Consider the following 247,603-nt stretch of genomic DNA (forward strand, 5'->3'; position numbering starts at 1 on the left):
AAAATAAAATGTAAAATGCATACTTGCAATTTAACAATTATAAACTTCCAAAGTATATCGACATTTGTATATTATCTCTAATTTTAATCTGGTTTTAAAACTTGTCTTATTGTTTAGTCTGCGTATTTCAAATTAAAGAGGAAACTTTATCAGGTGCAGTGTTAATTAAGGACGCATAATATTGAAATGTATACTAAATACAGAGATTTACCAAAAGCAATAAAATACAACTTCACCCTTTTTCATTCCATTTTTCAGTGTCGACAAAGCACTGAAATTCATATTTAAACATTTTTACAAGCCATATAAAATGTACTAAAGTTCCCAAACAAGAACCTGGCATATAATACCACAGGCTAGTAGCATGGCCTCATTTGACAAGCCAAAGAGATAAAGATTTTTTTACTCAAGCTGATCTAAGTTAGCGCAGATGCCCGAAAAGCAGGGAAATTACCCTGTAAGACAAACAAAAAATCGGAATTTTTTTTCTCCGACCGACTCCGGAGGCAAAATGCATTTGTCACACTGAAACCACATCCTTTAGCCCCACATGTGAAGCATAGCTGGAATTCCTTCTGTCCCTCAGCCCCTTTTGTCACCTTTACTCGTGTTACTTGACTAACTGTCGGCTCTCCCTTCAGCTGCTTCCCCTCACAGCCAGAGGAGCCTGACGCCATCCAGTGAGCACCCAGCCACGCCCACGCCGCCCTGTAGCCCACAGCACATCATCAACTGGAAAAGCGGGTAAGAAACAATCGCATCGTCTCAGAAGGGTACCAGAAAGCTTTAGCTTCGGTGTCTTCATCTTTGTCCAAACCTGACCCAAAACACTCTCACAAGTTTTGGTTCTGTTTCTGTTTTTGTCAGCTATTATTGTTTTCACATCACGCGCTATGTAATTTGGGTTTTGTTTTCAAAGCTTTTCTAACTCCAGGCAATTTAATATGTCTTTTTGGCATCGTCGTTGCTATGTTTCTTTTCCTTTCTCCGCAATCTTTTTCATTTCTCAGTCATATCCCCCTCACTCTGCTGGACTTTTCCATTTGGACGTCCATCCCATCACTTAATATTTGTCATTTCTCTCTTGTTTGTCTTTCTACCTTTACTAACCCCACTTTCCTTATGTGTGTGTCCTTTCTCCTGCTTTAGAGGCACAGCAGACAGCTCTCCTACTGAGGACGTCTGTCAGTCTCCCCCTCAGCCCAGCTCCGATGCATAGAGGTACCGTGGAGCATTGGTAGTAAAACATAGCAATAGCATAAGAGGATTTTGGTAGTACCAAATTTTCTAGGAATCAGGCAATTATGCATAGTGTTTTAGATCTGATATTAGAGATGCACCACTGTACATTTTACAGCCCATCTGTAAATCTATTTTTTTATAAAGACTTGACAATCTAGTACCAAATGTAGCTGAATCTGATTTCTATAGCACAGGTATAATATAATTACTATTATATTTTTTTTAGCTTAACTGCTGTATGTAGTTATGAATTAAATTCATTTAATTCATATGGAGATTGGTTAAAATTATATCCAGTTACATGGAAATATAGAATTAAATAAATCCAGTTATATAGACAGATTTAAATTGCGATAGTCTCCATATAAATACAGCGGTTTTAGTTAAAATACATTGTGGTCAATATAATACTCCCACTTAATAAAAAATATGTTGTGCCTCATGAAACCGCTGACTTTAGTTTAGGACCAAAGGCAACTTTGCATCCAAGTGAGCCCTCATAATTCCTACTGGGTTGACTTATTAAACTGATTTCAGGACTGTTACCAGTGCTTAATTTATAATGACCCTTTGAGGTATTTATTGTGATACCACTAAAGAAGATTTTTTTTTTTATCAGTTTATTTGGCTATAAAGGCATAACTGCATCCAGTCAGAGCCTCACAAAAAATATTTCTCATAAAACAAAAATATTATTTCCACTTTGCTTCAATGCAAAACAATTTCCTGGTGCATCTTTTCTTTATATACAGGCAGATGGAGTTCTGTAAACAGAGCCCTTCCTTATTACCCACAACAGGGGCTGACAATTGGAAGAGTTGACTTCTCTTGCTCTTTATTGATGGTGGTAATGCATGCGTGTCGTGCTGTTTCTGTTTCTGTACTTGATCTTTGCATGTGCTCAGCTGTGCTCTGACTGTGATGCTTCACTTTGGTTAACTACTCACAGGATTTATTCATTAAGTACATCATGGTGCACCGCTACCAAAAATTAAACATAGAAACTCAGAACCAGTTTGTCATTTTATTATCCATAAAGTCTTCTCTGCAGTCAGTGATCCTGTTATTTCTTCCTCTGCAGGTCTTTCAGTGACAGCTGTTTTCTCAGCAGCCCTTTGTGTTCAGAGCTGGCAGATGTGCAGTGGTACGGAAAAGACAAGACCAAACCCGGAACGTTGGTCTGAGACCTTCCCGTATGGCCTACAAACAACCTGTTCTCTACTTTGTCCCTCACTGCTACCCGTCGACAACCAAGCACCTCATCCAGCCCAGACCTGTCTCCACGCAAGCCTCTTCTGTCCCTCCCTGAGTTTCACCACCTGCTTTCAGGGCCTATCTATCACAGCTCAGCTGGACAGGGATGCACTCGCTGGGCTTTGATGACGACTGATTTCACAGGACAGACTGAGAAGCGTTAAAGTCTCCTCCCGCCCCTCTTTGCAGCACTATAGTCCTTTCTTTCTTCAGCATCTGGAGCGCACAAGCTGGGGGGCAAGAGCGTGAAAGAACAGAGCACAGACGAATATCAAAAACACAATAAACCCAACATCAGCTTGTCCGCATCCTGTTTCATATCACATCCTGCATCACTCCGGTGCACTGCCACTCGGTCAGAAGACACATGCTGGTTTTGAGCCGCCGGTTTAAAAAGCATTTATATCTCTCAATGAACTGCATTTCATTGCAATGTACCCATAGATATTGTTTCTTTTATTTCTTCAGTCATACTTGCAAAAGCAGAAGATTTCAGACATGTGCAGGTTCAACTTGTAACATAATTCCCAGATAGTGTTATAACAAAAGAGTAAGTCAGCAATACGTGAGTGAACTCTTAGTAACCATATTAGATGGCTCTCCTTGAGAATATCTGACAAGGTAATAGCAATAAAGAACACTGGACAAGGTTTTTAATTGGTTTTAGTCAACAGAGTGAAGCCGAAACAGGCCTTTTCCCTACAGCTTGTTGCAAAGGATCTATAGTGTTGATAGAATTTGGAGTTGATCTTCTTGGATATGACCTTGATATGGAGTTCATCGGACCTGAAGTTTGGCCACAAGGTTATCAGTCGCAGGACAGGAACATATAGGTGCATCTCAATAAATTAGAATATTGTCCAAAATGGATTTTTCAGTTCAGTAAATTTCACTTCAAAAATTTAAACGCATCGATTCATTACAAACCTGTAATGGTACTGTTAATTTTGATGGTTATGGCTCACAGCTAAGGGTGCATTCACACCAGCCTTGTTTAATCCACTTCATTTGAACTCTAGTTTGTTTGCCTGGAAAGTCTGGTTTGCTTAGGTGTGAATGTGCAAAGAAGTCTGGTGCAGACCAAAAACACAAACTCTGGTCCACCTACAAACCTAGTGGAACTCTAGAGCGGTTCCACTGTATATGTGGATGCAAGTGGACCGGAGATTGCTCCAAAAGCAGGAGACGGAATATAGTGCCAGGCATTCTGGGTAAATACAACCAAAACAAATATCAAGTCTAATGCAAGTGGAAGAACTGGCTCCTGCTCTATTGCCAAAGATACGAAATAAATCCTACAACCACTAAAATCTCACACCACCATGTTTTTGTTTCCATTCTGTGAGGAAGGAAATTGCGCTAATGTCTTCAGAGGTTTTCATGTTGTTTTTATGTTTTTGTTTGGTGCAAGAACAACAGGAAAGTTTTTCAAATGGTTTGGGTCATTTGACACTGCAGTGTGAAAGCGAACTGCACAAGCTGGAAATGTCACAAATGTTGCAATTTCAGTCCCCAATCGAACCGAGTACCAGACTGTTCAGTGTGTAAACACCGGAATGGAAACTTTGGGGTCAAAGTCACTTGTTCAGAAAATCAACTAAGAAGGGATTTTTAATACAGCATTATCAGCCAACTAAAAGATATGTCCATGTACTGTACAGTATCTTCACTCAGACCCAGGTCAGTTCTCAAGTAGCCAGATTGCTCAAATAGCTCTTGGTTGGTGTCTGTCATCTTGCTCCTGACAACACTCCTTAGACTGTTTGTGTGGTTTAGATCCAGAGAGTTTGCTGGTCAATTAAGTACAGTGATACCACATTTACTAAAGCAGTTGTTGATACTTCTGGCAGGTTCCAAGTCCCCGAAGGACAGATGAAATCAGAAAAACAGGAGGTGCTCTGAAATTTCCTGGTAGATGTCTGTGCTGACTTAACTCCAGTACAAAACGTGGCTCCCCAAATCCTCAGACTGTGGAAACTTCACAACAGGCCTGACTTGGATTTTATGCTTCTCTACTCTTCCTGAAATGTAATAGCTTTTCAATAATAATATGTTTCATTGAGATGCACCTGTATGCGGTCAGAGCACAGGATTTATTGGAGACGTTGTTGTGGCTACATCCAGTCACAGACCCTGTAGTGTTTGGTTTTAGTTCAGTTTTTTTTTTCTGGTTTTCCACCTTTTGATTTATCATCACCTCTCAGTGAAGTGTAACTGTTGAAGTCTGTTTGTTCGACCTTAGAGTTTCATCTTGAAGCTGCGCAGTGACTGTGGTGAGCTGTTTTTATAGTGTTGCCTCTTATTTTTTCCACCAGTTTTCGTCTGAGCCGGTTTTGCTCAGTGACTGTCAATCCCTTTATAGTGCTGTGTTTTCTGCCCATCCTCTGAGCAAGCTCCACAAAACTGGTGCTCTGCATTTGTACTGTAACATAATATTGAACCCATTTCAGACTTAAGACATACTCCATCACACTCTAAAGCCATTCCATTGAGCAGCAGCCAGGAAACACTCAACCAATTAAACTCGTTCATTTAAACGTACTTTTGATTGAAAGCACAACATTTGCAGTTACTGTGTTCTCTTAGCAAGTGTAACCATTAACGTTTTGGTCAGAAAAGGCCACACTTTTAAGTGCAAAAAGGAAACTATTGCCAGAGGCCAGAGATGTTTGTAAATCCTTATAACTCTTGTCCCACAGCGTCCAATCAAACCGTCAGAACAGGGTTAGAAAAGCACAGCTGGTCTTTAAACCAGTTTCCCCAAGTGTCACCAACAAATCCCGGTGGTGCAAAATGATTCCCTCTATCGTTTTTTATAGCACAAAATTGTAATTTATTAACTGTTTTACTTCACAAATATGACCATCACATGTATATGATTTAACCCTATTGTTCAAGTAACACTACAACAAGGATTTGTGAATGGTACGAATCCCATTATTCCCACCATAATAACCTCTGTTATAAGTGACCATCAGCACTTAAGAAAAACTTCTAACTCTACATTGTTTTACGAGGAGGTGCAGCCCGCTCCCTAAGTGCATGTCTACTCCTCCAAGAGTAATCCTTGCTTCGTCAACTTTAAAACGTCTTTATGCAAGATTAGAACCAGCAATCAAGTTTATCGTTGATAGGAATTCATTTCAAGAGAGCGGTCAGGTTTGACTTCTCCCTACTAATGTCTTAGGATTAGTTTATGTGCTGAAGACCCAGCTCGTGCATGCAGACCCACAGACAAAAGACGTCAGACGCCGCACCGTTTTCCTCCAGCTAAAATGAACTGTCATTGTTTAATAGTGTTGTTCAGACGCCTACAAAGGACTGATCCGATTATAATCTCTGAGCTCATTGTAAACCAGTGTGAAAACCTTCTGTAGTCCCACAAAACAAACTTTTCCTGCTCCGTGATCATGTGTTGAAGAATTTTGTAACGCTCCAACCCTGTGGAGTTTTTTTCATGTACATTCAGAGGACAGCTGTTAGGGTCGATGGGATTTTCTAACTCGCATTCATTGTTTTAGCAGCATTAACATTTTATATCAGCCAGTATTTTCTTTTTTCCAACACTAAGAAACCCTTTCAGGTGCTACAAAACGACCAGTTACTGCTTTGGATCGTAGGAACTCGACATCTCTCCATTCATGCAAAATGAATTTATTGTAACTGGCAGTTTAATGTTAGATCACCTCCTCAACCAGACAGTAGAGCATGTAACTTGAGTTGATCAGTTCTCTTCAGCTGTAATATTACATTAAATGAGTTGTAGAAAAAAAAAATGTGGAATTGATTAAAAAAAAAACTGAATTCCACAGTTAATTTATTCTTTTTTTCTATTAAGAATTTGTATAGTAACTTTACATTTTGCAAAACTGTGTTGTTGGAAATTAATGATGAATTTTCAAGATGAGAAGCTGTGGTGGTTCTTGAGAGTAAGAAAATAAATTATTGATGAATGTTCTCAAAATGACGTCTCTGTATGTTTTTTTTACTTAATGTGTATTTATAAAATATCTTCAGGAGGCCTTAACTAAGAAGTCACAGTGTCACACTTCTTCATAAAGGTAATGCCAACGTGAATTCATCGGTTCCAGTCCACCAGACGAGTTCACTCTCATGTCATCACGTCCAGGCTGGCTGCAGTCACTTCCCTCTCACAGGATTTCCGACTGAGTCACTGGAAGAACCAACATAAAAGACGTGACTCTGCAAACCACAGGGCATTTCACTCTTTTTTTACTCTTGTATGTAACAGCCATCTTTAGGCCTCATGCGAACAACTGTGTAGGTTTTAAAATCGCTCTCCATTCCTCTTCCCGAACTTCCTGAAGCTCAGTCAGATTGAATGAAGAACATCTGTGAACATCAGATTTCCCGTGTGATTAGCACCACACTGCTGAAATTATTTATTTTTGTCTCACTAACTGACTTTTAATAATACTAATTATTTTCTGTTATAGGCAAGTTGAAATCACCAGTTAGTGCAACGTGCTTAATGCCATGATAAGTACTGGGAACAGCTTAAGAATGTTTTATTTGCTGACTTCAGTTGCATGTTTACCGACACTAAGATAATGACACATTTAAACAGTTAGAGGCGTCACCATCTGTTGATCGGTAAATGTGAAGCATTTCAGACAATAGGAGGCACCTGTGAATGTATTTTACATGGGCAGCATTTTGTGTTTTCCAGGCACATTTTACAGCACAATCAAAATATGTTGACTTCAATTGGGGCTGCACAGTAGTGCAGTTGGTAGCACTGCTGCAGCAAGAAGGTCCTGGGTTCGATTCCTGGCCCGGGAACTTTCTGCATGGAGTGGGTTCTCTCTGGGTACTCTGGCTTCCTCTCTGTCAAAATTCTGTCCTGTCTATAACTGTTGCCCTGTGACCTACAGGTGACCTGTCCAGGGTATTAGAAAATGGATGGATGGATGGATGGATGGATGGATGGATGGATGGAAGGATGGATGGATGGATGGATGGGATGGATGGATGGATGGATGGATGGGATGGATGGATGATGGATGGATGGATGGATGGATGGATGGATGGATGGATGGATGGATGGATGGATGGATGGATGGATGGATGGATGGACTTGTGGTTTCCACTGTATTTCCAGACTTTGACATGAGCCACGCCATTGTAGCTGTGGTTCCTTGAAGGTGAATCGCTGTCCCTTGTCGCTCTAAATGATTTTCTTCGTTATGCTCTCCACAATTCACTTCTGTCCATCATCTTATCAGATTTGACCATCTCCACTAGAGAAAAGCAATCCCCCAGCATGATGCTGCCAACATGTGGGGATTTTGTGTTCAGGATGATTTATAGTTAGTGTTTTCACAATTCTAAAGCAACCGGTTGATGTTGGCATTTTATTCAGATTTTTATTTCGAAACAAAAAAGCTTAGACCACCCACTTCATAATTTTGAGTACATTGATGTTTGTAGTGGTAAATAAAATAATAATAATAAAAAAAATATGACAATATGAAATGCTTCAAGGGGTCTGGACACTTTTGCTGCACATCAACTCCTCATCCTGATTTGGTTTGTACTACAGTTTTGTGTCCGTCTTTGCATTAATCCCATCTTTCTCTTTGTACTCAGTGGGTTCCCATTGCAGCTCTCCCAAGCTAGCAACAGCTGGAAGCTGTTAGTCAGACATGTCGTGAGAAAGTAGCTGCACTCTGATTTTTTTTTTTTTTCTTCACTCATAAGTCTGTGTATATCGCTGTGTGTATGTGGGTGTGTGTGCATACTTGCTACATGAATGGTCTGTGACCTTGTTATGTGTTCTTAATGAAATCCCCCATCACCAAAATGCTCAAACACACCACACCCTTCACTACATCTGCAGCCGACCAACTAAAGTATCACAAATTTGCAATACAGATGTCTTCAAGTTTGACAAAAACATTGAGCATAAGCCTGTCCACTGGTTGTTTGAGTTTTATTTCGTAGATTTAGACCTAATTTACTAGTTTGGCTTTTGCACTTGCTCATAATGTTTCCTCTTTCACATGAATTTAGTTGAAGGTTTTGAGAAAAAAGTTTAGTATGTTAGTATGAAAAATGTTGGCGTCTACATCACCAATGCTGCCCTCTAGTGTCGATATCAAATATAACATTTTGGAAAATGAAAGCAATTTTCACACTTGCACCGTCTCAAAGAATTAAACCCCCCTCTTATGTTGCGGGTCAAATTGACCAGTTTTAAAGTTTTGTGTTTTGTTTTTTTTTAATAGTTGAAAGTGTATTTTTTTTCTTTTTTTTTTTGCATGAAACTTTTTCTTTTTGCCTTAATAGGTGCACTCTACATATAAACTGAAAATGTATTCATTTTACACATTTGCACACGTGCACGCACACAAGCCCACTTTCTCACTATTCTCTTTACTTCACCAGGAAACTGCGAGAAAGCATACAGTTTTTGACGGGAACCTTTTCTGTTCCCGTGGACAAACTCCACCCACACTGAGTGACTCTCAGCAGAAGTGGAGGAAAACATAAATACTCTCTGCATGACTCATTTGTCTTGATTTTAAACAGTGATTAAATTTGACCCTGAACAGTATCTGTGTCAAGTTCAATAATAAAGATCTGAAAAAAAATCAAATAAAATGTATTGTGAAAAAAATAGCAAAAGAACAATTTCAAGGAAATTAATGTTTTTTTTGTCTGTGTGTTTAGGTTTTTTTCAGTGGACATAAAAATTGTAAGATCCATTTTTTATGTCCACATGAGTAAATGAGTGGATTGCCATCATTGATCCTTTATTTGTGAAAAATAAAAGAAAACATCATTGTGCAGATATTGATTGAAATAATTAGTATTGGAGTTAATAATCAGATACAAAAGTGTTTTTGGAGGAATATTTTGGTTTCTGACACTATTGCATGATTAAACACCCGGGTCAAATTGACCCAAGAACATTATTGCTGTACCCCAAAAACAAACAAATTCACATAACTTTGAATTTGTTACCAAATTCAAAGATAGGTTATGAAATTATTTGCTTTGAAGCTTAAAGTTCTTGTGATTTCTTCTAGAATCCCGGAGAAGCGGTCTATACATCAAATTAGCTTTTTTATGTCCAGATGGTACAAAGAATATAGTGCAACAATAACTTAGTGTACAAATGCCATGCACATAAAATGAATTTAAAGATATTTCATGACATCAAATTTTATAGATTCAGGTCTTCTTGTTCTGTCAGAAGTCCATTCGTGTCCTCTGGATCCTGTTAAGAAAATTAATTAAAACCACATTATGATCAACGGTGAAAAGTCTAGAAGTGCAATAAATCGGCAACATTCTTAATGAGTGTTCATATGCATAACACAGAATTAAAATATCTGTGTTATGTGTTATGAATACAGTCCTTTCTCACCTGATGACTCTTAATCAGTTAGGATCACCCAAATTCCTATTTTTCTATTAACTAGATGCCAAAAATAATACATTTAATGTTTCTTCATGATTTTCCTCCCTTATGATGTTATCTATTTTGCAGTGCATACCAGTCTCTCTTGCTGTGAAATTACAGTTTCAACTGTAAATAAACTGTACTTTGGTTCAGGAGGCATTCGTACCTGTGAGATGCGGATGTAGGTCTTAACATTGCGAGAACTGTATCGGCGCAGACCTCTCCAGCACAGAAATAGGATGTAAAATGTTCCCACAAAACACAGGGCAGTGAACACAATGTAGCTCCCCTTCATAACATTTGAACCAGCCCGCTTATCACATGAAAACAAGAAGGAGACAGAGAGTGGGAAATGTCACGATCCTATTCATAACAGGAACATTAACAGTAATTCTGCAGATTTACCTGCTGGTATGAGCTCAGGTCTGCAGCTTCCACAGATGCCAGGCTATTGGCCAGCAGAGCAGCAAATCCAAACAACAGACTGAAAACGTTCAGCGCCATGAGAATGATGATCTGTTTGGAGTGAGAAACAAGTGAAAACAGCTCATGATAAAATCCTGACCTATCACTAGATAATGTTTTTACCTTTATGTTACTAGCCTTCCTCTGAACCTCCACTGCCAGACACCCAGCAGCTGCATACTGTAACATCACCAATAGTTAGATTTAACTTGCCTCTCTTAAGTTCAGGTGCTCTTAATGAAAACATTGCAAAGCAGAAAGTGACTTACTGTCAAGCTTGACCAGACTGGAGTTACCATGACAACAGAACAGCTGTAACACACACATGCATGGCCCACTGTGGCCAAAATGCTCGCCAAGGCGCTGAGGACCTGAATCACCTGAAGAAAATACTCAAAATCAGCTCAAAATCAGAATCACAACACACAGTGCCAACCAGAGCTTTACAAACATTCCCTACAGGAAAAGTAGTGCAAGATGGAACTCCATCTTGCACTAACATCCAACTATGAACAGTGTTACTGTTCATAGTTGGATAAGTTTAACCCCAACATGGACAGAGAGAGTGCTGACTGAGAAAGAAGCTCCTGTTCCAAAAGCCACACATTAAAGTCAAATTGGATTTAAGCTTCTGGATAATTGTTTTTGAGTAAAACAAAACAAAACTGAGATATTTGGTCACTATGAATTGAGCCAAAAGGTGGCGACATTACACTCAGCATTTGTTCTAATGTTACTGGTGCACTTCAGAAATTGAATGGCATGATGAAGGTGTACAAGCTTTAAAAGGTTAAGCAAAATGTCTATTTAGATATTAGTAGCAGTGTATGTTTGATTTTCACTCTGTTGGGATTTGAAAAAAGTCAAGTTGTGCACCAGGTTTCTATTGCGGTTGTTCAAATGCATCTTTTTAAAAACTCCAAATCAATATGATGCCCCTGATGAGCGTACATGAACTTCTCATAATTACGGTATTTTGGATGAGCAGAAAAAGACGGCACCTTACCCCAGTGACTAAAAGTCTCGTGTTTACCACAGTCCCAAACCAACGATGAATCCTAACATTTGTTAGCTCCTCATTATTAGTGTTACTGGTCTCAGTGGAGGGGCTGGCTGGAGGAGTCTCCTTAAAAAAAACCTGGTACAACCCCTCCTGAAACATGTTCTGCATCGTCTGTTGTGGATGAAAAAAGCATTAACAGGGTCAAATTTTAAAAAGTAAGGTAATAAATGACACTTTTCACAATTTTCCAACACCTAATTTACCTTTTTTACTAACGTACCTTTGCTGAAAGTTGTTCCCTTTTATTCATTTCTTGGGTTAGGGTTGGACAGGTCTTCATTTCAACATAAAATATCAAATAACAAAAAAAAGAATAGAGAGACAACAGAAACCTTTTCTCATTGTTTCTATAAGTCCTTGGTGTGGCACAGCACTGAAGACTTTTGGTGTCAAAGTTCATCTGAGTTGGAAGATAATGAATGACTAAAGTTCATTCTTAAGACAATCACTGGTCAGGAATCAGATTTGTCATCAGTATAAAGGGTGGGATTACTCAAGCATCAGAGTCTTGGTTTCATTTATGGAGTATTTTATTGATGCATCAAAATTTGAAGTACAAAGACTCACACATAGCAAAACCTTTGGTTCATATAACATATGGACTGATAAAGTACAAGATTTTGTAGGCTAAGAAATCACAGTAATACCTTGCAAAAGCTCAAGCTGCCATACTTTAATCACCTTTACAACTTAAATAATGCTTATATGTTAAGCATTTTTAGCCAACAATCGAGCCACAGTAGAATGTTGAAAGAGGATGCAAAGCCCTGGTCTAAACTATAACATAAATCCTCACTAAATACATAAAAGTTTGAAGCTGTCCTGTGGTAAAATTTAAAAAAGTTCAGGGTATAAATGTTTTCCCAAAATAGCTTGAAATCACATTTTAACTTAATGGCAATAAACAAGTAAAAAAAAAAAAAACCTAAAAAAACTTTAAAACAGAAGTGCATCAAAAACAATCAAATAGGATTTCTGTTTAAATATTATTGTCAAAGAATTCAGCAGTAGCACACACAAAGCTAACAGAAAGAGAGTAAAGCCTCTGTAAAATTAAAAAAACACTTGGTGGCAAAAAAAATGTCCACTGATCATTTCTAAGACAGACAGCTGTAAGTTTAGATGACCTCCCAATATATTTGATAATGTTAGAATAATTCTGATTTTCCTGGCAGTGTTTGGTTGTCATCGTCTTCCTCCTCTCTTCCCTTTGCGTACAGGTCTGCCAGTCTGCCAAAGCATGGCCCCCACTGATTCAAACTCTCAAAATCCTGATCCACGTCTGAATCTGAAGACTGAATGGAGCTGAGTGAACCCACCTCAGAGCTTCCACCCTCATAGTCGAACACGAGCAGAGAGTCATACGGAGGAGCTGTGGGGTCTCTGTTTGCTGCTTGTAGGTTCTGGACAAAGCATAACAATTAGGGACAAAGATTCAGGATGCATTGAATGTTTCTAATGTGCTGTATTTCAATCTTTTGATGTCTCACATGTTCAATAAAATTGCAAACGTCCTCGTTGGCTTGAATTTGCAGACGGTACCCCGGTCGAGCCTGGACAGTAGGAAACACATCTGTGCTGAAGACTTCAGGTCGGTTGTCCAGCCCTCTGTGCAACTGGGACAAATCATAGTCCTGCAAAAGAACAATAAAAAAAGAATGAGCGATTCCAAACAATGTAAGTGGTCATTCTTTGTCACACAGATGTAAGATTCACCTGAGCTTTTTTAATGTAACGATCTTGGGGATATAATATGCTGAAAGTATGAATCTCAACACGGTTTGAGGACTTAAAGGCAAATGTGCACATGTTAGAAATATCATGTAGCTGCAGTCCCCTAAAAATGCACAAACTAACAGCTATTGGTCCTGTTCCGCTCCCTCTCCACATACCCTGTCGTCTTCACCTCCTCCCTCCTCACTGTAGCAGAATAGGTCATCACGGGTCAGATCTTCCAGGAGAGGGGCCTCCTTTCTCCTCCTTCTGCTCAGCAGCAGCAGGAGCAGCAGGAGTAGCAGGAGCAGCACTGCAATCGAATGCAAAGTAAGTGACAAAAGACAAAACTGATCAAGTTATTTTCAGGATCAGATGGCCACTTACACAGGAGGCCAAAGACAGATACCAGTAGAGGGGTTGCAAAAGAAGGAATGTCTTCATGTCCTTTACTCCTTGGCAAACAGGCATCTACTCCACCTTGACAGTGGCACACCTCTACAACCAGAGTACTGTCTTTGTAGAGCCCCCCAACATCATAAATCATCATGGTAACATTATAGTTCCCAGGAGGTAGGTTTTGTTTGGGGTAGAGAGCCGCCACATTGCCTAGGGGGAGGAAGCAAAATGTAAACTTTACAACAAAGAGTTTTATTTTTGGACCACTAGTTTGCTGTCATAACACTTCATCAGCATCTCAGCCACTTTACTTGTGGAATTGGTTTTGACAATCCAGTTCTTCTTATGTCCTTCTATAAGCTCCACAGTAAATGGCCCAGCATGACCCGGTCCATCCAGATCCACTACGTCCAGGAGTGCAGGAAAAGGGTCAGAGTTACACAGAGTGGCTGTTTTCTGCCTGACCTCTGGAAGGTGGTCATTCACATCCAACAAACTCACAACCAGAGTACCAGTTCCTGTAGCTGGAATAAGATCTGGAGGAGTTAAGAAAGTTGTTTTTCATTTGTTTAACAGAATTAACACAGTGATGGTTCAGTGAAAACAGTAACATTTTAAATTTACCATCATCATAAGCCAAAACTAAAACTGTATATTTGTTTTCTCTGACACGTTGTGACTCTCGGTCCATGCTGCTCACAACTTTAACTGATCCAGTGCTGTGGTTGGTGCTCAGCCACCGGGCGCTGTCGTTGTAGAGTTTGTATCTGAAATCAAGACAAACAGCTTGATTACTATATATGTATATTTATTAAAATTTCCATTTCAAAAACAGATCAAATAACTTTTCCCATTTAAAACTTAAAATAAAAAGGACTGATTTTTTACAATATCTAAGAAAAGCCAGAGAATAATTTTTAGTCTTATTTGCAGTTTATTAACATTAATATTAAGTAATCCGATTATTTAAAGAAGTATATTAAAATTACTATGTGTACATTTCAAATACATAAAACTGAGAAAACAGAAATTATCTATCATAATGTATGCATTTCCATTGTGGATTATTTTTCAAGCTGCTTTTATGATCATAAAGTTCTGCTCGTTCATGAGCTTCTTTGGAATGTATGTCATGTCTATTTGGATAAAAAATTATTTCCCTCTTTCAGTTCCTTTTTTGAACTTACCCTATATCTTTACAATAAAAATACAGAACACCTTTACAAAAAACACACACTGAAGAGGATCTCAGACATTTTATAACATTGGTAAATAAGTACCAACCAAATTGCAATATAGCAACACATTAAAATCGCTGTACAATAAGCCTTTATAGATTGTTGCTTCTTGTCAAAGAACAAAACATAAACAAACTTCCCCAAAAAACTAAATTGTTATTTTCTGATGTTACTGTTTGACTGGCTAAGTTATAGATTGGGCTTTTAGTTTTTATTCATTAATGTTTTGGAATGAAAACATCACCTAATGCCAAGAGGGCATGGAGGTCTTCCAACCCTAAGAATTGGAGTTTTTTGTAACCCACATAAAGTGGGGATAGCCCTTTAAGGAATAGAGATTGGGTAGGCGGGGGTGGTCTGTCTGGCCAATGGGAAGTTTGGTTTCCGTGAATTTTTAGACCAATCAGAGAGCGGAATGCCACAGAGACTCCGCCTTCTTTCCCGTGTTGGCAGAATTGATTGTATGCGGGAGATCCGACCCTGATGAGACAGCTGAGACAGAGTGAGAGTCTTTTGATATGTTTTTAATGTTGTTTATTGACTTTGAAGAAACTTTTCTTTTTTTGTGTGTAAATAGTTATTGTTTATAGTCGAATTTCTAAGCTAGAAAGAGTTGTAAGCTTCAGAAAACTGAACGAGATTTTCTGCCGTTAGAGCCGTTAAGATCAGTTGGAACTGTTAGCTCTTCCGGCAGTTGGTTGGCAGTTGGTCTCAGTTCAACTGAAGGTAAAGCCTAAATAATAATCTATTTTTATTTTATTCAATTCATATTGTTGAAGTTAAAACTTGAAAAATATGCTTTTTACACTGTCTAGTGCCCTACGTGTCCAGACTGAGTCACTATGTAGTTGTTCTGAACGTGCCGCACTGAGATCGGTGAGCATATTTTATGCTTTTCATTTGTTTTTTGTTCTTTTTATCTTGTTGTTGTCGAATAATAGTCTTTATTTGAACTACTTAGTTATTCAAATGTGAACCTTTGCTGAGTTTGGGTAAAATGTAATGTTTTATTATTGTGCTTGGAAAAGAATTTTACAACAGTTATGAAACATGATCTAAGGATGTAAGCTAGATTGGTTATAGAATAAAAATTCTATATTTCTGCTGTTCTTGTCTGTTGACAGATCAGGTTTTTATTTTTTTCTCCTGGATTGTTCCTGAGGTGGATTCCCCATTTAACTTTCCTGGAGTGGATTCCTCTATTGACCTTGATGGCGGGTCTTCCCACCTGGACTTAGAGAGAACTGGATTTCCTCCCTTGCGTTTGGAGCCCTGCTGCACCCTGCAATGTGGTAGGCTGTTATCACTCACATCTTCGCACACAGTGGTTATGTATGAGACACTGACTGACATTTTTTGTTGTTGTTTCCTGGACATATTGGACACTGCCTTTCGGACCGTTTTCTTTTTATTTGACATGACAATAAACTGCTGTGTAGGAGATTCTCCTTATGTGAATGATGTTGAGTGAGACCTGAATTGGGATTTAATTTGATTGATTTGTTGTTTAAAAAGATTAGAGTGCAGATTACCAGGGTGCACCCAAAAGATTTAAATTTGAGGTTTAGCACTTTATTGTTGTTTTTATTTTATGTATTTTATTGTGTGTCATTTTATTTTCTTAATTGTGTGTCTTGTCCAATTGTGAGTTTATGGTTAATGTTACTAAAGCTAATTGTTCTTTAAATTCACTCAACTGTGTTTGTGTGTCATTTAAACACCTATCGTGCTCCGACAACCGAACCTATTGGCCCATCTATCGAAACATATTGGACCCTTCTCTACTGTGTTACATTGTCACCAAATGTAAATTGTCAGTAAAGCAGTAGAAACAGACAATATGCTGGCCACAGAGTTTGATCAAATGTTGAAGACACTCAAAGGTAAGCAGTGTGTGTTTTGATTACGTTACGCGCTGTGCTCTGGCTGTATCCGGGTCCTTTGCTTTCAGCTGGACCACGGCCGTGCCGACTCTCACATCCTCTGAGAGGGTTATGTGAACCTCGGCTGGGCTGAAAACAGGAGGCTCGTTTCGGTCAATGACTTTTATTGTGACTGTGGCTGTAGATGTGGACACGGGGACGGAAAATGGCGCCTCGTTTGTTACCGCCACCAACAGTTTGTACTCAGACAAGTTCTCAAAATCCAGTTCCTTGAAAAAGAAGGTGAGAAGATCAGTAAATACGATGTCTATATGACTTTTGAATAACATTTTCAGGGTAATTTTCTGAACCTTGGCAGTTGTGATTATTCCCTCCATCTTATTTGAACCAACGGTGATGTTAAAGGCTCCCGCTTCATTGCCTTTGATGATGGAATATTTGGTGTTTGAATTTGGAGATCCTGACTCGTCCATGTCAGTGGCTTTCAGTCTTGCTACCTCCACTCCTATCTCATTCTCATGGACTGTTGTGGATATCTCAAACATAGCAAGAAACACTCCTCAGTGAGTTCAAAAGTTAAACTCTCAACACATTTTTAATTTCATCATATTTCAGAGAAAGTTTTGCAACTTACAGATGTGTCAATGAAATTTGGAGCATTATCGTTGCTGTCAGTAACGGTAATGATAGTAGTGCAGGTTGTGATCAGACCTTCCCCTTTCATATCAGCAGCAGTAACAATCAGTGTATATTCTGGATGAGTCTAGAAGGATAACATTTGCATACAAAGAAATTTGTGGGGGACAAAAGTTTAAAAAGAATAATGCTCACACAGAAAGCCTCATTACCTCTCTATCCAGTCCCTGTTCCTTCAGACTGATCCGTCCATTCACTGCGTTTATAGCAAACATCTCCTCTTTGGGCATTCCAGGTATCTGAGATAGCAGTCGATACCTAATTATAGCATTGTATGTATCTGGATCGTCCTTATCTTCAGCTGTTACACTCAAGATGGGTTTACCTGTTGAAGAAATTAAGTCACGGCTCCGAACGGAAAGGAATATTTAGGTTCTGTTATCTTGCTGTACTGACTCCTTACCAACTTTGGCACTTTCGCTCACTCTGCCGGTGAAAACTGTCTGATTGAATTCTGGTTTGTTGTCATTCTGGTCAATGACGTTGATGATGAGCTCCATGGGCTGCTCTGCATGTATTGTGCCTGTCTGGGCATAAGCCCACAGCTGTAATAAAAAAGTCCAGAAGGATTTAATCTCCTCAGCACCATCAGCCTCATATAAGGAATGACAAAAAAAAAAAAAACAGAGAGAAATGATTAAATGAGGCTTACAGTGTATTTGGCTTGTTTCTCCCTGTCCAGTGGCTCGGTCACATAAATCATACCAGACCGGTCATCGACAGTAAAAATACCTTCAGGGGGCTGATCCGCACCTGGGCCACTGATCTTGTATGTTATGGCTACTGTTTCAGCTTTACTTGACTTAAGCTTTGGAAAAAAGAAATTTAAAAAATGACATCTAATACATGGCAATATTTTGAAGAAGCATATTTCAGAGCACATGAATTGACAGCAGTGAGTTCCCCAAATAAAAACTCACTTACTGTCACCAGAAATTTGGGATATGGTCCCCCATTGTTTTCTGGAAAGTTAATTGGTGGAATAACCCAGCCCCTCTTCATCCGCCTCAATCCGCCAGCCAGTGAATGCCATGGCAGCTGGAGAACGGAGGCAGCATCATCCTGGTTGAATGAGGACACCATGCTGCATTACAGCCATGATTCTCATGCGATGAGTGATGAAAACATTGTTTTAAATGTACCTCATGGTTGCTTTCATTTGGACTCTTTGCATCATTGTGAATTTTGCCCAAGAACCTCAGTTGTGTCCATGCTGGATCTAGAGATACCAAACACTGTGGAGAAAACATTCAAGAGTTATCTAAACACTTCAAAAGTCATTTTTAGCCAGCAGTTTTATGTGTCATCACTAAATGGAAGTAATGCTCAATTTAGGGTTTATAAGAGTTAGGAAGAAATATCACAGTAATAAATCATGTCTAGGACACATCTAAATCTTTGCTTCAGTTTCCTCTCAGCTGCATGGTTGTCAGTGTTGTCAGTGCATCGCTGCCATGCTTTTCCTTCCACCAGACTTTCTGTTTGATAAGGTACTCTGTAAACAGCCAGCACATCTACATTCATATATTCTGAACGTTTTGAGTGTTGGTTAGTCTACGACTGTGGTAATAAATCAAAAATAAATGAATTTTCCTGTTTAGATTAAGTAAATAAAATAAGTTTTTGAGTATGTTATAACTATTCTATGCATTCATGTTAAGTTGTATTTCGATGCTCTGTTTGCCTTTTCTCTGATCCTGACTTGATGTTCCAATAATTTCTACTCCTCCCTTAAAGCGTTTGGTTCATTGCTGTCATCGTGTGTTTCTCCATGAAGTTTGTGATTATTTAGAGCGTTTATATGCAAAGTGTTACAACTGCCGTCTTTAACTTAATTATGTAAATATGAGTGTGCAGGTGCCTGTCTCTTGATTGGTTCCAAAACCAAGACGGAGATGTTCAATTGGTTGTCTGCCGGAGGTGACGGATATAAAAGCTGCAGGTGCCGACTTCTTGTGATCCATTCTCAGCTCACACTTTTTGTCCAACACAAATAACATTACAAAATGTTCAACATCTTGTGTGTTGGCTACTTAAGATCTGATGAGGATGGATCCTTCATGTTATAATCTGGCCAACACTAGACGGTCATAACATGACATTTAATTGACTTCACTTTAATTATAAAAAATAATTCAATCACTGCAAATTATTTCATTTGCAACATAGATCTATATGTTGCAAATTTTACATATGAATGCAACTTAAGTGATTTTTGAAACTGTTTTTGAAATCTTAATGAATGCAACCTAAACCACAGAAAACAGAAATGATCAATTTCATAAAAAAAAAATACATATTAGCAAAAACAAAAACCTATTAGCTTTGAAGTTTCAAATTTAAATTTTAAATTGTCTTATTCTCAGAACTTATTGGAATAAGCTAGAATTATAATCAAGTGAGATCCAGATCTGCAGCTGTTTCCTCTACATCTCTAAACACACCTAAAGGTTATAGCCTACAAATCAATAATATTTAATAGTAAGACAAATGTTAAGCTTATTCATTTTTACATAGAGATTCCAAGGAAACACAGCAATTTTTCACAAAGGGAGAAAATATGGAACAACAATAAAACAGCCAGCAATGTCTTTCAAGATTACTCTAAGGACACACTGATACTTCAACATCTAAGGCAAGCTTCACTGTCATCAGTTCAATAGTTTTTATTTTTTAAGAATAAGAAAGAAATAAAAACAGATCCTTTAAAATGTTAAAATAAAAAAGCAAACTCGCCTTGAGTTGCCAGAATATGAGGGTCCCTATCAAAATCTTCCTGTTCCCAGTCATGTCCTTCATTTCTGACGCCAAGCGGATCTGTCCCGACCGTCGCTGGATCCTCTCTAACTGTACCCACTGCTTTGTACAAGTCAGATTTGTAACCACAAGTTCATTGTGTATTAGAACTTCCTCTGATGGAGAGTTTTCTTCTCTACCACACTACTGTGCTCTTACTGTGAAACCAAATCGCTGACCCCATCCCTTTGTTTACCGTCTAACACCAGTAATACTGAGTTTCTGCATGACTTCATCAAGTGGGGAAACGGTTAAAAACAGAAAACCAACTGTGAAAGTCAGCTCAACCAAACATAGACGTGGGGTTATGGAGACAAGACTTTACACTTAAATTTTCTAAAATGCGTTGTCTTTCTCTGATATTTAAAAAAAAAAGTAAGTGTTTAGTAACAGTGATAAACCAAATTGATATATTTTCCACTTGGGATTTGTTTGCAATATCAAAATTGTCTGGATGAACTTTGGTCACTGAGCACAAACACTCGTGTTTACAAAGCAGGAAAGGATTGGATTGGCTCCCATGTCGCCCAGCTCTTAACAAATGTTCAACGTTTATTGTGAAAACTCTGCTGCTGATATGTTGAGATAACAGAGACATGAACTGTTCTAAATTCTAAACTTCAAATAAAAAAATAATTGTTTTGGTATTGATTTATGTTTTTATTTATAAAATAATATATTTTTTCCCATTATGGAACAGAACTGATCATTTAAAAATAGTTGATTAAATCAACATGATACTCTTAATAGAAATTTTACAGTAAACTTTTTAGCTCACATCAATACAAAGGAAACAGGAAAAAAGGCAAAGATGGATTGTCTGTGCAAGACACAAAGAAGAATACTGACAAAGGTAAAAGTGCTGACATGGAACTTTCTCTCCCAAAAGAAAACTGGGATTACATGTCTGAAAGGTTAAAGGTAAACAGTCATTCATGTAAAATAACATCTGGACAGAAAATAACATTGACAACGATCATTTCACTTCACTTCTTCTGGAAAACAGCTTGCGTAACACCGGCCATGACAAAATACTGACTGTATGTAACCAAGCGTAGCTCTGTGGTCGGACTCACTGAGTTTGCTAACTGTGGCGGGGTCTAGCCAGGTCGTAGTTCAAATACACCACAGTAACTGTGATATCGTCCCTGTACATTCTGGCCAGGTCCTCCGGCAAAGCGAGCATTGAGGCCAGCCTCTCCTGGGACAGCTCCCCATACTCTCCAGTTCCAAGAGCGTGTCGGATCAGATGAGTGGCGGCGTTGGTATCCAGAGCTGGAGAGGCGCGAGCTCGCCGCTTCAGCAAGAGTTCATGCATCTGACCCAGCTTGAGCTTTCGCTCCGAAGGAGAAACTGGAGCCTAAATGACCAGAGGTTGAAAAGTCAGAAAGACATGAAAAAAATTCTTGGGACATGATAAATATGAATTGGTTTGCCGTAAACGGTGATGTTTTCAGCCTAGCAACCTTTTAAAGGGATCATATTATGTACGTATTTTCCAGGCACATTGTGCCATTTTAAAACTCTAATCAATAACATATCTTTAGTTGTTTAAAGAAAAATGCTGAAAAGAAATTCGATGCATTTAAGATCCTTTCTGAGACTCTGCCATCAGTTCGACATCACAGCAATGCTGTCCACCCTTTGTGAGAGCAAACATTTAGGCACCCCTGAATAGATGCCATGGGAAATTCAAAGATTCATCAAACACGCATGAAGAGATCAAATCAGCACTCCAGGTATGATTTGGTCGAGGGAGTAACATTTCAGTTCTTTCTCTGTTGTTAAATTTAAATGTTTGAGATCAACGAAGAAGTGCTAATATTTCCCAAAGATAACCCGAGTAAATACAAAATCTGTTTTCATTAATTTAATGATAAAAGCTGTGAAAAGCTTTTATCTAGAGACGTATTATCCCCATCTCTGATAATACGTCTGTCTATTTAAAAAAATAGATGGAATTTATCTTTTAGCTTAATTGCTTGCACCAGCCTTGGCAAAATCAAGACATTGTCCAAGCACACATTTATATAGTAATGTATTTAAGCAAGTTCTCTGAACAAACCTGTAAATGAATTCCACTGAGGTGTTCTCCAACCAGCCGCACTGCCTCATCACTTGAGAATTCGTCCCACAACCCGTCAGTGCCGAGGATCAGGAAGCGGTCCTGGGGTCTCAGCTTGTGATAGGTTATCTCAGGTGTCACTTCCAGGTACGGCGGTGTTAAATAGTTAGGCGGAGTGTACTGATACAAGTTCAAAGAGTCAAGATCCACTCCAGATTCAAGGCTGGCTAAAATGCTCTGCTGCAGGTCAACGCTCCACTTGAATCTCACGTCACCGAAGGCGCGTAGAGGCATGAGAACCTGAAAATGAGACAGAGAAAGAAAGAATAACTAACTTATTTCATAAATCAGATTTTCTTTGTTTATACCAGCTCACCCCGAGCAGTCTGTCATCTGTGACCACTGTGTCTCTCTCTGAAGGTGGATGCTGCGCTCTAATACGTTCCAGCTCATCTTGGTTCTGTGAGTTGTGGTCTTTGGAAAGCGGGACAGCACTCCAGGAACCGTCACTGTTCTGCACCCCTAAAACTGCGCGGCAATCTCCTGCATTTGCCACGTGGATCCCATCGGTTCCAACGTGAGCCACACAGGCAGTGCATCCAGCAAACGCCACCTGGAAAAGAAAGTCAGGGATGGGGATCTACGTCTGCAGAACTCCTGTTTAAGAATATTGACATCTGGGTTTAGCTGCCTGACAACTGTGGATATAAAACCATTAGTATTTTTCAGACTGCGTGAGCTCTGAGGCGAAAAAGATTTGTGAGTAGTTACCTGGATGGCTGTACTTTTCATAAGGTCACTGGAAAGTGGGACTTGAGCCTCCAAAGAGATGTCAGCATCAAGACGTCTAAAAGCACAGCTCAGAGCCTCCTGAGGACTAGAAAAAATTATTCCCAGGTTTGGTTCATTGAGATTCATTCACTGAAGATGCTTTTCAATGCATTCTAAAGTTTATGTAAAAATGTTGAGACATAATAGATGAAAGTGTTTCCCTAAAAGCTGCATGCTCATGCCATCCCATTCAAATTCAAAAGTACACCAGTCATATTGTAACTCCAAATGATCTGACTTGTCATAAGACAGAAACACACAGAGCTGAGCAAGTTTCAAAAAAACAGCCACAAATATTTTACAAAAAGACAGATAGGCACACATCAGAAAAAATGCTAGAAAATGCAAACTGGTTAAAAAAATAAAATAAAAAACATGCAGAGGTAATATGGTAAAAGATCAAAGACCTATTAAACAAAATTAGCTGTGTTTGAAATTGTAGTGTTTTCACTAAGTTTCATCCCTAGGATGTTAGAACTACAAACGTGTTAACCTACCTCATGCCTTCATCATGCTCCTCATTGTCCAATAACTCTTGCCAGAAGACTCTAAGGTGTCTTATGTACAGGGGCGCTGATTCACGATAGTTAAAATCTGAATGATGTTTATACCATTGTAAGATGGGTGGAATAGGCCTGCCAAGATCCATGCACTTATCAAGCTCTTCCAGGATTTGCTTCGGCATCATTGCCACTGCTACATAGTACAGCAGCCGCTCGCTTACGGCCTGGGCACATGCCCAGCCCCCGTGGCCGTCAAACACTCCAAACAGCATGCCCTTTGACTGTGGATTACACACACACACACACACACAAATATTTCATTTTAATAAGTGGGGAAAAAAATAAAAACATAAAAAGTAGATGCATACCTGTAAGCATGTGGCTGCACTACGACGGTCCTCATTAGGAGTATTTGCAGATAAATGGTTGCTGTCGAACTTTCTCACAGCACTGAGTGCCCGCCCATCAAACTCTGGCACACTCACAGTCTGAAACCAAAAGGCACCCTCATGATTAAAATCTCAGTCAATGTGCAGACATTTAAATAAATCAGATTATTTCGGAAATTGCCTATTCCAAAAAAACATTAAAAATGTCCGTGTGTGTGTATATATACATATGCAGATGCACATTAAAAACATATTGAACATGTTTTTAATGGTATGATGTAATATTACATTTGATGTAAGCTTAATTGTGTAAGCATAATATTATAATTAACAGAAATAAACGTTTGAAGATATCTGTATGTATGCACTTATAATCCATTTCACTTAATGAATTGACTTACTGAAAAAATAAGTGCTTTATAATAATATTCTTTTTTACAGAATGTGATTACTGTATATGTACCCTAGGAGAAGCAATAAGGATTAAAACTAAACTAAATATTGTTGTTGTTTTTTTTTTCTATTCCATTTTATTTGTTTAAAAAAATATTTTGGGAGACAAAATAAATTTGTATTACACAGTGCAAAAATTTTTACCCTACCACTAACTGGACATGCAATTAAGCAAAAGAAAATGTGTTTGGGAGCAAATTACATTTTCCTATTACATTCTAATGACAACCCTCACATAATGCCACCCAGGGTGGAGAGCCACGTTAACTAAATCAAAATTCGCCACTGTCCCTCGTCTATCTCTGGAACCAGCTCAATATTATTGATTCAGTCTGATTTCTCTTACCTGTTCATTGCTTCTTAGGATGCTATTAATCTGCACTTGGCTCTGCTGAAAGTTTAAATCCGCCCGTGTGGAGAAATGACAGCAACTTCGAGTCCAGGCTCCAGATTCTTCACCAGTGCAGAAACTCTGGTCTGATCGAGACGGACTCCAGGACGTAAAGGGACACTTGTGGGCTGTCTGAAAGGGAACAATAACACGATAATAACAATGACAAAATATAGAAATTGTGACAGAATGTGCATATGAACAGTGCAGTCTGATCGAGATACAAACTTGCAATGGGACTTTGCGATAAACCTTCAGCCTGTAGCTAGAAGCTCGATGGAGAATCCTGGAGTACACACGTCCATACATCGCTACAGAACCGGAGCTGGAGCAATGAGGTGCAACTTTTTCAAATGATTCCGCCTTATGTCTGAGCAGAAAATACAAACAAGTCACTATGTGCATGCGTAGCTGTAACTTAAGTTATACCACGTCAGATTTCTCTGTTGCCATTTAACACATGGATTAGTCAGCTTGAAAGCTGCACTTCAGGTACCCAAAGGCTCACCTAATAACACGATCTTTGATTGTTATTACGCTTGACACACATTGTTGAGATTTGACGACTTTTTAGCTGCTAGCATGCTAGCTCTTCCTCACGCCGCTAAACGTTTGGTAATTTCCGACACTACACTATCCAAGAATCCATTCGTAAAGAGGCCGCATACGCGCACATTTATTTAGTTTAAGAAATATGTCAAACCCCGTGTAAGCAAAACTTACATGGTTTCGTACAAACTTTGTTAAAAATCAAGCAAAGTCCGTTCTCATGCAGCCAAACACCAAATTACAAGGATGACGTCCAGCAACGTGTGACGTAAGGATGTGACGATCACCAATTCAGACGTTCAGAAAACTGTTGCAAGCGCCTCACGTCCCAGTTACATCCACTTTTATGGGTTATTCAGTAGTTTTCATTATTTATTTATTGGAAGTGTTTTATTTGTTTGTAATGAATAGATATACAATGTCCGGTTTGGGCATAATTTTCAGGGTTTTTTTGGAGCAAACCAACTGCCAGAGTAGCGGGGTGGGTGTTCCTCCGGGGTTTCCACGGTAACGCAGAGTCAGGCTCGCGAGCCTCCAACAGTAGTTGACAGCTCGCGCTGAAACGTATTAGCAAAACTGTTCCTCACAGTTTGTGAAGTAACGACCAGAAAGTAGTCGCTGTGTTAGATAGATCACGTTGAGAAACGGTGCGCTTTTACTGTAAGAAAATTGTTGTCTGTTATTAATGTTTTAGTTTATCTTTACAAATTACGTGACCGTTGTCAAGCTAACGCTAATCCCAAATGTAGCATGTCGGTGTACAGGTGTTTCTTCCAGCCCAGGGGTTGGGAATACACTTCCAAATTATAATATTTCATAAACTTAGAAATTTCTCTGAAGAGGAGAGAAATGGATAGTGCAGGCATTTACAGGGACAACCGCATCAGTAAGTGACGCAAATACTAAAGGATTACTGTAGGATTTTGAACATATTTCAATTATAATATGCATTTACTGAACTGACTTTTTTTTTTTCTTTAATTTCAGCAACAAAGACTGATCTGAGTTTGCTCCTTGAGTGTGTGAAGTTTCAGATGAAATGTCCAGATTTACAGAAGCAAGCACTTCTTACCATTCACTCCATCTGTGAAAAGAGAGGTAACAATGAAACCAGAGCTTCTAGGCTGTTTAAAAATATAATGCATGAAGGCAAAAATAGTTTTGAATTGAATTTCTAAAACAAAATTCATTTTGACGAGGTACATTCTAGAACAGCACAGAATGTACCTCATAAACAAAGCTACAATTTCTGCTTCAGCAGATGGTCAGTATATTGCACTTCTTCACAATCTAATATAACACCACCTCTAATTATAAGTGTTACAAGGCATTACGTGTGGCTCCGAATGGCATTTATCCACTGTCTGTTTTACTCAATGTTTTCTTTGTTGCAGAGGATAATGTGGATCTGCTGAGAGAACTAGGTGGTGTGGCATTTTTGTATAATCTGTCCAAATCCATTAATGTTCATTCAGATGTTAAGGAGACTGCTCTCTTTACCCTTGGCACACTAGCTGAGGCCAATGGTGGGTACTCATGTCTCAGAATTATCGATTTTCACATCCATCCAATGTGAAAATCAATAATTTCACATTGCCAATGTTTCTGTATTCTTGCAGGGTACAGAAACATTGTTAAAATGTAAATACATGTAGTTTATTATTTATTATGTCATAAGGATGTCTAAAATTAAAACAGACAAATGTCTGTGCAGATTATAGGCTGAATTAAGTTGTCCTGATTTTGTGTGCACTGTAATTTCATATGAAATGAAATTGATGACAATGTCATATATATGTTTTGTTTGGTAGTATATTGCAAGAATTCACTGTGCAGAAAGGATATATTCACCGACATTGCTGGACACTTGCAAGAAGACAGCTCACTGAATAAGAAGAGGGTGTCTGTCTATTTGCTGTTTGTTCTGGTTGCACACAACAGTAAGATTATGCCTCTTCAATTAAAAAAATAAGTAAAACAAGTAAACAATGGGATTATTGCTTTATATGACATAAAACATTTTTACGGCAAGTTTTAACTTGATTTGTTTGACAAGTATTTGCCTTTGTGGTTTTGCAGAATTGGGGCAAACTTTAGCACAAACTACAGGCTGCCTGGAAATTCTGATGGACCTTTTCAGGTAGTGTGTTGTACCATTGATGTGTATGCATTTTTGTTTTGAAGAATATGCTCAGCGGACATTCATTTTGGTTTTTTTTTTTGTTTTGTTTTTTGTAGGAGCACTTTCCCCTTCACAGCAAAGGATAATCTAAGAACTGTCAGCCAAACCTACCAACTTTGGACATCTGTGTCTAGTGCTTTGTGTGGCTCTGTCAACAATCCCCAGAATGGTAATATCATCTGTCTTTGTTCCATGGAGTGATGAAACTCTTTTAAAAACATTTTAATCTCTATGATGGAAATATTTTTACTGTTTGACTGAAATCAAATAAATCTTATAGTGATTAAAACATGGAATGGTGCAATAACCTGGCAGCACAGTGTGGATGGATCTGTTGATGGATCTGTTGAAGGATAATTTGAGCCAATTCAGTCTTCTTAGGTCCAAACCTGCTTTCAGTCATAGTGAAATATATTTTGCTACTCTGAAGTAATTTGAGAAAATATGCAACATTGAGATGATCAAAACTAGATATTTTCTCAAATTTGATCAAACAACAAAATTAAAATTTTAATACTTGTAACCACCTTGGAAACTATGGTCTAAGTACAAGATGATTGAACAAATGTCAAGAAAATATAACTTGAGCAGCTAAAGTTTACCTCAGTTACATTAGATTTACAATAATTTATAGCAGAAGAATCAATGATATGCTTAACAAATCATTCATTTAAAGGTAGGGGGAGTTATGCAACCAGTTTTTTACAGTTTTTATATTTGTCATAGTTTGGTCCCAGCAGATTTGTTTGTTTTTTAGGCTAATAATATGGTATTTGCATGTGTCACACTAAAGGTTGGAAATGTTCGGCAATCAGATGTTATGGTTATTTTTTTTTTTACTTCTCAAAAAGTAAAAAAAAAAATCCCAATTTTTGCAGACTTTTTATGCCCACTGTACAGATAAACTTTAATACCGATTCTTTTGCCATTCTGTAAAATCCTTCAAACCCTGCATGAGACACAAGATCAGCTGTATTTCACCATGCCTTTGTTTTGTTTGCAGAGGAAGGTCAGCGCATTTGCGTTGCAGCCTTTCCCATTGTGAAAACATGGCTTCAGCAGATTTCTGTGCCCTCTACTGAAACATTTCAACCCATATGCTCCTTTATCGCCATGACAGTCTCCAACAACTGTGAGGAAACAAAACACAATGATTTCTGCTTCAAACACTGTTTGACAATTCCTAATGCCAATTTAATACATTGTAATATTTATCATTTTTCACCTTTTACAGCTTATGTACAGGAGAGTTTTGCAGCCTGTGGAGGTTTGGAAACTCTTACTCTGGCACTGCTTCGTGTTGTGTCTGCTGCAGAAACCAGCTTGCTGTCTCGTCAGCTATCAGTTGTTATAGTCAAGACCTTGTCAGCTTGTATCACTGATAACTGTGAGTCCTGTTTTTAATACCGTTAAGATTACGTTTGACAGTTTCATTTCAACAAAATTTCTCTTCTGCTGTTTTCATTCTAGTCTCTTCTTTTGTTTTCATTTTAGCCAATTTGGCAGCAGGTTTGGCGCAGTATGGTCTCGTCTACCACCTTTTCTTTCTGCTGACCAGCTCACACTTAGATCCTGATGACAGGCTCTCAGTTCTACTCACCATTGGGGAGTGCACCGAAGCCTCAGGTGAGACTGCACAGTCATGATCTACGCATGTTTGAGTTGAGAATTTGCTCTCAGTACTTCTGTCATTTGGTTGAAATACTCTCAATTGAGTTTTTACAACTTTGTGTCTGTTTTATATTTGCAGAGGAGCACCAGTCTCAGCTGGTGGATTGTGGAGGCTTGCCGATTATAATAACTTTTCTCACAGAAGACTCAAGTGAGGAGGTTAGGAAAGCAGCAACTTTCATACTACAGACTTGCAAAAATGCCAGTAAGTTTAATTTATTTAATATTTTATTCCAGCTAATAAAACATATTTGGGTTCTTTATGATTTAGTTTGGTACTGTCAGAACAGATAGTTTCCTAATACTTTTACTAATATTTTGTAAGCACATTATTTGACCTCTTGTTGTGTGTGCGCATGCGTGTGTGTGCATTGCTAACTTGAGAAGGAATGGATGCCACACCTCTCAACTTGAAGTATCTGCTGCTAATGTTTTTTTGACACAAAAGAAGGTTCAATATATTAGCATCAAAAGTGGTCATAATGATATACCTAATTGGAATAAGATTCCTTTAGATTCTTTGTAAATCTATTGTGGTCTTGGCAATCTTTAATGTGTTACCATTGTTACTATTTCACATGTTTACGTTAAAATAATTTATTTCTCTCTAAAATGTGTAACTGCTAAAAGTTAGATTTGAATTAATAGTACCAAGGTTTTAAAATGACTTATTTTGTCTGTTGGCAAAGTGTTGAGCTTGGGAGTGCAGGGTCTGGTGGAAAAGCAAGCTGAAAATGAGGAGCCTCCTTTAAACATAGAAGAGTTTAAAAATTCAGCCAGAGAAATTATGCGCAGGATTGAACTGTTAGAGAAAACACAGCTGAAGGTTAGTTCAACAACATCACACACATGCAATGTAGTTGTAAAATTATGGTCCATAGTGACTAATACTTACTTGTTGTTTTTCTTTTAGGAGATTGGAGAGGAGCAAGAAGACATTTTCTGTCCAAATTTAGCTGAAGGTCAGCCATCTAAGCCCCCACCTCTTTGTCTGCTAGCCCAAAACCAGGAAGCCAATAAAACTACCAGCATGTTGAGGCCTATATACAAGAGCAGTGGCGACAACAGCAGCCTCCAACTTGTCAGAAGCATGGCTGAAGTAAAGAAAGTCACTTCTAATTTGATTTCTCAAGGAGAAGAAACCAAAAGGAGTGGAGGAGATGCGATGTGTTCTGTGAAAAGTGGAGGACGAATCGGGATGCCTTCTGACTTACGGTCATCAGAGGGAGGCAGTGAGCCACATAAGAAAAACAAGTCAGTGGAGCCTACAAAAGTTACAAATCATATAGGGAAAAAAGTTCTATAATAACATCCTTTTCCTTTTTGTTTTTGCTTAGTTCCTTGTTTAAACATCCCTTGTCAGTGTGGCTGACAAAACCAAAAGAGATTAGGTGCTGTTATGGTGAGAGACAAAGTCATGCAATAACTTTTAAATACTGTAGAGTCAGTTATTGTTGGACACAGCTTCTTTCAAGACTTTAAGTAATTTAAGTATTTGTTTCGTATTAGAGTCACAGGGCAGTAACTTAAATGAGATGCGGAAGATTCCACCAGAAGAACACTTTGTCTCTAATGGTCGGTGTGCAGGTGGGGAACAATATAAGGATCTTTCTTTAATTTGTCGTCATTTTTTTATTTATTTTTTTGTCTGGATTGACTAGAAGAAATCCTCTGTGTATCATTTCACCGTTACATTGATACACAGATAATCCGTTTCTGATGTGACTGTCATTTTTAGGTTGTGTGTTAACTTTTGAAGAAGTGACAAGCCGCTCTTTTGCATCGGTTCAAAGCTCCTGTGTGAACAGCTGCGACATGCACAGAGTGCTCCAGGAGGCAATGGAGCGATTCAGAATGCGTCACTTTATCTTTGGGGTCAGGCGAGAACAAAAGAGCATCACTGCTGAGCGTTCTGACACCAACTCTGCCAGGGTTTCAACAACAAAGTTACACAGAAGCTGTGAAAACATGTGTGGTAAGAGGCTTTACAGTGTAAACTTACTTGCAAAAGGCCTCCGTTAACTATTTGGTGAAGGTGCCTTTTTCCCCTACAGCAAATTTTAGTCCCTCAGAAAACATTAATATCTTGAAAGTTGTAAAAACTTTTGTCTTTTATTTTTTTTCTATTTTTGTTTCTTCTGATTCACTTCGTTACTACGCCTTAAATCTTCTGAATCATAAATTATACATCACAATGTGCTAATTTTGTAAACGGTTTCATTCCTGACAGCTGGGACTGATGAAAGTGTTGCTTCTCTGCAGCAACACACTTGGAGAAAACATAATGGTAAGAAAAGGCAAAAAAAAAAGGTCTTCAGATATGAGCACATAAAGTAATTTGTTCAAAGATTATCTCAGATGATTTCATTATGCTTTGAAACAATTGCCTTTTATTGTTGGATGAAAAGAATACATCTAATGTATGAAACTTCCTTAATCTTGTATTTTTATTTTATTTTTTTTCATAGGTGTCACTTTGACTCCCCTGTATAAAACAACCAGAAAAGGTGCATTTCCCTCCAAGAAAGGAATTGGTATGTGTCATTAGTATATTTTTAATGTTGACACACTCATGAAATTTTGCCATATTCACCTACTATGACTCCATCCTTCCTCTAAGGTCCAAGCTTGACTCCTCTAAAAAGGCCACATCTACGTGAAACCAACCACCAAACATCCGGTTCTGGTATTTACATTTTCCAACTTTGTGTGTGACTGTTGTGATTGAGAGACGGTTTTGGGAGCTGTCCTCTGCAGGGTATTCTTGGCAGCAGACGAACCAGAGAGCAGAAGGAATGTTGAGCTGTCGCCAGCATTCTCACTGTTCAGGCAGAGCTGGCTCAGACCTGTGTTAAGCTGTTCTACAGTGTCTGTGCTATAAAATTACTACTACACTATAGGTTTAGGCTAATGGAAAATTCCTTAACTATTAAGATATGATGCGTCTGTACTGTCAAAAGGCTTTATTTACTGTTTATCTCTTAACTTTCTGGCCCCTTATTCTCATCTGAGGCATTTTTTTAGCCCATATGTTTGTCACTGTTGAAAGGGAATTCTGTTGTGTCTTTTGGGTTTTATTATTTCTTTTATGCTCTAAGCCAAATGTATTTTCCAGCGCACTCTGAAAGTAGCACAGTCCACTTTTTCTGCATTCTAAACTCTCCCTTATGTTTTCCATCTAGTTTGGCTTCTCATTTTTGTTCTTTTTTTCCCCGACATCAAAAAATTGATTTTTATTTCTCGAGCAGCTGTTTTAGTTATAATGTTCTATCACTCTGACTGGTCTCTATGCACAAAGCCTTATGCATGGAGCTTGTAAACAGAATGTGTGGCTAAACACATACCTGTATTTAAACTTAAACGTTTTCATGTTTCAAACACAGAGAGAAGAGGAAGAAATAGCAGTGGGCATTATGCTCTTAAGGATCAGTCAAAGATAAGCACAGACCCCTCTTCTTCTGTAAGAGCTTTTTAGAAAAAGGGTTTATGTCTTTTTCTGTCTCAACATATTGCCCTAACAATACTAAACTTTATCCAGAGTAAAAACATGAATCAACTAAAAATATTTTACATATTTTCTTGAATTGTATGTGTCTTAAACTTGAATTGAACTGGGTGAAAACCATCATTCATGCTGTTCTCAGTGCGTGTGCTCTATCAGATGCCGTATGAAAAGACAAATTACAGTTACTTGTTTGAAGGATTGTGGGATAAAACATTAGATCATGCTAAATGTCCATGTTTGCAGATTGGCTCATAATTCTCAAGCTCCTTTGACAGAATGGAAAAGTTGCTGGCAGTGTGCGGTATTATGCGCAACCAGTTCATATCTCATTTGGCAGACCAGAATTACTTTCTCCCATTTGCAGATGAATAAAAACAACTGTTTACATGTGGTGTTCCACAAGGCTACATTCTGTGCTCAATTTAAGGTTCCTTAAACTCTGTTTGACTCTGAGCAACTTTAAATTACTTTTTCTGTGAATGATGTACAATTTTTATTCATTCAGTTAATTTCTTGTTGTTGCTTTAACTGTTCCTTCTGGGTATATATTTTTTTTTCTTAAAATAACGGCAGAGAAGAAAAAGACAAGACTTCAGCCGTGAGGAGGTCCATCATTTGCTCTCTGGAGTAAGGAAATACGGCTACTCCTGGAACTCCATCTTGTGGTCATATCGTTTCCGACCTGGACGCACCAATGTTGATCTGGCCAAGAAATACAGGAGGCTGATGAGAAAACTAAAGTCATAAAATGATGTGATTTTTCTGATGATGTTTAGAATGCATAAAATCTTTATCATACTTTCTTCTGTTACCTTGGAACTATAGAGTGGTATTATTCTCCTGCGACCGCAGGCTTTACCCGGTCAGAATGTTCCTGTGAAGATTAGTTGATGTAATTGATCTATTCATTGAATGCTTTTTATAAATTATACTTATTTTACAATAATTTATATAGTAATATATTCTTTATAGTACTGTAATATATTGTACCATTAGGATTTGTTTTGGATGTGTTATTTCAAGATCTTCAAGGAAATCTTCTTCACAAGAATATGTTCTATAAATATTGCTTATCTTTGAAAGCGTATGTTCTGCTAATTTTGCAAAGTTATTGGTACTTATGTGTTTTTTCAGCTTACTTCTATATGCTAGATATTTGCTTTTTTAAACAACAAATCTTAAACCTGTTTGAGGTATTTGTGAGGATCTCTTAGAGGCAGTTAGATTTACAACCCTTGAGTGAGTTTACACTCTGTACATTGTGGCAATAAAAAGTTCTGTTCCAACAATAACCTCAACCTCGTGCCTCAGAAATGTTTGTGACTTCTTAATCTTTAACTTTTTATCCAGGAAATTCATAAATAATTGATGCCAGCTGGAAGCTTTTCATGTCTGGAAATTCTGATAACTTAAGCAATAACTGTATGTAAAGCCCTTTTTGGAGGATGACAGGGACATTGCAAAGTTAAACTGTTTCTCTCCTATTTCTGATGCAGTCCTTTAGAAATGATCTAACAGTACCTTTGTACGCGGTTTCGCGGAAGCAAATACCAGGTTCTGTTTTCTTCATGTTCTTGCTTTGGCCATCACAGCCCGTAGAGACAGGAAATCAACAAGGAGAGAGGAGACCGTCGTGCAGCACTTTTGTTTATTGAGACGAAAGCCTCTGGTATGACAGGAATCACAAATAGTGCAAATCGTGCTGCTTATCTATTTTGTATGTGCATCAAGAAGCTGCTCAGTCTGCAAACTATCCTTCAGTAAAGCCGAGCTGGACTGAGATCACTGTCTAAAGTGTGCCTCTCCCACTCTATGGGGACTCATCAGTTTGTTGTCAAAACTGAGATTTACCCATTTCCCCTGTCTCATGGCAGAGACTGTCAAAGTACTCATTTGTGGTACTTTTGACAATCTCTGTGATACTCATTAACTTTGTGACTTGAAGCCCTTGCAGTCTCATCAGTGCGTGACTGTACAGTCTTTGTGGTTAAAGAAAGACTGAAGGCTAAACTTTCTCATTCCATGTTTTCTATTATTAAGTTTGAGTTTTAGTTTGGAATTCTAAAACTTGCTTCTTGAAAATGCTTGTAGTACAAGATGTTGGGATAGCAATGAAGGCAGGGGGAATGTGGTGGGAGAGACATGTGAAGAGCAGATTTCTCATGGACTAAAATGCAGTTAGACTGAAGACTTTTGACCCAGACCCCCGAAACCCTCCTTCCTCTGGAAAGAATGTGGCCCAGGCTCTCCCCCTTCTTGCGTTTTCTCTCCCACGAGACACTGGAAAAGCATTAGTTCTCTTATATGAAATGAAATACAGAAGCTATCATTTGAATAGCATGTCTGACCTGCGTCACATGCATGTACGAGTGTGCGGTCAAGATGTTCTCTGTCATTTAAGAAACTAAGAAAAGTAATTAACCAGTTTATTTGCTCATAAATCAGCATGTGTTGTTGAACAAATGGGCAGCAGGACCATAGAAGATATATATCACTTTTATTTTCTCAAGCAAGCCACTATTGAATAAAAATTACAATCATTCCATTCAGACTAATACGTGGAAGTGTAAACACTGCTTCTTTAATGCATAAATAGTTACTTGGTCATTCTTTCCTGGTATGTGCTGCAACTTTTAAACTGGTAATTTTTGGTTTGCTCGTCCTGTAATCTTTCGTTTGGGTAAGACATCGTTAGCTGGTTTCTGATGACCAGGCTAAAGGACACACCTATATTTTCCTTAAAAGGAATTAACTTTATCTTTCACACAGTTCTCAATAGCTGTTCTCACTGATTCCTTAATGCACAGGAGATTTGGAGGTTTTAGTGAGTTTGCGTAGAGGAAGGCCTCTGTTGTCTTGCGTTATGGACTTCTGTTTTGTGCTGTTTGAGCCTATTTACATCCCAAAGCCAATTCTACTGGCTACTTAAATTCATAAAGCGCAGAAAGTCCAATGTGTTGCACAGCTCTTTTGGTTCAGTTAAAATTATATATTTGGCATTTGTCTTAAAGAGCAATTGGGGTGGAAAGTCAAAGTGTGTGTTTTTTTTTTTACCCATTTGGTTTCACAGAATAAAATCTTCTCTTGCTTGTTTTAAGGATGTCTTTGATGGATTCACATTAACTCCATGGATGTGCTCATGTCTGAGATTGAAGTGTCATCAGGGATCTTGACTTCTCTTGGAATGATGTCACTAAGAAGGTCATTTTCGTCCAGCTTGGAGTTTTTCAGGAGTTCGCTAACATTTTCCACGTTGATGTCACTCCCCAGTGTCTTCAGACTCTCTTCAGCCTCCACCCCTGTCGACATCTCCAGAAAGTCTGAATTGAGTTTTTCTGGCTCTGCTGTGGCACTGTGCTCGCTTGCTGACATATTCAGTGACTCATCTGGATCCAGAGGGATGATGGTTGGTGAGGAAATCACATCAGGGACACCGAAATCAATCAATGGTGGCAAAGAAAGAAGTGGGTCAGTTAAAGACTCTTGGTCTTTGTGCTGCACTACATCCTCGTCTCTGAGTCTCGTCGGCTCAGAGACGAGGTCAGTGTCTGCCTCGGACTCCAAAGCAGAGTCGGGTTCTGGAACATCCTCTCCGTTTGCAGTGGTAGCAGCTTCAACTTCCTCTGCAGCTTCGGGTTTTGCTGGTGCAAACGATTCTGGTTCCAGAGGATTGGTGTCTGAGACCACAGCTTCAAACTGCACTGGAGCTGGAGTTTCCTTTGCTAGCAATTCAGACTCTGCATCTTCTGTTGGGGCCAAAGTGACAGGACTTTCTTCCTCTTTCTCCTCTGGTGCACATTCAGCTTTTGGTGGTTCTTCTACCAACACATCGAGAGTCTCTGTCCTAACTGCCTCCTGTTTTAGTTCAGAGTCTGCTGTTGGTTTAGGTGTTGATGGTTCCACTGCAGGCTTCTGTTCACTGGCTGCTGCAGCAGCAGCACTGCTGACAGGGGCTTCTCGCCTTCTGCTGAACTTGTTTCCCATGATGAGCCTGTGCAATTTGTCAAAATAAGAGTGAAATTGTTTGAAATAGTTGTAATGAAAATAAAAACTTTCTGATAGGCAGCTTGTACTGAGATTATCGTATGATGATTAAGGAAAGTCTTAAAAATAATTTTCATAGAAACATGGATGATAAAGTGGTCAGGAATGAGATGACTAGAGACGTTTTACTTGTTTCTTTATACTTGATTGAATATAGTCATAATAAGTGAGTTAAGCCTAACTTATTATCTGAAAGTACTCAAAATGTGAATTCACAACCACATGCGGACATTTGAGGCACAATTGGCAAATTCCTTCTGGTTAAACTTTTCCAAAACACTTTGAACTGCATTTTTCCCCATCAATCTCATGTTCCCCAAACTCTTTAATTTGGCTATTTAAGATACTGATAAGTACAAAAAAAATCTAATATTTTTGTTTAACAAATTAGAACGGAGAACGGAATGTTTCAGACGACCCCGCCTCCCGTTTTGATAGGGAAAATGTTTTTTTCATAAAATCACAGTTGTTAAAACTCCCTAATTTGAACGTGCTGGTTAATTTACATACCACATAACGATTCTCCACTGACCTTGAACAAACACCTTGATGTTGCAGTTAAATCAAAGCTGGTCAAAGTGCAGATGATCACTCAGCTCTCAGCAGAGGTCCGTGCGCCGGAGTGCCTGTTGAAGCGCGCTCCAGTCCAGGCACAACCCGAGCCGTGCGCGTTCGCGGCGAAAGCGTGCGCGCTCAAACCTATCTGAAAGCTGATATGCCTACTGACTGACTGCAGCGTGAACCCTGTTCTGGTGAAAGTAAGTAAACAACACACACTACAGCAAGACAATTTTGCTAAACATTCGATTATGCCTACAGATCAACAGCAGCTTTACTGTATTTCAGGAAATTGGCCAGTTTTTGATTGAACAGTCATTTTAATTTTGTCCATGATGAAAACAAATTCAGACGTTGAATCAGAATCTATGAAGCCCTGCCAAATGATTTAAAGTGAACTCAAACTATCTTTAACGCATATTAACGTACATTTGAAAGTGATTGTGTGATGAAGTCAACGCGATCAGCTGATCTACATATGACTTGTGTCTCATGAGAGAAGTATCACTTTCATAAGACATGTTTGAGGAATAGCCATGGTGCAGAAATGATGAACTTCTTGGAAATAATACTCTGGAGGGTCATCAGGTAAATACATCAATGTACCATGAATAAATGTTGAATTTGATTTTTAAATAAATTATTTAACAGATAGTTTGCTTGCATGTTCATGTCAAGCCATGAATATGCAAACCAATTCAGAAAGTTAAATAAAATGTGTATTTAATTGTTTTATAGTTCTTATTCCTGCAGCATCACCATGAAATGATTTTAAATGTCAAACATCAAAATCGAGGAGCTCAGCTAAACTGTGGAACTGCAGTGAAATCAGTTTTGTGGTATATTTCTGCCAACTTTGCATCTCTTTGTTTATTCTTCCCAAAGTAGCCCATGTCATAATTTTCATCTCTTTGATAAATTCTAAATAGAATTTAGGCGTAGAATATGTATCTCAACTTTATAAAGCAGCAACCAGCACTTTCAGAGCGGTTTATTGCTACGTGGATTTCTGATGTGTGCAGACTAAAAGAAATTTATTTTTGCCTCTCCAGACCAGAGTGCCATTTCCAACCTTTGAGGTCTTCAGAGGACCTGAAAAGATAAATTTACTTGGAGGTGACATTTGAAGGAACTGGATTTTCTTTAGAGGTTTCAGATTTGCAGATGATAAGTCCATATGAAGGCCCAAATTTAAACATTTTGAAAGCCACAAGCCAATTTCTTTTCATGTCACACTTTGGGTTGACAAATCATTTACATTCCCATTAAAAATTATCAAAGCGTACAACACAACAGAAAAATAAGTCTCACACAAGGCACTGCGCAAACCTGACATTTTAGCTCCATATATAATGACATAAGAAAATAGTCTTAGTTATTACACTCTTTTCTTTCTATTTACAAGTGCAATGTATCTTTATTTCCAAATTTAGTTTACCATTTCAGGCTTGCCCATCTGGCATTTTATGAACTGCAATACTTTCCTAGTTAACTACTACATATTGCCACTTCTTTTTTGAAGAAAGAAACTGCGACAAAAAATAATAAATAAATAAATCACCACCTTCTCGAAAAAAATTACATTGGCAAAAAATGACTGTCAATTATCTTAGGAGTAAAATAATTAACTAAGTCAATTAAGTAGTGTTCTTCCTTATTGTTTTAAGTGCCCAGTGTCATTTTATATCTTTGTCAATATTTATATGAGGTTTACAGATCCAGAGCACAGAGCCGTTCCACATGGCTGGTCTTTCAAAAAGGAGTCCAGGATTAAACTCTATTGGGATTTCTGTGCTGCTCCTGGTCATCCTCCTTCAAGTCTTGCTGCTGCACTTTTCTGGTGTCTTCATCCATTCCAATAAAGTCCTCATTGGTCCTGTAATCTTTTGTGAAAACAATCAACATGGTGAACTAATTTGTAGTCAATGGGGATGGTCAGGTCACTCTGGTCAGAAAAGCATTGAAGTGATGCTCATTCTGTGTTTCTATGTTCCAATCGTGCTTGTGGCCTTTGCCCCGCTCTGCCTGCTGTTAGCTGCTTACGCCAAAGACAGAACAACACTCCAATGCGGCATGGTCTGCCAGGCAGCATCAGCCCTGCTCACTCTGGGAGGCATCATTATGTTTTTGGCACATTTTCACTCCTACTTGAGTTGGAAAAACATGACACTTTGGTTTTATTTGTGTGTTTGTGTGGAGGTACAGTTGATTGTCACAACTGTACTTACAAGGGTTTTAAGACAGAATCTGACTTCTGACTGGGAATAAATGGACTCAGGTTGCATCAGATTCCACAGGACCGTAAGGTTAAGTTTATTTTATTTGTATTGTCTGTCTTAAAATCATATTGCTGATGTATATTATTACCTATGATTGAAATGATGTACTTTAGCAAATCAAGTTTGTTTTTATTGTTGTACCAATGAAATGTCTAAACAAACTCATTTTAAGAGGATAAGAAGGAAAATGTGACAAAAAAAAAAAACAAAGCCATTATCAGTGTTATACCTTCAAATGTTAAATGTCATAAACTGTTTATAAAAATAAAAAAAAAACTCCTGAAGTATGTTGTCAGGCTCCAACTTTGTTTTTAACGGTTAATTTAAGTCCTAACAACTCTGCTGTACCACTTAATAGCTACTGGTGTTGTCAAATCATATACAAACTCAATAAAATACTTTGACGTTTACTGTTACGACATAATAATATAAAGGTTTATGGGGAATGAATGTACTGTGAAAGATTGACATGTTAGCTTCATGGAAATAATCTCAAGAACAAGTGGGAAACAGTAAAAATGTGGTTTATGAGCATTGCTAATAGTTAGAAAAGCAAATAAAATAGAAATAATTAGAAATACACATTTCTAATGGTTTATATTTGACTTAAACACTCATATATGACATGATTTAGACTTTTACCTGCCTGATCAGGATGTAAGTGAACAATGACAATTCAGACCTGGCATGAAAATTCATTCTCAGTGATCAGATCACAACTTTACATCTTATAAATTCAATTACATTATAGTTCAAAGATGGACGCATTTGAGATTTGTCTACTGCAGTGATGTCCATGTCAATTATTGAATGTTTATTCCCATAACTAATATTAATAACTTCGTTTGGTGTCATGTCTTAAATGAAGTAATTTAGCTGTGGAATAAAATACTTAAAATTTCCTAAAAACGCTTTTAAAAACATATTCGGTCAGGTGAAAAATATTTCTCGTACAAGCTGTAAAGTATCGTCTTCCTCTCCTGCCGTCGACAGTTGCTCACTTTCTTTCTCAGCTTGCAAATTGTTGTTGGGTCCGCAATGACCTTGGGCAGATGCTGATCTCTCCCCTTCGGGTTCAGGATGCTGTGGGTTCCTGCAGTAGGGCACAGATTCCACCTCTGTAATCTCCAAGTCTGTTTCTGAAACGTATGTCGTTTCCAGGTCATCACAGCAGTCTGAGGACTCTTCCTCTACAGGCGACGTCACTGGCTTTGATTTTATCTCCAAAGTGTCTGGGTCTACTTCCTTTCTGGAGGTGTGATTTGCTTTTCCTTCAACCTGTGTTTCAGAGGGAGTGAGGTACATGTCAAAGTGATATTCTGCCTTGTTTCTGAATAAACTATGTGCACGCATGAAGAAAGCACGATTCATCAAACCAGGTTGCTTCATGGCCTATGTGCATCAGTGAACCTTGGCCACCCACAACCCTCTTCCTCGTTCATAATTGTTCTTCACTTGGTCCGCTATTTAACAAACAATGACTGGAAACATGTCACCAAAGCTATAATTATTTAGATGCTTTGACCCGTTCATCAATTTGGCCCTTATTAAACTCATGTCAAACGCTGTGCATTTTTCCTGGCCAACTTTGAAGACATAATGTTAACTTGATTTCTAATATTTCCCAGCTATTAACAGAGATTATCAGTGTTATTCACGTAACCTGCCAGAGTCCATAATGTTGTACTGATTGGCTTGCATATTTCAACAAACATTTTGTTACTTTTCTAAAATAAATTTTAGAATTTATTTTAAAATTTATTTTTTGGTGTCAAGAAAAAAAAAACATAGCAAAATCTTTCCAAAATTACATTTGGAAAACATGAATTAGGCCACTATGTTAAGCTATATGCAACTTCATCTTCACATTAACACAGCTCACATTAACACCAAATATTAATCAACTTCTGATGAAGAAATGATCTCAAAAGTTCTCCTCACAAAAATGAGAACTCACCAAATAATATTTTGTTTTTGTTTAAATTTTGTTATTTTTGTATTGTTTATATTTTTCCTCTCTAAATATATCTATTTTAATTTTTTAAGAAATCAACAGTAATGTCCTTTTGTAGGTGATACACCTGTTTTAACGAATTTGGGCATCAAAAATAGAAGTTAAGAAAAGGGGGGTGGGAGGAACCATGCAAAACAGCGCCACCTTCTGGTCAAGCGGGAACGACGCCTCCTTGTCGGAACTCCGGGTGAGAAATGAAACAGCGGCTTCAACCAGCTCCGCCTCGTTCATGCAGTAAAACGTAACTCTGAGGACAAACCACAGCGTAGCTGTTAGTGGCACCACAATCCTAAAACTGGCGAGCTATTGTTGTCTTTTTCGCTACCTTGGAGCCCTTCTTTTTCTCTGAGTCTTCAATGGCGTCTTTTCTTTCACTTTAAGCTCTTTCTTTGCCATCCACGAAGGGAGCGCCCGCTGTCTTTCCGCCATGTTTGTCGCTACGCAGGGCACGGCTGAGTTTACCAGCCTCTTTCCAGTTTCAGAGTTTACATTCAGGATTGGTCAGACCACCATTATATTTCTGCCTGTGAAAGAATCAAGTAACGTGTTGCGTTGTTAAATAATGAGACTCCTTAGCGCCACTCGCAGTTGGATTCAGTGCATAGCAACCTGTTAGCGCCCCCTTGTGATCAGGAACACTCAACCACTATCACGAAACAAAACTGTCTTTAGATTGCATTATAGTTCTTTTCTATTTGAGAAAAGAAAATAAATTAAATGTAAAATTTATTATATTCTCAATTTAATGAAATTTAATAAAGAAATTTAATCAATTTGTTTTTTTTAATTAATTGAGAATATACAAGGTTTCTGCAAGATCTTAAAATACCTCATTTATTTATTTTACATTAAAAACCAAAGTGCTACACACTTGATCTCCAAGTCTCCAGTAGTTCTGTATCAGATTTTCACTTTCTGTCACTCTGCACACAGGGCTGCCATCTTGTACTTGGCCCTTTTAATTATCTCTCTTAAGCTCCGATGCCAAGTGCTTAGGCCTTGATTGCAAAGAGCAGCTTTGCATATTTGACTAAATTAAAAACAGGAAAAGAAGAGTGAGAAAGAAAAAAAAGAAATCTCAAGTCAGCCAGCATGTTACACGCACAATGCAATTTCCCCTAAAGCTTTCAAGTCTAGTGCATTTCAGGAACAACAAATAATCAGAGGCTTTAACTGGTAAATACAACTGGAACAAAAATCCTCAGAATCTCTCACGACATCTGTGTTATTATTTACAGAAGATAGCTCTTAGCAACTGAACCACAGATCACGGATGACTATTTACCAGAGTAGACATGCTAGACATGTGCAAAGCTCTTTCGGTTGAAAATTTAAAAAAAGCAAACACCTTCTATTAAAACAATAAAAAATAATACTGAAAAGACTGCCACTAACTCCTCTTATATATTTCACTGCTCAGTTAAGCACATAGCAAAAAAAAAAAAAAAAAAAAATCAATACATTAAAAAAATCCATCTGTGCAGAACTGAGTTCAGCATGGGACTCATCCTCCCCAGGCTTCCTGCCACATCCAAAGATCAGGCTGTAAGAAGATTTCTCTGCACTAATGGCATAAATCTTGTTGCTGTTTTTCTTGCATGCTGAATTTCAGCTCAAGCATGACCAAAAAGTCTTAAAGTTACTTATATAAGAGCATCAGTATGATGGTTTTCTTTATTACACATCTAATGTTACTGTCACAATGTCTAAGAAGCGGAATGAAACTCAAAAAGTTAAACATGCAACTCTGCAAACATTTATATGGTAATATGATTTATTTATTTTTTTTACTGGAAATTATAAGTTTATTAGCAGAGTTCATACATTTTACCTTATCCATTCTGAATCTAATCTGAGCTCCTGATATCTTGATCTTAAAGTTATTGCAACAGACCTATCCCTGCTGTGAATAAGTGTCATTATCATTGCCCATCTGTTTCAGAAAACTAGAAAATCGGGAAGCCACGTTGCGACTGGCCATATGGTGCAGAAGAGCACCAGCTTAGAAAGAGTTTGATTCATTGAAGGTTTTCCAGCTGGCACAGATAAAAAATAGCAGATAAAAAATTATGTTATCTGTGACAGTAAATATGTATAAAATCCAAAATCATATTATTAAATGTTGGTTCTAGTATAAAGACAAACTATCACAAAGACAACAGGACAAATCACTTAACACCTATGTAAGGAAAGGGACTTTTTGTTTTTTACCTACTTAGTTGTGAAACTAAGTTGAAGTAAACCTGTCCATGTTTTTATGCAACCTTGAGAAAGTCATATTCTGTCCTTTGTCTTGTCTTTTTGTATATTTTCTCTTATTCTGACCATTGGAAAATTCCCAAACATTTAGATTAGTTCAAAGTCACTTAAATCTCCTTTCAATGCTCAGTTTGAACTTCAGCAAATGTCTTGTGTACCTGAAAGGATTTTGTTGCTGCCATTTGATTGGTTGAAATTAAACAAGAGCACTAAATAATAAAGTGACCAAAAATTGTAGGATATTTTTTCTAGGTAGAACAAATAGCTCGACCACTGCAACTGGAATTGAGCATGAACAGATCCAATGAAGAAACGTCAATTTAAAGACACAATCATGGGATTACAGATAAGTCAGGGGGCTGTAATCTCAAATATCTATGAACAAGAAAACCTTATCCCACCAGTGATTTTACATACACCACAAGATTCTCTGTCTGATATTTGTCTAATGGGGTCAGTTTGTTGTATAACTTTTTCTAATCTGCTGTGTTGTGAGGAAAACAAAGTTCAAAATGAGTCCCTTGTGTAGCTTTATGACACATCTGTAAAAATCTGTGTGGTTGATAGATTGGAGTATAAGATGCTTGGAGGGCTCGCATTTGTTTTATGAGGTCAGTTATTTCCTGTCTTTGTGTAATCTATTGTCATACGGGCCGGAGATAAGAACAGAGTTTAGCAGCAGCTCGTCCTGCCTGATGATATGTCTGCATCTGTCTAAGAATCGGATATTTGCGTTAACTCTCAGGGCTCGACCTCCTGGGACAGCGCAGCTCTGAACTCTAAGCTGGGTATTATGCTAAGAATCATCAATGGTGATGAGTAAATATCAAGTGTAAGTTCATGTGGATAATGCGTTTTTAGCGAACAGCTTTGAAGCTCCTCCAAGAAATATAAAAGTAAAATGTAAATTACACATCGACTGTATAAATAAACATCTTGCTTATTTGCAGCAATGCTGTTTTTTATGCATTTAAACACTGCCCAGAATGCATGCAAAAGAGTTGTTAGTTTCAACATAATCTACACAGTGACATCTGATGCTCAGAGACAAAATCTGAAGGATGAAGACATATGAGAAGAAAGAGCAGAAAAACGGGGTGTTGGAAGGTGCTCCACCATGTGGAAGATGGGAACTTCTTGCCAAAGTAGCTGAAACGGACAGAAAACAAAAGGTAAAATACACAGAGATAAACTGCTAGACACATAGACATCAAATTAAATTAATTAATTTTCTTTGGAACCTACTAAGTAGCGCTTGTATTCTCTCAGTTTGAGCATCCTGTGGACATGGCGAGAATGTCAAGCAACAACTGTAGTGATTCGAAGAAAGTTGTTTTGTCCCACTCCATTACACATGACTCAGCACAGCTAGTAATTTTCTTCTTGAGACAATGACTGATCTGATCCTTTGGGCTGCGGGTCAGTCAGAAGTTGGAGGATGCATTAGATAATCAAGACAAACCCCCCAAAATCTCCAAATCAAAGTTTCTTAGAAATGGGTGCTTTTGTTTGCTTTTAATTTTAAAACACAGTGAAAATGCCTTTCCTTCCTGCAAATGACTCAACTAAATGCTTCCAAAAGGGAATTCCCAATTTAAGTAACTAACCCAAAGCATGACATGGCTGTATTATCAAATAACTTACAACACTGCTATTATGAGGATGAGGCACATGCGCAATCATCATTTCCCTCATCCAGCGCCAACTGAACTCAGACTTAAAGCCTCCCGCATCTGCAGAGGGATCGTCAGTTTATAGGAGAGCAGAAAGCTGAGCTTTGTGGGGACTGTCTGTTTACCCTGGAAACCTGTCATGTCAGGGAATGCCGATGATGAATCCAAACTTTTTCCGATGTTTTCTTCACCCAAGGCTGTCTCACTCTGATGAAAATGTGGAAACCGGATCTTGAAAATCAGTAATGTCACCATGCGCTAATCCGAAGCCCAGACTTAAAAGGGGATGTGTGGGACATGCAGTTGGTAGAGTTTGAATATAAAGTCCAGCTAAAATATGCTTGCAGGTGAGTGAGATCAACTTGTTTTCTTAGATATGCTTTCTTGCTCTAGCGATTGAGGTGGATTATAGAGTGGCAGGGGCTTCTTTAATCTGAGCGCTTTCTTTTTAGACATATATTATGCTGTTCACAAATCTATATCTGTCATTTGCAGTTTAAATCCACTGGTCACAGGGAATCTAGTATAAGCTTCTTAGATTCATTTATTTAACATTTTGCATGTTCTGATCTAAAAGTGGTTTAGCACTGCTTGTTCACTTTAAAAAGAGAAAGAATTTATTTTTTAAGTAAAGTGTTAATTGAATTTTTTCTTATTTTAACTGAGTTAAAGCTTTGAATTTTGCCTTCCATTTACATTATAATCAAGTGTAGACATTGTGATGAAACATAGCATATTTTTATCATTTTATTATTACTGTATTTATGGTAATTATCTTTTTATTTATTTTTTAAATTACATTTGTGTTCATTTAAGTTGTGCTGCACATGGCCGGATTTAAGAAAACTGATTTAAAATTGTTTGCACATTAAAAGTAAAATAAGATCAGATGACTTCGGTCAAGATCCTCAAAGGGCTTTTCAGTAACTTTTGGTCAGCAGGAAATTGAAACTTTATTATAAAATGCAGTGTTTGAATGATGCCACGTGATTTCTCTGTTTACTATCCGAGACCCCTGCATTAAATCAAAGGTGGCAGATTGTCAATGGTTCTGCCCTTCGTTTAAGCTCTTAAGCAAACTGAAGAAAAAAACCCACACAAAAGGATGTTGGCGAACGATAGAGCTGAGAAAGCAAACAGATGGTAAAAGCATCAAGGTCTCACGCTCCATGCAGGATTTTGAACTCCTTACCTCTGACCTCTTATTTACATCAAGAGATTCTGGTAGATACACAAAGACAACAACCATGGGAAAGCAAATCCTCCTAAGCTCTTTCTATCTTTCTCTTATTCCTTGATTGTTCCCCTCCTCATTGTGGCATCGTGTACCAATGGCTTCTCGTATAGTGTGGATATTCCTTCTATTCACCAAACAGGGATTTTCTCTTGCACAGAAGATTAAAGGTAATTTTTGTCTTCTCGTTGACTTTTAACCTCTTTAATAGGACTGGACAAGTGTGTACACATTCCCAACCGACTGAAGACGTTTATGTCATTTGTAGATGGAGGTGCAGGATCTAAGGAAAGCAGACCTCCTGAGCAGTCGAGGAACAACCGTCACTGTGGGACCTGGGTTCGGAAAACAGATGGTGGAAGCTTCAGCTCGCCAAACTACCCAAATACGTACCCTCCAAACAAGGAGTGCCTTTATGTACTGGAAGGTACATAAAATGACAAGTTTTGTAATGTAAAAAAAGAGACTGTCATAAAATTTCAAAACTTTATACTCTTGCATTTTGCAGAGTTTAGAAAGAATTAGAAAATATCTTAATGTAGAAATATATCAGTCAGGAGGAGAGTAAAAACACATAAACAGCATTTTATATTTATTACTCAGTTAAAGAAATACCATGAGAAAATGTGGAACATCAGAATCATTGCAAAGCTGTAAATTTCTAACCAATGTAGAAACATAAGAAAGAAACCTGCCAACAATAACTCTGAAGAAGCTGCATAAGTTTACAACAGTTTAAGTTGCATTTATGCACAGCAACGATTTGCTGGATTCTCCACATGTGGGAAGAAAAATGAGCTTAAAAAGCAAAGGAAAAGACTCAGTATTGGTTAAAAGCTTTTCAAGACTTGTGGCAGAATGTGTTGTAGTCTGATGAAGCCAAGTGTGAACTTTGGTGGTTTTACAAGGAGCGTTTTTATCACACAACGCCACCAAATATTTAAAAAAGTATCTAAAAGAACCTCATTCTCTTAATAATGGCAGTAGTAGTGACATGCCAGGGATTACTTTTCAGATGAAACTGAGTTATTTTTTTCAGGAAGGAGGATATAATGAAACACTTTAATGCCAGTCATCCTTGACCCAAGAGATTCCAATATTTTCCTAAAAACAAAAGATAAAGTGAGCTTTTGTTTTTAATCAATGTCATGGTGAATCCAAGCACGCATCAAAATTAACATCATTGTCTGGCCAATCAGAGTACAGAACTAAATCTGAGAGAAATTTGAAATCTTGATTTGCATTTTTAGAGAAATTGTACAGGACGTATGTCACATCAAGTGGAAGAAGTTTTGAAATTATTTTATTTTGGCCTCAGTTGTTTTACATAACAAAAACGTGCAATTTAACCAGGGTGTGTACAATTTTTTACATCCATTGCTGATTTTTATTTAAGTGTATTCTGGACATGTTTTTATAGATCAATGAGCATGAACTTCATTTGCTGATGTCAGAGTCTTTCACTTCACCTGTTTACATTCCTTTGTATAGGTTATACAGGTTAAATTTGATCTGTTCTGGCAAGAAAGGCAATTTACTGGAAGCAAGTTAGTTGACATCCACTTTTGACTGTTCTTTCAGTGCGCTGTTTTATTAATAATGTTTGATGCAGAATAAATAACACACTGCTCATGTTTTTGCAGCCCCGCCCCGCCAGAGGATAGAGTTGCAGTTCAGCAAAATCTTCCAAATCGAAGCGTCCTTTGAGTGTCGGTTCGACCACATCGAGGTGAGGGACGGTCCCTTCAGCTTCTCAACACTCATCAATCGTTACTGCGGCACAGCCAATCCTGGCCGGGTCCTCTCCAGTGGGCGCTTCATGTGGATCCGGTTCTACAGTGATGATGAGCTTGAGGGGAAAGGATTTCAGGTCCAGTACACTTTTACTGCAGGTGAATGAAATGCATAAATTACTTTTGGTTATTTCTTACAGAAACTTCATTTTTATTTACTTATTTTTTTAAACATAAAAAACACTCTGTGTAATTTTCTGCAAAGATCCTGAATTTCATCTCCATGTAGGAGGACTTTTAAACCCCATCCCAGGTAGGTCAACCACAAGTCATATCTCCTTAGATCAGGCTGTCAGTCAATGCCCTGAAGAACTCAGATTATGTCTGCATATCTCTTTTTATGCTCCTTGGTTATGTTTTGTGTCTGCTGTGGTTCAGATTGTCAGTTTGAGCTAACTGGGTTTGACGGCGTGATCCGCTCCCACCAGGTTGAGGAGGAGAACAAAGTGAAGCCGGACCAGGCAGTGGACTGCATTTGGACCATACAAGCCCCAATGAAGAGCAGGGTATGGCATGTGGCATGTTTAATTTATGCATACATCAATTATCTCCTAAATAAGCACTTCTTCTAAGCATATAGAAATAGGGAACAGGCTATATGTATAAACTCGTGTGTGAGATAAAGACATGGGGTTTATCTACAGAATGATGAGTCTCCAGCCCCTGCATATTTTATTCCAGCATTTTCTGTTGCTAAAATAACAGGATTGACATGTTGTGGCAACATGTTAGCTTAAAAAGTAGCAAGCCCACTGATTTTTCTCTTTTTAAAATTTCTTTCAGATTTACTTGAAATTCTTGGAATATCAGATGGAAAACTCTAATGAATGTAAGAAGAATTTTGTGGCTGTTTATGATGGCAGTAGTGCCATTGAGGACCTGAAGGTAATAACTGTCTAACATTTTAGCATATTTTAAACAGAGATGCAAACATCGATTGGCCAGAGTGGAATTAGATTATTATTATTATTTTTTTATTATTATTATTATTCTTTATCTATTCTAATCAGCAGCTGGTTTAATTCTGGAAAATCAATATTTTTTTATTCTTTAGGCTCATCAATCTGCGCACTATTTATTTTGATAAAAGTGCTATGTGGTTTCTTGCAGGCCAAGTTTTGTAGTACAGTTGCTAATGACATCATGCTGGAGACTGGTTTTGGAGTGGTGAGGATGTGGGCGGATGAGACAAGCCGACTGAGCCGCTTCAAGATGCTGTTCACAGTTTTCTCTGACCGTGAGTTCCTCTTTCAGACTCGTCTTTGTCTCTCTTTGCATGTTTTCAGTTTAGAGGTATCTTCATCGCTCTGGAATTATTAATAAACCTGCTGGATTTATTAAGGACACAGCCCTCCGTCTCCAACGCCGAACCATGTATTTGTTCACGCTGATCTTACGTGCAGCGGTTATTAATTTGATATGTACTATCAGATCGATCTGATAGTACATATCAGATCAATATGATAGTGCTGAGGGATACGAGTTTGAAAACTTTTCCCCATTGTGCCTGCTTCTAACATTTACTTATTCTAAAAGAAAATCTGCACTTTAATCTTTGATTTCCAATTTTGACTTCTAATGATTCCTTTCCTGGTAAAGAGCCCCCTGGCGGTTGAAGAAAAATCCACAGAAAAGCCTCACCGGGATATAATCCGCACGGTTCAAAGCGTGGGATAAATGTAGCGGCTCGTAGTCCAAAAAATACAGTAGTTTGGTTCTGAACTATTTAGACAACAGAACACAGGACTATTTAGCAGAGATGCAACATTACAGGAACGAAACCCCAAACCAGCTGTGGAACAAAGACCTGGAAGTCTCATGGTTGGGGATGCTTTACTGCCCCATAACCAGACCAATTCTCCCTCATATAATCCATCATTAAATCTGCATGACGTTGCTTGACAGATGTAAAAATATTGAAGCCGTAGTAGAACTGAACCCTTACACGTGACAGTGACCTGAAATATTCCAGTTAAAATATAAAATGGGCTGTAAATGCAAAAAACAAACCATTAAACATCTCCCTGCTGAACGTGAGAACCAGATCAAACTTAGATAGAGTGTCCTTACTTTTTCTTTACAATATATGTATAAAAATAATTTGTTTACTTGGTAAAACATGGTCTAGTTTATGTGTTCACATATAATCATATCACTTTTTAAATGATAAAGAAAAGCTATTAAACAGCTATCTAAGCATTTCCTTTGAAAGTACTGAATACTGAGTGGGGTGTCCAAAGTTTTCTACATGACGGATGTTCTTTACAAATACAGCTGAACGTGAATAAACTGTCTATAACTGGCTTGTCTGCGTATGTGCCATACAACACCAATGTGTGTGTGTTTTAGCTCCCTGTATTGGCGGTGCATTCTTTTGCCACAGCAACATGTGCATCAACAACTCTCTGGTGTGCAACGGCGTACAAAACTGTGTCTTCCCCTGGGATGAAAACAACTGCCAAGGTACCCCAGTTCTGTCAAAACACTGCCAGAAACATTGCTTGTGCTGTTTGACAGATATTGGTGTCATGTCATGCCTGTACTTCTCTGCCGTGCCAACATCACGACGCCAGAGTTGTGTGAAAAATTGTACACTGAATCCACAGAACAACAAATTGTAGGAATTGTTTTGAAAATTCGTCTCTGTGGGAAACTCAGAAGCTTATCATCTCGGCCTGTTTACATCTAAAAACATTAAAAATGTTTTGGGTCATTCGGTAAGGGGAATGAAAAAGTGGACCCTCTGTCAGTTCAGGGGTTTTAACATCCAAACGAACTGGTATTCACTAAGTTTGAGAACTCTCAATGTAACTTTATATGTACTAAACAACGCAGAGAAGATTCCAGAGTTACAATATTTATCAAATTAAGACTGAAAAAGTATGTGAAAAACTGAGCAGGCAAAATATGTAAAACCCTTCAATTTTCTTTTTACCATGACTTTAAGCAGAGAACTCCTATTGAGGTGAAATTTACTGCAGATTTCCGCATTTTTATTCAACTAAGGTTCCAAATTGATACTGGCTAGGAGGCTGATATAAACTGATCTGTGGTAACAAGTTAACGACTGCAGTAGAACCTCTGATATTTTCTTCTTGTCTTCACATATTCCCTCATGTCTACATTCCAGAGAAAAAGAACAAAATTGCTTTCCTTCAAATCACAAAGACTCAGGGAACAATCATCTGCATTTCCACCGGGGTAGTGATGTTACTCCTCATTTTCTCCATAATGGTGCAAGTCAAACAACCACGTAAAAAGGTAATCAAAACCTTCTTTCACAGAGCTTTTCAAATCAGGACATAATAAAATAATCTAGGCTGTGAATCAATTCTAATCTCACTTCAAAACTTGTCTTGTCATTATTTGCAAAATAAAAAAGCACAAGTTCATGAGTGTGTTAAAAATGAAAAAAATTGGATGTTTGTTTCTGCCTCTGAATTCCAAACAATGATCACAGAAAGAAAATGCTTCTTCAAGTTTTTGCCATCAAAGGAGTCCTATTGGATCTAGGAGTGTGCTTATGTTTTTTCACACATACACATCTTTTCATTTTGATTTATTTCTTTCATAAGTAATAACATTGTAGAATTTGTTGTGTTTTTGAAGTTTGATGTTTGATTTAAACAGTTTCACAGACCTGATTGGTACCTAAAGACCTAGAGCTGAAAGAGGGTGTACTTTCTTTCAACAACAAATGCATGTGTGAACTGTTTTCAATCATATTTTCAAGGTAGTGATACGTAAGAAAAAACTGTTCCAACATCCTCATCTCCAGAAGATGTTTGACCCTCAGCACTACGAGCTGTTTTCTATCAGAGACAAGGTTAATTTCACAACTTTCATCACTTACCAACATACCTACAATTTTCTTTGTGTGCATATTAAAACAATATGCCTCATCTTTTTGTTGTTTTTTAGGAGATGCCTGGAGACTTGAGGAATCTTTCAGAGGAACTTCTGTCCCTCCAGACTCTGAGGAGATCTTCATCAGGCTCTCGTTGTGTTCGTGAACATCACTGCGGTTCACAGGGATCCATCAGTTCCATCAAACCCAGCCACAGTTCAAATGTCTTGGGCAACACGTCCTTGGAGCTTCCCCCGTTCAGAAGGGACAGTCAGACCGCTGCGCCTCCTGTCAGGGGCATAAACAACAGCCTGCGGAAGAAGAGCTGGCCCAGTTTAAAACAAAGCCGAATGCATAGTCACCCTGCGATCAGGGATCGAGTGCTGTGGCAGCAGGACAGAGTTATGGAAGAAGATGACGAGGAAGAGGAGAAAGAGGGGAGGTACGATCTGTATGTCAGAAGAGTAGGAAGCCGAAAATATGACATGGCTCAGTATAGATCTCATTCCATGGACTTTTAACATGAGAAACAAAGGTCAGGGCATTACAAATTACAGGAATTTAGAGACAATTTTGTGCTGATGTGAATAAAACATAAAGATAAAAGCAGAGTCAGCTTGCTCTCCATTGTACTTGTCTTATTTTATTAAGGTCACAGTACAGTGTTTGGGTAAAGGGCACGTTAAAGTGAAAGTTATGGACTAAAGGACTGATGAATCTGTCAAAAAGTGGAAACAGTCAGTGACTGTTTTTGGTGTGTTTTATCTTTCTGCCCAGCCAGGGGTAAACCACTAAGGGAATCTGTTGAAGAAGATTTGCCTGAAAAAGATTTTTTTTGTATTTGTAATTTGCATGCTTAATCGTGGAAATGGTGCCCCCACGTGGATTGAGTAACCTCTGTCAAAAGATAAGGCTGTTTAGTGGCTTCCTAATTTGGTTTTGAATTAAAGCACTATTTGTGTTGCTTTTTAAGATGATTTTTGCTTGACTTTCTACATCATCTTAAGCATTTAGTCTGGTTAGACTGGAATATTAAAACTGAACAGGTTTTATGATTTATAAAACCTTTATGTGAAAACACTAAACAGCATTTTCAATTTTTTCATGGGATTAGAATATTTTTAAAGTGATTCAAGCAGAAAAAGTACAGAATATAGATCAGCAAAGCCCAGATGGGATTATTCCAAAGTGTTTATAGATAATTTTGTATCACCCTTATGAATATAAATTGAGGATTCTTAGTCTTCACACATTGAGATGCTTTCTATTTCTCTTTTTTGACAAGTGTGTTTCAGATGTTGAAATGCTTCAACATAAAGTGTCATTTTAATGGAAAAATACCTCACAGTTTTTATTTGAGCCATCAACATAAATTATCAAAAAGTGGATCTTCCCAGTAGTGACAAGTGTTTTGATCTGGTTTCTTTTAACAAGTGTGTTTACAAGTATGATAACCGGAATTTACCCCACAAAACTATTTGACCTAGTGTGTTAGACGTCCCACTGGCATACAAACCTTTTCTCAGACACTATAAACTTGTGTTAAATATTTCTCATTTCATGACTGACACAGTTTCATTCCACACGTGAGAAAAGATCATTTAACAATTTAGTAGGAATAATCAAAATGAAACCAAAATCCAGAAATGACCTTGAGTTAGACTTTGTTTCGTTGTTTTGGTCAGTTTTGAACAGGAAGTGTAAACATTAAAAAATAAATTTTATTGTTCTTTATTGATATGACATTCTAGGATTATTTTCATCTAGTATTTAGGGCATCCACAGCCACAACATTTATAAAACTTGTGAAGTTTTTAGTTGGGACATTTCAAATTTGTCCAACTCGATCTTTAACAAATTCACTTGGTGGAAAATTATCACAGCAACAGCTGTCATTCAGATGAATTATCATGGCTTTTTATTGCCATTACGTCTCCTCCTTATTAAACTGGGTTTTGACCTTTGGCCTGTTGTTCCCAAGAATCACTAGCCTGTTGAAGATGTTTAAAAACATTAGTTTTATAAATAAAAATGTTATTTAAAAAAAAACAAACTCAATGGCGTTATCAACAGTAAGAAGATGATCTATTGGACACTTTGGGACTCTTTGTCTGTATTAAAGTGCTCAAGAATAGGCAGCTAATCAGTGGAACATTATATAATAAACAGCACAGTTGAAAGCGAAACAAGGTCAACAGTTGCACCCACTGTAACTGTATAACCTTTTACAGCAGGACAATGACTCAACAATTTGGTTTTGAGATAAGGTAAGCTTTGTATTTGATGAAGAGTAGATCAACCTTTTCTCAGCAAATTTACTGCTCAAGTACTGCTTATGGTGTTAATTTAATCTGAAAAACAAAAGAAAATTGTGATTTTGCCGTTGCCCTTTGTAATTTCTCACACCATGGAGGGATATTATCAGTAAACATACACTAATTGAAGTACTTTTCAGAAGTTTCAGCTGATCATGTAGAAGATTTTGTTACTCTTTTGCCTCGAGGCAAACAATGTCTTTGACATAAATAAGAAGCCAACCTTTAATTGAAATTTGAGTTTGACTGACACTAATCAAAGTTTTAATCTTCATAGATCTTTATATAGATTTATTGACAATATTTTTTAATACTCAGTTGTGTTATTTTAGACAAAAAATACTCAAAAAGAGCGTTTGCAAAGCCGCAACCTGTTGTGAAAGTTGATCACCGGGTTAAGACACAGTTTTGTTTTTTTTTAGCAGTGTAGCTGGTGAAGGCTCAGACAAAAATGTTGTAAATGATTGATGGCCATAAAACCTGCACTTACTTCAGCATGTGAATACACCCATCAGCTACAAGTCAGAAAAGTTTGCTTCTTATTAACTTTGATACTGATAAAAAGTGAATCATTGGTAAAGTTATGTTTCTTCATGATCAATATTAATAGCCGATTACTTAACAGTCATGTTTTGGCCATATAACTATTTCAAATATTGTCTATATTTTTAGCAGCTACTTTGCCAGTTCTAGGGTGGAGTTGACTTTGCATTAGAGTTTCTTAATTCATTGTGACACATTCAACAAGATGTCAAAAGACATTCTTTAAAGATGTTGATCCATGTTGACATGAGAGCATCAAACAGTTGTAATTTTGTCAGCTGCACATTCATGACTTAGATTTCCAAAACAGAGTAATATAACCGAGGTAGCCATCAGAAGATGGGCACACTGTGGCAGAATAAAAAGTTTAGAAAAGGCTGGAATTGAGCATGAACAATTCCTTTAAAAAATACTGTCAGAGGAACACTATCACCTTAAAAACATGCAAACATGGTTGTGAGTGTACAGTACACCCAACGTGTGTACGTCCCATGTGTGACCCGGGCTGCTTAAACATGCACTGCTCCTTTCATGAGATACGTTAACAGCTGTGGTTACACACGATTGTGAAAGTGCAGATACAGTGTTCTCTCACAATTCTGTCGCCGCTCAGCATTCCTCAGGGCTCCAACACTTAAAGAATCCAAACATTGAACTTACTGCCACAGCACGAGTTTGTGAAATGACATTACTTTGGCTATAAAGAACACACACATCACAGGACTCACATGGATTATTTTTCACAAGAAGATTGAAAAATCACAAGTCATCGAATGGCTGGTCATAGAAACGTTTTAATGATCAAAATGAATAAATACAAAATGGCAGACATACCAAGATAAGACCAATTACAAAACACTTTAAAGACAATAATATAAAATTGGTTTATCTTCAAACAACATCTATACATCTGTATAAATTGATAAAGAGAATATCATATGTCCTCAATACATTTAAGCCTAAATTATAATGATATAAATACAAATTCAATCAAAGGATGACAAAATTCACACAATGGTTTCAGTAACATACGCATAAGCTTTTCCTTTGTTAAAAATACAATATTTTTTACATTTTCAGTTTTAGTTTGTGCTTCAGGCTACACAGCCATGCTGTCATAAAGTGTCCAGTTTGTCTTTCTGTGATCAGTGCTCCATGTCAGAGCATAATAAGATTACAAAGTGCATTTTTTTTGTTGTCAGTGACGAAAAGATTCCTCAAAGAAGGGCCTATGTCTATATCTCAGCAGAGGTGTGATTTCTCCAAGAACAGCATCTGTGAAGTTAGGTCGTCTCCAGGCGTAGACCATACTGTTTAGAAATCCTTGGAGAGACACAGTGGCAGCCTAAGACAATAATAAAAACATACAATGTTGTAAAAACAAACTCTTTTGAACAGTTAAAATTTTAAAACCTATTTGACAAAATAGGTTGTAACTGAGGTAGCCATGCTACCCATTTTTCAAATAAGTAGTATTTGAAAAATACAACCTATTTAAGTAATTTCTGAAAGGTTTATGACAGCAAAAATGCCTTTTTAGCTGCTTGTCACTTGAAATAGGAATTGAGAAACACTAATGGATGAGAATTAGCAATCTATATCTACAGTGTTTAACAAACCATTGTACATTTAGCATTTCAAATGGGAATATCTCAAATGGATATATAGCCGATGATTGGCAAAAAGGAAAAAGAACTGAGTGGAAGCTTTGAGTACAAAAGTCACAATCTGCCACAACTCTCTCAGAGTATTAGTGCTGTGAATTACAATTTTTTGCCATGAGCAATAATTTTACACTGTGGTGACTCACAACATGGACGAAAAGTGCAATTAAATATCTTTGTAGGTTGCCAGTTTGTTAAATCTCCAAGCTATCTGCTCCAAGAAACACTTTCTCTCAACTTTCTCCTCCTCACTGAATAAATTACTATATAACTATTCACTTTATGAAACAAAATTAGAGCTTCTATCTTGGTTGTATTTATGCCTAAGTTTGTCATTACAAGAGCAACTTCATCTGTCATTTAGCAGCTTTCAGTTCCATTGTCCGTGGTCTTCCTTATGCCTTTTTACTTTTCAGTTTTTCAGTAATAGAAATGAATACATATTGTGAGCAACAACTCTGAACAAAGCTGAAAAAGCTGTAAACAATGAAGGCATTTGGCATTTTATCTCAGAAGGTCTTCTGATACAAACCTGTATCACATATAGTGGATATAAACTGCCTTGTTCAACGTTCTTTTGGATCAAGGGAGACATCAGAAGAAGGAGGAGTGCTGCAGAGGAACCAAGTGTAAAATATTAGTTTTCAAGCAAAAATACTGATGATTGTTCATTTTAATTGTGTGTGCGCGTGTGTGAAAGTACCTGGAGCCCAACAGAATAATATGACCATAACAATATTTCGTGCTGTAGAAAACACTCTTCTGAATTGCCTTCTTGAATGCCCATCTCCTTCCACAGGGAAGAGCCCAACTTGCATGTACCTTTCATGCCACTTCCCGATTTTCCAATAAATAACCTGAAGAAAACAGGAAATAAAATCTGTGTCTCTCGATGGTGTTGTCAAACCATCATTATATTGGAACTATTTCTATTTGAAAGGCTTTTTAATGTTGATGTTGACATAATCTGACTGCTGATTACTCACAGAGCAAGACAACATTGCTGTTATCACTGCAATGGCAAGGAAAACTCTGATGAAAGTATTGTGTATCTCATCCTAAAAAATATGTTAAAAAAAAGTTAAGGACAAAAATTGTACATGACCACCAAACAAAATGCAGCAATAATAAGGAACAAAGTTTATAACAGCAGGACACTCACCACTCCAACACAAGGATCCGTCCAGATATGCAAGAACAAAATACAGCTGGAAAAAATATATTTAAAAAAAAGAATATAAAAATTACACAAGACAATTTCCAATAAATTTGTGTGACTTTAAATCATGCTCACCTGTGACAGTACGAGCTACCGTTATCACTGATCCCATCCTGTCTCCTGGAGCTTGCAGGAATTAATGTGGCAGGTTTTATCAACAGAGTGCACACATAGACAAAGTAAATGGCAAGTGGCGTCAACCTGCGATGCAGGAGAGGTAAAGTTAGCTGCTGCTTGCTTATGAAAACTTAGGTATGTCAATGGAAAATTGAAAGACTCACCACACAAAGGCATACAAAGGAATCGCTTTGATTTTTCTCCTGCACTGACTCTACCAATCAAGACAGACAGAAAGAGGCATAAAACGACTAAATCTTTAAAAAATTATGAATTTATGTAAATCAAAATAAGGTCTCATTTTGCCTCACATGTTCATCTTCTTCATCTACTGCTCTGTCCCTCCAGCCCTGGACAGCGTTCCTCGACTTCAAGGCGTAAACGATGGCCAACAAGAATGAAATGAAATAAAACGTCTGGAAGACACAGTTACACAAGTAATCGTTCACAGTGTGCTCATTTAAGTTATTAAAAGGAATAGTCTAAAGTACAGTAATGCATGCAAGTATTTAACGCTTCAAGTCAGCGGGGGAGATCAGAGGAGTTTCAGACAGTTTTATGAGGATTGTCTTTATTATGTTCTTTGAGAACATAATAAAGGTAATTACTATTTCTACAAACTTTCTAAAACTGTATCTTTGTGCAAAGTTTTGCTAAGATAAGAGGTGCTGAGTCTTCATTCATTTGTTTTAAAACTTTGAGTTAAGACCACATGAGCTGGAAGTTCAGCAATAAATTACAAAAGCCACAAACGCTCAGCCTATCGTTCTTAAAGTGGCACTGTGAAGTGAAACAAACTACAACTGTAAGTACTTTTGTTTGTCAGAGAGCAAGAAAACATAACATATAAACAAATAACATTTTTAAATCTTAATATTTTGAAATTATAAATACATTGTTAGTCATTATTAAGTAATACCATTTTTACTAAATTGGTTAGTTTAATCCATTTTTCTGTATCTCTTCTTGTCTTTTAACCTAGGATTTGAAGAAGGTTTCCTTCTGTAAAGAAAAGAAAAATCTGCCCAAACATGTACCAGCCTTGTAAATGATTACGGTTTCTCACCAGAGACAATGGGAGAAGGTATGGGCAGACGATAGCACTGAAAGGGTGAACTTTGTTCATGACACTGGTATACAACAGGACGATAGCAGCCAGCAGGTCCGCCAGAGAGAGCTGCACCAAGAGGTGAACCTGTAAGGAAATACTCTTTAAACATGCTGACTTGATGTGAAATTGTCATCATCAAATGCGATGAGTTATTCTCCACCTAACGCGTTCATATCCCGTGAAAATTTTTCAAGTTTTGTCATGTTCCTCCACAAACGTTGAGATATTTCATTGAGGTTTTTGTGATAGACCAACATAAATTATAACAGGAATGCCTGTTACTCCATTCTTTTCAGGGTTTATCACACAACTATAAATGCAGTATCTTAAAATGTATGATTGTCTCATGACAAAATGTTAAAAAGTACAAGTGGTAATAATTGTCTTTTCAGTCATTTCAGCTATGACTTAGTAATAAAAATTCTACACATAACATCACAAAAATTAAAAATATAAGAACCTGGACTCACTTGTCCTCTTAGGTGTCTCCATCTTATTGTTGAAACCAACAAGACTGAAAAACTCCCAGTCATACTACGGATATTGAAGAAATAGTGAGATTAGAGGAAATCTCTTGTTTTAATTTTAAACAAACTCTAAGCTTCCAAAAAGAAATAAAACATGAAAAAGACCCTTAAATCTTTAACTTAAAACATCACTTGAAATGCAAACACATATCTTCAAATAGAATGATTTTCATAAAATTTGCCAAGATGATAATTAAAATATTATACTTTTGGATTTTTGTGAACATGACAGCTAAAACTCATTTGTACAGTAAACAAATGTTTTTTGAATGATGGATTTGATAAATATTTATATGTTAAGAAAACAACCACTAATTCTTTATTTAATTAGAAGATATGAGTTAACACTGCTAAGATAAAACACACAAAGGCAAATTATCTTTTGTATATGTGAAACTAAAATCCAATTAAGCCAAAAATGTGTTACTATAAAAACAAAAAACACTAAACTGATGACTCTGTCACCTGATCTGAACTGAATCATCCTAGAACAAGATTAACACACCTGTGTAATATGTAAAAACATAACCCCTGGTTCAATAAAACAGTATTCGTAGAAGACAAAACATTGAATTTGACACTCTACTGGGAATAACTGAGGTACAACTCCAAGCTATGAAAGTCACACAGCTACATTATGTAAGTGCACTTGGGAAATCCTAAAAAAGAAAGAACATTTGCCCTCACTGAGCATGCTGCTATGCAGGTTTGGCAAATATGTCTTGGAGAAGTAATAGAATGCCATTAATGAGCCATGCTTACATCAGTTTCATTTGTAAATATTCAGAAAACAACTGAATATTCCAGGAAATATAATTAATAATCACAATACCTGAGAGAGAGCAACACTATGTACAATGTAGAGAGTGCATCAATCTGAAAAAACAAAATAAAAAAAGCTTTAAATCATAAGAAGTGTCCTTGAGAAACATTGCAAATGATACTTTCTTAATTACCTGTTGTCTGCTCAGTAATCCACTGGAACCCACAGTAGAATTTGACATATTCATATTTCCACATCCAGTACATCTGCTGCTATGAAATGTGTCTTTATTACAGTCCTCTGGGAATCTGTCTTGACCTGTCACAGGACACACTCTTTATAAACTTTTCCGTCTTATCATATGCTGCTGCTTTGACTCCACCTGCTCAGAGGTTTTGCTTATGTAAGAGCTGCTGGCATCATGGCATTCTTTCAAACAGGAATCCCCACATGAGCAGTCTTACTTCCAATAAGGATAAAAAATAATGTTCACTGGAACATTTCTTTTAAAATGCTCTAGCAACTGTATTTAAATGATTAAAATAGTAGATAGTAAAATTTGTGTTTGCCTCTCCTTGTTTTTCTGCTGCTATATTATGCAGTTCCACAAATTACACAACGGTATATTTTAACAGATACAAATGTCTCTGTATGTCATTGATATATGTATGTATCTATAACTATGTTTATATCTCAATAAAACAAACACAGCTTGGTTTGTACCAGGATTTACAGCTGAATAGAAGCAGTAAATCCTGTGAAACAGTGCCATCTAGTGGTATTTCAATGGACGTGACTGGGCTTGTAAGTGAATGAAAGTTTGGGGGAAAAACGTAACAGTACACGTTATTTTACGCTTTCTTTCTTCTGGATTGAAACGTATCCCCGAGCCCCTTCAACCAATTAAATGGATATAAAACACCAGCTTTGTCTAAAAACACTTTCAAAAATGATGTAAAACCTTCCGGCATGGCTCCGTGTTTGAGGACAAATAAAGCTGCTTCAGGCTGATGACGCTGCCCCTTCCACGTTTACACCGGACGTGGCAGTCTGGAGTGAAATCACGGTAACTTCCCTCCCTGAATCGTGGCCAGACCCGTTTAAAAATACATTTCGTTTGCTGTCGTCGTGCTTTAAATATCAGTTCTAGTTTTAAATAGTGAAAAAACCCTCCTCGGGCAGCCATGGGGCTCACCATCTCGTCGATCTTCGGTCGTCTGTTCGGGAAGAAACAGATGAGGATTCTGATGGGTGAGTTGAAAGTTTTGTTTGGCTAACGGCTGTTAGCATCGCTTGCTACAGAAAATTGACATGAAGTTATGTTTAAAACCGCCGTTCCAGGGTGAGTGTGATAAGATAGATAGAAAACGCGCTGTTTCCGGAAATAAATCTAACGTTCTCCTCCAAGAAAAAGAAAAAAAAAATGGACGGTTTGTCGTTAAAATGTTTGGCGCAACAGGCTTTTGATGTGGCCTCCTTTTGTGGAATGTTAGCAACATGTAGATTAAAATAAAAAGTTAAGCGCCGAACTTTAAAAATTTTCCAAAATGCTCCAAATTATCACGCAAAGTCTAGCCACGGTTTGTTCCCGCAGAGATGGAAAAGTATGAAGAGGAATACACTGACCGCAGCAAATAGCTAAAAATAAATAATCTCTGTTGTTGAAGTTTGATCTGCTTCTATGAAGGGTTTTATTTGTGGATTAAATGTTTTTTTTATTAAATGGAAATCCAGATTAGTTGGGACTCATAAGAAAATTTGTAAACTGTCAACTGGACGTTGATTTACAATAATTATTTACACGGAAACAAAGGTGGGAGAATGAAAGACATCTTTGAGTCATAATTTGAAATGGGCTGCAAGGAGATTTTTACAGTACGACCTCAATTTGACAATTATCCCTGTAATTTTGTAGGATTGGGGAACTCCTATAGTTTCCTCACATTGACTACCTATCTTTTTTGTTATGATCGGGAAATATTTTTGACAAAAAAGGTTTTGTTAGTGGGGATGAAAACATAGTAGCTTTTCAAATAAATAAATAAAAATAGAACCAATCTAAGAGACCAAAGAATAAACAAAGTGCCTCTAAATTTTGCTGTCAGAACAACATTGATTTATAGGTTGTGGAATCTACATTTATACATTTATAAGTGTTATTAAAAAAAACAAAAACAAACAAAACTTTATAGGTTTAAGTTAACCAAAAATAAAGTCTTGAGATATGTGTAGAAACATGACTATAGTACAAACAGTATTACTTTAACTTCAGAAGTTGCTCTCATGGCAGAAAATATCAGCACTAACTTTGCACAGTCAAATACTGTGTTTGTGTTACTGTGATGATTAGGTGAAGAGCTCTTTAAATAGTTTGTCATATTCTTTCTACCTTCCTCAGTTGGACTGGATGCTGCTGGAAAAACAACAATCCTGTACAAACTGAAGCTTGGTGAAATTGTGACCACTATCCCAACCATTGGTATGAATTTTTATTTGAAACGTAGCCCTTTTTTTGTTTAAAGTACTTCTATCAGTTTTCATAATAATGTTTTTGGTCTGTCCCTTTTCTGTGAAAGGATTCAATGTGGAGACGGTAGAATATAAAAATATCAGCTTCACCGTTTGGGATGTGGGTGGCCAAGATAAGATCAGACCTCTCTGGAGGCATTACTTCCAGAACACACAGGTATGAGATCATTTTTAGTTTGAAGTTACAGAGAGAAAAAACCCTTTTATGCAGCTACAATGTGATGTGAAACTTTTTCAGGAGGGGATTTATCACAGTGCAATGATTCAACTCTAAAACTCCTGAGATTGTTTATTCTTTCCTCCTTTCGTTCTCTGTTATTTTACTTCCTTGTTTGCTTTCTGTTGTTGATTTGGAGAATTTTCAGTCCGTAGTTTTTGTTTGTAGCAGAAAACAAAACATAGATGTTAGATTTAAGTAATTTTTACAAAAAACATTCTAGTTCTTGAACAGGTCAAATAAGGTGAAATTACATAATCACTCAATAATAAGTGATTCTAAGGGGAGTCTTTTCTTTCTGCTGCACGAGAATGTTGCAACGTGACAAACAGTTGCGGTTTAACATGTTGAAGTCACAAAAACGTTGCAATAAAGTACTAAAGATGATTGTTCTCTGTGCTTGATCTAAATAAAATGTTACTTATGAGAAGGTATTTTCAAACTGAACACAAGACTAGTATTGATATCAAATGTGCAATACTAAACATCTATTCTGTTGTAATTCTTATTTTATTTTTACTTTTTCTCAGGGTCTTATCTTTGTAGTGGACAGTAATGACAGAGAACGAATTGTTGAGTCTGCGGAGGAGCTCACCAAAATGGTACGTTATCAAAAATGTGACATTAAACTTGATGATTTGATTATTTTTTTGAGCTGAGGGTGTCCAAAAATTTCTTGGGTTAACTAGAAAGACTTAGCTAGAGGTTTGGCTGGTTTTGTAGCTGCAGGGGTTCACAGCAGGATACATGTCTAAGAGATGAGGTCATTAAAAGCAATGATAATAATATTTCTCTATTTGTTCCAGCAGCAGTTATGTATTTATGGCTATGACTCCGCTTGTTTTTGAGTAACACTGGTGATCAAAGGTTTCACCTTCTTTCTCTAAGTCGCCTTTAAGAGGCTTGTAAATCTTATTATGAGGTTAAATCATAAACAATATTTGCAGGCATCTTCATGACAGCCTAGTTCTGAATGGCAGCATTGCTCTGAATTTACTTCCCAGTGAAAACTTTTTTCACAATACATTGAATTTTTAATTTTTTGCTTTTACACTTTATTTTTTAGCTTAGAGCTTAGAGTGATGGAAAAAGAATATCAAAGTGTAGATGTAAGTTGTGTCAAACTGTTTGGATAAATGAAATGTTTTGCTGCATGTCCTCCAAAGTAATCTGGTGCTTAAAGGAATTCTGGACTCTTTGTTCAGAAAACCTTTGAAAGATTTGGGCTTTTTGATTGAGAGAAATGAGCACAACCTATGATAGGATTCAGACATATTTCTGGAGAAAGACTGAATGTAATCGTTTGCGCGGCTTGTGGTGTTTCTGATTTCATAATGTTCTTTATCGCCCCCCTTTTTTTTTTTTTTTTTTTTTTTTTGTAAATTGGATAGTTGGTGATGCACCAGTCAGATTTTTTTTTGATTTAAGCATTTCCAATTTCCAGATGACTTTTAAGAACTCCTCTGTCTTCCCACATCAGACAACTTTCCTTAAGTTTTACAGAAAACAATTGAATTACAAGTTTATCCTTACTTGTGCATCAAATCTCTAAAATCAAATTCCATCAGAAGTTTATGGAATAGACTGAAATTTGTTGTAGTTCTTAGTTTTAATGAATTGTTAAATGGGGGGAAAAAAAAGATTTTTCAGTATTTCACCTGGTGGTCACAAATCAGAGCGGACTGTGTCATAGTTTATTATTTTTGACTTTTGGCCAAATGAATCTGTGCTGTTGTATCTGATAGGGAATCTGTAATTCTTGCAGCTTCAGGAAGATGAGCTGAGAGATGCCGTCTTACTGGTGTTTGCCAATAAGCAGGACCTTCCAAATGCCATATCAGTCAGTGAACTGGCAGACAGACTCGGCTTACATTCACTTCGCAGCAAAAGAGTAAGTAACCACTCTTGCTTTAAATCTGTGGACTTTATTGAGTTGTGATGGTCACTTCCTGAGAGCCAGACTCCCTTTCTCTCCACAGTGGCACATTGAATCCACCTGCGCCACCCAGGGCACCGGGCTGTATGAAGGACTTGACTGGCTGTCCAAAGAGCTGTCGAAGAACTAATGAAGGATCGGCTGGACAGAGTGTGACTGATCAACACGGGACATGAGAAAAGACTCAGACGTTCAATCCAGAGCCAGTTTGTTTTAGCACCAATGTTTACAAAAAAACCTCCAGCCTATTGGACAGTTAACTCAGTTATGATAATCCCTGTTTTATGCTTTGTTTTTCATATTTTCAGTAGTTTATTTCTTTGTGCCTGGTCTTTCCTTTTCACACTCATTCATTTACTCTTTTTGTTTCATGGTGAGCAAAATTATATTTTTGGAGATTTCACAGAAAGAAATGCATTTCTAAATTTAGGATTGATGGTAGAGGTTGACTGCTGGTCTCCCTCAAGCTGTTAATTGTCATACCCCCTGCTGTTAATAAACTTCTGGATGCTTGGTCTTTTGTTTTAATTCTGTGCCAGCTAACTGTTTTGTAGGCCTGTGGCTTGATGAGTAATTTGCTTGTAGTATGGTGCCAAAAAAAACAGATTACCTAGACTGTCTAGGTGAAGCTCCTCCTTGTGATGCATTTGTCTTTGTGCTTTTGCGAGATAAAGTTATGCAACTCTCCACTTTGTGCTGCATTATATGCTATGTTGCAGCAGAACCACACCACTGTGAGTATAGATTAATGTCTCGTGACTTCCTTATTCTCACTTATCTCAGTTTCTTGTGAATTTTGTTTTCACATGCTTCGTTTTGTGCTTTAAGACCAGCAAAACATTTTTTTCTTTTCTGTCATCTAACAGAAAGTAGCTTCAGCCCAAAGGAGGAAGGAAGTGTTTTCTCAGTGTTGACACAGGACCTGAGACATTGCAATACTGTGAAGTCTCATATTATTTCCCCCTTTTTTTTTTAAATTTCCAGCAACATGTAATGTTGACTTTGTAACAAACACTGTAAAGTATAATTTCCTTCCTCTTTCTCTTTAATAAAAGTATATCGACCAATCAGTTTATCTTAGTGTACATTCCAGCTTCAAGATATTTGTTGTCAGTGTCTTTTAAAACAAAAAGCTCTGAATAAAGCCACTGTTACACTAACCTGTTTTGAGCATTTTTTTAATGATCGTGCACTCTTGTGAAGATCTGCACATAAAAAGAAGTTTGGAGATTTATTTTTCAAGTATGCCACTGCTTAAAAACAGATTTTTTTGCTGTTTGAAAACAAAAAAATTCTGAAGAGGGAACTAAAAATTAGTGTCACGGCAAGGAGAGTGTGAAAAGATGCAAAATGCTTGTCATAAAGATTTTTACACAGATTACTTTTCAGTACAAATGCGTTGCTTCTTAAAATAAAACATTGTGTCTTAAACTGTGATTCAAACATGGCTGTTACGGGAACTGAGCAAAGATGTGGGAGGTGGAGCTTACAGCTTCACATCATCATTACCAAGCGGCTCCTGTTGCTGGATGTTGAGAGACGCTGTGTCCGGAGATAATCTTAATAAATTTAAGGTTTAAGAACAGTTCAAATGACTGCAGGATTATAATCTGTGTCATAACCTCCCTCAGAAACGCACCGGCAAACAGCAGATGAGCAACGTCTTTCATCTTCTTTTCAATTTCTCACTGCATTTAAATTTGTTCAGACTTCTTGCATGCAAACTTGTGAGGCTATGGTTGAAAATTAAATTTGTCAACATCACAAGCAATGCAAATTCATGTATGGTACCATGGCTATTTGCAAGTAATTAGGTCATTTGGAGAGGTGAAGGAATAAGCATTGGCTTGCTACGCTGCATGAATGTCTTTTCTAATGTAATTATGACAGCTAATCAGGCTTAGTGGAGCTGGCTCATCACTCGGTTCTGTTAGTGTGTGAGCAGAGAGGGTCAAGACGGAGGGGCACATGTGTGTCCAGAGCCTTTCTCTCCCTATTTCAAATGTTTTATTGCTGGGGAATAAATTGAATGGGATTAACAGCTGTAGTGTTCATCATAACAACTAAGGTAAGTCATCAAAGTAATTATTGTGTGAGCTGTCAGGTCATTTTATTTGTAGAGTTAATTTTAGGGTTTTTACCCCTTGAACTTTTTCATGTTTTGTCTGATTAGAACAGGAAACATTAAAGTATTTGATTAGGATTTTATGTGATAGGCCAACACAACATGGCACATGACTGCAAGGTGAAACAAATCTAAATAGTGACTTGAATTTGTATTCACCCCTCTTGAGGAACAGCTTTTGCAGCTTCTAGCAGGTTGTAAACAAGGATTGTCCTGCATTCATCTCCATTCAGCTTCCCACTGGCTCTGATCAACTGACCCTGCTGAGATAAAGTATCATAACATTCTACCACCACTGTTTTATCATGGAAACTAAACTTTTAGGGTGAATTTATTGTTGGTTTTCTACTATGCAATGCTACAAAATAAGCCAAAAAAAAAACAATTTTTTTTTCTCTTCCTTTTAGAGGATCCCATATTTAATGTATCCCTTTAAATAGACTTAAGCAAAATTTAAATTGGACTTCCCATGAGTTTTCTGTCTTCTCCAACCACCTTTTGATCATAGCAGATGACCTCTTATACTCAACCAGGTTCTGTTGGAGGTAGCTGGAGATGTTACAGGGGAGTCTTTCCTCTCCACTGTCGCTTCATTCATGCTCAGTTCGAGCAATTGCTGCAAATTAATGAATTGATGTAATCTACTGGGTTTTCTTAAACAGAAAACTTCTAAACCAAACTGAACTGGATACACTGTTTGATAGGAACAATTGGAATGTATTAATGATTGAACTAAAATTACTTTTCTTTTGTAAATTGCCGTGGTATGGCATGTCGTAAATCAGTGCTCAAAATTCAGGGCTAGGTCTGTGTTCGCAGGATGATGCCAAATTTGAGCCTGCATGTTCCAGTTCCGAGGCCGTCCTACTCTCAGGCCAGGGAGAACCTGGTGAGAGCCATCCCCCCCAAGCTTCTCTGCCTGCTGGCCTGTGGAGGAAAGGACTGTCGCTATGAGGGACCAGAATGCTGGAAATCAAACCAGCAAGTCATTCGAGGCCTTTTCTCCTCCTGGTGAGAAGATGTGACTTCAGTCTCAAAGATTATGGTGTTGAATATAAAATAAAGGAAAGTTTGTTGGTTGCGAATCCTCAACTGATCCAGGGTGACCGATGATATAATAGCAATGGCTCGTCCATCCAATCATCTCATCAAGAAGTACAACATCATAGAGCAATTTCAAAGGTAATGGCTCGACACATTTTTGTCTCAAAATCCATTAAGACACATACAAAACAACTCGACTGGCTTCTGTGCTTCCAGGTTGGAGATCAGATCGATCATCAACATGCAGCTCCCTGGGGAGCATGCTCACTGTGGGCCTCCTCTAGACCTTCAGAGTGGTTTCACTTACTCTCCACAGACCTTCATGGACAATAAAAGTGAGAAGCTAAGATACTTATTTAGAGGCATACATTACATTAGTAGGAAAAAGCAGCAGAGCAAGTTGTTATTGTGTTACGCTGGGGAAAAATATTATTAGACTTTGTATGTTATTCTGCACTGCTTTTTCCCCCCAGAGTAGCTAAGAATAAATTCAAATCAAATGACTCTTTAAACACGAGGCAGCCCTGCAATCCTATTTTAATCTATTCATTTTCAGTCTACTTTTACAACTTTGGGATGCCAGACTTTGGTGTGTCGTCTCTTGTTGGAATCATCGATGGGGTGAAGGTTTTGGCCTTTGCTGTGAAGCAAGGACGTGTAGCCGTTCACTGTCACGCAGGCATGGGCAGGACAGGTAAGATTAAATGTTGCATTCAGTTGTTATGTTCAATGCCATGCAAAAGTATTCTCATACCTTTTTTTTTTTTATCTTTACCAGGATAATAAAATCCTAACATACTTTTGCAAGGAATTACATAACATTATTTGATGCTCAGAGTTCTTGGGTGTTTGTTGCTGTTCTCTTTTTGCTGTTTAAAAGGTGTCCTGATAGCTTGTTACCTCATCTACACCTTGCGTATAAGTCCCAGCGAAGCGGTTCACTACGTGCGCATTAAAAGGCCTCGTTCCATCCAGACCCGGTCGCAGATAAACCAGGTGTTTGACTTTGCTCGCCTGCTCGGCACGCAACTCACTCAATATCCCGACCTCAGCCTGCGGCATGGGGCCCCTTTCACCCTCCAGCACTACTTAAACCGACAAGCTCTGCTGCTTCACGGCCAGGAGGCACGCAGACTCAGACACACTCCCAAGGTTGAGCCATGATGCTACACTAATCTTTCTACAATCAAACATTGCTGCACTTTGTCACAGTTAACCTGGATATCCTCTATGACCCCATTTGACCTAGGTGGTGTACCTCCTGTGTGTGCGGCTCTCCTGCCTGGCTCTGGGGCTGGCCTCTCCTCCAGAGGTCTACGCTGAACTGGAGAAGAGATCAGCTCTGAGGGTTCTGAGCAGAGCTGTGAGAGAGACTCTTGTGTCCAAGCAGTATTTGCCTTTGTTGAGTGAAGGCCGAAAAGGCTCGTGGGCCGGCTCAGGGTCACTGTACTCCTGGGACGAGGCTCTGGGGTTCTTAGAGAGGAAACAGGAGGTGTTGCTGGACAAACGTAGCTACAGTGAATCTGACGTTACTAAGATCATAGTATACGAGGTGAAACGCATTCACAATTGTAAATATTTTAATAGTTTTGAGTCGGCTGTGGAGATAATACTCACTGTTATGACTTCTCTGTTGAAGGACCAGGAACTGAGCTCATACTGCACTGCAGCTCTTGGAGATGAGAAGCACTGGTACTTAAAGGACCTCCTACAAGCTGATCTCAGACCAGCTAGTCCAGTCTTTGGCACATTTTCATTTGGGCAACTATATCTCAGAAAGGAGTTCCACATGCTCAACACTGCAGTGACAAACATACAAACAAGCAGCAGCTGCACAAAAATGCCAAAAAGCTCAACTAAGAAGAAAACCCTGAAATGCAGCTCCAGCCAGGAGGTACAGTATTTTTCTTTAAAGGAAAAGTGATGTTTGTTCAAAATGCAGCAAAAATTATCTTCTCTCTCATATAAAGTTGTACAGAAATCTACAGACCCCTGGCCCGACCTTGATTGCCCGACAGGTAGCCAAAGCAATGGCAGATCAAGGTCCTCTAGGTGAGACCGTCCTACAGAGATCAGCTCTGCTGCAGGTATAAATAAGAATTCTCCACGTCTCTCCGATCATTATATTACTTGTTTTTCACTGTATTAACTTCCATGTTTTCTGAAGGAGGAACTGAACAGCAGTGATTGTGGATGGGCCCTGATGGTCACGGAGTCAGATCCTCAGGTCCTTTGTTGTCTCTTATGGACCTGGTTGGAGAAGTTAAGGGTCAGTTTGTATCAAACAAAAAAACTAGTTTTCCACACTGTGTATTCCTTTTTAGAACTCTCATATTTATATTTATCTCTTTGAATCTGATCTAGGATCCTGTTCTGAGCAGTGAGGATGTAGAAAGATTAAAAGTAGGAAACAACAGAAATCCTCTCAGCATTCTAAAGAAGGCAAGTACCAAAACATAATATTTTCAAACATTTTTTCAGTATGGATGTCCAATATTAATCTCAATTTCATTCATCATTTCAACATAATAAAAAATAACATTGCCTGTGTTCTTCAGTTAATATATATCCAATATTTACAGCCACAGAGACATACAATCTATTGCCTGCTGAGTTGTGTGAGTACAGTGATTAGCCTGTGTCCACACAGAGAGGATGCCATCCTCCGACGGCTCATATGTACACTTACAAGGGTAAAACAACCTTAGAATTAAAATGTTTACCTTAATATTAATGCTTTAAAACTAACAGTATTTTTTTTTTTACCCAACAGAGTCCACAAGAGAAAATTGGAATCCTTGGTCCCTTGATGAAAGTACTCCAGGCCAGTTTGAGAGAAACTTCCAGTATGCACAGACAAATCAAGAGGGCCTGCAGCATCAATGCTACACTTTGAGGGGTTTAAATAAAAACAAACATGAGATGACTGTATGGACTTTAAATATTTCCCTGAAATTATTTAGTTAAGTAATTGGATTAAAAACATTTCCATAATACTTATGAATAAAAATGTGATATCAAAACTTTGTAGCTCCTTCATTTCTATGTTGTCACTGTTGCAGTCATGAATTAAACAAAAGCATAATTGAGAAAATTAATGTGATCATTTATACCAGCTTCTTGCATTAAACAACAAAACAACGTTTCTGGCTGTTAAAGTCAAGTCAGTTAATATTTTCTTTAAATGGTTCACCTAAGTCAAAGCCAAATCCAAACAGTGCATTCACACAGGCACAGAGGCGGCCCATGCCTTGGTTCCAGCCTTTCAGAACTAATAAATCATTTCCAGAATCTGCATTTTAAATGCTTTTCTTTTCACCTCCCTGAGATCCTCTGCACTTCCAGAAAAAAAACCAAAAAAACTCTAAACGCATACTGAGCATGACTGCAAGAGTCCTTTCCATGACAATGTTGCCATAGCAGCAATGCCGAGCAATTCACAATCTGTGTTTGGGTTCACTGGACCTGCTGAGGTTAAAGTATGAAACACACACTCGCAACTGGATGAGGAACTTTATGAGGTAAAGTAATCCATCTGTTTATTAAATGTAGTACCTGACAATGAAAGGTTGTACTCAATTTGTGCAATGTTGCTGTGGTGTTTGATTTCATTTTTATGGAAGCCGTTCACTGTTTTTTGTTTTTCCAGTCATTTCATAAGTGAATTTTCAGAATTTCCACATTTGAACTTCATTATGTTGAAAATGGGAAATAAGAGACTTATGTTAATCTGTAGCAAAATTCACTGTACATTTGTGTAATTCAATTACAATGTTTATTCCAGAGGGGAAAGTAAATGTTTTACTCGTGTCATTCAAATATATTTGAAGAGACTTTGTGGTGAAGCTGTGGGCAGCAAGGATTTCCAGTAGCAATCAAGTCTTGCAATGAATTTGAAGAAGACTCTGACTGAAGACTGTTGCTATCTGACAGAGTTATGAGTGTCATGACATGTTAACAGCTGAATATCCTGTCAGCAGAGAAGATATTTTACAATTTACATGTCATGGATGCCACCAGCTAGGGTGCCATCCATTGCTGGTGCATTGCTGCTAATCCTCCTCGTGTCTTTTTGAAGGTCCTGTTTAAATCTCTGCCAGGCCACACGGCCAGGAATCCATGCAGAGAACTTTATGAATGATGTGCATGTTGTTACATCTGTTGTAAAGCTAACACATTTCAGAAAAAGAACATCATACCAGCAGCCCAAAATTACAGGGCAGTGTGATGGTCTAGTGCTGTTGTGCTTTTTCAGCTTTCTAGCAGGGTTTAGTCAAAGTCTAGACTTCAATAATCTTGACATGTGATATTATTTGAAAACTGAACTTTGTGTTAATTGAACATGTATGTGGTTAATATTAAAAGCAAGATAAAATTATAGAGTTGCAAATACTTTGAGAGAAAATAAAGCAAATTTCTGACTGTTTGAATGTCTTTTTTATAACTCAAATGTTCATCAGTTTTCTCAAAGCAATGCCAAGTGATGAGCTTTGGGTTGGATCTTGGAGGCCTCACAGACCAAGAGGGCCTATAGCTGCTCTCTACGGGAGCCCGGGGCCCAACTATTCCCTTCCTGGGCTGATAGGTAGGAGCACAATTGAATATTCCATCAGTAAATATATTATTGATACATCTGAAGGTAACCACTGCCTCTGGTCTGAAAAGGTGCTTCTCAGCATGATCCTACCAAATGTAGGGCGCCAATGTTCTCCTTTGGTGCTCGTCATGAGGAAGTGAATACAAACTGCTCTCCTGGTCCAAGATATCTGATCCCCTCCAACATGACCATGAAGGGCAGAAGTAAAATGCTTGCATTTTCTCTTCTCGGCCGACCGAAGCAGCTTCAAATGTCCCATGTGCCCGGACCAGGTCGGTGGAGGTGTTTTTTTGGAAATGCACACATGTACTGATAACAGCAATATACAACAAACTTGCCTTTCATCTGGGTCTTTTTCTCATTTTCCTTGGCACCTTATAGGCCATTATTCCCCAGAACGTTCTGGAAAGATGACCATCCGTTCAGCTCCTGCTTATTCCCTGTATGGGAGGAGAAGAGATCGCACTAACACACAAACACCAGGTAGTATTTATATTATGGTGAATAGAAGTAGCTTCACCTCAGAAGGCAGAGATAAAAAAACATTTCTCACTAATACTGAAGGTCCAGCCACCTACACTCTGCCCCCCATGCTGGGCTGTAAAACTGCAGTTGCACCTTCAGCACCCAATTACACACTTCAAGGCCGTGGAAAAACTGGAAGCTTCCACGAAGACCATAACAAGGTTTACAAAGAATACTTGGTCCCTAAAGAAGACGTAACAAAACCCCGCAAAAAACCTTGAAATACTGATTTTTCTGTCCTGTGACTTTTCCTCCAGACTCCATCTCCAGGCCCTGCTGCCTATAAAGTTGTGGACCCCTCTATATATAGGCAGAAACCTCCACAGTACAGTATGAACGGACGCAGCTTTGCTCCTGAGGAAAACACAAGAAAACCAGGCCCAGGAGCACACTATCCTGAGAATGTAAGAAACATCCTATTTTTATAAGAACAGGCTGGAGGTGTTATACTTGTTAAAATGTAAATCTTTTTCATTCTAGGTCACCTTTACAAGAACTAAAGCTCCCAGTTTCACCTTTGGACTCCGTCATTCACAATACATTGCGCCCCTCATTATAAAGGAATGAAGGAAGAAAGCTGGGTTTAGATAAAAGAAAAAAGAAAATCACAATTAGTGAGATCGTGTTTTATCATATTTGCCCTGTCATGCTGTTTATACAAATGTCAAAAATTGGGTCATCTTTAATTTCTAGCTTTTATATTCAATTGTCAGAAGAATTTTTTTTTCAAAATACTATCAAATTACATTTATTTTGGATGGATTTTAAATTTTCATTTTAAAGATATTTAGTAAGCAAAAGAAAATCAGTAAATAATGCTTTGTGATTGTCTTTGAATCCTTCTTTTTTACTTCTTGTTTTGTGCCAAAAACTCTACTGGATGATTTTTTTTTTTTTTACAATTTTGCCAGAAAAAGTAAAAGAAACCATGGAGTGCATGGGCACTTCAAAAGCAGTATTCTGATACTGCTTATATATATAAACGTTGTCAGGTCTTTAGAAATTTTAATAAAATTAATATAATTTTTTTCTTCCTTTTGTGTTGTTCTGTTGATTGTTTTGTTTATTGATTTCCAAATAGAACTGTGCTTAAGCCCCTAAAAAACACTGGGCTCTGTCTGAAAGTATACGAATGAATGAATGAATGAATGAATGAATGAATGAATGAATGAATGAATGAATGAATGAACTATAATTGAATTCAGTACGTTTGCATTTTCAGTCAGGCATTTGTAAGGACAGCTTAGCAGAGATCAGTGGTCCTGTGTGCGTCCCTGTTGCATAGAAACGAAAATAGTCTGGGACGTCGTGCGTTCACCGACCAGTTTCCCCTCAGAAATTGGACCAGAATCTGTTCTGCGGTAAACAGCACCCGTTTTAATAAGCTCAGTCGTTGTTTATTCTCTAGATTGTAATTAGCGGAGTTGTTACATCTTTAACTGGGATGAACAATGAAGCGTAGTGTCCGAAAACTCATTGCGAGCCCGAGTATGAAGTCAGTAACGGTAACGGTGCTCTCGTCAGTTTAGGTGTTCTAGTATGGCAAAATAAACGCTGTTGAAGCAGTTGAGTAATCGGCTAAAGAAGCTAGCTGGCCGCTGATGGGAGGTTAACTAGCGGTTCTATATTAGCTCTGACCGAGGAGATTCACCTGGTGGTTCTCAAGTTCTCTTCAACACGACACGTTACTGAGGAACCAGGGGGGGAAATGGCTGATCACATTGGCTGCATCCCTGAACTAGACCAAAAGAAATACGATGCACGCGAACAAGTGAAGATCATTTGCCTGGGAGACAGCGCTGTGGGGAAATCAAAGTGAGTCTCAACTGGAATAACACATGAACCTTTTTATTCCTGGCTGTCTGATCAGATGAAACATCGATTCTTTCTTTTCCTCGCAGGCTGATGGAGCGGTTTCTTATGGACGAGTTGTATCCTTAAGTTGCTTTTTTGTGTTTTAAATTTAAATGTTTATGGTCCAGATTATTTAAGATCTTTGACACTCTTCGCGCAGTCGTCCACAGCAGCTGTCCACGTATGCGTTGACTTTGTACAAACACACAGCGAATGTAGGAAACAAGACTGTCACAGTCGGTGAGTGGTTGTGCTCTTGTGACGTTAGTTTTACCCAGATGACAATCGTCACACGCTGCATTTAACAGTGGTTCCTGATTGTGATCCACAGATTTCTGGGACACAGCTGGTCAAGAGAGATTTCTGAGCATGCATCCTTCATACTATCACAAAGCTCACGCATGTATCATGGTAAGACACAGTTGGTTTTTTAAAACCACAAAAACAAAATCAATCAATGAAAACATTTGTATTAGGTTGGTCTCCTATTAAAGCTCATAATATTTGCTGTTTTAAGTCATAATTCAATGTGAATTCAAGAGATTTGCATGTGCACAGAGCTCCTTTAATTGAGCTCTGTGCTCAATTTTCTTTGCAAAGTTTTAGCTTTGCGAAGAAACAAGGGTTGGACTAATTCAAATGGACTAAGTCACTTTGAATTAGTCCATTTCGTCTAATTTGATTGTAATCATATTCCTCCTTCACTTTCATTCTGTACGGTCGCAGCAAAATGTCTGAGATAAATGTGGGAACACTGCATAGACTCTTGGAACATTTTCTTAAAAATATTACAGACTGAAGGGGTTGTAAAACATGATGAAGGAAGACTGAAATGGTCAGCTTTATAATCAGAGTTCTTCAGGAAACATTTCCAGATGAGTGTAAAAAACACATTGTTAGGTGAATACTTTTCATTAAGATTTGTTTATTTTTTTCATTTCCAACAATGTTTCCTGTTAAAGTGCAGGTTTGCTACTTCCACTGGCTGGTTCACAGTGTCCGGATACACGTTTTCACTTGATTAACTGAAAGCTGTTTCATTGTTTTTCCTCTCAGGTTTTTGATGTTCAAAGGAAGGTCACATACAAAAACTTAGCCAACTGGTATAAAGAGCTAAGAGAGTACAGACCTGAGATTCCCTGTTGTGTGGTAGCTAACAAAATCGATGGTAAGTCTGGTTGTGGCATGAAAGCTTACAATTATTATTCAGCTGCTATAGCAGAATATGTGGTATTGCTTCTTTTCACTTGTAAAATAGGTTTTTTTTCTTGGTGAGGAAAATGATTATTAGATTAAAGTGACGTTTCTTTCTTCCATCTGCAGCCGACTTGAAGGTCACACAGAGAAGTTTTAGCTTTGCGAAGAAACAAGGGCTTCCGTTTTACTTTGTCTCTGCAGCGGATGGTACCAATGTAGTAAAGGTTTGGCTTTGTTGTTTTCTTAGCTGTTTGCTCTTCGTTTTGTAGCATTTTAACATTAATGGACAGAATAACAATATTCCATTTAGTCTATAATAACAGTACAAACAAGTGAAACTGTTCCCAATCATTTCATAAGCTTTCTGTGTTACTTCATGGTTTGTGGATGGTCTTCAAACTAATTCAATAAATCTAATTGTAGGCTCTGATATGTCTTAAATTAAACCAGAAAGAAATGTTGACATATCAATATCTATTCTTTATAGTCTTAATTACGCAAGACATTGAACTTGTTTGCGTAAACTTGTTTTTATTTCAGTTTTGAGCCTTACTGTGTGGCGTTATGGGCTGACGTTTAGTAGGCTAGGTGTAAAATCCAACAAACCAGAGCTAAATTTAAACAGTTGCAAGTTTACAAAGTTGCTTGAGATATAAAGACAGTTAAATATAAAGCAAAGAAGTTGGTTATTTTTGCATAATTCATTTAGGTCTTAAATTTAAATCTTACATTTGTTTGACAAAGGTCTTAAATTTTACTTGGGTCTAAATTTGAACTTCTCAATTACTCTCCTGTCCCATCAGATGTTCAGAGAGATGATTAACAGAGCGGTGGACTACAAAAAAAACCCCAGTGACTTCATGGATGAAGTGTTAGAAGAATTAGAGGTATGTCTGTCTGTCCTACTCAGATACTTTTTCACATTTCTAATGAAAACCTGGGAATTTTCATCAGTTGCCTTTTTAGATGTGTTTTTACATGAAGACATTTGCTAATCTAGTTGTCAAAAAAAATATCATATTACATTTTCTGTCACACTTCCTTCACAGAACTTTGACCTGGAAAAGAAAGAGGAGAACTCTGAGGCCGAGGAGGACGAGCTGAAAGCAGAGAGTCCTGAGTTGGCTTGAAGGGTTTGAATCAACTGGCACATTATTTATTCTTGTCTAAGTTTTGAACATTTAACTTACTGGATTGAAAGTATCTTGCTGCAAACGGTCATGTGATCAGTTTCAGTCACTGTTGTCCATCTGTCCAGTGCAAGGAACCAGGAAATGAGCCCAATGTAATAATTTGGTTCCATCTACTTTTTCAGCTTTTGTGTTTTAGCCCCTATGCTCACAATTTGAAACTGTTGTAGCTATAGTTACTTTAATAGAATGTTTTCTGGAGTGTGACAAAAACTGTCCTCTGTGTAATAGCAATGTGAAGCATGAAAAAGTGACACAGCAAAGATAATGTGCAATTATAAAGTGTATTTCCTGCTGTTCTCAGTGTTTGTGTGTAGTGTTGTGTGGAGCGCCAGCAGGCTGCTTTACTTGCATTAATTTTATGATGTAATTTTTTTTTCTAGCACCTTGTAAATGAAAGCCTAATGTACCCTATAACCAACTGTGATCATGACCCTTTGCATCTTGCTGTGATGCCTCGTAATCAACTGAACATCAGCGTTTTATAAGAAACAGCTGTTAGTCATACCCGAGTCTGTTACTGTGAAGATAAGCAACTTTAATAGGGATAAAGTTTGGAGATACAACTTTTGCCTTTTGTCAAGCTTTGTTTTGCATTTGCCCAAATTCTCAGACTTTTTCAAACTTGTAATTGGAACAGAAGCAAAAGTATAGAAAAGCGACATGCATGCAGGCTACTGAATGTATGTAGTTCAGTGTAAAAGGCATTTGCACTCACAGATTTCAGATTTCTTCAGTTTTTTTGGTATTTTTACAGTTTCAGATCAAACAGATTTTAGTACCAGATAAAGGTAACCTCAGAAAACAGATGTTTTCTAACTCATTTGACATTTTGAAGTAAAATAAAATTCTGACAACTTTTTGCATTCTTTAAGCTAACCAGAGGTTTTGGAGACATTTTTGCCTGCTCCCTTCGTGTTCCTTCAAGATTAGAATGAGGTCCACATGGATGTAAATGTGTGATGATATGAAACACTGACGTATGACAAAAAAGGAAAAATCTGGGGAAATATTTTTTAACAAAGCATAGAATAAAGGTTTCTAACCAAAGCTTTTACTAATTGTTGGCATAATTTTGGTTCAAACCTTTGCCATTGCTTTTGGCAGAACTGATGTTCATTTTAATTTAACTGACATCAGAGCATTAGAAAAAAATAATGTTGACTTTACTAAATGTTATTGTGTAAGTTTGCATGTATCTTGTAATTAAAAAAAACAATATAGACTTATCCATCTAATGTTAGTGTTGGGAGAAAAAAATATTTATTTGATTTTATGTAAAAAAACAAAAACACATTTCAAACAACCCAGAGATTAATATATGAACATGTACATATCTGCAATTGAGTCAATATCACTAAATGATTTATTTAAATAACATTTTGTTTGTAGATCTTCAGGTTTTTGGATGCCATTTAACTCATAACTGTTTGGCTGTTTCCTGTCAGCTTCCTTAACATTATTTGGCCATTTCTATAATGGTGATAATGTTGAAGAAAAAACAGCATATTTAAGTGTCTTTTGAGCCAAAGACATCACTGATTCATTTCCACTAATGAGACACTAAAGCAGGAACAAAAATATGCCACCTCATGTTTTAATTATAAATTTATTACATAATATAACAAACATATATCTCTGTGGTGGAGATATCCAGGGCAACGTCTCACATCTTGCCTCAGTCTTTACCATCGCCCTTGATTTTTTTTTTTTTACATGGAGAAGACTTAGTAGCCTCTGGTTAGCTTGGGCTGTTAGCATAGGCTCTTATGTATCAGATATTCACGTCCAGAGGAAGAGAAGTTGGAGATGACTTGCCTGGTGATTAGAAGCCGAGAAGGGGATGTTCCCAAGTGAGTCAAGGCTGAGGCGTTGCAGTGACATATCCACCGTTCTAAACTTCACAGTGCAAACAAGGAGAAAACCAACAATGAAAGAAACAAACCCTCTGATGATAAGATCACTGGTTCCAGTGTGTCGACAGGTACCAGGGAGATTTTTTTTTAATTTTTTAAAGAAAAGTCACAATGCTTCTCTTCAACTGTGTAGATTGTGCTTTGTTAAGAAATATAGAATAGAGCCTACCTCTTATTTGACCTATTGATGTGTCAGTCTGTTTTGCTGCTCATCTAAATGTCTTTAGATGAGCAGCAAAGTAAACTTCCACTACAAAACTTCCACTACAACTTCCACTACAACCCAACTCAACCGATGCTCTAATCAGGCCAGCCTGTGTCTGAGATCAGACTATTTTCTGGGAACAATAACTGTTATCATTCAAATTATGTAACTGTGTTGCTACGTCACATAATTTAAGGACAGATGTCTAAGCAAGTAGAAATACACAGGCTGTATATATGTAAATCTATATGGAGACATCTATATAGCCTGTGACTATGAAGTATGAAATAAAAGTGCATCTCAGTAAATTATTTTATTGAAAAGTTTGTTTTAAAAAGTTAGATGAAGAACTAAAACCCATTTATTATGTTGATTCATTACACACAGCGGGACATAATTCAAGTTTGCCTCTTGCAATTTTGTTGATTATACCTTGCACCTAATGAACAAAATGTCGCTTGAGAGCTATTAAACTAGATTCAACAGCTTGAGGTGAAGCTGACTTAGAGACACATGTCGTCTATAGATGCTGATTGTTAAGGTTTTATCAAGTCCAACGCGAGAGCATCCTTCTACCATGATATTTGTTACATTACATGCTTCTCTCTGTTGATTTCATTCTCCAACAGAACATGGCTTCTATCCAAATCCTAAACCATAAAAGTACCAGCACTTGGTTTAATGAGCATGATATCACTGTACTGGACCTAAGTAACATTATCTATGAGGTTTCATCATGAGGAAGATCAGACCCAACAACAGACTGAAACCCTCTATTAACACATACAGGCAGATCACCTCCAAGTCACACAGCACTGATGCAGTGGCTCATAAGAAATCCAAAGTAAGCCCCAACCAGATATTGAATGCATATGTTGTACACCAACCTGACATTTCTGCCTAAAATTACTTTCATTGTTTTGATTTTATATAACTTTTTCACTTTAAAAAAAGAAAAAAAAAATTGGGAATTTTCTTTAATCTATGAGCCACAATCATAAAATGTAACCGAACTAAACATTTGAACTATGTCAACCTGTGTGTAATAAGGCTAGATAGAACATGAGTTTCACTTTTTCAAAGGAATAACAGAAATGACTAAACCTTTCAATGATCTTATTTGAGATGCACATGTACTTCCACCTGCAGAAAAATACCAAAGGATCCAAAAAATATCAGTTCTCAAGATTACCAGGAGATGGCACCATATTGTCGTAATACATAACAGCTTAAGAGTGCTGCAACTAAGATAGTCCTAAAGCAAAAGACAAATACACAGTTAAGTTACTTTTTGGCACAATTTTTTTGTGTTGTTTGTTCCTTACTGGATCATCGCATATAACATATTCAAAACTCAGAATCTGAAAGTCTGAAAAAGGAAAAAGGAGAGCTGCCAGACAGAGTGCAGCGGAGTGGAAATGCCATTTTGGAAAGTCTGTACAGAATTAGTGACACTGCATAAGAAGCACCTATGCAGTTCCAAGGTGAGATCTTCTAGTCTTGACTCAGGAGTAGAAAATTTGACAGTGTTTTGCTTATCTCTCTCTGTCTGTCTGTCTCTCCCTCTTGGGCAGAACAGTCCACTTTTTGAAGATATAACTCTGGACAAAAACACAATACACAACGATGAGCTTCAGTGTGAATGCGTGTGCATTTTTCTGTGTGTGTGTGTGTGTGTGTGTGTATGCGTGTTTGTGTCTGTGTTGTTATGTGACACAGCCACAGCCGGCAATCTCTGATGGTACAGTAAGGCTATAGTGGACTAACGCCAAAGATGTAAACCCCAACAATTAACCGCACTCTCACGGTCGCATGCATTCTCTGCATCTCACTCCCAAACAAATTACACAGACGTGAAAAAAAAAACAACAAAACAAAAACAAGCATTTGCACACATGCGCACTCATTCACACGCGCACGGTGAAGAGGAACAAGCACACAGAGAGATTCAGGGAATCCAGATGCACTCATGCGCTTGGACGATGGGTGGCTTTTATGTTAGCACCTTGTCACCTTGTTTTGTGCAAATCATCCCCTAGTTCATAGTTCAGAGTTCAAAAGTTCAAGAGTTCATAGAAAGAATAAAATCTGCTCACCTTTTCCACAGGTGGTTAACTATGCATATATGCCAAACATTCATATATAGATCTATATACTTTTCAAAAATTTATAGGAAATCTATTATATATACATTGCTTGTGATTTAAAAAAGCAAATATTTGTAGTTTGTTCTTTTTTTTTTTTTTTTACAAGTGTAAGTATGTTCAGAACGGGCAGGAGATGTATTTTTTCTTCCCCACCACTCTAAAATTCAAATGAGTAAATTATGATGTTCCACACGCTACAAAATCTACCCACAGTGGCCGAAGGTAACAAATCAGCAACAGAAGAAAGAAAGGATAAAAGAAAGAAAGGAGAACTTAACACTGCAGGTAAAAGGAAAGTGAGGTCACAGTGAGGCAGTGAGTGCTATTCCTACAGCTCCTATATAATGATTTTGTTCACTGCCTGCTTTTCAGAAAGGACAAGGGAAGAAAGATGCACACAAGTTTTTGCCAAGTGAAAGTGCCTTGGCTGAATGCTTCTGATGAGCAGAGGTTTTTAGTGGTATCAGACATTTCCTGGCATTCTGTCAGAAAAGAAGACAGCTAGAATGCCAAAATGCTTTATTTTCATTTTCCCTTTGTAGCATGAATAAAACTCACTGGTTCTCACTGCCAGCTGAAGCTGCTCATGAGTACAATTGCAGATTTTGTATTGTTAAAAGAAAATTCAGCTTTTTTTCCCCCTCTGTTTTACAACCTGGTTTATTTTTAATAGTTCTGGATGGTAATATTTCACTCACTAAAAAGAAAGCAGCTGCACATTCAGGTTGTAAAATGCTGAATTTTCTTTAAGACCTTTTACTGTCTTTCCCAACCCCACTGCTGAAGAAACTATACACCTGCTTGATAAAGATTTATGTTGTCAGGAGGTTGTGTGTGTGTGAAAATATTTCATTGGATATAAACCTTCATAATTTTAAAAGAACTGTGGCATCTGTGTTGGCTTCTGAGGATTGAAAAAACTGACTTTTCCGTTAACTTTTCAAAGTCAAAACTTGGAGATTTCAACTTCTGAGAGTCAAACTGAATCATTTTTTGTATGGTTATCTCACCAACAGAATTTCATTCTGGCCCATGCCTTTGTTGAATATTGTGTGTTTTGCTTTGTAAATCAATTATGTCAAACCTTAAAAGGAAAAAAAAAACAAAAAAAAAAAAAACAACAACTTAAAACTAATTTTAATTAATTATTTGGCTCTTTAGTCCCCTCTGACGAAAATTTGAGACTGAAGCAGTAGGGATGGGTTTCAGCTGGGGTCTTAGCCTCACATTACGGGATGCCCTTTAGAGTGACGGAAGACCATAAACAAAATAAAAACGTACGACAACATAAAGCAACTCGTTATGCTATGCCTCAAGAAAGGTGATCACACGGAAATTTCTGTAGGTATGATAAAAAAATTAATTTTTCTGTATTTATATCTTGTTTTCTTTCAAATATATATATATATTTATATGTATATATATGTATGGTAGAAATGAGTAAACTATTGGTGGATTAGATTTAAAGACCTCTTTCTGTTTTCTATACTAAAACCAAAAACAGCTGCAAATTCATTTGATACATCTTTTCTTTGCAATAATGTCTTTTCATCTGAAAGCTATACGTAGATACATATATATTATATTATGCCATATAATAGTAATATATATAATATTCCCTTTGGAAAATCAAAAAATTAATTATGAAAAAAGCCACGAGTGTTGGTTAAACATTCTCCAAATATTATAGATTGCACAGTCTTGGTACCAAGGCAGAGGGGGTTTTTCCTCCTGCGGAGCTCCACCTCTGGGCTTAAAAGTCTTCAGTTTAAAAACGATAGCAGGTATTCAGAAGACACACCTTTTCAGAGCTGCTATTTCCATAGCACTGTGTTCATCAGAGTTGATTTCAGTAGAAATATTTTTGAAAGGCAACTGAGTTTTCTGTTTGGAACGAGAATCCTTCCTCCTCCTCTCTTACTCAAACTGCCGAAGGCTTTCAGAGGCCTAATACGAGAGGGGAGAGAGGTAGAGAGGGTGCAGTGAGAAAGTGTGGGTGTCATTAAGGAAAGAACGTAACTTTTCAGAAACCAAATGATCTAATTGGAGCTCTCAGCTATCTCTTTTGGGATGTCGAGTCTGATTTGCTCCAGGCAAGAAGCTGGAGCCATAAAGTGAGTAGGGGGTAAGAAAAAAAAGGGATGAATGTACATTGTATGGGTATTGCCTCTGCCTCTTTAGTGCATTGCCAGGTGCGGGGTATTAATGCAGAACAGAAAGTGTCACTAGGAACCACAGATGAACATTTTAATACTGAATATAAAAGCAGCTGGAGTAACAGAGGAGTGTGTTCAGTGGATCCCTTATTTTCATCTAATTCAGACTTGTGTCTTTCTTTCCTCTTGCTCTTTTTCAGGGTAAGGGTCAGCTCTCCAGCAGCAGTTTCAGCGCTCGCTCAATGTTCATACGGTGTCCGACCCGTGTCACTCCCAGCTCTGCAAAGTCATCCTTGGTTAGAGCCGGGAGGTGAGAGCCTTCGATCTCATGTTCCTGAAACCCCGCTCTGTGCTCTCCCAAGTTGATGCTCTCAAGCCAGTCTCCAACATCGTACTTGTTCCACAGGTGGAGGGGTTTTTGGTGAAAGGGTCGGAGGGCTAAAAGTGGGGAACCTAATCCAGGGGAATGGGAAGGTGATGGAGAGCGAGAGCGAGAATGTGCGCTGGAGCTCCTCATCACAAAGCGCACCTCTTTAGGCTCCTGGGGTAAGCTGAGACTAGAGGACTTGAGAATGGTTTGTGGCGGTGTAGTTGGTGAGGTTGGCAGGCCGAAGCCTGAGAATCGTCCAAAGAGGTCGCCCCGATCAGGTGAGCCTGAGCCTGGGCTGGGTGCCCGTCTGGTGACGGGGTAACGGCTGCCGGGGCGGATGGTGTATGTGGTTCCATAGCTTCTCTGGGAAAGGGTGTGGAGCTCGCCTAGGCTGCTAAAAAGTCTGGTGGAGACACAGAGTTTTAAAATTGTCAATAACAAACAATTACAGATAACTTTGAAGAAAGAGACCAAGTTTTGATGTCAAAAGTATTCATTCCCCGTCATCACTTTTCCATATTTATCACATTAATAATCACAAAGTTCAGCGTATTTAATTGGGATTTTATGTCACAGAGTTGTGCCGCATATATGTGACAAATGTATTTTTATTGAAATATCACTGTACACAGTTTGCGTATAATTCTGAGACTGCCTGGACCACAATAAGGTCCTTGAGGTCTTTAGACAAGACCTCAAGGAACTTAAATTGATGATGCATTCAGGCACTCTGGGGTCCAGATTTCCTATGAACCCAAAGCACAAAGACATTAACACTTTTTATTTAATTTTCTTTTTTGCTAGCCATTTCATTCATTCAAAACATTCACCATTATTCACATGTCATATATATATATTTTTTTGTAATATTGTGCAGGTCTTACACATATGTAAGAAGTATAAGGAAAAAGAAAATGCAATTTTATTTTATTTTTTTAGCAAATAAAAATGTGAAGTCTGGTATGCATCTTTATTGGGTCCTCTTTAATCTCGTACCCCTACAAAACTGTGGTGTAACCAATGCTCTCAGAAGTTGCCTAATTAGCAAAGTTTGACTATGGGTTATTCATTTTAGCATAAACAAAGCTGTTCTGTGAATGCCGACTCAGCGGTATAATATCAAACAAATGCAGGCAGGTATACAAGAAAAATCTGAAAAGCACTAACCTGAAAGTGCAAGCATCACTGTATTGTATCAATTGTATCATTAAATAAACCACATACTATCATGTTCAGAGACAGAAGGCAGTAGTTTAATTTGAACTTTATGTTTTCTCCTTTATAAACACAAAGGAGAAAACAATGCAATGCAAACATTGTCGTTAAACAACAAATTATAATGCATTTTAAATACATTGATGTATTTAAAATGCACAAAACTGTCTTCACATTTTATAAAAGGATAAGGCTTATTTATGCCTGATAAGACCTGATAAGATGACCATCCAACCCAGTCTCACCATGTGAAGCCTTTAGAAGGAGTTTAAGAAACATCTTATGCTTCTTCAGCAGACACAGTATCTGGAGCCCAACAAGAAGTACTCAATAAAGATACCTCAACACTTTTTAAAGAACAATAAAACCAAAGACTGAGATTTATCTACGACTAGTCTAATGAAGGGAAAGATGATTAGAAAGAGGGATGGAAGAGAGTGCAAAGCTAAAACTAAGAAAGATTGTCCTGGTGGAAGCAGGCAGAAGCAAGAAGGATATATCTAAATATCATTCATGCATTTTATCTGGGCTTTAACCCTCTATTCTATTTGTTTGGAGCTTTATTCTGAGTGACTTTCGAACGACAAAAATGTAATGGAGCAAAGGATGCTCAGGCTGGAAAAAAATGATCAGATTACAGGGAGCCAACGGGCCGGGATGAGCTTCATGCACACTTACACAGTTGTCCTGCCCTCCTGGGCGCACAGTCAGTTCTAGACCAATCAGATCAGAGCAGCAGGGCGGGGCATGCAAGGTGAGCAGAGAGAGAGCAATGGGAGAGAATGTTAGCATCACTCCATGAGACGCAGCCTGCTAACCAGACCCAATATATGCTTTAGCCAACTCTGCTGCCTTCAAGGTTCTGTATGTGTGTGGGTATGTTCTGATTCTGGATTTAGATGGATTTGCAAATGTGAGTGTGCTTAATTACAGCAGCAGAGTAAGTCTCAGCACAACAAAGTCTGATCAGTGGACCTTATGAGAGAGAAATGAGCACACTGTTCACATGTAAAACACTGTACAAAAAACTAAACAAACAAACAAACAAAAAAGCCCAAATGAATAAATAAACTGAAGGCACATGTCTCTGGACTTTTGTGACTATTTACAAATAAAATGGAAACTAAAACTCAACATTTGCATATGGTGCTCTCTGTAGATGTGTGCTCATTATTATGTTATGTTGAACAAATAAAATTCTTTTCAGCTTAAACATGATTTGAAGAACATACAAGGTGAACCAGTGAGACAGTCAGGGACCATGGCCATTCTCAACACAAACACTGAAAAACAAACCAAACTATGTAGTGTACACAAACAACTCAAAAAAGAAAACCAAACACCACAAATGAAACAAAATTAGAACAAAGTTATATCATATACAGGGTTTGGGAAACAGTAAAGACAGAATGGAGCATTGTGGTGTGTGGAGGGTGTGAGATGGAGTAGCATTACAATTAGAAGTGCTGGGAGACCAATGATATATGAGAAGTCCTCCAGCAGGGGAAAGGGATTAAATGTAAATGCAGAGTGATAGAGAAAGAGGGATAATGGTGTGTATGATCATTTTTATCACAGCCAAAGGCAATTAACTGTCAGAATGGAAATGGTGGGAGGGTGAGAGGAATCTGAACTAGATGTTGCATGACGTGCTGTGTTTGAAGTCGTGGCCTTTTTCACAATCTACAAAATTCAAGAACTAATTTTTATACTTTTAAACTATTCCCTACTCAATATTTGTACTAACCAGAACTATTTAACTATTTTCAAGTCACTTTGACCGTCAATAAAATCTGCTCCTTAGGAACCTTGGTTAACAACAGTAATGAAATTCGGACCCCACAAAAAACAAAACATAACATTCAGAGTATCTAAGTAGACTGACAAAATGAACCCAATCCTAAGGACCCCCGTCTCAAAGCCCAAAGGACGCAACAAAACAAAACAAAACAGTGCTGTGATACCAGTACAATGGCTGACCTTACCATACCCACAGGTATTAATATCCCGTCCAATAACAGCTACAGGTGTCTCTCAATTAGTTAGAATATCATCAAAAAGTTAATTCTGTTCAGTAATCCACATTGAAAAGTGAAACGCATGCGTTATATTGCTTTACTACACACAGCGATATATTTCAATTATGTCTTTTCATTTTGATGGCAATAGCTTACAGCTAATGAACTGAAGTTTAGTTCCTCAGAAAACTGAACTTTAATGTGAATATCACATTAAACCAATAATAAGGATTTTAGTACAGAAATGTTGGCGTACTGAGGTGTATTTCTGTGTACTCTACAGTGTATGCATTTAGTGCTTGGCCGGACCTGAAGACTGCATCAATGCAATGTACCACGGAGGCAAATAACTTGTGGTACTGCTGAGGCGTTAGGAAATCCCAAGTTGTGTGTTGTGTTGAACATTGTTGTGTCTAGAGTCTCTCATATTTCTCTCCACAATCCTTGATAGATTCACCATGTGGTTTAGGTCAGGCAAGTATGCTGGTTAATCAAGCACAGTGATGCCATTGTCACTGAAGAAAGTATTAGCCAATTGCCCCCATCATCTCTATAAAACTTGTTAGAAAATAATCTAATATTATTAGTAAAGCATTTGGTAAATCACAATAGGTCAACACCAATAGATGACATAGCTAAACAGACTGCAGACCATTCATATAAGACCTCAAGGATCTTAAGGTGATGATGCATTTCTCCATTCTTCTTTGCCTTCAAATTTTAGGACCTGGATTTACAAATAAAATGTGAACTTTGCCTTAATTAGAAAAGAAGACCTTGGATGACAGACTAGCAACAGTCAAGTTCTGTTTCATCTTAAAGACACTTCTGCACGTATCACATCTGCAGCCCATCTCTTGAGGACTTGTTTATGTGGTGGCATTCAAATCCATGCCAATTTTTTAATGGGTTTGCTTTACAGTCTTCTCAAGGCTGAAACTATCCCTATTGTTATTGCACATTTTCTAAAACATGTATTCCTTCCACGTAACTTTACATCATTAGGCTTGAGAGTTAAGGTCTTGAATACTAATCCATGTATGGCCCACATTCTTTGTGGAGAATATCAATGACAATTGAACAATGGTCAGACCTGCCAAGAATTTTGCTGGATAAAATAAAAGTAGGTAGATGTAAAAAAAAAAAGAATGTTTCACTTGGTGTAACTTAAAGTTATCAAAAATAAATTGAATAAGTATACAACATAATGGTTAATATATGACTTTCACTTTTTAAATTGAATTACTGAAATTAACTTTTTTATGACACTCTACTTCATTGAAATGAAAATGTACTTTGATAGCACAGCGGAGTTACACATTATGAAGCAGTGGATTTTTATGTTATGATTAATCAGTGTACAGTAAGGATGAATAATCCATCCATCCTACTCGCTTATCCGTGCAGGCATGTGGATGATTGTCTATCTGCAGTGGTCGTTGGGCAAGAGGTGGGGTAACGCTGAAACCAAACCATTTCTGTGGACACCTAACTAAAACTCTAAGAAACAAGCTAAAAATATATATTTCCATATGCACAACATTACATAGAAATGCAAGTATAACATCAACACTAATCTGTAATTAGTGTGAAAGAGCCACATTAATTGTACAGTATTATCTATATAAATAAAAAAAATGATAGAACCCCAAACTGAAAGGTATTCTTGATTATGAACTCAGTTTGTATTCACTACTATTGTGAACACTAAAATTTTTTGTGACATTTTTAAATTGTTCCTTGAAACAATCTGAGTTTTTGACAAGATGAGGAAAAAAAAAAATCCACATAATGCAATTCTTTTTCCAGCAAAAGCAAACCTCTCATTAAGGAAAAGTAGTTATCCCACCATTTATTTGACAGTTATGAAAAATGACCTTTGACAATGTTAGGATTTTGCCTTTTGCTTGGGTGAGTAACAGGGGAAGGTAAAACTCCATAGATAAGAAAAGAGCAAGTTTAACTAACACACCATTATATTTAAGTCCTGTTCAAATTCTTCTTAAAAATGCATCCCCAAATCTTTGAAGTCATCACTTTACATACCATGAAGGTGGTAATGATAAGGGGAAAAACTGTATTTTCAGTTTTTAACAAGTTTGTATTGTGATGTCTGCAAAGGGTAGTGGATAGAGGGATGTGTTGTGTAACATTTGAACAAAGACTTAGGAAAGACTTAGGAAGGGTAGATACTAGCGGGTCATAGATTAGAAATAAAACACAGCAGTGTGTAAGTAAGTACATGCCTTGAATCATGTTACATTGTTTGCACTAGTAGTTATCTTACTTTGCATACATATTTGTATGTGAGTAATCTATACCCACAGAAACATTTTACAACACTAGTTTATTGACTACTACAAAATTTTATAAAAAGGTCAAAGATTGTGACTGACAACTACAGCACTTGACAAACTACTGCCTTTGAAACTACTTATTTCTAAAACAAAAAAATCATAACAATCATAACACCTATGTAGTAAAACTTTATGCAAACAAGGTAACAATGTTTTAAGGGAAAAATATAAAGAAAGTTGCTAAAGGTTTCTAGATGTTATTGTGCTTAGTTTATAGGGTAATTGTGTAAGGCATATTAAAAAAATATTTGGTTTACCCTAGAGTCTATAACTTTAAGGTCTAGTTTCTTCGGTGTCCCCACATCTGCAGAAATATAAAGGATTTACATTGCACTTTTAGGTATGTAGTAGAAAAAACACCCACAGAAAACAGACTAAACCATCACTGTGTCTCAGATGTCACAGATAACCTTCTAGCAGCTTTGTGAACCATTTGTTCTGTGCCACTGTATGAAGTTTAAATGAACTAAATGGCATAAGGTAGGAATTTGTTTGAGACTTCTAATCTATAAATGCACAAAGGAATCTGTTGATGATCAGAGTTATACGGTTTTCAGCTTGATTGGCTTAGAGCAATAACAGGATCAAACAAAATCTAAAATCAAATCTAGTTTTTATTAGTGAAAGAGCCACAAAGAGAACTACTGTGTTCCACACTCAGACACAATTACTGAGTGTGTTTTGGTATCAGTGAGATATACACTAAGGCCTTAGACTATATGGCTGAAAGTATTCAGTCATCTGCCTGCAAAAACTCAAGTTCATGAGTGAACTGTCATTCATAATTTTGTAGAAAAGCTTTTTACAAGGTTAAGTTGTGTTTAAGAGAATTTTTGACAATTCTACAATTCTACCTCACAAGTCAGTGTCTGACTTGTGAGGTCAGACACTGACGTTGGCCAAGATGTAGTGTCACTTCTAGTTCATCCCAAAGGTTTTCTATGGGATAGAAGTAAAGACTGCATAGCCAGTGAAATATTTCATCCCAATTTGTCAGCCACTACATGAACCGTGCTTTGAATACTAGCGCACAGTGATGTTGGAATAGGAAGGGACCATCTTGAAAATGTTCCCATAGCCTTAGGAGCATGAAACTGTCACACAATGCTTTGATATGCTTAATTGTTAATGGTAGAGATTAACCTCTAAAATAGTCCCACACCATATTTTCCTCAGCACCAAACTTTGCACTTGACACATTGAGTCCTGATCCAATGCTTTCTAATTGCACTTGGTGATGTAATGCTCAGTAGCAGTAGCTTGGATGCTAACCATGATAATTATTCAAATGAGGTGCTATAGAAACAGGTCCAATCTTTTTTTGTTGTTGTAAAATAAACAATTCCACAATGATTGCTCTCTCATCCTTATTAATAAATTTGTGTCTGCTCCCAGTATAAAAAACCATTGGCTGCTTACACAAAAAAGGCTAGGAAAATGTGGTTATTTTATCCTCTAAGTTCAGTTCTTATAGAGAAATAAAAATCTACTAAAAACTGTATCATCAGGTCAAAGCTTCACAAAACTGGAGGTTGTAAGTTCTTCACTAAATTTAGAACGGGCGATCTCTACATACCACTAATTTTCACAACAATGCATGAGACATCTAATCTTTGAAACCATCAACAATAGACTGCTAATTAATTTACATTAGGTGAGTGCAGCAAGTCTAAACATACAGCAGGAATTGACACTAGAAAGTCATGTATTCAAGGAGTAACAAAAGTGCTGACAAATTAGTAAGCACTAATATAATGGTGGCTAAGTGCTATCAGTCTCCTTTGATATGCATTCTGTCCTGCTATAACTAGGCACTTTGCACTGATAAGTACAGCATAAATAAACTCATTTTGCTGCAATTCTCTAATGTCTTGAGTCACTCAGGGCTAAAGACATTCTTGATATTCGCTTACCTTGCACCTGCCACAGGTGACTTTCTCCCAGGGTCAAGAGAGGCTCCCAGTGGCTCCTCACCCAGTGACCTAGTGTCTTTACTTAACTGCTGTAGACGTGAACTAAGCTCTCCCATAACTGATGGTTTTGCGCTCTCATCTGCACCTAGCCCAAGTCCTAGCCCACCAAGATTGCCCAAACTCCCAATCCCTAGCCCTACCCCTGTTCCTCGAGGTTCTACCAGATCCCCCCACAACTTGGACCTCCGTTGGAAGAGATAGCGTGGCTTAGTTGGAGCTAGACCAGTAACTGAGGCGGAACCACCTGCAGGAAGCCCAGCTCCACCAGCTGCTGCAGCAGCCAGTGCAGCAGCCTGTTGCTGGGACAGCAGCTCACTATCAGAGCTCTGCTTCAGCAAAGGGTCCCTGAAGGTGACGGGGCCTTTACTGCCTCCTATCTGGGATTTGAGTCGAGGCTTCGGAGGCACTGGCGGCTTGTCAAGAACAAAAGTCTGCCCGTCAGCATAGGAGGTGTGCGTGGTGTGCGTGTCAGCAGGCTCGCCACTTTCTGAGGACAATGTAGACATGCTGGAAACTGTAGAGACGGTGCTGGTGGTCTCAAGATGGTGGTCTCTCTCTCTGTCACTGGAGCTGCGCGTGTCAGCCTCCTCCACACCTGAGTCAGCTGCAGAACCAGCCTCGCCCACTGGTGGGGGCTCCAGAGGGTCAGAAGTTTTCCCTGAGACAGCTGCTGCACTGGGTGGAGGTGCTGGCTGAGGCTGGGTGGTTGTCACAGTTGGGGTTGTTGGGGTTAAGGGAGTTTGGGGTGTCGGTGTGGCTGGTGTAGCAGGAGACAGAGCAGCTTTAGCAGATGATACTGGTATCCCCTGTGCCTGGGCCAGCAACCCATTTGCAAACTCATCTGGTGGAGGAACCACCCCAATCTTACGTAGCTCCTCTCTTGTTTCCTCATCGCTGGAAGATAACATAGCCGGTGGTAAAGTGACTGTGTAGGCATCCACATCCTCTTCTGAGCTTCCCTGAGCCAGGGTCTTCTCTTGGGCAGGACTGGCAGGACGCTGAGTTTGAGGCTGAACCTGGAGTTGAGTTTGGGGCTGGGGAGCTGTGGGAATGGGGGATTTAGCCCGTGGACTCTGTGATTTACTGGGCTCTATGGTTGTAGGCACAGGTTTCTGTTCAATCCCTGACCCCATCCCAACAGCCTGACCATTGCTGGTTGCATGAACCATGATCAGCCCAGCTGTCTTCTGCTGTGATGTATCCATAATGCTGATCAACATGCTTTTTTTATCCTCTAGTCTCTTTTCCTCCTTTCTCTCCTCAATTCTAGCTTCCATCTCTTGACGGAATGATATAGATGATGATGATGTCGTCCACTGTGGTTTGATGGCTTGAGGAGCCAAAATATTAGCTGGGGAGGATGATGTGCCATACCCCGCTGCCTTGGCGCTTTTAGGTGAAAAAGGGGGAGATGCAGTTACTCCATCCCCATGTGGAGACTCTTTGGTCTGAGTGTCAGAGAACATTACAACCTGGCCTACTCGCTCTTGTTTAGTCCGAGGCTCTGGGCTGCCAGTTGGGGACTGACTCTGAGAGGTCAGTGCTCTCTCCCTTGCGGCCAGCGCAAGAGCTAGTGGTGAATTTGGGTCCAGAGGCTTTCCTGTGAGTGGATGGATAAAGGTGGTCCCGCTAGCTAAGGGGCTCAGAGCCAAGGCAGGGGGGGGAAGCTGTCCAAGCTCTCGAGTTAACAGCCGTTCATCGATGGAATGAGACTGAGTCAAAGAGGGGGAGTCAGGGCTTGTTGTAGGTGACCCTTCCATGGTCCCAACAGAAAGGAAGACAGTGGATTTTCTCCGCTCTTCAAGGCGACGTTCACGATCTTTTACTGCTCCAGCAATAGCAGCAGCAAATGGGCCTTTACCCTGAAACATCATCTCTCCTTGGGCTCGCAATCGCTCTCGTTCAGCCATGAGCTGCTGCTGGTAGTAGTCGACACGGCTGGTGTGCGTGTGCCCATGTGGGTGTCGTCCTGAGGGTGAGCTCTCTCGCGAGTGGGCAGCAGCTAAGGCTAGGCTAGCCTTTTCTTGTGCATCTTCTACCTACCATTGGAGAAATGCAAAGGAAGATTTAATCTCAGAAATCCTTTGGCATGTTTTAAGAATAAAAATGAAATCATTATTAAGATACAACCTACCTGTAGCTGTTTCACCAAAGGACTTTTCTTTCTTTGGGGCTTTGTGGGTGTGAATAGTCCAATGCTGAACTGACCCACATTTGCGTAAGGGTTGTCAATTACCCTTCCCTTTCTTTTGATTCGCTCTGGTGGAGTAGCAGCAGGACGGGGAATTTCTGTAGGTTCTACAGGTAGATGGGAGGAGTCCTGTAGGATGATCATTGAGCGAGCTTTCTTCTGTCTCTCGATGTGTGTAGCTTGCCGCTGAGCGCCTTCGTAAGGCAGGTCCAAAGAGGATGGCTTGAAGCTGGAACGGCTTCCAGGCTCATGGCCTTGACTTTGGGTCCGAGATGGGGGAGGAGGAGGGCAAAAAGCTGGAGGGGGACCCGTGTCAAAGTAGTAAGGAGGAGGAGGAGGTGCCATCTGAGGAGGTGGAGGGATAGGATGGGGTTGTGAGTGGTCTCGGAGGCTGTCTGTCATAGAGGAACTACGTGGAAATCTGTGCTCGCCTGCAAGTGCAGACAGTCTATCCTCTTCTGTGGCACCTGTTGACGGAGGGAAAGGGACAGGTTATTCAATTATGTGGCACAGGTTACGATCAAAGAAAAATTTATTTTAAATTACCAAGTTCACAGTTAGGTACGTACAACAAATGGCTTTCAACTGGAAACCAGCTCGATTTATGATTTATGATTCCTTAACAAAACATCTTATGACACATTTTTTACAAAATATTAAATACTGTTAAAGTTGTTTTGAGAGTCAACAAATCCATCTGTATTTATCACAAAAGCAAAACATTTGCACATACTAAACCTTACATTTTCTAGGGTTTCTGTTCATTTTCTACAGAACACTGTGATAAAACTGCTTTATAGGCACCTACTACTTGGACGGTAAATATAGATTACAACTATGTTTATTAAAAGTGTTTTTATTTATTTTACAGATGTTTGTTTACACTCTTTGATATAACATGTAGACAGCTGTATGAGAGCCACCAAAAATTGTGAGCGAAACTAGATATTTTGAGGGTTTTTGCACTAAGCCCTGTTTTATATGAATTTGCTCACACCTCCTTTTGAAAGGGCAACATTTATACAGTTTCACATTTATTAATATTTACTTGTCTTTGTGCTGGAAATTTTATTACAATTTTCATTATCGAGTAAAAGCATGCTTTCAAATTTTCACACTTTTTACTGCACTTGCTTGGACATCTTGCAGCCCCTTCTGGACTCAATACTGTTTTGAAATCAAAATGAGCTTAAATTATTCATGGTATTACCATATTCTTAATTTCTTATCAAAACCAGAAGATTTAATGTGTTTGATGTTACTTTGTTTGAAATGATTATTTTCCATAAATTTTGTATGAACAAAATAAAGTGTCTTTGTAATTTAATTAAGAAAACCATGAATGAATGTTTTACCAAAAGACTTGGTCCTGGACATGCCTTTAGGGACTGGTATGTCACCCCTCTCGATACCCGGGTGCAGACCTCCATGTAGCGTCATCCCTTGTCTCTCAAACAGTGACTGCACCACAAAATTCAGAACTGACAGTGTAATCAAAGCCACTTTAAAGAAACTTCAGTAAGATCTCTATGAGTTATCGCAGAAATAGCCTGTAACTGTGGAGGAAAATTCTTCAGTTATGATGCTAAAAAGTCATTATCAATTATCACAAACTCCTGCTGTCAGTCATTTATATTGTGCCAAGACAAAATCTAGTTATAGTGTTTAGGGGGCAACTAGTTTTCCCCACAGCAGCAGATTGCATTGGTAAGATTTTGTCCTTAATAAATAAAATCCTTTGGAAAACTGATTTTTGTATGTACTTGTTTAATTTTTATCCAATTTTAAAATGTATTTTCTAATTTGAATCATTAAAGCGTGACAAAAAGAAAAAAAAAAAAAACCAGAAGAACTTTGTAGGGGTCCAAACACCAAAAACAGTGTATTTCAGATAGAATTGGTATGTAGAGCAGCATGGCACATAGAGCTGTCTGGAGGTGTGCTGTGTGTAGGTTCACTCACACTGATCTCTGCTGGTGTTATTCTCCTGCTGGTAGGCCGTTGTTTGACAGTGGCTGCTCTGTAATCTGCCTCCGGGGGCTGAGAATGCAACATAGATTCCTGCGATGCCAACATCTCATCTAGTCTTTCTGTTGAAAAGGAAATGAGCCAGAACTAAATGCTAAGATATAAGACCACGGAAATGTTTTATCATAGTCTCCGACATAGATGTCAATGGAAGAGAATGAAAAGACAATATCCATAACATAGCTCCATGCTACAGTGTGAAATCTTGATTTGTGTTTTGAGTGAAAATGACTTGTAAATGTTTGCTAGTTCTCTTCTCTGGAACCAAGAGGTGAAAAAACACAGAGGAGAACAAAGAAAGGCAGCGCAGTTTAGGTGTTCTGTTGTCCAAATCAGTGAAATTCTTGCATAAATGATTCCCCTCTTCTATCGCTCCTTACAGCTGAAAATAACAGCAGCAAGCACGGGAAGCCTACCTCAATGCACATGCACAACAGCAATAAAAAACTTCAGGGCACAACTGGTTTATATTTTACTGTCTGGTGCACCCTTTTCTAATGCTGCCCTGGGCAACTGCTCAAATGGCTCAGATCAAAAACTGCCTCTGGTCCAAATCCGCACTGCTCTAATGACACAGCAGTGATAAGTCATAATTATGACGCTCAGAGAAGTGTCAAATTCTTGCCTCAGACTCACCTCCTCGTCTTCTCCGAGCAGAAGCTTGGTGGGAAAAAGATAGCGTCAGCAGAGGAGGGAAAATGACAAGAACAAGGCGACACAAGTGACTATTCTAAAAGTTAGGAGACACGCCACATTTTAATGACAGAGTCAAGTAGAAAACACGAAAGAAAAGGAGGAAGAGAGTGTTGAGTTTGTTTGCCAGTTCTTAGGCACTCACCCAGTTCCTCCAGCTCAGCCGTCATGGACTTGGAGCGCAGCGTCAGGGTGGTGCTGGGAGCTCTCTTGGGTGGAGGGGGAGCTGTGGAGACAAGGCATGGAGTTGAGGATGATGTTGCTGTGGATGAAAATCCTTTAGCTTTGCGACTCAGTGCCCTCTTGGCGTCCCCCAGTCGGCCAGCCCATCTGGTTTTCATTGCTTTGATTTGCGTGTAATCGAGGGAACTGGAAGTCTCGCACTTGTTCACGCTGCGGCTGAAGCTCAACTTCTTCATGTTTCTCTCTTTCTCTGATGGCTTATTAATGTGTCTTTCTTCGCAACTTTCCGGTTTGTAATTTTTGTGCTGCCAGAATGTCCCTCTGTTGAGGAGCCCATTGGCAGTAAATGAACAAGTCACTCTTCTCTGTAGCATCCCGAGCTGTTTGAATCCTTCCATTAAACACAGAACAACACAATTTGTCTGCTACAATAGTAGGCATAAGTGCAATGTGTGCATAAAGGAGAGGGAGCAACTCATCCATCTTCCCTTTAATATACTGCCTGCCTTGAATTTAGCAGATGTGCAATTGATAGAAACACATTAACATTTCAGTTTACACTCACATGCCTGCTCTCGCACAAAGAAAACTCCTTGAGGGAAGACATAACGACACGAGGGTCGACAGACAAAGAGATGACAGCAAATTTAATGGCTAAGGAAAATGATACGCTGCAGCCTTTACATTACAAGAGCCCTTGGGAATCTTCCAAGCTCACTACACACACAAACACACAAGGCAACTGGGCTATTAATTCCCAGGCGAGGCAGTAAATCATATCTGCCAAACAATGGATTCAAAAACCAAACCGCAAAGTTGTAGGCTTCAAAATAAATGTAATTAAATATTGTGCATAACTAAACTGGAAAGAGAGCAGGCAATTTAGCAGTAACAGCAAAATATCATGCAGCAAGATAGTATCGGGAAAGCCACAGCCCATCAGCAATCTTTACAGGATAACATCTAAAAGAAACCAAATTTCTTGTCAATCACTCAGTCAGCTCACTCTAAGACCAGCCAGCTAACACTGAAAGCGGCTCTCTAGAGCCATAACTCCCTAGATCACACACAAGCCCCAATGCCGCAGCTGCACATCTACTGTACATACGCCATCCCGGGTACTGTCCACACCAAATATCTTCATTTCCTCAGCAGCCTGCACACTCTGCTACAGAAGCAGGGAGCAGAGCAGATAGAGGAGGATGGAAAAAGAGAAGCTCAGATGGTGAGAGAGTGTTGCAGTTGCTGTAATATAATGCTTAATTCAAACATGCATTGTAGTCACCATAGCAACGGTGGCAGTAGTGGGGCCACGCATGGTGCAGAGAAATTTGTATTTGTGCTCGGATGAAGCACAATAAGGAGAGTTTGTCCAAACGGAGTCGGTGAGTGGCCGCAGATGGTGTTCAGCGAGGCTTAGGGAGCCGAAAAGAAGAAAAGAAAGGTGAAGTAAAATTAAGAAGAAGACTTTTGTTTTTTTACCTAATCTGAAACAATCCATTTGGTTGATCATTAGAAATATTTTTCAGCACTTGTAATCTCTTTGTCTAAAGGTCAAATGTATCTTAGTGCCACCTATTGAAGCCCGTAGAAGCCAAAACCGTGAAATATAAATAAATCTTGATTTATATTTTGTTTTTCAACTCAAATAAGCAATTTCAAAAGCAAGAAGGTTTTAACAACAAAATGCTGTCACCCACAGCTCTCTTAAAAACAGAATTTGAATGCAGTGTGCCCTGTTGTATTTTGGAAATGGGCTGTTTTCTTGATCCAAAAATCTAAAATGTATGACAAAAAAAAATTTTGAACAGCTGTTTAAGTGCTATAAACACAATTTAAAGGAAACATTTTAAAAGAAAAAATATGTTTGCCCATCAAAGGCACTTCAAACATAAAGGCCCACATTGGAGTCAGTTGTCAGTAAAATTAAAATTATTTGTTAATTTTCCCATTCCTATGCTGTACTGTGCCTCCATTGTAACCATCTAAACAATGTTTGACAGAAGAATTCGGACACAGTCGTTTGTCGTTATTCCGCCCACTTTTTGCTAATTCTCCGTTCCTGTGGTAGTAAAACACCCACAGTAAAATGAAAACGCCTCCATGCTTTGCAGCTGGTACTGCGTCTTCAAGATCTACAGCCTCAGTCCAACTCCTACAACATCAGTTAGTTCAAACCTCAGGTCCAACAGACCACGATCCCAAACACACACAGAAAGAGAATAAACAAATCAGGCTCAAATTACTATGTAGAAAATTACAGTGACTGAAACAGCAGAAAACAGATACTACTGCATTCAAAATTGCTCAATTCAATTTAGATTAAGTGCATTAATCTTCACAGGTATCAACAGATTGCGTCAGTAATTGCGTCAACACAAAAAAGTCACAGCAGGGAACAAATCTTTAGTCTAATCCCATTTCAGGATCACTGCACGTGAGAGGCTGTACCAGAAATTTGCTGTACCTTTAATACAACAGGCCCAACACAAGGACAGATATCCATGCTCATTCCTACAGGTAATTTGTAATTGCCTAGTAAGATAATGCTATAAACTATGAAGTATGAAGCAGAAAAGGTATTAATGAACCTTCACAACTGGCTTAGGTGTAAGAAAGACAAAGAAAGATTTGAACTGAGACCACAAATCAGTAATACAATTTAGCAAAAAGGGCACTCACCTATCTTAAAGCGAATCCATTTATTTCTGTCTCTAAATTTCAACAATCACTAATAGTCTAGCATGAATTACAATGTACATAATTGTAAAATTTGGAGGGTACTATGCCAGGATAGTGTGGGCGCAAAGTAAGGGCAAACTCTGGTTGACATGGAAACTACTTAAATTTAAATATTCCTGACAACATAGAGACACCAATATGTGTATAAAAGCCAATTAGGCATTTCCATTACAACACGTAATACAGTGAGCCTCAGTTGTGTTTAAAAAAGTGAGGAAAGTACAGAATCCCTATGATAGTTTTACTTTCATTAACAACAATGTATTGAGAACACAATGCACTCAATGTGAAATCATAACAAAAAAAATGTATTAAATTCATTATTGTTCGACAGAATGCAGAAAAAACAAGACATTTTGAACATTAAGTTGTAGTCTGTTCTAAAAATGAACATGTTTTTCAGTATTTAAGTTTATGTTAATCTTTATATCCACTGTTTCAGAAAACTCCATGCCATCTATGTTGCATACTGCCCCACGTTTTTGGCACTCATGTACAAAAGGCCACTCTCCGGACCACTTTCTGATGTGTTTGGGGTCGGGGCTATTTCCTTTCACCATGCTGGACTTCACCTCTTCAAAGTAATTTTAGGTATTTTAACTTTTATATAATTTCTATGTGTTAAACAGCGTGAGCATGCGAATAATCCTTGAACAGCACAGTACCTAAGTCACAATGCTTCACAGTGCACTGTGTCCTGAATACAGTGTTGAGGGTTTGTCTGACAATCTGTTTGCAGCTCTTAGACACAAATAGAGCTGTCCTGTTTCCACCAGTCCAAAACTTTTTCTCTATCTTTTTGTCAGTTCCTGTGTTCTTTAGTAAGTTCCAATCTCTTTAGCACATCTCATTTTGTTATGAAGAACTAATACCATCCACTCTTTTATATGATGTGCCTTATCACGTCATATATATTACAAACCTGACTCGTAACCATTAGTTTGGAATCTTAAACAATGTGAACATATGAAGTAATTATTATTATTATTATTTTTACAGGTAAGTTGTAATTGTTCCTTAAATGACATCATTCCCAAATAGCCTTACCTTTCTTTCGAACAATTTCTTCCGATTCTGGCTTGCGAGTGACAGAAACGACTTTCATTAGGAGTCTGCTCCCTCCTTGCCGGATTAAAGACACCACCTGCTTGTGGCCCACCTTCACTACATTCACCCCGTTCACCTGGAAAAAATGTAAGAAGACAGAAACTAGGTCAATGCTGATAAAATTCTGATCAAATTCTGGTCACCTCACATAAAAATGTGCAAGTTTATTATATTGTTTATTAATGAAATAAATAATAAAACCACATTTTGTTCATGATATCAATTAATTATCCCACAAAGATTATTACGATGTTACATTTAAACTAATGAAAAAAAAACTTCTCTGCAGAATACATATAAACTAAATGCAGCAAAGCTCAGAAATTGAGTTTCCTGGGTTTCAGAAATTACCTCTATTTTCAATGTTTTGAATGAAGACACACACACACATGCACGCACACACACTTTTTCTTAACTACCTCAATGAGAAAGTCCCCCGTCCTGAGCCCAGCCCTCCAGGCCACCCCCTCCACATCCACTGACTCCAGGTACTGCAAGGCAGGGAATGCTGGGGTGGGAGTGAACTCTTCAATGGGAGTCTCAGCTTTACAGAAAAAACAAAATAGATTTAAACATTCATTCAGAACTGCAATGTCTGTCTGGAAAATATGATAGTTAAAACCATACACTTCAGTGCCTCAGAGATTCGTAAAATAAGACTGCTGGATATTCCAAGCACTAAGTAATTTCCAAAGACAACATTTAGGAAAATGCTGGCTGGGTTTTAATTGTTCCATTGTTTTCTTCTTTTGGCAAACCAAATATTGCTCTACAAAGAACCAAACAGTTTTAATTACATTATCTGGTTAACATGTTATTGTGTTGAGAGAGTAATACAACTGCACAATGTACAGAGGAGCCCAAAAATAGCACTATGGTTTAAATATTATCTTTAACATCTTTAATACTTAAAACCTTAGAATCACATCCAGCACATCAATTTATGAAGCCATTAGTGCTTTATGAGTCTTTTATGTGTCTCCTTAGTGACAGCTAACTGTTTAAGAGGTGGACAGTTTATTTATTGCTTAAATCCCTCCCTCTACTCTATGATTCAATTGAAGGTAACATCCATCCAGACCAGTCTGTGTCTGGACAAAGGTGTGAAAAACCTGAGGACAAATTTGGCAAGACACTTTTATTTTCAACAGTTTAACACTCATTCTGTCCTGGGACACATTAAATGACCAGTCACTGACCTGATGCAACTCCCTACATTCTTCAAAAAGCTAGTTTAAAATCAGACACAATTAAAATGATTAGACTGAGAGGAAATATTCTAGAGATATTTGAAGTGTTCATTAACTTAACAGAACTTTGCTTGAAGAAAAAAAGTCACAACCAGAGATAATAAATGTGGCTTTTGTCTGTACGGTAATCTGTATTAAAACCTTTTTAGAGCTTATTATACAGTAGGTAACATGATAATGTAGCTGTAATGTCCCATGTCATACAAATGTGAGCTTGACAAGCACCATTCATTGTCTTTGGCACTGATTGTCCAAGCCCCTAAGAGTGAGATAAGGAAGACTGTTAGCTTCTGTGGTTGTGCAAAGATGGTTTCCATTGTGCATAGTAATGCATATTAAGGTATATTTTTTGTTTGAACTATCAATATAGTCCGTTACAAGCCTCTTTTAGACGTGGCATCAAGTATTCTCAGATCTTTGTTATTTCTGAGCCTCTGTGAGCCCTAACGTTAACAAGTCTCCACTGATAGGCATTTTTTTACTAACTAAACTACACAATACTTCATTGAGGGCTTCATCTGATTTTACTGCTGTGGAGCCTTACCAGCTGGTGTAACATCTTTCTTTCCTGCCTTGTATGCTGGCATATTAAAACAAAGTGTCATGTTTTAATATATCATGTTTTCTCTGAAGAAAAGAAAATGAAAGAGATTTTGTGGAACATCAAGTTCCTTCATGTCTTTAAAATGTCTGTCATACTTGATGTAGCCTAGCACTTTTCTGAAAAGTGCGTTTGGATTAGAGTAGTCCAGGTGAAGTATCCACAGTGTTCTGCTGAATCAGGATAACCTGTTCCTGAGATATCACCATCTTGTTTACGTGACCCAAACCTACTTATATTCTACATTTTCAATAAGGACACCGGAGAATTATGGCTGCAACATTAGTACTGTAAGTGAATGTGCCTGTTTTGCATTCTGAATCCAACCTATACTCGCTTCGATCCCTGAACAAACATGCAGCTCCGCCTGAAAACCCCAATCTATATGCAGGCAATCTATAACAATATTTTGAGTGCAGCATAACAAATTCTGTTTAATCTCAAAGCAAGTGTGAGTAAATCACTGACACATGAGAGCTCTCAAAGGACTACTAAGTGAACCGCAGTGTGAGTGTCTGAGGGTGCTGGAGAGTAAAAGAACGAGTGAAAAAAGAGAGTGGGGCGAGCCAAGATTCACGGTAGAGAGTGACAGAGCAGTAAAGCACATTTTACTCAGACTCCCGGCAAGCTGCCGAAGAGAGGCTGCCATGGTAACCACCACGGGCGGGGAGCTGGCTCGTAAAAGCAAATTTGCGGTTACGGAGCATGAGTCAAAAGGTGGACTTGGTTGAAAAGTGGAAGGGCTGACAGAATTTAAAGATAATCAACAGGAAGGATGAAAGAAGGGTGCATGGGAAGAAAAAGAAAAGGAAGAGCAAAAATGAAAGGAATACTAGAGATGATGTTTCTCTACTAAAGCCTAACGCCATGTGTGATGAACAGATGGGACAGCGAGCAGACAGCTCGGCCAAGGATGACGCTACCAGAAGGTCTACATGCTCTTTCTCTCTGTCTTACACACACAACACACACGCGCACAAACGCCCACGCGCACACACACACACACACACACACACAGACGCCTGAGTGCATCTGAGTAAATAAGCTGATTGTTGACCAAAGCCGCTTGTGTTGTTGACTAAAACAGTCACAATACTGACTGAAATGAACTTGATGACTCAGATCATCTAACTCCTTATGAGAACAGATCGATGTCACGCATTGAGAAGCACAGGCGCTGTGGACGGGAAGGTTCCAGTGTCAGCGAGCTTCATGACTCACCTTTGGCTCCACGCAGGACAAAACCAAACCCCTCATTTTCTTTCTTCTGTAAAACAGCATTCTTCTCTTCCACGATGTAGTCACTGTCGAGAAAATAGCACAGGTAGAGCAGGGGTGAGTTCAACACCATCGTCGCACACGCAAACAAAGAGGGTAAAGGGCCGTGGAGTGAAGAGGGTCGACTGGTCGGGGGCTGAGTCGCTGGAGGAGGTGGAGAGGCACACACAACCCAGACACATGGATGAGCACGCACACGCTTGTACTGTCTTTCCCAATGAGGTTGAAAGCAAAGCAAAAGATCACAGCTCAGGATTCCCTAGAGGCAGGCAAAAGGAACAGGTTTGAATGTGAGAGAAAATAAGCAGGTAAAAGGGACTGTATCTCTCGGATAAACTCTTAAGACCTCCAGATGATCCCCCACTGGAGACTTACGCTGAGGAGTGTGTTTAGGGATTTTGTAAGAGAAACTGTCAGATTAAGCTCAGATGCTGTATTGTGCCCTGACTGATCACAGAAGAAACAGAAGAGAAAAGAAAGCAAAGCAGTTTATCACTACCTGATTTTCTGAGTGTTAAGGGATGTCAGCTATTAGGCGGTCTTAAACTGTTGGTCCCCGCACACCTTGGAGAGTAAATCTCTCATGTATGGACTTGTTAAATTCTGAGACAAAAGTTTGCTAAGTATAATAGCGCTTGACTGCAAGAAGGATTATTTCCGTAATGAAATACTGCAGATATTATGGATATTCAACTACAGTCATGTGCCACCTAAATAGTTACACCTCCTTCATTGCTTCAAACTCGAGCAGCAAACCAGTCAACTAACTCAGAGCCTTCAGGCAACTAAAGGTGGTGAAAACCACTTGCTGAAATTCAAACCGTAAATCAGAATGGGGAAATAAAAGCGATTTAAGTGACCTGAACGTTACTGGTTGTTGGAGCAACATAGGTTGATTAGAAATGGCTGATCTGTCATTTTCCATTCACCTTTAACTCTGAGTTTCAGGGAATCTGAAAAGATGAAAGATCCAATATGAGGAAAATCCTCTTTAAAAATATAACACATTGACCCTTGACGCAAATGGGCTACAGTAGCAGTAGATTACTCCGGGTGCTGCTCCTGTCTGCAGAGAATAAGGAACTAAGGCTATATTTTACACTCACCAGGTTTCAACAATAACACATGGAAAAAAATAATTTCCTGCTCTGCGTCTCAATTTCAGCCATAGCGCTCAGGAAGTAGGGTCAGAATTTTGTGCAAACAACATGAAAGCATAGTTCACTCCTGAAAAGTATGCACAATTCAGGCTGGTTTACATTTATGTTTATTGAGATCCCTATTAGAATCAGCAGCGTGCTGCATCAGCTATTCCTCCTGGGATAAAAAAAGACAGATTACAATTACAAAAAAATCACATTACAGGTGGTGTTATGTTATGCTCTATATTTTGTTGACACTGTTTGGGTCCTCAGTACCAGTTGTGCATCATTTAAACACTATAATCTACTTGAATAGTAGCAGTTGCTCCTGTCCATGCCCATCTCTTTATGACTGCACTGTGCCAACTTCGCCTCGTCCTGATTTTTATGTACTCCAAAATATCGCATCATGAATGTGCAGTCCACAAATGTTACAATGGACCAAAATCACTTTGGTGCTTTCTTTAAACATGTGCGTAATAAAGTGGCCAGTGAGTATATATTTAGATCATTTCTAATGTTCAACAGTAAAGTTTGAAGAAGTGCTTAATTTACTGAAGTCTAGTGTGCACAAACAAGAGTAATAATATCTTTTGTATGTGTGTTAAACATAATTCAACTAACACACAAATGTCCTTCTAAGTCTTTGTAACATTTCTACAGTATCGTTGACAGCTGAGGCAGATATAGAGCAGTGGCGTTCAAATTGGACAGGGAGCTGCAGTTTCATTAGCTCAACTGAATAAACTCCTCGCAGACTCACAGAGCTCCTGCTGGTGGAGCCAGGAGACAAGGAACCAACCTTTCTGCTGGAGGGAGGTTGAGTCTGATTTTATAAAATGCTCTCTATCCACTTTCTGCTAATAATTATGCACACAATGCTGTGCTGGAGAGGCAACAGTAAGTAGCTTTGTCTTTTTAAACCGTCACATCCTATGTATGTATTCTCACTTGAACTAAGACTCCAAAATTCTGCATAAAAGCAATATAGGAATTTTATTTTCTTGCTTATAATTAACTTCTGTAATTGAAACTCACATTTTACAGTCAGATTTAAAGAGTCAAATGTTTTTCAAAAAATAAACGTATGCAAATGAGATATGACTAACTACAACTACAACTTACGGTAAGGCAATGTCAAACATAAGGCCTCAAACAGTAGGTAATGTAATTGTTTAACATGTGACCATTTTTATAAAATATACCAACTAACTTCAAAGCAACCAAAATAATGGCCTTCATTTCAAACTGACAGGTTGATCAACAACAGAATTAATGAAAGAAGAGGCCGATACTCTGGAGGAGCTGGATGAGTTTCACAGTTTAGGTTGGAGAATATCTGGAAAGAACCATTCAACCAGTAGCTGAACAAATATGGCTTTTAAGCAAAAATCGCAATAAAAAAATATATTTTTATATGAAATTTGGTTTAAAATTAGCCATATTTCAGGTAGTGGACACAGCAAATATGTGGGAAAAGGACCTGATCAGACCAAAATTTTGCTTCTTGATTCTAACGGACTATGCACGTCACTTTGAAACGGACTGTCCAAATGTCAAAGCATTGTGGCGGCAGTATCATGATGTGGGGATGCTGAACATAATTGATGAGAAGATAAAGGAAGCTTAATGTAGCCCGATCATAAAAGACCATAAAAGACGTTCAAAACACATATTCATTGCTGCTCAGTCAGATATTGGTGTACAGAATACTTTTTGGATGGTGACCTTGAAGTTCTCCTCTGTAAAAATTTCTCACTGTTGTCTTCTTTGACACATCCTTGTTGACGCCAGTAATTATTTTTCCCTCCAAAGTTTTTGAAAAGAAAAACTTTGACTTAAGGTGGATGACTATTAATGCATGCCATACTTTTCAGATTTTTCTTCCAAAAAGCCTATGAAAATGATTAAAACTTTCCCTTAAAAACTGTGTGCTGCTTTGTACAAAAAGTAAATTCAGAAGTATATTTTTAGAACCGTAGCCACACAATTCTATAGCAAAGAGATAATTACCACCAGACATCTTATGACCTGTGAAACTTTTCTTCCGTTTAAGTAAAGGAATAAACTTTTTTACTGATATTTAAAATATTTGTGAAGTCTTATGTTATCCAATATTATATATTGACTTGGCTCATGAGCTGAATATATTAATAAACATATTCTAAGAACAAATACAATTTTCATCTTCAAACATTTATGAATCTACTTGCAACAATATCTCACAGTTTGTAATCATATATTGACTTTAAAAGTGTTGTTTAACTTACCAGATATGGTTCTTCTGAAACCAGCAATTTAATCTAGCTAGGTCACATAATTTGCTTTGCTTTTAATAGACAGAAGAGAGTGCAGTTACATCTACATTACTTTAGATGGCAGCAACCTCACTGCACTTCATCACCTTTTTGCATGGACTTTATTAGCCCAACAGGGAGAAAAGTTTCTTGTGACATGACCATTAAAGTTGCTGCAGCATAGCATGCATGGCCACACACACACACACGCGCACACACACACACGGACTCACGCACACACACACCCACCCACACACACACACACACAGAGACACTGAAACAAAGGCAGTACCTGTATGAGGTGAAGTTGTCATAAGACCCCACAGTGTAGTGTCTGAACAGTCTCTTATTGCGGTCCTCCCGGGTCTCTGTAAAGAACAAAAAATTACCTTGTGAATCTATTGACACAATTTAAAATTTAAAAGGTTTGTATACATTTCCTCATGTTGTAGTGACAATAAGATCTTAAGAAATTTAAAGCAAAATGCATAAAGTTTTTTTCTATAAATGCGATAATGCGAATTTCAGTCTGAATATCATCTTAGACGATAATTTTGTAATTAGGCTATCAAATTTCGGTATTAAATCTCAATATTTAATAAAGAAATAAAATTCAACAACTGAAATTGAAGCTGTCTTTGTTTTTATCAACTAAGGTTACATTTTCTGATTTTATAGAATGTTAGATGATAAAAGCAAACATATTCATTGCTGTAATTGTTTTTTCAGCCCTCATATAGCAATATTTATGTATAAATATTGCAATATTTAGAAAAAATGTATATAAAGATAAGAACATTTCCCTAAATATCCCATTTTTGTTTTAGCATGTTGCTAATATGTCAGCCATAATTTATTTCAACAAACACACAGAGAGAGAAATTAATCTGCCACAGAGAAGTAATTATCATTAGCATTCTTCATCATTCATCCCATAACAGGATTCTGCATGGTATTTTTTTCTTGCTTTTAAAATGTAACATAATTGCATATTTAACAAATATTTTATTAATCGGCAAGAAACAGAGCTCAATACGTGTACAGTACATGAGTGCAGTTTCAGTCTGTATGTGGATTTGCCCTCCATGCATGCTGATAGAGATCAATGCCCTCTTCTCATCCTGATAATACAGGCTGTATCTACCCTGAATAGTAATATGCTGACTAAACAGCACACGGCCCTTTGAGCCCACACACAGGCTGTTTAAATGAGAGAGGCTATGAGAGCAGGGTCGTCCTGGTAGGTATGTGAAAGTCACAGCATGTTGCTGTAAATCTGCAATAAAGACCCAGTCACATGCCTGGCTTTGCATTTGGTTCCTTTACTTTGCCTGGTGTAAGGCAGTCCACTTGACAGGCCGGTGAAAAAGATAAAAGAAAAGTCACATCACTAAGCCAGTAAAATATTCTTGTTACAGCTGAGAAAGAAATAAAACAGGTTGTGTGTTAGTAGAAATGTAACACTTAGGAAGTAACTGTGTCAAATCTTCAAATCTGAAGCAAAAAAGAGAAATAATTTCAAGTGAAAAAACATCAATGTTTAAAAGTTCAACACCCACAGTTAGAAGTTGCTTTCTTATGATGGCTCTCGTCTTTCAGAAAAGGCTTCCAAGTCTTCATCTGAGAGCAGCTGAAAGGGTCATGTTTTTAGAGGCCAACATTAGAGTGACTGGAAGGATTTTTCAACTAAATATAGAACCTTTGCATTTTTAGTATAGAATAGAAATAGCTGCACGACTGTCCAATGATGAATAGAGCTGATAGTCCATGTGCCCTGATTTCTAATGAAACTTCCCTTGAGTCTGCATGTTTGGAGAAACTACAACATAAACACTAAATCAAGATGGAAATATTTGTGCAACATCACAATATGGATGCTATAAATTGGTATAATAATTCAATCCACAATTAAAGTGTATTATTTAACTAAAGACTTTGCTTGTGTCAAATACTGCCATTTGATTAAAAAGGATTAATAGCAATTAATTAATTTCAAAGCCTCTGATGAATTTTCTAATTGTTTTAATTACCTCTCTCCATTAACAAAAAGCAAAGCATTTCTTGAGATAATGGAGATAACCAAAAAAAGAGGTAAGTAAGAACTGACAAGTGTTTGCTATAAATACAGTTTACTTTGTGTCTGAAAACATTTTACCAGCAGAGCCAGGGGGAAGGTATAATGAAGGAGGAGGTGTAATTAGTTGTGAAAGTTACAGATGAGAGATTAATCACTCCAAACTGTCTCACATGTTATAAATCAAGACAGCTGATCATTCAGCTGTGCCTATAATCGAATAAAAGGCTTTGCCTTAAAGGGGGGAGGGTAGGAAAAGGAAATCAGCCAAATGACTGTGTTTGGATGCTGCCTGTGACGGTGTTGTTTGTGTACTGAATGCATTTCTGTGTGCGTAGTACATGCGTGTATGTGGAAAGCAGATCAAATGCAGTCTAAAAGTGTGAAATGTGGCTCATTCATCAGAACTGTCATGTATTCTGTACAGCCCAGCAGCATCTAAAAGCAGGGCTGTGATAGCAGCGATAACCTCAACACCACTGTCATCCATCACACCCACACCCGCAAAATGGAAACAAAAGGACATCACAAAAGGTGTTCACATCTATAAAGAAACATTATAGATGCCAATATGTGGACTATCTAGACATGTACGTGCAACTGATCTTCCTCACCTTTATGATCATTTACTCAAGAATGAAAAAACAAGTATGGTCACAGAAATCATGACAGAATGTCATATAGGGAGATTCAAAGTATTATACAGCAGTCTTGTCAGCAGTGCCTGTGCTTTTTACTACCTTTACTTTTATTCATTCATTGCTTCAGCGATCATCATTTCGATTGTTGAAAAGTTGAATGACCCGAATGTTAAGCGTTTAACTTTCAGAATTAAATTTGACTGGAAATATTTGCAGACAAGATCATGGACAACTTAATCAATACAGAGTGAGGTTCTGAGCCTGCAAAAACAAGCATATCATCAGCCCCCCACCACCGTGTTGGACAGCTGACATAAAAAGTTCAAGAATATTTTTTTCTTTTGCGACTTCTTTTCATACTTGCTCTTGGCCAGGGCCGTGTTAATGAGAAATGGTTCTTAATTGATTCACATAAATGGCTGACTACAAATTATACATTTAACTCTTAAATGGCTTGTCTCATTATCTTGCTAATTTCTTTCCTTTGTGGCATTGAGGAAAATATATCTGAACACTTTAAACCAGTAAGGTATGAAATTATCCAGTTGATCCTCATCCCCTTAAAATACTCTCAAAAGTTACATTTTGAATAAATATATGAGGTAGAACTGCCAGAGAGTGCACATTCATAATTGACCTGAAAAGTTAATTATGAAAAGTCCAGAAAGTCCAGAGAGAATAGTATTTTCATTAAACATTGTGAACCAAAAAATAAGGGTAAAATTGAGCAAAGCAAAACAAAATTTCTTTAGTTTAGGATTAAACACAAAAGATATTTTTGATATGGCATAACAATTTGTTTCTCAAAATATTTTTACTGAGTCAAATCAATGACTCGATTAAAAATCAATAGGAAGTAAATTCAATTCTGTATGATTGCATACATGGTGCATACCGGTACCTTTATTACCAGATAATCTGGTAATCTAAAGTGATTTACTTTGAATTGCCAAAGTAAATCACTTTGGTAACCAAACAAAACACTTCCTGTTATGTTTAGTTTGGTGGATTTGTGGTTTGCTTTTAAAACAATCTTGTAAAGGAAAGGCCATTCAGAAAGGAAATGTTCCCCTTTCTTTCCACCTGTATGAATGAAAAGTAGCAAACGTTGTTGAAGATCACATTTACTCTTCATGAATACAGACAGGTTTCCCCTGCAGCAACGTCTGCAATGGCAGTGGGTGTTGTGAGTCTGAAACTGAAGTTTGAAAGGCAACACCATTCATGTTGATGCCTGAACTCGCTTACAAAAGAAATCATGCTGCTGATGCATAACAGATAACCTTGATTAAGAGAACAATGTCAGATAATCATCCTGAATTGTAATTTCTAACCGGATCAACTATACTGGGCAGTAGATTTCTGCTTCCCATCAAAGCAGTGCCAAATCAATTAACCCTCCTCTTGTCTTCGGGTCATTTTGACCCGAAGACAAGAGGAGGTTGTTCTTATTTTTTTCGTCAAGTTCACATTTGAATTGCTGCAGCAGAAAATTCCATCTGAGTTGTGAACACTGTAGGTCTGATTCAGGACTGTTAGATTTCAAGTTTCTGTATGCAGTTGCAATTAAAAAAATGTTTTATAAGGGCTTGTCCTCGGGTCATGTCAACCCGAGGGCAACAGGAGGGGGGGGAAATTTGAAAAGATATCAGTTTTACGGAGATCAGTGATGCCATTCCATACTGTTTGCCTGTCCAGCTGTGATTTCCTTAGTCTTCCGGTCAGTCTGACCTGAGGCCTGGGTTTGGTTATTTTTATTTCTTTTGTAAAGTTCACATTGGATTGCTTGAGCCTAACTTCCCCTGAGTTGTGCACACCATAGTTCTGATGCAGGACTGTTAGATTAAAGTTTCTGTATGCAGCTGCAATTGAAAAACATATTTTTTAAGGGCTTGTCCTCGGTCGACATAAGCCGAGGACAACAGGAGGGTTAAATTTATTTTTTTTTTTTAAATAGGTAATTGCAAAAGATTGATGAATATACACAAAGAGACAAAAAATAACTTGCACTGAAAGGCAGCTTGTTTTAGATGTCAAAAAACTTTAACCTTTAGATCTATGAATCATTCATTGTTTAGATGTGTTTTAATGTAAAAATCATGAAGCTCTTCGAGAAATTTGAAAGTCTAAATGATATTTGATCAGAGAAAATTGTTTGTGACCAGATAACTTGAGAAGTTTCTTAAGTAAATAAAAATCAAGCTGGGGTATTTCTGTGTGTTTCATCCTCTAGTAAGAAAAAGAGCAGGACCATATTTCATTAAACTACTTCCTACATATATTCCAAAAGGCAGTGCCTTGAGAAAAGAAAGGTAGACCAGAGAAACAATGGGTGCATAACAGAGATTTAAGTCTTTGTATCACATTAAACCACATTTGTAACAATACAATATCATGCTTTCAGTCAACATGTTAACAAGCTATCTTTCTGCTGCTTGCGCTTCTTTTAGAGCCCACAGTGCTTCTCCATTCAGGACAGATGTTAACTTTCCTACTGTCCTTGTCTGAAGGATGCAAAATCTCTCTTTCTCTCTTACACGCACAGATAGATGAGAACACAAACCATGCTGGACACACAGTGAAGCCTGCTGAATGAAAATTAACCCCTGGTGGTTTACCCAGATAAAGTTACACACCAACATTCATGTGCATTTGCACAAACACACATTTATCTAGAGAGCCTTATTGACTTTTTGATTCCATGCTGCCACACACTCACACATCCCAACTTCCCCTGCCGTGTGCTCCAGCTGACTCTTTGTTCATGCTGTCTGTGTGTTGTCCTCCAAAACCTTTTTTTTGCACATAGAGAGTGCAAAAAAAGTACTAAAATACTGTTTACAATAACACAGAAACATTGGTAGAACTTCCACTGAGCCATAGAAGCATTCAGGGATTGCGGATAGATGTCAGTGGGGAGGCAAACTTTGTTTTTCTATGTTTTTTGTGCTGTTCCACAGTATGCAGGTTATTTTCAGGAAGAAGCTGTGGTGTGGAGGTGGATACAAGGCAACATCACCTCCACCCTGGCCATTTCCAGGGTTTACATTTTTCATTTCAGTTGAAGGTAGCTCTTCTGGAATTAAGCTGAACCTTCAAAAACTAGGTTTGTGGAGCAAACTATGACAGCATCTTAAAATTGCATATAACTGGGGTGTCCAATTGGTGTGCTTTGAAAGAAATTGCAGAATAAAGTGGTAATCAGCCCAGTACCGCTCATGACCCTTGGTGTTGCTTGGGTCTGCTTCCACAACTGTTACTGCTCCATCAATTCTACTATACACCAGGGGCAGATCTGTGACCGTGACTGGACAGCAGAGCATTTTTCATCTGTAGCCACCCAGTTTCCTCTAAGACTTTGACAAGGGGTTTATCTCTCTTACCTATGACTTTCCCATCTTCCTGCGTGAATCAGTCACACGGACTGTCTTGCAGTTCATCTTCATCTTTAAACAATTAAAAGCACTCCCGAGAGGTCCATTTCGTGTAGACAGCTAATAAATATTCCTTAACACCATTTTTTGTAAAAGATTGTCATTTTTAGTTCTTTTAAAATTGAAATATGACTTCCAAGACAAATAGCACTGAAACCATGTCAATGTCTTAGACCGCAATGTCCAATTCTTTTTCAGCCGCAAGCCAAAAACTCCAGCATATATTTCATATCGCTGCTTTTTCTGCTGCCTTTCTCCTCCTCTCGCTCAGAATTGGTTTGTTTGTGGAAGAGCCTTTGGAGAGCTAGTTGTTGCCATGTAAGTATGAGAGGCAGAGACCAACGCCTATAAATACCTCGGCTCTGTCAAAGAGGAGAAAGCCTTGAATAATTCAGTTACAATCAGACAACAGAGGGAACTGCTTTACACGATCTTCAAATCCTGTGACAACTTATTACAACACACATGTGAGGCCAAGGTCAAACTACAGATGCAGACCAAGAACTAATTCTGTCACAAGAAAGGAACAGAATATGAAGAACAAATTTATCTCAAACAGAATCCTTAAAGGCTTTCAAAATCCCAGAAATGCAATGATTCATTTCCTCCAAATGATTTACTTTCTCTGACTGCCTAATTGCCCAATTGTAAATTTGATAGCAGTATCTAGGTTTTGCTCACCTTCATTTCTAAAATTTATTGATTTGTACAATATTACCCAAATGATTACTTTTTAAATAACCCCATGCCTTATGAAACATAATGTGACTGCACTGTATGAGGACATCTTTGTGGCAAATGCAGTTGTGATACGGTTGTTGTGAAAATAAGACACAGCAGACAATCCTGCTGTACCTGAACATTTAAGGAGTGATATGAACTAAATAGACGACTCAGAATATACAATTGACAATTACAGTATCTAAATTTTACTTGTGTTAACACTGCTTATTTTTTAAACGATGTTCAAGGAGGATTCAGAATGGCATTTCTATAGACTGACTCTGTTGTTTCGACACTCAATAGGAATTAAGGCCCAGGTTGATCAATGAGTGAGTTTGAAACAAAGCTTCCAGAGATGAAACCTACATTTTTAAGGTGATAATCACTTACATTATGGGATTTCTATTTCCATGCCCTTCTCAAATAAAAGTGATGTACAGTGCACTTTTATTTGTACTACATAATGTTCTTCTCCTGGAGAAGAACATTATACTCTTCAGCATAAGAATGAAGAGTAGTGTCCGTTATGTTTTGGTTTTATGAACGTTTATAGATGAAGACACCAAAAATGTCAACGCTTTACCTGAAAAAACTCCAGGTACATGTAATATAGGCCAGACTCAGAGAGCTGCAGTAACCTTCCTGTTTAGTTGTTAATCATTGTGTGCCTGCATGAGCATGAGTGCATGAAACCAACTGTCCCCCAGTTAAGTCCTTGTCAAATGCGATATGTGTCTTGTCCACCATTAGACTGGTTTCAGCATTGATTCATTCTTCAAATAGTATTGCCATCTATTATAATATCATACGGATCTGTCCTCCACCAAGAGAGATAGCTCAACACACTTGACTGACTTCTGATGAAAGGTACAGCAAGTGGCCATCAGTCTCTGCTGAGCAAACAAACAAGAGTCACACACACGCACACACACTTTAAAAATATGTAACTTTATGGCATAATCTGCAGAGGTTTTATCAAGGGTTATACGGCTGGACTGTTCTTGTACTGCCCGTCTATAATACTGACTCAGCTAAACTTTAATACCTTAGACATGTCCCACAACCTGTGCTTTATTATTTCTCTCGCTTTCTTTCTCTCTCTTTTGCCTTTTAATAAGATGAATTAGTTGGCAATGCTAATCTACCTGCTGACTCCACACAGAATATAGACAATAAGTAAAGTATGTGTTCGTGTATAGGCACAGAGGTGAATAAAAGCGTGTTCATTTGCATGCACATACTCTGCTCCTTTGTGTCAGCATTTAAATATTCACTCTGAATTTTACCTGTCAGCACTGGAGAATTACTTGCTGATGAGTGACTTGCAATCTATTTAAAAAAAAAAAAGAGTAATTCAGCCAAATAAAAAAGTTTTCTGAAAGAAGTTTCCACTGAATGGTAGTTCATTAACTTGCTCAGATTAGGACATGTTGAACTGAAGTCAAAGCAAACCACAGCTCAACATGTGGACCCCAATAAGCAGTGTTTTTCTGTTGCATTTGTTTTTGTGTGTTTTGGAGTTTGCATCATTCATGCATTTTCAGCACGTTTTGCTGTTTGCTGCATGTTTGCACCTGTTTGTAGCATTTTTCACTATCTCTTGTGTATTTCCTCCTGTAGGTTGTTCTGTTGACGTCATTTGCAGTGGCGATTGAGAGCATTGAACTTTCATCCGCAGAGGGTCAGGTGATCATTTTGGGGGGGAAAAACAGTTCCCACTAATAACTTCCTCTGTCCTGAAAGTATTAAATTGCAACTTTTCCATCATTCAAACCAAGGAGAAATCATAAGAGACACATACAGTAAGCCTTATGCAGAATCTTGGCTACAAAGTCAGGATCGACACACAAGGACTCAGATATATAGACATAAGACAATTTATGTGTCGTTTTTGTATGTTTTTACTTTGTGTATCCTCTATCAGGGCATACGTTTACTGAGTAAGTTATTTTACTTTCTGCAAACAGTGTCTGTCTGACAGCTGCTACTTAATTGACAAACCTATTCTGTTTGAGTAGAGTGACAGACTCTAACACAATTCCAGTCCATGGAATCAGGTGTTGACAGCAAACATTAAAGTTGTATCACTAAACACTTACAAGATAAACAAAACCTCAATATGTGTGGGGGAATACATTTACCATAGCTATGCTTTAGCAATGGTAAATGTCTGGTGGACATTTAGTGAAAATCTAATTTTTACTTTTGATTTTAATCAGTGATGATTAAACACAAATTAAAAATTCAAATCCAAATGCTGATGGATTTAAATGGTAAATGGCCTGTTTTGTACTTTATCAAGTCCTGAGGACTCCAAAGCACCTCACACTACATTTATTCCATTCAGTCATTCCTGTGACTGAATATAGTCCCACACATTCACACAATATGCTGACTGATATAGAGAGTGTTATTTTTTTTTGCCTTCTCTTACTTTCCCTCTTTCTTAAAAAGGGAAAGTATTTGGTTTCCAGTCCTAGAGGACTTTGAGAACATTGTCTACTTATGTTTTCTTAGAAGTCCTTTGTGTATTTCTTTGAACTGATATTCCAAGAAGACTTGGTTCCCCAAATGACAAAATCGCATGGTCCACAGTGGTATTGTAAATGTGTCCCACTTAACGAGTCACTACTAATAATTAAGATCCTGCTCTCTCTTCTTTTTATTTTCCTTGACAGCAAGGGATTTGTGGTGAATTTCTCCAATCCTCCCCAATACGTTACTCAAATAGATTTTAAACTTGATTAAAATAAGCTGCTAAATTGGGGCAAAGGTGGTGACGGCAGTAGGTGTTCGCCAGTTCGATTCCTGGTCCGCCTGTCCGCCCTTGTTGTTTGTGTCCTTGGGTAAAACACTTCACCTGTTGCCTGCTAGTGTTGGTGCAAAATTGCATCCTGGCTTCAGTCAGAGCAGCATGTGAAGTTGCCCTATGAGATTTCAATTTGATACATAAAGGACACTGTAAATAAAATTGATTATTCTAATGTTATAACACACCACTTAAGGCATAAGTATAGTCTCTAACTACTTTATTAGGCACACTTTTCTGGTGCGGTTTGGGTTCTATTTAAAAATACCTTAGTTCTTGGACTCAAGTGTCAGAAACAATCCTTAGAGACTAGGGTTCATATTGACATCATAGCATGACTCACTTCTCTTGTTCCACCTCATCCCAAAGGTGCTCCAGTAGTTTAAGATGGTTTGAGATTTGTGGGGCATTATCCTTAAGGAAGCAGCCATCAGAAAAATAATGCACTGTAGTCATGAAGGGATGAAAACGGAAAAGGTAGAATGGATCCATTACTCTGCACAACAAAAACTTAACTGATTAATTATTTGGGTTAACAGGCAATTGAACAGGTGTATCTAATAAAATGGATTGTGAGAAAAGCTGAACATTACCTTAAGCAAAAATGCTTTTCATTAAACTCACATTTCTTTTTTTTCGATTAACTAATTTTTTAAATCTCAAATGCCGTACTCTCTTTAACTGCAGGCAGAAAATCATCATAATTTGCAGAATTAAAGGCTTTAAAATACGTGTCTATGTAATTAATCTTCTTAATGTTTCACTCAGTGAATTAAATTACTAAAATAAACAGACTTCTCAGTAAACTCATATCCTGGCCATAAAATCTTACTGTAATGCTAGCATGCTTGCTCGTTGTTTGAATATGACCTGTTGAGATAACGCACAGTGGAGTTATTACTGTGTTATCACCACAACCAGCAAACACATAATTTAACTGTCTGTGACTATTGACGTGGCTGATTGCATTGCAATGTTTGTTGTATATTACACCTCTGGTACTTTCTAGTACTCTTTTTTTTTATTTTGTTTTTGCTCTATATTTATTTATTTTGCATTATAAAAACAGCTGTCTGAGCTCCAGCATCCACAAAAGTAACTCCTTGATTTGGATTCAGGTGGCATATAATCAAAAAAAAGTACATCAAAAATATATATTTAAATTCAGTCCAGGAAGAATGGAATTTTAACAATGCCTTAATATGAATCTGTGCATACTTTAGATATTTTAAATTTTATCTTTTGGCTTTTACAACAATTTCTCCTTGCTAATTCTGTAGGACATCCTCATAAATTGGTGGATATGAGTCTTGCATATACATTGAAAATAAGAGCATCAGACTGTGAAATAGATGTTATTTCAGTAGGGGGGGTCAGGTGAACACATCAATATTAAAAATATATTAAGCATTAGCATTAGTTTAGAATTACAACCAGAACTACACCACAGTGAGAATATCTCATACAATTATCAGAGCTGAAAATGATACATATGGTAGATAATTGTGCCTGTTACGATCAGTCAGTTGTGAGATGTGTTCAGGAAGTGAACTGTGAGCTCCAAGCAAGTGACTCTTCTCTTTTCAGACTTTCACATTTTACAAACTCTTTCAAAAAGACCCACAAACCAGCCCAGTTTTACCTTTGACGATTGTAAAAAATCTGTTGCTTGACTGTCTAAAAATATTTTAGAAAATGTTTCTCTCAGCTCAGATTAAAAAAAAAGAAAAGAAAAAAGAAATGGGCAACAAGAGGCCTTCCAATGTGATATTGAGCCAGAGAAATAAAGATAATGTTCCATTTCTTTCTTTCTGCTGCCTTCACTGCCAACAACTGGAAAATATATGCCCTTCGATGGGCTATAACATGATGAACAAACCACAATCAGCTCAGTAATCCCACTGTGAAGAGCAAGAATGCATTCAACTGTACATCCTTCTTAGATGCACTTGCTTTTGCTCATCACTTCTGATTTCTGCTTACTGACACAAATTGCCAACACTTCACAGTAGGGCTGAGAGATATGAGAAAAATCTAATATATTGATATATTTTTGCTATATCACGATGCACGATATATATCACAATATTTTTAAATGAGCTCCAATGTTATTTTAAAGTTTAGTCTAGTTTAAAATTTAAACTAGACTAAAGCATGGGGTGCGATCATGCACTCATTTCCTGCTATACTTAAATGGATGCAGAGTTTTGCTATGAATTGTCTGTACTAGATAATAAGGTGAGAAATAAGTTAATAAGAACATCTAAGCAATGCCAACGTGATTCAGTCTGATGATGCCAGTCATGCTACTAGTCATGATGGTCATCAATGTGAGGAAGTAAACAGTTTCATCCACCCATATTGCCTAGAGGGACTTCCCAATCACCGCAGCAGAGTCATCAGTCATCACAGAGTTCACCTTCATCTTCTTTATCACAACCTGGTACGTTACTACCACCGCCAAAGACAGCAGGATGCAGTGTGTCTTTCACTTTGCAAGACCTTTTTGGCCCCGGGATCCTGAAGTGTGTTGGAAAGATTCTTGCCATCCCATCTGACATCAGACATGGACTTTAGTGTCAAAGTAAACGACTGACTTTTACAAAACAATAACAATTAAATAAACAAAATTCCTCCAAAATTAAATGATTGCATAAATGTTCACCCAATTCAAATACTTCACAAATGGTCTTGCTGCCATGGGTCTGGTTGCAGGAATAAAAATAAATGTATATTCCCTTGTTGAGTAATTCACCTTGTTAAGTTAAAGCCACAACAGACCAAATCCAGTCTGGGTAATTCAATTAAACATTGTCTCTACACAAACTCAATTCCATATAAAAATATCAATTAAGTTTTCACCATAGATATGACTAAATCTAGAAAGAGAAGAGATTCCTGCTAATACTAAGTGTTGGCCACAGTGTTATTATCCCTTATGTAATCCAATTGCACAATTTTCCTGTCACTCTTTTTTTCTTTGGTTCCCCTCACCTCCTTCTTCATGTCAGTCTTTTCTGCTGCAGCAACACCGATGCTTAAGCATTCTAAGGGAGTGCAGACACACTCCAAAACTTCTTAATGGGCAGGCTAAAAATAGCTCAGGCTGGATCTGACTGGGCTGATTCAGGCAGCTGTGAGTCATTCAGCTGTGCTACTATGTAAAGAGAGTGAAGGAACATAGCTAATATGCACAAAAGGAAAGAAAGAACAAGAAATTTGCACATTTTTATAACCACTACACAAATTAGGAGAATTACAAACAGCGTAATGCTAAAAGACAGAGTCGTGGTCCTTAAGGACATTTAACACTGCATGATGTCAAGAAAGACAAATTAAAGCTCATTCTATGGAAATCATGGATGTTGTTTAGCATAAGGGTGGCATATTTGTCTTGGGGGAGCTACACATCTTCTTACTGAAAGACAGAAAGATAGGAAGGGTGGGGGTCGGACGGTTTCTGCTGGAGGGCTGTAAGATCCCAACAGATTGTCGACAACAGATTAACAGTGCCATTGCGAAAAATGAGTGTCATCGCAATTAGTTTGCATCATTAGAAAAGGAAGAGCAGTTCACAGTCACATCATTATCCCCTTCACTGCCGCAAGTAAACATCCACTATTAACCCCAAGTAACACGCCAGCAGCATGTGTGCATATGTGTAAGGGAGAGTGAACAAAGTGTGTGCGGATGTTCAGTATATGATGTTCTGCTATGTTATAAGGGCATATAATATTTTTAGCTAAAAAGCAACATTGTTTAATCTTATGCAACATATGGTCATGACAAAGAGCTTGAACACATATCTCCAGTTCACCACTAAATGATTATGGTGCCATTCAATCGATAGTCGCTGCTGTTTTTTTTTTTTTTATATCTTTTTTCTTCATGAGCCATGTTTTCTCTGTTGCTTTTCATCATCTCCCCCTGTCTGTCCCCTTGAGCACTAGCTGGAGATGAACTGCTACTCGCAGGTAGCTCTGGCCGTGCAGAGAGAGAGAGGAGCAGAGTGGTGACAGATAACAACCAGGAGAACCGGTGATAGTTTAAACTGCCTCTTTCATGTGGCCACCTGCTTCCTTTCTCCGTCTTTCTCATTTTCTGTCCCTCTGACTGAAACTGTCCTCCCCCGTTTTTGTCTCCCTCTGGTTCTTCCATCATTGCTCTTTCAAACCTGGCAGAGGAAAGATGGAGGCAGGGATAGATAAAGAAAGATACCACTTTCAGAGTCATGCCTCACGGTGATGTGCAGTGGTAGAGTGGAATTAGCCAACAGCAGGAAAGAGAGAGAGCACACTCAATAGTATTAAGGTTACTTAATTGTGGACTGGGTTGTCTTTCGTGCTTCACTACGCTGAGACATATTGCCCTCGATGTCAGTAATGGCTCAATGGCTGCTTCCTGATAAACAAACCGTGCGTGTTTATGTGTGTCCCAGTGAATATCTTATCCTGAGTTGTACTGCGGCTGGTTAGCTGTCGATGGATGTTAGGATGGAGGATGAGATTTTAAATGCTTCAGTAGATTCAGAAATTAGCAATTTGGTTAATGGCATAATGTAGTTCACTGGCTAGCTCATGTTTAATTATTACATGAGAATCTAAATACATTGACGTTACCAAGAAGTATGCAGTGTAGGCTACATTTTACATTTACCCCTTGTGAATATTTATATATATTTAAAAATATATATAAAACTTACATGCAATGACTTACAAATGTCGCCTCTAATGCAGAGTTACAAAGAATTCTAAGATTAGCTTCCAGTGACATAATTTTCAAAAAATTCTCAATTTCTGAAATTCTACGGTTTTTCTTACAGACATTCATGTAGCACCTTAGGCCCTAAGTCAGACTAATGAGGCAAAATATTAGGAGTAGTGAGGAGGACTTTTATTGAGCCTAAGAGTGTCTTAAACATAGGCGATGGTGGAGAAACTGACTGAAAAGAGACATAAGGTCTGTAAATTGGATAGAGCTGTGCCAACCGCAGGCATTACTTCTCTATCCTGTTTGCTTTTTGCATCCTTTACTTCCCCATTTCATGTTGTACAAACTGGTCTCTTTGTCATGTCATCTCTGCAACAGGGAATCAATAAGTCGAGGTAAATACAGGGAGAATCTGTGACAAACTTAAAAAGATAAGCTATGGTTTAGTTCAACTCAATTCAAATTCAGATTCAAATTCAAATTTAATTGTTGCAAAAAATAAACTTAATTGATTGATTTATTGATCTCAAAGATATAATAAATATTGTTGTAACTCATATTATTTCAAATTCTTAAGTTAAGGATTGTTTCCATCAAATTCGTGCTAAAGGGATTGCTAAGGTAACAATGGCACTGATGATTTTGTCAAAAAGATATAACATAAAAGAAAAATAATAAAAGCATAAGAAACTCAAATTTAAGGTGTAGGTATTTTTTTCCAGGTGAGATTATCCTTCTGCAACAAGAAATTTGTTTAATTTAAAGATTTTTGCACAATAACAGTTATTATTCATCGAGCTTGACTTTTCTTTAAATATGAACCCATGTAAATATAGGCTACATATTACAAACTATATAAGCTGATGAGGACTTTTGAGGTGCTTCTCACAGCACCTCTACAGACACATGACAACAATCTGTTCAATATTAAAGAAAAAACTCAGGATGGCTATATTGAGGTTGAAGATAATTCTTAATCCTTCAAAAAAACTAGATCTCAAAGAGTTCAATTTTTCAGGATTTATGAGTGAAAGGACTTTAATATTGCCCCATCTCCCATCATGCCTCCTTCCTTCTCTCTTCTTCTTTCTGACTAAAAGACATGCTCAACCATCTCTGCTTCCCTGTCTCTTAGAGTATACTCCACCATCCGTCTCTCTGGCTATCTGGCCCCTTTCTTTCCAACCTTTCTCTATCTTTTTCTCACAATGCATTTAAATCGGGTATTTAGAGATTCCGGCTGCTCTCCCCTCTTTACACCTGCTTTGAAGTAACCTCTATCCCTCAACAATACTTTTAACCACAAAATGCCCCAGCTGCTCCAGAAATAGGCCCAAGGAGACAACTGCCAAATGATACAGGGAAAGGCGTGATATTTATGAAAGGAAAAAAAAAAGCCCCTGTCCCATTACTAAATGTAGTTTTTTTTTTTTTTTGCTGCACTGCTAAACTACCTCACAAGATGGCCAACTGGTTTCCATGATGCCTCCTTATGAGACTCAGTGGAGTTTAGCACTGCACATGTTGCTGCCCTTGGGAACGCACCAAACAAAATGTGCCATCTGTTAGTTAAATGGCTGTCCAAACCGAAATGTGGCCACATTAATCTGATGTACTCCCAGTTGTTTACTAGTTACAATGTTTACATTGATCTCTGCTGCAGGAGCATGGATGATTTGGTAAGAAAAATAACCCGGATGCTAAAAGTCCCCAGACTTTGTTGTTCTAACTTGCTGGTGATAGTATATGGCATCCATTTTAAAATTTGGATTGTTTCTTTTCCGATCAGAAAATCTTGCATCAAGATAACATTAAGAACTATGTATTTGAAAGATGAGAAAATTTACAGTCAAAAAGAAGAGAATGTAATAAGTAAGTATGCTGCTTTACCTTAAGCAATTACTGAAAGATGGAAGCAATTTAAAAGGGAAATAAACAGAACATCTACCTGAACATGGAATCTGTGACTCACCTGCTTTAATAAGAAAAAGCTCCAACATGCACAGTGAGACAGAATAACTTAAGCTTCCCGTTTGGTCATTTTGACAATCTGTGATATACAGTTTGGTTGACACAGGATGGCGTGGTCAAGGTTTCTACTGGAGCTACAGCAAATAAGGCTCTAATTAAAAGCCCCTGAAAACCTGTTTCAAACTCAGGACAGTTTGTCTGGAAACCAAATGTGACCAATAAAGCTGAGAATATGTACTATAATCTCCTGTAGTTACCATTCCTTTTCAAAATGTACATACCAGATGTAACAATTTCTAAATAATCTTGAGGTGATAACAGAGTTTAAACCAAAAGTGTCCCTTACACCACAATGTTTATTTTTTGCATGTTATGCAAAATTTAATTCCAATTTAGTTTAATCTCATGATGTTGGGTTTTTCTTTAACACGTAATAATGTTTTAACATGATGGTCTTTGTTTGCTCCACTCTGCCCTCAAATTGCCCCTTAAAAAAAGACAAATATAAAATTAGGCTTTGTTTTAGTGTCTTTGTGTAGTAAAGGCAGCATCCTTCTCAAAATGCTTGGCACCAATGTTTTTGGCTGGAACCTGTGTATTTTGTGCAGGCTGATAACAGGAGAATGAGAGGGTGCATCAGGCTGATAACAGCTGGCATTGGGTGGTAGATTGGTTGTGTTTCTTAGAAGGCTTTTTATAAAGCAAGGACGTGCAACTATGGTTGGAGAAATTGGAGGAGTATTTCTTCTGCTGTTTCATCTGTGAAGCTATATGTTGAGGAATAAAGGAGATTCCTGGATTCCTTTTTTTGTCAAAGATGAACAATACCACATTTGCATAGACATTTGTACAAGGAAAACCTTTTAACCTTTCAGGGTCCCTTCAAATTATATATTTTTCTTTAATTTTGCATAATTTGTTTTTGTGAAAATTTCACAAAATTTGGACAAGATTGGTATTTTCAGTGAAAATTTCCAGTTTTTCTACATTTGCTTTTACTTTAAATATTTCATTACTAAATCAAGCAGTCTGTTGCCTTGTGGCCTTTTCTTCTGCAACTCAGTTTCTTTCTAATTAAATACTGTAAATACACTACCACTTAAATTTAAGACCAGCTTTTATTTGTCCCTTGAATAAAAGCCCTTTTGGAAATCCGTTCAAAATGTTTCATTTTTTTTATGTCTCAATGGGGAAAGGTATCTATTTTATAATGCAATGTAAATCCACAAAGTGCATTCATGTACAAAACAAACTATCAAGTGAATAAAAATGTAAAAGAATCAATGTTTACTGCTTATTATTCTATTAACTCCCAGGCTTGGACATAAAAAAATAAATAAATAAAAAAATTGAATTTCTGATTTCAAGTTAGGATTTCTGAGAATTAATGAACATGTACTGTATCGGGTGAGGACAAGGTTGGCATGAAAAAATAAAGAAAAATTATATATCTTTGACATATAATTGATTTTACACAAGACATCAAGTCATTACACTAAAAAATTGTTTACAGGTGTCATATTAAATAAACAAAAAAAATGAAAATGTGTTTGGAGTCACAGTTTCTGAAGGGCTTATATAGGAGAGAGCTAAACAAAAAGAAAGGAACAAAAAAACAAAATACTGACCCAAAACGTCACAGCAAGTCCAAACATCTAGGACTGTTGTACTATGTGCATGATATGCACAATAATTTGTACGAGGATGTGAATTATAATTTCTTACCAAGTCTTGGGTCATACTGTCTCATTTGAACTTCTTCCACACAGTCTGCCGGGAACCAGCCTGTTCTTCCTTTGACAGTGCCTTCCCAGAACCCTCCTTCACCTATACTTAGTACTGATGCAGAGAGAAAGAAAGGGAAATCATTACTAATTACACAGAAAACCAGCGCCATGTGATATCACTGAGACTGTAGAGGATGCTTTAAAATAACCAAAAGGCACACGCAAACAAAGAGCAGAGTGAGGTTAAGCATTTTATGCAATTCATACAAAATACATCTGAATGTGCAAAGACAAAGGGGGAAACAACAAGGAAACATGTTTTTGTTTTAAAACTGCAAACATGATATTTATGAAAATGTGAAAGGTACAAGCATAATTGTTGTTTGAATTCAATGGATTACAGCATAGTAAGAGAGTAGGCTGCAGCTATTGGCCCCCTGAGCAATGAACTAAAAGTGACATCATGCAGTTGAAAATAACCATCCTGCTGTGGTTAAGCAAAATGCTGTCACCATTAAGTGGAGTTATTTTAAAACTGCTAAAAATTTCCATCAGTTCCTGCAATATTACATTTTCTTTTACAAAATATAGGAATTTCTTACATAAAATAACTTGACTATCCTCCTAAGTCATGTTTGCTGTCTAAGTCTCCTGCATAGTAAGCATGACATAGTGATCTATGTGACAGAAGAAATGTAAACATTTCATATGCAAATAACATTTTGTTATAAATAAATAAATGTGTTCATATTTTTCCCCGTTGATAATATGTGGTTTCTAAACAGAACAAATTTGTAAAAAAGGAGTCAGATATTTAAAAGAGGAAAAAAGTGAAAGAAAAACAGTTTCTGAAAGAAGTCTGCCAAAGCCACAAGAGGGTGGGAAAGAGAAGCGAGAGATCCCCCCCTAACTTCTCCCACGATAATTAGAGATGAATGTAGAGTTGATATTGATCTCCCCTGCAGGGCTGAGCTAGCATGCTAATTTCTACAGCGCTCATCTATCATTCCACCAAGCTAACAGACACACCCGTGCGTACACGCATGCAGACTCCTTAGAGATCACCGGCTGCAACTGATGCTGAGCGAACCCTTCTCCACTGGTTGCTAGGATACATCAGTACGATGCTGCAGCCGGCAGACAGCCCACTAAATGATGTACTCTACTTCCTCCAACTATATTCCATTCTGGCATGGGGACATGTTATGGTGATGTAACCTGGGGCTCTATAAAAGACAGCCAGTGGGTCTGCTGAATGCTACAATGCTCCCCATTCACATCGTTATACAGTGTTTCTTACAACATTTCCTGAAGATCGGTTCACTTTTGATTTCATCTAAATCTTGTCTAGAGACATACCATCTGGCCAGCTCAAACCAGCTTAAGATTATTATATTAAAGTATGATTTATCCAAGTTTCTCTCAGCTGTCGCCATATTCTGGGAAATAGTTATCAAACAGCTATTCATTTTCTGAAGAAAATAAGTCAATACCTTACTTATATTTGCAGTGACGAAGGGTAAACTGATATTAAAGTTAATCATTAGTGAATCTCAACATCTGATTGCATGTTAATCATTTCATTGGATTAAAAAGCAACGACTTACAAGAGTGAATGAGTGCATCAAAAGAGCAAACTGAAGTTTATTGATTCCCCAGAAGAATAAAATAAACAGTATACAGATGACTGAGTCCCCCTCTCCAGATTTCCCCTTAATGTAACTTTACCCTCCCTCTCACCTTAGTGGACCTGGCGACTCCATCTTTTCACGGTTAAACTTCTCATTTCTGTTTACTCCACACACCTTCTGTCCCCTGTCTCCTTCTCAGTGTTTCAAACGATTTCCTATTCACCGCCTTGTTCTCTCTCTTTGTCTGTACTGCATAGAGGTCTCTGCAGCAGACAGGTGCCAGCTGTGTTCTCTGTTCCCCATTGGCAGAAATGAAAGAAAAGGTAAGACCTCAGATTGATCTTAAAAGCTGCACTGGTTTAGTTCACTTACTTTCACATCCACCATTTTGTTTCAGGGCTTTGACACACGTGCCTCAGAACTTGTGTATCACTGAGAACTGAGTGCTTTAGAAATCTGGAAAATGGCACGACATTGTGCTAAAAATATACTGTAGGAAAAGACATGTCCAAAGTTAAAAAGTGAAGTTAAAAAATTATGTTTTATAGTTTGTTTCACAAAAACATATCTGAAAAGTCTGTGGTGAAATTTATTCACTTGCTCTCTACATCAATTTGTTATACCCAGTCAAACTGGGCAGAGAGTGGTTATGAATGTCATTTTTTTTTAAGATTCCCAATTGTATTTAGGTTCTAACTTTGTCTGGCCCATTGAATGGGAATAATTTTACAAATGGCAACATTTTTAGAATCTTTGTCCTGCTGGATATTTTGTGACTGACAGGTTTTCTTCTAGATCTCTCTTACATACAGAATAGTGCCACTCATGGTGGCAGTATGTTAAAGTCGCTCTGTTATTTTACTTCTTATTTGTTCATGTTTGGACAGTTATTCCCTCTGGCTTCAAATACATAGGTTCTGATAAAATGTGAAAAATAACAATTACAAATAAGCAAATGTAAAACACTGATATGTTTGGCAGTGGGGTGCCAAACATATCAGTTATTAAAGTTTAAAAACACAGTTTCTTTGTATAGACAGATGTAGTTTTTCAGTCAGTACATGACTGTCATAAATATAATCCAAAAGACAGAAACATCTTCAAGAAATAAGATAAACGTAGTTTCATTTAATATGTCAGCACTTTGAACATTCTTCTGTGACATCATGGAAAAATCAAGGGAAATCTCTCAAAATGTCAGAAAACAAATCATAAGTCTGGTTCATATGTACAGCATTCAGATACCTGAAGATTTCATATTCATCTGTTTAAACTAAAATATAAGCATTTAGCCATAATGACCAGTATTTGCTGGAAAAATAACATTTCCAAGCTTGGAAACAGTAACTCAAATGTAAAATATAAAAGTGGAACTTAACAAAATCAAAGGCATCCTGAGGAACAAACATTGAGAGAAAATATTCAAAGAAGATTTCAAGGCACCAACTAGGAAGTTAAAGCTAGAGGAAAAATTGGGTTTTCCAAAAGGACAATAACCCTAATTATACTGCCAAATTACAAATCAATGCCCTAAAGTGTCCTACAGTGGCCATTACAAAGCCCTTTTCTACTGTAGAAAAATTGTGTAAGTCTGTGTTTAACTGTTCTGATATCACAGAGTCTAGATGTAAAGCTGAAAGGACATTTGCAAGTAAGATTGCCAACAGTCTGATAAGGTACAAAAAAAACATCTCTGTTTTCTCTCTCAAAAAAGAAATTGTTTAAGACATATATAAATTTCTATATGGAGATTCTATTTTTTTATTTTTATTTAGCCAAGAGAACTTAGATAAAAGAAACAAGACCAGGAAGACAATTTACTTTTTTTTCCTCTGTTGAAAGAGTGCTTCATTGATTGCTAACATGATTATGAATCTTGAAAATCAGAGGTGAGTCAATACAGTTCTACTTTCACAAAGCAGATTTGAAATATATTTGCCATGGTGCTGTTTATGTCCAATCAGACAGCTTTGATAATGAGCCATAGTTGCACACAGAATTTATGAAAACCAGTATTGGAAATGTCTAAAGAGTTTTGGCAATGATCATATTGAAAAAAAATGTGCCCTCCTTTTCTGTCAGGATTTTTCAGGGATTAGCTAAATGGCAGTTCATTAATTCTGGCAATCAACACCTCAGCTGGACACATGCTTTTACAGCACAGCCAGACTCTGAGCCATAATCAACACCACAGGTCAACTAGAGAGAAGAAGGTCCCATTAATTGACACAAAGTCACACATGAACACACTGTGCTGCACAGACTGGGAATTTATCTAATCATGTTGCAGTCTGGATTCTCACATCCATGTAACCTCAGTTATAATGAATGGAGATTTTAATGCTTGTGAAGTTCGGTTCAGTGCTTAAAGGTTTTAATTCTGAGTATTACTACACATTTATCGTTAAAAACCTTGATAACTTTTCACACGCTGATGATGGTAAGCTATACATTGTAGCTGCAGCTGCAGGCTGAAAAATGACTGCCATACAGTCCATGCCACTGTGCCCTTTGACCACCACCAGCAGGAAAGGTGGGCAAAGTGTCTAGCCCAGGGACACCACGACCTAGAAGAATGGGATAACTGGCAACCCACCGGTTACACAAACTGCTACCTGCTGAGCCACTGTCATCCACAAGAAAGCAAATGAGATTACATGATGACACAACTTTCTGCAGCAAAGACATAACAAAATGCGGCTCCAACTGGATATTTATATATATACTGTACGAAAAAGCCACATTGTCCTTAAGTCATGCAACTAATATGGCTGAGGATCATTGTCCGTTTAAAAAGTACCATTTTACTCAAGCTGTTAAGTTCCTATTGAGATGTGGTTTCAATATTTCCATGTCATCTTCTTTCCTTGTGATGGCGTCTGTTTTGTGAAGTGCACCAGTTCGCACTGCAGGAAAACACTCAAAAGGTGATGCGAAACATTTCTTTGAAGTAGTGGCTTCTTCCTCTCTGATTAGCCTGTCAGCCCATGTGGGTATATTTCACAAATAATACAATCTTACAATCTGAAAACAATGTCTTCACTTTTCTTCTGGAGTTGATACATAGCAGTGCCTTTAGTTCTTCAAATGCTATGAATTTACCAATTACAAGTTTGCAACACCTGTACATTGTCATCAGGGCTATTTGAAAGGCATTCAATACTGAGACAAAATATGGGTAATGGAAAGACACTTTTAAATATTCTGGAATTTAGCAAATGTAAATAACTTTATCGTCCCGGCTTATGTAAAACCGGAACTTCAGATTAAACGTCAAACCTTATCTGTCTCTTTGTACAAGTCATGGTAATATTTGGTTTGGACTACTTTGTGTCATCAAGTAACTGTTGTTTATTTACAATCTAACCGACAACAGAAGCATTTGGCTTAAGTTTAGAAAAAACGACCATCTGCTCACATCAACCAAACACTTGAATGCGCTTGATGATGGAGATAAATAAACCACACATACTGGTCAAACAGCCAAGCATTTCTGAAGGTGGAAAAAACAAACCTGCACCAGCCAAGACAATCTGATCTCATTCCAGGCTAACCCCATCCAGCTCCCTCAGGAGAAATTTAAAAGCAAAAGGATCTACAGACATGACTACAGACAGATGCAGGAAACCCCTGGCACAGCATCACAAGGAGGAAACCCATTCTTTAGTGATGTCTGTTTAGTGAGAAGGTAACTCTCGGACGACTTCAAGTGAAGCAACATTATATTTTTTCAGAAAATACTAAAACCTTCCTTTATTATTGTTTTTTGTGTAGAGCATCAATTCAGCAAACCACACATCTATCTCAGACACACAGCCAGGCTTCCTTTTTCTATCCACACACAACTTTAAACATGATTTTGTATGAGAGTAATGTTATTGGGTTATGCTGTTTTATGTAAGTGTATTATGATTTTGTGGCAAACACTGTTCTGACTGACTGCAAGTTCCCATTTTTTGATTGTTTAACGTCTCACTGGGACGCCAATGGAAACAATGAAAAGCGGAACCACAAAGCACGATTAGAAAACACGGTATCATTAGAGAGGGCCTCGGGGAGTGAGGCAGAGAAAGAGGCACAGACAAAGAGAGATGACAGAAAGCAGAATGCAGACAGAAACTTATAAAAGGGAACAGCAATCGTTGAACAGAAACATACTTATTTATGAGTTATCAAGAAGTCTGTCATACAGTATTGTTCTCTCTGTGCCTCGTGCTTCTTCGTCTTGCCCTTGGTTAAGGCAGTCACGATTCCTGGTTTAAAAATAGCATCAGTGAGGATGCAGAGCTATTTATACTCTTCACACGCCCTGCCTGTATGCTTCAATGCACCCCTGTGTGTGAGTGTGTGTGTGTTTTTTGGCAGCGCATGTCAGAGGAGTGAATGAACTCTTTGATTCTCTCTCTACTTTGTTCTAATGCTTCAGCTCTCTATAGTCAAACTAATTTATTGTAATTCATATAGTACTTATTTCTTTTTCATTTAGCTTGTATTTATTTAGACAGTAAAGGCAAGTTAAAGTCTTATGAAGGTAACTATAAACGATTAAAAAATAACGAGAACTACAAATAAACTTAACAATTCGGAAAACGTTGCAGAACAACGTTATTCCATCACAACAGTGAATGCATTAAAGTTTTGTTTTTGCCTGTAGACACAAAAAAATGAAGGGTACATCAATCCAGATGTAGCCTTCATTTTTTTTGACTCACTACCAAAAATTGATGCTCAAGGCATTTGGCCCGTCAAAAATGCTGCACTGAATTTGTCAAACATAAAAGCAATACATTTTTATTTCCACAAGATAAAGTGATAGGATATCTTCAGCTTGAAGTTAATGCAGTCAGACATAAAGTATGTGATGTACCTCTTGAAGTTTCAAAGATGTGTTTTTTTTTTGTGATTAAGGGGACGTGAGTCAACTGATTCCTCTGCAGTATTTATCAGGAACATCAGAACAGGGGCTACAGGTTTTACCAAGGGCCAGCCACAGGCTGGAAAGGTAATGTTCTGACATTCAGATCTTATATACCTTAGAATGACATTAAACGAGAAAAAAATGCGTCTATCTAAACCTCTGACATACAGCTGATTTTCTATGCATTTCTGTTCTCTTAGACCGACAGTTGGATAAGGATTAATAATTTTTATATTTTAACATACCTCTTATCACATAATATCTCAAAAATAGCTTTACTGAGGACATGGTACCATATGAAATGTCAGCAGACGTATATGAAGCATTACATGGCATTTAAAGGGGGGATTTTTGGAACGCCTAATGTTGCCAAGCAAACACTTGTTGACATACTGTTAGTAAATGTCCCTGCTGACTTTGAAAATGACTACAGTGGTTGCTGCATTAGTTTGATTATTTCTGAGCATGAAGTTGCTGAACTGTTTCTTTTTATTTTCAGCAGTCTCTCATTTTCACACTGTGAGACGTCTAAATAAAATGTAGCTACTTGATTCTCACAGTCTTATTCCACACATTTATTGTGCAAACAACACAGTAAGGCTCATGGGTATGGAAAGCCAAATTGGGAAACAGTCACATGTTTGCTAGTTCCACGTTGCATTGAACAAAAAGCCAACCTAGCATTTATTTAATGCCACTACATGTCCAATAAATGTCATCAGAGGCTTAAAAAGCAACACCTGCTGTTAATGAAGAAACTTGGTGGTGCACAGAAAGGAAGTCCACCCTTTGATTTGTCAGCAAGTAAACCAGGCTCATTTTAAGGAAAACATACGTTTGTATTAAGGGTCAAAGATAAAAGAAGTTTATAACATGCCTGTATATAATGTGCATATATACATTCGTGCCCGGGTCTGTGTGTGCCTAAAACAAAGTGTGTGAAGGTGAGTGAGAGCACTCCGATAATCAGAGTGCAGCAGTTATTAGGTGTGGATCCCTGCAGTCTTTATTAAAGCTCAGTTCAATTTGGTGTAATAGACAGACACACAGCATAACACAATCAGAGACACGCCAGCATTAGCGCCCATAAACGCACACAATGCACATGGGGCACCAGCCATTTACAGCAGTAAACTCAAACCGGTCACTGCATCCAAAATATGAATATACATGGGAATAACAGTTGATGCTTGGGGAAAAGAGAAGGCACTTGTTGAGAGGAGGTAGGGCATTGTAGGTCAAAAGAAGTTAATATTGAAAATACAAGTAAGGGCAATACGGGGGAGGAAATCTGAGTTTGATGAAAAAATGAATGTGAAGAAGAAAAGGAACAGAGGTGACAAGCAATTAAGAAGGTGATGTGGAAAGGTGCAAGCGGACTTGAGAGAAGACAAGAGGCTGAATAAACCACAGAGCCAATAAATACAGAAAAGGGTTGGTCACTCTGCTCTGAATCAAAGGTATACGAGGGATTTCTGCGTGCTCATCTTCACAGGATTTCCTTAGCTCAGAAGAGGGTGAGGGAGTGGTGCAGTCTGGCTCATCAGTATTCCACTGAGAGAGCGTCAGACGGGATAAAAAAAGAAGAATCCTAACGACTACAAATTTAAGAAGGAATACCAAGTATGGGGAGAGCAAGAAAAGCTTTTGTGAATGACGTGAATCAGAGGAAATAGCAGAACAAAGAACAAGGAAGAAGGTGACAAAAAAAAAAAGAGCAGAAGGCTGGAGTCTTGTAAATTATAGTGGGAGGAGGAAGAAGACAGGAGGGAAGAAAACTCCAAGGCTGACTCAGAGGGATTCCTGTTCACTTCTCATCTCCTCCCCTCTTGCATCCCTTACAGGCCTGAAGAGAGCTGTATGACATGGCTCTTCTTTCCCTCTCATTTCCCTTTCATTTTATTTCTTATGCTTCCTTTCCTTCTATCAACCTATCAGGGAAAACAAAATCATTAAAAGCATGCCTCTGCTTGAACAGAAAAAAAAATTGGAAATGATGTAGCATGACAGAAAAATCTGATCACCAGTTTCATAAAATAACTATAGATCAGCATCAATTGATAAGCATCAGTCAATTTCACTAAGAAGCATAGCATTAATGATGGCTTATGTTGTGAGAAGAATACACAAAACAAAATAAAGTACAATAACTGAAACAATTAGATAAAAAAGAATTATACTGACAATGATGGTTTTAATGTTTCATTGGTAAATAAATATACCAGTTCATTCAAGCATTCTGTTTGTAAAAGGGTAATGTTTTTGTGGAAATCCTGCTACCAATATTAATGTAAGACTTTATTTACTTCAAACAGAACTGTTATATGATTTATTAGGAGGTAAGTAAATTATGGCACAAAACAGTGTGTTTCAATAAGTCATGAGCTATAGTTTTGAAATAAATGATTGCCTATTAAGATAAATTTCATTCTTAAGTCTGGCACAATAATCACTGACAGGTCCAATTGCAGCTAAGGCGTTTTTGAATGTACCAACTATTTGGCTGCTATCAGATGAGGGTTCAGATGGTGCATGTAAAACATGGCCCTACATGACTTACCACCAAAAATGACATGTCTGCTTCTGAAATAGTTTAACAGCAGTGTTAAGAGAAGAGCTCGTATATTTTTAGATTTTAGAAAAATATACATTCGCATCCGTGTCTTTTTACTATCAGTTAAGAAAATATAATTCCATCCTTGGCTGCACTGCAACTTGCTACTAAACACTGTGCGTGCTCTTAGTGATTCAAAAACTGTATATCTAACATCAGTACTGAATTAAATTATATTTTTACCTGAATTGTTAGTCTGTGGAAGTGAATTTGAAAGGCATACTATTATGCAGACATATGTAATGGCATATGTTGTTTGGGTCAGCCTCCAATTTGAAAAATTAGGGGATTGGTATAACAATTTTATCTTCAGATTCAAACGCTGACATTCCTACACATTTCTTTTATCTGGATTTGTCCTGCAGCTGACTATTTGTTGACCTATTGCAATGCTGGTCTGGATGTAGGCAACATAATTCAGATGATGTGTCTAGTGATTTAAGTGTAAAATAGATAACTTTTTAGTTGCTTCCTATTTTACATCAAGTTATAGCAATCCTAAATATAGAAGTCCTGCAGTATTTACAACATCAGGGAAACTGTGGATAACATGTTCTGCAAAAAAGAGGTCAGGACACAGGGCTTTTCAAATTTGCTGCAAGCTACTCCATCTGACACCAGCAGGTAAGACCATGACCTTTCTGTACAGCTTTTCAAACCACTCACAGGGGCCACAAGTCTAACTGCACATGGCAGAAAAGGAGTCGGTCCAGGTCAAACCGTGAATCACGTTGTACATGATAGAGAGGTTGTTAGCAAAAAGCATATCAGTGTTGCTGTTGAATATGCATTTTCATCAGTCAATAGCTGCTGTTTATGCCACAGCAATCCTGTTCATGTTTATTCATACACTGATTAACTCTGCGACTGCTGTTTCTGCTCTGCTTCTAATTACCATTTTGCGTGAGGCTACATCTCACTAAGTTAGATATATGTACTGCAAGTGGATCTTTTAATTTCAGTAAGAGGCTAAATGTGGGATAATCAAGCAGGGCACACCATATGGGAACGTTTGGAAAACAAGCAAGCTGGAAAAACTTGTCAAAAAGTAAAAGTGTGAGGAGAGGACAGGTGGTGTGGTCAGCATGGAGCAGGTAGGTGAGTGGGCAGGACTTTGCACCCTGCTGCTACTCTGATTGGACAGTAATGTCCTTGCCTAGAGCATGTGACCCTGTCCACTGTCAACAACACACAAACACCTCGGGACATTGCAAATGACTAATGAGAGAAACTTTTTCACAGACTGATATTAACACATTATAGCACATAAATAATTTTATGTGAATAAATATATTAGTGGTTGACATTTTTAGATGTTTAAACATGGTACATTAACATATAATGTGTACTCTTTATATTGCAGTGTTTTTGATGAGTCTATGAGTCACTGTTTATCCTGAAAAGGCATGTTCTAAGTTCTTCATATGGTGGCATACCAGAGGAAACCGCTGCTGACTCATCCCAAACCTCAAGGCATAGAATGATTTTAAGTATTTTGAAATTTCTTGTGTTTCTAATTCCAGTAAAGCTGATGTGCAATCGTGACCTATCCCTGCTCAGTCTGGAGCAGAAACAGGTCCCTATCCTGACAGGAAAGACAGTCCTTTCCTGTCTAAGTTATAATAAGTACACATCTTGTCCTATGATGTTTACAATAAGACGATAGTACTAATAAAATGATATTATCATATTATTGTTATAACATGATACTATTTATTATATTACATTCAGTCTTATCGTATTATGTTTGGTTTCTTCATAATGAATTGGTTTGTCTGTTTAGCTGGTGACAAGCTTGTCTTATTTAATAGAGTTCCAACGCTGTATCCAAGGGTCAGATTACACTCAGACTTATAACCAAAACAATAGCACATTGGTCTATGTTTCACAGCAAATCGTTAATATGGCAAACCTTCACATTAACAGCTAAATTAGCACAATAGAAAGAGATTAAAATGTGGTTAGAAACCCTTTTTGCCCTAAGTTATTGCCTGGTATATTTTTATTTTCTTTAAAAACTAGATATTGATGTAGGGACAATGGAAATTGATATTTTAATACAAAAAATATCTTACTGCCAATCCTAGTACCAAATGTGTAAGTAAGTCAACAAATATCTTTATATATCCTTTTCAGTAATGACAGCCAGTAAAAAAAAAAGTATTTTGAGTAAACTGCAGGCAGAAAAGCAGGCTTTTACTAAAATGACAGAGTGCTTTAAATGAAGAAAAAATAAGGCAGAGCAGCATTTCTTCTAAGTGTGCCTTAGATATTCAGACAGCTGGTTGTTGAATACTTAGAGGCTGCAGTTTATCTAACTTGTGGGAGGCAATTACTTGTTTCATGTTATGCAAAGCCAGTCACACATGCCGACACGTGCACACACACTTCCTGATGCAAACAACAATGGAGGGATGTTACTTCTTACACATTAACAGAAAACACTGGAACACACAAAATGCTTCTCATGCCACTGCCGCATAGAGATAAAGTAGAATTAATTCCTCTCAGTCTCACTGTGGGAAACTAAACATTAAATTTAGTCTCTAACGCTTTGATTGAATGGTTTTACCTAAACTGATGCATAAAAAAGGTTAACGCAAAAACAAAAAAGATAAATAAAACTGAGACAGAAAGCAGGCACCAAATGTCCTGTAGAATCAAAAAGACTGTTTTCTAAATTCACCAAAAGCAAAATTTTTTCAAATTGCATGTCAATGCTGGAAAATATATTCAGTACCTGTTGCTTGGTAACTGTAAGATGCCTTTGCATTCTGTATTAACAAAAGCAATTTGTACTATAAAAATGAGACAAACTCTGTGAACTTTATCATTTGCATAGAGGCTATTGATCTGGTCCAAAACCCTTCAAAAACAATGTAAAAATCAATAACTTTTAAAGCTTTTGAAATAAAATGTTGACTATTCTACAAATAAAAGGTTTTCAAGAGATTTTCCAGTTGATGTAGCAGTGTGCAGAGTGTCTGCCTAAATTAATGCATGACCTACTTTGTGTTAAGATCACAACAAGTGCTTCCATAACCCATGCAAAGGTAAACATTGAAACCACCCAATGGAAGCTACAAGTGGGCATTTGGGTGTTTTTTTGTTTCTGTAGCTGGTCTAGGTGTCCTCCGTTACACATGGCAATGTTAATATTCTGCACACACAGGGTACAGCCAAACCCCATTAATCATGTTTGTGAATGTCTAATCTCACCATTACTTGCACTGGTTTCATTTTCATGGCTGTCTGCAAGATTTATAATGGCGTTTTGAGGGGGTATATGTACTCTGGTGCGTGTGTGTTTGTGTGCGCGTGTGCACACTAGATGTAATACACTGTTACGGAGGCATGCTCTCAAATGTGTCACCTTGTTGAGGTGAAGAATGTCCCAAACTTCCACTTATTGCCTTTAGTGGGAAACGAGGAGAGTGGGACACAGGATGTTTACACACATTTCTGTACCTTTAAATATCCTTTTTTATGTTTGCTTGAATTATGAGTTTCAGCAAATGTACATGACTATGTATATATTAGTGAAACTCTATGAGTGTGTTTAAGTGTGCAGATGCTTCAGTGTAAAAAGAGCTTGACCTGGTTACCACCTGTTACCATGGAGATGGTAAGTGGCCTTTCAAGGGATGTCCAACCGGATGATGAGATCCGATTACATCAGTGAAGGGAAAGAGGTAACAAACATTTAAGTGAGTAAGACAAGGAGCACAAATGGAGGACATAAGGAGGTTTAGGGATGGACCTTGGAGTCCTACAAATGGAGTGCCCCAAAAGGAATCCTAAACCACTAATCCGCAATACACACTTTGTATGACAAATGCTGTACACACACATGGAAACATCAGATGTCAGATTAAGTACAGAGAATGAAAACAAATGCATGCTAGTTTTGTGGTCTGGTGGCTGTTGGGAAGTGCTGAACTACCAACTGCTGAATTAACAATGACTTGCAGGCTGCTTGGAGAGCTGGATGTTGATGGGCCTTTTAAATAGTGGACAGCAGGACTGTTTATCTGGCCAACACTAGAGACACCAATGGTGACAAAAGAGAAATCGGTGGATAGTAACAGGTTGATGACTAAGTTGGGAACAATTCTTAAATCTGAGCAAGGAGCTGATGAAACATAACTACAGACTTTAAAATTTAGATTTATCCACACACATATTTTATAAATAGAATTTGAAACCTTTCTGGACTATTTTTGGTTATAGTAAACTTTGTTTTACCTCTGTCATACTGTAATTTGACAACCCAAACAACTGACATACCTCGGTAAAAAATTGTAATTTATATTACAAGATAGGATTTTTAGACTGGACCAAAAAAAAAACAGGTTGTAATAGTGTTCATAATTAATTTTCAATTTTTTCAGCCATTAGAAAACAAAATAAAAACGTCAGTTACCTTCATGATTATCAGTAAAGTCAGTGTAATCATCAACGTCTTCAATGCATGAGGCGTCAGCTATAGAGCATGTAAATTAATTAATACATACTTGATAAAAACAAGCACACAGAGCAGAGTAACACTACAAACTATAATTGTGGTTAAACTAGCAATAGCAGTAGTCCCCAACGCTGCGGACCGGTACTGGTCCGTGGACCAATTGGTGCGGAGCCACGCAAGAAATAATAAAATATTTCCGTTTTAAGTATCATTTGAGTCTGGAGGATCTTTGATTTTGAAAATCCTTCAACCGGATTCTCTTGGTTACATTTTGTGCGCCAACATTGAGTCCACAAGCAGCAAAATTAGTAAGAAACAGATCAGATATCTTTGGAAAGTTTCTTTGTGAAGGGGAAAAGGCCCACAGAAGGGAGAGGAGGATGGATTTATCCCAGTAGGTGATTCCCACATCCCAAGCCCGCTCTGCATAATACAGTGACCGGCTCTCTAATGAAGCTTCAAACTCCTTCGCCACATAGAGACCAAGCAGCACCCTGTGCATTAGCAACACTTTGGGTGTCATTGTCTCTCATCACTCCCAGACGGGAGCGTCGCGTTGCAGAGAAACGAGCTCAGGGCTCCCATTAGTCGTTATCGTGAGTTAAAATGTTCACGAAAGTAAAATGTTTTTTGTTTTTTTCGTGGCGACTCTGTAACTTATTTTGAAGAGATATAATGGTAAAATTGCCAAGTCTTGACCAGTCCATGGTAATAAAAAGGTTGGGGACCACTACCACTGAGCTATAGTATTTTACCTTAAATCACATTGTTCTGAATGATACAACCACATTATAACATACAGTACAGACCAAAAGTTTGGACACATTCAATGAGTTTCCTTTATTTTCATGACTATTGACATTGTAGATTCACAGCAAAGGCATCAAATTATGAATTAACACATGTGGAAATATGTACTAAACAAAATAGTGTAAAACAACTGAAAATATGCCTTATATTGCAGTTTCTTCAAAGTAGCAACCTTTTGCTGTGATTACTGCTTTGCACACACTCTGCATCCTCTTGATGAGCTTCAAGAGGTAGTCACCTGAAACAGTTTTCACTTCACAGGTGTGCCCTGTCAGGTAAATACGTGGGCTTTCTTGCCTTTTAAATAATCATGAAAATAAAGGAAACCCATTAAATGAGAAGGTTGTGTCCAAACCTTTTGTTTGTACTGTACATCTCTATCTTCTAGAGAGAATTTTAATCGGAAAAAACAATACATTTTAGACAAGTTGGTGACTGTTCCCTGCCTGTAGGAAAAACTAAATATATAAGAAGTGTTTTCTTTTCGAGTATTTTAATGCTCCGATGCGTTCCCACCAGATTCAATGAAAAACTGGCAGAGAGCAAAACCAACTTATCTTATATAAGCTTATCCTATACTATCTAATATCTTATACAATATAAAATACTACTACCACTAATACTAATCATTATCATTATCATCACCATAACCAGTATCATCTGAAACATTAAAGGCTGACATTTAACCCTCAACAGGAGGGTTAAGTGAGATATGTTGCTACATTATTCTACTCTTATGTAAAATTATAGTGATCTAACACACATGATTCAAACAAGAGGACATAGATCTACTCTACTAACCATCAAAGTCCAGGCAGCCTATAAGTAACATAAAAAAAGAACAAATGAATGTATAAAACAGAATTACTGTATATATAGCACAGCTAATATAGTGTCTCTATGACTACTGCCAATGAATCATTCTCCCTCAAGAGCAAACAATATTCTGTACATGAACTGGTCTGCAGTCTTTCACTTTAAAATGCACTAACTGTAGTTGAAAAGTAATGTTTCAACAAATCTTTATAACTGTAAATGACAATTTCAACAAATCTTTATAACTGTAAATGACAATGACATACAAACTATATACATATCTCTATTTAATCAGAAATGACCAGGTTCCTATGCAAACAATCCTCATAAAAGTCCAAACTCTAACAATATTCTGGAAAATATTTGCCAGTAGCTCTGATGACACTTTGTCAAAAATACCAACATATTGGACACATTTTTAAATGTGCAGGGGTAACAGAAAAACTTTGTCTTAAAGGGGAATCGACAGTTATGATGAAATGTACATAAATATAAGGAATATCATCAATGCATTCTGTATATGTACTTATTAAAGCCATTTGCAGGAATTTCCATTTAGTCAGGTATTAGGTTGGACTTGAAGACAAAAAACAATCAAAATTCAGATTGTTAAAACTGTTTAATGCACTGCAACTAGTTAGGCATTTACTGATCTGTGTATATATGGATCATCCCCTTCATCAAACCATCCACACACAGGAATATCATTTAATCAGATTTACCCAGTCTGATCTCATCGTAGACATGGTCCTCTAGTAAAACTGGTGATTAAAGAAGTTACACAGAACACAGGAAAATCAGACATTAGTGCAATACACTTTGCTCTTTGGGGGTTCTGGGGATGGGGCTAAAAATCTACTTATTATGGTAGGTCATTCTCAGAATCTCTGTGGACAGGGAAAACATTTTAGTTAAAGGAGCAAAAAAAAGCATTAAAAGCACCAATAATTTCCTTCTTATTGGTTGAAAATTATTGGTTCTCAACCAGTAAGATTAATTGTTTCATCCCTTGAAGACAAGGGGTGAAAACACTCCTTTATATTGTATGGTTGAGTTCTTACTTATCTATTTTCGCACTTAAATGTTTCAGATCAAAAATCGTATCTTATTTTTTTAAAAATCATGAATACAAAAGGCAAGTTAGATAAGAATTTTATTCAGTAAGTTACAGAAAATAAGAACACCATCAAAGCATGGTGGGAGGAGATAACTCATGTTAAATTATGAGTTATCTAAAAGTGCCTCATACGGAACCCTTATCATCACATGACGTATGCTCAAAGATATTATTCTTTTTTTTTTTTTTGCAAAGAATAACATTACTCCAGAGCACATTCTTATTGGTTTTAGAATATCTTGATGTATAATTTGCATGTTCTTAATATACATTGTTTTTTAAAAATCAGAATAAGGCAAGGTACATTATGTGTAAAGTCAAATTGCTCTGTCTTTATCAAATAAGAAACTATTACTCAGCCTTGCAAACTTTATGAGCTGGTTATTGACATGATCAATAATGGGAATAATTTTTCTAATCTTCATTATCAAGCATTTATTAGCATGTTACCACATTGTATCTTCAACTCACTTAAATATCAAGTTGGCCTTTATAACATTCACGGTTCAGAAGAAAAAAAATATTCTGATGATTGCCAAGTCAAATATAGAGTCAGGTTAAGCTGTTTTATGCTTTTTAAGCATAAAACAGCCGCTTCTTAAAACAGCTTAACCTGGCATCGAGGTAATTTTGATTCATTACCTCTTCATTTAAAAAATAAAGCTTCTTCAAACAACTGTAGCAAAGCAGTGTTAATTCTTTCACTTGTGTTTTTCAGCATTTGTTTTTGGGTTTAGTGCTCTTTACTATATGCTATTTTCTACAAACAACTTTTGCCATATTTTATCTTAATGCAACCTTTCAAGTTAAATTAAGTAAACACCTGCACCATTATGACATGTGATGCACACCACACTTATTGAACACTGCTATTTAGTTCATATTATTGCATAAAAGATAAGATGTGGTTTTATCCAGTACACTCCGTATTACTGTTGTGCTATCATGATTGCGACCTTGGTAACTGTCTATCACATCAGACTTTATAGCTTCTTGTAGGCCTTCTTAATGTGAGCAACCTACTGAAACTGTCAATGGCGCATGTCATTCCAGGGCTCGTCTCTCCTTAATGGCTTCTTGTCATTCATCGGACTTCCACTTTGCACCTTTTTTCCCTGGGGGTTGTCAGTTTTGATTTTCTGAAATTGATCGTGTTTCATACTAAATGCACAGTGATATTACACAGAAAGTTCACTCATTTAAAATTCAAGATTTACTTCTCTAGCACCATAAAGAAAGAGAGTGACAGATAGATAGATAGATAGATAGATAGATAGATAGATAGATAGATAGATAGATAGATAGATAGATAGATAGATAGATAGATAGATAGATAGATAGATAGATAGATAGATAGATAGATAGATAGATAGATAGATAGATAGATAGATAGATAGATAGATAGATAGATAGATAGATAGATAGATAGATAGATAGATAGATAGATAGATAGATAGATAGATAGATAGATAGATAGATAGATAGATAGATAGATAGATAGATAGATAGATAGATAGATAGATAGATAGATAGATAGATAGATAGATAGATAGATAGATAGATAGATAGATAGATATAGTGATGGTCAGTTTGCATAAAAGGACCAGATGGTTTTCTTGGCAGTGCCATGGTGTTGGCTGCCATGATGCTCTAAGCTTGTTTCCTGTATGTGTCAACATGAGAGAACTACAAAACACTGGGTGTTCACATTAATAGCAGGGTTATGGATCCAGTGGCACCAGCACAAAAGCTGGTGACAGCCGATCCATTCAACAGTTAGAGGTATACTACACTGCTGCTGAGTCATCACAACTGCAATAACTATTATGTCAACTTCAGTATCCATCACATTTCAGGACATTGAACAACTCAGATTGTTCAATGTTTTCCATAATAATATAGAATTACATAAAAAGTAACTAAAGATTAAATGAAGACGGCATGCTTGTAAATTCTTTGTAGATTAGGAGAAGCAGGAAGTAAGTGATTATGTGTCTCACCCAAGGCTTAAGCAGACATTTCAAATTGACCCTTAAGCTGTAACTTCCTGTCCCTCTGTAGATTTGAAAGGAACATAAGAGGTCTCAGCATGAGTGCCACCCGACTCTTTCTGGACCTTCTAAGGACATGAGGGAACTGTTTCCATTAAGCTAATGTGGGTCTGATCCATGGTGATGCATGTGAAGTGACAGGATGTTGGGTGTGGGGTCAATCTAGAATTGGGTGTCTGTGGACAGGTGATAAGAGGTAAGGGAAAGCTGAAAATCTGTTGTGTACACACAGAGGAAACCCAAAGGTGGAAAAAACACATCATATGTATGCACACCAACATCCAAAAGCACACGGGACCTGTTTGAATTTGCACGCTCTCATTGCAGTGATCAAAGATTTGTTGTGGGAGTGTACAAATTTCTCAAGTGGATTCAAACAGGGCCAAGATCTAATTCCTTTCATTGCGGGTGTGGGGTTAACACACTTAGGTTTGTTGGGGGGATTTTGGGTGGGGAGCACATTATGGAGTTTACCTTCTACGTCATTACAGTCAAAGTCTGGAGTGAAGCATGAATGGAAACAAAAGCACACACACAAACCCATGAAAGAAAAATCATTGCTCATAGCAGAAATCACCACATTCAAAATAGGTTGATGAAATGGTTATTCACAATGTTAAGCAAAAAAATTATTGAAATGACTTTATGGCTGAAAGTGAATCAATGATATGAGAGAACAAGGTAAGTTTTTTTCAAGTTCTGTAAATTCTCATACAGTTATGCAAGACATATTTTGTCACATACCTTCGTATGACAACCAGCATGCATAAATGTACATCAGTACATATTGTGGTCATAATCCTAATAATGAATCAATTAAGGCAGATAAAATAGCACATACATTTGGAAAAGACAACTCACCTTTGACCCGCTCTCCACGGTTGAGTTGGATCTCTCCTTCCCCTTGTGGGGTGTAGGGCTTGACCACAATGAAGGTACGTCCTGGGACAGCACTGTAGAGTTTCCGTTTGGGCCCACGAGGGCCTGTCAGTGCAGGAGGTGTGTGATGAGGTGGGCTTGGGTCTCGCTGCACTGAGCCAGGGCTGTAAACAAACACATATGTTACTGTGGTGATTCCAGGGAGCTGGTAACTGAAGCCGGTTGTCACTGACATGGCCGTCAGTGGGACAGCGACCTGGTGACACCCCCTGGTTGTTAATGTTCCCAGGGAGGGATTCATAGGCATGCCTAAGTACCTGCCAATCAACAGTCAGTGTTCCACAGGAGAGTCATGAGAGGATAGTATTTTCCTCCAAGACTCTTGTCCTCCCCCTGTTTCTTCTTCAGTAGCAAAGATAATATTCTTGCTCTCTTTTACCCTCTCCCTCTTAGGTGTCCCCTCTCTCTCGCATCCTATTCGAGGTAGGAGAAGAAAAATGTACCAGTAAAAGGAATAGCCTTGTTTCCTTTCCTGTGTGGATCTATCAGGTCCAACTGGCAGCCCCCTTTAGTTAAACACATCCTGAGTTTGGGTTCCATCAGAAGTCCCTTCAAAAGACAAACAGAAATCTCCTGTACTCCAGATGCTCTGGGCTGGACTACAGATCCTCCCTTGTCCTTGGGTCCTGGCTTTCCTGCTGTGGAGAAGAAAGGTTAGATCTGCTCCCCAACTCCCGCTCCCTCTCCCCGGAGTCCCTCCGTGTCTGCCTCTCCTCTCCCCTCCACCCCTCACACATGCGTTCACACACACTCACACACACTCTAGCAATGCTGCTGCTGCTGCGCTCCTTGCCTCCCCTCCGTTTTGACGGCTCGCTCGCACTCTCACGCCACAAGCCCTCTATGTGCATTCTAGCTGTGCACCCAGGCACAAACACACACAGCCCCCTCCGCTCCGGCTAGCATTGCACCTTCACTGGCATGGCATACGCCAATGCCAGTATGTCGCTAACACATCGCTGACACACACCAGTCCCAGAGCACAACTGATCTCCTTCTGCCTGTCTGCCGAGAGTGTGCATGCGCCATAGCTCCCTGAGGCAGGCTGCGTAAGTATGTGTGTGTGTGTGTATCGGGGTGTACACTTGTGTGCAGAGGGGTGGCGGGTGGGAGGAGGCGAAAGCTCCAGCCCATTTGGTTTAATTGTCGCTCCTGACTCATTGCCTCTTTGCCTTGAATCCCCTCCATCTCTCTCTCTTTCTCTCTCACTTCCATTTCACCTGCTTTCATCCTTCTCCACATTTCTTCACACCGCATCTCCATTCTCTCTTTTTCCTGCCTCTCTCTCAAGCAATGAATTCTAATACAGCAGCAGAGCTCCGCCTAGTCTTCATTCATCATCACCTCTGTGGCTGTGTAAGTTGCATTCAGCATCATTCTGCCGCTTGTGCTGCCAACGCTTTCTCTCAAGTATCTTCTTTTTACTTTTTATAGGAGAAAACAATAATAATATGTAATCACAAACATATTTAGACAAAATCAGCTTTCTACATCTCAACTTGATCTTGCTTATTCAGCATAAATAAAATAAATAAATAAATAAAATTTTGACACAATTAGCATTGTTATTTACAGTTCTTCTCTTCCTCACATACAATCAGTTTACAACCACGAGCTTCAGTTTATTTAGTTCAGATTTTGGGGGTATAGACCAAAACAAAGTAGTGCACAATTGTAAAGTAAAGATTAAATAATAATTTCCAAAGCTTTTGTTCCAAAAAAGTAAAAGCAAATTGTGGCATGGATATGTATTTAAGTGGCATAAATCCATAATTAACCGTCCCTTTCAATACAAGGAAAAGCAAGAGCTGTAGTTACAAAAAGAGCTTCATTACAGCTCTTTTTGTGAAATCTTTTGTTGTAGGTCTCTACCACAGATCTTCAGACTGAAATCTTGCTCCATGTCTGACTGCCTCAGGGCACCTGTGGCTACAAGCCAGTGGCCTGCCTTCAGTCTGTGAGCGACTGGTTTCAAAGTGCCTGAGTGTCCACAAACTGCTATATAAGTCTGATGTCATTTAATTTCATATCTCTTTGGAAAGCAGCTCAGGATGAGTCAAAATGGATGGAGAGTATGAACATAAATTTTCAGGTTTTACCACAGTCCTGACTGAATTTGAGTCAATGTTTTTTACTGGACTGCTAGAAAGAATAAGCTCAGTCCCAAGCTTCTCCAGACTAGCAGCAGCAACAATAAGCAAAAACCGTGTGAAACTGTGCATCTGCTGAACTTATGCAATCTACTTCTCAGTCCAATGCTCCTGAGAAAGATTATAAACAGTATCATGGAGGAGCACTGTTGTGATAACATGAAGAGGGAGCTTTTTAAAGAGACAAAAGCCAATTTCAAGACATCAAATTTCCTTTAAGTTATTTTCGAAACATATTTACTTGATTGTCCAATCAAACTGAACTATGTACCTGGAAAATACATATCATCAGCCCTTTATTATCCCCCAACCTGCTATCATGAAGGGATATTTGGATATTTTAAGGTTTCTATGCTATTGTGCATAAACCAGATTGCAAAGTTTTAGTTATTTATAGATTCTAAAGGTGGTGATTCAAAATTATTATATCTTCTTCAGATGAAGAGCTTCCTTGGGTTGTTAATATGTACATTACTTAGCAATACATTACACACTCATTTATGACCGGGAAGGAGTGCAGAAAAAAATCTAACTTTTTGTCTGGCTTATCTAGTTAGAAATATCTATTTTTGGAAATCTTCAACTTGACAGACAATGTTTCTCTTCCTGATTAGAGCCCTACATATACACTTTTTACTTTAGTTCTTACAGCGACAAGACACAGTTTTCCAGAACAGCACAAACAACTTCTCGCCTGCCTGGTCACTGACATGGTGCACTCATGCAACCGCAGCACAGTAGCACAGGGCTGGGTAGGCAAACACAGAACTGAGCGGTGGTGGCATTGGATGCATCGCAATCGTGTTCTAAAACTGATAAAAGTTCTGAAACTCACCTCATGAGAAACTCCAATCATAAGTGTTCCTGGTGTGTTTTCTTTTCACCAGTATCTTTCTGGGGGATGTTATAATCTACTACAGTCAGTAAGGGTGGATGCCTGTTGACTTGTCGCACTCTTTCTGCTGCTACAGATGAAGGCAAGACGATCCATAGCGGTATCGGATCAAAGGAGCTCATATTCTGTACGTGACTTTGAAAAATATCTTCTTTTCCTTTCACTTCATAATAAGATGTTGCCTTGTGTTCCATCACATAAAATCACAATGAAGTTTGTGGTTCTGATGTAAAAAATTTTGAAAACATCAAGATATTTGCACTGGCACTTCATCAATATGGGTCTGGTTACACTACATGTGCAATAGCCTTTTTTTTTTTTGGCTATTTCTATCTGTTGCCTTAATTTTAATGAATGATTTCTGTCTCATATTTTCCCCTTGTCTTATTGTCTTCCTTGTTTCTTATTTATAGACTTATTTATTTCCTTTTTCCTTACTCAATTCTTCCTTTCACCCCCTCAACCCACCACCCCTGAAAACACCCAACATCGAAACAACCATTTGCTGATGGCTTTCCAATTGCTATAGAATCTGACGGTCTGTAGCGGCTCCAGCATATTAATGTCTGAGTCACAGCGTAGAACAACAGCAGCACACTTATCAAGCTTTAAGAGGCTTGCAGAAGGAAGATGAGGCTGCGCTATGCAGACACTTTATCATCCTCACCTTTACAAAAACCATTATGGCTGTAGTTTTAGGTACACAGCCATCTTTATTTTGGCAAAGATATCAATTCAAAAGCTTGTCAGAAAGATTTTCATCTATTTCAACTTCACAGCTGGATGAATGCCAGTCAGGACATTATTCTTTGAGTAATTTCATCAAGACATCTTGGACATGGAGGGAATTGTTCACTTTTCTCTATAGAAACCAGGGGCTGTGTGAGGTAATGTCTTTTGAAATCAGAAGTATGTGAGAAATGCAAAAATCGTAGAGCCATTAACAAACATGCTCTGTTATACAAACTCAACCACATTTTTCACCTCTCTTTGAAGCACACCAGTGTACCTCACAGAATCTCTCTCACATTTGGATGACTTGATTACCATAACTTTCATCCAAGTGAGGTTATATCTTCAGTCTGATTTTATTATTACTCTATACACAAATATACTGTCTATTTGAGTTCAATTTAAAACAACAGTTTTCAGTGATCTCTGAAAACTGTTCTCCTGACCAATTGGATGAGCTTTCTATTGTTATCATTTCAACATGCAGTTTGTGGCTGGTGAACGTTAAATATGGAAAATAAATATTTCCATTGAATATTAGAGTCTCATTTGTTTTCATTCATACTTTGCCCCTCTGCTGTTCATGTCTGCTGCTATTTTGAGCTTCAAATTTATCTCGATAGTTTGCTTTGTTGTTTGCAATGACAGATCTCTGCAATCAATCGCTGCATTTGATTGAATTGCAATTGAATTCAGTAGTAATGATATTTAAATGGAACTGAAGAATACAAATGCATGCTAAAATGGATTTAAATTGAACTGGATTTGTTATTTTACAACAAATACTGAATTAATGCGAATAATTGAACTGAAATTCTGTATATTTTAAAGTAATACTTTTCATAATTGGTTTTCCAACAACAGAGTGAAGTATAAACTTTAGTATAATTTGTGTAACAGAGAATTAGGTTGAAAAAAATAAATAAAAATAAAAGTACCTGTTTTTATGTTTTGTATTAAACCTATAATCATAATTAATAATATGAGCTAATCATATGTTATCTTCTGAACAGCTTAGCAATGTGTTCAGCTGCCTAAGGTTGGGTTTATCTTCTAAAGTGTTGACATAAATCTGAAGAAACACCTCAAAAAGTCATTTAATGCCATTTACCCAGATGCTATCAAATTAAGCTGCTTCAGTGAAGCATTTTTATGCATGGCTGTCTTGCCCTAGCAGGTAAATGGGTTTTTCCTCAAATAGCCCACCTCTCTAAGGTGAGATGTGCAGTCCTAATCAGCATAACACTTTGCATTCTAATGATCCTCACTCTGCCCTTGCCTTACTGCACATGAATGAATCTGTGTCCTTTCATTCTTTCTTCCTTAACATGGGAGTGTTTATAGCTATTAAGAAGAATGAAGATTGTGGACTTTGCACATGGGAAGAACATTTTAAGGTTATGCCCAGTGAATCTACAATTCAAAACAGTAAAACCGCATCTTAACTTAAGAAAGATTGAGTTTGGCTAGGCAAACACCACTTAGCTTTTACTGAAAAGCTTTACTTATTGACTGAAACATTAACATTTCTGCCATTTTTAAATATGTAGACAAGAATCTCGTTTTAAAACTTCCAGACCACTGCTCATATTTTATAAAAAATACTGAAACACAAAATTTTGTTATTTTTCACCTTGAATGCTTCCTACAAAGTCCATCAGCACCTTTGAATAAATAGTTGAAAATGACACTGAGAACTTAATAGGAATTCGTTTGAAATATGACCTCTGAGAACTCACTGAAAACCTGTGAATGGAAGGACTTTTATCCCCATGAGTCCCTTAGTCTTCTCTTCAGGGACAAAATGAAGGGAAATAACAACAGAAGAAAGAATAGAGTAAAAGGTATAAAACAAAACAGGACCCTGAGGTATACTCAAAGCTCAGAAGGCTTATAGTTGACCTTTAAGTATGATGGAACTCGTGACCTGGAGGGATATGACTAACCAAACATCAAACGTACCATGGATATCAAATTACTCTTGGAAATTATAACTGAGTGGGAGAAACTGCAGAGATAAGGCTAACGTCTCGAAAGTCAAAGTAATGCACTACAGTACAAAAAAAAACAGAACACAGCAAGAGAAGATGGCAGTGGCAGTTCTTGCATGACAGAGAATGTGATTTAACTTCTTTCCAGACAATGTTTCTTCACATGGTTCAAAAACCTAAACCAGTTTTGAATAGAATGTGGGTAGTGAATAATAATTCTGGGTTGTCCAAACATTGCAATTTTCATGGTTGTCTCAACATAAAGCTGTCTTCATGCCAACAAAAGTATGTTGTCACAAAATGAATAATAATTTTATGACTTTTAAAAATTTGAACTTTTTATGATCAAATCCACTCCAGTCACAGACAAGAGATAACAAATTTGAGCTAATTTACAAAACATAAATGAGAAATAATCCAAATTAACCAGTGATGTTCATTAATTCTTACTAGAACACTGATAAACCCTAAAAAGCTTGTTGTGGATTTTTAGGCCCTCTTTTAAAAATTCAGTAGTTTAGCAAGAAGATATCAATATCTAATATAGATAATAAAGATTTTAATTACTACCGTTCACTTACTTATGTAGAATAAAAGTGATGAAGATGATGTTGACTATGCTTTCAGACGGTGCCTGTGTTAACAACAGCACAACACATTTTAAACTGTATTCAAAACTTCCACCCTGATTCACCCTGATTGAAAGACACAAAGTGTGCAACTCAATTTGTAGTTTCAAGCTAATTCAATGAAACAGTGTTCTTTAGGAGATAAATCACAATGCCATATTGATAAGACACATGAAGTGGCTAATTAAAATATTATGGCATAAGCAAAATAAGGTCAAGTTTTGGAACTCTAAAAGCTTGTTACACAAGTAGGGAGGAGGAAGTGATGGTGAGTTTCACAGGAGTCTGTTGCTGACCAGCCAAACTAATTTCACACTCCCCTGGTACCTATAATGCCGCTAGAATAACTACTGGCATAAACAGTAGGTCAGACAGTGAAAAGAGAAAGTGAGAACAACATAAAAAATATTCAAGGACACTATCACTCTCACTTGGATGCAGGTTCTGGATATTGAGACCAGCTGGTCATTTAGGACTCCTTATATATTCTCCTTACTTTAATATAAAGTGCCAAGGTTGGAACAAGGTCTCAGCTCCATGTGTAGATGAGGCTATATCAGCAGATATATTAAACCTGCTTTCTATTCTCTTTTGTTTTCACTCCACCCAAACAACGTCGGACTGAACAAACATATCCACTAAACCATTAATGCGATATCTGTTACTAAATACCCTGTGCAGCACTGATATTGTGGAAAATAATCCAATTCATTGCAACATAATTTTAGACTGCTAAGAGAAAAAACATTTCAAAGCAAGGACAGTTTGAAGTTTGAACAAATGTTTTTGAGTAGTCTAAAGCACAAAATGAGAATGACAATCAAACAGTGCTCTACACAGAAATATTATCAAAATGTTTTAGGACACATTTTAAATACTTTCTATCAAAATCAGTTGCCAAAAGAAAAGGACTTCATGACTCTTTACGAGAGTTTGAGTGAAACACAAACCTGTTACTAACAATATTTATGCACTCACTTTAAATTTAGTGTAAATGTTAAGCTGAAGCCCTCATTAAACAGTTCATTTGAAAAAACATACCAAAAGGAAATTAAACATGAAAATGATGTACACTGAATATATACTGCATGTCATTGAGCTCTTATAACCTAAGAGACTATTTAAAAAGGTAATAAACCAATTATCTCAGAGATGTGATCTAGTTTGAATTAATCTATTGGTTAAATGCAAACAAATTAGATTTAGTCTGCCCTCAATTGACAGGACCTTTTGAACTGGGCTGGATGTCTTATATCATTACTCATAGCTCCAATTTGAGAATTAAGCCAATACATAAATCACTCGAACTCAAAATGTAACTAATGATCCAAACAAGCTGAGAGATTAAAGTTTGTTGCAAGGGAGATCATTATTAGCTCCTATCAGCATGTACAGCCCTGTGCAAGCACCGTTAATTAAACACTGTTGCAATTGGGCCTTTATGCACATTAAAATTTTGCACATTTCAAACACAAACTCCAAGAATATTCTTTTTCATCCCTTTGACAAAACAAATAGCATCTTAGCTCAGAATAATAAACAAACATGGCCATTGTTTATACATGACATGAACATGCCTGGTATTATTCCATAATACCCAGAAGCATGGTTCATTCAAAAGTTACACCAAGCATAACAAGCTTGTTCAGTTTATTATTAACCTTGTTCAGTTTATTACAGTAAAGCCAATATCGATTTATATACATCTTTTAGGTAATAATCCAAAATATGTTTACTTTTGTAGTACACATTTAATAGAAAATATCTTTATTTGTGCAAATGACTGATGATTAAATGAAGATTGCATGATTCTTAACATGTAATGTTTTTTTCCCCAGAATTACATGACTTAAAAATCTAAATGGGTACATAATCAAAAGTCAAGTCACAAATTAGCTCACATATTCAGCTGTTAGAGTGAATATGTGAGAAGACTGGCAAGGGTAAGATGAATTAGAGATGAAGATTGGTGGTATTCATCAGCTGGTATTTGTTGAGTATAACCAGAAATAATTAGTGCAACTGGGCAGAAGAGATCGTTACAAACCTGAGTCTCCCACGAGGACCATGTCCATGAGGGTAGCCATGGCTGTGGGAACGTCTGGGGACTGGCCTGTCCTCTTCATGCATGTGATGTAATGATGGTGAGCGGGAATGGGAGGATCTGGAGCTGCCGGTACTCTGGAGACTGCTGTCAGGGATCTCTCCATGACGACCCTGACACAAAGCAGAAGGACAAAACATCACTAAGTGATTGAGTAAATCACCATGCAAACAGTCTGCTTTCATGGCATTACTGTTGGTTTTAACAACCTTTTATAATAGTCTTACTTCTCCAAGGCTGCTGTGCATTTGCCCAAAAGCTGGGAGACTGCGCAGTGAGGGAACAGGGGAGTGACCCGGACGGCCGCGGGATTCTCGAGGGCGCGGAGGGTGGATGTGATCATGGTCACCATTAAGGTTGTTGTCACTTGCAGAGCGCAGCAAGGAACGTGGTGAGGGGAGGGTGCCAGCCACAACACGTCGACGGTTGGTGTAGGAGGGAGTCTCCCTGAAAGGCACTAGAAACAAAGAAACAGTAGACTAAAGGAAGATGTTGTTGCAGACAACAGACAAAGGCTGTTTGATGGCAAGAACTAAGTTTTATTTAACTTAAAATTAAATAAAATGTATTGTAAGTTTATTAAATTCATTCACAAATGTCTGGAAATGAGATGATAAAATATACAGTAAGAATTATTCATACCCTTTACAGATTACATATTTAGTCATATTAAAAAGAAAAAGAAAGTTCTATGTACTTTTTGGGGATATTTTTGATGAACCAACACAAAGTAGAACATAATTGCTAAGTGGAAAGTAAATCATATAGGCTTTCTAGATGTGACAAATAAAAATCTGAAACGTGATAAACATTCACCGCTTCCATCTGTATCTATAAAACCAGCAATTACCACCGGATGTCAATAAGCACCCTTGAGACTAACGATTCTGTATATTCTTCTTTGCAAAATTTATCAAGCTTAGAAAGACAGGACGGAGATAGTTTATGAACATAAATTTCAATTTGTGCCACATAGGTTTACAGCTTCCACTGGGCCATTCCAACACAGACATGCTTGATATAAACCATTCCATTGTAACTCTGACAGTATGTCAGAGGTTCACTTGACCTGCAGGAAAATGAACCTTTGCCCCCGTCTCAAGTCTTTTATAGCCTCTAATATGTTCTTCCACAACTGACCTGTCTTTATCTTTGTTCACTTTCCCATAAACTTCAGACCACGTACGTAGAACTGGTGGTTCCATTGTGGTTCCACCGTCCATGGAACAAGTGGGAAAACAGTGGGGCCATATTTATCACAGTGGGGACAAACTGTGTTCTGCCAGATGTAATATATTGCATGCAAACACTCTGCTTTAATGTTCAGTTTTGGTCTTATTTGACCCTAGTTTCTTCCACATGATTGATGTGCACCAATACGACTTATGTCAAATTGCAAAGTGGACCTCATCTGAATCAGAGGTTTTGTTGTGGAGTAGACTCCAATTAATTATCCCATCAAAAAATTAAACCTGAGATGTCGATTTCAACAGCTCCCCCAGAGTTGCCATGGGCCTGCTTCTCTAATTAAAGCTGTCATTTGCTTGTCAGTTTAGGTGATTAATGCTAGACATCTAGCATTAATCACCTAAACTGGTCTGCCAAGATAAGCCAAGCCTGTTTTGTTAGGTCAAACGTCAGCCAATACTCTTTCTATTTTTAGCCTGCCATAATCTTTTATAAACTAAACCTCCTTCAAAGATTTTTACAACTTTTTTCCTGCGTTTCTTGGTCTTCATGATGCTGTTTGGTGCTGGATTTATACTGATATTAAATTCCACACAGCTGAGCTCTATTTACTAACTAAGTGGCTTTTAAAGGCAAATGGTTGCACTGCACTTTTGGAGCCCAAATACAAATGCATGCTACACTGCTCTGATATTTCACATGCAACGTTTTGCTTCAACTTCACAATTGTGTGGTATTTTGTATTGGCTAATCCTTTAAATTCTCAATAAAATATTGATCTTTTGGAGTTGTAATATGACAAAATGTGGCACATTATGGCATATTAATAGATTGTTGACCATCATCCATAAATTTCAAACTAGGAAGTACATTAACTAATAAATTCAGACTGATTAGTGAAAGATAAAAAGAAATCTAAATGAAATGAAAGGAAATAGGATATAGAAATGTTTATAAGCACGGATATTCAATTTGAATCACCTAGAATGAAAACCACAGTTAAATCCTGACTTGTTGACAAAGATAGGGATGTAAGCAACAATATGTAGACTTTATATGCTATTACGGATTTACTAGGGTTGTTGCTTACAAAGGAAAAACTAATTTGAGAAATTTGTCTTGGAGTGGGGTATTACAAGCTGTCCACACCAGATGGCAGAGTTTTCCTGTATGTTATCTCACAAAGAAACTGTTTAACTCCTTAACTCAAGAGTCCAGTGTCCTCACACACCCTTCCTTTTTATATTCTTCAGTCTATATTTCAAACTCTTATCAGTTACAGAAATATACTGGCACAAAGAGTGCAGCTGAATATTTAATCAACTTTAGTAAAGTGACTTCTATTCTCAACTTACCAACATCTGATGCTTTGTGAACCTTAATGATTTCTGCGAGATCAAAGTTTCCAGCTATAATAGCCACCTAATGGGAGAGAAGAACATGGAAAGCAGAGATAATGTTTAAGCGACAGAAAACAAACCTAAGCACATACTCAACAGTTTTTGTAGTCTGGAAATGTTGTACTCATACAAAAAATAGTTGCACATAATTTGTCTGTGATAAAAAGGAATAATTCAATGTATTAAGACAAAGCTATGCATTATAAACATTAAACCTATGTAATTTCATACAATTAAAATTAAACTTGGTACTATTAGACACCACGCATACCTGAAAAGCAGTCTGGCTATTGTAGTTCTTTATCTCTTTATTGGCTCCTCGGAAAAGCAAGACACGTGCACAGCTATCCTAAATGAGGAAGAGATTCATGTGTTGAAATATCACCACTGTTTGAGGTGATATTTCAGGATTTTTTGCATCACATCAGATAACACTTAAAGATTAATTCACTTCTTGTTTGCCAAAGCCGTTTCTTGTGCAAGTATCTCTGCATATGTTGAAAATGTTTACAAACTTTACTAGACTAAATATACGTATGTCTGTCTCAATGATAAACCATTAGAGTACTGAAATATATGACTCATGTCACAATGGAAGTGAGACTGCAGAGTTAAAAAAATTACAATAACAAAAACCGGCAGTGTAATGGTCTTGAAAAGTCGTACACCAACAAGTCCATCATAATTTGGAGATGTACACTGTGACGTTTGTTGTGACTATTGTCATTACTGCTAACCTCTTGAATTCTCTCTAAAAGAAATCTAGCTTAGGGCACCATTTAAAAATGACTGAGAAAACTGATGCTGTAAAGAAGAGTAATATGGTATCATTCAGAAGTTATACAGCTGAATGAATTTGTGAAACAGATGGAAATAAAATAACAGATTGTGAAGTTGTGAGATGAATTACAAGAAATACTCCTTTGCTTGAGTCATTGTTGACAAGTCTCTACGTCTTCATTTGAAATGCCAGCAGTAGAGGAGCATTTCTCATTGCTGCAGCTGTGAACATATTTATTTTGTTTTTTATTCAAAAGTAGTTAAGTCAGATAGTTTCCGACATTCAATTTGAACTACCTAATCAAGAAATATAACACACAGTTCACATACTTACTTAGTGGTTTCTTAGTGAACTTGACCTCACTGATATTTGTACAATATTCATACTTTCAAAAAGTCTTTCCTGAATGAACCAGAGTGCCAATATAAGACACAAAAAAACTATGTAAAAAATATGAACTTTAGAAAGTCTTCAACTTACCAACATCTGTATAGGATTATGGAGTTATGGAGTTTAGAGCTTTTAAACATATGCAGATAATTGCAAAATTGCACAAAAATATTGGTACATATGAACAAAGTAGTGAATAGTTGTAATGTAGAAATAAAACTATAATATAATAAAATAAAAATATTATAGAGAAGAATGTATGGTTTTCAAATCTTTTCACATAAAATCTTATAAACATGCACCTAATAATTCTACCACCTAAAATGAAATATTTTATGTTGGGTTTTCTTCAACCTGAAAGAAAACGTCTTCCAGCACGTTGTATTTATCTTCCACTAAATAGGTTTGAGTTGCCAGGGCAGCAACCTAAGAGGAGATACAGACTTCTCTCTCTGCAGCAACTTGGACCAGCTCCGCTGGGGAAATCCCACGGCATTCCCCAGGCAGCCAAGAAACATCATCCCAGCTTTTGAACACTGGATGGGTATTTTATTTAGGAATTTCAGGTTGGTTTTATCATTCTCATTTAGCATGATAATACATTGTATATTAGCCCCATCTCAATTAACATACCACATGTTGAGAGTCAGACTTTATCATAACCAAAAGCAACACATTAAACTTAATTAGGCACCAATCGATGTATTCAAGTGTACAGCTTTTCACCTTTTGTTGTTCAGTCACATCTAGTATACGAAAGGCAACAGATTTTGCTCTGCATGTTTTTATGCATAAGGATTTCTTAAATCCTTACCACTGAAGCAATTATTTTATGTTTAAGTGAATGTACAATCACAACTTACAAAAAGCTGCCTCCTCTAAAGAGTTATTTATAGGATTGTACTTTATGACTCCATATTTGACTGTTGCAGACAGTCCAACTTGTGTCTTGTGTGTATTTATGCTGATTTGCTATTCAACACAGTTCTGTCTTCTCAAAGACTTTTTTCAAGCATGTCTCAAGAATCTCTGTGCCAGTCAAAAGACTCCTGCCATGTCCTCATTCACCAACACATCTGCCAGGCCCTCTATGTTGATGCCAGTGGCCACAAAAGGGGCATGGATTGAACTAGTTCATTCTAATATTTTCTACTGAAAGTTACTTTTCATTCATTCAGTCTCTCACAGTTATTTATATTTTCCTCTTGGTGACAGTGACTCTTCTCTCTACATATGACTCTATTGATCCTGTCACTGGAGAACTACGTTTCCAATCGATCCTACAATCCCCTTTCTTACTGTGATTGTAGATAATCATCCAAGACAAGCCTGCTTCAGGCCTGCTGATACCCTGCTATGATGCACGCTTTGGGAGATCAATCAGCTTACCACAGCTGCTGTGCTATTCTACACTGGCACAGTAACTGTGGTAAGCTGATTGAAATGTCATTCTCATCAGCAAGAACTGACTAGAGCGACGGCATGGTCCATTAACATGCAGGATGTAAAGTAAGTAGAACAAGGAGTTGAAAATTCAAGCCAGTCATCCAGACTGTCTGATATTTTTTACAGGCATGCTCCAACCAGTCAGAGCTGTTACTTTGTTGACCCTTCTCCTAAGCACATAATTAAAAATAAATGTTCACACTAGGATGTAATATTCCTGAGTTTCTTCTGCAAATTGAAGGGAGATCTAGCATATTTACAGTATGTTCTAATGACATGAACAAAACATGCTTAAGCTCTGGCTCTTCCTTCACTGAGATGATAAACACAAAACAACTTCAGTCACGTGGATGTGTTACAAACTGTTAGTATTAATTATTGATGCTCTGCTAACCAAACACACACACACACACACACACACACACACGCAACTACCCTCTACTCCCGAGACTGGTGTTCCAGTTGAGCTGAAGCAGTTCATTCATCACAACTGAAATTAGCTGTACAGCACATAAGACACACACACACACACGCGGGCGAACATATTTCAGTTCCTTTCTAACATGAGCTCTTTCTTTTTCACGTGAGCGAGAGGGCTCATTTAATGTTTATGAAGTGAGCACCACATTTTCCCAATGAAGCAGCAGAAATGCATCTTTTAGAGTGCCAAGTTAAAGTCCCTCACTTTGAGCAGACTCAAAACAAACAGTAAGTAGTCATACTCTTTATAGGAACCTTCATGATGTTCACAAGAGCATGCTGGATTTACAGACCTCTCCAAACCTTCACGCCCTGCAGTGTCTTACTGTACATCAGTCAAAAGTGAGCATGTTCATTCATATTTCAGAATCTCCACTCACTCTTTTTGATGCTGTAATGACTTAGCAAGAACTGCAGAAAAAAGCTCTTATTTCTTCGATTACTGCAATTTAAGATCTGTGAGCAACACACTGAAGTCTTATGTGGCAGCTCAGTCCCAATTTTGACCTTAAAAAGGTTCAAATACAGAAAAGCATAACATTTTAATTTGCCATATATTAAACTATGTAAAAGAACTTGATTTTTTTCCCAACTATAGCAAAACATATGTTAGAAGAACATCAAATAACCTCTGAGTTTATACCAAGAACACATGAGTGTGTTAGAAATTAAGACAGGTACAGCATTCAAAACGCTGAAAATCTCAATTTCCATTGAAACCTGTCAAAGTTGAAACAAAATACAGATAAATAGCTTAATGCCAAGATAGCTGAAGAAATTGCCATGAAAAGCGCAACAAAAATCTTTTAAAAATATTCTTCCTTCAATTGGTCGAAGTAAATATTAGTTGATTCGTTTATATTAATCATTTTAATAAGTCAAAATACCATATTCATCACTTAAGAATCAGGTATTTGTTTTAACCCTTTAAAAACAGCAGAAGAAAATATATATCATATCTTATGACAAGTCGTCCTGTTTACATTCTTTTGAAACATAAAGATTGTAGATGTTTATGCTGTAAATGTAAATTTCTAAATTCTAATAAAAATCAATAAACTTAATAAACTAATTTTAAATATAGTCACTTAAAAATATTAAAAAACAATTTGGATCATTTGAATAAATCTACTCTATACTCTCATCTTCAGATAAAAACCTTTAAGTTAAGTCCTGATTATATTATATTATATTATATTATATTATATTATATTATATTATATTATATTATATTATATTATATTATATTATATTATATTATATTATATTATATTATCACAACAGCATTAAATAGTTTCCATAAAGGCGATGGCATTAAATTACTAACCTATGACACACCTGCCACAAACAACAGCTGCAGGCAAGAAGCTGTCACTTCCAAACCCACCAGCAAGTGAACAACAGTGCAAGAGTCATTTCAGAACAAACCTGTGGGTGTTTTTGAATAGCCCAACCACAGACCATCAGTCTACGAATAGAGAAGTGCCGAGCCAAACAACATTTTCGAAAGCAATAAAATGTCTTAAGCATTCTACTGCTCCGACTTTAAATTGTTCAATATTTGGAAATGTTGCCATCATGGACTTGCTTCTTCCGTTGCCATTGCCAAACTGCAAACATAAGCAGACTACAATTCTGCAACAGCGCAGAAAATCAGAGTAATCATTTTTAGCACCTCTGTCTATTGATTGCCCAGGACAAAGTTCATCCTGAGAAATTGAGTTCAATGGCAAAAGTCTCAGCCAGAGAACAGAAGGGAGACGAGAATCAAGCAGAACTGCAATGGAAGGTAAGATGAAGAAATATTACTTAGTAATAATCCTTAGGTGAATCTAAAATATCTGTTCTCATATTTTTAATTAAGCTGATGAAACAATGATGTAGAATGTGAAAAACTTTCCAAGAAAATATATTAGACTAAAAAAAACTAAAGCAAGGTGATGAGGCAAACAGTAAATAATTATCAGGATTAATTTAATAAATAAATTGTGTTCTTATGTTTAATTATTCAGCACAATTTTATATTTTGCCAATTTATAGTTATCTGTCATCCAGTTTAGATGAAGTACAAATTGACAGTGAATTTGAAACTAAATATAAAAAAATTAAAAAGTTCTTGCAACAAAGTGTCTTCTAATAGTCGGGACTGACTAAACTGCAGTGTTCTGCACTGTTTACAAAATAATCTGTGCAAGGTTTTCATCTGCTGGTCATGTGCATCATTAAATATTTACCAAGTGATTAATTTTAGGCAACTAAAACCAAAAGGGAAAAGACTTAATATGTTTAATTATTTAGTTCAGTCAACACTGCAACACTGAAACACGAGAAAAAGTCTAAGCATATAATGCACAACATGCTCATACAGTCTTCATGTTGCTGCCCAGTGGGCACTAAAAGAGCCGGCGGGTGTACATTGTACAAAGAACAGATGTCACAGTCTTCTCTAAGGAAGAATTTAAGTCAAAAACAGAAATATTATTTTGTGTCAGAATGAATGTTACCTGATTGTAGAGAGCACACACATGCAGGGCAGTGTTTCCAGATGCGTTCTGGGCACTCATGTCGGCTCCGTAGAACAGCAGATGTTCCAAGTGCTGCACGTGGCCATAGCGGCACGCCTAAAATGACAAATTAATAAACTTACTCTTTTTGCTCAGTGTTTTTTATTAGATAATCTCCATCATTTGGACATCCAGATGATAAATGAAGTGAAAGAACCACATCGCAATTCCTACAAAATGTGAAGAACTTGGACAAATAAGAATGATAAAGAGCGTTAAAACGTTGGCGAGATGGGCTGCAGCCAGGGTCCATTACCAAGATCTTCTTTTGTCTACTAGTCATAATCAAGATGTTCCTGTGACCTACATTTTCTATTTGCCCAAACAAACAGCACATTAATTCTGGTTTTTGGTTATCTAAACAGTGGTTCAATACAGTAAATCACAAACCTTTGCAATACTGAAACAGCTAAATTATGAGCAGTCTTTCCATTTTGAGTTTTTTTCTATATTTTCCTTAACTTTAATTTGTGGTGATTGCTCAGTCTACTGGGATGAAAGCTGTTGCAAACTATCCTGAAGCCGCTCCCGCTTTCCTTTTAACTACATCTTATAGAAATTCCTCTTTAGTCACAACAACAGTTACTAAAAGGATGAGAAAATCTTGTTTGCACCACCTGAGGCTAAATGTAAATGTGTGATGTTATTCTGGTAGGACATTTTCTGCACGGCTGCTGCTGCACCTAACTTGGAGCAATATTTCTATACTTTCCACTTGTGTCCTTTGTCATTCACACAGAGGAAAAAAGCTTTCCCTAGCCATTGTTCTCTCACTGTGTTTTGTCTCATTGGAGTGCACTGTAGAAGTGAGAGAGCACCAAATGATGCTGGAAGTTTTCTTAGTTACAAGCCATGTGCGGCATATTCTATTTCAGACAATATGTACTTACAGATTGCTAACTCTAAAATAAATGCAAAATGAAAATAAATGCAAAATGGAGGGAAAAGAACACACCAACACACAGCAAAGAGTTGGAGTTGAAAGGCATAAAACTGATTAAAATGTCTTTGAGTGAAGGGCAGCACAGTTATTTGATAACGCAATTTCAGTTCAGACATCAAAAAACTGTATCTGCTTAAGAGAATCCAAGGCAATATCAATGGCAATGTTGCTCTTTATTGTCAGATACTTTAAATGTCTTGTGTGTATCTCTCTGCTGACTGGTCTCTGAATGAGCTGAACATTGTCCTATCAAATGTTTTTTTAATGTTTGCCATTTTCAAGTTTCACTCACTCACTATTTTCCGTCTTTCAATTTTTTTATTGTTCAATTCTGCAAATTATATGAGAAAAACGAACTTTAATTTTCTTCTGTTTTTAATGCAGGTCAAGATAAGTGCTTGTTACAAATTAAATTAATTCAACATGACTTTTAGTTAAATTAAAATGTGACAACCTTCAGAGCTTCTTATCAGTTGCCAATTATAATATAAAAAAGACTAGACAATTACTAGGATATTCATAAATAAATGAACAGAAAATAATAGTATTCTCTCATTTGTCTGGATAATATTTGCACCAGCACACATCATCTTTATGATCTGGACGGAATTGGTGGGCATTGAAGTGTGGGCCCACATTAACTTACATAGGTTTTGTGAAACAAAACATTTGCAGTTTTGTGAATTCATTATTGTGCTAAATATATGTCCAAAAGTTGAAATCTCATACAGGTGTGTGTGTGTGTGTGTGTGTGTGTGTGTGTGTGTGTGTGTGTGTGTGTGTGTGTGTGTGTGTGCATGGGTGTGTGTGTGTGGGGGGGTGAGTGTGTGTGTGTAGGGTGTGTGTGTGTGTGTGTGTGTGTGTGTGTGCGTGTGTGTGTGTGTGTGTGATTTCTAGTAGAATAGTATGTGGAGTTTATTATTCTTACTCAGAGCTATATTATTGGGTGAAAAAAATAGAGAAGTGCTGGTGTATTATTATCCTAAGGTGAGTGAAACTCAACATAAGTTTAAACATGAGAATGTATTAGAGTTATTATTTGTAAGTTAGCTGGTTTAACAAACTCAGGGCCCCTTGCCTACATTAGAGGGGTGTGGCTGTACTACACAGTTAAAAAATGACAGGACAATAACTGGTTCTTACCAAGTCTTTGCTGGGTTTCTCCTCTGCCCATTGGTGCTCTCATTGCTCCTTTTTGAAGATAATAACACTGTGCTACTTTGTTATTGAGGTTTTAGCACCACAAAGGAAAACCAGTGGTGCTGCATTTAACCACAAAGGTGAGCCCTGATTTATGAGATTTTACTGCCATCATTTTGTTGCAAGACAGTTAATTACAGCCCAGGTGAAACTTTGGGTCAAACCGGTTCACAGATGGAAATTTGCAAGAGTTGAATTTCTTGTGTGGAGGCTTTTAAAACCAAATGATATTACCTTCTATTCAGTACATAATATAGTACACAATTTTGAGCATGAAGCTAATAGGACCAAGAAAAGTGAATGTTGGTATCAAGTAGGAAGCTCAAGCACCATCCTGGCTGTATGTGCCTCACAGGGACATGAGTTTGTCTGCTTCACATTTTCAGTCTTAAAGTCCTGAAGACGAGGCCAACCAATAAACTCCAAGCTTCACTGGATAATAACGTCACATTTAAACTGGTCTCAAACCATTTGGAGTGTTCAATTATGGGAACATTCCTAGTTTGTTAAATTGTTCTTTTCTCTCTGTTGTGTCAAACAAATGTTGACATTTTTACAAGTTTATAAAAGTCGGTTTTTTACATGCTCAAACCAGATTATAGTTTGTAGTTTCTTCTTACTATCTTTTTATCTGTAAGGTTCACAATGCTGTCAAAGGAAAATATCATATGAATTTCTACTGTTCAACAACATAGAGGTTATACATTTCAATAAGCGTCATTAAAATAGATAATTATTCATTTGAGCCCACCTCACTATTTTTTAAAAGTATCATGACCTTATAGTTTAAAGTTATAATCATCAAGTTATGATACAATTATGAACACTCACCTCTGCCTGACAACAGTAGGGCAGTGAAAGTTTGTCAGTCTGATTGAGACTTGCTGAAGTATATGTGTATATTTATATCCATGTCCTCAACTGAGATATTTTTGCCCCTCAGGTAGAGTTGACATAGTAGGCAATTAAAATGTTGGCAAAACAACAAAATAAAGAATTATACTGTCTACACAGACTGCACGTCCTCATTAAACTATGCTAAGGCTATACCAGAAAACAGCAGAGCCATTAAAGTTAAACACGTAAAGAAAAAAAAAACCCAAAAACTAATTGACCTTCTGATACCTCACAATAACTTTCATCCAAAAATATCCACCAATGGTAATCTTATTGTAGATACTAAAGGTGAACTTTTGAATGTTACAATGTTTTTTTCAAAGTTGAGTTAAACTGGTCAAATGAATTAATATTGGATTTCTCCACACTTCCGTTTAACGTGCAGCAGTTCTCAGGACGTACAGTTCCTTCCATCTTGAGATTTTTAATATTCTTTGAATATGTAATTAAAGAGAAATAATAAATTTCTACAATTTTGATCATCACTGGTTTCTTTACATAACCAGTGTGTGACTGGGACATTTTATCAATTGCTGCCTCAACAGTTAAGGCATTACAACATTTTTACCCTTACAATGGCTTTTCCTATTTCTACATGCACAAACATAAATCCAAAATTTACTAATAAGTTGTTGTGATAAGCTGCCTGTTTTTCTTGTTTCATTAAAACTCAGGAATACCATTCTACAGGAGTTCCTAATGAGACTTTACATTTACTCATACGGAGCAAAGACTTTCAAAATGACATTGAATTGAACTTTGAAAATCAAACCATTTTTTTTTCTCCGCAAGAAAAACTCTTAACACTTTGCGTGTGCCTCATTGTATTTATTACCTGGTGTATTTCCTGCCAGCCATTCTCATCCTCACAGCCGACTTGTGCGTGGTCATGCAGCAGCAGTTCACAGCAGTATGGGTCTCCTCCGACCATTGCACTGTGGTAGAGAGGAGTAAGACCCCTGCTGTCTTTATAGTCAGGAGAAGCACCCAAGTCCAACAGTGTCTGTAGGCAAAGTTTTAGTTTTAAAGTGTTTTGTTATCAGTCAGATGATATTCATGCATTTTAAACGTGAAAGCAAGACAGAAATGAAGTGGTGGTACTCATGGGAATCTTGTAATAAATTTCCTCAGCCTAAAATCTACATTATTTACATGGATGGAAAATAGACTTTAGTAATTTGTAAAAAAATTAAATTCAAGATATATTTTCCCTCATTGAAAGAGGCTTGCAGGATTATTGATTTATACCTCTTCAAATTTTTTCACATCTCATCACATTACGACCAGAATCTAAAAGTATTCCATGACGATGCAATGTGATATATTATCACAAAGTAACATATAACTTTGAAGTAGAAGAAAAAAACTTTTTAAACATTTTTTTTTATGACTAAACCACAGCTGGTTTAAACATGCCCCAAAAGTCTTGGTGCTACAGCAATAGGTGGTTCTTTGAAGCTAAATACACATGCACACTTTTCAGTTTTTTTGTGACAAACATCTTAAACCTCATCTCATTTTCCTTCCCTTGAAAAACTCCATCTTATTATGGAAAAGCATATCAAACTCAAAAAAAAAAAAAAAAAATCCATCAAGCGGTGATGTAATGTGAGGCTGTTTAAGGGTCCAAGCATAAAAATACTTTTGCAGGGCGCTGTAGCTTTTATCCAACAGCGCCAACGCTTCATGTGCATTGCATGAACAATTGATTTTTACATGTTTAGATAATGGATATAAGTGAATGCAAAACATTCCAGTTCAACCATTTCTGAAACAAGAAAGCAACATATAAATAATGAAACCCCTTCACACATACCAGGCCATCAGATAGTTATGCCAGTTCATTCAAAGAGGGCATCCTATGCCTCATTTTTTGAGTAATTGCTCAACCATCATTTCTCAAGCACCTCCACTAACAGGTTATCAATCCCCATCTTCACAAATAGGTTCCCAAAAGAAAAGCTTGGAGGCAACCAATCGGACCACAGACATAAACCAGGAGTCAGTGCGTCTACTTCCTTTGCGTAATGTACTTACTATAAGTGCTGTGTGGTTCTTGCTGCGCACAGCCTTGTGCAGGGCAGTAATGCCATCCTTTGTTCGGAAGTCCAGATGTGCCCCTCCATTTTTAAGCACTTTGATGAGCTCGGCACATCCCTCCAACTGTGCTGCCAGCGTTAGTGGGCATTCTGTGAGATCCAAGGCTGAGTAAGCAAACTGTATTCAAAATTAACATTTTTCCAGTTATACTGCTGCACATTCCTGATGAAAAATGAGCTATAGCTGTCAGTGTTTAACAAATAATAATTAAAACTATTTAAATTGTCAGTAACTCTGCATTTGCATCACTGCCTGGCTGTGTTAATTGTCACCCTCCTATCTACCTAAATGGCAGCTTCCTGTTGGTGTTAAACTAAGCTATTCATATGTTCCTCTCACTTTGCAGCTCATCTGTGGGACTATAGGTCACCCAGCAGAGAAACAACCTCCTTTGTTGTGGGACAAACATCCGAATATACATAAGACGATTAGAAGGAAGAATAAACCAGCTTTCCCCGCAAGCGCGAGGCTTATTTCAGAAAATCCTTACATGGTCAGTTGTGGTGAGGACAGTATGCAAAAGGTAGAAAGTACAATGGAAAAAAAAAGAAGGTAGATTACATACAGGAGAAAAACTATCTACTGTATGTCCATAACTATTGAGTTTCTTACCTCCTGTGTCTGGATCATGGAAGTTAGGATCCAGGCCTTTTTCCAAAAACCGTGAGACCTTTTCATTGTTTCTCTGCTGCACATACTCCATAAACTTCTTCAAGTTTGCCTAATGGAGAGAGACAAGGGAGTAAGGTTAAAGGGAAGACGGGAAGAGATCGTTGTGATTGGGCGAAGTCAGACTCATGTGGATAGAGATGTTTAATAATGCAGTCCAGAGATGAAAGCTACTGCCACTGCTCTTTCCTTCTGTGTTTGAAGGTTTTATTTCTATTCTGTCATGCCAAGCAAATGGACCAGAAGATATGTAAGCTATAATAGGAGCGAGCGAAAAATAGAGGAGTGTAAAGGCTGAACAGGATCACTGAATCTTTTTCTTTCCCTTCTTGTGGAAAAAAAAGAGGAAATAAAATCCTCCAGCTTATTTCACATTTTGACTGTACATAACAATAATAATAGAAATAATAATAATCTTTTAAAGACCTGCTAGAATGAACATCAGTGATGTATATGGATGGTGAAAAAAATAGTTCTGAACATTCATATTCACAGCAAATGATTTTTCTTTTATACTTGAAAATAAATGTGGACTTTATTTAAAGAAGACTAAACCCACTCAATATTAATAAATTGAAGCTGCAAAGAGTCCGTGAGCAATGATGCAATCTCAAAGATAAAAAAAACAGGTTAAAAATGCATGATAAAATTGTGAAGTAAAGAAAAATAAAAATCTAGTTAAATGAAATCCTAAAAGAAAATAGGAACCTTTCATCACAATGAGTATGATGGAGATGCAGTTTGACAAAATCAGTAGTATTCCAACTAAGTTTAACAGAAAACTTAGATCACTTTTGTACTCTTTTGAGGTTTTCTTGCTTTTGTCATTACATAATATGGACACAGGTACAAAGTAGATTTGCTACAACTTACTAAAGAAATGTAGAACGGCACACTTAAACACACTCTTCAGAAACATACACATGCATATGCAGGCAAAACAGAAAACAGAATGAAGCATCCTTCTGACACTCACCATCATAAACTGCCTGATCCAGTTTTAAAATGTTACCTCCTCGGACTCTTCCCAGATTTCACACTCACAAGGCGCTTTTCATTTGCACCAAGTCGTCCGCAGCCCGCTTGCCTGTACAAACCCGCATCTTGCTCACACACGGCACACTGACATGCTGTAAGGATCCAGCGACTGCTACGCTCACCATCTCCGAGTCAAACTGAGTGAGAGAAATTCGTTTCCTTTTTCTTTTTTTTTGCATGTGCTTTCAGGCAGTTGTTATGGTGATGGGATACAAAGACCGTTCTAGCAGCCAATGTACACATGAGTGGGAAGAGCACTGAGGTTGTGTTTGTCTGTGTGTGAATGACACCTCTTTGTGTGTCCTGAATAATATCGTGGATAATGCCTTGAAGAGGTTCCTGGGATGATTTACCAATAATCAGGTGGGCCTGATGTGTGTTTTATTGCCTGGCGAACAGAAGGCTGATAAAAGGCTTCTACTTTATTTTTCTCAGCAAGGGCCTTAATGAACTCTTGATATTTTTTACCCCTGGCTATCTTTCCTTGTCTGCAACATACACTGCCAATTTCACTTTTATGCAAAAAAACACAAAGCGTTTATTTTCAGAAACAACCAGAGCAACTGGAAAATCACTATTAATTCTGAAATCAAACAAAAGGATGACAGGGTGTAATAAATCATATCTGAAAGAGGAAAGCGCTTTTCAGTAACGGCACAATTAGAAAACACTGAGTGTTGCTCGAAATCTCATTATTTTCTTAGTTGACATACATTTTAACAAACTTATGTATTGAATAATAAACAGATCCAGAACTTCTTCCAAACTATTTGAATTCTGACAACATATACAATTGACAAATACTATTAAATAAACGAAATAGTTTTGCTTGGAAAACAAAACTATGCTTTAAATTGATTGTGTGCTAGAGAAACCTCATGTGTTTATATGCTGAAAAGAATCCTTGTACTTCTACACTGTACCACAATTCTGCAAAAATAATTTGTTTCCATTTATGCAAGCTCACACATTCAGGCAGAGAAATTCCTGGCAAAGATTTGCAAATACACCTCCACAGTATTTCCTTGGTTAGCTTAAATTTCATTAAACCTTTTGCCAAGCTTGATTCACTAATGAATGTAAGCTTCCAAATTTACTGTCAATATTTACCATCGAGGGCATTCATTACTGCCTGGATGTGTCTCATTTCCAATAATTCCCTAAAGGAACAATACATTTTTCATAATAGAAAGAAAAGTAAAAGTGGCCTCCAAATAAATCAAAGCAACATAACATTATGAACACATAAGCAAGCAAAAATTATTCTAAATAACCAAAGGGTTATATCGACCAACTCAGCAGCTTTTTTATGCAATGTCAGGCTCAAGACAATCATATAACTGATAACAATTGTTTTAATTTCTATGTTCAGGAAAAGCAGAAAGCTTATATCATTCACTGCAAATGACACTGAGATGTAAAATCTCTCTTTCACAAATGTTAGAAAGTTTGCTGTGATGCCAACAAACGTTGAACATGTAGATGCTCTTCATTTTGTTAAAGCCAACATGTTCTGGCAGCCAGATAATATGATTCTCAGTTTGACAGAGTGTGACCATTCTCTGGGTGTTTTGAGTGTGCAGACAACTTGCATTGTACATTTGTTGGGGTTAACATGCTGGAAACACATAGGTGTCCTGAGTGAGTGTTCACCGCTTGATTGTAGCTTCGTAGGACTCCATCAGGTCCGTGTTGTAGCAAATTTGAAATTTGCACCTTTTGTTTTTCTTCACTCTTTGCTCCTACGTCCGACTACGCATCAGTGAACAGCAGTAGATTTCCATCACATTATAGTACCTGGTCGACCCTGACCGACCCTACAGCGCAGGGACCAAAAAAGCAGATACTAGGCTGGAGAAAGGCCAGTGGAAACGCTCACAAAGCATACTGAGCAGAGTGGAGCTGGGTCCATTAGAGCCAGTGGAAAAGGGCCACTGGTGAACCATTGTGGCTGCAGTGGCCCCATTATTTGACCACTACTTAATCCATTCTCGGCCAGATACCGAGGAAACATGCAACGAGACAAAAACACTTGTTAAAATCTTTCCTCACTTCTACCCTAACATTTATACTATAAATACATACATTTTTACTCTTAACAATACAGATATTGGCTGCCCTCCAGCCCTACTTTACACAATAGATGCAGCAAAAATGCATTGATTTCTTTGGCTGTTAGTCCAGGAACCGCATTACATTCTCTCTAACCTGTTATAACCTATTAACCCAGAGAGGCAAATCAATCACATCAGTTTGTTTATTGATGAACTCGATGCCAGAAAACCAACATATGCGCAAAGAAGTAATGAAAGCAAAGTTCTGACTCAACAGAAAGTGGCCCCCTCTCCCTCTACAGTCCAACCAATCTAGACATGGCTCTACCTTTTTCACGTTAATCTGTATCCATTGAGGAGTCTCACTTCAGGTTTTAAAGATGAGTACCTGCTCTGGAGGAAAATATAATTTGAAACCTCCCAGAAAATGACCAATTCTTTTGAAGCAACAGATTTTGTGATCTGCAGTAATAACAAAGGAAGTATTTTCAGAAATACTATTACAGGTTTAAAAAAACCCAGCATGTTCAGGTTGTTAAGATGGCTTAAATCATTGATGGTCAGAGAGCAAAACAATTATTGCTTTCATCAACTTAACGACTTTAAATTTTGTTATTAGACAGTTCCTAAATTTCAGAGTCTCTCTTCATTCAAACACTGAAATGTAGCCTACACAAGCTTCTCTTTCTGAAACTTAGCCTTGTTGTAGCATTAAAAGAGTCAGAGTTAGAGAAAATTATAAAATGGAGACTATTGTACCTAGTAAAATTAGAATAAAATAGTGAGGAGCAGTTCCCAGAACATATGGCAATTTTGCAGTTTGATAATTGAAATACTATGTCCTCATTTATCTTTATTTCTGCACTCAATTTAAAACAACAACAACCTCGGTGCTATGCAGTATAAATACGAAATAAAGAAGTAGATAAACATTTCCCTCAAAAAAGTCAAATTAAAAGGTAAAATAGATTAAATGTCTATGAGTGTCTTAGAACAGTTGGTTTGTGAACCTTAAGTTTTGGATGATAACAGTTTCTTTTTAATTCACTCATCTGAGGAGTTTTATACTTAAAAGGAATATCTGCTAAAAGCTGATCAAAACCTGAGGAGGAACCAGAACACACTGAGGAAACGCAAGTCCCAGAGCAAAGCTACTTATTTATATTTCCCTTAGTTTAAAACTGTCATAATGTCACGCAAATGCAAGTAAATGTTTATAATTTAATTTATGTTGAGTTCACGTAGATCAACATGGACTCATGGACATAATAGGAAACACAGCTTTAAGTAAATAAAGCTTTACAACAGGGATCAACACATTTTAGGGTTTTTGATCATTTGCACATATCAAAGGTTTGGAGGTCAGGTTAGTTTTTGTTTTACAAAGTTTTCTATTTCATTTTTATGTTTATATGATAAAAAAAAGAGTAAAGATTTAAATGTTTGAACGTGATAAGGGCCAGAACATATACACGATAACCTGAGATAAAACATTTATTTCCAGAGTTAGTCTATTTTCCCATTGTTTCTTCCTTATAGCTTAGCAGGGAATTTTGCACTGAGAACTTGCTGATGTGAACCAACAGCATTTGATCAAATAAACTCAATTTCCTTGTAACAGACTAGCTTTACACAGCAAAAGGTTTAGTGTAACAGGTAACAAAGTATCTTCTCTTCCCACACATGATAGTAAGATGAGGCTGCACACGATTGCCAAAACAAATACAGGTTTACAATAAGCTATGATCTATATTACCTAACTTGTATAATGCATGTATTGATTGAGGATATACATTCCAATATGAACTGTTATTTAATATTAAAAATCACTTAATATCCATCAGAATCAACAGAAGTGTCATAAAGTACTGGCAGCTGAAACTGAAACAACAAAATACTTTAAATATTCACAGGAAAAAATATAAATACAGAGAATGGTAGAAAATCATCGAGCCAATTTCAAGCCAGCAGGTTTGTGCACAGCGCTCTAAACATAGAGCAGAAAAGGGAAAATAAACCAAAGCACACCTAATTCAGCAGCAGCTATAGTCCCGAAGATACAAGACAGATTAATGGGACACTGTTCAGTTACTAATGACAACTAAAAGTAGATTCACAGCAGTGTCCCAATTACCCGACCATGTTAATTACTGCAATCCACTGTAATTACTGAAATCTTTCCAGAAACCTGGGCTTCTAACTTTAATAAGTTGTCTTTCTATTAGTCAGCTGTTGTTCATCATTTGCTTTTACTCACTGGATCAACTCCACAGGATAAAAGAGGGAGAAAAAGAAGATATAAAGGTTGTGTCAAGATTAAAGTTGTCCTGATGCCTCTTTTTTTTTCATAACAGACACACAATGACTAAATATGACTAATTATGTTTGCTAAGCTTTTTCACCTGGATCCATATAAAAAGCTCTGTAACCCTTTCATGCATGTCCAGCAAGAAGTTTTACAATTACACTTACAATTAGTGACAAGCACAGGTGAACATTTTATTGCCGTTTTTAAGGATTTTTCTTTGTCTCTAATTTCCATAAAATGATCACAAAAAATAAATACTGTACACTTCCAATGACCATAAAAAACAAAATCTCCAAGATATCATAAATATAAAATTAAAATCCTATTAAAACATTTCTAATGTAAAATTCTAATTATCCAACAAAACACCAAATCTCTAAAACATTTGCAACATTTTACAAAGTAAATATAATTTGATATATGTTACTGGGACTTTAGATGAAAGACCAAAAGTAATAAAAGGTTACAGAAGTTACCTAATTAGTAAATGTAACTCAATGGTGTGTCATTTAGCCTTAGTAGGTATATAGCTGTGCTGTAAAAAGCTTGTTAAAGAACATTGGTGACAAAGCACAATCATGAAGTCCAAGGAAGAAACAGACAGGTCAGATATAAAGTTGTGGAGACGTTCAAAGCATGTTTGTGTTAAAATCGTCTCTCAAGCGTCAAAAATGTTTCAGAGAAATTCTCAGCCTATCTACAAACATAGAAAACAGAGTATCTATAAACATATCGACATTCAACTAATTGACAGAAAATGAAAGGAGATTATTGCCCAAAAAAAGCAGAAACTTGGGAAGAACTGCAGAGACTCAAGGTCAGGTGAGAGAATCTGTGTGCAGAACAAACAGTTGTCATGCATTCCACAATGCAGGCCTCTGTGGAAAAGTGGCACAAAGAATCCAGTCATTAAAACAAGTCACAAAGTGTCAAATTTGCAGTTTGCAATTGTAGATTTTATAGCACTGGAAGAACATAATCTAGCCATATGAGAATAAGATGTATTTTTTGGGCTTCATCCTAAGCACAATGAGAGAAGGAACAATGACTGCATATCACTCGGAAAAAAACATCTCCAAAGTATCATATGGAGGTTGCAGCATCTTCTTCAGCAGAAAAAACTGAAGCTACTAATGGCTGGAAAGGTAGGTGAAGCTAAATACCAGGTGAAACTCTAAGAACTCCTCTCTAAAATGCACTAAAGGCTCCAGAAACTCTTGAGGTTGGAACAGATGGTCACCTTTGAGCAGGACTATGATCCCAAGCATCTGGTAACAATTACAATGACATTTTTTGATCGCAGAGGAAGATCCTATACCTAACTGAAAATCAGACCTGGACATTTAAGTGCGTAGACTCATCCATCCAATCATTCAGAGATTTAGCACGGAAAAGAGGTTAAATGTCAATTTAACAATGCAGTGATGTTAAGAGCATACAGTTCAAACCAGAAGTTTACATACATCGGCTTAAAAGCTACATGTATTTGTTTTTCTCACTGTCTGCAGTTAATTCAGATCAAACTTTTATGATTTACGTCAGTGTAAATTACCAAAATCGCTTCTGTTTTGCTAAACACCAAACAAATGAGAGAAAGAATGTCAGAGATATTCAAAATCAGAAATCAACATTTTGTCACTATTTGTAGAATTGGCTTTGAGTTGTATGACTCAAACTACTCGAGAGACGATGCTGTAAAAAACAATCATGTCTCAGAACTACATCTAACTCATTTAATCATATGAACAAAATTAAACCCATATACAACATAAATAAATCTAAAAAAGTGAGCACAAATCAAACATGCATTTATGCATTCATGGTGAGAAAAACAAATACATTATCAGGCATTCTGCACTCCTTGTTCTTTCTCTATCTACTTTTATTGACGCTTGCATAAATATGGGCCCTGTTTCTTTCTCAGAACGAGAAAGAAACAATGCAATACATGCAGTTCTAATATTAGTGTACTCATATCCCTGCTTTAGGCGCCTAAACAATGGAGCAAGTAAAGCAACTGGACCCCCATTTTATAAGTTGGCAGTGCAAACTTATATTTTTGCTCCCCCATTTTTGAAATCTGATCATTCACTGTAATATCAATAACCAGCAAATTAAATAAATGCTGAAAATGGTTGCTACATTTTTGGTCGTCCTCACCTCCCTCAAAGTTGATACATCTCAACATGATCAGTCCACAGAAAGTAGGGTGAGGCAACAAATCTCGATCATCTTTGCAAGTGTCAAACCAGCGCTGCATCTCCATCAGTTGCTATAAACTAGATAAAAGTATATTAGAAAACTTTTCAAAAAATTGCAGTTGCAGTCAGGCAGCACACGCAGCTGCAGGTGTCACTTGATTTCCTCCACTAACAATATTTTGTTCTTGGTCTGATGTAATATTCTAATCCTAAAAGTCCTGTTTTCAATAACTGTAAGAGGAAAATTATCTTATTAACAGAAATAAAGCCTTGAAAACAGTCTGTGTGGAGTTAATCTGTAACGTGTTTTACTTAGTGAATCTAGTTACTGAAATAAATTAACTTCTCATTAATATTTTAATTTACTTGCTATAACTGCACGGTATATTTAAATTTGCAGCCAGAATTAAAGGGGAACCTATATCTTTTTCACAAACTATTCCAACTACCACTGATAAAAGTGAAAGCATACAAAAAGCATCAAACAGCATACAAAGACGCAACTCAAGTCGTCAGAAATCAAATAGGCTGAAAACCAGTGTAAGGTACTCCCTTATTGACTCTACCTTTTGTCTAAATACGGTTCTCTGTTGAGATTTACCTTCTTGCTTTGGAAATGAAAAAGTTAGCTAGGAAAAAAAAAATCCTCAAATGGTGAAGCTTGTTTTATTTGTCGCTTTATTCTATAATTCATGGTTTATTGCAGAGTATGAGCATCTTGAAGTATGTTACTATTAAAAATGCACAACTGGATGAGGGGTGGAAACATAAGTGAGAGCTATGGATGAGGGTACAGCAGGATACAGGGCAAAGGAGAGAAAAAGGGGTGAACAGGTCAAAGAGGAATTCTATCTCCAGAATTTGTTTGTTCATTTTATTCATGTCTTTTTTATGGATCATATCTACGTACAATCACATCTTCATTCCAAAGACAGTGGCATTTTTCATGACATATTAAGCCCAAAATCATTCAGACCCCTGGCAGTATTATATTTAAAGAAATGTTTCACTTTTGCCAGCATGTTTTGATAGAGTCCGAAGAGAGCTCAAGATTAGGGTGATGGCAAGGAGGCTCAACCTCACAAAAAAATTAAAACATGCAAAGAGCTCATGAAAAATCATAAGGGTTTGATTCCTCCAATTACTGGTACAACTTTTTTCAATTTTTTTTATTCGTACACTATTTTTTTTAATCTGCTCAGATTATAAAATATGTGCGTGATTAATTAATCTATATTTGAAAGATACAATAAGAGCAACGTAGATTTCCAAATAAGGAAAATAATTATTAATATGGGTGACATGCTAATTTTGTCTTTACAACAAATGAAGCATACAGAAATGCAAACCTCCAAAACACAAAAAACATAAATAGGTAATAGACTCTAGAAGAAAGAACATATTCAAGATGTACATCATAAACTGATCAAACATTTTGGGTAGCTCTATATTAATTGTGTGGCAGTGCAGCTTTTTTTCACTTTTTTTAAAATAAAACAACAAAAAACAGAACTGAGTGTCCATCGAAAATAAGGTTGTGCATTTCAAATAGTTGTAATGCAGAGCACAGCAGTAAAGGTCTGGAGTACATAAATATGTTGCAGCATCGTCTTCGTAAAGAATGGCCTACAGAATTTTCAGTTTTATCCTTTTTGTCCCAGTGATTTTATTATAAAGCTCAAAAACTGCCTTAAACCCATTTGATTAACAACCTGCAGATGTGTTAAGCTTCAGATTAGTGAAGAGCTCACTCAAATGAATGCAATCATTTCATGATTATAAACCCACTCATTGGCACCTGAGCTGACAGAGTCAAGAAAAGAAATCTACTACAACAACGAAGCTGACTGGTATTTACTTACCAGTCGTCAACACCAACAAGCTAATTCAGCATCTGTCTTGTATTTGTTTAGGTTGCTCTTCCCAGGAAATAAAAGCCTGATTTGATCTTTCCTCTGATCTGTCCCCAGCTTCCCTAATTTCTTTCTTTGCACTGATTGTTTCCCTGATTCCTTTCTTCAAATCCGCCAAGGTGCATCCATTCAAAGCAAACGTTTTCATTTTTTATTTAAACATTTCTCCTTTTTTTACCTTTTACTTAAACCTCTCAGATTTTGTCAATGCAGATATTAGATTCTGATCCAGAAAATTATTCATTTCAGGGGGCAATTCAACTAGCTAAACCAATTTGTTACAAAGCCAAAATTCCATATTATGGTTAAAAACACATCTAAACAGCCATCCAACAACACCAACAACTATGTAACAGAAACATTAACTTAAAATGAAATAAAAAAAGACCCAAATAATGAGTCTTTGCCATCTCCTCACATGTTTTCCTCCATATTTCTGAGTATGTAGTTCAATATGTCCTCCAAAAAGGAATGACCAGTTTCTCTGTTCCTTGTTAAGCCTGTCGTTTGACATAGCAAACTTGTGGATGATGTTGGAGATGACCAGTGTGACCTATTTACCATACATGAAATTTGGCTTTTATACCAAAAATGTATGGTTTCATCTGACCAGAACAGCTTCTTTCAGAGCCAATTGGCTGCAGACTGGTACTGTGAAGACTTTATAGAATAATTTAAAACTTTTATCACAGTTGCGCTTTTGAAATTTAGGCAAACTACCTTTTAAAGAATACAAACTGTTTCCCATTTCCTTTGCAAGTTGGTGAAAAATATGAAATATGAATTTTTATTAACGAGGATGTCCTAAATTCTCCAGACACCAAGCTGCTAAATAACTCACAGTGCCTGTATGTGTACATGAATAATCCTAGATGTGATTCATTTGGTTTATATCTATAAACCATTTCACTTAAACATTCAGTTTAGTTTCTGTCTGTCCCGTGTTTACCTGAGCAAACAAAATCTGAGTCCAGGAACAAACTCAAACATGAATAAGTGTGATGCTCTAAGCGACCAAAAGCTTGTTTTCTAGTTTGACAGTTTGGATCTAATCCTAAGGAATAGCATTTTCTCTTCAGAAGAAAAGTTATTTAATTTATTTACACACAATACTCCAAGACGATGCTGCTACTATAGCAACAACAAACAGATAATAAACCAATAATGTTGCTGATTAGCAGACAATTCCCTTTCACACATCCCTTGTGAAGGCTTTGTAAAAGCTCTGCCTTTATTTGCAGCTCGATAGCTTCCAGTAAGACAAAATCATTATCACTGTAATTAGAACATATTTTCATTGTCTTGCTTTCTTTAGTGTAACTCCAGTTTTAGGACTGTTTTAAGATTTGTTTGCATTTGTCATTTTTAGAGAGCATCATGTTGTTAATATTGATGTGGCTTGACCAAAGGACTATAGGGAGACTAATTAGATTGCTTTTAATTTTGATAAATTTGCACACACATTTTCTGATCAACTGTGATAAAAAAAATATATATATATTGTGGTCCAAAATAAAATGTGTTTAATTTTCAGTAACCAAATTTGACATTTTTTGCAAACCCCTTCAAAAGATGAAAACAAAGACTTAAGAAATGTTAAGGTGAAGTTAAGTGCTTATACCGTTTAGATATAAGATGTCAACTCCAACATGACAGAAGTAAGAGAAATGCTTAAACCTGCTTATTTACAGAATAAGATCTAATTTTAGCCATTAGTGCAGCTCCAAATGAAAAATAATTATCCGTTACAATTAAATTCTTGCAATATCCTAAAAATGCAATCATGAAGTCTAACATTTAATGTAACATATCTAGCAAAATGTAGTTATTATCTTTGACACATACAACACAAATCAAATGAAGGTCCATATACTAATCTGTGAGTTTCAAAGTTATTTATCATTTATTCAGACAAAAATGTAGCAGACAGATACACACTGTATCTTCCATCATACATTTAACAGCTTAGAAAACAGTAGTCTATTCTTTTCTTTCCTTATTAATAAAATCGCATGCATTGTGTCCTGCTTCTGTGTTAAATCAAGTAACATGGCAGACGCCCTTTCTTGTAACCTAACATTACAAGATAAAAGGTTAAATCCTCTTGGCTTTTGAAAACTTTAAAAGGAACTTTTATAACCCAGCTGTATGTTTGGATGAAGCTGATGAAGTGAACTGAACCTATGCGACATGCACACACTCACACACACGCAAACGCACACACAGGATGTCTGAAGACAGCAGTCAGAAGTTATTCAGCGGTTATAGTTGTGTGGATAAAAATTGTCACTTCAATTAAAAAGGTTAAGCACTCAAAAAGGCATATTACCATATCAACTAAAAAGATTAATTTGGATGGATTATAGTTGTTGGCTTCCTTGATTATGTGTGGGCTGCAGAAGCCCTTGTTGATAATTCACAGAACATGAATATATCAGGATAGAGATCATGTCTGTGGATAACGGCTGCTTGCTTTAACCAACCAAATAACCAGTAACAACATGTAAAAGATAAAGCATATAGCAATAAACTAATTTAATACTATAGTCAGTGTAAATGTATAACTATACAAAACAAACTAGAGTTCTGACTTAATATAATTGCAAGCTTAAAACTCTAATACAATTAAATATAAGCAGATTAATTACTATGTTGCCAGTATTTCCATTTCATGTTGTTCTAAATGTTGCAGCTGCTCTGTCATGGCAGTAATTTGCTTTCAGGGGCAAACCTTGTGGATTACTGTCGAGGTAAGTGTCTAACCTCTGTAGCCCGGCTCCTAGTAGCTCTCTCTGAACGTAACAGCATGATCCCTCCGGAGAAATCCTTTTCTGAAGAAATTCAATAAGATGTTCAGGGTAATATCTGGTATTCCTCCTGATGAAGCACAGTTTAGGCAGGCAGAACAGTCAAAGCTCTCTGAATTAGACTACAGGCTACAACAAAACCGAATAAAGCCACAGCCTCTTCCCCACTCAACAACACAATGACTAACTCAGAGAGTGCAGGTTTATTGTACAGTATAGCACACCCCAAACAAATGAACAAATAAAACCGTTAGTGCTACACAAAGGCCACAGATGGATGATGGCGAGATGGATTATCACAGATAATTACGCTAAATGGATGGCACAAGACATTTTCACATTTATATGTAAAAAATACTGTAACTCGCTACACCGTGCAAATATGAAAACATTTTTTTTTTATAAGCATCTTTTGGATCTAAACTGACTGAAGGATTTTAAGTTGTGCAATGACATAGAGTCAGCATGTTGTCTTCTGTCACATAAGGTATGACAATAAAAGTTGTGTTTTTGTTTGTAAGCAGTGTAGTGAGATAGGATAAAGGGAATGCATGCTGTCATCAGAATCAAAGAGTCCAGAGAAAGAAAAAGCTGAATCAGGCCCAGTCATGTGTTTTCAAACTGACACTGGGACAGAGATGCAGACAGCAGGGGCGGCGTGGGGGGGCAGAGCTGGTGGATAAAACACAACCAAAGGAATCTGTGTTGAGCTGGATTTTAGCCAAGTAGAACTTAAGTCAAAATAAAGCAGAAAATACAGGAACAAAGACTGCTCTTTGTGTTTGAACCCTGATGGCAAACATCCCTTCAGGCGACAGAGAGGGCAGCCAGCACACTCCAGCATGAGATGAGAGTCGTGTGGGTAGCTTATTCATGCAGCCTGATGATTATTAGTACTCTATTGTACTTCCTGTCAATAAAACCTGATTTAACAGTCATTTATTCATACAGACTTACCCACAACAATAGTTCTGTAGTCGGTTTAATGTATTTTTTTTTTCTGATGTGAAATCAACTGTACTCCTACAACATTAAGACTGTAAAACCAGACGGCTCAACAAGAGGGAAGGTGAAAGAGTATAGTAATGAATGGATGATAACCAGGATTGAATTCACTCTCGCTGATCCTATTTTTCCTAGAGTAGCAGCATTTTGGATGAGCTACTGCTGACAAAGATTTGTTTACAGAGACCGCTATATACTTTAATCTAACATACTGAGCTATACACATTTTTTTTTTTTTTTGCTGTAATAGAAAACTCCTCATTCTGAATTTTTTTTAACACCAGTAGGTTGATTCAGTAGCAGACCTTTTACGTTTAGTTGAACTGAGGTCTATATCCATCCAAAGTTCTTTTCATACTCTTTGGTCTTTACCCTCACAGAGTCTAGCTTGAGACCTGATTTATAATCTTTCATCGACCAACAATGACTTCTGCATTTTCTGAAGTGAACTTGGACCCATCGACTCACTGATATTTTTTAACACTCTGGCTCAGTGGCTGTTTTAGATTATGTTCAAATGGTGACACTGAAAAATCAAAATTCCACATTACCAATAGCAAAAATATTGTGACAGATGAAGGTGTAATTAATCTCAGCAAATGGGATCATGTGGATGTTGAATGACAGTTGAAAAAAAACAACAAATAGAGTCTTAAGAAAATCCCACATGTAATCTGTTTGCTCATATTTATAACTTCAAAATGTCACAAAGTTGTCCCACGTGTTCCCAAAAACTGGGTTTGTTTAGACCAATTGTGAAGTGGGGGGGCTTGTAAAATGATATTAATAAATTGTGTTTAAAAAAATATTCCTACGAGGAATTTTTGGAGTAAAAGCTAAAGAGTAAAAATATGGGCAGAATTAGTTTAATGCTGTATGTGTGTTTTTTTTTTTACTGCATTAACTTATTTTGTGTGTCTGAAAATGAAAAGCATCCCAATGCAAGCTGAACATAGAGAACTTACTGCATGTATTTTAAGCAGCCTAGAGCTATAATTTCTACATGGCCTGGTTTCAGACTATACGCAACAAAATAGAATCAATTCCATTTTCTGTAATCCACTGCTTCCCTCCATTTCTCTCTTTTTCATACACACCTCACACACTTTAAGTGAAACATTAATGACAAGTGCAAATACAAAGATGGATGGGGGACAGTGCAACTATTTGTCATGAATAAATCTTTGAGATTTTCATGAAATTAGGTCACAATCTAATATCTAAAATACCAATTTGTACACTGCTTATTTAAAACTCTTTTAATTTGTAAGACATAATGAAACAACAGAAATGACATGGAGATGATCTCAAACTTTTGACAGCTCATAAATTCTGTATGTACAGAATCAATAATTGATCTGAAGTGGAGATGAAAACATAAATCAGGCGGCATCGCTGAGCTGTAGCTCATGTCAAACCTTTTGCAGGGCAGAAAACTCCTGCTGATCTCTCACTGACAGACTGACAATTTTGATGCTTCAGTAACTACATTTACTATATATTATTTATAAAATACAAACTTTGATAGGCTAATAGATCGTCTAATTGTGCCACAGCTACTGCATTAGCACCATCATCCTGCAGCGAATTGTGAAGCCATATTTCATCAGTAAACATCAACAGCAACGTAAAGAAAAACTATGGCACGTATTAAGCACCTTCAACAGCAAAGAATAGAGGACAATACATTACTTTTAGAGCCTTATGCACACATTCAAATAAATTTAAATGCAGAAATATATGGACCGTGCTGTCACTTGCAAAAATAAATAACACACAAAGAACCATTTTGGCCATGTCTCCAAAAGAAAAAAAACATAAGCAAACCACTGTCACTCACATTAACCAAATCTAGACACCCATTTAAAGATCCCACAACATACCAGACACACATAAACAGAGAAAACCTCACATTTGTGGGCCAAATGCAGAAAACACTGAATAGCTAAACCAGAGCAGGGGAAAACATTAACATTCTGTCGGGGTTTTAGATAAGGCTGCACCAGTTCCTCACACATCCAACATGCAACAGAGCATAACAACAGAACGAAAGCCAAAGAGAGAGGGATTGAGAGAGAGGGAAAGCTTAGGCAGGTAGTGAGGGATGGATTGTGAAGTGTCTATGAATGGCAGGAGTATGAAAGTGTATGAAAAAGGCAGGGAGAGGTGTGCTTAAACTTCAGCTAACGGATAAAGTAAATAAAGAAGATGATGAGATCAGTCAGGGTACCTTACTATAGAGCCTGGCCTTCCTGGCTTCTTCACTAGTTTTGTCCTTTTTCTCAGTTTGTCTTCTTCTTCTTCCAAGAGCAGATCCCATCTCACACACACATGGGCACACTCCCACGGCACACGCAAACTCCAGTGGGTCAGCTACAGTTTTCATGCCACTACATCCTCCATATGGCCATAACCAGACCCCCACCCCTCCGGACAGTCCCTCCTTCCTCCACCACTGTCCTCTTCGTCTCCTCCGCCCCTCCCCCTCTTTCACCGCCTTTCGTCTTGTCAAAGTAACACGTGCAGACTCACATGGTCGCTCACACAGACACTCACCGACTCCTGTTCATACAGAGACAGATAGAGTGTTGGTAAAGGGCGATTGTGCTGGAGAGCAAGCTGAGAGATAAAGAGAGAGAGAGTGTAGAAGAGAGAGAGAGAGAGAGAGCGAGAGAATCAGAGGGAGGGAGGAAAAACACAATGAAGAGAGAAGAACAATCAAATGAGAAAACAAATGAAAAGGATGAAGAACGAGGAACTAAACTAAGAAAAGGTAAATATACAAAAGTAATTGTTTGTGTAAATCCTATTTCAACTTTCACATTAGTTACTATTGAATTAACTTATTGCAATAGGTTCAGGCTGAATAAACCCTCAGTGAAATCTGGAATCTCAAAATAGCATCTACAATGAGCTACATTCTTCATATAGTTTTATTAAAAAATGCAAGATAATGCATGACTTCACATCCATAAACACAGCTATCAAGAGAAGCTCAGTGCAGGAGGAATGCCATTACTTTGCAGAGAAGTCTTTTATAAATTGGTCTGTCTCACACTTGAAACAATCCTACAGATTGTTCCTCTAATGCCTTAAGCTTGTGAAAAATAAGACCCGTATTATCCAGAGGAAACACATTATAGTTTTATGTTAATTTTGAAAGACAAACACAAAAAAAGCATTTAGAATAGCAGTTTTTGCAAGAATGCACTTCATGATATCCATGGCCACATTATCAAACTGCATCACTAACTCTTTTAGAGACAAGTTTGCCCAACTTCCTCAAATCACTATCACCAACAATCACCATCTGTTTATCAGATCCACTCTGCTAGCATCAAACTTCCACAACAACCCCTACTGCAGTGGTTCCCAAATATTTTCTGGGCCCCTTTATGAATTACGATAAAATTCCCCCCCAAAAAAGGGAGAAAAAAAATCAACTTGGCACAAACATCGTTCAACCAGACATAAACCTATACGCGTATTTTGTTTTCAAACTCCAATGAATGTTCAGGAATCAAACCCAGGACGGCTGTATTGAAAATTCCTGTATCTGCTTCTACACCACACAGTTGGACAGAGTGGATGCAATTTGACAGGCTGACTATCAACTGAGTTAAATAGAAATACCTAATAAACTGATCAGTGTATTATTTCACAAAACGTTTCAGAAAACTGCAAATAAATTGCCGTTTTTTTAGCGCTGTGCTGTGTGGCCTTCATGACCACATTATGAAATGGTGCATTATTAACTGCTCTTAGTGTTTTGCCGCAAGCTTCATAAGCCTATATAACCTACATATCCTTGAGCTTTCATTCTTTGTTTATACAGGCAGAACATTTATTATACCTTAAAATATCATTTGACATCTAGATAATATGGTACATTAAATGAATACATAATTTGTCAACATTTACAAAAGTGAAAGTGAACTTTAAATTTATTTTTTTAATCACTGGGTTAGTTTGAATACATATTCAAATATATTACCAATAGTTTATTTTTACGTCGCTGAATTTGTCTTGTCACATAGTCAGAAAGCCATTTATTTTACCGGCCCAGCCTACATGATTAGCAATACAGTCACTTGCACTCTGTTGTCCCTGAAAGCATACTATGGAAATTTTCCATGAAGTTACCATGCATGGTTAACCAGGACAGTAACATAGTGACGACGTCTGGTTCAGTCAGGCAAAGATAAAAAAAATGAATGGCAAATTCCTATCAACTATGACCTACTTTTAAAGTTTGGCCTGAAGCTAATAAACACCATGGTAGCAAAATAGGCTAATGCTTCACCTCTGACTTACATGACAGAATGTTGTGGGATGGACAGTGAGGAGAGCTGCTGCAATGGCTAAAACAAGTTTTCACTCTTCACTGTTTATTATATTTCTGCACAAAAACTTAAAAAAACTGAAAGAAGAGGGAAACAGCAGGCCTTCATTGTAAAACTAATGTTTGTTCAAATAAACACAGTAAAATATTAGCAAAGCCTGGAGCAAGAAATGCAGTTCTTAAACATGCATGATTGATGACAACTGCAGCAACGTTCTCCATCTTTTTCAGTATTTCATTTGCAGGGAATCCCATGTTTGACGAAGTCTGCCAGATCAATGCTGATCTAAATCCTTATCCTACTTTTACATAGCCTGCTAACATAAAATACTATTATCTTCACAAGTATTTGTTGACTCTGATTATCAGATTATCAGATGCAGAGATATCTTGATTTTTTTACAAGTTCTACTGCAACTGAACTGAGAGAAAGTTGAACACCAAATGTTGTCTAAATATATGATTTACTTTTTCTGTGAAATCCCAAGTGGCAGCAACTGATCTATTTTGTGTATGTCACTTCAGTACCTCTCACTCATTCACTCTTTGACAAATCAAAGTAGAACAGGAGAAGGCAGAAGCAGGTCTCACTAGAATGGTTAGACAAGAGCAATATTTGAGAGCATGACTCATCCCTTTCTCGTTGCTCTTCTGTCTCTGTCTCATTCAACATTTCTCACTGTTTCCCACTGAATCCTTTATCTGAAGTGCACAGCACAGATTCACTGGTCAGGAATATACAATGAGGAAATCACTCATCTGATCAGTCATTTTTGAATAATTTATAATTACCCAAAATATGTTATAATCAGCCAAAGTTCTTCGCGAGTCAGTTGTTGCAAAGTTCATGATTTTTTAGAAATTCATCATATATTGCAAAATTTTACTTTCTTTTAGTACATTCAGTTAGTGTTATGTGCACACAGAAGTTACTTGTTTGTATTTCAGCAACTAGACATGGTCAAAAAGAATTGCTCGGTGTACTGTGTGGTGTAGAAGTGACATTCAGCTAAATACTTTAAACTAATGACAAAACTAAAATGCTTCACTAATTTTTCATTACTACAAAAAAGTACATTATATTGAAACATGGCAGACCTTTGTAGCCAAATTAAATATTCAAATCTGGGACAAAAAAAAGCATTTTGCTGACCTAAGAAGTGGTCATTAGTGCAATGTCGATGTGTTGAGCGGCAGGGCTTACAGTACATGCAGTCGCTGTTGTGTGAACACAGAGATTACCAGTCTGTATTTGGCTGACTGTCTGGCAATGGATGTGGACAGTGCAGAGGCACCATGAGCGAGAATCCAGTTAAAATTAATAGCCACTGTTCAAAGTTACTCCTGAAGCTGTTAATAAAGCTGAAATGGTGAGTTTGGACTTAAAAAACAGTGCCTATCTCCTGACTTCCTGTGTTTGCCACAGTATGTTCATTCGACTGACTTTGACTGAATTGTGCAGAAATAAAAGGCAGCTGAGTGAAACAACAGTGCTGGAGGTGATAAGAGTCCAAAATTGGAAAATAAAATAAATAACAGGGCTCCACAGTTTTGATAATAAATGAGAAACTGTTATTGTTAGAGGAAAAGTTTCACTGATTTGAAGTCAGCGGAAGAGAAGTTGTTTTGGTTAGCTAACGTATACAAGTCCAAATTGGAAATTACAGACGAATCGCAACTACTTAAAGGTGATACAGACAGAATACAACATATCCTCCTTTTATGAGTGGCAAATATAAACCTCATCAAACTGAAACAGAAACAGACTTTTAAATGGATTTGTTTATACCTCTTTTTTATCTAAACATCGCAATCCTGAATAACACTCTGTGGTATGAGACCACACGCCTGGCAAGTTAACTGATGCAAGAATTCACTCATCCTTACTGGCTCAGCACACAGGAAGTGACAAACGGCAGCAAAAGGCCAAAGTCATGGTCACCTGGGGTGAAACCCACGCAGCAGCAACAGCAACAACAACGACAAATTATTTTCCAATGTTCCAGTGTCGCATCACAAACACGCATCCGCACATCTACATGCACAACCTTGATATTGCACATGCACAAATTTGTCAGGAGGAACGCGAATGATTGGCACCTCACTGCACAAGTTCCTATTGAATGGAGAGGGAGCGACATCACCGTCCATGTGTCGACCCCTTTACTGGAGACATGAATGGGAAGAAATGAAGATTTTTGTCATCCAACTGCCTTAGTAGAAAAATAAATATGTTGACTTTTAACACATCCAAATTTTTACATAATTTGGGTGAAAATTAAATGGGAAGCCATATTGTGAAAAAATCAACATCAAAAAAATTACTCGTTTTACAAACTGCTCATCAAAGGAGGTGTTGTACTAGACTAAAACAGGCACAGACTGGGTAAAATAAATTTCAAAACGTACAGCACAACCTGAAGCACAGCCAGATGATTTAGTTATTCTCCTATTCTGCTATCACATGGATGGTATAAGACAATTTATCTTGTCCCAAAAAATAACAGGGTGGCAGCAAAGACAATAGAGACTTATCATTCCCAGAAATCAAGAAGAGTGAAATAAAAATACATCTAATTTATATTATACAAAAATTACAAATCAACAAGGTTTTTTTTTTTTCCCCATTTGACATGCATGTGTGTACATACACCGATACAGGTAAACACATGTTGAGAGGCAAGTGGGAAATTGAAGATGGGACAACAAATGCAAGGTTGGGAACTGCAAGCATATCATAAAGTTCAGCTTGTTGTCACAAACAATAACAATCCTTATTCTGCCACAATATGTCAGAAATATGTACAGTTGTGTTGTATCAAGACAGAAAAGCAATATCCAAACTAGAACCCAATGCAGAAATTATTTGTTTATATCAACAATTGCTTATTGTTTCCTTCAGAATAATATGCAGCATGGTTAATGTCTGATTAAAACCCTGCTGAACAAGTTTTTGTGACAGATAAAAAAAACAGCAGCTAGATAAATTCACAATGCTAATTCTCTGGCCATCTGATGAGGTTTAATGCATTTCTAGTAAATTTTCTCTGCATTCCACTTATCACACCCACTTGCAACATGAAAATGCATGCAGGCTCAAATTGGGTTCAAATTCTCCTCTAATTACACAGCTTTGCATATCCAAAAGGCTTTTTACACTTTTATCCTGTATGTTTGTAGCTTTTACAAGCGGTCATACAGAAAAACATCTGAAAAAGACTCACAGAGAGGGAGAACAATATACAAACGCCAAAGAGAAAGAGGTAAGAGTACGACTGAAACTTCAAATCACAGAAAATTTCTTTATTTTACTTTGTGGAGGTCTTATTTTGAGCATGCTGGTTCACAGTCATGGTTTAGTGGGACACTGAACGCAACTAAGCCATCATTAGTGTTATTAATTCCATCTGTGCATTTCCCACTGTGACAAATTAAAAAGTCTGCTGTGAGAAAGGTCTATGCTCACACTCTGCCAGACCGTCTAAAACTCATAACAGAATTAAAGAGCCTGTCTATGTTCTGCTCTGTTTTTTCCTTTCTGACCACCTTTCTTTGTCAAAACCGGTATCTGGCAGAATTACCCCTTCGAATCTGTTAACCAAAGCCTGCAGATTTACAATGTGGAGACAGAGATTACTGTAGCCGTCTGGCCCATCTGCGCTCTGTTCATGTCTGAACTAACACAAAAAAACATCACTCTGCTCACTACAGGTAGATTTCAAAAGATTAGGACATCATGAAAAAGTAAAACAAAAATGTTTTACTAATTTTAAAATGAAAAATGCATATGTTATATTAATATGCAGAAGAAATTAGATTTCTGGGAGTCACTACAGACAGCAAACTGGAGCAGTCTCAGCAGATTGAGCGCAGCTACAGTGATGGGAGGACAACCAGTTGTAATAAAAAGATATTTAAATTATATACTCTTAAAATTAATGAGATATTGTCAAGAGGAAGATGAGAAAAGCCTGAACTAACAGGCAGATGAGCGGATGAGCGGAAAGCAACCTGGCCTTCCATTATAACTCAGGAGTGTCACAAGCTGAAATACTCCAAATCTGTGTGCTACAATTATCAAAATTACAAAAACATGGTTGAAATATGTCATGAATCCATGTGAGTTTACCTTTTGGAGGAAAAAAAAATAAAATTTTTTGATTTCACTGTTTTTCACCAACTTAGATCTGACGAAATGACCAAAGAACATTTCTCTTTTTCAAATTTTTTATGCAAAAATCAGTGTTGTCCCATTTATATGTAATATCTAATTACAGAGAACTTTGTGGAAGAGCACATATTGCCCTTATATAAGCCTCTCAATGGTCCACACAGCCTCAAGGGGCTAGTTCAATTACACATGAATGAACTATAAAATACAGAGAAGAGCTTTTACTATGTGGCTGTTGATGAGCAGCACATTAATGTTAGTAATAAAACTTAACAAGATCCCTCAGGACACAAATATCTAAATGAAATTATAGATAAGCAGCAAGGAAATACTTTGATTCATCTCAAAGAGCAAAGTAAGTGTAGCAAAACAAATTGGAGTGTTCTTGTTTTTGAGATTTTAAATGTCAGTACTATTTTATACGTTACACGTCGACTTAAATGGCAAACGTATTTCAGCAAATTTTCTAAATCATCGCAGGACTTTTTACTGATATATCTGTCCTCGCAGATGTATCAGGCATGTATCTTACGTACAGCAAAATGCCAGGATATCTGAAAATTAGCACTTATCCTCACATGGTTTTAGCGGGGTCAGGCAGTGAGGTGAAGAGGGAATGGGATGGGGTTGTCCCATCTGATCGTCAGTTTCCGAAACCACACTTAAAAACCATCTTGTAAAAGCGCACGCGGATCAGTCAGACCGCGGGCCACGCCGAACCGTGTACAGAGTAGAACACTCTGTACATTTTTTGCCCTGTCTCTTAAGAGCACCAACATCTTGAACAGAATAGTTGAAAAAACATCCATTTACATTTTACCACATGCTTTCTCTGCAGCTGCTTGGTCTTACCTTAGTGTGAAGCTTAGACAACTGCTTTTCATCTATGTAGGTCTGTGTGTAGACACGCCTTTTATAGCGGAACTGAAACAAAAGAGCAAAATGCATTTGACAGTTTAGGTTTAATGTTTTTGTTTGTCTAGATTACTGAAATTATAAAAAAATTAATTAATGAACCCTTAACTTGTTTTGCAGACAAAATAATAAATGTAATTGTTTCATAGCTAGCCCTTAAAGAGAAAGGGGAGCAGTGAAAAAGCAGGAAGTACTGTCAGAGACATTTTTACTCTTTTAATGTGCTGGGGGACAACAAATATCTCACTGTAAACACCTGTCAGCACTTTAAAGCATTTTTGGAACGCCTATAACTCATGCAAACTTTAGTACAAAGTTTAATTGCAAAACCATAACAAACAAATTTCAACTTTACCAACATAGTAAATCCAGAAGCGAACAGAGGATTTTCAGTTGCTAATCCAAACCTGTCAATCATCTCTACACAGTCCCGACCTGAGGGTATAACTGCGGGTCAATCAATGGCACACACAGTGTTCCAGCACAGCTGTGGCGGACATATAAATATACGCCCTGCTAGATCCACACCTATTCAGCTTAACTGCAAGCTTTTTAAAGTACAACTACAAACCATTCAACAAACATAAAACAAGAGAGGAACATTTATGTAAGAACATTTATGTGTGTCACTAATGCTCTGCTACCACTGAGCACTTCAGCAGCAACAAAAGACAAGCTTCACTTCTTCCTGGCATTTCTAATTGTCCGTATAAACTAATGAAAATAAGGAGTGCAATTATATTGAGTCATAATATTTAACCCGTATACGGCTAAATAACATGAGGTATTTCCAAATGAAATGCTAGAATAATGTTAAAAGTCATCAGGATTATTGTTTTTCTCCTTGATAACGCTCCGCTCCTGTTGACACGGAGGTAATTCTGAAAATAAACACGACTTCTCGTAAAACCACCTGACAACTTTAGCCTTCACTCTGTGAAGTGATTTTATGTGCATGATATCCTTTCAGATCACAAACTGTGACAGACAAGCACTACAATTATCTCTAAGAGATGACGGCTGCTCTAAACACCACGCTGCCATTGAGGATAGCATTATTGTTATGAAGTTTGACTGACACACCATGACAGCAGCAAACAAACAAACAAACATGGAGACAGATGCTTTGTGAACCGGTGCGGGAAAAATAAAAAAAAACACATTTTCTTGCAACAATACATACTGTTATTGATTATTTACAAGATGGGCTTATTTTTTAGAACAGATATGAATTATCGACCCAGTTGATAAAATGCCATGTTTTTCTAGTGTATAAAACTTAGTCCAGCATAAATGACGTCAGTGTTTACCACCTTTAATATGACATATACATTTGACAATTCAGCTGTAAAACAAATATTAGAAGAAATTATCAACAAATTTAAATCACGTCATAATTTGGTTCCATAAATATCCACACCTTTTTAATTCAGTTTGAGCATCCAGTCTTCTTGTGTTCATACAGTTGATATTAGAAGTTTATATAAGGACCAGATTTCTCTTGCATTAGGTCAAGCTAAACTCAGAAACATCAAAAATCATAAGGACAGACAATCCTGATTGGGAGCATGAGAGAAATGCATGATACAGTGATGTGCACCCCTTATTTTTCCTACACAATGTTTCATGCATACACATGATCAGCACCTACCTCTAGGTACGGTACAGGAGCAATGGATGGGAAAGGGTATTCCCTAAGCTGTCTCTCCTCATCCAGAAACTTGCCAGCCTTGCCATTGTAAGCCGGCTGGAATAGGCCATAGTTGAGCACATCCTTCAGGCTCTGGTTGAGGGTACACAGGATACGTTGCTTGGACAACCATATCGGTGCATCCACGTTGAATTTCAAACATTTCTGCAGAGACAAGAGAAAGGAAAAGAAAAAAAAGAAGATTAATCACCCTTTCATTTTACTATTACTCAGCTTTTATCGAAGACATTTCAGAGTCCCTATTTACTGATTTCCATTAGGTGATAAAAGTGTTTATACTTAAAACTGCATGAGATAAATTTAATTTGAGACACGTATTGAACTTGCTATGACTCAACCAGCTTGAATAATAACTAGACCTTCAGTAGTGATAAGTAATTCACAGTGGTGCAACTAGACCATCCAAAACAGATTACAAAAGGTCATTTTCAATGCCAGCTGTGACTGTTATACTGAAACAAACAAAACTAAAAAATAAAGGTTTTCACTGAACACTTTTTCCTTAGAGAAATTAAGCTGCAGTAAAAAAATCATTTAACAAAGTTTAAGGAAGTTAATTTTGCTTGCTTTAATTGCAAGAATGTAGCACTCTCTTATTATATTGTCATGGCTGTAAAATAAGAGACAGAAAAAAAATCTGGTTCTTCTGCTTCCTCTCGGTGGTCCTACTGCCATCTACATAAATGCACAGCTCTGCATCAGAAACAACCAATCAGAGTCAGGAGGAAGGACTTTGCCATGTCAATCACGATTGTGTATGCACTGCTTAAAATTGCCAGTTTGATGCAGCTAATGATGGAAAAATAACTGACCAATACATCAAACTTGTTCATCTTTCGCAATCGGTGGTCTTTCTTACTGGCCTGCACACTCACAGCAGGCGCCGTGAAGGAGATGTGGTGCAGCAGAGCAGTACACAAACAAGCTCTGATTGGTTGTTTCGAACTGAGTGATGTATTTCTGCAGATTCCACGGAGCAGAGAAACAGGGAAGGCAGGGGAACTTGATTTTTTTTTTCCAATTTTATCTGCCTCATATTAAACTGTTAGTGACAGTTTTAACAAATATCTACAAAACATACTTTTAGAGTGTCATGGATCATTGCAGCAGATGTGTTTTAGTCACGAATGAAACACTGCAAAGATGTTAATGACCGTGGGACAGATGTGAAAAACGGCAACCACTTAACTGGAGTCAGATAAATCATAATTATTATGTGATGCACAAAATGTAATCAAATTTATAAATTCTCCATATCTAAAGTCTTGGCAATGTATTTATGAATTGATCATAAAAATATCTCCTGTTAAAATTGAGGTTTACTTTGTTTTAAGGAGCTCGTCTATAAAAAGAGAGGAAGGGCTTTGTGCATTAGGCACATTTTCCAACTTGTACCACATCGTGGAGCTGACACTACAGATGGTGCAGAGAGAGGAAACATAACCCACGAGTTATAAATCTACCAGTGTTGTCTGTGTCATCACCACAACTCTGCCCTATTCACCCAGACACAATAACTGAAAGCACATCTTTTCACTACATTACAACAGAACGACCCCATGCTGATGTCAACAAGCATGTGCACAGCTGTGAATCCGTTCAAAAACACTCAGCATGATAAAACAAGATCACTACTAAAGGCAATACTCAAGCTATACTGAGATTTATAAATGACATATCCTGCTTAATTTGCTCAAATCCAACAAAATCACATCAAATCACCCATTTACATAATCAGTTGGATTCAAATACCTTTCACTATTGACATCGCTTGAAAGTTAATTGTGTCTCTTCACTCTTCAGTTCCTGGAAGCATGCTATGTCATCTTGTCCCAGCTAAAAGCTACAAGATAACATTAGCGACTGATATATACTGAAAACATTTACACCAATAATTCAAATCGCTATGTCTTGTTCCCTGCCAGCACCACCTTACCAATTTGTTGAAGTTGTAGGAAGTAAATAATGCATTTCTACATTTCTCAATCTTATTTTTGGGGCACACATCTGTTTATTTATTTATAGATCTGTTGCTTGAAGCTAAAACTAAATTGTGGCACATTTGACAGCTGATAGCAAATTATCCACCTTTCCTACAACTATGTGACAGAATAATGTCTGCCACAGTAATTTAGACATAATATTGGTGCCAGATATTTCTGAAACTGATAAAAACACATATTTAACATTTCTATGGTGCCACTTTGTCTTGATCAAACATAGCAATATTTAATTTCATCCCACTCATTATTCCTTACCAATTAACCCATGTTATTTTAAAGTGCAATTAGCCCTTTTTTAGAATAATACCCATGTAGGATTACCTAGATAAGTGAGCTATGGTATTAAAATTAACTGTACAACCATATATACATTTTCCATTTCACCTGAAAAACAAGAACGAAACCTCATCAGAGATTAAGCAAACAACATTTCATGGTGTTAATATTGATGCTGAGCTGAGCTCCAGGCTCTGAGGAAAGGTCTGGGTGTGTCTCCCGGTCAGAAAGCAGCAAACTGTTCAGTCCAGATGGAGAAGATTTTCAAAAAGCAAGCATTGTGAGAAATGCTGAGAACGTTACCTTGGAAAACATACAACTGGACACCAAGGCTTGTTTCAAAACTTAACTATATCAAAGCATATTGATTAGAAATGTAATGTGTTAAAGTTGTGTTATTTAAAATGAGTATTAAAAGTCATGTTATTTAAAATTCAAGCTGCAAGTGGTAAACTATACTATACTTCCAACATTAAACCTCAGTGAAACTGCAAATAATTTGACCCTTTTAATCTAGAGACTTTTGAACCCCAGCTTCTCTGGATGTGTTATAGCAGAAGAAAACTCTCTATGTTACCCACTATTTGTCATAATACACAGATGTAATACAAAGCATATTAAAAGTCTTTCATATTTATTGAACATTTTAAAAATGTGAACATATAGTATTTTATATCTGTCTAGCAGCAGATGATTCAGGTTTTGAAGTAACAAAACTGCTTATATTACCACTTATGAATAGCTAAATATTTATAAAGCTTTGAAAAGATCTTTTAAAACACAAGTGATTTGTATGTACAGTTAAACAATTACATGAATATGTACTTTTCTTAAAACTAGTGGTCTATCAAATATTCATTTTTCATCTGCATGCTTGTAACCTGACTTGGAGTGTTTACATTTCGTTTCCTTTTTATGCTCTCATTCCTCTGACAGAATACCAAACACTATGAAACACTGCACACAGGACAATTTTCAGGATGGACGGCAGAGGTTGCTGCCTGGTGAGAGAGAAACTAAACACTCAGAACACAAAATATGCATGGATCAAATTCTGATATGACGGTTCTGATGGTGGGACTCGATTAACATTTTTAGTAACAATAATTGCAGGGTCTATAATTAGTCAAAGCATATTGACTAATTATAGACAAATAAAACCAACATGTTTGAAAACCATATTTCAACAAAATAAATATTCATTTTCCAGTGTTGCAAATGTGAACCCCCATTGGGCCCTCACTCCAGACACACACAACAAATAAAGCGATTACCGTAATTGCATTAAATGTTCAACACTATAAAATATGTCATTAAATAATCAAATATAATGTATTAAGTCAAACGCATCACACATTGTGTGGCACAATACGTAATTATTCAGGTGCATTTCATGACTGAACTCCATAGTCAATAAGTTTCTGGTTAACAAATTGACTACAGTTCTAGGACAAAGTCTAATTATTTTATTATATTTAAAGAGAAATAGCTATAAACATTAAAGTGTTAATATTCATGTGCTTTGAGGTCAGCACAATGTTCTGCACTGACATATTGCAAATCCCCAAGCTGTGTTACTCTCTCTGGTAACTAAACTAAGGCATCTTGAAGAAATTCAATTACAGTCTCAGAAAATTGTCAGCCAGGAAAAACGCGGCTTCCTTCAGCACCTACAGTGAGTGTCGAAGGCAAACACTCATATTAAAAAACTATTGCTTTACGACTCAAGACATTAAAAATGGTTTTTAAACGTGGTTAAAAAAATTGTGACATCCTAAACAATTCAACTGAAAAACAAATCTTTTCAGAAAAAACAAAAAAAATAAAATAAAAAATGACCTGGTTGCATCATGTACACAGCATTAAACCAATATTGAGCCCATCTTCTACACCCCAATGAGGGGCATAAACACAATGAGGGTTATAGAAGATGGATGAAGGAGCTTTAGCAAACAATTAAGTTTTCTCTGTTTAACAGAAGCATTTGGTACAAAATTAAATAGGAGAAAATGCTTTGATTTTTCTCCTGTTCAAATGAAGATATTGTCATTAAACCTCTCAGGCTCAAATTACTTGCAAAGACTGGCTAAGTCTGCCTGGAGAGGGTTAAAGGTTCTGAGAATCCAAATAATCTAGTAGATTGAGTAACTAAGTGGATCAAAAGTAACTAACAAAACACTTGAAAGTTTTATTTAACTCAATGTGTCTAAATTATACATAGTTCTATACCTTTTTATTCATAATCGCCTTTCAAGACCCTGAAGGTCGGTTTACTGAAACAACATAAAAACACATAATTACTATATGTTGAAAACATCCTCCATGGAAAACAACATCCAAAATACAAATAAACATTTGTGCAGTGATATATAGGATAGCGAGGTCAGGAATATGAGTCTGAATTGGAATGGATTTGAATGAGTGTCTGATGATGGTTTGACAATCTAACCCAGACTTAGAGAGCAGAGTATCTGAAGGACCTGAGCCCCATGATGGACAGATGGCTATATGATGTAGAGAAGAGAGTTTAAAAAAAATGTACAAAGGGTGAAAGAGGAGCGCTGTTATAAGGGCTTTGAAAGTTACCAGGAGGATTTTGAACTCAATGTAAAAATGAATAAGGGGTGAATGAAGTCACTTGAGGACAGGGTGCAGCGGCAGCCAAAGCAGAACATATCAACATTTCTGTTTGAAATGGCAATGATTTCTAAAACCCTGAACAAGTAAACTTTACAAAAGAGGCATATACTATTGTTTTGCTTTAGTTTCTAAGACACAGCTGAAACAAGGCTGTTTCCTAAAACTACCCCAGAGGTCTTAATGAATGCTGTGAATGAATTTTGCTCTTTCAGCAGATTTGCAGTGGAACTGCAATGCAGAGCTCAACTTGATATAATACTTGGAATGAAAGTAAAAAAAATAATAATGCGGTGGAAATTAGACAATTATTTCTCAAAGCAATGAGTGATAAAAGAAACAAACCAACTCGGCTACAGAGTTTGCAATAATTGATGTGGTAAAATGTTTTTAAGAGAAAGTCAGGAATCAATCCAAAACCAAGCATCTTATAAAGCCTGTGAAGTTGAAAGACAAGCTCTTATGTTATGTCAGTGACACAAAGCTGCCAAAGATGAAAATGTACATTTGCATCACTTTCATATAATCAATTAAATGAAATGACAATGGAGTTCTTATTTTACTGAATTAAGAGCTCCTCAAACTCACAAATGAAACTGCTGACTTAAATTGTTTTAGAATTATTTTCTGAAGGGAAAACATTTTTTTTCTTCTTTTTTAAAGAAACTTTTAAAGTTTTCTGCATCTCCAAATGTGTTTTAGAATACCTGTGATAAATTTTAGAAGCAATAGAAAACTTTGGTAAAAGCTTATTTTCACATGAGAGTGTCACAAAAAAAGAACTATATTCCTTTGTTTGGTTTGAGATGGACTAGAGCCAAGCAGGAGAGAAAAGGCTGAACAGGGTGCACAAAGTGTACTAATTTGATAATGAGGGCATAAATTGTTCATAAAAGTATTTTCATTCATCATTACCTAGTACTCTCTGTTGCCAGTAAAAATGCATTATAAAGAGGCAATAAATGTGTATTTGTTTAGAGTTTTTGCAACATAAAAACTCACATTTCTATATCTTGAAACTCCTAAATTATTAGATGTGTACTTCTAAAACATTCAGGGGTTTTTTATGCTACAATATGTCTTTAATCTTGTGTCCAATCTCCAAACACTAAGGCATGACTAGCATCTCTCCTATGGTGGTTTTGTGGATATGTACAATGTTGTCTCTGATTCATAGAGCGCCGCAGAACACACAATAATAGATTTTAAGATGGCATAAGCATCCAATGTTTCTCATGTGAAAACTTTACACCAAAGAGATGCAAAGATTTGGTTTCTTGAAGATTTTAAAGTTTTTAAATTGCAAAAAACTTCAATTAGGAATAAAGTTTGAATGTAAATATTTTTATAAATCAAATTAAATCTTTGGGAATTTAAGATTTGTTGTCGTCGGAGTTTTACAAAAGAGCATTTATATCATGACATTCCAAGCGTTTCCAGCAGGACAGTCTTCATAATGATTTAACAGCTCTTTGCCTGGTACTCATGAGCTCATGTGGTCATATTGATCACAGGGGTGTGATACATTATCACGCTTCGCTGTCTAAAAGCGTAAAGGTCAAATACTTCCAACGGCAATCTCCAGTCTGTGCGTTTACAAAGTAATATTTTTCTCAGAGTACATGAATCATTTCACAGTATTGTAGATGACTGTGGTTTTTCAACTTTGTATCATACATGGTAATTTTGTAACAGATTGATGGCTCTCTGATAGAGTTTGGCACAAAGTGGTGTACTGTCTGTGACCTCTTCTGTTCCTAAAGGGCTGAGCCGCAGCGGTTACTCCTTTTTTATATGAAGTCTGTGTTATAACCAATTAATTTGAGTCTAAAAGTGTCTCTCTCTTCCACTTTTAACATTTTCTGGTATTAATTGTTAGACAATTTTGTTGTACCTTATTTCTGTGAAGTAGTTGTAGATCATAGGCATATATTTTTGTTGCATTTAAAATGAGATTGTGAAGTTTGGTAACGGCTGCCTCCAGTAAAACAGATTAAGAAACAAGAGCAGATTGAACAGATTTATGAGAATATTGCCAACGTTTATGAAACAGGGAAGTGAAGCAGCCTTAGAATGGCCTTTAAGGTTAAAAATGTAAAGGAGAATTCAGGTGTATGAATTCAAACCTCACACTTTAACAAGAAGAGTTAGCACTCGACTTCCAAGATTGGCAACAACTGGTCTTTTATTGAACCCATTCCTGAAAATTTGTGTGAAAAAGAAAAGGTTTTCGCCATAAAGACAAGTTTTCTATTACACCAACAAGAAGATGTGGCAGACCAGATTCAGTAATTACACAACATGGTAGTGGCTTGAAGGGAGAAGCAAAATCTTATCAGCTGTTACTGTAAATATGTAAAGCAATCACAATTAGCCAGAACAGAGGAGCAGATGCTGCTCTCATTAAACAGGGTTAATAACCACTCCAGCCTGAGGTAATTACGGTTAAAAATCTTCAACTTATCGTTATTAGTCATGTGATAATGCAACAACTTGATATAAATGAAAACAAATGACAAGGTAGTTCAATGGAACTTATGAAAAATATTCAATTGTATGGAAGAAATGCATGAATTTTAATATTTGATTTTCTGGTTTCAGCGAAGTAAAAAACGTGTTTTAGTTTGACTGAAATTTTCTAAACAGTAGGTAGCTGTGCAGCACCATCTACATAAATTAAAATGTAAATTGTTGAAACAAGTAATATCAGTTTAAAAAAAATTACAAAATCGCAATTGTTCATTAAACACAGATTTATATATTTCAGCTGTTCTGAAGAGCTAATAAAAAACTGAGACATGAAATTCAGCCGATCTATGTAATCAGGGAGAAGACCATCAACATCACAGTTGTCTAGCGGACACTTAATTTGACTCTCCTTATTGAGAATAGAAGCCGCTTCAAATTCAAATTCAATTCAAATACAAAAATGCTTTATTGATGTAAAATGTTGTGTCCAAGAATTATTTATTTGAAGAAATAAGATGTGCAGAACATACTTTCCAGTAGTCTGACTTTTCTGATATCAAAAAGCATTTTTTTGGAATCATGTAGTGATTTTTCAGAAAAAAAGAAAAAAAAAAGATTATGCTGGCCATAATTGATGATGATTGTGACTGCCGGCCATAATAATCCAAATTTTACTTTGTGAATTACTTTAATAAAGAAAGTTGTATTTTGCTGAGGTTCAACTGTAGGTCAAAATAGGATGATACTTAAATCAGAACGCCAATATAAAGTGAATGGCTGCCATTATTCCATGTGAATAAATTAAGCTTTGAATGGATTAGCTTTGCAAAATTCTTAATGGTATTCACTCATAATCACTCTACACCCCCAACTAGAGAAATCTTTTGTTCACGCTGTTTTAAAGACTCCAGGGATTTCAAAGCATTCTTTTATAAAAACTAAAAACTGATCACATTACAGGAAGGATACTCATTCTCCAAATCCAAGTGGACCACTGATAATTATTTACACCTAGATGCATCATTTGCATTTTACAGATTTGATTGCCGCTATGTGAGCAAAGTGTCCGCAAAAGCATCGTTTGGCCCGGTAATGTAACACACCTGCATGGCTGATCATATGAGATGATACAAAAAAGAGCCAAGGCAAGCCTGAGCGGTGTGGTGGGGGTTAATTTATGATGGGAAAATTAGAGCAGAAGAACAAGACAGAAGAGCTGGCATATGTGGGGAGAGTCACGTGAGGTGCTTCTCAAATTCACACAGATGTGGCAAGCCATAACATTTCAAGCTGCAATTTTTGAGAGATGCTAAATCACCGTTTGGTGCCACAGTGAATGTGTTGGCCCAGGTCCCCATTTGTTAGTCACTGCAGCCAAGGCAGCCTGGTGTCTTTATCAGTGTGCTCTCATGTCAAACTCATTCAAACTCTGAGTTAAATCAGACACCCGAGGGCGTAACTTTTTTTCTTCTTCTTTTGGTCTCTATTTGCTGCTGACACTCTTTCATCAAATGCCAAGCTGTGATCTTTTAGTCTGGTTAAATTAAAGACTTAATATTAAGGATGAGTGGACACAGAATATGTGCAGAAAAGCAGATGAGAAATAAACAGACACTTTGTGATATTGAAAGTTACACAAGATGAGAAATCTCACCTAATGACTACATCACAGATCACTGGGCATTTGAAGGTTAAAGCTAAATGGGCTTTAAAGGTGCTAATGTCCCTTTATCAAACACACACCAAAATGCTTTGCACAACTGTAATTATGTGACATAAACTAAGAAGGATGTTGCGAGATATCGCATGTGACAAAAACCTGCAATAAAAGCAAGAGTCCGTGCCGAATCCTCCTGATAACTACAAAAAGTACCCAATGATGAAACATGAAGTTCTACAGCTGAAATGTACTACTTCTGCTAACAATAAGGATAATAATGATGATGATAATAATATGTTTAGTATTCTACATTTTGGTTGTTTATTGCCACTGGCATTTAAAAACAATATTTCACTGGAGAAGAAGTAAAAAGGCCTCTACATGCATAAGTTCCAGTAAGCATAATAGTTTGACATAGTGTAAACAAACACACATTACATCATTCCGAATTGGAATTTAAAGCACAGTCCAAAAGTGTCTCACTAATTAAGAGGGATTGTTTGTGTGGCTCTGTTTGTGGTTATGCAAGCAGGAATGATGCATGGAGCAGGGCATGACTGCAGTATCTCTAAAGGCACAGATGGTATCCTGCCTCAATGGAAAGAGACAAGGCATTGTTGTTGCTTTTTAGAAGAAAGTGATGCATCGAAAGAGAAAAGAAAGAAGAGTAAAGCATGGTGGTGAAGTAAAAGAACAGGGGAGTGCTGAGATGATGGAGTGTAATGACTCTCTTGTAGCCCAGTCTCAATCTCCCAAGACCTCTGGCTGTCGCCGCCCAGATGACATATGCACTAATTAACACTGCTGAGCCTCCTGTATGTGGGGGAAGCACAGATTCCTAACCAATGCCCTAAAGGGAAATAGTAACACAGATCATTAATGATGCTAACATGTGTTTGGTCCCTTCAAAACTAGATTGTTTAGAGGATGCATTTCAAAAAAAGACAGTTAAGTCACCATGTTACTGGATGGGGTGAATAATTGTACGAAGTTTTGACAAATTGAATGCCATGCCACTGTCCAGTACTATTGTTCTTCACAGTGCTTTCCACTGTTTTGGGTTTTTGTCTTCTTAGTCAATAGGCTGGATAAAAACATGCTGATATGTAGACTATAAACAAAAGAATATGAAATTAAGCATGATAGTCCTCAGATTAGGTTTGGGTTGTAATACTAAGAAATAATGGGGTATCTAAAAGAACCATTAGAGTGGTGACATTAACAGACAAAATAAAAAAAACAAAAACATGGTCTATATTGAGCAAGTTAAATGTGGTACTTTTTATTTTTGTGTGTTTGTTTAATTACTGTACCCTTTTTCTGTTTTTTCTGTCCCTGTTGGCCACTAAGATTTTCTAAACATTAAAACCTTGTGTTGAGCAGATTCAGCACAAGGTGTATAACCCATTTGTTCCAATGGCAAGCTATTGCTGGCATTAACTGAATCAACACGTAAGTTTCCTTGCTGACAAAAACAGTAAATTACAAATGGCAAATCCTTTAAAAAAACAGAATGAATTGCTGCATTCAAAACATTGCAAACCTGGAGCTGCTAGAGACTGAGGAGATGTGGGAGAGCAGAGCAAGATAACACTTGAAATAAAACGACAGCACGGAGGGGCCTCTGAACAATAAAAACAGTAATATGGTAGCGTCTAGGAAAAATGAAAAGATGCTAAATCGATGCTGGCTGGATATCAGGGATAGCCTGTGGTAGCCAGATGAACTATTTGCACGATGTACATCTTTGTTTCTAGCAGAAAAGATTGCAGCTTGTGTAAATACAATACAGGCTGAAAAAAAAGTTAAATCAAGACGTTCATTTATCCACTTTATACTTTGTCCAGCTTATCCATGCACGGTGGGCTGATGCCATGAGGGGAACAGGAGGGGTACTTCCTGTACAGGTGGTCATTTTATTATTGTTCAGTAAGATACTTTTACAATAAAAACTAAACTTGGACAGCCATCAAAAAAAGCGCAGTCGAATAGGCATTAAAGTAGTTTTATGATTCAAAGACAATATCAGAATAGCATAATATCTTCCTTATGCAAAAATTCAATTTAGAATTATATTGCTTAGACCTGATTAAGGCAACAAGACAAAGTAGATGTTATATTTTGATTCTGAAATATGTTCAGTAATGTTAAGAACTTGTAGTTTGTGTGCATATTTATTTATTGCTGTAACACTGTGTGTTGTGCTAAAAGTTTAGAAAAAAAAAGTTTTATGTAGTTAATTTAAGACCTATAATAAAGGCCTCAAATTGCACGTTAATATATAGCAACGTAGGTCTATCTCAGCTAATCATACCGTGGTATACTCTGGTATTCTGTGGAAAAGCTTAAAGGTTTTAAATAATGGACACAGTCAAGTCTTACTCCAGTTTTCCATCTCTTAAAGGTGTTGCACTCATCTTGCTCTCCTATCAGAGAAGCAAAATGTAGTGATAATAAATGTTATATCAGGGCAATCAAAGTCTACAAAGTACTAGGAAAAATATTAAATGTGCAATACAAGTGCGGGATATTTTCGTGATATGATATTGCTATGAACAAACAAAAATAAAAATACAGTGTCATCACAGAATGTCCCCACAGAAAGTAGCTTAGTGAGGTGCCTCAAACTCAAAGATGGTAAATTTTCTAAATTTAAGAGATGCCTGGAGGTCACCTATCAGTTTCAGCTTTGATTGCACAAAGAGAAACACATTCCTCATTCAAAAACACTGACTTTAACAAGATGAAAATGGATTTGCACCTTTTTCTCTCTCCTTTCTTCATCAACATAAAATTTCACACATATCATTGTTTAAATGCCAACAACCGAACAATTTGTGTTGCGTTTCAGATGAAAAGTAAAAGATAACAGAGTAATGTTACCTTAAAATATACAAAACCTATTGGAAAACGTATCTTGGGAAGATTAAAAGAACATCAAGTTAATAGGATCTTGTATGAAATGAATTGTACTGAGACATGAGAGTAGCAACCAAAGGCAGCGAGTCCTTCATTTACAACATGCTACAATTCAACCACGGAACAATGCAGCCCCAAATGAACACGTCATGAGGCCACATCTGGCCATGGACACACTAATGTAAACACAGCATCTATCCATTTGTATCTTTCACAGTCAGCATCCAAACATATTTGTTCTAAAATGAGAGAATGTCATCCTACATTATCTTGCATGTGAGCTTTGGTCTCATAATTTAAAAACCACAACCCTGTGAGTCCGTCCATCCAGGCCTGTTTTGTTGTACAACTAATTTATTTTGTCTATAATGAAGATAGTATCTGAGAGTTTTCATTTGATCCATTACATCCTACACCAGACACAATGAGGCAAAACTGCATTGATTCAATTAACAGAGATAAATCAGTTGCTATCAAGATCCAAACGCCCTGAAATGCACAGTGTGAATGGGAACTAAACAGCCTATGTCAAGGAGCAACTTCATCTAATTACGAACAATGGTGCGTGATTCATGCTGCACATGTTACATGACCAGTTGGTTCATTTGTGCTAAAGAGGCAAGTAAATTCAGGCTTTTTTTCTGTCCCTTTACTTAATCCTAGTCTGGCCGGATGGTGTTGATAGAAAGAGAAATAATTTTTAACTATTTTAAATCAAAAAAGTTAAGCAAACAAGAAGAGTGACATCCAAATCCTACAGCGTGGCTGTAAAAGGGAAAATCAGCTTTAAGTAGTGATCTTCAAGACAACAGCAATTTTAACAAAGAGCTTTGTAGCTGGAACTCTTAGGAGATTACACACTCCCTGACCATGACAGTTACATTTGATTTACGTGCAGAATCCTTCATATATGTTACTTTTATCAGTGCATTTGCAGTGACTATCAAGGTAAGGCTGTATCTTTAAAAGATGAATATTTTTACATAAATTATATTTTTCATAAATGTTGCATGTGCATCTGTTACTCATTCATGTTTTAAATGTAAAATATATCACTCGAGAAGCTGCTCAGGAGCCCAACATGGAGAAAAATACTGGAGCGTAACAACAACTCAATGGAAAAGCTGTACTGTCTGCGATTGGCAGTGAAATTGACACTTTAGACAGATTCCGCTTTCTTTTACTTTATTCTCTGATTCTTAATTCTGAATGTCATCAGTCAGATGCTTTGGGCCGCACCAAAGAGCTCTGCATCCCATCCAGTTGCCAAGGAAACCTTCTGAAATAAAACGACTATCCAATAAGGCATGCTGGGTAACGCTTTTCAAGGCAATAACGTTTTACTCATTTCTGAGTGTGACGCACGTGTCTAATTGTATTTATCCATTAAGCAGCAAACCCACAGTTCACTAAATTCAATATGCTTTCTTTATTTATACAAACAAAAGCCTCAGTTTATGAAAGATGCAAGACCCGTCCTCATTATTAAATTTAAATGATAGTTTATTCATACAAGTCATTCTCAAGACGGTTATGCAGGCTTAAATAAGTAAAATGTCCCTTAAAGTTATTTTGTCATATGTGATAGCTTAAGTCTTTTGGACCCCAGTCAAAAGAAATAGCATCTTTCACCCTTTCAATATTGTTTTCATCACATTTTTCAAAGCATCTGCAGACTGAAGGGTCATGATGCATTTTATCTGGCTATAATGTCATTGATGTGAGACATGCATCATAATTCTCCACCAGAAAAAGCCAGGCACACTAAATCAGGACAAAAATAATGGCTGAAAATCATGATTTTTAACCTGTTAGAAAAAGTATGTCTGTGAAGCACATCACGGTCACGTCACTCTTGGATCTGACTACACATCCAATCAGACATTCCTGCAGAAGCTGCACTCAATGTCCCACAAACAGCCATGCTGTTAGTTGTGCTTTCTTTTTATTAGCTTCCCAATGTTGTTATGGTCTTGTGACAATACCGTCGGTTCCCGTTGATGAATAAACTTTAAAATCGATACGTAAATGACTCCATACATTTTTACTTCTGTAAACAGTGTGCTGCTGTGTGATGTCAATGTTACGTCACAGATTTCTGTAAACCATTCACACAGAAATGTCAGTGCAGCTGCAGTAATGTGAAAGGCCGTGAAAGAAAATTGTATTTCAGGAAAAAACTCAGAACTAAGCATCAAAACTTTATCGCTGTCCCTCAATGTCATCTCTCAACGTGAATTCTTTTCCCCCAGCACCTGGTTCTGACACCTGATTTTGTCAGAAGCAGGTGTATTTTCCTTGAACTCATGTACAAATCACATCAGTGTATCTTTTAATAACTGTAAATTATTATTTCCTATATTTGAGAAAATGTCCTATAACTTTGACACAAGCAGTGTACTCTTATGGTTTCTTGGCTGAATTTGGGCTATCAGTATTTTCTCATTCTAAACCAGTCGACTATGTTTACTGGTGTTGGCTCAATTCAGTGTAAATGAGAATAGCATCTTCTCTCTAGGGAGTTTATATCATTTTAAAATTCATCTCCAATATTTCAACAGGCACACAGATAAAATATGCTCTGTTCCTCTGGCTTTTGGGCAAATTGATTCCAGGAAAAGCAGTCATCCATATAGCATTTCTTTCATCCCACCAATAATTCTTAACCAAAGGAAAAAGGTCAGTGGGATGGTGACAAACTTAAGCCAGCAACTCCACTCTTTAAACCTCTGAAGTAATACCAGCTCTCTGTCTTCATTTAGTCAGAGCCAACCAGTCAAGATCACTGGCGAGACCCATTGTAAACCTACTTCCTGTATTGCTTCTCAGTAGGAAATTAATAAAACCTTACTTCCGTTTTACAAGTTTCAACTTTGATCCCCATGGGGTAGCTCAGCACTGATAATTTTGAATTGTAAAGTAAATGCCTCTCTCTATTTCATACAAAACACACCTGAGACCACGTAATGAAAAGCTCAGTAATCTTTGTGTAACCCACACAGCATAATTGAGTCAGTCACTGAATCAAAGGTCAAACTCATCATATTTTAAATCCCTCGAGTAATAACAGAAGATGGCATATAAAATTTCAAAATGAGCAAGAGAAAAAGACTTCTTGAAAGCATTTTACTTCACCTTACTGCATCTAAGAATCTACACTAAATTATAAAGGCAGCTGGACTAAACCACATTCCTTGACATCTTTCAACCTATTCTCTTAGATCTTCCATTATCCCTATGTCTCTCCAAAACAATTAAGTTAATTAAAAATGGAAGTATACTTCAAACCACTGAGATGAATCATTTTGACCCAATGAAACAATAGAAAACACTGTGAGAACAGCTACCGCCTTACAGTAGAGATCAACTTACAAGGACCATAATTGACTAAACAAAAATATTAATCTTTGTTGAGTGTCTGATGAATTATGTATTTTATATAGACATGGATTTCAATGGTTTGACATGAATACCTGTAACCACCTCTTGATAGATAAATGCATTATGGTTAAATCAGTATCAAAAGATTGGAATTAGCTATAAACTACATTGCATACTTTGCAATATTGATGCAGTTTCTGAAACAAGTAAGACTAAAAGAATGACAATAGGTGTACACCCAACTCCAGAACATCAGGCTGGGACTGGGGAGAAAAAGGCTGTTTTTTTTTAATTATTTTATTCTTTTGCAGAGGAATCCAAAGAGACTGATGCCAGTGATTGTTGTTACATGAATGCGAAGTTAGCCTTGGAGAAATGCTCAAGTAGAAATGTGAACAGAATAAAACAGAATTGCATTAGTATTATAGTCACAGCGATTTTATGACATGGTACATTATTTGAGAGCTCAACAGATAACTACAGAATTAGAATCAGACTGTTTTATTTGACACAAAACAGTCCCAAGCATATGACAGTGAAATGGCAAATCAACTATGAAGCAAAATAGTAAACGTAAGACATTTCACGCCACAAATGAAACAAATAAATGATTCAGGCTGTTTGTTGTCCAGATATTTCAGAAAAGGGAGTATGTTTCATTGGATGCATTGTGAGAGTAATATATGTCTTTTGAAATGTCACATTTTTGTTTAAGCGGTTGTACCTGGTGCTTTTTGATGTCAACCAAAACAGTTGAAATATGAGAGTATGGCTAATGGCAATTAAAAATCACCATATTTTAAAATAAATGTTTTTACCATCTTTTGGATAATTATGAATATGTCATCATAATTCTGCTAATTTCAACAGGTTTCAAATAGCATTACTTGCAAAGGATGCAAGCATGTGATCAGTCTCTAAGTTTGATAGAAAAGTGAAAAAAGTGAGGCTCTTAACATTAATTTCTGAATACAAGAAAAATATAATAGACAACACTTTAGAAGAATTTAGTTATTTCCATTCACAAAATAATGTACATGCATATGGGGAATAACATTACTTTTTTGAATCTACCCTCGCTCTAACGTTTTCTTTTTGTATGCATCAACGAACAAAATCACAAGCTACACACAACAAATGATGATTAAAGTCATCTTTCAGATTGCTCTTGACAGGCGGGACCAAACATGCCGAAAAGATTTGCAGTTAACGTCAGTCACTATGAGACTTGAACACTTGTAGAGAAAAAAATGACATCTTGAACACTGTGCTTCAATAATAAAACAATATGCCTACCCACCACAAGAAAGAAGAACCCTATTCTTATCTCTGAAAAGAATAGGCTAGGATTACCAACTTAGGATTACCAACATTTCGATCAGCTAAATGCCAAAATAATAAAAGAAAAGAGAAAAAAGTCCAACTTCTTCAAGTTCAGAAATTTGCATAAATGTCTTTAGTGTTTGTTCAAATTATGTTTTACTATACATCATTTAGGTCAAGTGGTTTGATATCCTGCTTCAAGATTCTCACAATAGTTCTAAAATGGTGGCCCACTCCTGTCATAACTGGTGTAACTGGGCCAAGTTTGTGGGCCACTTTGCTCATACACACCCCCTTGAGCTGTGCCCACAAATCTTCTGAGACTAGAGGGCAATGTGATGACCACCCCAAACCATCAACTTTATTGTTCATCAACCACATTACAGTTATATGACATTATGTTTATAGCTACCGTTCATTTGAAATACCTAGCTGAGCTTTACCTGTCCTGGTTGTTGTCTAAAGGTGATACTTCAACTTTTCCATTACACTCTTTCTTCATGATGCCATCTCTTTTGTGAACTCTCACAGTACTTCCTGTGGAAAAATATTAATCTGAAAAGGGTTATTTCTCTGTTTGACATAAAACAATTATATATCTCCTGTTCGATTGTTCTCAGACTGTACTACTTTTATTTAAGAACATCATGTATGAGATCAGATATGAAAATATACATCATAATGTGAAGAGGTGTTTGTTCAGCTTAGCAACAAACAAAAAGATTTCGAATAGACATCATTATATTAAAAGGGTCAGTGGCAGTGGGCTCATATTACTGTCTCAATATGTTCCCAGGTGTCTTTCAGACCGAATTTCAAAAGTTAGAGGAAAACAATAAAAGGGAGAACAGAAGGGAAAAAACATAGATGCTCTGGCCTTGTATTTGAGAAATTGCATATACTGAATTAGCTTTCCTGAGGTAAACACTAATGTGTAATAAAAGCAATTTGCTTTTCTTGTATGGCTTTTCTGGAGTCATATTTCTAATCTGCCCTAATAAAATCCATACATTTTCTATGTCCACTCAATCCCTGCAGCACATTTGCCCAAATTTAGTCCTCAAAAGCTACAATCCTGCAACATTTAGATGCATCCCTGCTAAAACAAACTTTTATACAGAGCTGAATTCCTTCCTGAGCAAGCCATTCAGCTCTGCCTGGTTACAAGTCATTCATTTGATTTAGGTGTGTTGGAGAAGAGAGAGTAGCTCTCATTTATGCATTGAAAAAAAATCCTGTGGGTGAAAACTGCAAAATATAGCGTTCTGCAATTCGTTGGATTTATTTGCACAAGTTGCACTTTAATTTTTATCAAGTGAAGGCTGGCAGTTTTTTGATTCAGCAAAGTGCAGTTCATATACTTGGCAGTTTTTCCACAGAAAAGAAACAATCAGAATGACAGAATATAACAAAATATTTTAACATGACAAAAAGGGAAAAAAAATAATAAATATTGTCATTTTAGGAATGCAGTTTTTTTTCTTGATGGAAGAAATATAGATACATTTTTACCCACAACAGGGGCTCAGCCTGCCATTGTGTCGTTGGGCAAGACTCTTCACCCGCCTTGCCTACTGATGGTTTATTTATTAGCTTAATGACCCATGTTACATTATGCTGTCTCTTTACGGGGTTATAGACAAATTCAGCAGAAACAGAGATGAAGGTGAAACAAAATATGAATATGAGAAACTTGTCATACAAAAGGGTCATAGCTTTCTATTCTTTGTCTTTCTCTACTTGGGTCCTGTAGCGAGATGGAGTTGAATTATGCTAGTCATGTCTTGTATCCTCTTGCCAATATGAATGACGTTAAAAATAGAAGCACAGAGGTATACGTTTTTCCACAAATATTTCCACAACTCACTGGTATAACAATGCATGTGTCAATCAATCTCTGTGAAGACTATATGTATGTTAGTGAACTGTCAGACCGCTGTGTGCAAGCATCAACTCAGAATCAGGGTAAGCTGAATGAAAGACACTTTTAAGGAAGCCTATACACAGTGTATACACACACGGAAAATGATAACTCTCAGAAAATTTTTATTTGAATCAAGAAAATTACAATCGCAGAAAAAACCATGAAACTTGATAAGGAGATGTAAAAAATGCACTTAGTTGTTGAGTGGAGAATAACTACCATCAAACAAGAGTGACAATAGTTTTACAATTCTTTTTCAAATTTAACCAAAATTTTGTAGGTATTTTTTTTATTTTTTTATCACAGTCGGTCTTTTTATCCAGGTTTAGACCTTGAATAGGCCACCCCAAAAAATGTTAGTTTACAAACATTGTTTGTAAACTTGGTATTGTGTAAGTTTGTGTCCTGCTGTGTCACTCAAATGAAAATGTAGTTTAACGTGAAAACATCCCCAGAACATCATGCCACCACCACCATGTCTGACTGTCTCTCTTGTTTGCATTAGTCTTTACCAGATGAAACTTTCAAAAGAGAGGGCGACCCAAATACAGAGACGATTGTTCTCAACGCAGCCGTCCATCTTTGATTACTAATCCTGAAACTTTTCCTACATGTCTTACCATCTTCTGCCCATTTACCGTCTGGTGTCTGGTGACTGATGATAATGGCCTCTAGAGCCAAAAACAAGGATTCTACATTGTCTAGCCAGTTCACCAAATGTTAAGGCAATTACAATAGTAGACAATTTTTGCTTTCTACACATTTTCTGCAAAAAAGCAAGATATGCTAATTAGTTTCATAAAGCTTAATCAGTTACAACTATAAAAATATATGAAAATTTGTCATTCTTTTTTTCAAAAAAACTTTTATGGTCTATCTATTGTTCAATTGTTTTATAGCTCAGTGAAGAAGGCAAGCAGCATTAACAGGCTGGGATGGAAAGAACATTCAGCAATGTACAGTGAAGAGCAGATCAAATTCATTCGCATATATTTAGATCTACATTTGTTACTGATTCTTGCATCAGCTGAGAAAATCTTTGCAACTCTGGCATGTTACATTTTGTTTCGATAGGCAGATTTTCTCAGAGAACATCAGTAACATTAACATAAAATATACTCCTTTTTAAAAGATCCAGCTATTAGTTCAAACCATTTTCTTAATCAAATTGTCCACATTTATTGATTTTGATTAAACAAAGTCTGAAACACTGGGACCAGGTAACCCAGCTGGTTGACTGGTTACCCCCTCAGCATTATCTTTGGACTGAAGCTTCAGTCTTTGTCTTCAATGTACTACTCTCTCTTCTAACTTTTTTTGACAATATCTGCTTAATGTAAAGGCCGCTTAAGAAAACTTAACATTAAAGCAAGAAAAAAAAATCATAATTACCAGGAAAAGTGCTAAAAGAGAGCAAAACTGTATTTTAGTCCATTTTGGTTTCAATTCATTGGTCATTATACAAAACCGTTATTTAAAACTTTGTAGTGCCAATAGTTCTTCAACATAACAATGTTTTTCAGTCATTCTTTATTTTATTCACCATCACATACATATTTGTCCATCTCAGGACTTCAGTAAACTTACTATTGCTACTCTTACTTGAGTGCAAGTTTTGACTCTCTACAAACATCTGGAAATGACATAATTTCTTTAGATTGGGATAGAGTTTAGACATGTCCTCTGTTCATTCTAAGCTCCATAAAAATACTGATATATTACAGCTCCCAATGAATGTGTTTAAGTGATGGCTTAAATTCTTTTTATTTCCATTTTCTGTAAACGGTGAAAAAATCCTTAAAATCACCAACATTGGGGCTGTACAATTAAAAAACATGACATTTCAGTAAAGCATACAATGTCTAAAAAGAAAAAAAAGTGTGAATTAATAACAACTTTGGTTTCCAAAGATGTGAAATTGTCCTCGCCGACTATTGTAATTCCTTTTTACGATAAAATGCCTAAATTGCTCAGCATAACAGAACCTTGGGACTTTCAAGTAGTTAAAGCAAGCAATTTTCCACACAATAAACCTGAATCACAGAACTCAAAACTCAAAGGTCCACAATAAGAGTAATCAGACATGCAGCTTTTCCATTTTTGAGTCTTTCATCTTCTTGACTAATGTGAAGATTGCATTGTTGTACCAAACATTTAACAGCAACAGAAAAGTTGTGAATAAATAAGAATGTAAAATCTTCCATAATAAGCAACTATCTGAAGGAAAAAAATCTAGCATATGAATAAAAGAAGGTAGAGAGATATTTGGGGCAGTCTATTTATGACACCTTTGCTCTGTAGAGAGATAAATAGCACCCATTAGCAGTATTGGAAATCCATCTCTTTTTGCTTCCATAAAAGAAAAAAAGTGTTTCATTGATGCAGGATATGGTGAATGATAAACAATACCTATTATCTCAAAAAAGCCAAATCTTTAGTACGGGTACTCTGTACAACACTCTGCCTGGGAAAATAGATTTCAGCAGTGAATGAAATCACACTGTTTCCTTCAGCTCTCAACACGATATTTTCATTAAACCCAAAGATTTAATAACTACTTATTTCACTTATTAGCTTCAAATCATGGAATTAAATTCATAAAATTAATTCTCGGTATGCTATTTCAATAGGTTTACAGCATCTTGTCCCCTGCTAACTCCACATTTTTCTTTTTATTTCATTACAACCTGAGAGAATGCTGCATCTTCAAACTTATGAACATTCTAAATTTGATAAATCTGAAAACATATTAACATTGGCCAAAGACTTTAATCTATTTTATTGCAGGCTTGGCACTGCAGCTTGATCTAGAAACACATTTTGCAATGATGACACATTTATAACAGGTTTGTTGAAGCAGGATGGTTGTAACTGTAAAGGAACAGCCCAGAGATTGAGAGAAAAGCCATAAGAGGATACAGCCATTCAATATATTGCACCACCCTACATGAGTCCTCACTATTTCCTTCTTTCCGGCCGAAAAGGTAAAATGTTTCTCACTGTGATCTTTGCATGACGCTTCATTCTTCAGATCCAGACTTGAAACGCAGCAGGCGATATGTAATCCTACTCAGGCAGACTTTCCTAGAGTAATCCCTTTTTCACTCAGGGTATACAGAAGTCACTTTTGACTGCTGCATAAAAAATTCAAAGTCTCCAAATCTAGCCATCTGTCATCTGCCGCTATGTTTATCTGTCAGATTTCCAGGCGCTTGCTCTGTTTGCCTGTCGATCACAACTTCACACCATATGTGTTCTCAACATTTAGAAATTTCCTGGGTAAAATGTCATTACTTAAGAGCAAGGCTAATGAACTGTTGAGCATCATTGAATTACGTAAGAACATTAAGGTAAGTCCCCTGGAAATGAGATTAGATGTATGGGCGTGTGTTTGAGTGGTGGTGTGTGCGCAGGGGGTTTGAACTAGAATGAAAAACTATTTTGCTCACAGAAGGCTACTATGCAGTACCTTCAGGGAATTCTCAGCTTTCTCTTCAAGTGCCCTCCTTTTATTTCCTGTCTTTTTTTTCAGGCATGCAGATCTGGAGCCTCACTAAGTCACAATGGGTCATTTCAGCCAACCACAATGAGGTGATGATAACGAAACACATTACCAGCAACTTGCATTGTGGCGACCATATCTTGTGGAAGACTAAGAAGGACACCTAAAGTAAACTCAAAAAGCATCTATATGCACTGTAGCACAGCAGATAAGGGCAGAATCAATATTTTGGGAAGCAAAAATTTAGGCTCCCTTTTGTGATGGTAAAATGAGAGGATAACAGACTATAGCATAAATGTGATTTTAAAAAAGATACATAATGTTCAAATATGAACATGATGTAATGGAATCCGATTGCATAATACAGGATACAATATAGCAACAACAGCAGTATTCAAGACCGCAGTTCAGAGAATCACAATATCATCTTAAAAGAGGCTATGGACTTCAGGCTATGATGTTTTTTCATGGAAGTGCTAAATGCCACAATAACACCCAAATGCATAGCAGGACCAAACATTTCCCAGCAAAGCATAACATAAATTGTGACACAACTTGTCTTCTTCTTAAAGTAGACCCTGTATATTTTGGGAACTTCCCTTTTGGAGGAAAGCGTAGGGCAGACCTTGATCTTGCTGGAGGGACATATAGCACATCCTTTCTGGCCTGGGAATCCCTTTGGATTCCTAAGAATGTGCTAAAGGGTGTCTTTCGTGAAAGAGATGTTTGGGTTTTGCATCTGGAGTTTTAATTTCATAAGTGACAGTTGATGTTTGGATGGATGGGTGATGGAGCCATGTTTTACCTTGAAAAGTGACTCTTCATACCATACACCCAGTCATCTATGCAATGTAAGAGAAAACATGATACATCAGAACAGCTTAACCATCATTGCAACATGGCCCAGTTGTGATGCTAACCTCCCCAATGTTGGTAGTTTGGGTGTTTGACAGAGATCGGCGTGGCCACAGCGACTTGTCTGTAGCTTTACGATGCCACACAAGCTGCAATGTGCTGCTATCTGGCACCTTACTATGTGACAATCATTCTGATGTCAGAACCATCAACTTCTTCAGGAATTTCTACAACAGAAGCTGTTGGTGTGCACTAAGTGGTCCAGGCTCAGCTCCTCAAATGGAACATGACCCTGTCTCTAGTTCACCACCGTTGGACCACTTTTAACCAAACTGATTCCTGCAGTCTGAAAGCAGCTCAGGAGAGCTTGGAGGTTAACTAAGCCAATCATTTAGCCATCAAAATGTGGCCCTTGTGAAACTCATTTGAACTTTATCCTACTCATTATTCTGCCTCCAAAACGTCAGTTTAGAATAAAAAAATGATATTAATGTGCTTATAAGTCATAATATATCCCACTAAAAGAGGATCTAAGATGAAAAAACAATCATTGGTCTTTATTCCATATGTCAGTGGTCAGAGTCATATGCTTGATGATAAACTGAAAAAAAATCCTTTTCTGCCAATTCAGAATTTTCAGTAAATTTTTGAAAAGAAAGACTAAATGACTTTCTAACTATAGAAAAAAAAATTCTATTTACTCAATGTTGTTTTATTGTTCTTCTAAGAATAATCATCACTCAATGCATATAAATTAGGGTAGATGAAAATGAATTAATGATCTGGACATTTATCCTGATTGATTGCACCTTCTGCAGCACCTTCTGCACCAACCACAAGCTGACAGAGACTTTTGGTCACGGTGAATGTGTTAAGAGATGGGGAGTGCATACCAAATTCTCGACTAGATAAAATAACGGCAGGGATCAACCAATCTCACAGTCTAATAGTTGTGCTTTTTTTCTTTAGTAGATGCAAAACACCTAGGCACAATCTACATCTTCAGGTAAATTGTTGCTTGATTAAGAAGACTAATATTGAACTTGTTTTCTCTGTCCTGACATGGAGCAACAGCAGAAACAATAAGACAGGTCTGAGGGAAAGTTTTACAGCCCGTGTTCATGACGATCGTGATTTTTCTTTTATCCTCTACATTAGCCTCCTTTGCCCCAATGCATTTTCTCTCCAGTCTCACTTTCACCCTAAGAGGATAGTTGTCAAAGTCAGCTGAAGCCCAGCTTATATAGAGGCACCTTTATTAGTGAGGAGCCCGTTGGACAGGCAGGGGGTGTGGAACCCTAAGAAGCCAGCAGGCAAGCAAAGCTACAAAGTCTGAATACTGAAAACAAAAAGAGAGGGAGAACCAGACTGAAAACATAAAAATAGCACAAAAAGATGAAATAGAAAGACAAAGAAAGAGATAATAATCTCCAACCCACCAAGCAGAGAACACAGGTTAAAAGCAGAGAAGGGGGAGAGGCACCTTCCCTCTCTTTTAGTCTCTCCAGCAGTGGCAACAGAGAAAGCTCTTACCGTCTGTTGTAGGTCTGGGATTCCAATGCGGATGACCACAGTGTTGCCTGTTGGCTCCTCCATGGGTGCTCCTGCACTGTTGCTGTGCTCTCCACCGGGACCGAAAGCCGGAACAGCGTGAGGAATGGGAACGCAACTCTCCTCTTCCCGGGAGCTGCTGCTGTCAGTGCTGGCCCCCTGGCTGCCGTTCGGTGCGTGTGTGTAAGGGTGCGTGTGCGTGCGTGTGTGTGTGTGTGTGTGCTGCTGCTGCTGGTCCTGCCGTGGAGAGCTGGGTGGCTCATGTTTGCCGGCTGCCGGACGCAGAGGCATGCTCCGTGTTGGGGGCTCAGTCTATGTCTCTCTCTCTCTCTCCGCACACACACGCATGCACGCACATTTACTCACACGGGGCACACACGCATACACCAGTGGGTCTTGTTCACACTACACGCACACACCGTTTGCAGCATGCATCACTCGCCTGGGAAAGAAAAAGAGGGAGGGAGAGAAAGGCTGGTAAGGAGGGAAGCAGAATGGGAATGGGAAAAAGAGGAGGGGGTGAATGGAGATTACAGAGAAAAAGAGGGGAAAAAACACAAAAAATAAGATAAGTACAAAGGAATCCTGACAATACCTTTGAAACAATACATAATCTAAAACATTTTCTGTAGAAAGGTGACAAGCAGCTTATATGTAAATCTGAGACACAAACAATAACTCCAAAATTATTAGCAAGAAAAAAAAAATAAATGTTTGCCTCCTTCAGAAAATTGAGTTTGAATATGACATGTTGCACTTGTGTCAGCCCTTCTTTGCAAGTGTGCTGAAGTAATGTTGCTGTCACAACACTGCTTTTTAAAACCAAATTCTGCACACGTTAATGCTGCCCTACACATAAATGAATGCTGTTGCTGTCACATGCTACTGCTGTTGCTGTAGCGAACTAAAGCTGTGGTGATATTAGGGCAGCACAAGTGTGTTTGTGTTGGTGGAGGGAGGTGGGGTGTGTTTGTTCAATCGATGCAGTGCAGGATTTGGCCTTCATGCTTCACATTATCTGTGGGTGGTGTCACTGATCAAAAGCTTCCCAGCAAAAAAAGAAACTGAACAAATTGCTATAAATGCAGATGAAATTTCCAAAGGTTTTTTTTCTTTTCTTTCTTTATTCTCATGTGTGGCAGGAGGGTTGGTTTTTATGTAGTTTCATCATGCAGACCTTGTCAAGGCATGAAACAATATTGCAGACAGAAAAAACCTTTTCTGCTAAATAATTATTTTCATTAGTGGGAGACATCGAGACAGAATTACTCAACAAGAATCTCTGTCTTGGCTAAATTAAAAACTTACCAAAGTGCACCAGGTAACAATTCTGTTTTCAATTGCCATGTTGTACTATTTTAACCTGTCAATATGTGTAACGTTTAACACAATTACCTTTCCGAAAACGAGACGATTAGCTTCAATGAATTTGTAAAATAATGTCAAACCATAGTAACAGATTAAATGAATTGGATGAGGGTTTGACAAGTCTGGCTTGTCAAACCCTGAAATCCGACAAAATCTAAGAACACTAAGATGTGTCACGTTACTTCTCTGAAGTAAGCTCCTAAGGAACAATAATGCTACTTGAACCTGCCCTCAAGATGCTATTATCTAGAACTCATGATTAAAGTTAAGGATGGAATACAGATTGACTGATAAATGTACAGCTTTTTCTTTTAATTTGACATTTTCTCTTTACAAAAACCATAGCAACACCTGCATTACAACGTATGAGGCTTCAATCTGCCTATACTGCACAATACACCACAGGAAGGCATCGTGGTACTTCAGCTCCTCCAAAGTGAAAACCACGGCCTCCAATTTAATTGTGCAGACGGCAACTCACTTTCAGTCAACAATGTAAACATGGCTCTTTCTTTGGATATGCAAGGACTACATAACAAAAAAAAGGAACCAGTGCTACCAGTGTTTGCAAAATCTTAGAGCAACACCTGTAGAAGTGTCTCAAAATACTTTTGAAACACGTTGGAAAATGTACTAATGTTACAAATTTGTAGCTATTTTTTAAACGGCATTGTATTTGTATGCTTTTGATACAAACATTATAGATATAGTAAAGATAAAAGTGTGACCTCATATCATTTATTACAAACACATTACAATTTAAAAGTGGTGGAAGTTGCAATAAAGCTCTATTCAAAAGAGACACCGAAGTCAGAAACACTGTAACCATCCAACTTCCTACAGTCAAAGTTCTCATAGCCAAGTTTACATACCAAGTTTCCAAAATGTTAAATGCAATTATGAATTAAACACAATAGTGTAAAAGGACTGTCATCAAAGATATAGTGGCTAGTCTAAAGTTTGTATAACTGATGGTGATGACTTCCTTTACAAGGACACAAATACCAAAATCTCAAAAATGAGCTCTGCAGATTAAAACAAATGATACTGTAGTCATCAAGTTTTATTTCACTTTACACTGACATGCAAGCTGCACGTTTGTTTCTAAAAGTCATTGAATAAAATCTATTAATAAAGTAAACGAAGTTAGATTAAATGTCACCGTAAAGACGAAGCTCTAACCAAACAAAAGATGTAGGTATTTGAACATTACCCATAACTCTCAAGCCCAAACTCAACAACATCAAACCCAGAACCAGAATCGAACCCAATCTCAGCTAGACCAGCAGAACAAGCTCTGAGTTCAGAACCAGAAGGACCCTCCATATTTGTCCTTTATATGGAAGGTATGAATATTAAATGCTAGAAATGAAACAGGCACAATCCTACTAATTGTACCAATTAACCCTGTGAAGCTTCATGATGCCTTCTTAAATTTTTATTAAGTACTATTAGTTCCACATTTAACAAGGAATCTCTAATCTAAAATAATTTAAAATTATTTTTTTTGTTAATGTACAATACAAAAACTATGTTTCTTACATATGTTCCTTCCAGCAGCACCACATCTAAAATGCTAAAGTTTAAAATCAAAACATACGCGCATTTGGGGTGCATTTAAACCCAGTTCTTTGAGCTTTATAGGCACGCGAGCCCTCGGTCACTGATGGGCACTTTAGAGCATCTACCTAATCCCATTAACTCTAAAGTAAGAGCATGACAGGTACCTGTAATAGATAAGAGGATTAGCCTGGTAACTATTTCTATGTGACTTTGACCAGCCACACATTTAAAACCCAGAAGTTAACATCAAGAAACTCACATTTCACATTTTGAACTGAGAATAATTTTCGGCATATCTTCTTCTAGATTGGCAGTTTTGATTTTATTTTAGTATTTTGTTTTATTGGTGTGAGGACAATCAAAGATGGGAAAATTAGTTCTAAACTAACATCAGAACAAAACTGGTACTGGTAAAACTCTATCATGAAATGCACTGCATTATTTTTTTATGTTTAGATAACTCCCAGGAGAAGGAGTCTCCCAGGAGGGAGACTCTGTTATAAGGACTATATAACTAACGTAAAATAATGTATTCCTCTTTCCAACAGACCACTGCATTGGGGTGACATGCACAAGGATGAAATCCTCTTCCTTAATAGCCATCTAAAAACACTCCATCTTTGAAGAGATGCAGTGAGATCCTGCAGAAAATAATTTATAAAAAAATTCTGGATTCCCCAAGAAGAGATATTGTCTGTCTGATCACAATAATGAAGCGATTTTCCCTCCACTGTCCAGAGAGAAGACAAACCACACTTCTGCAACATGCTGCCTCACGTGTTACCAGTGTGAGCAGACGCTTCCCTAACCACCAGACTGAGAGGGGCCGCTGAAACTGTTTCTTTGCAACATGTAAGAACGTGCCAAGTTAAATCCTTTTCTCAACTGCTAAAAGTGAAATGCTCTGTCCAAGCTAAAGGTATTGTGCTGTAGTTTCCGAAATAGCTTTTTCTATTCGTTCTTGGTTTGGCCATAGAAAACTACCGGTGCTCATAAACAATTGCTATCATTATTAACAGTACGCAAAAGCACTCATAGGACTAAAAGGGATTGCTAAAATAGTACCAAATGACTAATTTGCAGTTAAAATACTTTTAACTGGAAGGTTAAAGTATTTTGTTAAATTATATTTTGGGGACAAGTTTTCTACATTCATTCTCTATATGTGTGCATAGGTTGCTATTTAAGAACAAAACTACTGATCATAATCCTTCAACTATTGTTTTAAATGGCACGTCACTCAGCAGGTATTCATAGAACAAGGACAAAGACTGAAGAGGATTTTGACTATTATTTCCTGATAACCTTGTGGTACTTGGTAGCTTTGGTTAAAAGTTCTCACTTTGTTAATCATTATCTGGGCAATTTTGTACCGATGAATTTTTGATAAAATCTCCATCTTCAACCCAGAACATTATGACAAAATGAAGGCGAACGTTTCAGCAAGGCGATGATCCAAACAGACACAGCCAAAGAAACTCTCAACTGATTTCAGAGAAAAAAGTAAAGCTGCTCTACCCAATCATCTGACTGGATTCCTGCAGAAAACCTTAGAATACAAATAAGGGCATGTGAAATAATGAGCCAAAAACTCAGCTGACCAAAGCTAGTTCTTAGGTACAAGAAGTGTCTTGAAGCTGTCATAACTGACACAGGTTGATTTATTTATTTTTTTTAAGTATTAAATGAATTTCAGGTAAGCTCGCTCATTACTTTTATTCCGTTTCATTCCATTGTATTACTCATAGCTCAATTTATGGACATCTATAGTTTGACTTCTTTGCATGCACCATGGAAAGTGTTCTCATTGGCTGAATCACTGTGTTACAGAGGCTACACCACCTCCTGCTGGAAGATTCTGCAACACATAATGAATGCAGCCAGCAAGACTGGTGCCTCTCTGCTCTCATTATGGGCATTTTCAAAAACCATGGTCAGATATTAAATGCCTCAGATTTTGTGATCACCTCAAAACTAGCTGCTGTAAAATCCAGTGTTATGTGATGCTCTCAATATCCACATTTGTACACATAGTGTACATTCAGTGACCGGGTTGTATACAATATGAAACCAGCAGCATCTCTTTCCACTATGCTGAAAACTGTATTTTGGAGGAATCTTGCTAAGAAAATGTATACTTTGTTATCCACATGATTCTGTATTTTAATTGCAGAGTTGTTATTGGAAGTAAATTTACCTCTGGCAAGTTCAAATGTTTAACAACATTAGTCAACTTAAGTTCATGTGGCAAACAGACCTTAGGTGATTTTTCAGTGAGAAATAATGATTTCCCTTGATAGTTGGGGACAGGGTTAGTCAGGGATTTCATCCTTCTTGCATCATAGAAGGATAATGTAGAGGCAAGAGCAAAAGAAGAGAAAAAAGTTACGTCTCAATCTATAAAATAATTAGGCATTTGGGTAATAATATATAGTATTTTTATTTGATCTATTCCTGCTTTGTTCTTATAAGCTTCTAAAGTATCTTCAGACAATGTTTTTAATAATAAATGCATAAAACACAGTCATCAACCATAATTATGAAGTGGAATCTTTAATTCCACTGATAGTTTATCTATTGTTTTAGAAGTTAGGAGACAAGAAAGGTGCAGTTATTTTTAATCAAAGCATACCTTCCACCAACAAACACATTTAGCATGGTTCCAAAATGAGAGAAACAAATAATAATAGTGACAAAGAGGGCTAATCACCATCATATTTTCAATAAAATGTGATATCAGTTCCCTGTTGTCTCACAATAGCAACTTAAAGTGCAACTATCGGTAAAAACTGTACTCCACACTCCCAGTATTTCTTCTATTTCCTGATAAGATTATGAGAGTGGACTAGAATTACAAGAAGGCTAGCTCCCATGCTTTAGTTAACAGCGACTGAATCGTCTTTCCTCAGCTCAGATCTCTTTCACCCCAGCACCCCCACCACCACCCTTCATCCCATCTCCTGTGCTCCACTCCAGTGAAAACAAAGTGAATAATTCATGACTTAACAGAGCTGTGTTTTCATGGATCCAGTGAAATGCATGAGTGTCTCTGAAACATCCAGCAGGGTTTAAGTCACTGCCATAGAGTCAAACAGGACATTAACAAGCTCCACCTGAAAATCACTGCAAGACATTTTAGTGTTGTCTCCTCACCACTACAGCTCTGTTACTCAAAGAGGAGGGAGACGAGGAGTGAAGAAGATGAAGGTAGGAAGAAGCATGAAGTTGAGCAGGTCAGAGAGAATACAGCTGAAATGGTGAATGAGACCAGAAAAAGAACAGAATAGAAAGATATCAGAAATACTGTAAAGGAGGAGGGAGAGGCAGCAAAAAGGTGGGAGAGGGGAAGGAGGAGATTTCATACAGTCTGCACTGAAAACCCGGCACAGCTTGTAGCCTGGAGTAAATGTGATAAGTGTTCACAGACCCCATCAGAGTCTGCTTCACGCTCCTCTACACCTGGTAAAGCAAATGTCATGGCCACTCACAAACTGAAGTCACCCAGGGCCAGATTTACTCACACACACAAACATTTCATCTCTCAGAAACCATAACCTATTTGTCTTCTTTTTTTATTCACTCTTTCCTTTGCTTTTATCACAGGATCTCACACGCATGTAAAGTAATTTGACCTCAGGTTTACCGACTGACAAACTTGACGTGCTGAGATGGGCCAGACAGACACGAATTATATTATTTAAGCTTCCTGATTTCACCCTCTTCAGTTAAAAACTATACATTTAAAAAAACTGTTATCACTTTCAGTACATAAATGGAATGTAAACTGGAACATCATTACATGTAAATTAATTTGACCAAGAAAGTGAGGCAGAATTGTAGGTTGGAGTGGAAAGTCTGGCTTCATCACTCAAAAATGTGTTATTGATTCAAGTCGGAGAGAAAATGCAGGCCAAATTAAGAGATTACTTTAAATCTCCATCTGCCACAGATATCATTTTGAGAAAAACTACATTTCCTACGAGAAATTCTGCTAAAATTCAGCTCAATTTGTCAGTACATTTGTTCTTACTCTGATTTTGAATCAAGTCAAAATCAAAATACTTTTGTCTTCAGTTCACGTTGACAGTAGATTTTGTCAGAACTCTGTATTAAAAAAATATTTTATCAGAACAAAACACCAACCTCATTTCTATCATAGTCACTGGCAACAAGAATGAAGTCTTGAAGGGCCGCTCTGTTTTATTTTTACTTTATTTTTTTACTGACAACAGAAACTGAAAAATTTGTGAAATAAAAAAAAAACAAAAAAATAGGTCATGGTAAGCAAAGAGAATAAAAGCAAAAACTTTGTGAAGAGCTCGCAGTGAATTTTATGATATATTTAATTCCAACTTTTGTGAGCTACAAAAAATTTATGTTATTTAACTTTTTTCTGCAAACTACTGCCTGTGGCATAACTTTCAATATGAGCAAAATTAGTTGCTCCTTGGAGATAATAATATGCCTTGAACCTTTAAATTGGCAAAAGATAGATATTAGCGAACTCACACTCACATTGTTCTTTAAGTGCTTTAAGATCAATATTTCCAAACTTAGACAATAACATCAGATCATTATGATTTACCTTTCAACCAAATAACTTTTTTTACAGTCAATACTTTTCAACAAAATCATCAATAGACACAGGTCCATAATCTTACAGTATTTTCACACACTCGCACACATATCTAAAGCCAGCTGGAATGGACTAGCAGCTCAATGTAAACAGAGCAGAGCCTGACCACTGCGCTGGGGCCACACGCTGATGCCTCACAGGGAAAGTTAGCCATGTGCTAAAAGCTTTTTGAAACAATATTAATATTGTACAGTAGTTGTAATACGTTCCATAGCCACCCTCTATCCATTTCACATGAACTGATTCATCAAACTGATGTAGTCCTCCTTTTGATTTTGTACATGTGCACAGAGCTCGTTTTATCTATTCCAATGAAAGCTGCCAGGTGTTTTTTTGTGACCACAAAGTGTTTTCTTTTTTTTGTTTATTTATTTATTTTTTTTATAATGTCTATCCCTGACAACGGAAAGTTGGAGATGTACAGTATCCACTAATCTTACCAGGGATTCTGCTGGAGTGACAGTATTTTCTTTGATGCAGCTTCCCTATTAATATTCAACAGGCCTCCCAGGAGGAAATTTCATGAAGCCTTGGAGCCAATTAAGACACTTCAAACCATACAGTGCATTATACCACACACAATAGTTTTAAAAGTGCAAACTGTGGATACTGAAGAGGTCAAGGATGTCACCATGCAAGCTTCCAATTAATGTTATCAAATGCAAGCTACACTGGGAATACGATTTTTCCTTTTTAAACACACAATACACTAGCAGTTTATTGTTAATTCCCAAACAATTTTCCAAAAACATGGCTGTTTTATATGGTCAATTCTAGGTAAAAAATATCCTGTGCTGTTAGAATGCTTTTTCTGCTTCTACTTTTTGTCATATTTAATTGCTTTAGTTAATTGTATTTTTATAGTACTTACAAAATTAAAAATAAATTTTTCAAATTATGATTTAATATTTGAAGGAACAAACATCCCAAATTAACCTGGTTCTTTGTGAAAAAGTTAAATCCCCGTGTTAAAACAATTACTTTATTCATCCAATTTGTCTTTGGTTCCATTTCATTAGATATGCCAAGGCCTAATTACTGGCAGACTTTAATAAGCAAGAAATAACTTAGACATTATGAAGTAGTACAAGATTACACAAAACAACAAAAAAGACAGTCATCTAAAGAAATTATAGATCAGATGAGAAACAAGGCCAATGCAATGTGTCTGTGAGGAAAGGTTTGGCCATTTCTAAGGCTTTAAGAATCATTAAACCATAGGAGTAAATATTCACAAACTGAGAAAACGTGACACAATGGTGAACCGTCCCAGAAATGAAGTAGCAAAATTACTACAAGAGAGAATTCACCAAGTAAATATATATATATATATATATATATATATATATATATATATATATATATATATATATATATATATATATATATATATATATATATATATATATATAAACACACACACTCAATGATCTAAAGTAGCGATTGAGTTAAAAGTAATGTTTTTTTTTTTTTTTTAAGTTTTTTTTTCACATATTTGTTAAAACTATCACTAAGACTAAGACAAGGTGACCTGACTGTTGTGGTGCCACAACCTAAAATCCTCTCAGGGTTACGTCATTTACGGCATCACGTTATGAATTTGATACATAGGGAGGGGCAAAAGATTAAATGTTTCCACATCAGCAGACAGCAACAGAACAACAGCTATATTCCATTAATATGAATATAATAGCTGGCAGAATAATTTGCTAATAATTGTTGTTGCACATAAAAATAATCTTGTTCATTTTTCATGCACAACAACAATATCCAAAATTATAGCAAAATCCAAGGATTTAAATCTGATTAATTTGTTGTATTGCATTAATAGTTGATATTTTTAACATATGAATCTTTGAAAGCAGGCATGTTCATTGAAGGCAGCTTTGGTTACTGGTGTAGATTTTTAATATCTAACACATTTCTTTGTTTAAAGTGGGTAAACTGCAAATGGATTGCACAATGAGTATTTGAGAGGCAGCTTAGACCGAATACTCCTTAGAAAACACAAGATGTAGGCACACAACTATGATGGCTCTAATCATGTCTTGCAACAAAGTCTTGTTTTCTGGTGGAGAGCTTATCTGCAGAAATACCAGCGTGCCGAAGCACCGTTCCTTCTTATCGCACAGCTGTGAGGAATAAAAAAAGGGCCAATCATTTCAAATCCCTCCCATCGTTCCTTTTCTGTTAGGTGCACATCAGGGGTGCACACACATTCTGGTTTCTTGGTAGCACTGAGATTCTCACATAAAATATGTATTGCAGAAGGCTAACTTAAAATGTCCATAGTGGGTGGAGGTGCAAACCTGTTTGTGTATATTTTAGAGCTTTGTTTATTTCTTTTTTGACAACTACCCAAATTGATGATGATACTTAGAAGAATGTTTGCAAATTGTGTTTTTTTTTATTTTTTTATTTCTATCCTCACTGCAGGAGAAAGTTTTATGACAGACACACTATTCAAAGGATAAAGTAAATATAACCTCATAGCATCATGGAACTGGCTATAATTCCTCCAGCAACATTGTGTTGTTCTATTATTGCTGAGTTATAACTGTAATTGTATTGCATTATGAGTAAAGAACCAGATCTTATTATATTCTTTCACAGTCATACATTTCAATTGTTGACATTTGAGCTTTTGTCTGCAGACGATGGATATCGCAATTATTTTCCACAACAATAGCAACATTTGAGAAAAAAAAAAGAATTTCAGCATAATTTGAGACTGGGTAGCAAGTAACCACCATCTTTTGAGGTATCTGTTGCAATTTAGACATTTCGAAAATGTGTCAAGTTACAAGTTGGCTCTGCAAAACTTTTGTCATGTTTGGGTAGTTTATTTTGACCTGCTAGTTATTATTGTGAAGTTTTTAAAGATTTTCATCTTTTCATTCAAGCTGCCTCAGATATTTAACATCTTAAGTAATTTCAACAACAAATGCTAGTCACAGAAACTTCATGACAACCTTTTGCTCAAGCCTTGTATATTCAAACATAATGAGCAATTTATGTCAAAACTTATGCTACAAAGGCAAGTGTATAAATAACACTTTGGATCATAAAGAATTCTTACATATTTTCACAATATGGTATTTAAATCAATACATACTTTTAATGCTTCTGATACGTCTCACCTTTTCACAGTCTTTATTACTGCTATTTTCATCAAGCACAGTCATATTTAGGAGCTGTGTCTCAAACTAAAATTATAGCAAAATCCAAATTGGTGTTGCAACTTTTAGAAAGTTTATCTTCTGCCATTGAATTAAAAAAACCTCCCCAGTGGAAGATGATAGTTACTTAGGTGTCAATTGGATGTTCTAATTATTTCAAAGAAAAATTCATTATACAGAATCACCTCTGCTAGAAAACAAACCTATGCATAATAACGTAAGAAGAAATCCTGTCCTGTCCCTGCCTGTATTCGTGTTTTACCTTTTCTTTCACAGCAGTGCAGATTTCCTGTAAAAGTTTGCTAAAAACAAAACAAAATTCAGTGGTACTTTCCCTCAAAACACCCACCTTTTTTTTCTTCGACTGGTGCTCTCCCCACACCCTAATTCGTCTGTTGTCGATGTGTCGTGACTGTCTGCCAAGCGCAGTAATTATAGTAGAGCAGTAGAAGCTCAGCAATAGGGAGAGAAGCAGCATATCAAACATGACTGTTCAGGGCATTGGGTGTTAAATTACCGTTCTCAGAGCTGCTGGCTGCTGCATACCAAACATACAGACCAAGACTATTAAAAGTCTTTATTTCTCCCAATATGTATTTGGAGCTAATATCATCAGGTCACGGAAGCCTGTATGAGGATTTACAGCAAGTCTATGACCAGGAGATTTTCATTGTAACATTGGTGAGATCATGTCTCAAGACAACAAATTTAAATGCAGGAATTTATTTTAGGTCAAACTGTGTTCATAGTCAAACAGTAACAATGGTTGGTGCACAGAGACTGGAAAAGGAATGGACTTCTTAAGATAGTGAGAGATATGAATTAAAAGGGGAAAAAAACGTGTCATTTCTCAACATATTTGACAAAGCATATACATGTTAAATATTTTACACATGTAGCTTGGAAACGGTTATGATGTTGCTAACCCTAACCCTTAGGGTAGACAGTACTCACAAGTTCTGCAACATAAATTATTGAGGAATAGCCAGTCATTAGCTTTAAGTGGCAATCAGTTTTTCACACAGATAATCTCCAGATATCAATTTATGCAATTTAATAACATGGTCATAGTTAAATCTTTGTCTTTCAGAGATTGAGAGGATGACCTCAAGAAGTTAAACTCCATTGCTTTGGACAAAGAACTGAGTAAAAACCCATTTTTACTCAAACCCAAACAAAACGTAAATTGTGAGTGTTTTCTTTATGGGTTTTGGATAACAATGTGAAAGGATCCAACACACAGTTTTTGCTGTGGTCGCTTGTACCGCAACATTCAGCACCCAAGAACAGCAAAGGAAAGGCAGGTGACCATCCCACATGGTGAGCTCGCCCCTGGGAGGTGAAGAGGGATGGACGTCCACCAGAACCCGGCATATTCCCTGTGACCCGGGGATGGGTGCAATGGGGACCCATCGGATGGGGGCCCACTACTCCAGGATATTGCTCAAGTACCCACACAAGCATCGTGCTTAAAGTTGTATACACACAACCTAGAAAGCAATTGACTCATATTGATGGATTACAACACATGGAGATGTCCATTCACAGCTTTGAATCAAATGTACATACTGTATTTCATCTAAGTTTAGAAGAGGCAAAATTGAAAGGTCTAGAAGTAGTTTAACCTTATACGTACAGCTGAATATTTGTGAGGTCCACAAAAAAGTCTGTAAATGATGCAAATAAACTCAGACAGCTTTATTTATTTTAATTTGTGTTATTATAAACTTATTACTTATAATATAATAGTTTTTAGCTATTATATTCTGGCAATAATATCAATGGCTGCTAAACTACTATTTGCTAAGTAGATTTGAGTTTTAGGTCAAGATTTGAATGATAGCGCATAAACAATTTAAACAATTCTGATCCTTAGAAAGAAACTGAAATATGATTTACTTAAATATCTACTTTACTGCTACTGTTCAATGTGTAAGTATAGATAAATTGAAAAATATTCACATATTTACATGTGAAAAGTTTGTGACAGTAATATTTCACTTGTTTTGTCAAAACAAAAGCATGTAATAAACTGCATGCTGGAATAATCTCATCAAATCCTTTGGGATATTAAATATCCGTAGTGATAATCATATGCACAAAAGTGTTGAAGACAAATTTGCTAATCTTGTAAACATCCTTTCACCAGTTTCTCATTATTTGAGCATTGTGGATGACAGCAAGTATGAAAGAAAAGAGAAAAATAGAGAAACAGGCATCTGAAATTGAATTAATTCAGTCTCTGTCAAAAAAACAACAAAAACAAACAATGAGTTGCTTGTTAAAGTAAAGTCACACAAATTGAGAACCTATCAGCAGTTCAAAAAGTTTAGAAGGCACAATCTTTTGAATTGCATTTTATGGTTATTATGTGAAGTACTTTATACCCCCACATATCTGTGGTCTCCGAAAGAGTCTGAGTCCATTAAAATATACACAAATTTGTCTGCTCCTTTTTTACCTGAGGCCAGATTAAGAAAACAAATTTTTAAATAGAGATCACCTGCATGTAATTTAATCTCTGTAAAAATTGAACTGTTTAGTGAAGTCTTAAAGGTTTGTTAATGAACATCAGTGAATAAACATGACAAACACAAAAGAACAGAAAGCCGGTTCAGTGATGGTTAATAGCCTGTACTTACAGAGCAAATAATTAAATGGATGGATCCAAAGCGCTTTACACTACAGTAACTCACCCATTCATTCACACTTTTATACGCTGATGGTGGCAAGTGTGGATAATTATCTGTTCTCCACGCTGAGTTCTTGACGTATGAGGTTACAGAAGAGTCAGTAAGTTGAATTCACGAATTCCATTTATTAATACCAAGATACAGCTGGTCCATTTCACATGCCACCTTTAAGAGGTAGCAAGTCAAAATGGCATCCCAGAAGAAGATCCCATTCACTTTGATTCCCTCTCTCTGAGCTACTCCCCAAAGTGGGCGTCACCTATTGTGTCATCCCTTACACCAGGATTAGCTTAGCAGCTAGCTAACCGAGATAAACAGAATTATTTATCCTGAAAACGATGTAATGCATATAATCGAGACTGCTCGTATCAAATCTCCACTTACAAACCTCTCTGCTCGGCCAATCAGATTAAAATCCAGACTCTGCCGTTTCCAACAATACCAGGATCACCAGCTATGTGCAAAACTCACTGAACCAGCAGCCAAATAATGAAAAAAAAACAGCTAATTTCACGAAGCTAAAAACATAAATTCAGTCCAACCTTTTTTTGTGTCCCGGTCATGATCCATGTTAGAGTAAATATTTCCAATCACGTACTGTAATCAAATGTTTTTGCGTCACACTGAAGTGATTTCTCACTGTTTTCAACTTTTCTGTCTCCATGGTTACCGCCTATATACTCAAACGACTTCCTGTGTCAGCGCACAGCTGGAGCTTCCGGTCATTTACGCAAATGCGTTTTGGCTCGTTTTGATTGGTGCATCATGTTGCTGATGTCATAAACCCGCTGATTCTATTGGCTGTTAGATGAAAATATACAAGAGGCTCGGTTCCCAAGTACAGATGGGGATAATAGGTGTAGATATTATGCTTTTCAGGACAAAAATTAGCTCAATACACAGCTGGAGCCTCTAGAAAACGCTGTCTTGTTGTTTAATTTAAAAAAAAGGCAAGGTTATAATTAGTTACAGCATGAAGTCAATGCAGTTTTTTATTATGCTTTTCAATTAGAGACACTCCTTTTAATTAATTAGGGAGTTTTCTATTAATTAAACAATTACTCCACTAGTACATGATTTTTTAAAGAAGCAAGTGATGTATAAATTGCTGAAATCTCTGATGGGCTCCTCTGGATTTCATGTTTCAATTCTTATAGGCAAAGGGTGAAAATACTGCTTTATAAGGTAACTTTTTTACCAATGGAAACTTCTAAAGTGTTTAGCTCCTTAAGAACTGAAATTGAAAAAAAGCTTAAAACACTGACTGGTCTAACCAGGAGTCTAGCCTAGTGATGTTTTGCAATCTATTTGAAAAGATACTGAGATAACATTATTATTTTTGAATACCTTAACAGTCTCCCCATGCATATCCACAGAAAATCAGAAAATAAACAGAATAGTCTGCACAGAATCAAAGCCACAGGATGGGTGCACCCACCAGCCACAGTTGATAACTGGTTGATAATCCCTAAGCACTTTGTTGTCAATAAAAAAAAGTAAAACATGAGACCTTAAGACCTAGTTCTCCCTTCCTTTGAAGTAAAGCAAATCCATCATGATTTAAAGGTTAAGTAGGGAGAAAATATAAAACTGGAGGCTACACAGACTCCCTGAACCACAGAGTAATTTATTTTTCTCTACAACACAGTACTTATGGACTGTGATATATTAAAAGTTTTTTGGCCATGAGATAGAATGTTGCTATTAACTTCAGGCAGTTAAAAGTATGCTCCTAATCACATTCTTTCATCATAATTTAAGTACAGCACTTGCAGTTCCGGAAATAGCAAAAACTGAAATGAACCAAACACATTTTAATAATAAAACAGAACAAAAGTAGTATTTTCTACAATTCCAAGTAGGCTTTTATAAACTTATCCAATTCACAAGAATTACATAAGCATCAAAAGATGAAAGGGCTAATTGAATTAGTAAAAACAATCTTATGTGGCATGCTCTGCTTTTAAAATCTGAATGAATGTCTCTTCTCATGATCTTATGTAGTGCTAGTGTTATATAGGCACAAACACTAACACTAGAACCAAAGTGATACAATGAAAATCAAATTAAGACAGTCCTGGGCCTCCCAGGTCTATTACCAGCTTGAGGTCTTAGTAAGAGAAACGCCAGGCTACAGAGGAGCCAACCCCAATGAGGCAGACAGGGAGAGAGAGAGGATTGCTGTGAGACCAGGTAGATCTGCAATGCTGCCAGAGTGTGCATGTCAAATGCCAGTGCACTCCATAGGAATACAATAACGAGGGCCGCGCACAGAGGGAATGCCAAATGAGATATCAAACACAGAGGAGAGCCTAGAAACACAGAATGGAGCCGTTTAATAAGACATGGTTAGAAAGGCTGCCTGCATACACTGTACTTCAGCTACTTCATTGATCTGGAATGTGACACAGAACATAATATCTGGCTAAAACGTTATGTTATGTATTTTTGAAAAACAGGAATACAATTGTCACTCTGCAGAGAAGCATTTCTCATTCCGAAGGAATATACCACCCTATTACTCCATTGAACCGGTTTAATCCACAGTTTAAAGAAACATCCTCTGATTTTATTTCACTAGTAAATTATATTTATTCATTCGTTTTTGTAACATATTAAGGTGAATGTTTTTTGTTAAATTGCTTGCTTTCATGTGATATACTTAATAATAGATTACACACACAGTCATACATTTCAGACATTTAATTCTACTAAGGGCTATGGCTATGAGCTAAAGTGGCCTACAAAATCATCGAGATGATTGTTAACTAGTCAAGCCCTATCACTGAAACTCTTCACGAGGAAGGTAAGCTGCAAAAACTCATTGCCAAAGTGGCTGGCTTTTCACAGAGGATTGCTGTATCATCACAAATGTGAACAAGCTACAGGTACAAGTACAACCTTGAGAAGTTTATGAAGCAAAGCCAATTCAAAAAATTTAGAAGAGACAAATAAGCCATGACTGTGGCTGGAGCCAGTGCTTCAAAAGCTGACATCAAGAACACATTATGACTTGGCGCCTGCCCACACCACCCAAAAATACTAATATCCAGTTTGTAACATGTAAGGTAGTTTTAACTACAGCTAATGTTAAGACAGAAACATAAAAAATAGAGTAGTTTGTATAGTCAGTTTTGGACCACAATAACGTATAGATTATTTTTCACTAAATAGATCACTTCGTTTGTTTCATCAAAACAACATGTTCATGCTGAGCACCTAAAAAACACACCTTATTTAATTTTGAAAACAAGCAAGTAATTGTTGGTCTTTAAACCTTGCAATTTGTATGGTATGGCAAAAAAGTTTGGATGCTGCTGGTTAAAGTAACAGATGGCCAGGGCATCATTTATTTTTCCATCCCGCTAAGATTTTCAGCACTATTCCCACCAAATATAAACTCAATATGTTCAACTACAGCTTTAGGTAGTTACTATGTACCTCCAACATCTGTCAGATATGAGAATCTTTAGAAAAATATGGATGGATTGGCGGACGGATGGATGATATATCTGCTTACTGTGGGTGGTATATGTGAATGAGAGAGCTTGTGCTTGTAAGGAGAGCAATGCCTGAGAACAAGAGGACACATGCTGGGCAAAGGATGTATTTTGCATGTTAATTTAATACCAAAGTCAACAAGTCCTGGGTGTCCCATCTCTGAACAAGGTTTCAAAACTTTTAAAAGGAACAACAGAAAGAACAAAAAGGACGCCCCAGTAATAAGAAAGCCTGTTTGTATCACATATGTGCTTCTATTCTGATAATCACACAAAATAATTGTCTTTTTTGTCTTTGTTATGATTCTCCCAAATTTAGAAAGAATTCAGTCCAGTGAACACTTGAACTGAACTTGTTGCTATTATCTTTAACAACAGCTTCCTGTACAAAACAATGCAGCCTGGTCCACACATATAAAAGTAAAGGGCTCTATGATATCCTGTCCACCCAAGCAGAACAATGACTACAGCTGACCTTAACTAAGATGATGTGGGCACAGAGTTATCAGAGGTTCCCAGATAAAATATGGCCTTTTCATTATAATTCCTTTTGAGGTTTGATGGCAGCTAGCAATCAGGTGCACTCAGTGAATATAATGCTATTTTAGTCCTTCACAGACAGGATTTGTGCTACCTCATCAAATTGGATATAAAGGTAATGATATTGAAATTAACTCTGTTGAACAAGCCTGCAGACTGTTGCTCTCTCTGAAGCAGCAATAGGGAGAGGTTGGGTGCTTGAGTGGCTAGCAACTAACCAGTGAGACATTATGTGGAGACAGATTAATGTGGGAGAGCAACTGGTAGCCCTGGCGCCAGGGTTTCAACAATGGATCGTAATGTGTGTGAACTTGCTCTCTTATACTTAAACTCATGCAACCAGAACTACAAACATTCCTCTGTGCTGCCTCAGCAGGAGAAAAACCAGTGGATATGTTTATAGTTCATTTGACACCAATTCTCCACTTTCTTTCTCTTCAGATCTTTGGTGCGCTTTTGTCTAGCATACAGTGGAAAAATAAAAAATATCTTTTTTAAAACATCAGGATATGAAAGTGACAGAGAAAGAAGGTATTGCAAGCAGGTCGAAGAAGATGTTTCCTGACAATAGCCTCCCAGTCCTTTCTCCACAGATATTCAGAACTGGTGTTCAGACCAGCACTCCCATTGTGAAATTGGTGGCACCACTCTGAATCAGTGCTTTTTAGATGGAACACTGTTTCCTTCCCTTCAATGGCCATATTAACCACCATAGCCTGCAGGTAAAAACGGAGCGCACCATCCCAGCTGTCATGTATTGGTGCAACAGCAGATTGTTCCGGAGGATTTTCCATGCAGGAGAGATTTGTGCACCTCTGGATTCAAACTGTGTCACCATTCAGAAAAATATGTTGCCAATCATTCATGCAAAATCTAGTTTTAGTACTCACAGTTGATCTTTGTGTTAATCATCCTCCGTTTTCACAATGTCAAACTATTAGAGGAATTAATCACTTTTAACATATCAGTGACTAAATCATCACTAGAGATATGATTTTTTTTCTCCATTTAATGTCTTTTGTAAATGATCTTAATGATGTACAATACTTGTTATCAATGTATAACAACAGCACATATATAACAACAGGGACTTGGGACCAGACATTGATTGGCTGATGCCCTTTCAGTAGCAATGGACACAATAACATGACCTAGAGATCACACCAGAAGGGTGGACAAACACCATCTAACGACTGTGTGAATAAACTCAAACTATATTCCACATTCACTAAGGAGATAGACAATGTTAAATGGAGAAAGTTAAAGCAGGAAAGCAGGATAAGAAGAACAAATGCATTGCTTGTATATCCGGATGCTCTATTGTTTGTGGAGCTGGAGGAAGGAAATGAAAGACGAATAAAAACACAAGGAATTAAAAGGTAGAAATTGTTAAATAAGAGTTATACGCCTTTTAGTGTTGTCAAATTTATGACTGCCGCATCTGACAGAGAGAGGAAAAAAAATAACAAATGTGTTTCAGGAAAATTTAAAACATAACAGAAGGACTAAATGATGAGAGACTAAACAGGGAGAAAAGGGATCATTTTAGACGGGAAGGATAACGAACCAAATAGCAGAGTTCATCCTCCAGTTTAAAACCAATCCAAACATTTCCAACTGTTAATCTAACATCAAATGTTCTTGCATCCCTGCTGCCAGGCTGGAATGTGAAAAGTCCTCTGAGAATAAACAGCCTGATAGCTGAAAGTCAGATTTAGACAAAGTGCCCACTTTCACAACTGTTCCTGTTGGGGACATTGAGGCAAATCATTAATTGATCCGCTCTGTGGGAATCATGCTGAAGCTGAAAGTAATGTTTTTGTTTTACCTTTGATGTCAATGTATCTGTTTTTTCAATGAAGGTAAGTATAAGAAAATACATTTTTTTCACTCTTTTCGTGCTAAATGCAGAATGTAAGACAGTTCTGATTGGCGTGAACAGCTGGTGGTATGCATAAATTGGATCATATTCTGTTTCACTGTGTGTGTTTGCCTGTGTATTTGCTATGAGAGACTTAGATAGTTTGCATGGATGTGAGGCTTCATGTTCAACCATGCAGAATATGGAACCGGTAATCAAACAGACAATACATCTCACTGTCACACATTTGAGTGGACTTTAGTCTGCAAGGATTTGGTATGCAAATAAGTGTGGCAGCATGGGAATATGGGTTAGCTATTAATGAAGGACACCAACTTAGGAAGTTGAGGGTTTAGCAAATACCACATAGTTACCCAGCCTGAAGAGGCTTTTAATGACTCATATCAGACTCATGTTACAATTAAGTGACAGCAATAAACTCTATAATAGTTTTTACGGAAAGTTAATGAAAGCAGCTTGATATGTTTATGTTGGGTATTATGTACACCGCTTTGAACAAATCAGGTAAATGCTTTACTCCAGGTTTCTTTAAGGTTATTTAAGGTGAAATAACCATAAAATCAGTCAAAACAAACTCAGATCCCTGCAGGTTCAGCCCAAGAATCACCAAAACATGAAGGACATTGACCATACTGAGTTGTTACGCTCAAATGCCTTAACACCTGGCAAAATGTCTCAGTCATTTTTACTTTAATAATAAAATTTGCAAATTTAAAAATCATAAAATCTGCCTCTGATTGGTTGATTGGGACTTTGCGTTGACTCTTTCCAAGTTAAAGTGTCCTGCTGAGCTGAGCTAAGTTTGGATTCAGAGCTTAGAAGATTGATGAATCTTTCAGATTTGATTGCATTAAATTAGCATTTTGTTTGCACCTTGTCCTACAGTATGTTAATCTGTTTTTGTTGTTTCGATGATACAAGTGGGTTTTTCCTTTTACGAATTGGACATTTTTTGAGCCCTACTAAAAGATCCCTACCTTAAATCATTAGTTGTCAAAGCCACATGAAATATTCCCATGGCAGCCAAATTTATTGTCCTCACTTCCCAAAAGAAAGACATCCCTTTGTTGATGTAGCACGATCGAGAAAACACACATAAAACACATAAAAACATCCTCCCTTTCTGTCACTAACATTTGCTGATTATACCTATCTGTATCATCAGAGTTCAGTGCTCATACCGACAACCATAGGCATAAAGATGATGGAAATGGAGGATACTCATCATCAGCCATGAAATAGACTGTGATTACAGCCATTATTAGGCACGATGACTCAGAATAATTAATAATTTAACTAATCAAGCAGATTAGTCAAGGGGAATTTTGATTGTTATGAAATATAATTTTTGTTTGTTCAGTAAGTACCGTCAACTTTTAACTTTGACAAATTTTAAGTGTTTCTTACTTTTGAATTGATTAAAAATAGGGTTTTAATCTGCATGTTTTTGTTTCTCCAACTTAAAAATCTCTTTTTTTTAATGTATCCACCTCTGAACAGAAATGTCTGTGTGTGCGTCATGGTCCTCCACTGAAAGCAAGGCAGCCAGAGCCAAATGAGACGCTTCCTCATTAGCCTCATTATGCTGAACCCTTGTTTTGTTAATGGACATAAAAACAAACACTTGCTGATGAAAAAGGAGTGCGTAGTAAACTGTTGTCCTTGCTCCCTGTGACTGTTTACGTGTGCATGTGTTGAATGACGCTTGATCACTCTTACAAGGCAGGCTTCAGTTATGTAAGAGTTGTCAGATTCTCTTTGTATTTCACGACCATAAGAATGAGAAACTGAGATTGATTTTTAATGCTTACATTTGTAACTATTGCACATTCAGCTAAGAATCATAAAATGATGACTTCCAAACTGAAACATGTCTGGGATGACATATATCCTGGGCAGTTAAAGGGGAAATGGAACAATTTTACAGGCAGAAAAAAACAATACAGAAAAAAAAAAAGAAGATTTCAGGCAGAAGCAAAAATATAGTTTGCACATTACAGGTAAGTGCATCAAATTGTGTCTTCTTCTTGTTCTAACCCCTCGGGGGACCCATGTTCAGATCCGACTGTAAGACAGACAAGCATGTCTGCTGGTAACTATGGAGACCACATAACATGCAGGAGACAGATTTTTTTCCCCAGACAATTTCACACAAAAAGAAAAGTGTTTTTATACATCGGTTTCACAAAAACAAGTGCAATAAGACATTACATACCTGTTATAAGCAGGTATGGAGGTATGGCAGTGAAACTCATAGGAAGATGCCCTCATAGAAGCTGTTATAAATCGTATGCTATATATTTTTTATGCGCTACACACATACGTTCATATTCATTAAATTAAAATAGAGTTCAAAAGTTAATTTCACCAAATTAAATTTAGTCCTAAATTAATTAATCTGATCAATTGGTACATAATTATTATATATAATAATAATATCAAGACTTTATTCCTCTTACAGTGATTTTCCTCTTCAGCTATTAAAGCACACCATTAAGATTAGCTTATAACATTAAATCAATAAAAAAAAAAAACTTTTTAAAACAGAAATATAGGCTTCAAAATAGTTTGTTTAATTTCTGCTTAAAGGTTGTTATTTTGAAAAGGTCCTTAATTTATTAAATAGGACTTCCCTCAAGCTTGCCATGCCACCGGCTTTGCTCGGCCTTCTGCAAGAGAAAGTGTTGAAGAGCATTGATCAAAACTGCAACAATGACATTATGATCAGTACATGATCACATAGGGAATCTGAGATCAGGTATCTCTTTTTAACCTGAACTCCATTACCACACTCTTAACAAATTCACCAAATATAAACTACTTTAACTTGGTCCCATGTTTTGGGTTGTGTATGAATTTTTGTTTTGCTTTTGTTGTAATGATATAAATATGCCTGTAGCGCATACTAATTACATTGCAATAGGTAATTCTAGTTATGTGACATGTGCCAAAATGGTCACAAAACACCTGGAGATGTGATGTGACACCATAAAGAATAATACATTGCAACACAGTGTGTGTCAATGTAGCATATTGCGAAAAGAAAAAACATGGTTTTGATTGTTTCTGATCCTTTCCTGCCCCATTAGCTGCCTTCACAAAAACCTCCTTACATCTTTGCTAGTTTAGTATCCAAACTTATTTCCTACCAAGGTGATTCAGCATAATTGCATAATGTCTCAGTTTCAAGCTAACACGAAACTAAATCAAACCTCTTAGAAAAATCTTCTCACAATCTTATCAGCAAGACAAACACACGAAGAGGCACAAAGGCACAAGCTGGAATGGATGACCTCACTACGACTCCTAGCAGCAGTGTTTGATTTGTTGCGATGGCGACAAATACCCAGTAAAAGAGCCAGGAAAAGAAATTAAATTTTTGTGGAAAATGTTTAATCTCTTTCACACATAGTGTCAAATGGCACTGGGCAGAGAGGCAAACACATACATGCATTCGTATATAGGGCTAATTTTCAGAAATTGGTGTGAAGACAAATGACAACATCTGCAAAGCAACCAGAGAACAAACTGGGAAAGATTTAATACTCCCAGCTCCCAGATTTATTACCTGGGTAGAAAAAGTAACTTGATGTAACTGGAGGGAGAAGAAGTGATTGCAGAGAGTGTTGTTACCCCAGCTCAACTTTGAATAACATTTTCTAAGCCTCACCAGAAAATTCAAACAAAGCAACCCCTGAGGTATGTCAGCACATGCACAAACAGAAACAGACAAGCAAACATGGGGACCACACAAAAATACAATAGGAATGTTCATAGGAGAGAATGTTTAAAGAAAACTTGTTATCAGGAATCTTTCTACTCCTCAAGAAAAAACAAAATAATTCCCAGGGACAGTAATATCATATGCTCGTCTGGACTATAAGGAGATATTACAGAACAATTCTTCATCCAGTTATCTGTAGAGTTCTTGGGTGATGCCATTTGCAGTGTATTGCATAAAAAGTTGTAACAAACCTCTAAGGAATGAATTGGAATATGTACACAACACAAACAGAAAAAGTAATAAATGACATCCTATCACCATGATGAGTTTATTTTCTGTCTTTTATTAGTTTTAAGAGCTTTTGTAAAAAAAAAAAAATACTTTTTTTAACTTTTCCATATTTACGTATAATTACTTATCTTGTAACCACACAAAGAAATATGTCAAATTCTCCAAGACCAGCACTATTTCCAACTTGCTTTTAAAATGCATAAACCAGTTGACAATACAGGATGTAAAATTCAGTTTTTATTGTTTTATTTTATTTACAACCGACCATGGGTAGATTCAAACAGACAGGCGGTTATTTGCAGAGGTCAATACATAGAAATCAGAAGAAGTAACTCCTCTAAACGTGATTCGTCTTCATTTCACTACACCACTCACCAGAACTGCATACAAAGCCATCATCATGGGATAAACATCATCAACCCTTTCCAAGTATGTATTTAATTAAACCATAACATATACTGTCTAACTCATAGACATGCATATGTAACAAGATACGTACCCCCTTGCAAATGACACATTATGCAGAGATATTTAAAAGAGCAAACTATTATGGCAGCTTTGCTAATCCTGCCAAGATTCACTTGCATCCCTGGGGAGATGTAAAGCTGTAAACAATCCCAGCAGGTCCTTTTATATTGACTGTTAAACCTCTACACCTGTAAGTATAACTGCTTATATGGCTGTCAACTATTCACAGTATGTGGGTTTATACACAATTTTTCATCTCCTCTGCGGTAATGTAAACACACTTTATCTGTGCTTGCCTGGTCATGTATTTCCCATGGTTGTCTGTGGATGAGCTCCTTCCTGAATTTTGTTTCTGGTGAATAAACTCGTTAAAAGCCAATGGTCCTGACACTTCAGCTCATCAAAGAGTAGTAAATACGTTTCACAATGCAATGCCTCTTCTCGTGTACATCGACAAGTAGTTCCGTCTCATATTCTCTCCAGCAAAGATCTTCAGACTATAGAGATGCACTGATTAGCCTAACAGGGCCCTGATTACCCAGACTAAGCTTAAATAATCAAATGGCATGGTTATCAAAAAGCAGACTTCCTGTGATCCTTAAGACAATTAGCTACTACAAGAAAGATGCTCTGATAGCTTAATTTCCGCACAAGTGATGGACATTTCCGTGTGTACAGAGGTTGACAAAACATAACGTTTTGCAATGGAAGATCAAAACTAAGGCATCATTTCTCAAGGTCTGTCATCCTCTCTTTCAGAAGGAAGAGATGAGGCTGAGAGGAAAACTGTCTCAGTCCTTGCTGCCGCACTTTTACTATGGTAACTTCAGTTTCCTCCCAAAAATATTTCCAGTGCTCTGCCCTTCCTCCCGTCTCCATTTTCTTTGTTGTCCTGCCCTGTCTGTTACTTTTGCTTTAACCTACTGTTCTTACCTCTTAGTGGGTCACCTGACTGTCAAAAACTGAGAAAGGCATCATTTATTTACATTAAAATCCTGGTGAAGCATTAATAATTCACTCATGCATATCTTTCTCAGAAAGTAAAATATTTAGTTGCAGCTCAAAATATGTGTTAATTTACATGGTCAAAACAAAACAAAACACAAATATATTTTAATAAAATTATTTCTAGAAAGCCAGCATAATGAATAAGAATTAGTTTTGTTTTATTATTTAATTAAAATTCAGAAGTTTACATCTATCTACTTAGCATAAGTGGATCTTAATGACTGGGATAAAGTGCTTTGATTGTTCATACTTGTAACATGTTAACTTTAACTTGACTTTTGGTTGGTGCCTCAATATTTTTGCAAAATGTTCTTTCCTCAACAACCTCAAGAAAGTTTCTTTTTTCCAGCTTGGGACTGGCCTGTGCTTAAAACTTCACCCCATTCTCTGATGTTTCTGGTAAATGTCCAGACAGGAATCAGCTGACTTCCATCTCCTTAATCTGAAAAGAACACGATGTTTTTGAAACTTTAGCAATACCTTGACATAAGAGTCCGAACAGAAGAATGTGGCATTCAAAGGTGTCTGGAAATCACAGCCAGAGATTACCCAAACTTATGGAGGTCCAATATTTCCTTCATGATATTCTATCTTAGGAAGAGTTTCGTCTGATTTAATATCAGACAGTGAAAAAGCCATGTATAAAGTGTGTGTAAATATATTATTTCAACTCTGAATGTTGACAGCATTTCGAGTAGGAAAAATGCTTTATCCTGTTCCTAAATTTTCTAAATTCCTCACAAAATATGGATTTTAAGAGGTCATCAATGAAAAATTACTGCAGTATTATTTTTCCTGATTAAATGAATATTATTTTTTTTTACAATATTCTCAACAACCTACATCGCAGACGATCATAAAGACTATTAGAGGGGAAACCACAGAGAATCACAGCATGATATTTTTCTTCCATTAGCTCATGCAACCAGAAAATGTACCGGCGATGTGTGCATGTTCTTTCAGGAGTTTAATTACCTGTGTTAATAGACATAATTATGTCAGATGTTTGGGGAGTAGAGCTCCAGTCAAAATGTGATTGTTACGATGATTCCCCTCACTGGTTTTCCAGGGTGAAAGCTTCTTGAAGGTTTCAGCACCAACAGGGAAATTAAAGTCCCAGTCCAAAAACGTCAGCCACAAACCAAGTGACGTCAAAATCTCTGTTTGAGGGCAAGGTGCAATTATTTCCTACTACAACAATAATCAGGTCATTAAAATATTTTTTTATAATATGTGACAACTCTAAAAGCAAAATACTAAAAACTATGTTTAATATCTGTTATCAAACCATCAGTTAACAGTTGGGAATGCAATTAAAGTTAGTAAATAGTATTTAAGTTTTATTTTTTTGTTTTTTGCACATAATAATCTGCACACAGTTTTAATATGGGAGCATGAATCCTGACCAGAAACCAAGTGGAATATTTTATTTTTAGGTTTAAAGCAACACATTTCTCTGTCCTGCTCACAAATACATCAGCAAGTATAATCAGTGTGATACGAGTAGAAAAGTTCTTACAGCAGAAAGTTTAGTGGTCACTCCGCTGTGACCTCAATGTCCATTGCTGTCACTTCGCAACAAATGCTGTCCAGGACATTCAGAGGGCAGAATCAGAGTGAGCCACATTTTAAAAAGACATAGGAAGTGCTGACCTACCTACCCACCTAAACTTTTTCAAGGAACATCTGTTCTGGAAGCAAAATGTACACTGACGTCAGTAGGAAGACAGACTGGGCAAAAACACAAAGTGTCTTATTTATATACACTCACTTTGAACAGATACCATAACTGCAATTGTTGCATAAACATGTACAAACAGTCTGGCTTGAATCTTGATGTACAACCTTTAGCTCATGGGAAAATGTTCTGCTAATGAGCTCCAAAAAAGACACCTTGGTAACTTGCTAGTTTTCTATTGTGTTTAGCAGAGCAACTTCTTAAGGATGAGCCCACTCTCCCTTCCCCCACCTGTCCTTTCTAATGACTTTATTATCTCCACTTCTGTGGCTTAGACAGACACAAAGAATCCTTCTAAAGTGTACTGAACTAATCACTCCTGCAATCAGCCTTTCTGGTTTGTCTGTGTTAAGGGAAGAAAAGAGTGATCTAATGCCTCTGAGGGGATTTTCTGGACCTCTGCCTTTCAATAAGGGTGGAGGCTGCAAAATCTCTGTCTACTTGTGTGTGTCTGGTGGCCACTTCTGGCAAAGCCAAGACAGTTAATGAGGGGACAACTTAGGCCCAGATCCGATAAAGAGAAATACATCTGAGAGATGGGACAGAGACATTTTAATCAGGATTGTGCAGCTGCATTTGCTTTTGGTGAACACAAATGGCTGAAGCTGCAGAATGGCTAATGGACAGTGAACTTTGAGGAATCTCCATGACATAAAATTCACTTTTTCGGCAAAATATTTGAAGACAATTAAAAATATTGCTAAACCAATCCCACAAAATATCCTGACAAAATCACTCACTGATTTAATGATTAGCTCAGGAGAAACAGTTAATGAGGACAGAGCATTTTTATTAATCAGTTTTAATTAGATATGAATAATAAAAGTTTAATGGTTCCTTTTAGTCACCACCACTTTACATTCAAAATAGCCATGCATGAGAATATTAGTGCTTTTAAAATGAAAACTCAATCAAGAATTCATTGAAACATTGAAACTTTGGAGGAGTGCAAATATTGAGAAGAAAGTTTTAGGACAAAAAAGAAAGATCAGAAATTGCTTGGACCATCTCTAGAAATATTTGACAGGTGGTGAACGTTTTTCATATTTTCAGAATTTAAAGAGTTGATCATTTGTGTTCATTTGTGATATTATTGAGTTAGTTTTACTATTTGGTGTTATTGTGGCCTTGCCTCAGGCAATGGCTGCAATAAAAGTATTGTTTTTGCCTATGGGGTGACATTTGGGATGAGTCTCCCACATACTTCAGTGTACTGTGCGTCCTCTGAGGGTCATGGACTTTGTGCACAAATTACTTCATTTCTCACAATCTGAATGGATACTAGGAAGCTTGATGAGGTAGTTGGAATTCAAAACTATTTAAAGGAACCCATTTTAACTGGATGATTATTTAACATCCTTTCAGTATACACTGCAGGAATCACAGTAATTATACTGTCACTCCTGGAGAATTACAGTATCATTTACTGTAACAGTGACACAGTAGTATCACTATTACTATTTTATTTTTTCTACAGCTAAACATGGTAATGGGTCATTTTTGACCCACAAGACAGGACTTATAACAACAAAAATCACAATATTGTTAATAAAACATGATGGAAATGTTTTGTGATTAAAGTCATTCATGTAAAACACAAGAGCAGGAGGAGGAAGATGAATTTTGGTCACAATTTCACACCTTGTGTTTATAAACAAGCTCCCACCCAAACAACTGGAGGGCAAGAAGAGCAGTAATGAGTGTCTGTTTTCTTTGTGTTTTGCCCAACAGCTGAGTCGTGATCAGAGTGAGTGTGCCACTGAGGCACAGAGCAGAAAAAAAGGTGTTGCACTGACGAGACACATTTTTTAAACTCTACGCACAGACCAAAACTTCAAAGACAAAACCGCAGAGCTCGGCTTCAGCACTGTTAATTAAGAAAGGTCGTTTTACATGAATGAAGCCAAATAATTCAATTAGAAGGGGACTAGTGTCATCAAAATTCCCTATACCTTGTGTTTCTTTCCCCCCCATTTGTAACAGTTAAGTATTAATAATGTTGATATAGAGCATGTAACAGCTATACTCTTTTGAATGTGCTGCTGTTCTGTGTAATTGCCTGCATTGCTTTCATTTGAGCACACATTTGTACACAGCTGCTGCAGATCTGTCTTTCTGTTATTCTGTGCATTTCTGTAGGTAGCTTCTGCTTATTCAATCCATTTAACAGATCTGATGAATGTGTCTGTACTGCAAACTGACTTTCCCATTTCTATGGGTAAAGCCCGAGGAGCAGAAGCTGGGGAATTAAGATAGACCATGTGTAACATCTGTGCTGCATGTAAGATGGAGCCCCTCAATCAAAGTCTGTTTCCTGCTGTATATCTGAACCCAGTCACATGGAAGGAATGAGTCCTTTCTGCATGCAAACAACAGGTTCGAAAAGCTTCGGAGCCCTCCATCAGCACCAGCATAGACTGCAATTTCAGCTCTCACTGATTGCAGAAAAGCCTTTTAATTAAGTTATCCACTATTAACTGCTATAGGTGTGCAAGAGTCAAGCAGATGGATGAAAAATATATTATATAAAAGCAACAGGAGTAAAGCAATCAGAGATTTGTGAGCTTACAGTAAAGATTTCCCAAAGTGTCAGTCCGAAAGAACACCAGACCCACAACTCATTAATTAGGTAAAGTTCCTCAAAGTCTTTTATCACCTAAAATTGCTTTGCAGTAAAATCAAAGAATTAAGCAGCAAAAAAAAGAAAAAAGAAAGTCAACATGCAAACAAATAATGTAATGGTGGAAACAACGTTTTAGTTCAAGATGCAGGGTTGTCTTGGTGTCTGACTGGAAAGATCGATCTTCACACAATGTGCAGTGAGTGGGTGGGACCATCAGCAACTTTTGACCTAATCATCTAACAGTCAAGGAGCTCAAAGGTACAGCTTGTCCAATTAAAGCCATAAAAGTCAGTACAAGTTCATTTAAATAAATTATAAATTTACCAGGATTTATCCTCCCTCCACTGGATCTGGAGGTTAGGGTCTGGTTTTCCTCCAGATCCAGTGGAGGGAAACCTGAATTTGAGTGATGTTAGGGTGTGCTTGCACAACTGAAGAAAATTCAGTCAGTTGCATTTTTGCTCAAAGAGATTTGTTAAAACAGACGAAACAGATTACAGTAATCGAGGCAAAACTAAATAATGGCATGGAAAATCATCTCCAGTCTGTGGAGGTTTTTGATTGAGTTGCATAATCTGCAAACCCCTTCTAGTCAAAGGTGGTGTCATGTTTTGTGCTTTTCTGTGTGTTCGTTTTGAGTGTCTTCTAAGTTCTTCATGTTGTCCTGTCTCCCCCTTGGTTACTCCCCGCTGTTTCTCATTTCCCTGATTACCTCCTATGTATTTAATGTCACCTTATTTTTGCTCATTTAAGCTGAGTATTCAGTGTTGTTTGTTGCATGTCTGTCTAGCCATTCTCTCCGTCCTTTCGTTTCACCAGTTGCTACCGGTCTTGAGTCCTTGCTTCCACTCAGCTGTGCTGCCTGGTAGTTGGACTGTGTTGGATTGTGCTTTGGACCGTGTCATTTTTGTACTATTCTCACCATTAAAACCTTCATTTCACTTTAGCTGGGTCTGCTGCAATTACCTCACCGCCTTAAACCACACCACAGGTGGTCCTCATGCAAAATGATAGAATAAGGAAACTGAAATTGCTCTGAAGAATCTTTTGCAAGTGGAGACTAATGCACATTTTATAACTAAGCATTTTGGATTTTGAACTGGAGATGATCAAAGGTGGTTCTAATTACTCTTAAAAAAAAGTCTGCAATAGCCCTTTAGTAAAGAGCCAAATTATAAGCCACTAATCAGAACCGTGGTACACAGTCTTTTTTTTTTCAGCAAAGATCACCCACTCTTTTCGTTTTCCATTGAAAATGTGATTGAACTGTTACTGGTAGAACAATAATAATTCTGAAACCATCAAAAGATTTCACCATTCTGGATATTGGGTCATATATGAAAGTCATTGTCTGCAGTTCATCTTCTGACACCAGTGAATATATATAGAAAAAGAAGTTCTGAATCATTCAGTATAGCTGGATGTCATCAGCATAAAATGATGACAGACGTTATTATAGTAAGTGATGATTCTTCCCAGCTGAAATAAAGAAATTTCGAAAAGACCAAGTAAAGCCTTAAGAAACTCCACACGACACGGCTGTCATTTCCAAAATGATCTGATCCACAGAGACACTAAAATATGTATCTGAACACTAGAAAGAAATTTTAAAAAGAGGATGAGGACTTTTGACTGATTCTTTACGGCTAGTAATGA

The 247,603-nt window shown here is 37.2% G+C and overlaps 13 protein-coding genes and 1 long non-coding RNA gene across 31 annotated transcripts in view; 8 read left to right on the forward strand and 6 right to left on the reverse strand.

Annotated features, from left to right (window-relative positions):
* frmd4a (FERM domain containing 4A) overlaps window positions 1–6,460 on the forward strand; it is a 117,798-nt gene extending 111,338 nt beyond the window's left edge. For 11 of the 12 annotated variants that reach the window (XM_055041731.1, XM_055041740.1, XM_055041690.1 and 8 more), the window contains 2 exons: window positions 642–744; window positions 2,324–6,460. In XM_055041731.1, the coding sequence (XP_054897706.1) occupies window positions 642–744; window positions 2,324–2,426 (206 nt within the window). In that variant the 3' untranslated portion in view covers window positions 2,427–6,460. Of the gene's footprint in view, window positions 1–641; window positions 745–1,149; window positions 1,222–2,323 lie in introns of all 12 variants that reach the window. The other variant, XM_055041715.1, reaches the window with a different exon arrangement.
* A 2,795-nt stretch (window positions 6,461–9,255) lies between these two features.
* si:dkey-30c15.13 (uncharacterized protein LOC558731 homolog) lies at window positions 9,256–11,831 on the reverse strand. Its single transcript, XM_055030959.1, has 7 exons — window positions 11,674–11,831; window positions 11,397–11,564; window positions 10,660–10,770; window positions 10,514–10,570; window positions 10,331–10,441; window positions 10,092–10,238; window positions 9,256–9,739 (listed from the first exon to the last, which is right to left on the reverse strand). Exons 1-7 carry the CDS (start codon window positions 11,731–11,733, stop codon window positions 9,686–9,688), a joined length of 708 nt encoding a protein of 235 aa, XP_054886934.1. The 5' UTR covers window positions 11,734–11,831; the 3' UTR covers window positions 9,256–9,685.
* Window positions 11,832–11,994: 163 nt separating this feature from the next.
* On the reverse strand, window positions 11,995–20,691 carry si:dkey-30c15.12 (uncharacterized protein LOC793186 homolog). The gene is made up of 15 exons (XM_055030968.1): window positions 20,119–20,691; window positions 18,525–18,617; window positions 18,307–18,444; window positions 18,035–18,190; window positions 17,786–17,927; window positions 17,535–17,707; window positions 17,321–17,449; window positions 17,037–17,222; window positions 16,711–16,955; window positions 14,190–14,332; window positions 13,877–14,101; window positions 13,554–13,775; window positions 13,346–13,479; window positions 12,944–13,087; window positions 11,995–12,856 (listed from the first exon to the last, which is right to left on the reverse strand). The coding sequence occupies exons 1-15, from the start codon at window positions 20,179–20,181 to the stop codon at window positions 12,602–12,604; spliced, it is 2,448 nt and encodes an 815-aa protein (XP_054886943.1). The 5' UTR covers window positions 20,182–20,691; the 3' UTR covers window positions 11,995–12,601.
* Window positions 15,170–16,481, forward strand: LOC129360680 (uncharacterized). Its single transcript, XR_008606083.1, has 4 exons — window positions 15,170–15,305; window positions 15,458–15,529; window positions 15,619–15,679; window positions 15,928–16,481. It is a non-coding gene; the product is annotated as an uncharacterized LOC129360680 (long non-coding RNA).
* A 163-nt stretch (window positions 20,692–20,854) lies between the features above and the next one.
* Window positions 20,855–25,614, reverse strand: pdp2 (putative pyruvate dehydrogenase phosphatase isoenzyme 2). 2 transcript variants are annotated; one of them, XM_055030997.1, is made up of 9 exons: window positions 25,534–25,614; window positions 25,039–25,180; window positions 24,766–24,942; window positions 23,946–24,065; window positions 23,572–23,858; window positions 23,015–23,120; window positions 22,620–22,856; window positions 22,244–22,543; window positions 20,855–21,538 (listed from the first exon to the last, which is right to left on the reverse strand). In XM_055030997.1, exons 2-9 carry the CDS (start codon window positions 25,117–25,119, stop codon window positions 21,263–21,265), a joined length of 1,584 nt encoding a protein of 527 aa, XP_054886972.1. In that variant the 5' UTR covers window positions 25,120–25,180; window positions 25,534–25,614; the 3' UTR covers window positions 20,855–21,262. The 2 variants fall into 2 exon arrangements, with proteins under 2 accessions (XP_054886972.1, XP_054886979.1); XM_055031004.1 differs by having other exon boundaries at window positions 25,319–25,608.
* Window positions 25,615–25,765: 151 nt separating this feature from the next.
* terb1 (telomere repeat binding bouquet formation protein 1) lies at window positions 25,766–34,009 on the forward strand. 2 transcript variants are annotated; one of them, XM_055030979.1, is made up of 20 exons: window positions 25,766–26,245; window positions 26,347–26,457; window positions 26,754–26,885; window positions 27,171–27,299; window positions 27,439–27,499; window positions 27,598–27,710; window positions 28,545–28,673; window positions 28,776–28,928; window positions 29,036–29,167; window positions 29,292–29,417; window positions 29,902–30,038; window positions 30,126–30,466; window positions 30,550–30,614; window positions 30,722–30,799; window positions 30,951–31,187; window positions 31,443–31,499; window positions 31,681–31,746; window positions 31,833–31,898; window positions 32,596–32,672; window positions 33,291–34,009. In XM_055030979.1, the coding sequence occupies exons 1-20, from the start codon at window positions 26,209–26,211 to the stop codon at window positions 33,462–33,464; spliced, it is 2,421 nt and encodes an 806-aa protein (XP_054886954.1). In that variant the 5' UTR covers window positions 25,766–26,208; the 3' UTR covers window positions 33,465–34,009. The 2 variants fall into 2 exon arrangements, with proteins under 2 accessions (XP_054886954.1, XP_054886962.1); XM_055030987.1 differs by lacking the exon at window positions 32,596–32,672 and having other exon boundaries at window positions 25,767–26,245; window positions 33,291–33,421.
* A 1,188-nt stretch (window positions 34,010–35,197) lies between these two features.
* Window positions 35,198–37,406, reverse strand: LOC129366155 (uncharacterized). The gene is made up of 2 exons (XM_055039846.1): window positions 37,294–37,406; window positions 35,198–36,708 (listed from the first exon to the last, which is right to left on the reverse strand). The coding sequence occupies exon 2, from the start codon at window positions 36,699–36,701 to the stop codon at window positions 35,832–35,834; it is 870 nt and encodes a 289-aa protein (XP_054895821.1). The 5' UTR covers window positions 36,702–36,708; window positions 37,294–37,406; the 3' UTR covers window positions 35,198–35,831.
* An 8,197-nt stretch (window positions 37,407–45,603) lies between these two features.
* On the forward strand, window positions 45,604–53,674 carry neto2b (neuropilin (NRP) and tolloid (TLL)-like 2b). 3 transcript variants are annotated; one of them, XM_055042129.1, is made up of 12 exons: window positions 45,604–45,891; window positions 46,892–46,948; window positions 47,047–47,205; window positions 48,422–48,670; window positions 48,777–48,824; window positions 48,950–49,077; window positions 49,355–49,456; window positions 49,682–49,808; window positions 50,921–51,034; window positions 51,702–51,832; window positions 52,305–52,397; window positions 52,493–53,674. In XM_055042129.1, exons 1-12 carry the CDS (start codon window positions 45,882–45,884, stop codon window positions 52,937–52,939), a joined length of 1,665 nt encoding a protein of 554 aa, XP_054898104.1. In that variant the 5' UTR covers window positions 45,604–45,881; the 3' UTR covers window positions 52,940–53,674. The 3 variants fall into 3 exon arrangements, with proteins under 3 accessions (XP_054898104.1, XP_054898111.1, XP_054898098.1); XM_055042136.1 differs by having other exon boundaries at window positions 48,801–48,824; XM_055042123.1 differs by lacking the exon at window positions 45,604–45,891 and having other exon boundaries at window positions 46,876–46,948.
* A 2,358-nt stretch (window positions 53,675–56,032) lies between these two features.
* si:dkey-30c15.2 (uncharacterized protein LOC558938 homolog) lies at window positions 56,033–61,004 on the reverse strand. Its single transcript, XM_055036551.1, has 12 exons — window positions 60,871–61,004; window positions 60,747–60,790; window positions 59,858–59,921; window positions 59,343–59,471; window positions 58,588–58,692; window positions 58,441–58,490; window positions 58,235–58,360; window positions 58,103–58,148; window positions 57,927–57,998; window positions 57,644–57,797; window positions 57,473–57,552; window positions 56,033–56,621 (listed from the first exon to the last, which is right to left on the reverse strand). Exons 1-12 carry the CDS (start codon window positions 60,922–60,924, stop codon window positions 56,475–56,477), a joined length of 1,071 nt encoding a protein of 356 aa, XP_054892526.1. The 5' UTR covers window positions 60,925–61,004; the 3' UTR covers window positions 56,033–56,474.
* Window positions 61,005–61,582: 578 nt separating this feature from the next.
* LOC129364115 (ADP-ribosylation factor 4-like) lies at window positions 61,583–65,872 on the forward strand. Its single transcript, XM_055036562.1, has 6 exons — window positions 61,583–61,928; window positions 63,076–63,156; window positions 63,254–63,363; window positions 63,954–64,025; window positions 65,189–65,314; window positions 65,403–65,872. The coding sequence occupies exons 1-6, from the start codon at window positions 61,862–61,864 to the stop codon at window positions 65,487–65,489; spliced, it is 543 nt and encodes a 180-aa protein (XP_054892537.1). The 5' UTR covers window positions 61,583–61,861; the 3' UTR covers window positions 65,490–65,872.
* Window positions 65,873–67,308: 1,436 nt separating this feature from the next.
* zgc:77752 (uncharacterized protein LOC393862 homolog) lies at window positions 67,309–71,446 on the forward strand. The gene is made up of 13 exons (XM_055041658.1): window positions 67,309–67,427; window positions 68,304–68,495; window positions 68,586–68,666; window positions 68,745–68,863; window positions 69,085–69,222; window positions 69,409–69,680; window positions 69,778–70,080; window positions 70,168–70,422; window positions 70,499–70,615; window positions 70,696–70,797; window positions 70,893–70,970; window positions 71,111–71,221; window positions 71,302–71,446. Exons 2-13 carry the CDS (start codon window positions 68,305–68,307, stop codon window positions 71,422–71,424), a joined length of 1,890 nt encoding a protein of 629 aa, XP_054897633.1. The 5' UTR covers window positions 67,309–67,427; window position 68,304; the 3' UTR covers window positions 71,425–71,446.
* A 525-nt stretch (window positions 71,447–71,971) lies between these two features.
* Window positions 71,972–74,635, forward strand: odf3b (outer dense fiber of sperm tails 3B). Its single transcript, XM_055041670.1, has 7 exons — window positions 71,972–72,049; window positions 72,989–73,113; window positions 73,194–73,397; window positions 73,507–73,608; window positions 73,690–73,811; window positions 73,908–74,054; window positions 74,131–74,635. The coding sequence occupies exons 1-7, from the start codon at window positions 72,033–72,035 to the stop codon at window positions 74,215–74,217; spliced, it is 804 nt and encodes a 267-aa protein (XP_054897645.1). The 5' UTR covers window positions 71,972–72,032; the 3' UTR covers window positions 74,218–74,635.
* A 284-nt stretch (window positions 74,636–74,919) lies between these two features.
* On the forward strand, window positions 74,920–78,187 carry rabl2 (RAB, member of RAS oncogene family-like 2). Its single transcript, XM_055035611.1, has 8 exons — window positions 74,920–75,465; window positions 75,552–75,581; window positions 75,665–75,744; window positions 75,836–75,915; window positions 76,561–76,672; window positions 76,828–76,925; window positions 77,505–77,588; window positions 77,751–78,187. The coding sequence occupies exons 1-8, from the start codon at window positions 75,359–75,361 to the stop codon at window positions 77,829–77,831; spliced, it is 672 nt and encodes a 223-aa protein (XP_054891586.1). The 5' UTR covers window positions 74,920–75,358; the 3' UTR covers window positions 77,832–78,187.
* A 950-nt stretch (window positions 78,188–79,137) lies between these two features.
* shank3a (SH3 and multiple ankyrin repeat domains 3a) lies at window positions 79,138–230,829 on the reverse strand. 3 transcript variants are annotated; one of them, XM_055035569.1, is made up of 29 exons: window positions 230,716–230,829; window positions 216,717–217,208; window positions 192,175–192,378; window positions 190,461–190,532; window positions 167,713–167,821; window positions 167,038–167,189; window positions 165,836–166,003; window positions 161,901–162,017; window positions 156,571–156,648; window positions 156,255–156,321; window positions 153,939–154,168; window positions 153,655–153,824; window positions 145,133–145,314; window positions 144,746–144,769; window positions 141,826–141,864; window positions 141,089–141,106; window positions 139,436–139,495; window positions 125,848–125,961; window positions 108,053–108,128; window positions 104,265–104,347; window positions 101,612–101,736; window positions 101,133–101,268; window positions 97,306–97,386; window positions 97,104–97,127; window positions 96,402–96,529; window positions 95,795–95,900; window positions 94,379–94,906; window positions 92,189–94,283; window positions 79,138–85,088 (listed from the first exon to the last, which is right to left on the reverse strand). In XM_055035569.1, the coding sequence occupies exons 2-29, from the start codon at window positions 217,023–217,025 to the stop codon at window positions 84,524–84,526; spliced, it is 6,060 nt and encodes a 2,019-aa protein (XP_054891544.1). In that variant the 5' UTR covers window positions 217,026–217,208; window positions 230,716–230,829; the 3' UTR covers window positions 79,138–84,523. The 3 variants fall into 3 exon arrangements, with proteins under 3 accessions (XP_054891544.1, XP_054891552.1, XP_054891559.1); XM_055035577.1 differs by lacking the exons at window positions 139,436–139,495; window positions 141,089–141,106; window positions 141,826–141,864; window positions 144,746–144,769; XM_055035584.1 differs by lacking the exons at window positions 97,104–97,127; window positions 139,436–139,495; window positions 141,089–141,106; window positions 141,826–141,864; window positions 144,746–144,769.
* Between the last annotated feature and the right edge of the window lie 16,774 nt (window positions 230,830–247,603).

The sequence above is a fragment of the Poeciliopsis prolifica genome, unplaced genomic scaffold (genome assembly GCF_027474105.1).
Source record: "Poeciliopsis prolifica strain line A6 unplaced genomic scaffold, Auburn_PproV2 SCAFFOLD001, whole genome shotgun sequence".
In the NCBI taxonomy this organism is placed as follows: Eukaryota; Metazoa; Chordata; class Actinopteri; order Cyprinodontiformes; family Poeciliidae; genus Poeciliopsis; species Poeciliopsis prolifica.

Bases quoted from the DNA above. Each gene is read 5' to 3' on its own strand.
- si:dkey-30c15.13 (XM_055030959.1), bottom strand. From the start codon at position 11,733: ATGAAGACCTGTCCAACCCTAACCCAAGAAATGAATAAAAGGGAACAA. The intron at 11,565-11,673 runs GTACGTTAGTAA...CATCCACAACAG, and splicing joins GGGAACAACTTTCAGCAAAG to ACGATGCAGAACATGTTTCA. The intron at 9,740-10,091 runs GTACGAATGCCT...TTTTCTTAACAG, and splicing joins CCTACATCCGCATCTCACAG to GATCCAGAGGACACGAATGG.
- si:dkey-30c15.12 (XM_055030968.1), bottom strand. From the start codon at position 20,181: ATGAAGGACATGACTGGGAACAGGAAGATTTTGATAGGGACCCTCATA. The intron at 18,191-18,306 runs GTAAGTGAGTTT...TTTTTTCCAAAG, and splicing joins ATCCCAAATTTCTGGTGACA to CTTAAGTCAAGTAAAGCTGA. The intron at 17,928-18,034 runs GTAAGCCTCATT...TTTTTATTACAG, and splicing joins AGAAACAAGCCAAATACACT to CTGTGGGCTTATGCCCAGAC.
- pdp2 (XM_055030997.1), bottom strand. From the start codon at position 25,119: ATGTATGGACGTGTGTACTCCAGGATTCTCCATCGAGCTTCTAGCTAC. The intron at 23,859-23,945 runs GTATGCATCTAC...TGTAATCCACAG, and splicing joins GTGCAGCCACATGCTTACAG to TCAAAGGGCATGCTGTTTGG. The intron at 23,121-23,571 runs GTAGGTTAACAC...AATTTTTTCTAG, and splicing joins GAGCATGATGAAGGCATGAG to TCCTCAGGAGGCTCTGAGCT.
- terb1 (XM_055030979.1), top strand. From the start codon at position 26,209: ATGGATAGTGCAGGCATTTACAGGGACAACCGCATCA. The intron at 30,467-30,549 runs GTCAGTGGAGCC...GTTTTTGCTTAG, and splicing joins GAGCCACATAAGAAAAACAA to TTCCTTGTTTAAACATCCCT. The intron at 30,615-30,721 runs GTGAGAGACAAA...GTTTCGTATTAG, and splicing joins AGAGATTAGGTGCTGTTATG to AGTCACAGGGCAGTAACTTA.
- LOC129366155 (XM_055039846.1), bottom strand. From the start codon at position 36,701: ATGGGAAACAAGTTCAGCAGAAGGCGAGAAGCCCCTGTCAGCAGTGCT.
- neto2b (XM_055042123.1), top strand. From the start codon at position 46,876: ATGGCTTCTCGTATAGTGTGGATATTCCTTCTATTCACCAAACAGGGA. The intron at 47,206-48,421 runs GTACATAAAATG...ATGTTTTTGCAG, and splicing joins GTGCCTTTATGTACTGGAAG to CCCCGCCCCGCCAGAGGATA. The intron at 49,078-49,354 runs GTATGGCATGTG...AATTTCTTTCAG, and splicing joins AAGCCCCAATGAAGAGCAGG to ATTTACTTGAAATTCTTGGA.
- si:dkey-30c15.2 (XM_055036551.1), bottom strand. From the start codon at position 60,924: ATGAATATGTCAAATTCTACTGTGGGTTCCAGTGGATTACTGAGCAGA. The intron at 60,791-60,870 runs GTAATTAAGAAA...TTGTTTTTTCAG, and splicing joins GATTACTGAGCAGACAACAG to ATTGATGCACTCTCTACATT. The intron at 59,472-59,857 runs GTGAGTCCAGGT...ATTTCCTTACAG, and splicing joins GGAGACACCTAAGAGGACAA to GTTCACCTCTTGGTGCAGCT.
- LOC129364115 (XM_055036562.1), top strand. From the start codon at position 61,862: ATGGGGCTCACCATCTCGTCGATCTTCGGTCGTCTGTTCGGGAAGAAA. The intron at 63,364-63,953 runs GTATGAGATCAT...ACTTTTTCTCAG, and splicing joins ATTACTTCCAGAACACACAG to GGTCTTATCTTTGTAGTGGA. The intron at 64,026-65,188 runs GTACGTTATCAA...TAATTCTTGCAG, and splicing joins CGGAGGAGCTCACCAAAATG to CTTCAGGAAGATGAGCTGAG.
- zgc:77752 (XM_055041658.1), top strand. From the start codon at position 68,305: ATGATGCCAAATTTGAGCCTGCATGTTCCAGTTCCGAGGCCGTCCTAC. The intron at 68,864-69,084 runs GTGAGAAGCTAA...ATTCATTTTCAG, and splicing joins GACCTTCATGGACAATAAAA to TCTACTTTTACAACTTTGGG. The intron at 70,081-70,167 runs GTGAAACGCATT...TCTCTGTTGAAG, and splicing joins CTAAGATCATAGTATACGAG to GACCAGGAACTGAGCTCATA.
- odf3b (XM_055041670.1), top strand. The intron at 73,398-73,506 runs GTCGGTGGAGGT...GGCACCTTATAG, and splicing joins GTCCCATGTGCCCGGACCAG to GCCATTATTCCCCAGAACGT. The intron at 73,812-73,907 runs GTTTACAAAGAA...CTTTTCCTCCAG, and splicing joins TCCACGAAGACCATAACAAG to ACTCCATCTCCAGGCCCTGC.
- rabl2 (XM_055035611.1), top strand. From the start codon at position 75,359: ATGGCTGATCACATTGGCTGCATCCCTGAACTAGACCAAAAGAAATAC. The intron at 75,745-75,835 runs GTGAGTGGTTGT...TGTGATCCACAG, and splicing joins AAACAAGACTGTCACAGTCG to ATTTCTGGGACACAGCTGGT. The intron at 76,673-76,827 runs GTAAGTCTGGTT...TTCCATCTGCAG, and splicing joins GGTAGCTAACAAAATCGATG to CCGACTTGAAGGTCACACAG.
- shank3a (XM_055035569.1), bottom strand. From the start codon at position 217,025: ATGCCTCTGCGTCCGGCAGCCGGCAAACATGAGCCACCCAGCTCTCCA. The intron at 153,825-153,938 runs GTAAGACTATTA...GCTTTGTGTCAG, and splicing joins TGCACAGCAGCCTTGGAGAA to GGTCGTCATGGAGAGATCCC. The intron at 94,907-95,794 runs GTAAAACATTCA...CTCCGTCAACAG, and splicing joins GTCCAGGACCAAGTCTTTTG to GTGCCACAGAAGAGGATAGA.